Consider the following 281,450-nt stretch of genomic DNA (forward strand, 5'->3'; position numbering starts at 1 on the left):
GCTTTATTTCCAAAGTACCTCTTCATCCCCACAGCCACCACCCTGTCCAAGCCACCATTCCCTCCTGGTTTGATGTCCCTCAAAGTTTCTAAACTGGATTTCCTATCTGTGGTGCCCAACCTCATGTAAACCAGATGTCCTGCATGCAGTGGTGCCCTGCCCTCCAATGATCTACTCTCTATCTATACAGCCACTGGAGCAGTCTTTTAAAAATATCAAGTAGCTCACGTTCTCTCCTCTTCAGAACATTCCAGTGGTTGCCCAGTCTACGTTGAATCCATGGTCTACAGAGCTGTTCACGGTCTGGTTCCTGCATCTTCCACCTTCTTTTTGGACCACTCTGCCTTTGCTTACTGTGTTCTAGCCACATCAGTTTTTCGAATTCTTGCAGATACCGGGCTCACTCTTGCCTTAGGGAATTTAATCTTTCTGCATCTGGCATGGTCTTCCCTCAGTTTTGCATGTTTGGTTCCATCAAATCACTCAGGACTCAGCTCAAATATCACCTGTTCAGCAAGGAAGGCCCTCCCAGACCATCATCTAGAGTCACACTTCCATTCTCTCCATCCAGTCACGAACACCAGTGTTTTATTTTATTTAAAACACTTATCACAATTTTCAATTTTTTTGTTTACTCATGTCTTGTGTGTTTCTCTTACAGGAATATACATTCCTGGAGGGCAGACAGCTGTTTTTCTTGTTCACTGCTCCATTCCCAGAAGAAGAATAGCTGGTATGGAAGAGTAGCTGGTAGGTAGTAGGTGCTCAATAAATGTTTAATAATAAACAAATCCTCTGAAAAGAGAGTGGCAGCGGGACTGCAGACAATGAGGTGTTTTATCCAGGGTCTTCTAAGATGATGGTTTTATGGGTTTACATGAAGCTTATCCACAGATCACTTCTCCCAGCTGAAGCTTCTGTGACGGTGTGGATGCGTTAAAAACAGTATTTGGGGGGAAGGTGGTAGTGGGTGCAAGAAAAAAGGCCACAGCTGAGCACTATTTCATGACTTCTTAGCTTCCATAATCATATGAGACAATTTCTTGTAGTAAATTAATCTCTCTCTCCATATCTCTGTGTCTCTATACGTCTATCTATCTATCCATATATATATATATTTATATTTATTTACTTGATATATATTTACTTGTTCAGTTTATCTGGAGAGCCCTGACCAATACATCTTCCCTCCCTCCCTCCATCCCACAAATTTGTATTAAGCCTGAATTCAATTTAATAGAAAGTCGATATGACCTGGCCTTTGTGCTCTAGGAATTAATATTCTAATAAGAGAGTTAAGGACACAAAAACTCAGAATTCAAGGCAGGATTTAATAGGGGACACAAGTTAGGTGTAGACGTGATATTTTGAGGGTCCAGAGAAGGGAGGCAGACCTTAAAGTGGTTGGGAGGGTTAATTCAGGAGCCAGGCTGTCTGAGTTCAATTACCTGTTCCCCCTTTTATTACCTGTGTGATCTTTGGCAAGTTATTTAATGGTCTGTGCCTCACTTTCTTTACTTATAAAATATAGCAAAGATTACTATCTACCTCATAGGATTATCAGAAATACTAGGCAAAATAATGCATATTAAGACACTTAAGACAGCACCTTGATATTAAGTATTCAATATGTTGGACTGAGGAAGGAGACACTTTATCCTGATATTGGGTAGGATTTAAACTTAATGTGAAAATGGGCAAGGAAGTTCCCAGTGGAGTCATGTGAACAAAAGGGGCAGGAAGGGGTGAATGACGGTAGTTGAAATATTCAGTTTCGTTGGAAAACTGGAAGGGGAAGATGATGATATTGGGTAATCGTGTGGCACCATAACAGAGAGGGACATATTAGTAACCAGTGTCTTTTTGGTGAGTAATCATATATCACTGAAGATTTCTAAGCTGAGAAATTGTCTAGATGCCTTAATTTCTGCAACAATTTACTGGCTCAGAAATCTTTGGTGACCTATAATGTCTTAGCAAACACTTCTTTCCTTCTGTTTGATTTGAGTTTATTTTACTCTTTCTGTTCTAGTCTTAACATGAAACCTTAGTTTATTGATGTGGGATCTTTTCTTCTTTTAATACACTCATTCCATGCTATAAATTTCCCCTTAAGCACTAGGCTAGCTGTAATCCATAAATTTTTATATGCTGCATTTTCCTTTCCGCTGCATTAAAATTTTTTTCTAATTTCCCTGGAGTGTTCCTTGTTTACCTACGGATTAGTTGGGAGTCTGCTGTTTAATTTCCAAGTGATTGGAAATTTACCTGTTCCTGTTCTGTTATTGATTTCTAGTTCAATTTCATTATGTCCGGAGAGCATACTTTGTATGATTTCGCTTGTGTAAATTGTTAAGGTTTGTTTTATGGCCTAGGATTTGGTCCATCTTGGTGAATCTTCATGTGTAGCTGTGTGTTCTGCTGTTGTTGGGTGGAGTGTTCCATAAATGCCAATTAGATCCAGATGGTTGATCATGTCTTCTGAATCCCTTCTAACTTTCTGTCTCCTAGTTCTATCTGTTACTGAGAGAGGAGTATTGAAGTCTCCGAATCATTTTTTTTTTTTTTTTCCCGGTACGTGGGCCTCTCCCGTTGCGGAGCACAGGCTCCGGACGCGCAGGCCCGGTGGCCATGGCTCACGGACCCAGCCGCTCCGTGGCATGTGGGATCCTCCCGGACCGGGGCACGAACCCGTGTCCCCTGCATCGGCAGGCGGACTCTCAACCACTGTGCCACCAGGGAAACCCCAAAAGTCTCCAAATCTTATTGTGGGTTTGTCTCTTTCTCCTCTCAATTCTGTCATTTTTTTTTTCATGTGTTTTGCAGCTCTGTAGTTAGGTGCATACACGTTTAGTATTGGTATATTTTCTTGATGAGTTGACTTTTTTATATATGTTATTCCTCTTTATCTTCAGTATTTCTCTTTGTTCTGAAGTCTATATTGTCTGATATTAATATAACCAGTTCAGCTTTTTTGGGGAGGGGGTTAGTATTTGCATAGTATATCTTTTTCCATTCTCTTACTTTTAACTTAACTATATCACTATGTGTGAGTGAGTTTCTTGTGGCCAGCATATATACTTAGGTCATCATATAAAATCTAATCTGACAGTTTCTGTCTTAAAATTGGTGTGCTGTAATATAATTTACCATTTTATTATTTTTTTGGTTAATTTTTTATTTCTCTATTTCCTCTTTCCTGATTTCTTTTGGTTTATTGGATTGTATCTAAGCATTTCATTTTATTTATTATTTTCATTTTGACTATGTCTCTCTGCATAAGTTTTTAGTGGTTTCTCTAGAGATTACAAAAATGCATTCTCGACTTTTCACAGCCTATTTGGAATATTACTACTTCAGTCTGAACATAGGTATCCTGTCCCTCTAGAGTTTCCTTTACCCCCTTCTCTTTGTGCATGGTCATCTTACATATTACATTCACATACATTAATGACTCCATTGGTCAATGTTGTGGTTGTTATTATTATTATAATATGATTTTGCTTTCAGCTGTCAACATGTTTAAAAGAACTTTGTGGGGGGGAGTGTAGTATATTATACTTAACCATATATCCACTCTTCCTGTTATTCCTTCTCCATTCCTAGAGAATTGAGGCAACGGAAAGTAAGTAGAGACTGACAAAGAGAGAAAAACTAAATTTCTGATGACCTTGACTGTGTTCCGAATATGGCCGTATTATCCTCTGGACTTTTTGTAACTTCTTCCCCTTTTGTTTAAGCCTGTTTTGAGTTTGATTTTCTGTCCTTTCCAACGGAAAGCACCCTGGTTGACACAGTCTTAAAGGAGGCGATTTTGGGGAAGGGTACTATGATCATTTTTTTGTTATGGTTTAAGTTATAATAGGCTAATAAATGACAAAAGTGTGGCGAAATCCAACTGGATTTCAAGTCCAGATATCTTTTAAAAAATTTCTAGTTTAATTCCATCTGTAGGGTCGTTATGGAAGTCAGGATTAGAATATTTGTTGATGTGGAGGCACTCCTGGAATAAAGCCCTTGAAACGCAGCTCTGTCTTTGAAGGTTTTTAATGGAGCTTGACGTTGTTATTCACTGAGACAGACAGTAAAGTATTAGCTAATTACTAGCTTTGCTGCAGTGGTCCAGCATGATTTTCTAAGAGGGGCACGAGGAGTGTCTTTTCCTCTGCAGCTGATTTCACTTCTAAATGGCAAGCCCGATTGTTTGCTGGAGGGTATGTTAATTGCTCATATGATGATGGTGGTGATAATGACACACGATGATGATTTAGTCCCTCACTGGCGCTGCTCCCATTTCTTAATATCTTAATATCTAGAGTTGTTTATTTCTCCGTTGCAGGCAGATGAAAATGAACACGGACTTGTAGGTAGGTACCCATGACTGCTTAAGTGGCCGAGTTCAGGCACAAAGTGGACTGAGAAATCACCTAAGATGAGTAATCATGAGGACGTCCAAATCAGCGTGGCATCCTGTATCAGTTGGAGATTATTTTTGAGTACACTTAACTGAAACTAGACTCCAGTGGCTTAGCTAAATAGAGGGACAGGTATGGTAGTTCCATGATGTCATTAAAGACCCAAAGCTCCTTCTCACCGTTGGCTCTGCCATTATTAGCATACATGACTTTGGGGGCAGGTTTATATATATAATTCATATGTACAGAAAAATCACCCTTTTAGAGTCTAGTTCTATGCGTTTTGACAAACACATAGAGTCATGTAACCACCACCATAGCAAGATATAGAACAAACTCAACACCCCCCAAACTTTCCCTTGTGCCCCTCTATAACTAACATCTCCTTTCACCCCCACCCAGACAACCACTGCTCTCTTTCCTGTCTCCACTGTTTTGTCTTTATAAGAAGGAACTCATAGGAATGAACTCCCTCTTTCACTTGGGATAAAGAATGTGAGACTTATGCTGCTGTGTGTATCAATATTTCTCCTTTTTAGAAAAACTGAGAAGCACTCTTTTACGGATATCCCTTTTATGGGTACGGTTTGTCGATCCATTCCCTTGTTGAAGGACATGTGGGTTGCTTCTAGTCTTTGGAGATTATGAGTAAACCTGCTAGGAACATCTGCGTCTAGGCTTTTGTGTGAACAGGTTTCATTTCTCTTCAGTACGCACCTAGTAGTGGGCTTGTGGGGTCATCTGATGGGGGTACGTTCAGGTTTACACAGAACTGCAAACTTGTATTTCAAATGGCTGGACCATGGCTGGACCATTCTTAACAGTAATGTCTGAGAGTTCCAGCCGATTTGTCTCCTCACCAGCACTTGGTCTGATAGTTTCTTCTCAGTCTCATACGGGTGTAATCCTTGTGGTGTTAATGTGCATTGGCATCATGGCCAGAGCTGTTGGACATCTTTACATGTGCTAACTTTCCATCAATATATCTTCTTTGGTGAACTGCCTCCTCAAGATCCTTATCCATTGTGTACTGAGTTGTTTGTTTTGAGATTTGAGAGTCTTTTATCAAGATACACATTTTGCAGATATTTTCTTCCAGTCTTTTGTCTTCATTTTCTAACTACTCTTTCCAAGAGCTTAGGTTTAAAATTTCGTTGAACTGGATGAAGTCCAATTTCTCACTTTTTCTTTCATGGTTTGTACTTTTTGTGTCTTTTCTAATAAGTCTTTGCCCTACTCAAGGTCACAAGTATCCCCCCCCCACCATGTTTTCTTCTAGAAGTTTTATAGTTTTAGATTTTATGTTTAGAACTATGATTCAAGTTGAGTTAATTTTTGCCGTGTGGTGAGGTATGGGTTGAGAGTCCTTGTTTTTAGCTTGTGACTGTCCAATAGTTCCGGCCCCATATACTGAAAAAAACTTACCCTTTCTCCATTGTGTTCCCTTTGTTGAAAATCAATTAACAGTATAGGTTAAGTTTACTTCTCTTTTTTATTTCATCCACATAAATGTGTAACATTTTGCTAATACCACACTCTATTGATGACTGCAGCTTTATAGTAAGTCTTGAAACCAGGTATTAAAGTTCTCCAACTTCGTACATATTTTCCAAAATAGTTTTGGCTATTCCAGTTTCATTACACATTCATTTTAGAATCAGCATGTTGATTTCTACCAAAAAACCCTGGCGGGATTTTGATTGGGGTTGTAGAATTGAGATTTGAGTGGGATCATCTGGGGGAGAATCTGGACATTTTAACAGTATTCAATTATCTACTCCATTTATTTAGGTGCTCTTTGTACATATTTAGATGTATACCTATTTCATTTTGGGGCAGTATTATAAATGACGTCTAGATTTTGATTTCTAATTATTCATTGCTAGCATATCAAACTACAGTAAATTTTTTTATGTTGACTTTGTTTCATGTGACTGTGATAAACTCACTTGGTAGTTCTGGTCATTTATACACTGTAAAGTTCATCCATTTGAAGTGTACAGTATTTTTCGTGTATTGACAGAGTCATGTAAGCATCACCGTAATCTAATTTTAGAACATTTTAATCACCTCAAATACAGACACCTTTCTTTCATTTGGATTTCTAGTCTAATTCCATTGATTAGAGAACATACCTTACATGATTTCGATATTTTATATTTGTTGAGGTTTTTTTTATGATCAACCTTGGTTAATGTTTTATGTGTACTTGAATATGATCTATTTTGGTTACTGTTTTATGTGCACTTAAAAGGATATCATTTCTCAGTTGTCGAGTGGAGTGTTTTATAAATGTCATTATACATGTCAGCAACGTGCGTTGCCAGTGTTGGTCAGCTCTGTATCCTTAGTGATTTTCTGCCTACTTATTTTATTGATTCCTGAGGGAGGAGTCTCCAGATATAACTGTAGGTTTGCCTATTTCTCCTTTCACTTATACCAGTTTTTGTATCATGTACTTTGTGGTTCTTTTGTCCGTTGCACACATGTTTAGGACTGTTACGTGTTGTTGCTGAATTCATCCCTTTGTAATGTAATGACTCTCTTTATCCCTGATAATATCTCTGAATTCTGAAGTCTAATTTGTCTGATAACATAGCCGCTTCAGTGTTCTTTTGTTTAGTGTTTGCAAGATATACCTCTTCTGGTTTACTTTAAGGTTTAACCTTGCTGTGTATTTATATTTCAAAAGTGTTTCTTGTAGACAGTATATGGTTTGGTCTTTTCTACTTTATCCAGTCTGGGAATCTCTGTCTTTTATTTGATGTGTTCAGATCATCTAGATTCAATGCAATGACTGAGTAAAATCTATTCTCCTTGCTAGTTATTTTCTTTACTTTTTTTTTTTTGTCAGTTATTTTCTATTTCTTCCGTTGGTCCTTCCTTCTCCCCTTAGCCCTTGTTTTTGGTCTGCTTTTGGATGAATTCAGAATTTGCTATGATTCCATTTTATGTATTATTATTAGCTTACTATTTATACCTCTATAACATTTTTTTCCAGTGGCTGTCCTAAGGTGTACTATACTTTTCTCCAGTGATTATCTTAAGATATCTCTCTTTAATAGGTCACATGCTACCTTCCAATCATGTTATACCTCTAAGTGTAGTGCAGACCCCTCACAGCTGTGTGCTCCCACTTTTCCCCTCCCTTCTTCTGTGGTATTTTTCATACATTATACTTTCACATATGCTATCAACCTACAGCATATTCTACTCCTTTTCTGGACAATTTAATTTTTATAGCAATTAAAAATAAGGGGCTTCCCGGGTGGCGCAGTGGTTGAGAGTCCGCCTGCCAAGGCAGGGGACACGGGTTCGTGCCCCGGTCCGGGAGGATCCCACGTGCCGCGGAGCGGCTGGGCCCGTGAGCCATGGCCGCTGAGCCTGCGCGTCCGGAGCCTGTGCTCCGCAACGGGAGAGGCCACAACAGTGAGAGGCCCGCGTACCGCAAAAACAAAAAACAAAAAAACCCTCAATTGTAACCATTTCTGGAGAGATTCATTTCCTTGTGTAGATCCCGTTTCTGTCTAGTGGCATACTGTTCTGTTACATTTCTAGCAGTGCTTGTCTGCTGGCAATGAAATCTTCCAATTTGTGTTTGTCTGAAAAAGTGTGTCTTTCTCTTTCATTTTTAAAACTGAAGTATAGCTGGCTTACAATAGCATTAGTTTCCGATGTGCGCCATGGTGATCCGGGGTTTGTACAGATCATGCCCCATATGAGGACATTTTAAATACTGGCTCTATTCCCTGTGCTGTTCATTACACCCTTGTGTCTTATTTATTTTATACATAGTAGCTTATTCCTCTTGATCCCCTTCCTCCGCTGCCATCCCCACTTGCAATCACTAGTTTGTTTTCTGTATTTATGAGTCTGTTCCTGTTTTGTTATGTTTGCTCATTTGTTTTATTTTTTAGATTCCACATATAAGTAAAAAAATACAGTATTTGTCTTTCTCTGTCTGACATTTCACTGAGCACAACACCCTCTAGGTCCATCCAACTCACTTTTTTAAAGTGCAAAATTCAGTGGCTTTTAGTGTGTGCGCAAGGTTGCGCAACCCCCTGCGGTCTAATTTCAGGACATTTTCATCGTCGTCCCCCGCCCCAAAGAAACGCTATGCCCAGGACCAGTCTCTCTTCACTCCCCTATTCTCAGCCTTTTCTTTCATTTTGAAAAATGCCATTTACTAGATGTGGAGCTCTGGGTTGCAGGAGCCCTCTCCCCCCACCAGACGTTTCCCTACGTTGTCTTTCGACGTCCATAGTTTCTGATAGGAAGTGCGCCGCGATTCTTGTCTTTGCTCCTCTGTGTGTAACGTGGATTTTCCTCGTGCTGCCTTTGTGATTTCTCTTTTGATGTCATGTGCCTAGGGGTGCGCAGTGTGTTTATGTGGTGCGTGCGGTGTGTGTGTGGTGTGTTTGTGTGTATGTGCATGTGTGGTGTGTGTGCACGTGTGTGTATGTATGGTGTGATGTGTATGCACATGTTTGTGGTGTGTGTGTGTGTGTACACCTGTGTGGTGTGTTTGGGATTTATCTTTCTTAGGATTTTCTGAGCTTATTGGGTCTGTGGTTGAATGTGTTCCATTATTTTCGAATATTCTTGGCCGTTAGCTCTTCAAACATGTTTTTCTGCCTCATTTTCTCACTTCTACTTCTGGGATTTCCACTATACATGTGTTAGAATAGACACATATCAGAATATTGGGACACTGCTCCTTCATGCTCTGGTTTTTAAAAAAAGTTCCTTTTTTTCACTTTGTGCTTCAGCTTGGATAGTTTTAATCGACCTATCACAGGGTTCCCTGATTTCTTCCCTGCCTGTGTGGAGTCTACTGACGAGCTCGCGGCAGGAGTGCTTCGTGTGTCATATGTTTTACTGATGAGCTCGTGGCAGGAGCGCTTCGTGTGTCATATGTTTTACTGACGAGCTCGTGGCAGGAGTGCTTGGTGTGTCATATGTTTTACTGTTACTGACGAGCTCGTGGCAGGAGCGCTTGGTGTGTCATATGTTTTACTTTTAGCAGCAGCGTTTCCATTTGACTCCTTCATATAATTTCCATCTTTCTGCAGAACTTTCCCTTTGTCCATATATGCTGTCACACTTTCCCACTAAAGCATTTAACATATTAGTCAGGGTTATTATTTGTAACTTTCTGACATAGTTTTGATTGTTTTGTCTCTAGGCAGTGTGTTGCTTTTTCTTGCTATTTTTGTGTGTCACACTTTTAGAATAAATGCTGGGCATCAGGTGTAAAACAGTGGAGACTGAGGTCAACAGTATTCGTGCCAGGAAAGGGGTACAGCTCTTTTCTGCTAGGCCATTAGTGTGTGTGTGTGTGTGTGTGTGCACTAGTGTACATGTGTGCTTGTGCATGTGTGGAAAGGCATGTATGTGCAAGTATGCATGTATGTATAAACATGTATTTCAATGCACGAGTATGCACTGTATCTATGCATGTTATGCGTGTGTGCATATGCCTTGTGTGCATGTGAGCACGTTTGCTTGTGCATGTGTGTGCGCGTGTGAATGCACACCTGTGCATGCATATGTGCGCACATGCGCATTGCGCACGTGTGTGGATGCACACACGTGTGTATATGTGCGCACACGTGTGTGCATGTGTGTGCGCCTTGTGTGTGCATGGGTGAGCATATGCTTGCTCGTGCCTGTGCATGTGTGTGAATGCACGTGCACGCACGTGTATGTGCGCGTGTGTGCAATACACGTGTGTATATGTACATGTGTATGTATGTGTATATGCAAGTGTGTGTATGCCTGTGTGCATGTGTATGCATGTTCAGTCAGTCTGGTCGGGAGTAGAGCTGGCTTGGGTTCTGTCGCCATGGTTACCATCAGTGCTGCACAGGCCTCAGACTCCGCTGGCACAGCCCTGCACTTGCGGTGGGGTTGGCTCGGCAGAGGGAGCCCCTCAGTGTTCTGGCCCCACTTTCAGCTCCAGCCCTTTCTCGTCAGCCAGAACAGCTCCCCATGCTCTCGCCTCTCCCGTTACCAGGGTGCTGAGTGCTGCCAGCCTGGAAGTGGGACGGTGGGAATTCTGTTTCCCTGGTTGGCCTCAGGCTCAGGTGGCCTGAGTTCCTGCATCTCGGGTGGATGTCCCCAGTGGCTCTGCCCCTCTCCCAGTACAAAGGGATCTCTCTGCCCCTCTCTGGGGACAGAGGGTGGAGTCTCCCCTTCCTCTAGCTGCACAGGTTCTTCCCAGTGCCCTGGGGTGCAGTGTTGGCTGTCCTTCTACAGTAACTTCAGGACTTTGGTGCCTGGGGGAGAAGGTCCAGGCAGGCGTCATGCCTTCTCAGTGGTGGCCACTCACTTCCCTGGTGAGCCCTGTTGAGAGGTTGCCTCCAGGCTCCCACCTGCCACCCTCTTCCTCTGAGCACCTGCTGGGGTCATGGAGAAGGGCCTGGGATGGGGTGTGAGCTCCCCTGTGTCTGCAGTGGCCGAGGGCTGTGTGCTCTCACCTAGCCCACATTGGCCTTTCCAAATTCATTGCAATTCTTTTGCTGAACTCTCCTTACTGGCTTGGCCCCATTTCCCCCATGCCCTGCCCCGTGTGAGCCGACACTCACGCCCTCCTCTCCTTAGAGGGGTCTGTCTTTTCAAACCACATTTCAGGCTGGGTAGTTTCCCTGACCTCTGTTTGCTAGTGGACCCACGAAAAGTCATGATGCTGTAGACGGAGGCTGCTCCTGCTGTGAAGGGGGTAATGCTCTTTCCAGCCTTCCATGTCCTCAGAGAAGAAGCTTGGGTTTCCAGTCCCACGACTGCAGGAGAGCTGCTCCACTTGTTCTTATCACTTCTATGCTCCAGCCAGATAAAAGGTCAAGGTCAGCAGGCTTCAGGAAGAGCAGAGGTCAAAAGCGTTCTCTCGGAAGCCTGTGCCACCGACGTCTGCCTCGATCTCGCTGTGTGTAGCCCCCTGGCCACCCCAGCTGAAAAGGAAGCGGCCGTTTTTAACTGAGATTACGGGCGCCCAAATACGCTTGGGATACTGCCTGGGGAGAAGGGAGAGACTGCATTTGGGGCAGGGAGTGAGCCACGTCTGCCAGGCACAGTCTTCTTAAAACCTTCCTCCGCAGCTCAACGGTTTCTTAAGCTTTTACGCCTCACTCCTCTTTGGGGGCGGGATGAAAGCTACGGATACTCTCCGCGCAGAAGTTCACGTGTGTGTGTTCAAAAGAGTTGTGCATGCGACTTCAGGGCACTCCGTGACTCCATGGAGCTGTGCCTGAATGTCGGGACCCATGGAACCGTCACCCGCGATGGTCGGTCTTATCCTTGGTTCTCCAGAAGCAGAGCCTGGGGTTGACATGTGTGTGTAGTTTTCTTGGGAGCCGATTCTAGGGGCAGCAGTGTTTACAGGGGGGAGTACAACAGGCAGGTGGGCAAGTCAGTTCAAGGAGCTGTCACTCCGCTGCTGCTCCTGGAGTGGCGGAGGACGAGGGGTGTTTACCCACTGAGCTCCGAGCCTCACTGGTCAGGGCTGCTCCCTGTCAGCGAGGCCCCTGTTTCTGGGTGCTGGTGCACGCGGCTGCTGCATGGGGCCCCCAGGCATCCCACCTGCCGCCGAGTGCGAGAGGCCCCAGGCAGAGACACACCGTGGGGAGGGAAGCGCGGAGGCTGGCGTGGGGCCGAGCATCCCAGCGCGTCCGGGATGAGAAGTGAGGCTGCCCGACGCCGGGCAGTGGTGAGGGGAGGGTCTGGTACACACCGGCCAAGCGCCGCCTCTCTCTGCCTTTGCTGCCTCCTGTGCCTACACAGGCGCTGAATGACAAACGACTGCAGCTTCTCAAATTCATCCCATTCACCAGACCTCCGATGGCAAGGGACAGAAACGAAAATCAGACTTACTCTGGGGAAACAGGAGTTGATTGGTGCCTCTCTGCGAAAACTGCCGCTGTATCTCAGGTCCGGGAGCTCAGCAGACACCATCGAATCTCTTAGCTCAGTTGTCCGCTCTTTCTACTCTTTGTAGAGGCAAAGTGGCCATGAGCAGCCTTAAGTTAAGATCCTTGGGGGTCAGCAGCGCCATGGGGGGAGGGGAGCCTCCTCTCTTCCAGGGCGGGTATATTAGCCCCGGGAAGACGCTGATTGGAGCCGAGGAGGACGCATGACCCCTCTGGTCAATTGCAGGCCCGGGGCGCGCCGAGGTGCTGCAGGGGTCCGGCCCGCCCCGTGACCATCTGCCCACCGGATGGAAGCACGTGGCTGGTGTAGGAAACACCCTGCAGAGGAAACCCCCAAACGCTGCTTGTGTCCACAGCAGGGGCAAGCGGGGGTCTGCGCCGATGGTTTGTTGAGGGATGTGTGGCATCTGGGGAGGTGTAGCTCTGGGCGAGATGAGAATCGGGCGCCAGGAACTCAGCGTCCTCACAGCCTGGCCGGCGCTCCGAGCACCTGGGAGGCTCTACCGCGCTCTTCCTGAGGTCCAGGCTGTCCTGCTCGGCCGCAGGACACGTATCCAGTTGCGGGTGAATAATCCACTTATGCCCCCGTCTTCAGCTGGCTTCACACTTTGCTTCATCCCTGTAAAACTTTATTGAATAGAGCCTAATTGGAATTTAAGGTTCCTTTTATTTTTATTTTTTTCAGCTTTATCACGGTATAACTGACAAAATTGTAATATATTTAAGGTGTGCGACGTGATGATTTGATATACACATATATACACTGTGAAAGGATTCCCACAGCAGAGCTAATTAACACATCCGTCACCTCTCACCTCACATATTTATCTTTTTTTTTTTTTGGTGAGAACACAAATTCTACTCTGTTACTCTGTTGAAATTGCAAATTTCAATTACACAGTGCAGTATTACCCATTATAGTCACTATGTTATACATAGACCCTCGGACCTATTCATCTTTTCACTTCATTTTATTTATTTTTTGTTTTTTAAAGAAGATTTATTTTTATTTATTTATTTAGGCTACACTGGGTCTTAGTTGCAGCACGTGGGATCTTCGTCACGGCATGCATGTGGGATCTAGTTGCCCGACCAGGGATCGAACCCAGGCCCCCTGCCTTGGGAGCATGGAGTCTTACCAACTGGACCACCAAGGAAGTCCCTTCATCTTTTTTTTTTTTTAATTTATTTATTTGGTTGCCCTGGATCTTAGTTGCAGCAGGCGGGCTCCTTAGTTGTAGCATGCGAAGTCTTAGTTGCGGCATGCATGTGGGATTTAGTTCCCTGACCAGGGATCAGACCCAGGCCTCCTACATTGGGAGCATGGAGTCTTATCCACTGTACCACCAGGGAAGTCCCCCCTTCATCTTTTGAAAAAAAATTTTTTAAATTATAGTTGATTGGGCTTCCCTGGTGGCGCAGTGGTTGAGAGTCCGCCTGCCGATGCAGGGGACATGGGTTCGTGCCCCGGTCCGGGAAGATCCCACATGCCGCAGAGCGGTTGGGCCCGTGAGCCATGGCTGCTGAGCCTGCGCGTCCGGAGCCTGTGCTCCGCAACGGGAGAGGCCACAGCAGTGAGAGGCCCGCGTACAGCAAAAAAAAAAAAAAAAAAAAAAAAAAAATTATAGTTGATTTACAATGTTGTATTAGTTTCTGCTGTACAACAAAGTGAATCACTTATACATATACATATATCCACTCTTTTTAGATTCTTTTCCCATATAGGCCGTTTCAGAGTATTGAGTAGGGTTTCCTGTGCTATACAGTAAGTCCTTATTAGTTATCTATTTTATATATAGTAGTGTGTATATGTCAATCCCAATCTCCCAATTTATCCCTCCCCACTTCCCCCTTGGTAATCATGTTTGTTTCTTACATCTGTGATTCTGTTTCAGTTTTGTAAATAAGTTCATTTGTACCATTTTTTTTAGATTCCACATATAAGTGATATCATATGATATTTGTCCTTCTCAGACCTATTCATCTTATAACTGAAAGTCTGTACCCTTTTATCAGCCTCTCCCCATTTCCCCCTCCCCCTCCCCCTGGCAACCACCATTCTACTCTCTGAGTATGAGAGTATTTTTATTTTTTTTAGATTCCACATATAAGTGATATTAAGGTCCCATTTAAAATACTTAATTAACGTCTACCTCAGTACAAACCTGATACACTTTTACCAAACCATAACAATTTTTTGCATCCCTTGTTAAACACACATACACTCATTAAAATAATTGTTGGATAATTGAATACTGAGTATCTACTAAGTACTAAGCCCTGTTCCAGGAGGTGAGGATACAGAGAGAACAAGACAAAAATTTACGTGCTCTTATGGGGCTTACGTTTTGGTGGGGAGAGATCAATGAATGAAATAAACATTTAAGATGTAGGGGGTGTCAGATAGTGGTAAATGACATTGAGAAAAACATAACAGGAAAGGAAGGGCTTTAGGAAGGGGACATTTCAGTGTCAAGATGGTATTCGGAATGGCCTGAAGGAGGTGATGAGAGGAGGCCCACAGGGGGATCCACAGCAATGGGTTCCCAGACCCACACCCCGTCAGCACCATTTCCAAAACGTCCCCACGGTGGGAAAGGCTGCCTTACACGGAGGTGGGCTCATCTCAACACCTGAACGGGACGTGAGAAAGGTAAATGACGTGAGTCAGCACAGACCTGCCGTCTGACATGGAGAGCAAAAGTAAGTCCATGGTGAGTGAGGGCAGGTTCTGCTGAATTTGATTTCTATCCCTTTGTTTTTCTTAAAATATTTATTTATTTATTTTATATATTTGGTTGCACCGGGTCTTAGTTGCAGCACGTGGCCTCCTTAGTTGCAGCATGCGGGCTCCTTAGTAATGGCACGTGAACTCTTGGTTGTGGAATGCGTGTGGGATCTAGTTCCCTGACCAGGGATCGAACCCGGGCCCCCTGCACTGGGAGCGCTGAGTCTTACCCATTGCGCTACCAGGGAAGTCCCTCTGTCCAGTTTTTATTACTGTTATTGTATTGGGATGCCTCCCGTTATCTGATGGTGATTTTTTAAAAAAAATTTTTATTGGCTTATAGTTGATTTACAATGTTGTGTTAGCTTCTGCTGTCCAGCAAAGTGAATCTGTTATGCATATACATCTATCAGCTCTTTTTTAGATTCTTTTCCCATATAGGCCATTACAGAGTACTGAGTAGAGTTCCCTGTGCTCTACAGTAGGTCCCTATTAGTTATCTATGTTATATGTAGTAGTGTGTGTGTGTGTCAGTCCCAATCTCCCAATCTATCTCTCCCCCCCCTTACCCCCTGGTAACCATGACTGTTTCTGTTTTGTAAATAAGTTCATTTATACCCTCTTTTTAGATTCTGCATATAAGCGAGATCATATATTTGTGTCTCTCTGTCTTACTTCACTCAGTATGACAATCTCTAGGTTGATGGTGACTTTTATGGTTAAAAAAGGAACAAACCAGCGTGGTTCGGTCTCCGTGATGGGAGAGGTCCATTTAATTAGCAATCTGTCTAATTCTTGGTAAATTAAGACCTGGCCTAAGAAAAATCTGCGTCTGCTGTCCCTCCTCATGCATCTTTTTCCTCTGGAGGCAGGCAACAGGAGGGACAGAAAACTGGTGAAATGCGGGGATAGAAGTTGTAAATTACTTTTCCCCTTAGGCGATCAGCCCAGGCGGCAGGATAAAGGTGGCAATTACCACAGTGGAATTCACCATTTTTTCAAGTGCAAAGAGATAGAGAAACGTGCACATGAATTTCTGGAGCCCTGCTGAAGCTGTGCAGCCTGGTTCAGCCTATCAGATCATCTGGGAGGCTGTGGGCTGCAGGCACAAACTAAAAGTCATCACTTCACGGTTTTGACATCACATTTTTTTCTCCCCCATGGGGACTGGAGGGCATTTTCTTATCCTCTTTAGGAAGTACTTGGACTCAGGGCTCTGTTCCCACTTAGCGTCAGGACAAAGGAGCTAGTAATATAAGCTAACATTTAGTGGGTGTTATTTTCTACTTTATAGTAATAATAATCACAGCTAACATTTATTGAGTGACATCTTTTCTTTGCAAAAAAGAGCTAGCATTTATGGAGTGCTATGTATTTTCCAAGCACTGCTTTGAGAGCCCTGTATGTATCATCTCATTTCTTGTTACAACTCTATGGAGCGGAAACTATTACCTCCATTTCACAGATGAGGAATATGAAACAGAGAGGTTCAGTAACTTGCCTAAGAGCACACAGCCAGTAAGCACTGGAGATGGTACAGTGAGGTAAGTGTTATTTAAATCACATAGCACATTATAGCAGTGATTATAATCGTGCGTGCATGTGTGTGTGTGTGTGGACATGTATGCAGTATAAAGTTTTGGTCTCTAGTAAAGTGGGCTGAGGCTGGCTAAGGGCCTGACACTTTGCTATCACCTTGGGCAGCGGTCCCCAACCTTTTTGGCGCCAGGGACCGGTTTCGTGGAAGACAATTTTTCCACAGACCGGGGGAGGTGGGATGGGGGGCTAGGGGTGAGGTGGAGAGGGTGGGGGGAATGTTCAGGCGATAATGCGAGCCATGGGGGTCGGCAGATGAAGCCTCGCTCGCCCGCCGCTCCCCTCCTGCTGTGCGGCCTGGCTCCCAACAGGCCACGGACCAGGACCCATCCACGGCCCGGGAGCTGGGGAGCCGTGACCTTGAGAACACTACCCTGGATGCTGTGGTGGGCTGTGGGGATTGCTGTGATCGCTCAGGGCACCTTGTAAATAGTTTCATCCGTCTCTGAAAGGGTTAAAGAGAAAACGTGGCCGGCATCTCTCAGAGGGCACGAGGGTGCGGTGTATTTTCTTCTTCCATCCCTAAATCACCTTCCTTCTCTCTCTGGGCAAGCGAGGCTCCGCTCTAAACGGAGTTTACGGTGTGCTGTACGTCTTGTGCGTATGCGTGTTTACACTGCCTCTGAGGCGCTGGCGGAAGGTAGCTGACGTACGTATGTGCCCCATGCCTGTCTGCTCTGCTTCTGAACCTCAGGTCCTGAAGGCAATTCCCAGTGGTGCATAACAGGCTGGTGTTAGGACCCAGGAAGGGCGCAGCAGCCGCGGGACATAAAGAGAGAAGCAGAACAGAGCAAAGTTTGAGGAGAGAGCCTTACATCCCTCACTCTCTCCACCCCAAGCGCTGGGGGACAGACAGACGGACGAGGTGCAAGCCTGAGTCACACCAGAAGGAGTCGGGCAGCAACGCACCAGCCCAGGAGCCCGAGGGAGCTCCAGACACAATTCCTCCCACTTCCAGGAAAAAGAGAAACTTCCAACTCCGAACCTGGGTGGATACCACTGAAGGCTCTTGACAGAAACAGAAAACCGCGAGGGACCCACGATCGCCCCCGAGCCTCGGCACTGCAGCCGCAGCCCTGGGTTGCTTCTCGGGAGCTGCGATCGGAAGCTGCCTGTCTCCTCCCTGCGTCCCCGAGCCGGTCTGATCGTTCCCGTGTGTTTATTGATCACCCAAGACCCTTGAGTCCGGAGACGAAGACGAAACACCCATTAACTCTCACGACCCTCTGCCTTAACTCTCTGCAGTTCACAAACTCTAGGGGAACAGAAGGCTTTCTTCTTTCTGGAACCTGTGAAAATGTCCCTTTCCCAAGGGAGCGAAAGTTAAACGCGCCACTTTGTCCCAGACGCTCAGGAACTCTGCTTGGATCACGTTTTCGCCTCCGCAAAAAACATGAGGAAACTGCTGCCTCTCTGCTGCTGGCATTCCTGCCTGCTGTTATCTTACTGTGATTTTCAGGTAATGTCCCCAGGTGCTGCTCGCTGAGACGGGACTCGCCGGGAGGTTCCCTGCATGTCTTACAATGTGGTGTTTTGTGTGCAGGTGCACGGAGCCGACACCAGGTCACAAGCCCATCCAGGTAAGTGAGGCAGCTTCCCTCCTGGTCTGCTCACTACCTGCTCTCCCTGCCCAGCCCGGGGTCTGGAAGCAGTTCGCTTGTTTGTCTCTGAGGCTGTGGGCGAGAGGCCCTTCTTGGGCTCCTCTGGCCCCACCAGCTGTCCTGGCACCTTGTCCCGTGGGTCACTCGTCATCCTGCACCTCCCTCTCGGGGAAGCAGGTCTCTCCGCGCCCGGATGCTTCTGGTTCCGGGGCATTCAGGACACGGGGGTGTTCACCGGTGAAGCACCTTCTGTCTCTTACTTACACCATGTGTCTCCAGCACAGATTCACTTGAGCTGACTTAGAGCATCCCCCGCTTCCCCGCACCACCCCGTCCTGTCCCCATCCCTCCGATGGGAGCTTGATTCCTCCATTTCCTCTGAGGAAACCCCTCGCCCATCCGGCTGGGTCCGCTTTTCCTTTGCCCCCCTGAGTCCTCAGTCTGGAAGCACCACCCTGAGGCTTTCCTCGGGGAGGATAGAGGAGACATGAAAACTTCCCTTGCCCCTTCGCAGAGGGGGCGGCCTGCGTGACAGTGACGGGAATTCGCTTTGCCGGCCCTTGTTCCCGTTTGCTGCCCGGCTGGCATGCGCGTGGTAGAGGGGACCCTACACTAACGTCCCCAAGTCCTCGCTTGGGAGCCCGGAGGACAACTCCGGCCTGGGGGTGAGCATGCCTCTGGCCACGATTATCGTCACGGGCAGCCCTGCCAACTCCATGACCCACCGGAGATGGCGGGTGCAGCATCCCCGACCCCACCCAGGTGGGAAGCCAGTTCCCAGGGGAAGGCTCCGGTCTCGTGGGAGCACCAGAGCCGTGCGGGGTGAAGGTAGACGAGGGGTGGGACTCTGTCCCCTTTGGAGTGACGCGGCCGTCGCGGTGGGTGCTGGAGCACCCCGCCGTCACTGCCACCTCCGCCTGCCGTCTCAGTGGTACAGGGGCTGCCGTGTCTCTTTCATCCTCATGTTTGAGTTCAATCTTTTGTTGAAAAGGGTGTGAGGGCGGTGAATTTCCACAGGCTCCCCTTTCCTTAGCCAAAACGCCGAAAGAAGGATTTGGGGATAAATAGGTCATCTAGCATCGCACCAAACGGAGGCTGTTCGTGCCCTGTGGCTAACTCACAGCCCAGCTCACGCTGGTTTCCCAGGAGAGACGTGCGTGTGGCCAGGAAGGCGACAAGGCAGCCCTAGGACCCCGGCCGCAGTCAGGGTGGGAAGGGAAGCTGTAGGGTGTTTGCCGCGTGGTCCCTTGGCCACATTGCGGCCCCCCGGTTCCACCCACGTCCACTGGCATCCTTGACCCTTAGCTTCAAGGAGTGGCTTGAACTCAGTCTTGGTTCCATAGAGAAAGTGCTGCTCTTCCATCCGACTTTAGGGTAGAAAAAACATTTCTTGGTCAACTAACTACTCAGAGAAATAATAATAAAACTGACGATCATAGAAATGTTACTGCAAAGGAGCAACGTGCCCCGAGGCCTGGGCGGACAGCTGGAGTGCAGGGAGTTTGGGGTCTTAAGCTGCCTTGTCAGCAGCGCTCCGTAGCTGCGAGAGATTCCTCCGCATTGAATCCGCCCGTCTCCAGCAATCTCTCTTTCTTCTTGTTCTCCCCACCCCACTTTTTAATTTTATTTTACTTAAAAAAATTTTTATTACTTTTTATTGGAGTAGAGTTGCTTTACAACGTTGTGTTAGTTTCTGCGGTACAGCAAAGTGAATCAGCTCTACTATACACACAGCCCCTCCTTTCTGGATTTCCTTCCCATGTAGCTCCCCGCAGAGCACTGAGTAGCGTTCCCTGTGCTCTACAGTAGGTTCTCACTAGTTACCTATTTTATACATAGTATCAATAGTGTGTATATGTCAATCCCAATCTCCCAGTTCATCCCACCCCCTCCCCCCTTGGTCACCCCACATTTTTAAATCTTTATTTCCTTTTCTTCCTCCCGCCTTCCTTCCTTCTAAGAATAAAAAGGAAGGCTGATATTTATTGAACATCTAGGTGTTTTTCTGTATTTTTTTTATACCCTATGGACGAAACCCTATTGCTTCCTCTCCTTCCCCCCTTCCTTCCTTCCTTCCTGTTTCCCTCCTTCTCTCCCTCTCTCTCCTTTTCTTTCCTGTCATCCTTTCTCCCTTATTTTCTTCCTCTCGCTCCTCCTCCAGTCCTTTTATTTTGTCTTCTCTTCCTCCTCAACCCCCTTCCTGCTGAAAAGTCTGACCCCCGTCATCTGTGCACCATCAGCACCTGGAAGGCCTGATGCGTTTCTGCTTCTGACCCCTGAAGCCTGCGGCATCCTGAGGGGGGCCCCAGTGGAGGAAACCTGATTCCCAGGACTTCCACCCAAGGGCATCCGCCTAGGCACACAGTGAACATGCAGAGACTCTGTTCCTAATGGGAAGAAATTTGGAAACACCCTGCATACCCATCCGTGTGGGGAAGACTACGTAAATTGTAGCCTTGTATTCTAAGGAGCAGGAAGCGGTAAATAAAAACGCCAGCGTGATGGCGTAGTGGCTGCTTTTGCGTAGCTCCCATGCAGCCCCCCCCGTGCCCTGAGGCGGCTTTGCCAGCCTCCAGGTGAGGACGCGTTTCTGCCCAAGAGTGAGTGCTCTGCCCGAGGTCCCAACGCTCATAAGACACAGTGGTAACGAAGGTCACAAATCTGGAGGGAGCTGGGGGTGGTCAGACTCATACAGAGGTTGTTGAAGATGAGAACAGCGTGGTCAGCCCAGTGGGGGAGGTATGCCCGGGATGCTCGGTGAGCCGGGGTCCCCAGTAGAGGCTGGACCCCTAGTGTCCTGAAGGGCAACCACACCAAAGCTTCCTTTCTAAGGTTCTAGGAGGACCAGTAAGCGTTTCCTGTTTTCTCGGTGTGGTACCCAGCCCTGTGCCTTACAGATACTAGGTGCTCGGTGAATACCTGTTGGCTGGATGACGCACTGTCCGTTGAAGGTTTGCTGGTTGTCTGGTGAGCTGAGTCCCTGATGACAGACAGCCTGTGTGATTTTAACCCCCAGCTGGGGTTTTGGCTTCGTTTTCTGCCTTGCCTCTCTATACTAGCCCAGGGAACTCGATATTTTCCTGGTCTTTATCTCTACCGCATAGATAGGTATTTAGTTTCATCAGTAATTGAAAAAGAACTTCGAATCGTTTCGAGCATTTGTGTGTTTTGTGACTGTGACTGTCATTTTGTGCCAAACTATAGCATGCTGTTGGAAGGACCACCAGGGGCTATTCTAGCCCACCTCCCCATTCGAGAGTTGATGGAGGTGAGGCCCAGAGAGGGGAAACTGGGGACTCCATCCCACACCTGGATCCTTTTCTCTGGCCTCAGGCGGCCCGATTTCTTGCTCTGGCCCCGAGGACAGTGCTAGGAAGCTGTGATGGTGGATAAATCTAAATCCATAAATGGCAAAGGCCAAGAAATTGCACATCACTTGAAAAAAGTTTATAAACCTGCCTTTTACAGATAACTTTTGTAATGAGGGGACTTAATAAACCATGTCATTATCCAGAAGTTTCCTGGCCCTGGGGTACACAGAGCAGCTGGTTCTATTTCCAGGAGATGGGGGCAGCTCACCTCACTGGCCCCATTTAGATGGCAAGGAGGCTAACACAGGTGATTATAGTAATTATAATTCCCGTAGTTATGTAGTGGGTTTTTTCCCTGTGTGAATCAATTGTTTGTTCCCTTTTTTTATTTTTATTTTTTAATTGAGATATAACTGGCATGTAAAATTAATAATGAGTTTCAGGTGTACAACATCATGATTTGGTATTTGTATATATCGTGCAACGTTCAGCACAGTAAGTCCAGTTAACATCCGTCACCAACATCGTGTTGTATCGTCTATAAAGGACCCTCAGAGTCACTAGGTCATGGTAGGAACTTTATTCTTCATCGTCCTAGTGCAAACACAAAAGTGTTTATGATATAATTTTTAAAAATAATGTTTATACACTATTGAACAAATGGAAATTTGGCATTTAGAAATTGGGGGGCATCAGAATTACAGTCTTTCTAGGTTTATTCTTTTATTTATTCATTATTGCAATTTCATCATTCATTCCACCTATATAGTTTTTTTAAGAATTAATTGCTAACATTAAAATTTGGGGGAGAGTTCAAATGCAAAAACCTAGATTTCTGACACACACACACACATGTGCATGCACACACACATACACACACGCACATGCACACACACACATGCACACATACACACACACACCAGGCTGTGTTTTAGACACGGGGCTAAGGTGCAAATAGAACCAATTCTCCGCACTCAAGTCGCTAAGAGTCTGGTATAGGAGACAGACAGCAAACAAGTATATTAACAAGCAAAACCTTCCAAATTATAGTGTAGGCCCTACGGGAAGACAAAACAGCATCGGGAGACAGAGTGGGTGGTGGTGGCGATGAGGGGTGATCAGGGCAGGCCTCCTGGAGGGGGTGTCCTGAGGGCGGAGGCTTGAATGACAGAGTCGGTTATGCACAGCGAGAGAAGAGCAGGGGGGACAGCAGGCGAGTCCCACTGTGGAATGAGCTTGGTGTGTCATGGGCCAGGCAGGAGGGGTCCGAGATCTGCCCAAATTGGCAGGGACCCATTTTCCTCTGTGTGGTGTAGATTTCCATTGAATAAAATCGGTATTGCCCTACACAGATTCAAGGGGTGAGGGCTTCCCTTTACTGACACACAGAGTAAGTGACAGGGAAGGGATGGAATGGGGAAATCTGGAATAAAAGCTGAAAAGGAAAAATGAAAGGTTTCATTAGCTTTTCTTTTTGAATATTGATACCCCTCCCTCCCTCCCCCTCTCTCTCACCAAACTGGATCAACAAAACTTAAGTATGGATGAGAAATTCTTGCTGAAGAACTGATTTTGAAAAAAATTATTTTATTGAAGTAGAGTTGATTTACAGTGTGTGTTAGTTTCTGCTGTACAGCAAACTGATTCAGTTATACATATATAACCTTTTACGTATTCTTTTCTATTACGGTTTATCGCAGGATATTGAATAGAGTTCTCTGTGCCGTATAATAGGACCTTGTTGTTTATCCATTCTATGTATAATAGTTTGCATCTGCTAATCCCAAACTCCCAATCCATCCCTCCCCCACTCCCCCTCCCCCTTGGCAACTACAAGTCTGTTCTCTCTGTCTGTGATTCTGTTTGTGTTTCATAGATAAGTTCATTTGTGTCATTTTTTTAGATTCCACATGTAAGTAATATCGTACAATATTTGTCTTTCTCTTTCTGACTTACTTCACTTAGTAAGATAATCTCTAGGTCCACCCATGTTGCTGCAAATGACATTATTTCATTCTTTTTTAGGGCTGAGTAGTATTCCATTGTGTGTGTGTGTGTGTGTGTGTGTGTGTGTGTGTGTGTGTGTGTGTATCACATCTTCTTTATCCATTCACCTGTTGATGGACACCCAGGTTGCTTCCATGTCCTGGCCATTGTAAATAGTCCTGCAATGAATATTGGGGTGCATGTATCTTTTCAAATTACAGTTTTCTCCAGATATATGGCCAGGAGTGGGATCGCTGGATCATCTGGTAAATCTACTTTTAGATTTTTAAGGAACCTCCATACTGTTCTCCATAGTGGCTGTAGTTTACATTCCCACCAACAGTGTAGAAGGGTTCCCTTTTCTCCACACACTCTCCAGCATTTATTTTCCGTAGGCTTTTTGATGATGGCCATTCTGACCGGTACGAGGTGGTACCTCATTGATTGACATTTCTCTAATAATTAGCAAAGTTGAGCATCTTCAGTAGATATTTTTATGATTTGGGGTTTTTTTAAATCAAGAATAGGTTAAGTCCTTCATTTTTTCAAGGGTTCTTTTATATCCGTTAGCATGATTTTATTGTTTTCTTCATGAGAATGTTGTATAGTTCTTATTCTTTTGTTCTTAAATGTCTTGGCTGCATTTATAAATGAGAACCTTTCTTCTGTTTGTTAGAATTATTATTTGAATACAGGAGAGCTATTGACATTTGCATATTTAATTTGTATCAGCCTCCTTACTAAATTCTTTTATTGTTTGTAACAGGTTTTCACTTACCAAATTCTTTTCTTATTTGTAATAGTTTTTCGTTTTCACTATCAGGCATATATCATTTGAAAATAATGATTATATTATCTCCTCTTAAAAAACGTCTTTGGGCTTCCCTGGTGGCGCAGTGGTTGAGAGTCCGCCTGCCAATGCAGGGGACGCGGGTTCGTTTACCGGTCCGGGAAGATCCCACGTGCCGCGGAGCGGCTGGGCCCGTGAGCCGTGGCCGCTGAGCCTGCGCGTCCGGAGCCTGTGCTCCGCGACGGGAGAGGCCACAGCGGTGAGAGACTCGCGTACCGGAAAAAAAAACCCACGTCTTTTACAATGAGCAACACAAAGATTACTTTATTAATTTTACCTTTTTGGTAATCTGGCAGACATTCAAGGCAGTTGATTATTATTTAGTCATCTGGGCCATTATTTCCACTTCTGGGAACTGTTCACAGAGAAATAATCCAAAAGAAGATTCAAGTTAGCAGAACAATTCAGTGTGTGATGGTGCAGCCTCTCCAGGGACTATTACCCAAACTCGATTATGAGAGTTAGAGAGAAAAAAATAAATCAGATAATCTGTATGGTATTAAGTGAGAAGAGCAGAATAAAAAAGAACATATCTGCACAAAATGCTGTCTATGCAAAGCACAAGGAACATAAAGGTAATTTTGGAAGGATTCATTTTTAATATGGTGGAAGCAGAGAGATAATAGAAAGATCAGGACCAATGCAGGAGACGTGTATGGAGGACACCAGTCGGCTGGGTGACTCCTGAGGGGGCATTTTATTCCTTGTCATAACAGATAGGCTAAGAGTACAGTTATCTTATAGATTATCATTAGAATGAAATGAGGAAGTATTTGTAAAGAACCTTACACAACGTCTGCACAATATCAGTGTTGGTTTCCTCCTCTTTTTCAACCTCATTTTTTTTTTTTTTTTTTGCGGTACACGGGCCCCTCACCGCTGTGGCCTCTCCCGTTGCGGAGCACAGGCTCCGGACGCGCAGGCCCAGCGGCCATGGCTCACGGGCCCAGCCGCTCCACGACACGCGGGATCCTCCCGGACCGGGGCACGAACCCGTGTCCCCTGCATCGGCAGGCGGACTCTCAACCACTGCGCCACCAGGGAAGCCCTTCAACCTCATTTTTTTCTCTTGTCTGACTGTATCAGCTATGTCTTCTAAAACGCAGGAAGTAATACTGGGGTAATGGACATTCTTGTCTTTTTTTCTGACACGCATGGGTGTGCTTCTTGTGTTGCACCACTAGGCATCGTGGCTTTTATTTTCTTTGGTTAAAAGGTATCTCTCTATTCCTATTTATTATGTTTTATTCTGTAAAAACACTCATTTAATTACTGAGTGTTTTGAACACTGGGAGTGTGTACTGGATCTATTCAAATGCAGTTTGAATACATCCCACAGTCACTCTGACACTTTTACCCTTTCCCCAATTCCTGATGGAGGTGGTAAGTGGTTCCGTATGTCCAGCTCTTTCTTTCCTAATGGTGATGTAACATTTTTATTCTTTTCTCCCCCAAGGGTTTGACGTCTTGGCTTCTGCTTCCCATTACTGGCCGTTGGAAAGTGTGGATGGGATCCACGAACTTCAGGAGACAACTGGAGGTAGACTGGGTGGGGACAGTAACCAGGGCCCCAGGAATGCACTTTCCCTAGGGAATCAGGGGCCGTTGGGAGGGACAAGGGAACAAACAGCATCCTCGATGACGGAGATGAATAAACATTTGTGTAGCTTCTCCCTAATCATTGTTATGGCAAAGGATTTTACTAGAACTTTTATATGTTTTTATGGTTGAAGGACAGAATTTATGCTTCAAAACATTAAGATGTGCATTTCGTCCAACAACCTTTAAACAAATGCAGTTGTTTTCAGCTTTAAGCGGTACATGGTGGATCAGTCTCTGGACAAGTCCCGACGTACGTTTTCTAGGTAGGCACAAATGGGGTAATCTACATGCCTGCCAGAGCGGGGGCCCATTGGAACCTAGGGCCAAACGTCGTGCCGACGAAGACTGACCCCCTTGTTTGCGGGGTCACGACTTCACTTAGCAAAGGTACCCCCCCCTGACCTACCTGTCAGCTCCTCTACACGTCACTGGAAGCCCTCCTGTGAAAAGATCCAACATCACCTAAGATGCGTCCGAGGGTCCCCAATTCCATGGAAGATAAAGTTTCTATCTGAAGCAATTCAGACACTCTGAGAAGGAGAAACCCCAGACAGCCCTGAGCATTTTTGCATTCCAATAAGAAGCTTTTTTGAAGTCTGAGTTTTGAGTGATTTGGGATGCTTTGACATTTTGTTTCCTTATTCCACTTGATCATGTCCAACGACTGATGTGTATAACGGGAGAGCTATGTACGGCCATCCTGGCACGCGCTCAGATTGTCTATACGGGTTCTTTGTAATGGATTAAACGCCCCCCCCCCCCCGCCCCATTGCTGATTACTATGCTTTCCACACCAGCACACTGGTGTTTTCCTTATTCCTGGGACTTCATGTGCTGCCGTAAATTGCCAACTCAGATTCTAAGACCTTTTTTTGTTTTTTAATTTGCAAATTGAGAAGCATTACGGCTGAAGTCTGCTGGCATCCTTAGAGGAGCTCAGTCAAGGAGCAGCGTCCCTGAACGGTGCTGTCCTCCTGTGTAGGGCCACCGGAAGCCCTGCCTTATTCTGCGTTGCCTCTTGCTTGTCTGCGTATCAGGCAGCAGTGGCGGCCACAGGAAAACCTGGACGGGGCCACTGGGGCTCCATATTTTCTCGAAATAGTCTGTACCATAGGGGTGGAAGGTCCCTCTGATAGTTATTTTATGACTACCTCAGGTTAAAAGACATGGTTTCCCCTTGTTATAATCTAATTTTCTTTTCTCAGGGCCTTTACTTTAAAGCCTTTGAAATGAGATCATTCCAAGTGGAAATTGCATTGTCAAAAGAGCTCCTTGTTTAGGACCCAGATGCTATTTTAGGAATTACTTCAAACAGAGCTCCAATAAAGATCCGTATGTCTCTCCTCACCCCCTCATTTCATCGCCATAGATTATCAGATAGAATTGCACTGTGGTTGAAGTTTGTTCACCCAAAGTGCTATTTTCCCGTAAATCTCGAGCTCTATCGGTGTTTGTCCCAGGACACTTTTATGATGCAGGTTTCACTGCACTGCTCTGTTGGGTCCATTCTTCACGTAACCGTGCTTTACCGGCATGTTTCAATTTTACTCCCGGGGACAGTCGAATGGTGTTGGGAGTCATTGCATGGACACACTGCTTTGTCATTTGTCGCTGAATTCTCTGTTGTTTTGTCCATTCGTCATAATAACATGCAGGTGTTTTCATGCTGTGTTGCTGTTTCATCAGTTCTTGTGACATCACAACCGTCAATCCTTTTGTTAAGGCTATTTTGTGGCCGAGTTCAATTTCATATCTCTCAACTGAGTATCTGGATGGGAACGGGAGCCAGCAAACCGCAACCGAACACAGCGGCGATCACGCCCTAGGTTTGGGACTGAACGGGGCCGCTGGAGTTGCCCTAATGTCCCCTGAGAAGATAAGAGGGAGGTGGGGTCGGAAGAGAAAATCCAAGCCATTTGCGGGATGAAAGGCGCCCTTGTCGATGCGTGTTGAGTTGAGAGATATGTCGGTTCCATTTGTTTTTCGTGTCACTCATTCATTGTGCTTTTCTCTTTTGTTGTTTTACCCAGCATTACGAACCCACAACCTCACTGTGCTTCCTCCCCATAATTCTACCTTTGTATATACCAATGACTCTGCCTACTCAAATTTCTCTGCAACCGTAGGTGAGCACACGTTCCTTCTGTGTTCTGTCGAGTTTGGATCTGCAATGAATTGAAAGGCCATTCCAAGTTGGTTCTGTATGAGTTCACTATATCTTGACTAGCAAACAAGCGAATAACCAGAAAAAGGGCCAAAGATCCAGGGTATTGAACATAACAGCTTCGAATTAGGTCCAAAGGCGTTACCACAGATTGCTGTATATTAGGGGGTGTCTATGCGCTTTCAAGCGACCAGGGTCTTCCAGACCAGCTGCTGGTTTTCAGAACAATACAGACGTAAGATGAGTAGTTTCTACAAATAGAACTTGTTTGGATTTTTAAATGGATTCTTTGGAGGGGGAAAAACATGCCCTTTGAGTGGAAAATTAAAGCCGATTTTAAAATACCTCATCAAAAATTTGATCTCTTACAAACATTAAAATCGGCATTTCTTCTGTAGCTGGAATTTTTTTTTTTTAATCATTAGAAGCTGTTTTCTAAGACACACCCACAAGAGTCATGGCTAAATGACTATCTTATTTAATACCCTCCAGAGCCCGTGTGTTTCGGATTTTGCTTATGCAGCACAGAGCAGAATGGATAGTAGCAATTGGGCAGCTCTCTGGTCAGTGGGGAGGGTCAGCTCAGGTAATTTAGGTCTCACTCCTGATCTTTTTACAATATATCACCTGATTGCTCTTTCAACTATGGGGTGTTTCGCTTCCAAAATTAATTTTGCCAAGCAAACTGTCTTGTTAGGGGTTTATACAGCCTCATTCAATCATGAACTGTGAGTTGCCCATGTAACTTTGTAATATGTAGATCGTCTCCAGCAATAAACGAGATAGATTAAAAAAAAATAAGTTTAGGGCTTCCCTGGTGGCGCAGTGGTGGAGAGTCCGCCTGCCGATGCAGGGGACTCGGGTTCGTGCCCCGGTCCGGGAGGATCCCACATGCCGTGGAGCGGCTGGGCCCGTGAGCCATGGTCGCTGAGCCTGCGCGTCCGGAGCCTGTGCTCCGCAACGGGAGAGGCCACAACAGTGAGAGGCCCGCGTACCGCAAAAAAAAAAAAAAAAAAAAAAAATTTAAACACGATAAGGAAAAACTTGAAGCCCTTTGAGTTGGTATCCACATGCCAATGGTTGTCAGAAAATCTGAGCTGGGGTAGCAGTCGGTCAAAGAGCCTCCAGTGCTCTGTACGTCTCCATCTGGCTCAACGGCTCCAAAGGCAGAGGGTGTGCCACAGGGCAGAGGGTCATCTGGGCGACTTTGACCCCAGTCAACAATGCGTGACTCATCACCCTTGGCTTCAATTCTGTAAACCACTGACATCGCACTGACACCATCGAGAGGTTTGCCATGGGAATGGGACAAACAGAAAGGTGGCGGAGCTGGCGTCTCTGCCGGGACCGCTGGCCCTGCGGTCTTGTCGTTGGCAGGCTCTTCTGGGACGACTCGAAGTGTAGCTCTGCATGTCCTTCCTAGAGTTCGAAAATGAATTCTCTGCAAATCATGGGCTCCCATGTCTAGGATTGGGAGCTCTCAATGAGAACTCAAAAGGAGAGCGAGTTCACATGAAGTTTTACGTTCAAACTTGAACCTCAGTGTTTCACTTGGAAAGTCTAGCGTGAAGGTGGCAGTGAGAACTCATGAAGAGGTGGATGGAATGAAAGTTTAGGACAGTAGGAGAGTCTAATCACATGGCTTCTGGTAACTCAACTGTCGGCCGACGTAGCAATTATAATAGTGTTATATTACAGTACCTAGTATACGCTGGTATGATATTAATTAATGTGATACAATATTAATAGGATAGAATACTTAATATTGACACGAATGTATATTATTTGTGATTTAGTTCTTAATTATGAAACGTTAACTACTGTTGATATTATATAATAATATATAATGTTCGAAATATTTAATTATAAATATAAATTAACACAGTCTACTTAGATGTAAGTTGTTTGTGAGCCTGACGCATCTCTGGATGTTGCATCTCATGCGATCATTAACCTACAGTGTTGCCATTCTTCTCACTTAGATATTGTAGAAGGAAAGGTCAACAAAGGCATTTACCTCAAGGAGGAAAAAGGAGTCGCATTTCTCTATTACGGAAGGTACAAAACTTCTTGCATCAGTAATCCAGCACAGTGCGGCCCTGAGGGTGAGTGATGAGCTCCATTCTTTTTCTTTTTCTTCTTCTTTTTTTTTAAGTTCATTTCATTGCCAGGTACCGTCTGTTGCTCTGGGCCATGGCAGATGTGAAGGCGAAGTTCAGCGGCAGGATGCGTGCAAATGTCCCATACGGCTTTGAGGGGAGGGGAGGGGAGGGATAGGGAAGCAGACACCTAGCATTCTAATGAGAGACTGGTCCTGGAGATGGAATTAAAACACCGTCTCGTGTCTCGTGAAGGCGTGAGAGCAAAATATTTAATCTTGTAAAGCAAAATCAAACACACAACAACAACCAGAAAACCCAAGAAACAAACAAAAAAGAACCCTCCATAAAAAGCAGGCACCGTGACGTCACACTGGAGTTTGGATGGGGCCGTGGAGTTTGCGGGAAGTAAATTGATGGTGTGGCTCACAGAACGTTATTTCTGGCTCCAGGATGTTGGCGATGGATCTGGGCGGGGCGAGCCTTTTAAGGCTTGTCCCATGGGTTTGCTCCTTTTATATCCATCAAGATTGGAGGGGGCAGTGGAGAGAGATGTCCCAGCAAGAGGTTGCAGGTCTGTGGTTAAAATAATGCACATGGACGACACACATAGATGCAAAAGAGAAGTTAGGAACCTATTCCTTCTTTTTTTTTTTTTTTTTTCCTTCTTCTATGAAAAGTCAACTGCTCTCCAGTGTCTGAGCTTCAGACAATGGACGTCTGAGCCACATTTCAAAACTTTCTGGGAAATTGTTCTCTGCCATCCAAATCAGCTCCCAGTTTCCAAGTTCCATTATCCTAAGGAAATAAAACATTTTCTTTCTAGGAAAGAAGAAAGTTTAATGCAAGCCAACTTGAAAGCCCTAAGGCTTTTTGGACATCCATGGCCTTATCAAAACCGCCCTGTGATGAATTCATTGTTCTTGACTCTGGGCCATAATGGGTTACATTCCAGTAAAAGTAAACAAAAGCTTAACAAGGTGATAACATGTGGAAGGAAACGTTTTGGACTTCGCAGAACCCAGAGTTTTGAGAAAGGGTTTCGAGGTCCCAAACCACGCCAGGTTTACAAATCCACAGTTCGAGTTGCTCCTGAATTCAAAGAACCCCGTAAACACAGCAGCCTTGTCTATTCCTCTAAGTTTAAAACAGCCCCGCCTCAGCTACAAGGGCTCAGAGAAGCAAGGAGGCAGGCACGCCTGCCTCAGCCCTGCCCGGCCTCGGCCAGGGAGGCGGCGAGCGGGGGTCCTTGCCGGTCTCTCTCTGGGTCTGTAGGGAACGGCCTCTCCCGGAGGACAGGTGTGTCTCTACAGCCTCCGCTACCAACTGGAATTGACCCGTGTGGGATGGAAGGTCCCGGGAATTCCAGTGGCTGGGACGATCACAGGTGACCAGCCTTTGAAGGGTGACTATGATGGGGCCAGTGGGGCAGCCCAGCTATTGCAAATCAGAACTATTGGGAGGTTTCACCTGAACGCTGCGGTCCTAAATTAAGAGGCTTCCGAGCTGACGCTGGCCTGTGGCTGCATTTCGTTTTGCAAAATCACGGAGTTAAAAACTTTTAATTAGTTGCCAATGTTGAAAAATAGGAAGATTTCACATAAAAATATGAATTTCCAATTTCTCTTGAGAAATCCAGCCCTCCCAGCCGCCGGCCCATTCTGACTGGGTGGGGCTGAATGGAACGGCCCCCTGTGTGATGGACATTGCCCTTTGGTTCATCACAGACGTCTGACCCTTTGATCATTGGGCCGGTTGGGCACAGAGCACGGTAACGGCATGGGCTCTGAGGCCAGGTGGCCTGGGTTCCAGTTCCTGTTCTAATGCTTTCTGCGGTGACCTTGGGTAACCATCTAACCTCTGAGTCCAAGTTCCTTATCTGTAAAACGGGTCAATCAGAGTACCTTGCTCATGGGGTTGCTCTGAAGACTGGCACGTGGTTGGTCCAGCATTGAGAGGCCCTTGGGGTCAGGTTTGGGTGGCTCCAAACTTCCCTCCTGTCACCAGGATCTTGGAACTCACCCAATCTGCTCGCTTGTATGTGACCCTATGACAGGGGCTGACATGGCTGGACTGATCATAACAATGACCTACAATTGCTAATCATTTACGTCGTGCCAGTCAGTGTTCTAATCCCATTACATGTATTAATTCATTTCATCCTCAAAAAAAAACGAGACAGACGAGAGCTCAGGTGGTAGAGAGAGCTGTGAACTTTGGCTTCACCTCCCACCCTGTTGACAACTTTTCCTGTGTCATGTTAACTGGAGCTTTTTAAGGTGTTTTTCGGGTGGCCACTTTCTCTAGAGAATGGCAGATATCCAGGGAAGCCAGGGAGCCTCAGGTCAGCCTTGGCCCCCAGAGACCGTGCTGCTGGGGGGCTTAATGCGAATGCAGAGGGAGGTTGGGTATTCGTCCATCCACCTCCCTTGGTGTGGTCTTCAGACAGGGCCACCGAGCATGGGTACCATCCTAAGGACCACTGCATGCGTCTCCCCATTTTACTGAGCATATCCTTTGCTCTGGTGGGTTTCCCTGGGGCCTCAAATAGCTTGTATTTCTGGGTTTAAGGAGAACAGCGAAGGTCTGTCCAGCATTTTCCAAATCAAAGTCCACGTAGCATGTGAAGTAGGTGAGATGATTTCAGGGGCACTTGGAGCGATTAAACAATTAATGGCTATGTTTTTATTTTAAGATAGCTCGTCAGAAGCTTAAGATAGCTTTCATAGATATTCTTTAGGATGAGACTTCAATAAGTAGTAAGCTTTGAGTGGGTTGACTTAAAGAACAGTGTTTCATAATAATCATCTAGGTGCTGTTCAGATAAGATGAAAATGTGAGTGATTAAAACGTAGGCAACATTGGATCAGCCTTTTCAGATACATTGATCTAGCGTCCTCCACATGTTTTTTTGGAGGTGATGGTGGGCACAAATGTATGTCCCATTATTCTTATAACGAAACTTGTATATAGATAAGGTTGTTATAATAATAATGGGTTTTATATATATATATATATATATTGGCCTCACTGCACAGCTTGTGGGGTCTTAGTTCCCTGACCAGGGATCGAACCCGGGCCCCAGCAGCGAAAGTGCCGAGTCATAACCACTGGACCGCCAGAGAATTCCCCCAACATTCAAATAAAGAGAGAAACGCTCCCCATGCCCAGTCCAGCCGGTCAACTGTTTTCATATTTGTGATTTCCCAATTCTCTTGTGGCCTCTGTTCACAGTTTTGGCTGACTTTTTTTAAAGAATGTTTTAGGAGACAGGATTGAGGTTTAGAGCTTTTCAAAAAAGGATAAAACATCTGAGCAGTTTAGCTATCCCTCTCCAAGTTCTCAGGTAGAACGTGGAATCGTCTTCCTCTGCCAGGCTGCTCACTCCAAGCTCTTGAACCCACACCCTGCTCACCCTAGGGCTTCTCTCCACTCGCTCAGACAGCTTCCCTTGTTTCTCTGAGCTGAACGTGAGGCCTGCCTTTTGGCAAATGGTGTCTCCTGGGCAAGTTTTCTCATGGGTGCTGGGTGCAAATGCAGGAGGAACTTTTGAGAGAAAAAGGCTATTTGAACATTAACCGAAGGAAACACAGTCTATGTTCCTTAAATACCGAGGTGTCTCACTGCCAGCTCCCACGACCGGCAAACACACAAGCGGGGAAACTCAACCTGGGAAGGGACTCTTCCTGAAATGTTCCAGCATCTTGTTTCATTCCCCTGTAGACCCTGAGAGCTCGGCTCGAGTGTTACTTTTGCAGGGATGCGTCCCAGACCAGCTGCGCTCCTCTGTCTGTGTTCTCACATCTCCCTGAATGTTTTCCCTCCAGCCCGTGCACCGGGGGGGATGACCTGCTCCTTGTCTGTCCTCCTTCTTTGGCCTTTAGCTCTGTGAAGGCAGGGACTCTGTCTCGGTCACTGCTGTGTTTTCAGGGATGAGTATCAGCGTCGTAGATGTTTGATCCATGTCTCTTGAACAGATACGTCTAGTTTAACTGTCTTTTTGATGTTAAATTCCTTTGAGTGCTTCCCCAGCAAATGTCTGATGGGCTGTCATTTGAATATCACCCTCGATGGGTCCTTCTCCATTCCTGAAGGGGCCTGTCCCATTTTTGCACTCCTTGGACCTTTAGAAACTTATTTCTGTTATTGGATTAAATTCCATCTTGAGTAATTATCTCTAATTTGAGTTCAACTCTAAATCACCTTGGCTTCCCGCAGGAAAGACATTCTCTCTGCTTTACTCATTAGCTCTACCTTTCCTCCCTCTGGAAATGCGCCCTTTGCTTTTCCTCTTGTGCGTTAGAGCTTCCCCTGCTTATAAACACCAGGAAGCCTGCTACAGCTCCGCAGCAGCAGCTGGGAAATCTCACCATCCACATTCCCTTCTTCTCAACTTCGATAGGACTTTTTTTGCCCTTTGCATTAGGTTACTAAATTTAAAAAGCTGTCAACAAAATGCTAAAATATTTGCAGAATTGAGTTTCAGGACGGTAATTTCCAGAATGGTCTGCTGGATACAGGCTGGGCATGGATCCAACTTCTGTCTCCCTCAGATGACTGGGGCTTATGGGGCTGTTGGAAAGCCTGACGGAGCCTCAGAGAGAAGTATTCATTCAGTACGCCCATTTCACAGAGGGGGAAACCGAGGCCCAGAGGGGGCACAAGAGGGGGCACATGGCGATTTAGTGCAGAGTATCTCAAAGTGTTGTTTCCAGACCATCAGCAGAAGAGTCTATTGCAGAGATCGTTAAAAATGGAAGTTCTCAGGCTCCAGCCCAGAACCCACTGAATCAAAATGTCCATGGATGAGGCCTGGGAATCTGTAGTCTTAGCCAGGACCTCCAGGCGATTCTCATGGACCGAATCACAGAACTGGCCAAGGCTGACTCCGTCCCACAGATGTGTTTTGTTTGCTGGCGTTATGTCGATTCTCACATATTTTATATTTTAATCAGCTTTCTAAATTGTTCTCGACAGGACGGGTGGGTCCAAATAGCCTGGCTCACTGTTTGCAGAAACAGAGCCTCTCTCACGGTGCTTTAAATGTTTGTTTTTTTTTAAATTAATGTCTAATTCCTATATAAGAGAAAATTTCATTAAAAAATCTATACTTCTGACTTCTCTTAAAAAAATCAGAAAATCCGACAGTGTTCCCTGCCCACCTGGCAGTGGTTGGTTACTGACTGTTTCCTTTGGAATGGCCCAGTGGTCTCCAGATTTCCTGAGTCCCCAGCGTTCTCAGTTCCCTGCTTGCTGAGACTGAAGGGCAGCTGCCACTCACCTGTTGGTCTCATGATAATGAGAAGAGAAGTGGTCAGTGTGCAAGAGGGTCCTACAGCACCAGGCACTTCTAGAAGAAATTAAACAGAGCCTTCTTGGGGGGCGAGAAGGGCAGACAGGAGGAGTATTTGATATGCAGTGTTTGATCTGAGAAAGTGTGTCTGCATGTTGAAAGATACAGTCTGAGCTGCCTTCGAGAAACACGCTGGCTGTCTTACAGAGTCGATCCTCCTGGCAAATGGGCTTTTGAGTTTACGGCCTCTGTCGTGTACACTGAAGTCTGAGAAACACTGCCCCTTTGGGTCTCTATCACCTTATCTCTGCATTTCGTGTATTACATGTTCTCCTACCACTGCAAACTCAACTATGGCCGAAGATGGAACTCCCTTATCTTTCACCCGGTGTCTCTTCTGTTATCCAGATTCCCCGCCACTATGACCTTCAGCTCTTTCTCTCTCAAAAGTTTGCTCTTTGCTGTATCATTTCTCCCACCTTATTTGATTGTTACTTCCTTGTCTTGTAATCATGGAGTTGGGAAAAAAAATCTAAGGATACAGTGTGGAAGCTTCACCATCGTCACAGCTTCTCTTTGTCAAGTAAAAATCAGATATTATTAGGGAAGACAGCACTGGTCCATGGAGTTGATACCTTGTAATGTTTCTACTTTAAGAGTAAGGTCTCTTGTGTTCACTGGACCATATATAGCCTCACACTTGGCTCCTCAATTGTTCTGTGTGTCTAGGATGAATAAGAGAATCTTGTGAACCATTCTCTTTGTGTTTCTTGCCAGCTGGGTCTCCACAATATTGAGAATGGATGAGAGTAGATCCCTTGAAATTTGTACCGAGGAAACTTACACAGCCAGATGTAATTCTATTCTCATAGTCCTAAAGTGGACCAAAAAAAATGGCATGTCATCCCCTTAACTCAACTTTTGTAACGTCGACCATGCAGGCAGTGAGGCAGGATGTGTTTATGCCAAAGAAGGCGGCCAAGAGCGCGTTATTTACTTTAACAGGTTGAGGTTGAATGATGTAATTATCTAAATTTCCAGTCATGCTAGAATGTTTTTAAGACTAGTGATTCTTAAATTTCATTCACTTTTAAATTGTTTTCATGATTTTTTTTAACCATATACACATAGCACCTGAACTATAATACTTATACCTTTTCTTTAAATTTTACTTACTTTGATTCAATTGAAAAGGAAACTTTATATCACCCTCAAGAACTGAAAACCGATCTTGGTTCCCATAAGTAGAAGACACCTATACTGTTGAATTCTACGTGGGTACCATGGCCCACCAGAGGCTCTAAATTTGAGATGTGGCATTTCTGTGTTAAAATGGGGATTAGCAATTGTTACTTACATACGAATGGACTTTCTCCTTGTCACGATCAGAAGAACTGGAAGACCATCGAGAAGGGACTCACGTGATTCATGTTATGTTAAAGCATGCCTGTATGCTAAGAGTTTCTTGGAGAAAGTGTCCGACACCAGAGGGGGTGGAATTGTCAACTCTTAGAAAGATGTAGGTGAAAATCCTCATATCAACCTGTACTCTGCTGAAATGCAGAGGTAGGGATCACACCTTAGGGTCTTACAAAATCAGAGTTAGGCATCTATGGCAGGAACTGCTGGTGGACTGCTACCTAGGTGTCTGGGTCTTTTCTCAGCTTAGCCAGGAAGCCCAAATCTCCCCATCCCTCTCTCCCAGCCTGTGCTCTTTTGGAAGCACTCGGCAGGTGGTCACTCCGTAGAGATGCTCTGCCACCAGAACCCTGCACACTTGCTCCTTTCCTCCTCCTCCTTGGCCACCCCGCACAGAAAACGCACTTAGAATCCTACAGTTGGTAGATTCCCTTGGCGTCCTCTATTCTTTATAAAGAAACCACAGCCCCAATTCTGGAGCCTCTCTTGACCAAAACCTGGGAGAACATCCAACTTCCATGCCTGAGATACGCCGTAATAAAATTGGATGTTGAACCAGCCAGATCAGATTAAAGGCCTTCCCAACCGAGCAGAATCGCTTTTCTTTTCTTTTTTTTTTTTTATTTTTATGAAATCCTTTTTATTTTGAGATAATTGTCAATGAACACGCAGTCAGTTGTAAAAAATAATACAAAGCAGCCCAACGTACCCTTAACCCATTTAGCAGTGGGTGAAGCTGAGTGATTACGTCAAGCAACTTGAGGTGGGGAATGTCCTGATCTCCTTTGTGGGCCCAGGGTCATCACAGGCGTCCTTACAAAGGGAAGGGGCAGAGGGGCAGAGTTAAAGAGAGATGTGAGGATGGCTTTGAAGTTGGGGGAGGGGCCAGGAGCCCAGGAACGTGGGCGCCTCTAGAAGCTGGAAGAGGGTGGGAACAAATTCTCCTCCGCAGCTTCCCAAGGGGACGCAGCCCTGCTCACCCGATTTTAGCTCAAGCGGGACTTCTACCTCCAGAGTCCTGAGAGGGAATCATGTTGTTGTCAGGCATAGAACTCTGCGGAGATTTGTAGGAAACTAACACAGAGGTACCGTCTCAGATGTCCCTCCTAACGGCAGCTCTCAGACCCAAGTCTCTCCTGGCCACATCTGCCTCACCAGCCTCACCTGCTTCCCTCTTACCCTCCTGGCCACATCTTGTCGCAAGACTGATATGAGGTCTCTGCTCCTTAAACGTTCCACGGTCTTTCGTCCTGCGCCTTCCCTTGTCCGAGTCACACCCGTTCCCTTCAGACCTTCAGGAAGCCTCTCCCAGCCTCCAGGGTAGATGGCGCCCTGCCCCGATGCCTGTCGTTCTTGTCTCTCCTCCCTGAGCTCATCACACCCGTCACTGGGGGGACTCCCGTGTGACTATTCACATCGGTCTCTCCCTGCCCACATGGTAGTAAGTCCAGGAGCCCAGGGACCCCGGCGTCTGCTCATTTTTCTGCCTCCGGACCCTCCCTCATAATGTCTGATGTGTATCAGCCACTGATTAAATGTTCGTTGAATGAATGAGGGTGCTGTTATGAACGGAATGTGTGCTCCCCAAATGCATGTGTTGAAATCTTATCCCTATGATAGTATTTGGAGGTGGGCCTCTGGGAGGTGGTTAGGATTCAATGAGGTCACGAGGGTGAGGGGTTAAGGCCCTTATAAGCAGAGGAGGAAACACGGGCTCTCTCTGTGTGCACGTACCAAGGGAGGCCACGTGAGGATAAAACCAGCAGGAGGGCTTTGCTGGCAACATGATCACAGCCTTCTGGCTTCCAGAACTGTCAGAAATAGCTGTCGTTTAAGCCACCCAGTCTGTGAGGCTCCGTCACAGCATCCCGAGCTTACCGCGTCAGGTGTTATCTAAGGTGAAACCACAGCGCGAGAGGGAAATTGATGGCCTTGTTTTTTTTTTTTTTTTAAGTTTTATTGGCTTTAATATCAAAAAATTTTTATTAAAGTATAGTTGGTTTACAATGTTGTGTTAATTTCTGCTGTACAGCAAAGTGATTCAGGTATACATATGTGTACCTTCTTTTTGGTATTCTTCTCCATGATGGTTTATCACAGGATATTAATATAGTTCCCTGTGCTATACAGTAGGACCTTGTTGTTTATCCATTCTATATATATAACAGTTTGCATCTGCTAATCCCAAACTCCCACTACATCCCTCCGCCACCCACCCTTCCCTTTGGCGACCACACGTCTGTTCTCTAGGTCTGTGAGTCTGTTTCTGTTTCATAGATAGGTTCATTTGTGTCATAGTTTAGATTCCACATATAAGTGGTATATGGTCTTTCTCTTTCTGACTTACTTCACTTAGTATGATGATCTCTAGTTGCATCCATGTTGCTGCAGATGGCATTATTTCATTCTTTTCAATGGCTGAGTAGTATTCCATTGTATATATGAACCACATCTTCTTTATCCGTTCATCTGTTGATGGACATTTAGGTTGTTTCCATATCTTGGCTATTGTAAATAATGCTGCTATGAACATTGGGGTACATGTATCTTTTTAAAAATTTATTTTATTTAATTTATTTTTGGCTGCGTTAGGTCTTTGTTGCTGCCTGCGGGCTTTCTCTAGTTGTGGTGAGAGACTCTTCGTGTGGTGCGCGGGCTTCTCATTGCGGTGGCTTCTCTTGTTGCAGAGCACGGGCTCTAGGCACGTGGGCTTCAGTAGTTGTGGCTCGCGGGCTCTAGAACGCAGGCTCAGTAGTTGTGGCGCACGGGCTTAGTTGCTCCGCAGCATGTGGGATCTTCCCGGACCTGGGCTCGAACCCGTGTCCCCTGCATTGGCAGGCGGATTCTTAACCACTGCGCCACCAGGGAAGCCCACATGTACCTTTTTGAATTAGAGTCTTCTCTGGATATATGCTCAGGAGTGGGATGGCTGGGGCATATGACACTAGTTTTTAGTGTTTTGAGGGACCTCCATACGGTTCTCCATAATGACTGCACCAGTTTACATTCCCACCAACAGTGTGGGAGGGTTCCCTTCTCTCCACACTCTCTCCAGCATTTGTTATTTGTAGACTTTTTAATGGTGGCCATTCTGACCGGTGTGAGGTGATACCTCATGGTAGTTTTGATTTGCATTTCTCTGATGATTAGCGATGTTGAGCATCTTTTCATGTGCCTGTTGGGATGGCGTTGGTTTTGATGCTCTCAGCATCACTCCACCACTCCAGAACATTCTTGAGCCTGCTCTGCTGGCTCTGGGTGGTTCTCATGGAAACTTGCTTTCAGCTGGTTGTCACAGTCGACATGCGTGGATAAGCTCATGTCCTCTCATGCCATTGCACTGTAGGTGGACGTGTGTCTCTCACAGGCCTAGGGCCGCCTCTGTCTTGAACCAAGTCCTCTTGGAAACGGGAAAGGGTGGAGAGTCGCCTTGCTCCCCCTCTCACCCTGCAGCTGCTTCTCCAGCGTCCTCCCCCGAATCAGCCACCCACAGCAGTGGTCAGGAAGGAAGGAGGGAGCCATGTGCACATCCTTGCGGTGGCCTTTGGTGGGACTTTGGGGTCAGGAAGGGGACTCCTCTGTGGATCGTCAAACTTCAGCTGAAATGTTGCAAGCAACAGAAATGCAACTCAGCTAGGCTTTGGGGCTTTATTGAGTGGATCCAGGTAAAGCCTGTGTTCTGGTTATCGACTGCTGCGTAACAAGCACTCCCAAACTTAGCAAGTGCAACACAATTGAGCATCACCTCTCATGGTTCTGGGGGTTGCCAGGGCTCTCCCGCAGCTGCAGCCGTGGCGGCCAGGACTGGGTCCTCTGAAGGTGTCCCTGAGGTGGATATCCAAGACCACTTTCTTTTTTTTTTTCCAAGACCACTTTCTTTTTTTTTTTCCAAGACCACTTTCTTCCCTCACATCTCTGGCACCTCCAGCTCCTCTACGTGGTTTCTTTCTCCACCAGCAGAGTCTGGACTTGTTCCATGTTGGCTTTGAGCTCCAAGAGGCAGAAAGCTGAAGCTCCCAGGCAGTTAACAGCTGCACCTGGAACTTGGCCATGGCCACTTCTGTTGACTCCGCTTGGTCAAATCAGCCAGAGGGCAGGTGGAGAGCGGGAAGGTCACATGGCATGAAAGCAGATGGGATGGGAGACGGTGTGGCTTCTTTGGGAGACGGAGCGTGCCACAAGCTGGGTCCAGGTGCTTAGATAACATCACCAAAAGTTTGTGTTCCTCCATCGCTCTGGCTCTGTTCCGAGAAGGCTTTCCAGGTGTGATCGCAATGTCTGCCCAGAGTCTCCAGGACTCCCTTTTATTGGCTGAAGCCTGTCCATCTCTGAGCCAGTGCCTGTGATTCCGACTGGTCCAGCCTGTGGGAACCTGGGGCTGTGTGGTCGGCCCCACCTGATCTAGAGGAAGTAGGAGTGGGGAGGATGGTCCCCCCGCAAGAACGTGGAGGTGCTGTGCTGGGCGAGGGAGGATGGATGCCGGGCTGCTGCATCACCTGCGGGTCGCCTTGCCCTCCCTGCTGCCTGCTGCTTTGGTCCACTTTGAGTTACCAACATGCAGGGCACAGTGCTGAGTCCATGGGTCTGGGAAGAGCTGCTCCTCTACCTGGAGAGATTCCCTACCCACCCCTGCCTGCCGCCTCTGCCCTGCCCGCAGCAGACACCGAGAGGATAACGCACAAGAAGACTTCCTCGCCTAGCCCAGGTCTGTAGTGTGCATTTTTCTCCTCCATGGAATGCCTTCGAATCTTTTTTGTCTAATTCAGTGAGTGAGTTCTCTCCCAAACAACACTGTCTCTAAGGGAAGACAGAGAGATGACAGGTGCAGACTCCAGAGCCAGACTGCCTGGTTGAAATCCTGACTCTGTCGCTGGCTGTGTGGCCTTAGACAAGTAACTTTACCTCTCTTGGCTTCAATCCTCTCACTTGTAAAATGGGGACCGTACTAACACCTAGCTCATAACCCTAACTCTAACGCTAACCCTAACCCTAGTTAGGAGGAATAAAAGAATTAATACATGAAAATTCTTGAGATATCCTGTCTTGCTCAAAGGAAGTTCTCTTTAAGCAGTAGTGATCCTACTTTTCTTTATAAAGTGTTCTTTGTATAGTAAGGAAATTCATTTCTTGTTTGTTCAGTGTTTTACAAATAATTTTTTCCTGGGTTGTCATTTGTCTTTTGACTTTGTCATGGTAAATTTTTTGCCTTGCAAAATTTTATAGTATTTATGCACTCAAACGTATCCACCTTTTCTTGGGACAGCTGGAGTTTTTTTCTTTTCTTTTTTTTTTTTTGGTCTTATTGAGAAAGAACTTTCCTCACGTTATTTTTTTCGGACGGATGAGGATTCAATGCTCATAAGAAGAAGAAAAGTATTGAGTCAATTTGTCAATATTGCACTTCTGTTTTTTCAGATTTTTTCTCCTTTGTATTGACAATTCCAAGTGCAAGAAACAAAGTTCCTGAAAATGCTAATGTCCGAGGGCTCGTTGTGAATCTTTTAAGACTCTATGAAGACGTAAATTGATATTTAAACACAAGCTGTCCCTCAGATAGAAATGCTTATTCTGTAGGCTGAATGAACAAAAATGAAAAGTTTGGCTGATAGTAACCATTGTTTGCTTCAATCTTCCCTTACCTAATGCCAAATTGAATGTTTTATTTTTATTTTTCTTCCTGGACAGAAAGATATTTGGCCAAGACAGGAGTGAAAGGAATTTTTAAGTGCAGCTAAGTGTTTGGAAAAAATGGACTTTTGTGAATCCCGCTGGGACTTCATTTCATAACAAAAGTTTCACAATGTGCCGTGTTCGTGTCCATGTGAAATTGGTTGTTTCTGAGTGGAGAGGCATGGCAGGAAGGCTTGGGGCTTTGTTTCTGGACTCTGCGCCACTGCAGTGCAAGGCAGACAGAAGTACTGGGATGCCCTGGGCCTTGGGAGTCCCCTCCACCTGCTGAGTGGGGCAGTGTCTGGGGCAGCCCAGCCGCCCTCTGAGCAAACTGCCCAAGTCCCATCCTTTCGTTGGCGTGACCTGTGTCCCAGGGCACTTTTGGGGACTTTCCTTTTTTCCTCAATAGCCCTGAGAACATGCTGCTTATGACTCTGAGCTCTACCCTGGAGTCTATCTGAGCCTCATCTGTTGTTTTGAGGTTCCTCTCTACATTAAAAAAAAAATTAGAGAAATTCCAAACCAGGGAATTATATATTAATTATATATTATTATGAGTTACATATATAATTATAATATATAATTATATATTAATAATTAAATATTCCCATGATTATTATATAATCATGCCATGTTTTACATGTTTATATTCATCGTATTAAGGCTTTCGACCTACAAAGGTATGATGCAATGTAGTTGTCACAATTATATTGTCACAAGACATTTGAACAACTTGTGACAAATATGTTGATTCAAAAAGCATTACAGCCAGGATGGGTGGTGATGCGACAGAAGTTTATACTTGATGACAAACGTCTTCTTGTAATTCAGACTCTCTTGGACTGTGCCCATCATCTCACTTGAAGATAAGATACAAAGTCTAAAATTGGTACCATTTATATAAATAAGGCCCAGGGCCAATGGCCGCCCCCGCTCCCCTCCCAGCCCCATCCTGGGCCTGTTTTGATCAAGTCTGGGCACCTCCTCTCTCAGCATCAATGAAGCCTTCCCACCACAGAGCCTGGGCCAGCTTGGGAGGGCTGAGGCCGCCTGAGTTATTTCTGGCTTTCACCACCGAGTCCAGGCAGGCTGCATGCATTCTCACACACACGCACACACACACACACACACACACACACACACACACACGTTTACTTATGGGCAAAGAAAGGGTAAATGTTACTGGATTCAGAGAAGCAGAGTGGAGGTAATCAGGGATCCAAAGGGCAATTCCAGGAGCCTCCGGCCAGGAGTGGCCACTGTCGCCCCTCGCCCGGGAGCCTGCCCCTGGACTGCACAGTGATCGCGGGTCAGGGTCTTCACCATCAAGGGCTGGCCTTGTTCCTTACACTCCCCCTGCTTCACCCACCAATGGGCCAGCTTGTTCATACCATTTAGTCCACGTGGAGCCTGGGGACCGGGCTCAGGACTTAGGAGTCTGAGGACTGGCCGTCTCGGCTGCCAGGGCCTTCGTGTGCCCCACTTTGATGGGAATGAACAGTTGTAGGTTTCAAAACCTTTCAAAGTGGCTTCCTCTTTGACTAGAAATGCCCTACTGGGAATTTATCCTAAAGGCATCTAATCTGAGATGTGCAGAAAGGTTTAGCTTCCAGTTCTGTTTGGGAAATTAAAAGTCGAAGGAAACTTTAAGACCCAGCCATGGGGGAAGGGGTTTGCTGTTTTTTTTTTTTTTCTTTAAAAAAAATTACAGTTCCTGTTTATTTTATTTTTTTGGCCATGCCACGCGGCTTTCGGGATCTTAATTCCCCAACCAGGGATTGAACCCGTGCCCTCGGTGGTGAGCGCACAGAGTCCTAACCACTGGACCGCCAGGGAATTCCCTAGAGTTCCTGTTTAGAATGTCATGAAGTGCAGATACAAACAATGATGACATAGAGGTGTATTTATGGCCATTGGAGGGGGTCTATGATGTAGTAAGTTCTCAAAACATGTGGCTTATAAACCGGTATGTGTGAGTTGGTTCCTTTCTCTGTAAAATGTGTTTATGGAGACGCTTTGGAAGGGGCTACCTTAACTGCCGACGTCTGTAGGTCAGACTGAGTTTGGGTCTAATCTGAGTCAGTCTCTCGTTCAGGGACCTTGGGCAAACCGGACTCAAGTTTCTTCATCTGCCTGACGGGGTAAGCCGATGAATGATAATCAGGTTTTGTCGTATGTATGAGGAGAGGATTCATTTAAAACCCTTAGTAAAGTGTCTGGTACTTAGTGAGCTACCTGCTTTTATGGTTTGTATTTTCTGGATTGAGCATACACTGTCTCTGGAATGAGAAAAAAGAAAACTGCCTTTTAAATGAAAAACAAAGAGCAGCGAGAACGACCTGCTTCGGAGAGGTTAAGTCCCGTCCGTTTTTCATTAAAAATAACCCCATGCCTTTTCTGTCCTCAGGGGTCACGTTCTCTTTTTTCTGGAAGACGCAAGCAGAACATTCCAGAACAACCCCTTTCGCGTTCGGGGGACAGGTCATTTCCAACGGGTTCAAAGTCTGCTCCAGCGGTGGCAAGGGCTCCGTGGAGCTGTACACGCGTGAGAACTCCATGACGTGGGAGGCCACCTTCAGCCCCCCAGGTAAGGGCGCCGCTGGCCCGGAGGGATGCTCAGGGAGGCGTATGGAGGCCAGACGCTCCGCTGTCGGTCCCCTGGCCTGCGGGCGCTTGAGCCCCGCCCTCTCAGGGGCTGCTTGGGAGGACTTGCTGGAAAGGGTGAGATGACATCCTCTGCGGAGATGTCTGCACGGCGGATGAGGGGCGGGGTCCTTCGGGCGGACGCCTGTGCTCCCCCTGACCACGGGATGACTGGGTCACCGCACCATGTTACTTAGTGCCCCGAGCCTCGGTTTCCCTAGTGAAGGCATTAATGATACTTACCTCACAGCTTGGGGGAAATTAAATGGAATATTGCATGTGGCGTGCTTAGCACAGTGGTTATTGTTTCTCCTTCTTTTCCTGTCCTTCCCCTTCCTCCTTCTACTCCTCCTTCTTTTTAGTGCTGTAGACTTGCAGATGTTTAGACTTCGCCGGGAAAAGGTTTTGGAAAAGAGGGGCTGACGATTAGGGGAAAGAAAGCTGGCGGAGGGGAGGCGTGTGGGCACCAGGCCAGCGAGGGCCTGGGATTCAGGAGGGATGGTCTGGACCAGTGTGGGGACTGGGTGTGTGCAGATGTGGCTGAGTGCGTAGGTGGGTGTCAGGAGGCCACGTGGTCCAGTCCTCTCTGACGAGTCCTGTTTCCTCCGGGGCTCAGTGTGATCCGTCGCTGGCCGGGCATGAGGTCAGCGGTGTGGGCCAGGAAGCTGGGGGAGGCCGGAGGTCTGGAGTGGGAACTGAGATGGGGAGAGGTGATGGGGGACTCAGAATGTCTCGAGGTAGCGTGGACGGGCTGCCCAGTCCAGACTGGAGACTGAGAAGGGAATCGCGGAGGGGGAGGGCAAAGTGAGAGTCTAGAACAATCTCCTTCAGGAGGAAATGACATCTCTGACACAGGCAAGGAGAATTCATTTTCGGACCATTTAAAGGAGGCTGCGTGTCTCAGTTGTTAAAAAACCATGGACCCTGGAGCCACGCAGCCTGGGTCAATCCCGCCCTGCACCCCTCTGCCAGCTGTGCGCACCCGGGCGCCTTACCCGCCTGCTCTGTGCCTCAGTGCGCTCGTCTGTAACGTGAGCACAATAGCAGCATTGGGTCATAGGGTGACTGTGAGAGGAATGAGCTCACACACAAGGAGCCCACGGGAGAGGGGCCCCGTGGGCACCGGGTGCATCTGCTTGATTCTGCCGCTGCTGTGAGCCAGGACCAAGCTCGTACCTCCACCCCCGGAAAAGGGGCAAATTCGGTGCCCACGGAGTTTGAGAGAATCTTGTGTGTTTGCCCTCTCCGATCCCCGAGGCCAGAGCTTGTCTCTGCGTCCTCTACCTGTTCAGACCTGCCTGTCCTGCCCCTGTTCATGGCTCTTATCACCTTCCACCTGCTATCAGTCTCTTCCGTAAGAGTCTGATCTCCGTGCCCCCTGGGGCTGACACAGTATCAGGCACCCAGTCGTTTATCTTGAACATGTTTTAAGGTCAGATCTGCTGGATCCTGACTGTTTCCCCACCCAGAGGAATGGGTAGAAGTGTAAACATTTCTGCCTGGCAATGTGCTCTTTATTTGTTCATTGAAGGGATTTTCACACTCCAGGGCAGGGGTACTCTGGCCCTGTCTCAGATCCAAGAGCTCTCTGGAGACTCGTGGTTAGAAAGTCGCACAACCCCGAGCGAGAACCCCGGGGTAACTGCTGGGTGATTTAAGATGACGGCCTGGCTCGGGTCATAGGCTCCCTATCAGGGGCGTCTTCCAGCAGCAAGTCCCTGAGGGCGTCTGAGCACACACCTGCACACGAGGTGTGGCCCTTTGTGGGGCAAGCTACCATCAGAGTCCAGTGAACTTTCTTCCTGTTGGTGAACGTGGTTCTCATGACAGAGAGACGAGTCATCCCCAAGGCTCCTGATAGAGGATCCTGACGGAGCCGGGAGTGGTCTGTTCTCCCTCGGTGCTGCCATATTGGTTGCTATCACCTGCTTGAGGTCAGGCAGAGGCGGGTATCAGTGGCCTTTGGGCTGAATCAGGTCCTCAGATAGGTCTCATTGACCTGCCCTGTGCTGGCCTAGGCTGGATTAACAGAATATTTTTGAACAAGTTATGACCATTAGTTATTACTTCATTTAATTTAAAATGGCAAAGGGTCTCTCTGAACGGCGTCTGGGGTTTGTGGGGGGGAACTTCTTTGCTGTGCTCCTAAGGACTGAGGGAAGTGAGATGTGGATTATGACCTATATGAGGACTCAGCCAGCGGTAGCACTGACCCATCATCATAAGAAAGAGAAATGTGCTTGAAGCTAGAATGACCACTGCACGGAGAGCTCGACCCACACCGTGAGAAGGGTGTCTCTGCTCTTTCCCAGGCCCCTACTGGACTCATGTCCTATTTACATGGAAGTCCAAGGAGGGCCTCAAAGTCTACGTCAACGGGACGCTGACCACCTCAGACCCAAGTGGAAAAGTGTCTCATGCCTACGGGGAGCCCAATGTCAACCTCGTGATAGGGTCTGACGAGCGCCAGCCCAAGCGCTACGAGAACGGCGCTTTTGACGAGTTCATCATCTGGGAACGGGCCCTGACGCCGGACGAGATCGCCATGTACTTCACAGCTGCCATTGGTCAGTGAGAGGGGAGGGGCTGCGGGCCGGCTGTGACGTCAGCTCCTGGGGAGGGGGCGGGCTTCGTAGCCACCTCCCCTTCCCAGCGATTTTCTTCTCCTCCCTCTCCTGATGCGGCCGTCAGCGCTGCAGGCTGAGATGTGTCCTGATCGGCCTCACAAGTACGGTGGGCCTTCTAGAGCCCCTGCTCTCTGAGATGGAGGAATCCACAATTTACCAGAAACACGCTGAGATGAATGTCTCCTGCCGTCACCAGGGAGTTTTCCAGGTGTTTGTGACAGATGCTTATGGAAAGCTTTGGGAATCAAGTGTTCCAGGTCCATTAGTGCATTTGATCCACAAATGTTTACCACGTGCCTCCCGCGTGCCAGACTCACCCACCACGGGCCCTCGGAGCGCCCCCAGGACGCCCCCTTCCTGCTTAGCACAGAGCGGTGGTTGAGATCAGGAACCCAGGGGACAGTTGGACCTGGGTTCAGGTCCTCAGTCAACCACGATGAACTGTGGGACTTGGAAAGTCACTAATTTAAGAAATGGAGGTAAAATTCATAAAACGTGAATGTCACCATTTTACAGTGTACAGTTCAGTGGTGCTTACTATGTCCACATGTTGTGCAACCATCACCCCCAAAGGAACCCAGCACCAGTGCGCAGTCGGTCCCCCGTCCTCCTTCCCCAGCTCCCGGCAGCCACTGATCTACTTTCTGTCTCTATAGATTTACCTATTCTGGACATCCCATATAAATGGAACCATATGTGACCTTCCGTGTCTCATATGACGTCACTAGGAATCTCTGTTTTGGACTCTGCCTTCCTTTGCATAAAGATCTGTCTGCACAGGAAGCCGTGAGCTAGGGCTGCAGGTACCCAAAGGGGGCGTTTCCCTGGGTGACCTGTCTGGAGGGGCCCCTCCTCTAACCTGTTAGCTAGAGCAGTACCATTTCCTGGCGGGTTGGTCCAGCCGAGGTGGCCTCTTCTCTTCTAACTCACACAAAGGCAGAGTGTTGATCAGCTCTCCCCCTGCTCAGGTGTCCCCCCAGCCCTGCGACGGTTGGCCGTTCCTTCTGTAGAGAAGCCAAGGAAGCAGAAGGCTTTGTTCAGAGTCCCATGGTTTGAAAGTGTGTTCCTTTGACACTAGAAACACACCCTGCACAATCAAATGCTCTTATAACAAGAGCCAGTTGGGAACCGAGACTGACTTAGGACGCGGCCGACTCTCGTTTCTCATCCTAGTCTCACGTGGTCATCAGTTATGAGGATGGACAGGGCCGCTGGGATGAGTTTTATTGTTCTTCACTTCTCTTATGGACTCACGTGAGTTAAATGTGAATTTGATGGGACTCCGACTTGGAGAGCAGAGTGTTTGGGGCTCTGATCCCCAGAGCAGGGTCACACCTTACCCTCTCCCCAGCTACCCGCCTCCACCCACGGGGTCATTTACTCCTGGAACCAGGGATGGGTGATGAGGTTATTCCCTCAGGCCACCCAAAGCAACTTGAGGGATTTCCAGAAATGAGGTAGAGATTCTAGTGAAGTCTGTGTTTTCATTGGGGAATACTAAAATTAGAAGGAGTTGGATGTCTTCATTGTTATAATCATTCATAATGGACCAAAAGGGGTCTTGAATAGAATCCTCGGGATGGGAGGGGCTCAGGAAGATGGTCCCCCACCACTTGATGGGGTCCACGCCAGTGTCACCTCACTGGGAGGGGAGGTGGCGAGGCCTCTGTTTGTCCCAGCCCAGTGATTCACAACCCTCTGTGTTTTATCTCTAAGTAGTCCAGATGCAATGGAAATCCATTTCGTTTGCGTCTTTATGTATTTGAAATCAGTAAAAGCATGTATAAAGTCATCTTTTTACATGATGACCTGCCTAAAGACTATTCCCAAGCAATTTAGACTATAAATGGAAAAATAATTTGACCTGGGAAAATCCATACAATCTACCCATTTGGCTGATTTATTAGGCCTTTATCTTTCCAGCGACACTGCTACTCAAAACATTCTCAGACTCTTCTTAGTTTGTCTCTGAAGCTGGGAGAGTTTTGAATAAGGACAGGCCTTCCTGAGGGCGAACGAGGTGACCATGGCTTAGCCCTTAATGAAGCATGATTGCTTTTTTTCCAGGAAAGCACGTTTTGTTGTCCTCAACGCCACCCAGCTTCCTCACGACAGCCACAGCAAACACCATGGTGAGCAGATGCATTTAACGTTGTCCCCACCTCCCCATCTTGGTGATGTCTTTTTGCTTGGACTATATGCCAGGAGAGTGGGAATCCCATTTCACAGTCTGGTCCTGTCTTACTGGCAGTATAATGAATGTCTGGGAGGAAATAATAAATGTAGGGGAAGCCAACGCTGGCACTAAATCTCAACGCTCGGAGTGACTAAATGGAAGACCTGCTTCCCGTGTGGCCTGTAGCCTCCGGTGCCTACACGGAGTCACCAAGACTTCCTAGGGACCCCCACCCCCACCCCCGACCCGGGACTGTTTTCTGGTGCACTTGGCACCATGAGTTGAGAACAGAGAGGAGCCGGCCTTGACACCTGGCTTCTCTCTGCGCCATTTTCTTCTGATGTTTGAGGAAAGGATCGATACGTTTAGAAAGCGTTCCCCTCTGGAATTAATTTGTGATCAATCAACTTCCCTTCCGTGGGAACTTTAATGTAATAGCGAGTGAACAGACTCTAGAACCACGTGCTTGGGTTCAAATCCCCGTTCTCGTACTCATTTCTGCGTAAGCCTCCCCACGCTTAGTATCATCTATCAAATGGGTGCGTATTTCATGAGGCCGCTGAAAGGATGAAATGTTAATGCTATTCGTGAAGCAGTCGCAGGGGTGCCTGCCTGGTAGATAGTAGGTGCTATTACCATGATTACTATGGTGTGAGAAGCACGAGGCCCGGAGGACACGCTGAACTTCTGTACAAATCTTGGCTTTAGTTCTTAAAGGAACTCACGTTGCCGATTTCTTTTAGGTGCCCATTGACGCCTACCATCCCATCATAACCAACTTGACAGAGGAGAGGAGAAACTTCCAGAGTCCTGGAATTGTTCTGAATTACTTTCAGAATATGTCCCTCAGCTTACCCAATAAATCCCTCTCAGAGGAAACAGCATTAAATCTCACCAAGGTAAAGCTATTTGATTCTGTGGGCCAGACCACGGCCCACAGCTGTGCCTTGTTTGACCTACGCAGGGCTGAAAAAATCAGAAACTTTACTCTAAAAGTCTGGATTTCAACCAGACGGCGTGGCTACTCCAGCCAGCTCTGCACAGCTCAGTGGAGTCTCCTGAAGATGAGACTCGACTCTTCGTCTTGTTTTCCCAGTGCCCAGCCAGCCTGGCCCCTCACTCCATCCACCTGGCCCCTGTAGGCATTTGGGTTTGCAACTCCCGTTGTAGACTCTGCCACCTCCCTTGGCAACAGGTAGAAGGTGGAGTTGGGTCTTTGGCAGGTTTAACCGTGGGACCATAGTGTGACCCCAACACTGTGACTTGTATCTCAGTGGGAATTCCCAAAGTTACGTAAAGCACTTAGGGAATGCACCACGTATGGCATTGGAACCAAGGTGTTTTCTCTTTTCATTCTCAAAATCTTTCTAGGTCAAGGTAGGGGAGGATGCTGGGCTCTTGGGGGCTTGATAACTTCGATCTCAGCACAGGGCTCCTGGTTGCTGTGCAGACAGAAGGGATGCTTGAGACCGTTTCACTTCAAAAGTGCAGCATAAGTGTTAAGAGCAGGATGTATACGGTCTGACTGCTGGGTTGAATGTCTCTGCCGGTTACTTACAGTGCACTCTTGGTCGCGTTATGTAACATGTCTCTGCCTCACTTTGCTCGTCTGAGATATGGGGAGATAATAGGACTCACCTCACTGGGGACTAAAAGGGTTCCTATTGCATAGTATGTGTCTGGCACTTGGCGAGTGCTTTTTAAGAGTTCGTAATTCTTACTGGTTTCCTTGCTGAAGACAGATCCAGAGAAGTACCTGAAAGCATGTGTTCTGTAAACAAAGACATCTTGAAACGCAGGGTGGGTCCTGAACGCCATAGCCTTCCTGCCCAGGCGACAGAAGCAAGAGTTAGACGTCTCAGGTTTCGTTCATTCATTCATAGAACATGCTAGGTTCTGAGGATCTGGGACGACCAAGAACCACTTCCTGCTTCCGAGAGGCTCAGGGCTGAGAGGGTGAAGGTGCACCATGGAGTCTGAAAAGTGCTGTGAGGGGATGTCCCGAGCTGCAGGAGCTCAGGGACACTGGAGTCAGGCAAGCCTGGGCTTAACCCCAGCTCTATGTCCTTGGGCAACTTTTTAACTTCTTCAAGCCTCAGTTTCCCAGTCTGTGTTATGGGGATAATTTGATGACCCAAGTCTCTCTCCTAGAATGGTTCTGGCTGCAAATAAATAGTCATATTACTATTTTAAAAACAACAGGGGCATCTAATTGCTTCACTCCAGGTTTGACTACTTCAGTCTTCATTCACAGCAGGGATTTGGGTAGCAGCAGGACAATTCTCTTGGCGTTCTGCTCTATTTCCAAGGGGCTGGAACGGCTCCAAACGCCACACCTCACTAACAACCACCAGGAGGGAAAGCAAGGGCAGGGGGCTCCTCCTTCTTTATAGGGGACGAAATTCTTTCCCATGGTTCCCCCTGCAAAGATCCATCACATGACTGCACCTAGACCAATCACTAGCCGAGGGGAGCAGGCCTGGCTTGGATGCTCAGCCAATCATATGGCAGTATGGGTGGGGCCAAGGCAGCACTCTGAGCACTTCCGGGCTCCCCACAGGAAGCACTTCCGGGCTCTGCACGTGAGCTCTAGGGGTGGGTGTGAGAATGCCCAGTGGGAGCAGACTGCCCAGAGGGGTGGACGGGAGGGTCCGCCTCCTCCATAGTCTCGAAGATATGTCTACGTGGGAACAGAATTCAAGGCAGGTCTACATAGCAAACAGTTTCTTTTGAAGCTTGGTGGTTTCCTCTTTCCTTTCGACTCCCCTTTTCCCCTCAGATATACTGGACACTGTCAGAGGTCCCAAACTCAAATGCATGCAGGGGCCAGATAAATAAAGTAAATGGATGATTGGGTCAGATAGACAATAGGGAGGAGTAGAGACCATGGCAAACTGGAAGGTGCCCCCCCACAGGGAGTGGCATCGCGCTGCTCGAGTCCCCTGACTTTCACCTTGAGGGTAACCGCTTCTGATTTTGCAAGCAAAACTCCGTACCTGATTTTGAAGTGGAAAATCATCCAATTAAAAAAAAAAAGTGGACAGCTAACTGGAATTTAAAAGCAACTGTGTACAAACCAAATAAAAGACATTCATGAGGCAGATTCAGCCTGTGGGCCATCAGCTTGAGACCTCTGATGGGGGCCCGTGTTGAGATACCTGACTCTGGGTGTCCTGGAGAGGAATCCTGGAGATTTACCCCAAACTCCACCCATCTCTGATTGGATGAGAAATAAACATCTTTGGCATCCGTGTCCAATTTTCCATGATGCCCTGGCTTCTCACCACTAACAGTTGAACGGGAAAGCGACAAGACGTCAGTTCTGTGCTGGGTAATAAGGAGACCATTAGCCACACATGGCTCTTGAGCTGTTGAACTGTGATCAGTTCAAATCAAGATCTAAAACACACACTGGATCTCTAAAATTTAGTATAACAGAAGAATGTAAATTATCAAATTGATGATTTTTATATTGATGGCATGTTGAAGTGATATTTTAGATATATTGGGCTAAGTCAAATGTATTATTAAAAAGTAATTTCACCTGTTTTCTTTTCACTTTTTAAAATATGGCTATTAGAAATTTTAAAATAAAACTGTGGATTGCATTATATTTCTTTTCAGCTGAACTGCTCTAGATCAGGACTCAGCAAACTATAGCCCTGGGGCCAAATCTAGCCCACTGCCTGTTTTTGTAAATAAAGTTTTATTGTAACACACTCACTTAGTTATGGATTGTCTGTCACTAATTTTGCACTACAGTGGCAGAACTGAGTGTTTGTGACAGAGCTGTATGGCGTGTAAAGCCTAAGATTTTTACTAGGTGATCCTCTTAAAGAAAAGCGCTGACCCCTGCTCTAGATTATAAACTCTGCCCCCTAGGCCTCAAGCCCAACGAGGGCCGGGATCATGATTGTTTTTTTCATGTTTAGTTTTTAAATTTCATCTTTAAATTTTAAGGCATTGCACTTTAGGGTCTTATAAGTATTTATCAAATAAAGATAAATGAAAGAGTGAGGAATTTTGATGATGTGTTCTCTAAATATTTAGCATCTAAAAGTGTGAGGAAGGATGTGGCATTTTGGAGAAGGCAGTTTTGTGGAAATATAGGAGGTTTAGATCAGGCTCTAAGTGTGCTTCTGGTGTCTGTAGTAGGAGATGCACGGTTAAAAACCTACATGAGTAATGTAAATGAGTGAAACAGATTAGGTGGAAGGCAATAGGGAGTGGTGAGGACTGGGGTGAGCTGGAGAAAGCACAACTACCTAAGGGGTCAGCTGCTGTTCTGTTTTGGTCAATGGTGGCCATGTGGGACTAAGGGATAAGAATTGTCCAAGCTTCTGCTTTTTTCACAAGAAGGAGGAAATTCACATAGTTTCATTTAAATCTCCCGATTTGAAGATGTTACAAGCTACTTTCATTTTTTTAGAACAATAGTGAGCCAAACCAAACATGGTTTTAAGGTGATTTGTCCAAGGGACCCCGAGTAACTTCTGCTTATGGAGGGGTCATTTCCAATTAAACAAGTGGGTTTTTATGTCAGCTTGGCTTCTCATGCCAAGAAAAACACACGGAGCAGGCCATGATTTGTTCATTCATTCATTCGTTTGTTCAACAGGTTTTTACCGAGGGCCGGTTATATCTTCCAGGTACTGTACTTAGGGCTGCTGCCGTAACTAAGCTGTGAACACACATCTAACATCTAAATGTTTGTCACTGACTAAAGGACTGTCACCAGGAGCAAATAAGATAACATCTATAACATCTATAAAAGGGCTTTGTACAACGTAACCAGATCCACTAACGGGAGGTATTTTGGTTTACTACTGTGTACATGCAAAACCCAGCCCGTGGTTGACAGAGATGGGAAAATCAAAGGTCTTATAATTTTGAGGCTTAAGGATACATGCTAAGCAGTGTCATCTTGTCTTCCTTTAGACTTTCTTAAAGACCGTGGGAGAGGTTCTCTTTTTGCCCAGTTGGACTGCTGTGTCAGAGGTAAGAGAAAAGAACGTTGAGATCTTCAAAAGGGGCACCTTTTTGTCTTTCTGGAAGTGGCATAAGTATGGCCCAGTTCACATCTGTAAGAGAAATGACGCATCTCTGGGATATTAGAGCTAATTTTGACTGGATATACGGCTGATTTGCAGTGCTCTGCCTTCTCTATGGATCAGTTCTATGAGCATCAGTACCACGGTCCTGTTGTCAACACTGAACAGGAAAACAGTTGGATTTCTGCATGAGGAATGTATGCTTGTTTCTCATTTTAGAAACCTATTTTTTACCATCACACTGTTCTTGAATGATAATAAAACACATGTTTGATGGTTAAAGATCACTAGATTAAATGAAAAAAGTAGCACATGTGACAATATACTCTTCATGATTGTAAGAGTAAATATCACAGCAGCCTCTCCTTTCCTCTGTACCCTAAAGCACTAGGGGAATGGAAGACCTTTTCTTTTCTTTCTGAAAGTAACTTTCTTGATTTTACTTATTTAAGAAATAAAACAAGTGAATATGTTGTAGAGAGTTAGAAAATGCAGATCATAAAGATATATATAAAATAAAAATCACCTGAAATCCTCAGGCCGAGAGAGAATGATTATTAACACTCTTGTATATATCCCTTCAAATCTAGTTTTCAATTCTCTTATATGCATATATAGTCTGCACATATGCTATATATCTGAATTTACCTGTTTTTCTTTAATTATGGCAAGGACATTTCCCAATAATATTAAGTATCTTCTGTGATGCTCTGTCAGTCAGGCTAGGCTAGGCTATGCTGCAGTAACAAATAGGCCCTACATCTCAGTGGCTCAGCACAGTGGACATTTACTTCTCATTCATGTCAAGTCTGACGTGAGTCAGCTCTTCTCCACCCAGTGACCTAGGGATCCTGGCTCTGTCCATTTTCTGATGTTGCTGTCTGAAAAATGTGGCCTCCAGGTTGCCCGGCAGGGGTGGAGAAGGGGGAGGAAGACTCCTAACTGCCTTGCCTGGAAGGGCTGGGACCACACTGTTACTTAAAGCGCTCCCTCTCCTGAACTCCTGTAAAGTTTAAAACATGTTTGCCAGTTTGAAGCAGAACGACATCACCTTCTCTCGTTATCAATGAGGTGGCTCCAGGGTTTACATTTGATGAACTTTTTATCTGAACAGTTTCAGATGGAACGAGATCGGGCTTCCCATTGGCAAAGGGAGAGAAAGACGGTCATGAACTTAAGACCGACATAATCTTACCTGGAAACACATTCTGTTTTAAAAGGCACAGCACTCCAGAGTTCATGATTTCCGGGGGGACGATGTGTGCAGGGCTGCTGCCTGGGAAACACCCAGAGGATGGCCAGTGGAGGGCCTGAGCAGATGTATTTTCCGCATCATCTTAAATGAGCCTTTTCTTAATGCACTGCCACAAACTATGAATAATCATGAAACTATTCAGGCTCAGGCCGGCTCTACTGTGCATTAAAGGGAAGGTATGAATCAGCCACTACCCAAGAGCTGTACACGCCAGAAACACAGATTTTCATGTGCTTAACTGTGCTTGGCCGATTGAAATCAGGCCACAGGCCTGAAAGAAAATGTCTAAAATTGGCCTCAGTGTTCTATTTCCAGCTCGTTAGACGCTCATGGAGCGTGTGTTTTTGAGAGAACGCCTGGGACGCTTAGCAACAGACGGATGCTTTTTCAGAAAGGCGGGAAGGAGAGAAGGGGTGTGATGGCAGAGAGTCACACGCCGCGTTCCCAGGGAACTGAGACGCCCCTGCCCTGCTAGACGTGTGTCTGAGGATGAGAGATAGTCAGCCTGATCCGAGCTGGCTGCAGAGATACGGGGCCACCACCAGGGACCCCTGCCTTCCTGGGGATCCACTGGGGTCATCTCTGCCCTGGGGACTCAGAGTGGAGAGAGAGGCCCTTGGAGGGGAAGGGACACCCCAGGCACGTCGGAGAGGCCAGGGCCGGCTTGAGGTGCTGGCATCTCCGAAGCCTCCTCCCCTTCACAGAGACTAGGACACAAGTGCTGGTGTCTTCATCCTAGAGGGTACTTGGGAGCAGTGACCCCCCTCCTCGTGAAACAGAAGGGGATGGAGTTGGGGGTCAGAGACCTGTCAAGGGCCCCAGTGAGTTCAGAGTGGAGCGGGGACCAGGTCTGGTCAGTCTGTGTCTGAGCGTGGAAGCCTTGGAGCTGACGGTCTGGGTGACCAGGGTCAACCTCAGCCGGTGTCCACATTCTGCGAGCTCAGCTGGGCTGGGTGACCTCAGTGGTCCCCTCCGCGCCTGTGAAACGGAGTAGCGGCACGACTGTCTCTCCTCTCTGTCTGGTCATTGTGAGGGCAGAGCCTGGCCCGCCATGTTGCTCAGCAGATGCTGGGCGAGCTCCTTGGCAGGAATGTTGACGGTGAGCATGACCTTGATCTTGCGTGTTGGTGCATTTGCTGCCTCCGTCGGGTGCACGTGCTGAGCGAGCCCCGTATTGACGTCTCCTTCCTTCGTGTCGTGCTGTTTGCAGGACGGTGCCGTGGTGCTGGGCTTGATCGACACCGTGGACACCGTCATGGGCCACATATCCTTCAACCTGCAGGCCAGCGAGCCCCCGGTTGCCATCACGGGTTCCTCATCCGTGGCAGGTAGCTCGGCAGCGTGGGTGCGGGCGGGGACCGGCTGGGCGGCGGGAGGGGAGCGGGGTGCAGGGGATGCCACCCGCCTGTTGAATTCCACTCCACTCCTGCGTTTTCTTGCACGCGCCCAGGGACGCATAAACCTCACACACCATCACTGGAGATGCACCTCTCCGCTGTCCTAAACTAGGCTGCCTGATGCACAATGATATGTTGGGGGAAGACAGAGTTAGGTCGGGGCAGCCGTGCTCAGCTGGGATGTGCACACAGGACCACGGGAGCCTCGCATGCTGACTTGGGGGCCAGATTCATCTCGGGTGACAACTGTCTCAGTTCAGAACAGGAGGCGAGCAGCGGCAGCCCCTGGAGTGTCCGTGGGGTAGCAGGTTTCCCGGGGTCAGCTGGAGGCTCTTCCAAGACAACAGGCACGGGGTCCCCTACAGGCCGACGTCGCAGCCCTTCTGTTTTCAGGGTCTGTGTCTAGGGAGCGTGGTGCCCTAATACTTTACCGCCAGAGCCACTCTCTGGAAAGTAAGCTTCATTCACCCACTTGGGTTCGTTTTAATGGGAGTTTGTCGGCCAAGACAGGTCCCTCCATGGGATGTTGAGTTTGCCTCACGTAGATTAGTGTCTCATTTTCCTGCGTCTCGCGGGGTCCCTGGCGTGGAGGAGGGGCCCTCAGCACAGGCGTCTCCTGCAGGACGGGACGCAGTCAGTACCCGAGGCGTCGTGAGCTGAGGGGTGCGCTGAGGGCACAGGGGTCACCGCAGGCTGGGAGAAGCCCCACCAGCGGTGGTAGATGGGTGGGTCGGCCACGTGGCCGCAGTTACTGCCCTGGACACTCTTATTTTTTAGGTTCTCGTTTCCTAAAGGTAATTACACTCCCCAAGAGAGCTCGTTCTGTTAAAAAACAAAACAAAACAACAGAAGGTGGGTTTTACGCCCAGTTTCCTGCCCTGGAGTTGACTGACTGCAGCTTCCTCTCTCTGGCTTGTTCTAGACTTTTCCTTGGCCAAACTGCTCCCCAAGACCATGAATTCCTCCCACTACCGCTTCCCGGCCCAGGGGCAGAACTACATCGAGATCCCCCACGAGGCTTTCCACAGCCAAGGTGAGCACAGCTGGGGGGACCTGCACCCCAGCACCCTCAGGGAGGGACTCAGCCCTGTGGCTGTCAGCTGGCAGAGGGGCTGCCCCCAGGCCTCCTCTGTGTGCCTGTGGGAACACAGTGTGTCATCAGACGCTCTTGAGATGTTGTCACAGCGCTGACTCGACTCTGAGTCTGCTGCAGCCTGATGCACTGGGAGGGGGGAGGAGGAGCTGGGAATCTGCATTCCACACGGGCTCGCTAGGCGATTCTCAGCGGAATGTGAACTGATGTGGCCACCTCCCCTCCCTGCTGGGGGGCCTGGTGTCCTCCTCCTGGGTGGGTCCAGGTCAAGGCCCGTGAGGAACCAGCCCCGAGGGGACCCCGATTACTCTCTCTGGCCCTGGAGCACCGTCGGCGGCCCGGGTGGCTCTGTCCATTTTTGCTGCCATGACTGTCCCGTCTGCCCCTTGAAAAGGGGCTGTGCCTCTGTAGGCGTGTCCCTCCGTCCCAGGGGCCACGGGCGGTCTGGGAAGTCGTGGATTCTCAGTTCCTGACAATCTGGCCGGAGGCCATGCATTTCCTGGGTTCTGCCTTCAGGACTGGGGGCCGGGCTGCGGGGTGCAGGGCCATGGTGTCCCATCCCCAGCGCGGGGTCCTCACTCCCCAGCCCTTGGGAGCCAACCTCTGCTCCCTGTACCCTCTAGTTTGCCTGTGTGAAAGGTGCTCAGGGATGTTGGGGTGTCCTGCTCTCAGGGGACTGTCCCCCCGCACTCAGGGTGAACTACAGAAATTGGGGGGTCCAGGGACAATGCCAAGGCCAACCGACTGCACGTGGGATCTTTTCATCTCACACGGCTGCACGATCCGTTAGAAATCCTCAGTGTCTCGGAGTTGGCAGGACCGCAGCCTCACGGTCTGTACGTCCGGAAGCTTCTCACACTTGGCCGTAGAGCTTGTTCGTCACAAGCACCGACTCTGTGGATGGAACTCCTGGGCTTGAATCCTGGGCCAGCCACCTACTTACTGGACAAGTTATTGAACCTGCCCAGCCTCAGTTCCCTCATCTGTGATAGGAGACAGTCTTAGTACCTCCCGCAGTATATTGTGGTGAGAATTAACAGAGCAAAGCTTATACCAGTACCTGGCACACGGTAAGTGTTATGTGAATTATTAACTACGTCGCTGAAATCTTAACTCACTCAACCAACATCCCGAAGAGCTCGGAGGTCAGCTTGCAGCTGCTCCTCCCAGCCTCCTGTTAAGCTCGTGCACGGAGGTAACAGAATAGATGATTCTTGTTTCCAAGTTGGAATATCACAGAGGGGTGGGACCCAGCCGAAGGCCTGACAGACGTCTGGGTGACTGTAAATCCTGCCTCTCTCGAGCGCTGGCGTTGCTGTAAATACTCCAGACGCAGACAGCCGCTGAGATGTGCTCACGAGTGCAGCACTGTCGCCTGGCGCTGCCGCCCACAGCTCGATGGGGGCTCTGCCTTCAGAAGCTCATGGTGTCTGGCTCCCGGGGAGCTGCAGCGTCCGTGTGTCCAGAGCTGAGTCCCCCGGGCAGCGTAGGGAGCGATTGCTGTGGTTGGATTCACAGTTGAAGAGTGGAGGGGGGTCTCTCCTCAAATTCTGTCCTTGTGGCCAGTTCTGCCCCTGAGTGTCCCTCCCCTCGCCCCCCGAGGAGCTGCCGGGTTCCTGGGTGTGAGGTCTGCGCTGTGTGTTGCTGGGTGAGTGGGTTTGGCAGGGAGCTCTGTGTCTCTCCTGCTTGTCACCTGGGATGCTGACAGGTGTCTGGCCATCTGCTCTTTCCCCAGCCTGGACCACCGTCGTGGGCCTGCTCTACCGCTCGGTGCACTATTACTTGAGCAACATCCAGCCGGCCAGCACCAAGTGAGTCTCTGGGGGCCACACAGCACGGAGCGGGAGAGGGGGTGCTTGTTTGCTGGGTGGCTGGCGGCTGTGACACCCGCACCTCCTCACCATCACCAACACACGCAGTATTGTATCAGAGGACTTGTGGCGCTAATTCCTGGTGCTTCACTGTTAGGGCAAAGGAGGAAGACGCAGGGACTCCTACAGTGGGGGTTCAGCAAGCCCTGGGGTGTAGGCTGACAGTGCAGGGGTCAGGAGCATAGGCTGAGTGACCATATCGGTTCCACCTGGAACTGTGTGACCTTGGACAAGTCAAGTGACCTCTCAGCCTCAGTTTCCACTTCTGTAGAATGGGAAGCCCGTAGCACATGCCTATATCAGTCAAGACTGTGTTGGATATGTCAGCTTAGGCAGAAGGTCAGGGAACTGAGGACTCAAGGACTAAGAAGGGCGGGAGTCAGTCGGGTTCAGGCACGGCTGGATCCAGGGACCCAGGGGATGCTTCTTTGACCTTGTCTCTGTGTCTCCTGCCTCTGCTCTCCTCCGCGTCAGCTCATTTCCAGGCGGGCCCCTCCGTGTCAGCTCAGTTCCAGGCAGACTCCTCCGTAGAGGCATGGCTGGCTCCGGGTAGCTTCAGGCCCACGTGGGTTGGGGTCCTGAGGTCTCAAGAAGGAAAGCGAGTCTCTTTCAGCAATGAAAAGTCAGTTTCATTCAAAATCCAGAGAGGGCTGTGATTGGCCCACTTGGGTCACATGACCATCCGGGCCCCCAGCCCCTGCACTCTCGTTGGCCAGGTCTGCTCACTTGACCCACTGGGGCTTGGGAGGGTGGGTCAGCCCTACTCCGACCACGGGGAGGGGCTGGTTCCCTTAGGAGAGGTTAGGGCCGGGGTCCACTCCTCCCTTTCATGGGGTCTCTGGGAGCGGGCAGGGAGGCAGAGCCCAGGGCCGGTGCCGAGAAAGGGCCAGCGAGGTATGAGCCCAAGGGACCCCTCTGTGCGGTTAGTGTTTGGAAGGTGAAGCCAGTTTTGCTGGGCACAGATCCGCCCCAGACAGGGGCTCCGCGGAGGGCAGCAGGCAGGGGCTGGTCCATCTCTGTTCCCGCACGTCTGGCGCGGTGCCGGGCCCAGAGCGGGGGAGCGGGGGGCTCTGAAAAGGTGCTGGAGAGAGAGCCGCGCATCTCAGAGGGAGCCGCACAGGGCCTTCACCCCTGGCCCCGGGGCCCCGCTGCCCTCCCCCGCCGGGACAGAGACTGGGAAAGCTGATGGTACGAGGACAGGCATTCCTGCAAGTTCGCTGTCTCTGCTGATGGGAAGGCGTTGCGGGGGCGGGTTTCAGCCACTGGCTCTGCTGCCGGGTGTTTGGAGGCGTGTGTGATGGAAAAGTAGGCAGTTATTTTTACCGCGTACAGATAAACAAGAAATGATAAATACCTTCTAATGATGCAGATACCTGAGCCCTGATATCATGTGTCTCTCAGACAGGCTCCTCTCCCGCCTGATGTGAGGGACCAGCTCACTGTACAAAACCCTGGAGGAGGGCGGGGGAAGGGGGCAAACAGTCGTGGTTTAGCTGCAGACCTGGAGGAAAGCCCGGTTCTGGGCCTGGTTGCCTGGGGGAGCCTTCTAACTACAGAAAGGGGACCTGGCGCTCCGGGTGTGCTTTCCAGAGTTCTTCAGGAAAGTCACAAGGGAAGATGCCACACACTTTCCTCGGCAACAGGCCTTCTTGAATATTTGGGGGCAATTTCCCCAAACCTGAGATTAGGGGTGAATAGCGGATCCGTCCTTGGCCCCAATTTATCAGCACTTATTCACAGCTCTCACTGCTGGAGGTTCCGACTGAAACGGCCTTTCCAGTGAAATCCATGGACGTGTATTTCTGGGGATGGCCGAGCCCTGCCGCGGGCCGGGGTAGGGGCGTGGGGAGGACGGCGTCTGTGCCACGTTCTCGGTACCCCTCATCCTCAGGAAAGGGAAGGAAGGCAGGATCGAGGGTTGCAGACGGCAGCAGGCACTTTGATTTCATGTGACCGGAACCATCGCCCTATCTGGGTGTTGGCAAGCTTTTGCATAAAGGGCCAGGTGGTTAATATTTTCGGCTTTACCTGCCCTAGTGTCTCTGTTGCAGCAGAGCTGTGGGAAGGCAGCCCCAGACAATACATAAAGACATGGAGTGGTGTGTGCTGATAAAACTTTATTTATAAGACTAGGCAGTGCCTGTGGTTTGCACAGCCCCGGTGGACAGTTGCATCAGTGCTGGCAGCAGTGGACGGGGCTGGGGCTGACTTTGAGCTGCTGTGGAGAGTCGAAGTGTGAGCTTGAAGCTTGGCCGCTGGGTGTGGTTCCCTCCGTCCTAAGGGCTCCAGCCTTCCCTTCCTTCCACCGTCCTCACTGCCCAGGGGTACCCAGCAGGACTCCTGGGAACCTCAGGACCCGGGGCGCCGTGATCAACTCTTATACCCCCTACAAATCGTGGGCTTGGAGACCCGCACAGGCAGAGAATATCCCCTTCCTCGCAGCCCTCTCTACCCATTGGCCTTAACACCATTGACCTCTGAACTCTGTCAGCAGAGACTGTAAGTGCTCATTTTCCTCAAGTCAGAAACAGAATGATTTTGCAGTGATGACGGTGTATTTCTCAGGTGTTGAACCTTTAGCTCTAAAGCCAACACTTGATGCAAAGATGTCTTACTGTCAACATTAACCTCAAAAAAAAAAAAAAAAAATCACCCCAGAAGCTCTCCGAGTGTGGTCCCTGTTGTGCTTGCTCCCGTAGCACACGGCAGCACAGAGGTGACACTGAACAGTCGTGCTGTGGTTCACCCTTGGATTTGGGAGCCAGGCTCCCGGGTCTCTTCTTGCCGCCGGCTGCCCTCACCAGCTGGTGGTCTCTTTGCTCTCATGCTCCTTTCTAAGAGGGAGGCCGGCCATCCCGATTTCTGAGGGTCTCCGTGAGCACTGAGTTAATGGTTTAAGTAAAGCCCTGGAACGTGATATATAAGCACTTCCCTTATCACTTCGTGAGGTGGTTGGATGTTCTCCCATTCTCCGCCTCTGAGATGATTATCAAATTCCACACAGGATTGGAAGCAGATTTGTGCAGTCGCGCTGTTAGCGTTCCAGTGTCCCTACTCGCCCGCACAGCTGACTTCATTCCGTTGTCGCGCTGTTAGCGTTCCAGCGTCCCCACTCGCCCGCACAGCCGACTTCGTTCCCTTTTAGTTTTGTGCATCGTCATCTACACACATTTACGGTTTTCTGTGAGATCGAAAGGATGCAGTGGAATCCTAATGTCCTTTAACCCCCTGGGGAGTGGAGTCAGCGCGTGAGTTTAAAGCACAAGGAGGGGGTCGGGGCAGGATGGGCTCTCCATCCCCCCCGCCCTGGGTAGACCGCTCGGGCCCATGTGCTGGCTGCCCAAGGCAACGCCTGACCGTCCACAGGTCCTGGGTGGGGGCTTTGCTGGCCTCTGCAGGCGCCTGGACTCGGGGGCTCCTCCGTGGCCCACGGCCCCTGGCCCTGTAGTGATAAGGAGTGTTGGGTTCCTGCTGATTCTCAGCTGCCAGGCCGGCAGCTGGGACCGCCGTTTCCTTCCAAAGAGCCGTCGGAGCTGAGCAGGGAGCAGAGTCACCTGCTTCTCCTCCACAGACAGAGCCGGGACCCAGAGGGTACGGCGCTCCACGGCTGCAGCAGCAGGGTCAGGGCTGGGACTCGTGCCTCTGGGTTTCAGCATCTCAGTGGTGGACTCACACGTGCTTCAGAAGGACACGTTCTATGGGGCTTGACTTGGCGTAAATGTCTGTACTTCTCCTTTGTAGAGTAACGCTGAGCAATCCAGGCAGAAGGACTGGCAGGGTCACGATCGCCACGTGGCAGCCCTTGGTGTAGCCATCGATCGGGCAAACCTCCTCGGGGCAGACACCAGCGGGTGAAGGGTTGTGAGGGCCCAGGGTTATTCCCCGTCACTCCTCAGGGGACCCATTAATCACCTCGTGAGAAGGTCCCCAAGAGCGGAGACACTGTCAGCACCACTTCAGCCAACGGGTCACGCTCGGTGTCACCGACATCGGGACAGGCTGACATCCTGCGTCCCCTGATGTGAGGCAGTGGGAAGGGTCATCCTGCCCCCAGACGCTCGATCCGACGCTCCCCACGAGGAAAGTCAAGGGACATTTTGCAAAACTTTGGTCTGGACTGTGAAACATGCATGCAGTAAAAGCAGTAACAAGAGTGGGGACTGTTCGGATCAGAGGGGACTGAGGGGATATGGTGACTAAATGGATGCCGTCCTTTCCTTGACGGGAAAGAAGCCTCACTCTGAAGGACACCGTGGGGACGCTGGGGACGTTGGACAGTGGACCAGGCACCAGGTGATGATTGAAGCCATGTCAGATTCTGATCGTGATGATGGGATGGTGATTGTGTAGGAGGCGGTCTTTATTTTTAGAAGGTCCCTGTTAACGAATTCAGAGGTGGAGTGTCGTGATGTACTCTCCGATGGTTCAGCAGCAAGGCGTGTGTGTGTGTGTGTGTTTGTGTGTGTCTAGAGTGTGAGATGCCAGTTAAAGCAAACGTGGCAGAACGGTAGGAGGTGGGAATCTAGGTGCACTGTGTCTAGCAAATTTCCTGTGGGCGTGACCCTTGCAATGCAGAGTTTGGAGAGGAGGGTCCCGGTTTAGGGAAATTCCGGTTCTTGCCGTTCTCTCTTGAGAAACCCCGCTGAACTACTTCTGGACATGGAGAACTCGGCTACTCAGCTACCTGAGTACCATGGAGCTCACGTCCACCATCCTGGTGGACGCTCTCTTCTTCGGTTGTCCGTTGGCCAGAGGCCTCACGTCCACTCGAGGATTCTCCCAAGTCCCTCCGGCGCTCTCACCCCTGTCACCAGGGGCAGCATCTTTCATGAGGTTCAGGTTTCCTTTGCTTGGTGTTTTCAGTGTCTCATTGCTGCTCCCCTGATGGTCAGCGAGGACACAGCTCTGACGGGATGGATGAGGATAGACCCCAGAGCGAGCAGGGCACCATGTTTGAGTGGGAACTCATTAGAAAAGTAGTTCATTGACTAGGGAATATTTGCAGTTAAAGTTTTTTTTTTAAATTTCCCTATACAACTTGGTTTAACTGTGGGCCCCTTGTACTCGGAGTGGTTCTTCCTGAGGCCCCTTTTCTTATCCCGTGTGTGCTAACTTCTCTTGCTTGAGGACCAGAGATCATCTCTCCACACGCTTGGGTGTTTTGCTTGAAGATTTCAGAGTTCCCAGATCTGCCCCTGAGATCCTGGAATCTTCCATCCTCTCTGGGCTTAATTGAAGGCAGAGGTGACCCACAGAGGGGTCGTGGCTCAAAAGTGCCGAAATAGGTGAGGCTGCAGGGCTGGACTTTGGGCTGTGTCAGTTGGGTCCCCCATAGGGGCCAGATGGGTGACTTGGGGGAAGTTAAATGGAGGGGCCGTTTGCAAGGCCATGGTCGGGGTGGGCTCCCCACTAAAAAGGATAGAGTACAGTAACAGGAAAGTTCTCGGAACAAGGAGATGGGGTGTGCTGCTACGGCCCTGGGCTGAAGGCGGCAGGAGAACACGGTTCCCCGTGCAAAGATGGAGGGGTGCGTGCGGGGACCAGACGGGTACCGGGCCCTTCGGTGGGCTGGGGCCGAGTTGGGGTGGCCCCACGGGGACAGCCCTGTGTGGGCCTCACTCTCCTCTCTGACGCCTCTGACTTCCTACTGGTGGTCCCGTTGGTTGAACGCACCCAAAGCAGAGGGCATGGGGCCTGGATGAGGCAGCGTGGGGCAGGGCTCTGTGCAGAGGAGGGAACGGGCCGTAACGCTGCGGCCCCCGCCCCCTGGCTGTCTCCTTTGCCCTGTTCCCTCCTTGCATCTAGAATGAGCTGGTTTTCCAACCAGAAAAGACCCCCAAGCCCTGGTATGATCAGCTCCAAAGTGACAGATAACCCAGCCTCCAGGCGTTACTGCTCCCTGGAAAATAGGTTAAAAACAAAAAAATCAAACCTGGGTCAGGTTTATGAAACCAAAGCAAAACTCTTAGTAGAGTTGGAGGTACCAGAGAGATTAAATGAAGTGGTGAAAAAAAAAACAAAACCAAAACAACCCTCTTTTTATTATGAACAATTTTGAACATCTGTAAAAACAGAGAGACGGTCACCACCGGGTCAGGACCAGGACAGCCCACGGCCGCTTGGGCTTCCTCTGTCCACCCGGCCTCACCAGTTATGTGGAGGCAACCTCTGACATCATGTAGTTTCATCTGGAAACATTTAGTCTCTATTTTTAAACGATAAAGACTCTTTAAAAACTACAGAGTAAACTCCCGCCGTTATCGCATCTCCAAAGTAAACAGTGATTTCTTAGTTCTTCTGGTGTCTCGTCGTTGTCGACTTGGGTGGGTCGCGTTGAAGCGGTGGGCTCCTCCTGGCCCGGCGACCCCGGACCCCCAGCGGGGCCTGTCCACAGGGCGAACCCAGCCAGGAGGCAGGGCCTCCCTGGCTGCATGAGAAGCGAGTCACTGGAGAGCATCCTTGTAAACCCGTCCATATTGGGAAATCGCACTTTTCCGGATGAAAAATGCTCCTGAGGGTGCAGTGTAGACCGTCAGCCTTCCCGTGACTTGGTGAGTCTGGTATCAATTCCTGCCCTCGAAGGCGGTGTTTCCCAGACTACATCTGGCTGAGTCCACGTGTTCCCGGGGTGGAACCCAGGAATCCGCTCTGGATTTGCGTTCTGTCTGTCGAGAGAAGGTTCTCCATGTGTTTTATATTTGTTCCAATATGTTCCATATTGTCTGCCTGTGAGAAGATTCACTCATTCAACACATGTTAATTGAAAACGTACCGTGTGTCAGGCATGGTTCTGGGAGCTGGGAGAGCAATGAACAGAATGGGCAAGAATGCGGCCCTGAGGGACCTTACCTCCCAGTGGGAGGGGACAGCTGACTGGATGAACTATTAGAAAACGTACACGGAGGGGGAGGAGGCGTGTGTGACAAATGATGCTGTATTTTTAGAGTTTTATGCCCAGGGTTGTGATTTTATTGTTGGCTAATATTGGAGTCCTAATTTTTGCTAGAAGAATGACTTCTAGCTTGCTTGCTGGAATTACGTACGTGATGAGTGCAGGGAGTCCTGCGGAGGGAAGCGTGGGCTGTGAGGTCTTGGCAAGGGTGAGCGCAGAACATCTCAGCTCCCCGGAATCATGGGCGGAGAGGTCGTCCGCCTGGGCAGCCCCATCGTTCTGCGAGCGAGCTGGCCTCTGTGTCACCGGGGACCACATCCTTCCGTCTTTGGGTCTGGTTTGGTCCCTGGTGACATCAAGCCAGTCTTAGGTTTCCACGGCAGGGGCTGAACCCCACGCATTTTCAGTGGGGGTGATATCACCTCTGTGGGGTGAAGATTGGTTTTGGGGACAAGGAGTCTGACCTATGACAGTGGTTGTGACTCTGCAGAGTTGTATGGAGCGTCAGGGTGTTAGGAAAAAATGTCTAATAAGACTCTTGAGGGGGTGATGAGGAAAACAGTGGTTGAGAAACGCTGAAGTAGCGTGCTCCTTTCTTTTCAGTGTCTTTTTTTAATGTGTGTGACTTATTCTGTGTGTGTCTTCTCGTCCTGGGCTTTTACCAGTGACATTTTCCCAGAGAAGAGCAATCAGACAGAAAATCAGCCATGTTCTCAGAGCTTCCAGCAGCCGCTCAAGATTCCAACCTCGGTGATATTCAGACACGAGGAAACCATGCCTCTGCTTTGCTACAGACCCGGGTCCTTGGTGACCTTCTGTTGGAAAGACCCTCTTGCAGGGTCTTTCCATGAAGACAGGGCTGGGGTTTTAAATCTTTACAGCGATATTTTTTAAACATCTCATATTGACAATTCCAGGAACAGTTCTCTGTGCTCCTGGGGACCTGCTCCTTTTTAGGGACACGTATAAGGACCCTGTGTGCAGAGCCGGGTGCGGTGTGTGAAGGGGGGCGGTTGCAGGAGCTGCGTGGGTCCCGCGGGCTCCAGTCCAGGTCAACAGCTTTGAGGCTAGTTAGTAGGCACAAGTAGTTGAGGGAGGAGGAAGAGGATGGTGCCCCCGGCTCCCAGGGGTCGGCTCGATGTTACGAAGATAGTTCTGTGGACATAAACGCACCTGGGGGGCAGAGTCCCCAGTCGAGCTTTGGAGAGTGAATAGGAGACACGCAAAGTCCAGATTGGGCAAGAGACCCGCAGGCGGCTGGGCAGCCCGAGCGCGGCCCGGATGACTCCATGCCGAAAGCATCCTAGTGTAGCTGCGTCTGAAATTCAGATTCAGGCAACAGACATCTGCTGATCACCTACCACACGCCGGGCGGGGCGAGGGCTCGAGCAGACACCGAGAACACAACATTCAGGTCGGTGTGCGTTCTGGGAGTCATTCAGGCACTGCAAGGGGCAGGCCCTGAACGTGAACACCTTCTTAGATCTTGCACCCCAGCTTCCTTGCTTGCCTAGCCCTAGTCCTGGCCCTGAATATCATTTCAGCCTCATGACTCCATGAGACAAGTACTGTGTATACCAGTCAGGATTCTTTTGATTGGGTTGTAAGTGACAGAAACCCCAGCATAAGCTGTATTTTTTAATTTTCTATTTAATTTATTTATTTTATTATTTTATTTTATTTATTTATTGTTTCTGGCTGCGTTGGGTCTCTGTTGCTGCGCATGGGCTTTCTCTAGTTGCGGCCAGCGGGGGCTACTCTTCGTTGCGGTGCGCGGGCTTCTCATTGCCGTGGCTTCTCTTGTTGCGGCGCACGGGCTCTAGACGTGCAGGCTTCAGTAGTTGTGGCACGCGGGCTCAGTAGTTGTGGCTCGTGGGCTCTAGAGCGCAGGCTCAGTAGTTGTGGCGCACGGGCTTAGTTGCTCTGCGGCATGTGGGATCTTCCCGGACCAGGGCTCGAACCCGTGTCCCCTGCATTGGCAGGCGGATTCTTAACCACTGTGCCACCAGGGAAGCCCCGTAAACTGTTTTAAGCAAAAGAGGAGTTCGTTGGATCACATGAGCTGACAGGTGCACGGGCTGCTCGATCCAGCATCCAGTCGATGTCACTCAACTCCATCTCTCAGCTCTCAGGGGGTGGATCCCCTTCCCAGTCAGTCTCTCTGCTCGTGATTGTAAGCCACTTCTGGGACCTCATGCTTCAGGGCTGATGTCCAGCAGAGAGAAGTGAGAATCCAGCATTTCCTTCTGAATCTTGTTACTTCTCCTCGGATCTTCTTGGACCACGTGCTCACGTCTGAACAGTCAGCATGGTCTGAGGAATGCAGTGCACTGATGCATTCAGGTCAGGACAGCAGGCTTTACTCTTAGTCAAGGATGGAGTTCCCTCCAAAGCATGTGGGCTGCAAGTGGGGAAGGGGTATCACCTGGAGGGAAGCTCAGGTGCCTTTATCAGGAGAAGGGTGAAGGGCTACTGGGTGACAAGGCAACAGCTGTCTATCACACTACTACTCACCACACTGGTTTATAGTGAGGGCAGACAGAGTTCCAATAGGTAAGTCACTCGTCCAAGGTCAAGTAAATGGATGGCTGGGATTCAGGCTCATTGTTTTGACCTTTCTGTTCTTCCCCACATCCTGGGCCAACCCCCTTCTTCTACTAGATTATAGACTCTGTGAGGTCAAGGGCTCCCCCTCACCTTTCGGTACCAGCATCAAGCCCTAGAGAGAGCAGCTCTTTGATAGAAATCAAAGCTCCCTCCAAAAACGATTTCAAAAAATCTCACTTAACATTAAATTTTAAACCCAAGGGTTTCTTTCTTTTTCTGTGTGTTTTGTAATGATTTTTCATTTCTTTCCAAGGATTGCTGAGGCAGCAAATTACAAACACTGCTTGCTGTCTGTGAGCAGCTACCTGATTTCCCTGGAGGTCTTCCCGACGCCGAAGCTCTCCCAGAATTTATCGGGCTCCCCTCTCATCACCGTCCATCTCTGGCACCATTTGGTGAGTTCGAGTGAATTTGTCCTCACGTCTGTGCTTTGATTTCGTTTTGCAGCGAGGAATATTCGTGTGTGTGATTGTATAAAGAATCTTAGATGGATTGGTGCTGGCCAGGACTAGCATCTCCCTCTTCCTAGCATTCGTTTTCTTGGGATTGTTTGTGAACAGCGGTGGAAAATCCCCCGGATGGCACTGGGGTTGGACACACAGTATTGACTTCGGGTAAGAAGGCTTCTAAGAGCAGATGTCACCTTCGTAGATGTGTGCGCCACAATCGTGGGTATTTCTGATTTACAGTAAGTGTCGTTTTTGGAGGAGGGGGATATACGGACTGATTCTCCCTTATCCTGATAATCGCCATCAGTAAGTTGCAGAGCTTGGTTCTCTCTGGGAAACAGTTTAGTGTTTTGAAGAGACTTTTCTTACGCTTTCGGTTTTGAGTGATGAGCCGTTCGTTTTGCCCCATTGTCACCGTAATTCTCTCTGCCTTCAGTTTATCTTTGTCGGTGATAAGAGCGACAAATGTACTGGGGACGCAGATGTGCACCTGTCCTTTAAAAAGTACGATTTTCCCTGTGTCAGGATCGTGTGCTGTGATACAGTGTTGATTCGACACTTGACGGTGTGATTTCTCAAGGAGTTTATTAAAAATGCAATATATACATATATATAATTTAGTTTATTGAAGTGCAGTTGATTTACAATGTTTTGTTAATTTCTGCTGTGATTCAGCTATACATATAAAATGTATATAGATACAGATACACACATTCTTTTTCATATCCTTTTCCATGATGGTTTGTCATGGGCTACTGAATGTAGTTCCCTGTGCTCTACGGTAGGACCTTGTTTATCCATTCTATACGTACAGTAATAAGAACTAAATATATGTTTGATTGCTTGAAGTCACACAAAGACGTTTCCCGCCAGGATTTTTTATTTTGTCCCGTTGTATACTGTTCCATCCCATTCCACCAACATTACCTGAAGCCCTACTATGTGCCAGCCTCCGGGTCCGTCCACCTGTGTTTTCGTCTCCTCCTCAGTGAGGCGGCCATCGAGGGAAGCCAGTGAGTCAGGACATAGTCGCTCTCACTGCAGCTCCCGTCTCACCCTGCCCCCCGACCCTCATTCCCCACGAAGGTCAGGCCCCGTCTTGGTTCCCTCAGAACCCAGCTCCGCCCAGCCGTCCACACTTTCTGGCCAGTGTTCGTCTGTATTTGTGCTTTCCCAGGCTGATGGCATCACCCGAGAGCCGTTGCTCTGTTCTCTCTTTCATCCTGACGGTTTCGCCGGTTTCTCACATCCCTCTCGTCATCATTCCCTCCTTCCTCAGGGAAGGATGTTTTCCTTCTCTTCCTCGGGAACCTTCCCTCCCTCCCTCCGCCCCCGCTGTCTGCCTGCTCCATCCCTCTCTCTCACGCCCTTTCCATCCACAGGCAAACTGTCCTGACCTGAGAATGCCCCTCTCACCCTACCTACCTCTCTCCCTCTCTTTCTGAAGATCACAAAACATTTTAAACTGTGGTAAAATACACATAACATAAAATTGACCTTCTGAACCGTTTTCAATCCTGCAGTTCAGCGACGGGAGTAAAGTACGTTTCACGTTGTTGTGCAGCCGTCACCACCCTCCATCTCCAGGACTCTCTTGATCTCGAAAAACTGAAACTCTGTCCCCATTAAACATGAGCTCCCGCTCCCGTCTTCAGCCCCGCGCCCCCGGCGCCCCCCCTTCTCCCTTCTGTCTTTATGACTTTGGCTACACTGGGAGCCTCGTGTAAATAGAGTCATAGAGGGTTTGTCCTTTTGTGTCTGGTTTGTTCCACTGAGCATCTAGCCCTCAAGGTCCATCCGTGTTGTAGCAAATGTCAGAAAGTCCTCCTTTTTTGTGGGGGGGGGGCAGTGCCGTGCGGCATGTGGGATCTTAGTTCCCCGACTAGGGATTGAACCTGCGCACCCTGCAGAGGAAGCGCAGAGTCTCAACCACTGGACCGCCTGGGAAGTCCCAGAATGTCCTCCTTTTTAAGGCTGAATCACATTCTCTGGTGTGGATGGACGACATACATTTTGTTTATCCAGGCATCCGTCAATGGGCACTTGGGTTGCTCCCACCTTTAGGCTATTGTGAATAATGCTGCCATGAATGTGGGTGTGCAAGCGTCTCTCCAAGACCCTGCTTTTGGTCCTTTTAGGTGTGTGCGTGCAGAAGTGGCATCGCTGGTTCCCAAGTTCCAGAGATCTTATGTGACGTCCACCTCCCTTCTCTTCTTCAAACTATTTAAAGTCGATTTTTACTATCTCCACTTTCCATACACATTTTCGAACTGCAAAAATGGTCTCACACGTCTCCAGAGACCCCTGCTCACCTGGCTCCGTCAAGGCCCGTGCCCCGCCGCAGCCCCTGACGCCCCAGCCCCGGGCTGGCAGTCCACGCCCTGCAGGTGCCGCCCTTTCCCTGGTGTCAGCCCCACCTCTGCGGCACCACCTGCTGTAACTCCCTGACACAGGTGTTCCTTCAGCCCCTCTGCATGAACGTGTACTTCTCTGAATTCATGGGGATGCCGTGATTTCAGCCATCACCTCCGGGCAGGTGTTCCCGATGACACAAAACCCACCTCTTCCCTCGGCCTCGCTCCTGTTTCCGGGCAGGTTTCTCGGCTTCAGGTGTACAGGTGGGCACGTTACCCCCGAGCCCGCACGTCCTCTGTGTCTGTCCTCTGTCACCACATCGCCTTCTCTCCGCTCTGAGCCTGGCACCCTGGCGCCCTCCTGGGTCCTGGTCCCTGCGCAGGACCAGCTGTGACCCTATTTTCAGAGCATCCCTCGCACCTGCTCTGCCCCGCCATCCCTTCCCTGGTTCTGCCTGAGCTAGAAGCTTCCTGACTGTTCTCCCTGCTTCATTCTCCCCGAGTTCCAGGCTTATCTTCCAGAAACACATGCCAGATGGCCTTACTCACCTATTTAAAATCTTTCGGTGACTAAGGTTTCCCTGAAGACACATTTCAACTCCAGGCCTCACGGTCGGTCTCTAGCAGACCTTTCCAGTCTAACTTTCTGCTTGAATGTCTGTCTGGAGGAATGGAAACGCTCGCTCTCCCCTGAAGTCCAGGCCTGGTGGGCCTCCACCCTTGCATGTGCCCCTCCCTTTGTCTGGAAGGCCTTCTTTCCACGTCTCTGAGGTCAGTCCCACCTCCTCCACGAAGCCCTCTCTGATGTCCCCAGGGAAGGGCCACGTTTCCCTCCAGGCCGTCTTTGCACTGCGTCCGTACCACCTCCGAGGACCGTATGTTATTGTTTATGCAAATCGATCACCTCTTAAGCCAGCCTGTGCGTTTCTGGAGGGGCTGCCCTGGACCCTGTTTGGGATCACTGGTTCCTTCCTCACCATGCCCGGCACTGAGCGTTGGCTCACAGCAGCGGCTCAGTAGATGGCTGCTGAGGAAGTGCCGAGCTCAGAGTCACAGCACCGTGGAGCAGCCTCGTCAGGAGCTGTGCTGTTACTCGTGTATGTTTGTGTGGCTCCCCTTTCTGTGGAGAGACGCTCGTCCCCGGGCAGAGGCTCTTCCCTTGCTGCCATGGCGCGGACGCAGCTAACTCGGCAGGAGTGAGCTCGGCGGGCTCAGCCTGTGTTGGAAATTTGGTCCTGGCGGGAAGCAGCGGCATTTTAGTGCTTCCAGTGTTGGGGGTTTTATAACGTGGCATCGAGATGTGCAAGTCTGTAACCCCAGTGTGTAGAAGCAGAGAAGCCTTGCTCTGAACGACTCCGGAAGCGATGTGTGCTTGAGGCTGAAGTGGCCCTGGGGAAGGGGGCTGTGAGGCACGGTGGTCGCTGGGGGCCAGGCTGTGCTGCGGCTGTGGGCTGTGCTGGGGAGCGGGGGGCTTGGGACCAGGGCCTGCAGCTGAGGCGCGAGGCTGAGCGGGCAGCGGAGGGAGGGGCGCGTGGCCGGAACGCAGGGCTTCCCGGCGTCCAGACCCTCAGTGAGTTCACAGGGCAGGGACGTGTCCGTGCATGCACACACACACACCCAGGACATGCGCTGACACACAAATACACGCACATGCAGACCTAGCACACACACAGACACACACACACCCAGGACACACATAGACCCGACACACACACGCAGACACAGACACACTCAGGACATACGCTGACACACAAATACACGCACACATGCAGACCTAGCACACACACAGACACACAGACACACCCAGGACACACATAGACCCGCCACACACACACAGCCACACACACATGCAGACCTAGCGCGCGCGCACACACACACACACACACACCCAGGACACACATAGACCCGACACACACACACAGCCACACACACACACTCAGGACGTGCGCTGACACACAAATACACGCACGTGCAGACCTAGCACAGACACACACAGACACACACACACAGGACACACATAGACCCGACACACACACACACAGACACACAGACATACACACCCAGGACACACATAGACCCGACACACACACACAGACACACCCAGGACACGCATAGACCCGACACACACACACACAGCCACACACACGCCCACACCCACCCTCCTTGTCAGATCAGGCTGGTGTGAACCTGGAGCTTGAAGAGCAGGGCTGATTTTGTTTTGTTTATCGGGGTTCCCTCCCTCCCCCCAAGCCCCTTTCTGAGTAGGGCCGTCTCCAGGGGCCCCTACCCTCAGGACCTCACCACCAGCCAATGTCTTTTGGGATGTCCTGCCATAAAGATCCTTACATTAAAAAAAATGTTCTCAGTATTTTCTTAGGAAACCAACTCGAGCCAGTTACTGGTACAATGAAATAAACAAGCCAGAGCCCACTGCCCTGATCTCCAGGGGCTTTGCTCTGAGCCCCCGGCGCTCATTACGGCTCTGTGCTGTCTGTGGGTGGGACCCGGCTGACAGACGGTGGTGGCCCGTGTAGCCAGGGCTTCTGCTCCATGTCGTCTCCGGAATCTCTGTGTCGGGCATGCCTGGGGCCCAGCGTGTGTGTCCTCAGAGCCTGTGTTCAAACCCATCACAGTGTTTTGCTTCGTTTATGTCCCTTGCTTCCCAAACCATCAGACTGTCCAGATTCCGACCCTGTCGTTTGGCCGCGCCCAGTCGTGCTGATTTGCAGGTGGTCTCTGCTGCTCTGCTGAGCGTCCCGGCCGGCGCGGGGAGCCTGCTGGGCTGCAGCCTTTCCCAGCTCAGGGCCCCTGGCCGGGCAGCTGGCAGTGACGTAGAGGCTGTTGCAATAGACCGTCCAGCTGAGAGGGATGGAAACGGGGAGCAGATGCACAGCCCCCTCTAGAAGTTACTCAGGGCACAACGCTGCCGTGGTTAACTGGTCCCTGTAGCAAGTGACAAAGTCCCCTGCCTAAAAGATGGGTCAGAAATGGCCGTGTTCTGGCCAGTTAGAATGCTCACAGCCTCTAATCAGAACCTTGATTTGTAAATCAAGATTGAATGGTCACCTTTCCCTGGTCAACGAAGATGAGACCTTTGCTACCCCCAGAAGGAAGCAAAGCCTGAGAGAAGCAGATTCTTCGGAAACTCTGAGAATTAGAAAACCAAAAGCCAGTCTCTTGAAGAGCTAAGTTCAGTTTCAATGGCTATTGTCTAAAAATTACTCATCAATCAGGCCGTCCATCCATCACGATTGTCATAAAGATCGGAAGGGATTGAGTCCAATGACAGTGATGTCCTAGCATCAGTGATGTTTGGCCCGGGAAGTGGCCAAAATGGAAGGTCCGCCCCTCTGCGCGTCTGACACCCCCTCCCGGAGGACCAGCGATGCGGCTGTGGTCAGAGCACAGACCGTGCTGCCTGCCCAGCTCTGACCCGTGACGGCCGTGCACCTCTCGTGGTGAGTCCGTGGGAGGCTCGGCGGCCGCCACACAGGAGGACCAGCCACACAGGAGGACCATCACGGTGACCAGCTCAGAGGCTGGGGCAGTGTGGCTGCTGTTCACAGTGTGAGCCTCGTGGGGAGGGGCTGGAATCGCCCGTCTGAAGTCATTTCATAGTGAGAGAAGCGAGTAATCTAGAGGGTAGTAAGAAAATCTGCGTCATGAAACACTCACAAGTAAACACGAGGGTATCATTTGTTCTCCGAGATGTTTATTCATTGGCTCCTACGTTGACTCAACAAAAACCAGCTGTGATCTCGAGTGGGGTGTTGGCCTCCCTGCCTGCATTTCGTCATTCGTAAGCCGGGACGGGGGTTAGTTAGCGCTTGTTCAGTTCATAGTCGGCGGTGCAGGAACAGACTCCAGCCTCGGAGGAGCTTTAGCAAAGAGGGCGTTTTCCAGGACATCTTGCAGCTCACAGGGCTGGAGGGAGCTCCACCCAGGGGTGGTCAGGGCCAGACAGGGGCCCTGCGCTGGTGCTGGGTGAGGGCCGCCTCTGTGTCTGTGCGTGTGTCCCCTCCTCACAGTTCAAAGCCCCAGGAGGGAGCAGGAGGGAGGATGTCTGTTGCTGTGTGAGGCTTGTATGCCCGTCACGGGCCAGAGGGTGGCGGGGAAGTGGGTGTCGCTCTCCCAGTATCACCTGTGTGGGGTTCGTGCACCTTGACGACTGTAGCATCTAAATGCTGGGGTGGGCCGTGTGCACAGAAGTCCTGACCAGTTCCGGCCCCAGGACTTCCCTCTGAGTCTCGAGACGCACACGTGCTTGGGGACAAGCTCTGAGGGAAGCCCTGGGCTCTCCCCTGTGGGGGGCTGGGGCCCCTGTGCCCTCAGGGTTGTACCTTCTCAGGCCATCTGGATGCGGGGAGCGGCGTCAGGACATAGGGGGCTTTGGTCCTGCAGATGCAGTGGGCGACGTGGCTTGCTCAGAGGTAGCGCCACAGCTTCTGATTTTTGAAGGGAAGCCACACACCTGGATTTGAAATTGTATCTCTGGAGTTGTATTGTTGGCAGCGAATTCAAATTCGCTGTTAACATTTTCAACCAGAACTCATCTGTGGGTTGAATTGGGCTAGTCGGTCACCAGTTTATAACCTCTATGGTTTTTTTAAGATTTTTATTTGAAATGATTTTAAACTTAAGGAAAAACTGCAAAATAGGACAGAGTTCCCATACCCCCAGCTCACCCTAATGTTAATAGTTCAAAGTACAGTTCTTGAAACCAGGAAATTAAGAGTGATATTAACTAGTCAACAGGTGCTTTGGAGCTTGTCAGTTTTCCTGCTTAGGGCTTTTCCATACAGGACCTCACCTGTCCCCTCACCTCCCAGCCTGTCGTGGTTCTTCAGCTCCTTGGTCTTGCAGCACCTCGACGCTTGCATTGTCCAGGACGCTCACTTCGGAGAGCATCTCTCAGTGTGGGATTACCTGACGTTTTCTCACGACGAGGTTGAGCACCACAGAAGTGAAATTGTGCCTTTCTTGTCGGATCACACCGGACTGTGTGAGTTTCCTGTGGCTACTGGATAAAATAACACAGACGAGGGGGTTAGACAACAGACCTTCATGGTCTCGCATCCTGGAGGCTGGAAGGTGGAGATCAAGGTGTTGTCAGGGTTGGTTCCTCCTAACGCCTCTTACCTTGGTGTGTAGACCCTGCCTTCTCGCTGTGTCCTTATGTGACCTCTGTCCTCTTCTTATAAGGACACCAGTCATATGGGATTAGGGAACAACCCTATGGCCTTATTTACTTTAATTACCCCTTCAAGGCCCCGTTTCCACATACAGTCACATCCTGAGGTCCTGGGGACTAGGTCTCCAACAGATGGATTTGGGGACACAATTCAGACCAGACGCAGGCAGTAAAGGATGGCATTTATCATCATCAGTGATGCTCACTTTGCTTGCTTGGTTGAGGGGGTGTTTTCCAGCGTTATCCATCGTAAAGTTACCGTTTTTCCCTTTGCAAATTATAATCTCTTGTGAGGGAGATACCATGAAACCACACAGCTGTCATACCTCTCATGATACTTTCTCCAAAAATTTTAGTGTCCATCAATGGTTATTACCTGCAAAAATTATTACTGTAGTGTTTGCCTAATGTTGATTTTCTATTTCCATCATTCTTTCTACATTTGTTAGTTGGAACTTTAATATAAGGACAAATTACTCATTTATTCATGTCAATATGATTCTTGGACATTTTGTTCTGTAGGCTCTAATCCAATACTGTCATTATTTATTTTGTTGTTCAAGTTGTCCCAGCTTTGACCATTGGGAGCTTTTTCCCAGTGGGCTTCTGTGTCCTTCCGATAAGCTTTCCTCGTTTTTGAGTCTTTCCTTACTTTCTAGCATTAAAGATATTCTAGGCTCATGGACTCCACCATTTCTCCAAGGGGCCCTGTTCATTTTATTGGCTAGTGGTGTTTAGAAACCAGGATCTGGGTGCAAAGAGTGCTCGTTTCTACTGGGGTGTCATTGCTTCTAAAATGTATGTATGTACTTAAACAAGCAAACACATGCATTTATATATTTATCTATATTTATCCATCTGTATGTATATGTTAAAAAGTGTAAGTTCATCCTGATAACGCTTTGCAATCAAAGACCACAGGATTCATTCGAGGCTTTTTTTTTTTTTTTTTTTTTGAGGTACACGGGCCTCTCACTGTTGTGGCCTCTCCCGTTGCGGAGCACAGGCTCCGGATGCGCAGGCTCAGCGGCCATGGCTCACGGGCCCAGCCGCCCCGTGGCATGTGGGATCTTCCCGGACCGGGGCACGAACCCGTGTCCCCTGCATCGGCAGGCGGACTCTCAACCACTGCGCCACCAGGGAAGCCCCGAGGCTTTTTTTAATATCTTTCCTTCTCCAAAGCTGGCTCTCATGATTCTCAGTACTTTTACTTATTGGTAAAATAAAATATATTACACGTACAGAGTCGTTCAGGATTGCTAACCCATGCCCCCGTGGGAAACAAATGTACTAACTAGAGGACGATATTTGTTTACGTTCTCTTTGCCATTAGCTTACACTATACAGTGGAAATTCTGTTTCACAAAGTTACCTAGGTTGGTTCCTTTCTGCTCCCTTCCCTTCAGAGCGGGTTAATCATTTGTGATACAGTTAGATTCGTCTGTGGTTGTGTGTACTCAGTGATGGCTGTGCCCTGTTCCGGCCAATTTTAGTTATTGATGTATTTGGGGTGGGGGTATGTGAAATGTAACCACAGTCCTAAGGGTCAGATCTACACAAGCAGGTGCACTCAGAGGCGTGGCACCCCACCCTGTCCTGCTCCGTCCTCTGTTCTTTGCACTCCATCCCCAGCCATGCCCTCTAGGTAAGCAGTTCTCTTAGTTTCTGGTTTATCCTTTCTGTGTTTTGTTTGCATTGAATAGGTGCATGTACATTTTCTTATATCTCCTTTCTTCCATGGAGGGTAGAGTGCTATAAAAACCCTTTTGTGGGCTTCCCTGGTGGCGCAGGAGTCCTGAGAGTCCGCCTGCCGATGCAGGGGACGCGGGTTCGTGCCCCGGTCTGGGAGGATCCCACGTGCCGCGGAGCGGCTGGGCCCGTGAGCCATGGCCGCTGAGCCTGCGCGTCCGGAGCCTGTGCTCCGCAACGGGAGAGGCCACAGCAGTGAGAGGCCTGCGTACCGCAAAAAAACCCCAAAAAACTCCACCCTTTTGAACTTTGCAGTTGTCCACTCCACAGTCTACCCTGGAAATCACTCTAGAGCAGTTCATAGAGATCGTCCACCTCCTTTCTTTCTTTTACAGCTGCCTAGCACTCTGCTGTGCGGATTTATTCAACCGTCATGTGGTTGTCAACTCCCCTCCTGCATATGGGCACTTGAGTTGGTTCCAGTATTTTGCCAGCAGTTTGTTGGAGTGAATGACATTGTTTGCCTGTATTTTCCCGTTGTGAGAGGTGTAGCCTCTCTTCTATGCTCTTGGAAAAGTGTGTGTCTACTTGCAAATGGACCCCTCTCCCCAGGCTGCTCTCTCGCGCCTCTAGCGGTTCAGGGAGCAATGGAGTGACAAATAGCAGAGAGAACAGGAAGAGCTCCGTCTCTGCACGTGAGGTCACTGTGTGAATGGGTGCCGCCAGCCAGATTCCTTCCCCTCTGCTGCTCTTGTGAGCTGTGTGTGTGTGGTTAATTCATTTCTGAAGATGCAGCATTATGAGCTGTCAACCACAGACAATAATAATCGTCCAGATGACCCAGAAGAATAGCAGTACATGAGGAGAAGCATTCCCGGAACCCGCTGCCCCCAGTGACAGTGCGTTCTTGGGCCCCAGCACAGGGGCCCGGGAAGGCGTGGGCAGGAAGCAGGTGCAGACGTCTCCTCCTGAGCTGTGCTATGTGACCTGGGTCACGGCTGGAGGGAGGCGGGGGATGGCTTCGAGTGCTGTTGAAAGCCACTGGGCTTCAGGGGTGGCTGGAGAAGCAGCAGCAGATGAAACTGCGCGTTGCTATGCTTTTTGAAAACACAGTTCGTTTTTCTTTAAGCACACCACCCTTCCAGACTCCAACAGCGAAGGAGAGATGTTTGGATAAGCATCCCTTTGTTCTGGAAGGCTCTGGGCAGGGGCTCCCTGGGGCACTGTCTTTCGCTGGTCCTTGACACCTTCTTGTCACTGGAGTAGTTCAGAAGATGGTGTGGGCTAGGGGTGGGGGGTGGTGGGAGTGGGGCGGGGGCGGCAGGGGGGTCAGTCCTTCGCAAATCCTTCTCACTTTCCTGCTGTAGCTTGAATTCCGGCTTGGGCTGGCCTCGAGGCAGCTGCTGGACGTTTTGTAGAAGTTTACATTTTTTCCTTCTCTGAAGTCAGGAAGGTGCCAGTTTGGAAACCAGAGAAAAAGAAAGGGTGGATTAGAATGCAATCTCTGTTCTAATGGTGGGTTACTGTAGTTATTTTTAAAAAAGAAAGTCTTTGAGTGAAGGCTTGTCGTCCTGAGGAGAGGCGGGGAGGAAATTTTATCAAACCAACCGAGGACAGTAATTGCGGCTTGTCTCAGCCGGGCGTTCTCTAGGGTTTTGGGGGTTTTTCTTCTGAACGTTGCTTTTGCATTTCTGAGGATGTTTTTGGAGGCATGCTCTTTTGAGTTAAAATGATTTGTGCGATGGGAAACTATTTTTGCGGAAGCCCGCGCTGGTGGGCAGGGGCGGGGCGAGAGGGGCTCAGAGGACACGTGGGGATGGTCCTGGGTCCCGTCATCGTCGAGGGGTGCGTGGCTCGGAGCCGCTGCGCTTTAGCCCGGCAGCGGGGCCCAGGCTGACGTGGCGTCTTTTCCTGGCACAGAGTGGGGACTCCCTGGGGTTTCTGAGGGACAGTGGCCACACGCCGGTCCCCAGGCCTGTCCTGGGGGTCCTAGGGGGGACACTTAGTTAAACCCAAGCATGAGGGTGGCCCACCAGAGACGCTGGGCTTGCGTTTCTGGGACACCACGTGGTCATGTCATCAGTCCCTTTCCGAGGACATCGGGTCCCATCAGTTAGTCAGAACGGTCAGGCTGCAGAGGGCGAGTTGGATCTGGACTTTCGTGAGCCCAGCCTGTCCTCTGACCCTGGGCACCGTGAGACGACAGAGGGGGCCGTGCTGAGGGGCCCGGGGTGGATGGGGGGACCCGTCTGGGGCCCAGTCACACCCCGGGGCCTGCCCCCATCCCCCCTGCCCCCAAGCTCCCCTGAGCTTTGCCGGACAGATTTGTTCTCCCAGAAAGCCTGTGTGACGTCTCGGGGGCACCTTGGTCCCTGAGTCAGCGTGCGTTTCACCAGCCAAGGTGTTTGAATAGAGAACCGTCGGGGTGGACTCCAGGTGGCTCCTGAGTGACCCCGAGCCTCTGGCCTTAACGTCCCCACTGGACAGAACTGCGGCTCAGACACATGCGGGCACTTGACCTCCCGACTGAGATGCTCCCGGCTTCCTCTGCTCCGCGTTACCTCGAGGAGATTCATCTCGGGCAGGGCTTCTTACCTGCAGCACTATTTATATGCCTGTTGACCATCCTGCTATGCCTTTTCGCGTATACTATTCAGGTCTTTTGCCTACATTTGTATTGGGATGTCTGCTTTCTTTTTCTCACGGATTTTTTTAGGGGTTCTTTATATAGTTTGGGTATGAGTCACTTGTTGGATATATGCATTGCAAATATCCTTTCCGATGGGGTCTTGCCTGTTCACTCTTGGGCTGCCTCCTGGAGTTTTAAGTTTCAACGTGGTCGACGTCATCAAGCTGTCCTTTTACGCTTCGGGCTTTTGTGTCCTGGTCCAGCACCCAAGCTCATGAAGATAGTCCCCCGAGCTCCCTGAAAGCTTTATTGTTTTCTCCCTGACCTTTGGACCTAGTCCTTCTCTAATTCTTTCTGTGTGTGCTATGAAGGGGAGGTCAGGATTCATTTATTTTTCCCAGGTGAATAGCTAATTTACCTCGCTCTGTTTGTTGAAAAGATAACATCCCCTCCCCCTCCCTTTACACTGCAGTGTCACTTTTGCCATAAATCAGTTCACTGTTTACGTGCGATTCTGTTTCTGGACTCTGCTCCTATCTGTTTATTCTGGTGCCAATTCCTGGCTCTCCAAACTGCTGCGGATCTCTAATAGGTCCTGAGAGGGGCTCAGACCCCCGCAGCTTGGCTCTCCCAGGCTGCCTTGGCTACTTTGGGTGAGATACACACTTTAACGTTTGATACACATCGACACACACCTTTGATACGCATAGTGCCCTTCAGAAAGCTTGTACGAGTTTACATTGTCCCCAAGCGGCCCCGACTTCCCCACATCCTGGCAAACTCTGGTGGCAAGACGTCTCCTGGTAATGTTATTGTTGTGCTTTTATTTGCATTTCTTTGATTATGCGTGAGGCTAGACACTTTTTCCTATTGAATTGGCCATTTGCATTTTTATTGCTTATATCCTTTGACTTCTAAGGGCCATGTGCCTGTCACAGCATGAACTCATTGTCTGTTATGTTTCATTTTGACTGTTTTGGGCATGTGCAAGTTGAATGTTTTTATATTATCCAACGTAGCCACCTTTTCTCCAGAAGAAGGCTGTGTTAGCTTCCTGTCGCTGTTGTAACAAATCACCACAAACGGGATGGTTTAAAGCGACACGGCTTCATCATCTTCATGCTCTGGAGGCCACGTCTCCAGCCTCCGTCTCCCTGGGCAGGATTCGAGGTGCCAGCGGCTCTGCATTCCTTCTGGAGGCTCCCAGGAGCTCTGTGTCCTTGCATCTTCCAAAGACCCTGCCACTCCTTGGCTTATCTCTCCCGCTGCCTGCACGGCCTCTGCTTCTGAGGTCACCTCTCCTCTGCCTCTGCCCCTCCCGCCTCCCTCTCACAAGAACTCTGGTTGATCACACTGGGTCCTTGCGGAACAGCCAGGATAATCTCCCCATCTCGGGAGCTTTAACTTAACCCCACCTGCAAAGCCCCTTTCCCTCGTAAAGTAACACTCACAGGTTCCGGGGATTGGGATGGGATCTCTCTGGGCGAGGGGGTGTCGTTTTGTCTACCGCAGAGGGTAGCGTAGGAGTCTATAGGAAGCCCCTTCCAGGTCAGTAGGGCTACTGAGACCCTCGGGGAGGGTGGCCAGGTTTCTGAGTGAGACAGCCACCACTGCGGGGTGGCAGATTTCCCCTCTAAGGCGTGAGATTTCTGTGCCCAGACCTTTCACTCTGACTGATGTGATGGAACACGGAGGCAGATACACGGTCGCTGCGCCCCGTCGCCCCTCCACAGAGGAGCCTGCTCAGCTGTGTGTCAGGGCCGGCGTGGAGGACGTCAGCCTGAATCCTAGAAACAGTGGTCTTTCCGCTTCCGGGGAACAGCGAAAGTGCTCTCCACCGCTTTTATAGCCAAACATGGATGCCGGATAATTCAGTGCGTAGCAACTGCCGTGTTTCCCAAGTACACTGAAAAGAAACAGGAGACCAGTAATCTGATACTCGTGTAAAAGCCCATCACTTAACTGGCCAGTTTGCCACACACAGAGCACCTGTTGTGTGCAAGGGAAGCCTGTCCAGCCGACATGTGGTCCTGGGCGTGACTGTGGGTACCGGGTGCCTCTCATCACTCAGCAGGTCTTAACCACCCAGCATCCTCCCGTGGGGCGTTCCAGGTGCACCCGGGCAGAGGAGATACCGCTTCTCACTCTGTGTTTTTGAAATCGCCACGCGGACACCGTGGGAATGGGGGTCGGGCAAAGCCTTGGTCGCATTGTCTGTAGCTGCAGTTAAACGCGGATGGAGAGGGCCCCAGGCTGCCCAGACGGCCTGCTTGAACTCCCCACCTTAGCTTACAGCTGCTCCTTGGAGATCACTGCTGAGGTGCAGTGTCTCGGGCTGGTTTGTGTCTTTCCAGCCCTCTCTCCTGGGCCAGCCCACGTCCCTTCCTGAAGACGCACTGGGCTGAGGACCCTGAGAGCGGAACCAGCTCTGGTGGTGGAGGTGAGAGGGCAGCTGATGGCCCGGCTCAGCTGAGACTCTGGGCCGTCCTCCTGTTCCCTCCCTTCAGGCCTGGCTGACTTTCTTCCAGGATCTGAGTCTGTGGGTCCTGGTGGATTTTGTGGGATTGATGGAAACTCTGGGACTTAGCTGGACTGTACCTACCTTTTGACCCACTATTGGGATGACTAGGTCCACACCTCGAGACCCCATATGGTCACCTCACACACCTGTGCTTTTCACTTAATCACCCCACCCCGTCCCCGCCCGCGACGCCAGCTTCCATGCTGCCAGTGCACAGATTCATTCTCGTGCTTATCTTTTCCAAAAGGCTGGGTCTTAGCAAACACTAGCCCTCCACCCTTAATTCAGTCCCTGTCTTAAATGAGGTCATTGGTTTCAGGGGACCCATTTTCTTTCTCTACCATTGGCCTTTACTGGACCACCCAGGTCCGCCACACAGAGCTCCGAGACTCCGCAGCTCGTGATGGGGCACACGGGTGCCAGCCACCTGTCTCCCCAGAGACCTCGGGCTCCTTAGGCAAGATGACCTACCTTCCCTCCGGGGACCAGCTCTGCGTGCCAAACACTGGGTGGCTTTTGCTGCAGCTCAAAAACACCCCCAAGATGCCGTCAGCCCCACCTCCCAAATCTGGGGTGTCTACCTGCTGTTCAAGTGACTCCTCTGTGAATTGCCACCTGGGCAGCGTGCCTTTGAAATGACTCCAGGCTGGCCTCCTTCCTCATGCAGATTCCTACCCGCCCCTTTTTCTTTTGGCCGCGCTGTGGCACGCGGGCTCTTAGCTCCCCGACCAGGGATCGAACCCGCAACCCCTGCATTGGGAGCACGGAGTCTTAACCCACTGGACCGCCAGGGGAGTCCCATGATTCAGACCCCTTTGACCTTCAGAGAGAAGAGATGATGTTTCCATGCAGACGTGGCCCTTAGCCCTGCAGACACAAGCCATGAGAGCTTTCCCCGAGGAGTCAGCACAGGCTCACAGCCTCTCGCCCGAAGGGTGCACGTCAGCCCCCGCCTTGCCCCCTGCCACTGGGCTGCTTCTCCCATACTGGCTGGAGCAGCCCTTCTGCCTGGGGTCCCATACTGGCTCGAGCAGCCCTTCTGCCTGGGGTCCCATACTGGCTGGAGCAGCCCTTCTGCCTGGGGTTCCATACTGGCTGGAGCAGCCCTTCTGCCTGGGGTCCTGGTCGAGCTCACGAGCTGCCTCTCTGCAAAGACAATCTCGCACATCCACCCTTTATTGTTCAGCTTGTAGCTCCTCTTACTCTCCCCATGGACGAGTCACCTAATGGATTCTGACACTGAAAATTCAGCTCTGTGGTAGGTTTCACAACTCAGTTTGGTTTCCTGAAAATATATGCGTTGTGTCGGTTGAAGCCTCCAGTCATCATTCTGTGACCTTTGTGATGAAGAGTGGCGGCGGGCAGCTTATTAGGGGCACGTGGGAGGTCCGACCGCGCATCTGCCGGTGCCCCTGGAAGGTGGCAGCCAGCAGAGTGGTGACCCTGCAGCTTCAGTCACAGCTTGTCGGGTGTCCACTAGTGAGCTTCCTCCTTCGTCCCCCTGTCCCAAGAGGGTTCTGTTTATCGGAGAAACGCTGAGACTGTCCCAGCGGCCACTCCGTTAGTCTGGTTCCTCTTCTCCCCCGTGAAATAAAACTGTCATTAACACCCGTTCCCAAAGCTCTTGATGATTCTGTGGTTTGCGCAGAGCTGCCTGCATTTTCCACTCTGGGCCACGCAGCAGCCGAGCTGGCGATGCCAAGTTTTCTGTTTTGTGCGAGCGGGCTGTTGGGTGGGGCCCCTGTGAGCCCATCCAGATGGGGCTGGGCTGTGGTTTCGAGCAGCGCCGAGGCAGGGGTTGGGGGGGCAGGGTGGCGGGGAGGAGTCTGAGGAGGCAGAGGTCTCCCAAGCTGGCCATGGCCTGGACTGCTTTCATCCTGGTAGGGAATCCTGCAAACGGTGATGCAGACCTTCATTCATTCATCCGGCAGACATTGCTTCAGCCCCACGCCCGTGCTCTGCACCGTTGTGGACTCTGGGAACGCCGATGAGCAGGACAGACTTGTCCGCACGTGGCGTTCTCTCCCCCGCTGGGAAGGTGGGCGTGCAGTATTGGTTTATCGATCCCTTCTCCTCTGAGGTCAGCCCGGATGCGTGCACTTGTTATTTGCGGCTGGGCTAGGCTGGGAGAGTGTGTGCGTCGATGAGGGCGTCTAGACAGGCCCCTCTTTGATGGGAAAGTGAGCGTTCACCCCTGTTGTCTAGCTAGCGGGAGTTGAGGTGATGGAGGCTTGGGCTGCCTCTCTGCCTGCTGGAGGGAGGACAGCCCGTGGGGTGTGGGTGACCGCGGGAGGGGGAAGGGGCGTGGTCCTAGCCAGGAGCTGGCCCAGCCGCATGGTGCCCTGTGACTGCTTCCACGGCCGCTGCATCTGCTGGGGGCGGGAACGGCTGAGTCATGCTGGGGCCTCGGTGCGGTGGGTGAGGACTGGGGACACACACGGTGTCACATGATGCTGAAGAAGATTCTGGGCATGTTGATGACCTGGGGCATTAGCGGCGGAGCACTTGCGTCGTGCGCTTGGCAGGACAGAGCCTGCCCTCTGCTGCCCCCTGCTGGCCCCTATGGCACCCAGCAGGAGAAAAAACGAGACCAGCCTGCTGGCTGGGTTCCCAGCTCCCGTCCCCCAATCATTCCTGCCCGTCTCCACTCACCGTCCTTGCCCAAGACTGTCATCGCCCCTCTGAGCCACCGTGATGGTCTCTCACCTGCTCTGCCGCTGCCAGGCTTGCCCCGCTACACACAGCGTCCAGAGGAATACAGTCAGCCCTCTGCACCCACGGGTTCCACCCATCTCAAAAACATTAGAAAAACAAATTCCAGAAGGTTCCCAAAGGCAAAACCTGAGTTCGTTGCATGCTGGCAACAGTTTGCACAGCACTTACATTGAATTTACAATTACTTAGCATTTATATTGTATTAGGTATTATGAGTAACCTAGACACGATTTAAGGCACATGGGAGCGTGTGCGTAGCTTACATGCAAATACTACACCGTTTTGTGTAAGTGCCTTGAGCGTCTTCGGATTTTGGTGTCCGAGGGGGGTCCTAGAGCCAATCCCTCTCAGATACCGAGGGGCGACTATTCGAAATGTCCGTTGAATTGTGCAACTCTCGTGCTTAAAACCCTCGACAGCCTTCTGTGCATTTCGAGTACCATCTAAGTCTACAAAGCCTTGTCTTTTTTTCAGCCTTGTTCTGTGCCACCCTCCTGTTCCCTCTCTGCCTCAGCCACAGGACCTTTGCACGTGCCGCATCTGCCTGCAGCTTAGATCAGCTGTGTTGCCACTCTCTGAGGGGCCTTCCCTGACCCACCTGGACACTACTGTGTCCCATTCCCTGGTGGTACTTACACTCATCACGTGGTCATTGGATGAATGCTTGTCTTTTCCCCTAAACTGTGCCTTTCCTGCATTTTTGCCTATCGTGTTGTGTGTAGCATGTGGTGCGTAGTGGGGTTTTCTGATGATGAGGATGCTGACCTTGGAAAAGTGAAACGACCTCCTCCACATTTCCTGGTTGGGGAGCGCTGGCTGCAGGTACTGAGTCCAGGTCTGCGAGCCACCAAAGCTGTGCCTTAAAACGCAGCCTGTCCTCCCTGGGAAATAAATGCAGACTTCAGTCAGCGCCTTCGAACTTGTTCTATGCTTTATGCTGCGAACAAGAAACATACGCTGCTCAGGGTTTAGCTCTTGTGCATTTAGTTCTTGCTGTGATGTTGATAGCCGGTCCCCAAACATGATGTTGAGCTGATTGCTTTAAGATTTGAAAACAGAAACACTGCAATGGCCCATCACTTAACAGGTGTGATACTGTTATTACTTTTTTAAGGAACCAGATTATAACAGTGTTAATGGAAGTCAAAATAAAAGAAGAAAAATGCGCCCATCTTCCTAGATGTAGACCTATTAATGCCTTACGCTCATGCGTGCATTTTATACAGCGGGAATCACATGTAAATGAAGTTTTTATTCTCTCAGTTAATTGTTTTCAATATATCCATAAAAGACAAGATGATTGCTTGGAGATTCATCCACATCAAAACCCATAGAGAGAAAAATTATGCCACTAGTAAGTGCTCTTATTCTCCTCCTTGTTTATCTGCTTAAACCAACAAATAAGCAAAGCCCTAAAAACAAACCAGTGTCGGGGAAGCATGAACCTGCTCCGGTCTCCAGCCTGCTCACGCGGGTGCTTGTTTGCACGCGCTCGCCATCCGTACGTACTTGCCGCGGCAGCTGAGGGCTCAGTGACCCGGCACCTGGGCCGACCCTCCCTCCCCGCAGGCCACGCAGGTCCCGGGCTCAGCCCAGGCAGCATCTTTGCTGTTTTGTTTGGTATCTCAGAGTGGGGGCTGTGCTTGATGGAGAGAGAGGGCATCGAACACAGCCCCCCCTGCATTTTCTAAACTAGACTTGACAAAGCTTCCCGTTTCTTAAGAGAATCTAGAATTTTTAATATGAAAATTTCCAAAAATTTGGAGCACCGTTCAGGGCACATAAAATACGCCTGGAGACAGGGATGGGCCAGCTGCACGACTGCAGTCCCCTCGTGTTGCTTCCAGATGGTTTGCTCTGGAACCATGGAAACACAGCCAGGAGGGGGCTTTCGGGTGAACATGGGAGATGGGGCTCCGTGGGCTCGGACCTCGTCGGGGATGTAGACAAGGAGATCCTGAGCAGGTGAGGAACCGGGGTTGCGGGGGGGTGCTCTGCAGGGGTGGTGACTCCTTTCTGTCCTGAGGGGGATTGAAGGATGCTCAGATGACAGTGAGTCAGATGGAGGTGGAAGGGGAACAGGTCAGCTCAGGCCCCGCCAGGGGTGAGCCTGGTTTCCCAGGACGGTGGACGTCACCTCTGTGTAGCCCCCGTGTGCCCGCCCTCTCCACTGTGATGATGGTGCAAACGGCAGCTCCCAGCTCCTGAGCATTGCCCGGCCTGGCGCTGGCTGGAGCACCTCCCTGACGGCGTGAGCCCACCCAGGCTGTCCAGCTGAGAGCACATCCTCTCTCCTCCCCTACTGAGGCCAGACAACGAGGGGCTGGTACCAGAATCTGGGGGGAGGTGTGACAAACTAACGCCCCGGGGAGCCAGCCCGGAAGCAGCCCAGGGGTGAGACCCCTGTCCACTCATCGTCTCCCACCCGTGGGACCTGCTCCTGCCTGCTTAGGGTCAGAGGGGACGGAGGGGCCCACTTTCCTCTAAGTCTGTGACAAGAGCGTGGCCCCGGCAACAGTGCCTGGGACTGACCCTTGACCTCGGAGTCAGGAGAAACCTGGACGTGAGTGGGGACCCCTCACCCCACTGATGGGGCCGCGGGAGGGGATGCACATCCTGTCTCCCTGGCCTGCTGCATTTTCTCAGAGAAACGGCTTTTGCAAGAAATCTGACTTTTCACGACATACAACGCTCAGAAAGAAAGAACAGGTGCGGGCTGAGCGTGCGAGGCAGGTGGGCGCGCCTCTGGCCCTCGTGGGGAGGAAGGGCAGGGAGAACCCCAGTCCTCTGGCAGCAGGCGTTGCTGACTTCTCCTCAAAAGGGTGCACGAGTGAGGAAGAGATGACCTTCAGAGCTTGTGTCTGGGGCTGGACAGAACAGGTTTCCCCGGGGGGGAGCCCCAAGGAGGGGCTGCTGGCCGGGAATCCCTGCCTTCTCCTTTGCCGGGACAGAGGGCAGAGGTGGCGGCGGTCGGTGGAAGACTCAGCTCTTCCGGGGCCTTGTCTCAGCCCCCATCCCAGCAGGATCCTCACAGCAAACACAACTGCTCTGCTCCAGGGCCAGGGAAATGGGGGGAGGGGGGACCCAGCCCAGCCTGAGCTGGGGTTTCCATAAAGACAGGTGTCCCGGTGGGGACTGTGTGGGCCTCATCTGGAAGGACTGCGACATGCACTGCTCGGGGCCCATGGTGGCCGTTTGGAGACAATGGAAAAGAAAGGAAGCGGGGAGGAGACAAAGCAGTGTCGGCCCTGCAGAGATGCCCTGGAGGGACGGCTGGACACGTCGGCCTCGGCCTCGGGAGGCTGACTCTGTGTCTGTCAGGAGGGCGTCGCTTTTCTCCCCAAGCACGTCCCCACTTAGAACAAGGTGGCGACACACACCTTGTGAGGGGAAGAGCGTCACCTGGCGAAGGTCAGCTCTGCCCGGGGCCTGGGGAGGGCTTCCTGCTTTAAAACAGTGCATTGGCTGCAAACACCTCAAGACTGGGAGATTTCACAGGAAAATCTGCGTTTTTGTCCGTTTGCTCCCTTGGAAAATAAAGGATCAGAGATGGGGGCCCAAATGCACATCTGGGCCACCGTCCCCTGGACTCTGGGTCCCCGCAGAGGCCCATCCCCTGCCGGCGGGACAGGGCTGCTATGGCTTCCAGGGGTGTGTCACCCCCCGGGCGGGCCGTGCAGGAACCCTTGTGTGCGACCAGTGGAGTGGCTCTTCCTCCCCGGGGGGGTCTGTCGTAGCTCCGTTACTTTCCCAGGCTCTGGAAGAGATGAACGGGATTTGTTGTGAGGCGTTTGTCTCGAGACGTGTGCAGCCAGTGTGGAGAAGCGCGTCGTCACTTCCTGGGCCTCCCCTCCCCCTCCCCCTCCGTCTCATTCAGAAGAAACTGAACACACTCATTAAAAGGAACATGGTTGTGAATCATGGTCTTGATGTGTGGTTCTATATTTTTATACTCAGTAAAATAAATTTATATTATTTCTTAAGAGGAGGGTAAAGTCTTAAGCAATAACATACATAACCTTTTTAAAATAAATTTATTTATTTGTATTTATTTATTTATTTGGCTGCATCGGGTCTTCGTTGCAGCATGCGGGATCTTTCATTGCGGCGTGCGGGCTTCTCTCTAGTTGCGGTGCACTGGCTCTCTAGTTGTGGCACGCGGGCTCCAGAGCACACAGGCTTAGTTGACCTGTGGCGTGTGGGATCTTCGTTCCCCGACCAGGGATAGATCCTGCGTCCTCGCCATTCGAAGGCACATTCTTAACCACTGGACCACCAGCGAAGTCCCCATAACATCTTGTGTTTGGCGTACGTTTTTCAAATATACCTGCAAAGAGATGCATTACTATTAAGTAGAAAGTGCTTCTGTTTCTCTTCCTTGTGGACCTAAACTCGTCTTGCAGCACCCGTGGTAGACTGCTGGCCCCTCAGGAAACTCTGAGCTAACAGGGGGCTTGGGGTCACACAGCTCTGGACAAGCGCCGGATGTATCGCTGCATTTTGGGTAGACTCTGTGATCTGGGGTAAGTTGTCCACCTGCTGAGGCTTGTTGTCCGTAATGCAGGGATCACAGTAGTAACGTCTGCTGCAGCCTTGCGGGGCAGTGGGGAGGACCGATCACAGGTGAACGTCATCACAAAGCTGCAAAGTCCTGTTCGCCCTTGGCTCTGAGCTTGCACAGTGGCCCTTGTACCACCTTCAGCCCACGGATGACCTGGGCCGTGTTTCAAACAGCTTTGAAACCATTGCCGATGTTCGAAATCAGGGGATTTTTAACCTTAGCATCTTAACTTCCAGCTTCTCTCCAGAAACCCGAGCAGGTCCTGCTCTGTGGCGGGATGGTTGGAGCTGAGTGGTGGCTGTGCCCTGTGCCCCCCGGGAGGGCCCATCGTCCCGCTGGCCTTCCCTGCCGTCACCTGAGGTGTGACCTCCGTCAGTGGGGTGCCCGTTTCCTGGGTGCATCCTGGGGTGGGAGGGAGAGTGAGGACTTCACGGACCACAGGAGGTCGGGGGCGCTGGCCCCTGGGAAGTGAGTTTGAGAATGAGGCCTTGGGGTGAATTAAGGGCCCGTCTGTCCTCCTTCACGTGTGAGGGCCTCAGGGGGCCCAGCCTTCATATGGAGCTGACCTGGTGCCTTGGCGCTCCACCTCCAAGGCATCAGAGAGGCGTCAAGCATCGCCGCACGTCCTCGTTCTGGTCCTTGGATCCTACCCCAGTCCTGTCTTGCTCAGGTGAGACCAAACCAGGGCTGGGAAGGAGGCGGATTCTGTCCCATCAGTCCGGATTCTGGAAACATCTCTTTCCCTTGGGGCTGGCCGTAGTCCTGAACCTCAGGATATGAGCTGAGGGTTGAAGTCAAGGATGGGAAGAGAGGTGAAGACACACCAGCTCGGGCGGGAGGCTGAGGAAGCTGTAGGAGTGGGGATGGGAGTGCAGAGGGCCGCCCAGCAGACAGACGGCTTCCAGGTCCGTGTTGGGGACCAGGCCCCAAACGGGCGTGGGGTGACAAACGGCAGCCTCAGTGTCGGGGAGACCAGGCGACGTGGCCTGGAGGACGCGGCCCGTTAAACAGGCCTCTCGCCTCTTGGCTGGGGCGGGGCCAGAGCCGCCGGGACCTCTAAGCCTTGCAAGGGGGCTTCGAGCCAGCGGCTCCTGTTCAATCACCTTATTCCAAACACTGGCCACTAACCCTCATCCTCCCGCCCTTCTGATTCCCATGTTCCATTTTTCTCCATAACACATACCGGGGGCTAAATATCACGTATTCTGTGCGTTCGTCTTGCTCACTGTCTCCCTGCACTGGAAAAGCAGCCCCGTGGAGGTGGGAGATAGCCGTTTCGCTCACTGCTGTGTTCTGGGCTCACGGCAGACATCTAATAAACGTTTGTTGAATGAATGATGTGTAGGTTAAAGAAAAACATCCAACATAGTGTGTGACTTAATATGTTCTCCATTCAGAAAAAACAGTTAAGATTAATCGCTTTCCAAACTGAAGACGTTTTGTTTTGAAGCAAATACCCGCCACGTATCAGGGGACGTCCCCCCGCCTTGTGCTGTCTGCAGGGCCCCCGGTGGGACGGCTCGCTGTTTGTGGGGTGACCCAGGCGAGCGGGGGAAGGGATGTGGGTAAACAGCGTCCTGAGCACGTGCGATTCTGCGGCACAGACTCTGGAGTTTGCATTTCTTCCGAGGGAGCTTGGAGCAGGATTCAGGCCAGAGTCTGACACGGTGGCTTCCGGTCAGACGGATAATTTGATTTAGCTGGTGGCAATTAAAAGCTGATAAATTCCAGTCGTGGGGCCTTTTGGGGAACACTCAGAGTTCAGGGGCGCCTTCCTTGGTGATGACGATTGAGCTGAGTGGCCGCCGGCTCCTTACCTGGGCGGGGGTCTCCTCCCACTGGCCCACCTGTGCCTCTGTCCCCTTGTCCGGCCCCGCCCATCCCCGTGGGAAGGTGGGTTTGTTATTCCTGCTCTCAGCTGGGGGCCTCCAGACCTCCTGAGTCAACTCAAAGCCAAGCAAAGGGTGGAGTTGGGGGAGGGGTGAGGTGGGAGCGAGGGGCACAGACCCAACCAAGGCGGAAACGCACTGAGGCCTTAGCGTCCCCAGAAGCAGCCGGGCTCAGGGTGATATTAGTTCTTTGCTTTTATACAAACCACTCCCACCCGTTCTCATTCACTTCCTGCCACAGCTCGGGGATGCAGAAGAGGGAGTGGGTTTGCTGAGATGGGTGGGTCAGGGCCTGTGTCTGAGAACAGGCAGAACGGGAGGAAGACCAGGCTTGGACCCCATGGAGGAGGGATGGTGGAATGAGCCCACTGCTGGGCGTGTGCTGCTCCACGATCCATGTGGAAATGGCACAGCTGCGGGCGTGTAATTGCACAGTCACCTTGGGGCCGGCATGTTGCCTCTGCAGTCCGGTGTGTGAATAGCACTAGGGTTACAGGCGACACTCCTGGGTGAGACCCACGTGGGTGTCAGTCACGTGCGCTCGCTACCGGACGGGGCTGCACCTGGGAGCAAAGTAAACACCCGGGGGCCTTGGAGGGGACAGGCTTATGGTCCAAGAGGGTGGGTGGTCCTTGGCTCCGTGGGGGGTGAGGACGGGATTGGCTGGTTTGATGGCCCTGCAGCCCTGGGTGCTGCCAGCTTCTGTTCTCACGTGCTCCCTGGGGGGCGAAAGGTGGAGACCCATGGCCAGGAGGCGCTGGCGGTTCCCATGACTCCCCCACTGCCCAGGTCCCGCACCCTGGATGTCGGGTGATGGGGTGCTCCAGGGACCCTCTGCACCCCTGGCCTGGCCGCCGGGATGGAAGCTCCGGTCACCGGGCGGTCTGGCCTGTGGCCCTGAGCAGAGGAGTGGCAGAGGCGGAGGGCACGTGGTCTATGGGATGTGGAAGTGGCCAGCACCGCCTTCATGTCATCACCAGATGCTTCCTTCTGCCGAGTTGGGGGCAGGAATTCTTGTCTGAGCTGCAGCCTTTCCGGAGAGAAGTTGGTGTAGCAGGAGGGGCATTGCCTCCACATGCTGGTGAGGCCGTAAGTGCCCCACCTCGGCGCATCGTAGAAGGCGACGCGTCAGTGGCAGGAGGTTCGGCTTCCCGTAAAACGGCGTCATCATCAGTCCTCACCCCCCAGCCCCCATGACAGCAGCTTGAACGGCGGGCTGTTTCTCTGGGGGTGAATAGTCCCGAGCCTTGCAGTGCGGGGCCCTGGGGACCAGCCCGTCAGGATCTGGACCCTGTCCTCCAAGCCCAAGATGGTGCCCTGCTTGTCCCCCGCCATGTCACGCATCTTGGGGCTGGACCTCCACCACCTCCTCTGCGGGAGGCTCCTGGTACCTCCACGCAGTGCGTCCACCGATCAGAATTTAGTCACGTGGCAACTCCAGCTTCATGGGTGGGAAGCGTGGTCTCTGTAGGGTCAGTCAGAGGCTCTCTTCTCTGCACGATGGAGAACAGATGTCCGTCTGTCACGGCTCCCCACCTGGGTGCTCGGGGCTGTGCATCCTGTTTGCTGAGGGGGAGGCAGCAGACGCAGGGTCAGTCCAGGGCCAGCGGCCTTTCTGAAACTGAATGGGGCTGTGGACAGCCCTGGGTGGGGCGCCCCATCATCTCTGAGTCTCTACCTCCCTGGGGAGGGCGTTTCCCTTCAGCCGTCCTGCAGCTGGCCGGAAGGCGCGGCCACCCATCTTCTGGGCTCGGAGGTCCCGCTGCCGATCTGGTGCAGCCCAGATGCGCCCAGGGCTCGCCCGACCTTCCTGGGTTTGAACCCCCTACCCCTGGGAAGCAGTGAGATGGGATGGGAGAGTGCTTGGCGTGTAGCCCTGGAGGGAGTTTCTGGTGATCTGGGCTCCTTGGACTTGCAGGGTGGAGGGCATTCCAGGCGTGTCCCAGCTGATGCTCGGATCAGTGATTCATTCCACGATGATAGCAGGTTGCTGATCCAGGAACTTTTTATAGTTCACATCAGAGACTCTTGTCCTCATTTGCGGGCAGGACGTGATCACTCTCAGATGTCAGCGTGGCCCTCCTGCCTGGCACGGGACAGACCCACATTCAGGGGCCCGTCCTGCTGGCTCTGGGCAACAGGACCTGCCTCCTCTCCTCCTGGAGGCCGTGAGGGGACCTGGGCCTTCTCCTCCATAAGCCCCCCTCCTGTGCTTCATCCTGCTGACAGTCCCGGCGCTCAGAGTGCAGCAGGGAGGCCGGCTGCCTTGTCAGCCTCTGGGTCCTCCCTGGGGCTAAGCCAGGCCACTGCTTTCCCCACAGGCAGAGTGCAGGCTCTGGAGCTAACTCCCTGGGTTCAAGACCCAGCTGTGACCTTGGGCTAGTTCCTGGAGGTCTCTGTTCTCAGCTTCCTTCCGTGACCAGTGGGGCCTGTGATGCTGTCTGCAGACGGCCTCACCATCATCCCCATCACCATCATCACCATCATCACCTTCACCATCACCATCATCACCAGCATCACCATCATCACCAGCATCACCATCACCATCTTCACCATCACCACCATCACCATCATCACTATCACCATCATCACCATCATCACCATCACCATCATCACCTTCATCATCACCATCATCACCACCATCATCACCAGCACCATCGCCATCATCACCATCATCACCATCACCACCATCATCATCACCATCATCACCATCATCACCATCATCACCATCATCACCATCATCATCACCATCATCACCATCACCATCATCACCATCATCACCATCATCACCATCACCATCATCACCAGCATCACCATCATCACCTTCATCATCACCATCATCACCATCATCATCACCATCACCATCACCATCATCATCACCATCACCATCACCATCACCATCACCACCACCACCATCACCATCATCATCATCATCAATGCAGTTCTCAGGACACGCTGGCCACATCCATGGCAGGAAGTGCTGTGAGTCAGGTGGGCCAGCTGTTCTGGAGTTGCTCCAACTACAAGTTGACTTGTGTTTTTCTCTAGTCCAGATTTCCAGAGGCCGTGAACCTCTCCCGTGGTTGCCCCACTTCCGACGTTCACCGCCTGTGTTTATCTGGCGGGATGAGGATACGGTCCTCTTGGTCATGCCGTACCGTGTAAGGGTTAGGATTCTGCTGATACGCCTCAAGAAACAAGAATTCCTTGTCTCTTTCGATGGATGTCAACAAAGGCCACTGGCATATTCATTTCATTGTCTTTTCCATTTGATTTGAAACAGAACTTGGGTGTTTGTATTTAAATGGTAACTTTCCATCAAGATTCCTCTCTTTAAACGGATTGGGAAATCTTAGTAAGAACACATACTTGCCTGGAGCATAAGATCTCTGGGACAGCAGTGGACATCTGATTTCCTAAATCTTTCTTAACATTTCTCCACCAATAGGGAGCTACTTAAAGGGAGAGAGGGGGTTCTCTTTTCCAGGGTGTCTGGGACAATGAAATGACACTCACCCAAGGAGGGGTTCAGGCTTGTTTTAAAGAATGTTTCCAAGCTCATGTCTCACCCCACCTTTTTATATTAAATGGTTTATGTTGAGGTCTTCTCCTCCACATGCTACAGAAATCACAACTTTCTTAGCCCTTCCCAGTGAGCTCTGATCTGAGAACCTCCAGACGACTCCGGGGGTCTGTCGGCAGGTATCAGGAGAGGAGGGGTTCCCAAGAGCAGAGCCAAGGGAGGCCGCTGCCCACACCACACCCTGGAAGAGCTTCGCCCGTAAGTGCTGCACTGCAGTGGTGGCCCCCGCCCCAGGCGCTCACCCTCCATCTCTGGCAGCCGCTGGCTCAGGGGCTGGAGGAGGACGGGCTGGGGCTGCAGCCGCAGGAGGGCCTGAGACTGCACAGAGCTCAGCCCCCGCAGGGCCAGGGCCCTGAGCCGTCCTGGGGGCTCCTGCCCGGCCTCCAGCCGCTCCACCGACGGCCGTGGTCACCCCTCATTCACGTCTCTGAGCCGTCTCGTCTGCGCCTGGACTCAGCGCACCTTCCGTTGGGGCAGGAGCGCTGCTCTCCCTGCGGGCGGAGTGACCGCCCCTGTTCATGGCCATCGAGGAGACGCAGGAGCTTCCAGGGCTTTCCTGGGGGTGATGGAGAGTGTTCACCCCCTCCCTCCTCCAGGGCCCGACGGGCTTCTCTTTCAGTGAATGGTCAGGGAGCGAAAATGCACCGATTAGCTTAGACCCAGCTCATGCGGAGCTGCTGAGAGAGAGGGAGAGCAGACAGACCCCCCGGAGTGAAATCAGGTGAAACTGAGGTTCGCGGGAAGAGGCTCCGAGCGGCCAAAATGGTGCAGGCTGAGGGCACCGCCTTCCTTGGCGGCTTTACGCACTTAAGTCAAGGAAGATGGTTTCATGAGCTCTTCAGGGATCATAGGAGCTCTGAAGGGGCAAGGACCCAGGGGAAGGACGTCAGCAGCCAGACCGGCCAGCGGTCTGCTGATCCTGCCAGAATGCCGTCAGCGCAGTGCATCCGAGAGCCGGTGCCCAGGCCCCTCGGCCCCTGTCTACAGCATAGAACGCATCTGGGGGACTCCGCCGGCCACAGGGTCCCCTCACGTGCACAGAGCCTGGGGCTGTTCTCTCTCGGATCCGGGCACTGAGACCCCACCCTCCATCATGTGCTCGTTTTCCAAAGCGTCATTTCCAGTCTTCCTTGTATTTTCTTTCCTGACGACCTTCATGGGACCGGCACTGTCACGGCGGAACCAAGGATGTCACCGAGCGGTCACCGTGCTCGCGGCCGTGTGTCAGCTCCTTCTCTGTCCTTGTCCTGTGCTCTCACATTTGCATCCTCCTTTTGGCCATATTTACACTATGACGTATGATGAGTGTTTTGTTTTTTTTCTTGGAAGCACTTCTGTGTTCAATGCTGCTAAATTCTGCTGGTCTGCTCTGCCAGTTCAGGAAGATATGTATCTTTAAGTAGAAGCTTTTCCATAGAAGCAAACCTAGTGGTTTGGAAAAAAATCTCACATGGTTTTTGTACCCTGAGGATGACAGGTGTTCATTTCACAAGTAATTGGCCACGTTCATATCTCAGGACCTTTGGGACCTGGCTTACAAAATCATCTTCTATGAACTGTTCACACTGAGATCTGTAATTCTGTCCACTGAAATGCAGATGTTGTCTGGCAGAGATGGGGAGTCAGTGGAATGATTATTTCCCTGTGGATGTCAACCAGTTTTGCCAGTTTTGTATCTGTTAAGCAGGTTCACTTCAGCATTCCCGGTGGCCTCCTAGATCTCTGATTCTTTGCATTTTCCTTTGAAGAGATCCTAACATCTTAGCGGTTGCTTCAGCCATTAATGAGTTAGATAATATAGTTAATAGGTGTTCGTTTTATATCTGAGTAGTCTTTTAATATGTGAGAAGAGAATTTCAAGGGAAAAGCTTTATATATTCTCTATTGCCTTAAGAAAAGGATTTTTTTTTTTTTTTTTTTGCATGTGTGAGTTTAAGGCCTGGGGAAATTTGGGTTAAACTATCTTGTATATGAGCTAATAAAATAGAGTAACAAGCAGGAAAACGGGAAGCAAAGATGACTCACGGGAACACGTATCACAGAACACTCTGGGGAGGGTTCACTGAGCACATCTTTCATTAGACTGTTCTAGAATGCAAGTCGTGGGCTTCTAAATTCCTACTTTCTTTTCTAAGAAAAATTGCTCATCATTCACGGAAAATAACATCATTTTTAATGTGGTTTGTAAGAGGGTTCAAGACCACAAACAGGATTTATTATTATTAGCGCCACAGAATCAGGCTGTAAAACCGATCAGAATTTTATAACCTTTAAACCCATCTCCTTATTTGCATAGAAATAAAAGTATTCGACTCCCTGGGACCTTCTGATGTGACTCCCAGGGGTATACCTGTAATTGAAATTTCCTGATTATCTGCAAATCCTAAAAATTTATTTCGAGAGTTCTGCTTTATAGTTTGTGTTATGAAAATACTATTTTTTCCCTCCCACCTGAGGATACTGATATACATGGGGAAGGTTTTTTTTTTTAATTAAATTAATTAATTAATTAATTTTTAGCTGCGTTGGGTCTTCGTTGCTGTGCGCGGGCTTTCTCTAATTGCGGCGAGCAGGGGCTACTCTTCATTGCGGTGCATGGGCTTCTCATTGCGGTGGCTTCTCTTGTTGTGGAGCACGGGCTCTAGGCACACGGGCTTCAGTAGTTGTGGCTCACGGGCTCTAGAGCACAGGCTCAGTAGTTGTGGCGCACGGGCTTAGTTGCTCCGCGGCATGTGGGATCTTCCCGGACCTGGGCTCGAACCTGTGTCCCCTGCATTGGCAGGCGGATTCTTAAGCACTGAGCCACCAGGGAAGTCCAGCATTTACCTGTTTTGATCGCAGACTCTTTTCAGAGATACATTCAAAGTTATAGCTGAGTTTATACTCCCAGAATTTTCGGGCTGTAGGTGACATTGGAAGTAAGAGCCAGTGTGGACGATTGATTTAGGGATCACTGCCCTTCCTTTTCCCTTCGTGGAGAACATCTTCAGGGCGGGAAGGAAAGGCAGTGAGTTCATTTGGGGACGATCAAACCGATCAATATTGAAGCCATATTTTAAGTCTAGCTTCTTTTTTTTCCCCTTTCTTATATCACAGTTCAGATAACATTAAAGTCTGTGAAACGTCTTTGAGAAATTCAAACCAGGTGTCCAGGGTAAAAATTTATAACACAAATATTCCACGAGTAAGAGCCATCTGGGAAGAGAAATATTCCAGAAGGAGACCTGAAGGTAAAAGCTGACCGCTTTTTTTTTTTTTTTAGATTCTATATATGTGTGTTAGCATACGGCATTTGCTTTTCTCTTTCTGACTTACTTCGCTCTGTATGACAGACTCTAGGTCCATCCACCTCACTACAAATAACTCAATTTCGTTTCTTTTTATGGCTGAGTAATATTCCATTGTATATATGGGCCACATCTTCTTTATACATTCATCTGTTGATGGACACTTAGGTTGCCACCATGTCCTGGCTATTGTAAATAGAGCTGCAGTGAACATTGGGGTACATGACTCTTTTTGAATTATGGTTTTCTCAGGGTATATGCCCAGGAGTGGGATTGCTGGGTCGTATGATAGCTCTTTTTGTAGTATTTTAAGGAACCTCCATACTGTTCTCCATAGTGGCTGTATCAATTTACATTCCCACCAACAGTGCAAGCAGGTTCCCTTTTCTCCACACCCTCTCCAGCATTTATTGTTTTTAGCTTTTTTGATGATGGCCATTCTGACTGGTGTGAGGTGATACCTCATTGTAGTTTTGATTTGCATTTCTCTAATGATTAATGATGTTGAGCATTCTTTCATGTATTTGTTGGCGATCTGCATAGGTTCTGAAGAACCTAGTGGCAGGACAGCAATAAAGACGCAGAGAATGGACTTGAGGACATGGGGAGGGGGAAGGGTAAGCTGTGACAAAGTGAGAGAGTGGCATGGACATATATACACTACCAAACATAAAATAGATAGCTAGTGGGAAGCAGCCGCATAGCACAGGGAGATCAGCTCGGTGCTCTGTGACCACCTAGAGGGGTGGGATAGGGAGGGTGGGAGGGAGAGAGATGCAAGAGGGAAGAGATGTGGGGATATATGTATATGTATAACTGATTCACTTTGTTATAAAGCAGAAACTAACACGCCATTGTAAAGCAATTATACTCCAGTAAAGATGTTAAAAAAAAAAACTGACCGCTTTGCTGTGCGTGGGGACGGACTCTGATGGGGGCCGGAAGGCTGTGGATGGACCCTGTGTGGAGCGATCGTTTCCCTTGCTTCTGGCCCAGACCACACAAGAGATACTTGTGCTTTAAGTGGGAACAACACACACACCTCAGGATCCCAAAGGGATGTTAATACAGCAACCAGGGCCCCAGGCGGCAGAAGGAGGTCCTGGGAGGAAGTGAGGGGGCCTACACCCGGGTCTGCCGTGCACCTCGATGTGCTGGGTTTGCCTGGGACTCACGTGTGGTGACAAATAGTTGAGATCCGAGGCGCCAGGGAGGAGGAGAGGATAATTATGAGTTATGGTTGTATTGTCCCTGACGAGGAGACCTGTGGTCCCCTTAACTGGCTTACCACCTAATTCCACGTTCCTGTGCAGAATTCAGCTAATCAAAATGAAACTTAGATATTAAAATCCCTGGCTTAATGGTTGGGGACATTTTATCTCCTGCCCAAGTTGTGTTTCCTCCAGCTAGAAAGCTTGGTTTGATGATCGTTCATCTGATGCTGGTTTAACTCTCTAAAAAATTTTTATTTTGGAATAATGATAGATTCACAAGAACATCACTGAAATCAAGATACAGAACCACCTTACCACCCAAAACATCTTTGGTTGCACTTCCATCCGTAACTCCTGGCAACCCACGATGTTTCCCATCCTTATGATTGTCATGTTGAAAAGGGTATATAATAGGATCATACAGACCTTGCCTTTTGAAATTGGCTTTTTTCATTCAACCTAATGCCTGTGAGATCCGTACAAGCTGTCACGTGTGTCGCTAGTTCAAACCGTTTTTGCTGGGTAGTCATCCAGGGTCTGGATAAATTGCGGTGTGTTTAGCCAGTCACCCACTGAGGGGTGTTTTGGTTGTTTCCAATTTTTGACAATTACGAGTAAAGCTGTTATGAAGAATTGTGTACAGGTTTTTGTGTGGAAATAGTTTCTCTTTCTCTGGGGTAAATGCCCAGGAGTGCAATTGCAGGGTCATGGGATAAGTATTTTCAATATTTCTTAAAACTTCCAAACGCTTTTGCAGAGGGGCTGTACCATTTCATGTTCCCACCAGCGATGTACGAGCGATTTAGTTTCTCTGCATCTTTGCCCGTGTTTGGTTCAGTCGTCTTTTATTTTAGTTGTTCTCGTTGTGGTCTGAATTTGAATTTCCCTGAGGGTTAGTGATGTTGAAGATCTTGTCTTCTGCTTCTTTGCCGTCTGTGTATCCTCTTCAGGGAAATGTCTCTTCACGTCCTTTCCCCTTTTTCTAACGGGATTCTTTGTTTTATTTTTACAGTTGAGTTTTGAGAATCCTTTGTATGTTCTGGATATGACTCCTCTGTCAGATACGTGGTTTGTAAATGTTTTCTCCTAATCTGTGGCTCATCTTTTTATCCTCTTAATAGGGTCTTTCACAGAGTGTGAGGTTTTTAGTTTTTATGAAGCCCAATTTATTTATTTTTCAATTTTATGGAATGTATTTCCTACACTGGCGTCATAGCTGAGTACTCTTCAATGGACTGTAGGTCCTGAAGATTTTTTTTCTATGTTATCATCTAAAAGTTCTACAGTCTTATGTTTAACATTCACTGTAGGATCTATTTTCAGTGAAGTTTTTGTAAGGTGTGAGATTTAGGTTGGCTTATTGATTGATGGTCCTATGGATGTCCAGTGGCTCTGGCATTATTTGGTGAAAGAACCATCCTTCCTTCATTAAATTATTTTTGATTCTTTGTCAAACGTCAGTTGACTGGACTTGTGTGGGCTGTCTCTGGGTCTCTACTCTGTTCCACTGATCTATTTGCTGGCGGTCAGGATGTGTCTTTGTAACTCATTTTCTTTCTGAAAATTCACCCCGTATTAGGACAATGTTGTTATCTTAGACTTGCGGGCATGTACAGAACATATTTTATGAGTCACTATAACAAAAGTAATGACACTTATATATTTATCGAGCATGTTTTCTCATGGGAGGAGATGATTCCAGGAAAATGAGGATCTTATGTTTTCCCTAGAAAAGACATTTTTGCTAGTTTAATGAATTTGTCCTAATTCAGACAAATCCCAAGGTGTCCTCCACCCTCCCCTCTTGGATTAGGAAGGAGAGGGCATTGAGGGTCTCCTTTGGGAGTTAAACCCTCCAGGGTCAAGGTGCCCCTCTTAGGTACAGCCGGCCTGGCACTGGGGTCTGTGGGCCGCTGTTCCCTGGAGGACTTTCTGTGGTTATCTTGAGCGGGGAATCGGGGGGCAAGGGCTGAAGTGGGATTAAACGTTAGGAATCTGAGGCCAGGACGGGTGCCCTGGTCCTGTTTAAACAAAACTGGAAGCAAACCTGTGTGGCGACCCCAGACTCACGAGAGAGCTGTAAATAGATAAGATGTCTGGCATCAAACAGTCCCACCTGTGGGGCTCAACACGAGATTTTCCGGGTTTTTTTTTTTTTTGCGGTACGCAGGCCTCTCACTGTTGTGGCCTCTCCCGTTGCGGAGCACAGGCTCCGGACGCGCAGGCTCAGCGGCCATGGCTCACGGGCCCAGCCGCTCCGCGGCGTGTGGGATCTTCCCGGACCGGGGCACGAACCCGTGTCCCCTGCATCGGCAGGCGGACTCCCAACCACTGCGCCACCAGGGAAGCCCAAGATTTTCCTTTTTTAAAAAACAAGAATCTGTGCAGCCCATTCCTGTGAAATGGGGAAGGAGCTTATGGAAAGAGCCCCGACCTGCGGGCTGACAGGCGCTCACGGCCGCCCTCGTCCTCACGCATTCCTGCCTCTTTCTGCTTCTGTTTTCTGCTCCCCGCTCCGCCTTCCCTGGGACCCACCTCTCTGCTCTGAGACGCCGCCACGGGGACGATTTGAAAACACTTTCTGTTCAGTTCTGCGGCCGGCTGTTCTAATTCCAGATCCCCATGTAAGTTCACAGGTGTTTTTTCTTTGCTTTTTGCTGGAAGCATCGGAGCAATTTCCTCTCTGCGTGTTTCCCTCACCCGCCGGGCAGGTTTACACACCGAATATAAACCGTGAGCGTAAAAGTCAGGAGTCTGCAGGCCCCGTTCCTCTCAAACTGGAGCCGTGAGGTTTAACAGAGGAGAGAGGGCCTGGGGAACCACGGGCCATCACAGTTAGAATTGAATTCCCTTCTGGCACCGGACCCACCCCTGCGCCCAGCACCCCGCAGGGACAGGGAAGGCGGGGAAACCCGAGTTCCCCGCACGTGTGGACCCCGCGTTCCCCGGCTCTGGACGGGTCCTCGGTGGGCGTCTCTGACCCGGACCCGGTGGCCGTGCCGCTGTATCCCGTGCAGATGGTGCTGGGGTGGTGAGGGCATGGAGCCGCAAAGCCCCCGGGAGCCCCTGCTCTGTGAGGTCAAAGGTCTCAGCGTCTCACCCTGTCTGACCTTTCACCCTCAGCACTTGGGCCAGCTCAGCCCAGCAGGCTGCCCGGGTCTCCCTTTCCAGAGGTGAATCTCAGCTGTCTCCTCCATGGGGCCCTGCCCTGCCCCCGTCCTGCCAGAGGCTAAGATGCTGGAGTCTGTCTTAGCATCTTCAGGAGGGACTGCCTGTGATTCTGTGGGAGAAAGAAGCACCCCAAGATGCCAGAGGAGGCTGAGGCTGGATGAACGGTGTCCCCCGTCACCCCCACTGGGCATTACCTCTGCGGTTCTTACTTCCCCTAAAGGTGGGACATTTCAATCGTGCAGAGTCCTGGCCCCAGGCTTGTGAGGTGAGCCTGGCTGGAGAGGAGGGTGCCGACAGCCGTGCGCAGCTGCCCACAGCTATGGGGGGGCACTTGGACCCTTCCATTGCTTTACTAAGCATCAGAATTAAGGGCTGTGGACACATCTGTGTTTTGCTTGGGACAGAGATAGGCAAGTACCTTTCCGGCCAATGTATAAGTTAAACTATATACAGTCAGCCCTCCGTATCTGAGGGTTCCATATCCACAGATTCAACTAACCTCGGATGGAAAATATTCAGAAAAAAATTCCAGAAATTTCCAAAAAGCAAAATATCAACTTACCATGCACTGACAACTGTTTACGTAGCATTTACATTGTGTTAGGTGTTATACGTAATCTAGAGATGATTTAGAGTACACAGGAGGATGTGTGTAGGTTATATGCAAAAACGACACCACTTTTTATACAGCACTTGAGCACCTGTGGGCTTTGGTATCCTCGGGGCTCCTGGAACGAATCCCCCATGGCTACCGAGGGACGATTATACTGGCCTAAAAAGCAAGCACGTTTCTGAACAAGGAACATTCACAGGCTGTTGTCGGGTAGATTTTCCCCTCTCCTGATGTGCGTCTCTCAGAAGCAGACCCCTTGCTGTACTGGCAGCAGACAGTGAATCCTCGATTAGTCCCATTTGCTTCTCCCCAGATGGGAAGACCTTATGGCTGTTGGCAGAAGTCTCAGATCCCGTAGGAGAGATTCCGCAGGGCCCGTGTAGCCGTTCCCCATGGGATGTGCTTAGGTGGACACGTCTGGTGAAGAGTCAGGGCTTCCCTGTGGACCACAGGACTCCACAGGGTCCTCGGCCTCAGGACCCAGGAGGGGTTCAAGGGGGATGCTACTCGCTCACCCTACCCTGATGGGGCACCCCACCTCCTGGGCCCCGGGGTGACTGGCTGGGATGTCGCCCAGGCACTCGGGAGGCTGATGGGCGGACGGCGCCTCCCACACCTCTGGGAAAGTGGGCCGTGACCTGGAAGCCTCGCCTCCTTTCTCTGGCAGCACCGTGGCCGGTGTGTTCACACCGTCCAGTGGTGTTCCTGGGAACCGTCTAGGTCTCCCTCCCTGGAGACGTGCTGAGAGCCTTTGTTCCACTTCAGCTGCAAACTTCAAACACAGAAGGAGGGGATCTGCTTTTTCCATCACAGGCGCGGAGCCGGGAGGAACCCAGACAGAGGCAGGGGTTTCCCATCTTGGGTGTGATCCTGGGCCCAGACCCCGGTCTGCCCTCCACCCTGCCGACCACACAGGCACTTGGCTCGTGGGTCGTGCCTGATTTTTAAGCTCCCCTTGAAGAGTGATTTAGATCCAGAGTCAGAGGGTCAGGACTTCGGCCTCTGTGCCGCTCCCACGTGGAAGTGCTTCCCTGCGCTCAGAGCAGGGCTGGCGATGAGAGGAGGGGTGACCCTTCTTCCTGGGGGAGCTTCCGGGCCTCTGATGACGCGGGCGCCTGGCTGCTGCCCCCTTCTAGTGCCGCTGCCGTCACATTTCATTACTTTGCACAAGCGTCACACGTAGTTTAAACAAATGGGACCTAGTTAAACTGAAAAGCTTTTGCACAGCAAAGGAAGCCGTGACAAAACGAAAAGACAGCCTACTGAATGGGAAAAGATATCTGCAAATGATACAACCGATAAGGGGTTAATATCCAACATATATTACAGAAGCAGCTCATATAACTCAACGTCAAACAAACAACCCGATTTAAAAATGGGCAGAAAAACTGAATAGACATTTTTCCAAAGAGCAGATGCAGATGGCAGCAGGCACGTGAAAAGATGCTCAACATCACGAATCATCAGGAAAATGCAGATCAGAACCACAGTGAGATGTCACCTCACACCCGTCAGAATCCTATCGTCAAAAAGAACACAGATAACAAATGAGCGTGTGGAGAAAAGGGAACCCTCCTACACTGTTGGCGGGAATGGAAACTGATACAGCCACTGTGGAGAACAGTATGGAGATTCCTTAAGAAACTAAAAATAGAACTACCATACGACCCAGCAATTCCACTCCTGGGTCTATAGCTGAAAAAAAACCAAAAATAAAAACACTAATTTGAAAAGATACATACACCCCAATGTTCATAGCAGCACTATTTACGATCGTCAAGGTATGGAAGTAACCTAAGCGTCCATCAAAAGATGAATGGATAAGGAAGATGTGTTCCATATATACAATGGAATACTACTCAGCCATAAAAAAGAATGAAATTTTGCCATTTGCAATAACATGGATGGACTTGGAGGGCATTGTGCTAAGTGAAATAAGTCAGACAGAGAAAGACACATACTGTCTGATGTCACTTATATACGGAATCTAAAAAATACAACAAACTAGTGAATACAACAAAGAAGAAACAGAGTCACAGATACAGAGAACAAACTAGCGGTTACCAGTGGGGAGAGGGAAGTGGGCGGGGAGGGGCAATATAGGGGTAGAGGGAGAAAAAAAGGGGAAAAAACGGCACATAGCAGTCCTGGAGGGTCTGGTCCTGCCCGGGGCCCAGGAAGCCTCGCTGAGACTGGGCAGGGGTCACCAGCAGCTTCTTACGTGTATTTTCGATTTTGTGGGGTTTGCACATCGCACACTGCAGTTCCTCTGCTAATGACCTTCTGTGGCTCTGAATGGCTGCAGCCTCAGGGCTGTCTGGGACTGAGCAGGGTCACAGCAGGCTGAGACACGAGGAGGGGGCAGAATAGGCAGCCTCTGTCCGGCTTCTAGTGGTTCTCAGGTTCAGGTGCGTCACCTGAAGGACTTGTGAAAATCCAGAGGCCGTCCTCACCCCCAGAGTTTCTGATTCTGTGCTGGGGCCCAGGGGTGGCCTGGGGTGATGCTGAGGCTGCTGTGAGGACCACTCTTTGAAAACCGTCCTCAGCATTGAACGTGGGATGGGGTGCCAGCCGGGGTGGCCCAGGTGGCATGTGGATGAGGTCAGGCGTCTCGGCCGCAGCCTAAAAACAGGGTGAGGAAAAGGGAGGCTGAACCTTCTTAGGGTTTCTCCCGTGGACTTTCTTGAGCCTTTGGTTGTGTTGCTCCCTGAGCTTCCTTATAGGGTTTGAGGCTCAGGTAAGCTCAGCTCCCTGAGTACCAGGCCCCTGTCTCCTGAACCAGTGGGTGCTCAGCGAGAGGATGCCCCTATCGGTTTCTGACCCACACGTTCTCCTGCAGCCCAGCCCGGTGGTTGCGTGTCCGGGGACATCAGATAAGAGGTTCTTGAACTATTGATTGGGAGTCGATTAGATACCATTGAGCCCAGTCTCCTGTGGTGCCGCTGGCTTCCCAAGCTCCCTGGCAAGATTCCTGGACGAGTCTCTGCATCTCGTTGAGGGCAGAGCAGCTGCTGCCAGGTGCCCTGAGCTGGCATCCCGGAAAAGCCCAGGGACGAGCGAGAATCCTAGGAACAGGGTCATTGATGGAACTGTTCACTTATTCGTTCTTTTGTCCATTGGTTCAATAAATACTTAGTAAGCGCCTGCTGCGTGCCAGACACTAGGGTAGGCACCAGGGATACAGCAGTAAACGAGATAGCTCACTGTGTGCGTGCTCTAGAGAGGAAGACAGCCCACAAATAAATAAGTAAATACATAACGTGCTGCATGGAGATCTGTGCTATGAAAAAACGCGGTAAGAGGAATGGGCAGGTTGGTATTGTTTTGAGTGAGCCGGCAGGGTCTCCTGAGGAGAAGGCCGGGAGGGTGGGAGCCACGGCGTTGTCTTGGGGGAGAGCTTTCTAGAGGGAGGACACAGCAAGTGCAAAGGCCCTGAGGCGGCAGCCCTGGCAAAGGAGAGCCGGGAGAGAGATGGGGCCGGGTGACCCGCCCTTTCCGACCACAAGGGTTGCGACGGGAGGTCAAGGGCTTTGTGTGTTGCCAGCCCTGTGGGGTCCTGTGGGCTGTGAGGGTGCGGCTCTCACCTCAGTGTTGGCAGCTCGGCTTCTCCGGCTGGATCATGAGGCGTGTCCATCCTCTGTCATTTCAGACTCAAAGGCAGTACATCGAGGCTACCAATGAGAGCAACCGGATCTTCCTGTATTGCGCCTTCCTGGACTTCAGGTACTATCTGCGCGGGAGGGTCCCGGGGCGAGAAGGGAGCAGAGGAGGGGTGGGAGGGGGCCCAGGGTGTCCATGCTCGGTCACACGCCTGTCCAGGTTATGATCTACTTTTATTTTGTTGCTTCTTATACTCTCTTTTTCTTACTCCAGTTGGATTTTTGTGTGTATTTTTTTTTTAACATCTTTACTGGAGTATAATTGCTTTGCAATGGTGTGTTAGTTTCTGCTGTGTAACAAAGTGAACCAGCTATATGTATACATATATCCCCATATCTCCTCCCCATTGCGTCTCCCGCCCACCCTCCCTATCCCACCCCCCTAGTGTGTATTTGTGTGTATTTTTGGTACCATTTTATCTCTCCTATTGACCTCTGGTGTATACTCCCTTTTAATTTTTTGTAGTGGTTGCCCTGGGGCTTAGAGTATATATCTTTAATTCATCCGTGTCTACCTTCCAATAATATTTTATACCACCACACATGTATTCTGAGACATTACAACAATCTTTTCACAATTCTTCTTGCCCATCCTTTGCACTATTCTTGTTGTACATTTTACCTCTACAGATGCCAGAAACGCACAATACATTGCTAGGATTTGTGCTTTAGAAAGTTAGTTATCCTCTAAAGCAATTCAGATCAAGAAAATAATAACTGCATATTTCCCTTCGTTTTTTCCATCTCCAGCTATTTCGTTTCCGTCTGGTATATTCCTGTAACTTTTCTTGTAGTGTGAGTCTGCTGGCAGGAAGTTCAGCGGACTTTTATTTTTGAAAGATATTCTCACTGAGCTTAGAATTCTGGGTCGCTTTTTTTCCCTAGACTTACACTCTAACAAATGATAGAAGCAATATATCAAAACATTATTCTCTTAAAAAAGAAAGCATTATAAGAAGAGCATATGTCCCGTTGGACCTTTAGATCTTACCCTGATCTCTCCTCTTGCCTGTAGTAGCCACAGTGGGGAGGTTTTTGTGTGTATTTTTGATCATTTATGCATGTTTTATATTTATGTTCTTGGGAAATATATGCTGTTGTTTAGGCCCATGTTTCTTGCATCACCCCCGTCCTTATTTCGCGCTCCGCCCGCATCTCCTCTCACCGATGTGTAGTACTTTTTCATCTTTATACACACACGCTCCATTTATGCGCGTGAGAGCACAGTTTCCTGCTCAGACGCCGACTTCCGCGGCCACAGGGCGGGGCGCGCTTTCCTGTTCTTTGCTGTCTCTTGGCCGGCTGTCATGGCAGATTTACTTACTCACAAGTCGGGGAACCAGGCTTCTTGTTTCCACGGGTTCCCTGGGATGTGGATCTCTACACGCACACAGAGGTGATGCCCCGCGGGGCTCAGCTCCCCTGGTTAGTGAAGACATCGTCACGGCTTCGTGGCTCCATTTGGGAAAACGTGACTTGCACGGCTTTTACTTCGCAGTCACCCTTGGCGCCAGCAGAGGGGTCGCTCCATCCTAGGACCACGCTCCCTGAATGCGTGCCCGCTACTTCTCAGGTCACCCTCTAATTCAAGTGTGGCCTTCATACCTTCCATGGACAAAGGTCACATGCAGCCCAGCAGCCGGTGTCGCTGGTTCTCGAGGGCCGGGGACAGGTTAGCCCTAACAGGTGGCAGGGTGGGGCAGGACGTGCCCATCTTTAAGGCCCTTTGATCCTGATGTTACTGGGGGGTTGCTCCTGAAAACTGGTAGGTTCGAGTGGTGCTGGCTGTGCTCTCTGGTCTCTGCTAAATGCTCCCCACCTCACTCATCACAAACGCTGCCTCTGAAGCCGCTGTCCCCGAGCCTCGGCCCTCAGGTTCAGCGCCACCCCTCAGCCTTCTCCAGACGACCCTTCCCACCTCTCCCTCGGGTTCCACGCTGCCCAAGCTCACCGAGCGCTACAATCGCACAGCATCCTCACAGGGACACCCTCTGCCTCAGGGATGAAAATAAAGATGCCGCTAGCGTGTGCTTTGTTCACAGAACACTGCAGGAGCGCGGCAGGACTGTGTTTATCCATCATCCCTCTGGGACGGCCACCTTTCTCATCCACGGCTGACATTGCCGTGAAAACGGAATGTACAGCAAAGAGAAACTAGAGCCTTTAAATTTCTCCAGCTTTATGAAAGCTTTCCCCAGGGGCCCCTGCCTTTGGCCGAAGCAAAGATTTGTCTTTGCTGATCACTCAAAGTTGCAATTTCTGGGAAGAACCATTTAAGCGTCCTTTCTGTGAATTTGAAACTATAGAGAGATACAGGGAAGAAAATTGTAGTCGCTCATATTCTCACCACAAGAGTGAACCACGGTTAACGTTTGTGCATTTTTGCTTCATGTCATTTTTGTCTAGGTTTATACTTTAAGAAATAAAGCAAGTAATACGTCAAAACATTATCCTTTAAAAAATTATAAAAAAGTAAATATGTAAAAGACTTTTACATCTTATCCTGGTCTCTTGCCCTCTCTGTGGGGAGTTTTCTCAATAATTTATCTATAATTTATGGTTATGTTCATAGAAAACATACGATCTTCTTGCGTGTCACGCCCTTGCATCATTACTATTGCATTCAACGTTGTATATGAAGTTTCTGTGTTTTATCCGTATGGATACATGCTGCTTCTGACTGATGTATACACCCCACCAAATTTTATCCAGGTCCCCGAGGTGGACATTAGGGAACTTTAAAATGTTCTCTAGTGTCACGCATCATTCAGTAAATACCCCAGACGCATCCCTGTGCACAGAGCTCGGAATTCTCTAGAAGTGGGATTGCTGGGTTGCAGGACCCGCGCACTTCACGCTTTCTAGATTTTATTGAAGTACCGTTGATTTACAATGTTGTGTTAATTTCTTCTGTACAGCAAAGTGATTCAGTTATAGATATATATATTCTTTTCCATTATGTTTTGTCACAAGATACTGAATATAGTTCCCTGTGCTATACAGTAGGGCATTGTTGTTTATCCATTCTATATATAATAGCTTGCATCCACTAATCCCAAACTCCCAATCCCCCAACTCCCCTCCCCCTTGGCAACCACAAGTCTGTCCTCTAGGTCTGTGAGTCTGTTTCTGTTTCATAGATATGTTCATTTGTGTTGTATTTTAGATTCCACATATAAGTGATATATGGTATTGGTCTCTGTCTTTCTGACTTAACTTCGCTTAGTATGATAATCTCTAGTTGCATCCATGTTGCTGCAAATGGCATTATTTCATTCTTTTTTGTGGCTGAGTAATATTCCATTGTATATACGTGCCACATCTTCCTTATCCATTCCTCTGTCGCTGGACACTTAGGTTACTTCCATGTCTTGGCTACTGTGAACAGTGCTGCTGTGAACTTGGGATGCATGGATCTTTCTGAATTATAGTTTTGTCTGGGTATATGCCAGCAAAGGAAACCATCAACAAAATGAAAAGACAACCTACGGAATGGGAGAGAACATTTGCAAATGATGCAACTGATGAGGGCTTAATTTCCAAAACATACAAAGGGCCCATACAACTCGTAACAACAACAACAACAATCAAAAAATGGTCAGAAAAGCTACATAGACATTTCTCCAAAGAAGACATACAGATGGCCAGTAGACACTCCATGTTTATTGGCTGCTGGACCAGGTGTTTTGCAAAGCGATGGGGCCAGAGTGGTTATGCCGCTTTCCCCTCCCGGGAGGAAAGAGGGGCTGTTTCGTGGGCCCTGATCAACGCCAGAAACACGCTAGCCTCCTCAGCCTGGTGGTGAGGACGCTGTCAGCCCACGGGCCAAGGGTGGGCTTTGCTTCCCACTGACGGTTCCTCCTGTGTCCTCAGCTCCGGAGAAGGCATCTGGTCGAACCAGGGCTGCGCTCTCGCCGAGGGGAACCTCAGCTACTCTGTCTGCCGCTGCACACACCTCACCAACTTCGCCATCCTGATGCAGGTGGTCCCGCTGGAGGTAAGCGCCAGGCGGGGAGGGGCTCTTGGACTGCGAAGAGGTGCCCCCTCTCCGTCAGCCTGCAGTGGGGGCCAGGTGGCAGGTCTTCGTCGTCAGCGCCGGGGGCTTCAGCCGCAGCAGGGCAGACGGGAGCCTGCACAGGTAGGGAGGCCCGGTGGTTGGGGACCCCCACGAGGCTCTGCTTCTTTGCAGAAGCTCCTGTGCTCCAGGTTTCCTCAGCCAGCACCTGAGCAGACCCTGGGTCCCTCTCGAGGATGCACGTGCCGCCCAGGAGGTGGTCATGGCCGCGTTTCCTGTCTTTGGTCACTGGGCTGTGAGACCCTCCCTGTGCCATGGGCGTGTCCAGCAGAGTGAGGTCCTCGGCTATAAGCAGTGTGCCTGGATGTCCAGAGAAAGTGTCACCAGTGGTGGCATACAGCTGCACCTATGTCCAGGGTGGCCACACCGTGTCCTCGGAGCATTTCTACTGTGAGACAGGAGACCCTGGGCTGCAGATGGGGCCCTGGACCTGTTTCTGAGGGACCTGACTTCCAGCCCCAGCGGGAGTGAGCCCTGAGGTGGGGGAGGGGATTTCCGACCACCCGCTGCGTCCTTCTCTCCAAACGGGGCCAGGACGTCTATCCTCAGGTTAAGGATGGAAGAGGCCCCTCCTGGTTGGGTTTCTCTGCTTCAGAATATTTAATCTTTATTGCCTACTAGGCTTGGTCAGCACTAAGAACTAGAGATTAACTTCTGTGGTCCAAGGGAGGCCTAGCTTGTAAGAGAAGACAGAGTGATCTTTAAAAATGCAGATGTGGGGCTTCCCTGGTGGCGCAGTGGTTAAGAACCCACCTGCCAATGCAGGGGACACGGGTTCGAGCCCTGGTCCAGGAAGATCCCACGTGCCGCAGAGCTACTGAGCCTGCGAGCCACAACTACTGAGGCCTGCGCTCTAGAGCCCGCGAGCCACAACTACTGAGCCCTCGAGCCACAACTACTGAGCCCGCGTGCCGCAACTCCTGAAGCCTGAGCACCTAGAGCCCGTGCTCCGCAATAAGAGAAGCCATCGCAATGAGAAACCCACGCACCTCAACGAAGAGTAGCCCCCGCTCGCCGCAACTAGAGGAAGCCCGCGTGCAGCAACGAACACCCAATGCAGCCAAAAATAAATAAATAACTTACAAAAATGCAGACGCCCCGTGGTAGGATCCTCTGAACCGTGCTCAGTCCCTGACACCTGAGCGTGACGACTTCCTTGGCTTCTGAGGCCCACGGCGAAAACTGAATCTCCTGGCGGGGGTGGGAGAGCAGGGAGTCGACGGGGCTTCTCCTAGGATCTCCTAAGATGCAGGGCGGCTCGGGCACCTGGAGACACGTTTGGTTTCATTCCACACTGGTTTTGGAGACTGAGGTTTTTTACGACTGTGAATTTCTGCTGCTCTTGAAGATCTGTGGTGATGCTGGGCCAGAGCTCTCACCTGAGGCAGTGGCGCTGCAGCTGGGCAGGGGCTTTCCCCTCCTGTGTCAGTGGAGCTGAGTCCTCCAGCCGCTCGGCGCACCGGCCACTTGTCAGGAGGATGCTCTGACCTCCCCACTCCCGTGTGCCTGAGGGGAGGGAGGTGGCGGCTGACGGGCAATAAGATGCCCCGGGCCGGCTGAGTCTCCGTTGCTGTATGACCTGCTCTGGCAAACCCGCCACCCATCACGCGGCCCCGCCCTCTCAGGGTACATCCACTCGCAGGGTCTGTCTGTTTATGAACGGACTCTGTTCTCCTGAGTGTTGTAGCCCAGGCACTGCACACACTGGGCGTCAGGAAGTATTTGATGAGCGCCGTGATTGCATCGGTTTTGTTAGGGAAGGTGTGGTTCTTATAGCAACACCCAGACTGCAAGCAGTATTTACCTAAGGGTTGGTTCCTTATCCACCATCATTCGACAGATACCTGTCGGGTGTATCGCCAGGCCCAGAGGTTCATTTGTAAACAAGAAAAACCATGCGTTTCTGCTTTGGAGTAGGTTATATTCGAGTGGGAAAGACAGAGCATAAACAAATGAGGGGTAAATCAGTACGTTCAAAGAGCAGTAAGGGTAGGAAGAACCTTGGAGGGGGCGATGGAGGAGACGGCAGGTGGGGAGGGGGGACGCCTTCGGGGACTGTGATCTGGGGGGTTGTCTCCGAGGAAGTGACATTTGAATGGCCAGCAGAGTCTTGTCTCTAGAAGGCCTGGGAGAGGAATATTCCAGGCTGAGAACAGCGAGTGCAGAGGGCAGGAGGGCTGATGAGGTTGGCGTATTGCGGGTGGAAGGTGGTGAGCAGGGCGCTCTTTCCGTTGCAAAGCGTATCACGGATTTTACAAGCAGACTGTGGGTTACTTATGGGGACTCCGGAGAGGAGTTCCTGGCGATCCCTAGGAGGACATGGGGGCTGGTCCGCCCCCCATCCCGCGAACTCCCCGCACGGACACACGCAACACTGTCGATCTGAACAGATGACCCCCTCTGCTCTGCTCGTGAGGAAGCTTCAAGCGAGGGTGGGGTGAGCAGGCTTCGTAGCAACGCCATCAGACGGAGTCGCCAGGAGTTGCTAGGTTACTCCTGGGAAAACTGAGGACGCGTGAAATGAAGCCCAGCTTTTAGTTTCAGAGCAGGCAGTTCTGTCGTAGACTTGAGGGGTGCAAGCCCACCTGTCCGCCCAGCGCACCTGTTGTCCAGGCAGCTGTGACCCCCCACAAACAGTCCCGGTGGGAGCGTTTTCTTGAAGGTGTGACCTTTCGGGGGCAGTTGAGTGACTGCCACCTCCTCCCTTTTCGTTTCCCTCCCTCGCACGTGCTCGGTCAAAGCCCTTTCTCGGGGCTTCCCTGGCGGATCGGCTTCCAGTGCAGGGGATGCGGGCTCCCTCCCCGGTCAGGGAACTGAGATCCCACCTGCCACGGAGCCACAACTACTGATCTTGCGCACCTCAGCAAAAGAGACCGCGTGCTGCAAACTACAGAGCCACGCACTCTGGAGCCCGCGCGCCACAACCAGAGAGAGAAAACCCACACGGCACAACTAGAGAGAAGCCCGTGCGCCGCAACGAAAGATCCCGCATGCCGAAACTAAGACCCGACGCAGCCAAAAAAACAGAAAAAAACACCTTTCTCTCGTTGACCTGCAGCTCTCTGATCCTAAGTCGGGGCGCACGCTGGGTTGTGAGCCGTCGGTAGCCGGGGAGCTCAGTGCGGTGGGCCGTTGCTAGTGATTTAAAGAAGAATGAAGTAAGATGACAACATAGCAGAGTGCATTGAAGTCGGGAGAGTAAGCCCCTGTTCGTGAGGCCTGAGCATCAGCTCCCCTGACTGCACGAGACGTCCGCTCTGCTGGCCCGTCCACTCAGTTGCTTCCTCTGCCACCCTTGCTTATCCTAGTCCACGGGTCCTGACACCACTCATATCTCCTGGCACATCAGGCCCTGGCAGATGAGAAGCACGGCCTCTGTGAGGCTCATCCTCCGCCTCTGTCCTCCACCCAGGCCCCCTTCTCCTCCCTCCTGCCCGGGCCTCGGCCCTTGTGGCTCAGTCTGCAACCTTCTGGTGTCACAGGGGAGAGTCCAGCCGCTCACATTAGCCCCCGGCAAAGGCACCGCCCTGCCGCCACGCAGAGCCTTGGTCAGTAGCGCCCGGAGGTCTGAGGGGTCCTGTGACCAAGCCCCCTCCTTGACGAGTGGAGAAAATGAAGCCCAGAGGGCGGGGTGGCCCAGCCTGTGGTCTCTCGTCCATCCATCAGTGAATTGTTGAGTTCCAGGTGACCCCTAGGCTTTTCAGGCGTTATTCTGGGAAAATGCAGTGCTCAAGGTCTTGAGTGCGGGTGGAGACGCGGCCTGTGAGGGCAAACGTGGGAGGGGCAGGCCGGAAGACAGAGGTGGCCCCGCAGCGCCTTCTGGGCGGGGGGCGACGGGTAGAGACCCCGGGGGGTGCGGGGGAGCCATGCAGACGCAGATGGAAGGGCGTCCGGGCAGAGGGGCCGTGGGTGTGAGGCCTGAGCACGAACGGCAAGGAGGCTGGTGCAGCTCCCAGGACACAGGGAGCCAGGGAGCCAGGGAGCTTCAGACCCAAATGCCCGGGGTGCCGAGAGGCCGCCGGAGCGACGGGGGTGGAGGCCATCGCGGAGGGTGTGGGTGTGGTGCACTGAGAGCCCCTGCCCTGCTGACGGGGCAGACGCTGCGCATGCGGACTGGAGCTGCCCCCTCTGACTGAGAAAAGCTGGAGATGGGTTTTGTGCAAAATCTCTTGATTTTTAGAAGTGTCATCAGTTATCGCTTCTAGGCCACGTGTGAGAGGTGTATCCGTGGCCTGGGCCAGTCGGATGTCCACAGCCCAGCAGCCTGAACCCCATGTGCTCAGGGACCGTCGGGTCTTGTGAAAATGCTGATCTGGGTTCCTCAGGTCTGGGTGGTTCCCTGCTCACAGGGCCCAGGCGGTGCCCAGGCACTGCTGGCCCCAGACCTCTCTCTGAATAGACCCTAGAGTCAGGCACCTTGTCTGTCAAAGTCCCGTGAAAGTGGCTGGGCCGGTGGTTACAGATTTGAAGGGCGAGTTAGGGTTAGTCTGATTCCAGACGTGTGCTCTGTAGCAGGTGGTGGGACCTCGGCTGGGGGTCTGAAGGGGGGAGTGGGACAGATGGCCCTCCAGGAAGTAAGATGCAGAGGACAGTGGTGAGACTGCCTCTTGGGAGAGCAGTTCCAGGGACGCAGGAAGCGAGACTTGTTCTACAGTGAGCTGCAGGCAGACCGAGAGCCAGAAGAAGGGCAGGTGCTCTGTCTGCAGGCGTGGCAGCTCTGGGGTCACTGGAGGTGGGCTGTGGTCCTGGGGGTCACAGAGCAGAGTGCCTGCTGGTGACAGTGAACACAGGAAAGGCACCGTTTTGGGGTCTCTTCCCTCCTTCTGGCCTCGCCATGTGGGCCTCGCAGATGAGGGTTGGGGGACTTCCCCAAGGTCACCTGGGGGCAGAGTCCGGACTTGAGCTCTGCCCTCCTGTGCAAAGCTCAGGCTGGTGGTCACGCCCCGGGTTGGACCCTTTACCCACCGAGGACTAAACCCAGTTTCCTCTGTGACGTGGGTGGGCCTGTTGGGCAGTGGGAGTGGGCAGAGGGGCAAACGCTCAGCAGGAAGCTGTGCTTGTGCCTGTCGGTGGGAGAGGGGGCAGGAGAGGCGGCTCGGTCTAGGAGGCCGGACGACTGGGGTCACAGAGCATCTGTGATTACAGATCTGCCACCACTCAGTGGCAACACCAAATTTAGACACAGTCAGTGGGTGTGTTCATGGAAGCAAATCATATCTACTCATCGCCAGGAAAGGTCGATTTGAAAATGGGTTAAAATTAGCTGTGCTAAAAATGAATGTTTTCATGAACGTTAAAAAAAGCAACAAGGCAGTTATCACAGGTAGATGCCAGATCCGTGGGACTTTTGGAGAATTAATGCAAACGGCACGAACGCCTTTACCTCCCAGATGGCGTGTCGAGCCCGCGCCTTCCTGGGCTCCCGGGCAGGCTCTCTCCTCCGAGCCCGCGTTGCTTCTCCCTGCCCGTCTCTCCTGGCTCCCCTCCCACCCAGCTTCCGCCTCGGGGCCCTTGGACCCCCGCCTCCCCGAGTGAGTCAAACAAGGGTGGGGAGAGACTGGACTGAGCCCCCCGCCTGTGTGTTACGCCCCTGGTGATGCATTTGTGTGGAATGACCTCAGATGAGAGAAGAATACAGTTCGCAGCTTGGGGAGGCCGTTGCTGACGTCTGAGAGCACACTGCTCCTGGCTCCTTCCCGGTGCCCAGCGTCTGGCGTGCGGCAGCGGCCGGCTGAACAAGTGTGTGCATGAGGTAGTCGGCTCCACACGGGAGAGCAGCTTGGAGAAATGCAGGAGCGCTCCCCCTGCATGCCCGAAAGCCCAGTGCATGCGGGTTTAGTCGGTAACCCTGACTCCCAGGCACAGGGACCAAAGGTGCACAAGAGGAGGCCGGCGGGCGCTAGAACCTCGCTCATCTCTGAGGACCGACCAGCAGCGGCCGCCGGGGACCGAGGAACAGAGGCTCCCGCTGCCCAGATGCTCTGGTGGGCTCTGCTCCAGGCAGGATCCGGGGCAGGGGGCAGGCGGGTATCACCCCGGGTTTCTTGTTGAAGCAGCAGTAACCGCAGTGGCTGCCTTATGAGTGGAGTTTATAGGTAGGAAGGGAAGTCAGAGCAGGCAGGATCAGGGACTGCCCCCTGGCTCCCTCAAGGGCTCCTTGACAGCAGCTTGGGCCTGGACGTCTGTCCTGGGAGGCGGCAGGAGCAGTGTGCCAGGACAGGTGCACCTGGGAAGGCTGGACCACAGGGGCCCCTTCACCTTCCCATCAGTCAGGGAGCCTGGGGCCGGGGGCCTGGCAGCCACAGGGAAGGAACTGTTTCCTGAGACAGAGTCACAGCCTGTGGTCTGCAGGCTGACTTTGGCCGGTGGACGTGTTTCAGTTAGTCCTTTAGTCAATATTTAATTTTTTTTAATTTATTTTATTGGACAAAATAACATTTTACAACGTTGTGTTACTTTCTGCTATATAGCAAAGTGATTCACATTCTTTTTCATATTCTTTTCCATTACGGTTTATCACAGGATATTAAATATAGTTCCCTGTGCTCTACAGTAGGACCTTGTTGTTTATCCATTCGAGATATAATAGTTTGCATCCACTAATCCCAACCTCCCACTCCATCCCTCCCCCACCCCCTCCCCCTTGGCAACCACAAGTCTGTTCTCTAGGTCTCTGTTTCTGTTTCATAGACAAGTTCATTTGTATAATATTTTAGATTCCACATATGAGTGATATCACATGGTATTTGTCTTTCTCTGTCTGACTTGTCCTAGCCATTATAAACAGTGCTGCAGTGAACACTGGGGTGCACGTATCTTTTCAAATTATAATCTTCTCCAGATATATGCCCAGTAGTGGGATTGCTGGGTCGTATGGTAGTTCTATTTTTAGTTTTTTCAGGACCCTCCATACTGTTCTCCATAGTGGCTGTATCAATTTCCATTCCCACCAACAGTGTACGAGGGTTCCTTTTTCTCCACACCCTCTCCAGCATTTGTTGTTTGTAGACTTTTTAAAATGATGGCCATTTTGCCATTTGTCAACATTTCAAAACTCAGAGATATTATCTAAAATTTTGTATTTCTGGTTTTCTTAAAAAGAAGAAGATCTGGCCACACACAGCTTCCACTCCTGGCGGAGCAGCCCTGCTCCCTGCAGGTGGGGGTGTGCACTGCAGTTCTCCACAGTCCCCACCACTCCCTATCACCTCCCTCACCCTAACCCATTCATCAATATGTTCTCATTACTCTGCTTTTAGGAAGACAGTAAAATGCTTCTTGTTCTCTTCTCCGCTGGGAAAGTGACATACACACTAAGAGGAGCTGTTGGAAAAGGAAGGGCGATAAAGATGCCTCTTTCTGGAAGGATAGTTTCCCTTGTCCAGCATGTATGCACACTCCCGGCTGGCCTCCTGGATTTATATAAGCTGCCTCTCCGGAGGCACTGGCGTTTGTGGTCTCTGACTCAGAGGGGTCCGTGTCCTGAAGCAAACTCCAGGCTCTTCTGGGCATTTCTAAATCTAGCCGCTGGTGGGAAAGGAAGGGCACGGCTGGGGCACACCACGCCTTCCTGAGGCTGGAGCTGCAGTGCGGGGCTGGGAAGGGGGTGGTGTCCCGCCTTCATAGGAGCCCCTTCTCCATCTCTCAGGGCCCATGTCCAGTCTGGCTGATGGTTAGAGGACCCACCAGTGGCTGCCACACCCTCAGACTCTAGCTGCCAGGGAGGGGCGCAGGAGCCTAATTACAGGGCGGCCCTGGGGCTGGTGAAATGCCCCCGCTCTGAGCTGTATTTGTGGTCCTGGTGGGCGTATCGCAGACAGGCCAGGCCGGCATTTAGTCCGGTGCTGGCGAGGGCTTGATTCACCATCGGGAAGCAGGTTCTTTCCTCCAGGATCTCCAAGCGTACATGTCACTTAGGCAGCTTCTGATGAGTACCTCCTGTGTGTGGCTGTGTCCGCATCACTGGGGTGTGGCCAGCAGCGGCCCCACTCTGCTTCCCGGTCAGCTAGGCACTCAGTCCCTCCCCCAACACACCGCATGACCTTGAGCAAGGGCCCGCTCTAAGCGTTGGCTTCCCTGCCTGTGACGTGGGTGAGGACCCCCCTCCTCATGGAGCTGGGGGGTGGTCAGACACCTCCCAGCCCAAGTACTGAGCTCGGAGCACCCAGCCCGAGGCACCCGGCCTGACCGAGGCCACGGTGATGTGAGCACCAGCACCCGCCTGGGATGTCCTGGCAGCGAGGAGCCTCATCAGAGAGGAGTAGGGAGGGGACTGGCATGGAGCGGGGCTGAGCCTGGGGACCACAGACCTCCCGCAGGCAGCATCAGAGCTCCGGCGGTGTCTCTCCTGCTTCTTTCATTCTTCCGGAGGACGGCAGGGCCCTGAGCCTCTAGGTGCAGAGTCAGGACTACTGTCTCCTTGTTGACGGGGGTCCTGTGGGAGGAGGGAGCTGAAAAGTCCCCTGTTTTGCCTTTATTCCCCCCCACCCAGGATGTAATGCCTCACCCTGTGCATCTGCACACGGAGGGGCCGGTCCTGAATACCTTCCTCTTGCAGACCCAGAAAGGCCCCCGCATCACTCCTGTTCCCTGGTCCCTGCAGTTATGTAGGAAAGGGTAGCAGACAGGCTCCCGCTGGGTCCTGGACGGTCCTCTGGGCTCTGCCTTGCACCCCCGCTCTCTCCCTTCTGCTGATTCACCAGCCAAGCCCTTCTAGGCTGTGTTCGGACCAGGAACTTCCTCTTCCCACCCGCCATCCATGTCCACGGAGTGAATCTCACCAGCCTCTCCGGAGAGCCTGGGACGGTGCTGAGTGGGGCACTGGAGAGGTGCAGAGAGTGCCTCCCTTCCCCCCTCCTACCTCCCCTGCCCCTCCCATCTCTCTCCCTCCTGCCTCCCCCTCCCCTGCCCCTCCCATCTCTCTCTCTCTCCTCTCTCCCCCTCCCCTGCCCCTCCCATCTCTCTCCCTCCTGTCTCCCTCCAGGGCTTCCTAGGGCCCTTTCCCTGAGTCCTTGCCTTGCTGCCTCTCTGGGGTGGGCATGTTGGCTGAGCTCTGGGGCTGGGCCACTGCCTGCCATCCCCTGTCTCCCCCTTAGAGCCCCAGGCACGCAGGCATGCGACCACCTGGGACTGGTGGAAACAGGCTGAGGAGGTAGGAGCAGACATTAGGGTGCAGGAGACAGCAGCCTGGTGCGGTGGGGATATCAGCTTGGCCATGGGCTCGGCCCTGCTGTCCTGGGAACGGTGCCTCTCTGTGGGGTCAGGACTCCCCGCCGCCCCCCGCTGGCAAGTTTCATTATCCCCCAGGGTCCTCCCCCGAGACCCAGGCTGCTACTTCAGGGGAAAAGCAGCCACTGCTTCATTTCTCCTAGAATCTTCTGAGGAGCATCTGCTCTGGAGCTGTGATGGGGCTTGAGCTGCAGGGGAAGCTGACAGCGGGGTCCCCGAGGGGTCCTGTCTCAGGGCTGCCCTCAGGCTCGAGAGCTCCCTCCGTGGGGTTGGGGTGTGAGCATGGTGGCCAGGAGCGAGGATGCCGGGAATGAGCCAGGGTGGAGCTGGGGTGTCTCCATCCCGAGGATCCAAAGACTGATGTGCAGCCCCCCAGAGCAGGGGAGACAGGAGAGAGAGAGAGAGGCGAGGCAGGGGGGCCAAGGGCTCCCCAGTGCTTCGGGGTGGTCAGCTCCGGGCTGGAGGACTGAGTTGGGGATTGAAGTGTGTTATGACCCAGATCGGGTAGATTCCACATTGTTTGTCCTAAGCGTTATGGATCTCCGCATGGTGGTGGAAAAGGGCAAAGGGGAACCATCTTTGATAAGCTGCCGCCACCTGTGTCAGGGGGTGGGAAGCCCCACGGGAGCCCAAGGGCTCCTTGCCGGCCTGAGGTGAAGCCAGGGTCAGTTCCTTGGGGTGTGTTTGCTGTGAAGATGCCACAGCACGTGGGAAAAGTGCCACGACACAGAAGGCGGGGTTGAGCACGCCGGCCCCCCCCACCCCGGGTCTCCCAGGGCCCCGCCCGGAGCGGCGGCGGCTGTGTCACCGCAGGCAGTCTCCGTGTCACCCGCTCTTCCTTCGGCACAGGGCTGCGTGCGGTGAAGACTGTGGTGCGCTTTTGAAAGACCTATCGGTGTGTGCTGGTGACCGTCCCGTCTCTGACTCCGCGGACCTACCGCATTCATTTTACCGCTGCGCACCTCGCCCCGCCCACCCCGTGATTTCTCTGCGGATCGACGTCAGGTGGCGACAGTCTGGCTGCTGCAGACAATAAGTATCTGTGTGCAGACGCCCTTCCCTCCACTGTGACAGGGGACGTGCTGGGTCAAGCCGCGCGAGGCTTTAACTTTTCACAGACGCTCGAAGCCACCGTTTATGGGGAGGGGTCTGCTCCAGCCCCGCCTCCGTGCAGAGAGCGTTGGGGTGACTGGTGTCTCCCCCAACAGAGGCTGTACGCGCTTTGCAGTCTCAGTGTTGAGTTACCGCCGCCCACCCCCGTGTGTGAAGCTGGAGGTCACACAGCTTCCAGTTAGTGTCTTGGGGGCTGGGCTGCCCAGGGCTGGACGCAGGAGAGATCCGTTCCCCAGGACCCCAGTCCTGTCCAGGTCCCGGGCCTTTGCTCTCAGACGCACCCCTCCCCCGCTGGGCTCTGCCTCTCAGGGCTGACGGCTGCTGGCTGGCTTCCCAGGTCCCTGCCCCTTGGGGCTCTGGTAGGAGATGGAGGGGAAGGCGGTGAGGCCCCGTGCCCACCCTCTCTCGCGAGCCTCAGGCGGCTTTCCTGGCCTTGTCTCGGCAGCCCCCCGCTGGGCGCTCCTGCAGCCCGTGGCCCTGGCTTCCCCAGGTGACCATGGGCCAGAGCAGGTGGCTTCCTGCTGTGATTAATTAATGCCTGGGTCGCGCCATCATCCCTGTGGCATCTCTGTTCCCCTCTCCCCTTCGTGAACACTGCTCTGAATTAAATTTCCAAATCTTTGAGAGGCTAAAGCGGTTACTGTTTTCCTAGCCGGCCCCAGACCGGTACACAAGCTGTGTGGCTGAGGGGAGGTGGGGAGGCATCCCCAGGAGCCTGGTCTGGGTAACAAGGGGTGAAGGGGCTCCGTCCTCGCCCCCGCTGACTCCTTTGATGAGGTAACTAGCCTGAGGAAGGCAAGTCACTGACATCTTTCAAAAGACATAGGAGCCAAGTCCTCATGCATCCCACGGGGAGAGATCCCACCCGATGAAAGACATAGGAGCCAAGTCCTCATGCATCCCACGGGGAGAGATCCCACCCGATGAAAGACATGGGAGCCAAGTCCTCATGCATCCCGTGGGGAGAGATCCCACCCGATGCACCGCTGCAGGGCTGTGGGTACCAGACCAGGCGCCGACGGTCTGGTACAGATGAACTTTGGACAGAAGCTCATCTCTGCCTGTCCTTGGGGCTGTGGGCTTATTTCCACCACTGGAATGTGAGATTCACCTGCAGTCTGGACTCAGCGCAGCGGGTGTGGCCGGCAGAACCTGCAGCTTGTTAAGCCCAGGGACTGTCACCACACCCCCGGCTGCCCAGGGGCTGCACGCCCCTCCTGTCCAGGGCTGAAGGAAGGCGCTGTGGCTCAGCCGCCCCGGGGGGGAGGGCAGCTCCACCTGGATCCCAGCAGGAGCGGAGACCAGAGGCAGGACGGAGCCGGCCTGGTGAAGAGCTGGGGTTGGGTGGCAGAAGCAGAGGAAATGGAACACAGGGTCCCGGGGCAGCGGGGGCTGAGAGCATCCGCATCCGGCTGATCCAGCGAGTGGGCTGCGCGCTCAGATGTGTCCCCACTTGTCCTTCACTCTGCTCGGCTGCAGGTTCCCCTGACAACTGCTTTCCTGCCGAGCCCAGCCAATGAGAGCCAGGCACGAAGTGCTGCACCTCTGCTCTCGCTCACATGCTCCTGTCGCTGCCTGTGTCACCTCCGTGGACCCTGCTGCTGCCGTGCCCCCTCCGCCGCCGACCTCACCTCATGGGACAGGCCTGCTGTGTTTCCAGCTCTGCCAGTGGCCCCAGCTCCGCTCACATCACCCCTTCCCATTGTCCCTCCCACCCTACAAGGGCAGAGGCTCTTGCTGTGGCTGTTCTCTGGGGACCCTCACCATCATCTCCTTTTTCAGGGTTTCCCACATTTTTACACCTACTTTTTATGTTCAGTCCCCTCTGCTGAATCTTTCCAGAGGCGTGGACCCTCCTGACGGAGTGACTGAGGTGGTGGAGGCAGAGGTGCAGGCGGGGCTGATCCCTCGGGGGCCTTGGAGACCCTGGGAACGATGTGGATTTCATTCTAGGTGCAGGGGTGCCGAGGAGGCGGGTCAGCTGGGAGCCATGTGTGCTGAGTGGCGACTGGCTGAAGTGGGGAGCACTGGGGGGTCCGGGGGGTAGAGGAGGTTAAGGCAGAGGCTCTGGAAACTCGGGAGAAAGAGGGATGTGTGGCTACCTGTCAGCTGAGGGACCGACAGGGCTGGGTGAGCGTGGGCTCTGAGGGGAGAGGGGGGACCCAGGATGACTCTCAGGTCTGGGCCCCCCTCCCCGTCCCCCACCGATCACCTCCACCCCGGCCTCTGTGTCCATCACAGCCTGGTCAGTCTCAGAACTGGCATCCTTATTTCTTCCCTCTTGTGTTTATCCGTTTATGCCTTTGCACATGACCTGCTTTCCCCGCAGTGCAAGCCCCAGGCTTGGCACACAGTGGGCGCTTAATACATGCTTGATGCAGATGGGGGCCCAGGCCTGCTGGGGTCAGCACTGTCTTGCCGGCTGTGCGGTGTTGGGCAGTCACGTTTCCTCATCGTGATACCAGGATGCCCACAGGCTGCTCTGCGGGTTCAGCGCCTGCATGCAGCAGGTGCCCAATAAAGGCGGCTCCGTTCTTCCCTCTTAACCATCCTCTCCTCTGTGATGCTCCACTACCCCAGACAGGCATTCCGATCTTTGGTTCATCTCTAGAGCATCTGGAGTTTGCCAGTCCTCTGTTAGATGCCGGGGACCCCGACACGAGCAGGACCGTCAACTCTTGTCTCCGTGGACCTCACCACTTAGAGAGCGTGCTGCTTCCAGCCCAGGAGACCCTCTCCTGTCCTCTCTGTGCACTTCCTGCCGTGTGTCGGGGCCTGTGTGAAGCCCACACCCCCTCCCGTCCAACTTCACAAGGCACAGGCTGTTTGCAGGTTACAGTGGAGCCGCGTTTAACACAGGATGCGAGTTCACTTAATACACTGACAACCCAATGGGCTGAACGTGTGTTAAAGTTATAAAGCTCTTATGTAAAACGAGAGGGAAGCAAACCCTTCAGGCAGCCAGGGTCTCTCCGATTGTCCCCCAGCAACACACACACCATTCTGCTCTGCGGATTTGACAGCTGTTTGAAACCAGGAAGGTCTGAAGACCCCGACGTCTGCAGGCAAGTTTCTCCTGGTCCCTCCTTTGGTCTGCCTCAGTGCTATTCAGACCACCGCACAGAAGAAGGATATATGAGGTTCCTGCACGGACTGTGGGTGCCCCAGATTATGGGGGGTCTTAGGGTTCTCAAGGGTCCTTTTGATCCCCTGTCATTTTTACCTTATGGCCTCACTTTATAATTCAGGTGCCACGGAAAATGCGACCTTCCGGTCTCCTCGCCTTATGTTCTGTGTAACCATTGCAAGATGGGCTGGCCAGGACGTTAGCAAGCGGGGGCCATATCTCACTTTTTACGTGTTCCCTGTCGTGCCTGGCTTGAGGCTGGCTTTGGTTGGGTTTGGTGAAAGTTGTGATGAAGAGTTGGTTGATTGGTGGGGTTGGTTGATGGTGAGATGGGTTGATGGTTGAACTGGTTGATAATAGGGCTGGTTGATGGTTGAATTGGTTGATAATAGGGTTGGTTGATGGTTGAACTGGTTGATAATAGGGTTGGTTGATGGTTGAATTGGTTGATAATAGGGTTGGTTGATGGTTGAACTGGTTGATAATAGGGTTGGTTGATGGTTGAACTGGTTGATAATAGGGTTGGTTGATGGTTGAACTGGTTGATAACAGGGTTGGTTGGTGGTGGAGTTGACTGATGCTGGGGTTGGAAGGCATATGGTACAGGGGTGAGTAGGTGTGGGTCTGAGGCTAGGGCTGGACTCCCATTTATCAGAAGCTCTAGGCCGAGTGTGTGTGCAGAAAACAGGGAAAGATTTCAGCTAGTGTGGCTGGCCAGGTACAGCCCTCACGCCTGGAAGCTTCTACATTGTGCAGTGAACTCTCACGTGAGCCTACTGGAAGCTCCCTACAGCTCTGTGAGTGGAGGAGGTAAACTTTATTATCTCTCTAAGAGGTATGCGAACAGTGGTGTCGATTAAATTCATCTTTTATGGTGAATCAGTGGGGGAGTCAGGGGAGTAGACTTGAGGGCTGTTTCTACCCTAAAACCTTCAGCAAATACCTGTGGAAAACCATCATTCTCAGTAGTACCCTGCTGTTCTCAGAGCCGTGGTTGATGAGACGGTGGAAGTTTCAGGAACATGATCTCTGTCCTTAAAGAGCTCACCATCTCTCTGGGAGTAAGAAGACTCTGCCGTGAAGTGGGACAGTAGTATCAGAGTGGGACGCATACCACTGGGGGGCTGTGAGATGTTTGGGCAGCACAGCGATGAACAGGGACGGGTAGAGCTGAGACTTCGGGGTGCGAGGACTCATGCGGAGAACTTGGGCTCAGGGCCAGACTAGGACCGGGACGTCCCAGTGGCAATGGGGTGAAGGTGTCACGGGACCAGGCTAGCTCCTGGATAGTGACGTGTTGCTGTCCTTCATCTGCTCTCGTTTCCACTGATTATTTAAGTTAATTTCAATTAGGTGAGTGCTGCGGAGGTGGACCGTGGTTTCTAAGAACGGTTGATGGTCTGTGATGCCCGTAAACTCTGGTAACTGATACTTCCCTACACCTCTAGGCAGAGATCGTTGCGATGGTGGGACAGGACTTCTCAGCTGTCTCATGAGACAGCAGAGAAAGGTGGCATAGTTGGTGTAATGTTAGTGATTCCTCACCTGGCTTTAGTTCTGCGTTTCTGAAAAGTATCGCTTGAAGTAACGGCACTGCCGAAGAGGTACTGTCTTCCCCTCCCCCAAAGAGTTTGAGAAACGCCAAGGTTGACGTAGCTGTCTCTATCTATATATTTACCTGAAGGAGTCTCAGAAGCCTTACGTTGCTTGTATTCACCAGAAGTCTTTAAAGGCAGATAGAGAGTGCAGCTTTCCCGAAACTTATCTAAAACCAGAAACATCATTTCACAGAAGAGCAGTGACAGCATCGCTCAGGAATTAGTGTGAAGCAATACAGTGCAGGGAAGCGGGTCTAGGAGTATATTTCCATTTGCCTTCCTCAGACATGTGATGGCTCAGAACACCGCTCGGCCTTTCTATCTGCAGATGGAGAACTTTAGGGTCCAGATCTTGGGATGTTGCCGATAAGCCTGCTGCAGGAACGCACTGGTGGCCCCTCCTGTCTAGGAAGCTTGTTTTCCTGCACAGACAGGGGTTACCCATGAGGGCCCTCCCGCCCCCCTGTCCAGGGCTGCTGGGTCCAGGCTTCCACCTCCCCTGCCAGGGATTCAGCCAGGGACTGAAAGTGTTTCTTGACCCCTCATTACGTTATCAGTTCTCGGAAACCGACCGGTTGGCTCCCAGATTGTTCCCTGTGACCCACTTACGTTTCCTGGTGGGGCCTCCTGGGCCCCGCGTCCTGGACGACAGCCCTTTTCCGAACCTCAGAGTTGCCTCCTTTTGTTCCCAGTTAAGTCCCGGGGAACAGGGAAGAAGGCAGTTTACTGGAGGCCGAGGTCCCCGGCGTCCTGGCCAAGGCTGCAGGGACCCTGAGGTCTGGCGCCGGCGCCAGTGCAGAGCGAGCTCCAGGCTGGGTCTTCGATGCTGCGGGGGAGCAGGAACCGGCAGCGACCCCTGAGGGAAGCTGCGCTCCTAGGCGTGTGGCTTAGGGAGCCCGGGGTCTCTTGGATCCCAGGGTCAGATGTACGTGACCTCAGAGGCCACAGCTCCTGGAGTCCTGGGTTGTGCTGCTAGGTGAGCTGTGGTTTCTGTCACCGTCCTTTGTGGCTTTGCATCCACTGGACTTACCGCGTATGTTTATGCTCTACTGGGCATCAGGGATACCAGCAGAACCCTTACATTGCGCTGAGCACTTCACATATGAAAATTCACTCCTAGGTCGTCAGCTGGGACTTGCACCGGGGCCTGTGGGTCAGGCTCTTAAGAGAACCCTGCATGCGGGGCGCAGAGGCTCGGGGCGGGCGGGCGGCCTGCGCGGGGAGCAGTGGGGGAAGGGAGGTGATGCGGTAGCAGCGCAGGGGCTGGAAGGATATGAGTGATGGGTGGAGCCATTTGGAGCGTCTGAAACGCGCAGAACCAAGGGCCACCACCAAAGGACTGGCCCTCTGGGTGGCAACACCAGGGCGTCAGGGGGAGAGGCAGGCACTGGCGGTCACCACCAAGCCCGGACGGTCTAGTGGCTGCCTCGTGCTCAGCTTTGCATTAGCCCTGGGACCCCTTCCAGCCTGAAGCCCCGCGACCAGGCTCGGGCCACATTAACCACAGGGCCAGTCCCCCTCTAGGGCCCGGACCCCGCGGCGGCTGACTGCCTCCGCTCTGCTTCCCGCACAGCTCACGCGCGGACACCAGGTGGCGCTCTCGTCCGTCAGCTACATCGGCTGCTCGCTGTCCGTGCTCTGCCTGACCATCACGCTCGTCACCTTCGCCGTGCTATCGTGAGTCACCTTCTGCTGTCCCCCGGGTCTCCCAAGAGGTTGGGCAGCTTTGTGCAAATGTCAGTGCCACCCCTGCCCACTTCGATTTCCCTTCTGGCACTTGTACTCGGGAGGCGGCAAATGCCGGCCCCTATGTAGAGTCTGCACACGGTGTGTGACAGCTGGACGGCTGGTCCTCGATTACCTTTTGTTTTGAAATCTGGGGCGCAGGGAGGGGGCTCTGGGCGCTGGGAAAGAGAGAGGGGAGAGGAGGTGCCGTGGAATTGGAGGGCACCCGCCTTCAGCTAGCCTGGAAGGCTCTGGAAAGGTCCCCAGCCCACAAGGCTTTCTGTCCTCTGGCCAGGGGACAGCCAGAACTGAGGACCCCCCCAAATGATATCAAAACAGCCAGCTTCGTGGGGCTGGGCTGCAGGAGGCCCCGGGGTGGGAACAGGGCTCCCTGCCGGCTGAAGCCACGTCTGGTCAGAGATTGAGGGCACCCTGCAGCCCCCCCAGTGGAGGCCGGCAGCTCAGTCCATCCGTGGCCCTTTCTGAACTGGGACAGAAAACTAAGATGAGAGCCGTGAGTCTGGGCGGACAGCTGACTGAGCGCTGCTCGCACACTCCCCTCCGAGCTGCTGGGCCTCAGAGGAGGGCGTTCTCCCCACAGCTGGATGGGCCCGCTCTCCGGGGACGCGCGGGAGTTTATCTGCCCCTCTTCCTCCACTCCTGGGGTTCCTCCTCGGGGTTCCCAGGTTTGGTTGGCCAGGGGCTGAGGCTGTCAGCTTCCCCGGCTCCCCCATCCCTGCTGCTGCCCACCCGGGACCCGGGCGCCCTGGGGGGTGGGGGCAGGGGTACACCCTGGACACAGGAGCTTCTGGAGGGATCCGAGCCAGGTGAGAGGAGACCGGCGCGGGTTTGGAGGGACCCCAGCCTACGCTCAGGACGTTCCTCGTTCCCCAGCTATTTGCTCAGCAGGCCAGCCCCACCCACGCGTAGTCAGCTCTGAGGACGCAGCTGCGCCCGAGACAGATAAAAACACACCTGGCTGCGGGGGTGGGGGGCAGACAGCGAGTGAGGACGCACAGGCTGGAGACACGTCTTCACAGCCGTCCGAGCCCTGAGAGCAGTTCAGAGGGGAGCGGGGCTCCTTCAGGCTCGGGAAGTTCTCTCTAACGGGAGACCTGGGAAGGGACTTCACTGCAAAGGAACGGCTGGTGCAAAGGCCCCGAGGCGGGAGCGGGCTGGGGGTCTTGGAGAGCCTCCAGGAAAAGGGGGTCTGTGAGCAGGGGAAGGGACGAGCTGAGTCAGGCAAGGATCAGGCCCTGCAGGGCCTGTGGAAGGAGCTGCGTCGTTTCCAAGGGTAACAGGGAGCCATCGAGGGTTCACAGCCGGGAGTGGCAGCATCTGGGCTTATCAGGCCCTCCCTGGTGGCCTCACCCCTGCCTCTCTGCCCCCAGCTCGGTCAGCACCATCCGGAACCAGCGCTACCACATCCATGCCAACCTGTCCTGTGCCATCCTGGTGGCCCAGGTCGTGTTGCTCATCAGCTTCCACTTCGAGCCGGGCACGGTGAGTGGCCCCCTTGGTCCTGCTGGGTCCACAGCCGGCCTCCCTCCCATCCCCTCCTCCCCCGAACGTCGCCAGGGGTGGTACCTTCTCCTGCTGGCTTCAGTTCAGAATTCAGACCACCGGACAGCTAGGCTCTGTTTCCTCTGGGAGAGACAGGGAAGATGACAGGTACGAGTGGCTTCCCCGCTCAGCATCAGTCTCGGTAATGCCCACACTCACGGCCCTTACTGCGTGCCGGGCGCCGTGCTGAGGGCTTACATAGATCCACTCCGTCAATCCTCGTCACAAGCCCACGAGGTGATGCCGTGGTAACCCGCCTGCTAGAGATGCCAGGCTGAGGCACGAGGGAGTTACAGCCACTCACCCAGGGTGGCCTGGTGAGCACTGACCGGGTGCTGACCTCGTGCGGTCTTGCTGCCGACACCGCCCTCTATCGCTGCTCTGACCATACACACAGCCGCACCCCCTCTGCCTGCCAAGGGCCGGCGCTCTCTGCAAAGGGTCTGTGAAGACCCAGACCCACCTTTTCTCTGCCCTTTGTATCAGGCTGGGGGTTCTCCGGGGGCCTAGGAAGTCTTAGATCTCACAGAAAGTGAAATGCTGAGACCAGATTGACCCAGGCTTGGGTGACGTGGGTTGTAAACCTGGTTGAAGGGAAGAAGAAGCAGAGATGTGCTCGCGCTACACCAGGAAGGAAGGGGAACCAAGCAGTGTAAGTCAGTGGTCCTGGGGCGCGATCACGATTGGCTAATGGAAGATGAACTCTTTATCCCATGAAGTGAGGGTCAGCAGGGCGTCTTGTCCTCCCTGCCCAGCAGGGTCCTCAGCCCACCTGCCCGTCCTGGGGCTGCTGCCCTCCTCTGCTCACAGGTTTGGGGGTTCAGCGAAGCATCTAAGAAGTTCCTGGCTGTGCCGTGGACAGATGAGGCCTCTGCACCAGCCTCATTCTCTCCTACTGGATGCTTTTCAAGCTCCACTGTGGATCATCACACGGGGTTTCCTTAAAATACAGATTTGGGTTCAGCTGGAATTCCTGTTTCCATCAGGTTTTCAGGTTACGCTGAGGCTGCCTGTCCAAGCCACACCGTGAGGAGTGAGCCCCACCTGTGTGATGGCAGCAGGAGGGGAAGCGGTCCAGGCGCCTATCATGCAGATGGCGACCCCAGGGACCGGGGGAATCTCCTGTGTGTCTAAAATCCCAGGCAGGGCTCTCAGTGATCCATCCATTGGATCACCTCTGTGGCAGACAGGACAGGTGACTGTGGTGGCCAGTCTCTGTGTGGGGAGGGGCCGCTCCCCACATGAAAGGGGCAGCTGGTCCTAGAAGACGCAGGGCCACCGGTGCTGGGACTACAGAAATAACAGACGTGTCCCATATTTGTATCTAACTTTAACAGAGCCTAACGACCAGAAGCGCGGCATTTCAGTAACTTGTTCCTTTTTGGTTTTTCCTGAGAATCCACTGATCAGGGGGCCTGGGGAGGACAGGACGCGGAGCCCCTATAGAGATGGTTGTTCTCGGTTTTCATGTTTGTTTTCTCCCCCAGTCTCCTGGTTCCCTGGCCCTTGTATCTGCGCTTAGGGATGGGTGGCGGGGGACTCACAGAGAGTGTGGGTGGGGGGATCTCTGATTGAGGCTCCGGGGGAATCTGAGCCCACATGGCTGAGCTTGGAGTTGTGGCCAAGACACTAGGAGCAAAAAGGGGGACCAGCAGACCTCTGCCGCCCTGGACAGGGGAGAGGAGCGCGCAGTGCTGAGCAGGCCCTGCCCCTGCCTGCTCGTCACACACAAGGCAGGGGGGCCTTCTGGGTATCGTTCCCCGAGCAGCCAGAGGGAACAGACATTACAGGTAGTTTGTGCACCTCTGTCCATTACACCTGCTGAGAGTAAAGCCCAGTGAAGCGGCCGTGTCGCTCAGGCCTTTCGGCTCCAGGTAGGTAACCAACACCTTGAAACGGAGAACTGAAAATTCCTGAGTCGAGAGGTTTCAGCCACGTCACACGCTGCTCTCTCTCTGCCCCTCAACTCCCTTCCCCTCACGCCCTCCACTCTGCAGGCCTCGCCTCCGGGCCGGGGTGGCTTCCACAGCTCCGGGCTCCTGTCCTTGGGTCCTTGCGTCCAAAGGAAGGAGGGAAACCTGTTCACCGGCGCCTCCGCCCACCCCAGAACCCACGCCCGGCAACCTGGCCGGTCACGTGCCCACCCCTGAGCCAATCCTGCTGCAGGGATGGGAATGTTTACGCTGATTGGCCGGACCGAGTCCCTGCCCTCTCATGAACCAATCACTGTACCTGGGAGGGGGTGTGGTGCAGTGATTGGCTACTGCCCGAGTCACGTGCCCCACTCGACTCACTCAGCTGGGAAAGGCAAGACGCGACTCCCCAGGAAGGAAGTGAGGCCACGTGTTTAGAAGGCGCTCCCCAGAAAATGGGTGCAGGGGGGGTTGGGACAACAGCACCCACCCACTGCTCACACCCGAGAGAGCTTACCCTCCCTGCCGTTGCTTTGCTCCTAGGCCCCGTGCCAGGTGCTGGCCGTGCTCCTGCACTACCTCTTCCTGAGCGTCTTTGCGTGGATGCTGGTGGAAGGGCTGCATCTCTACAGCATGGTGATCAAGGTCTTTGGATCAGAGGACAGCAAACACCGCTACTACTACGGGATAGGATGGGGTAGGTGGGGATGGGATGGGGCAGCTGGGGCAGAGGTGGGTTGTGATTTCATCTTCATGTGAAACGCCTCTGGGAGGCCAGGTGCTCTTCGGGTTGGACTTCCCCTCACTGTTTTTCAGAAAAGGCAGTTTCCGTGGGGAGTGCTTAGGATTTCTCTGTTCTAATGGTCGGCTTCCCTCCTCCCTGGGAAGAATCCCAGAGGCACTGCTCTGGAGCCGGTGCGGGGACAGTGGCCTGCTTCTCTCGGATTGACGCCCCGGCTTTAATGCAGGGCATCAGGCACGGAGGTGGCCTCTAGTCTCAGTGTATGGGTGCCCTGGGGCGAGGGCAGTCAGGGCCCTGTATTCTCAGCCAGCCACGCCTGGGATGGACCCTGTACACTATGGCTTGTGGTTGGAGGGAGGAAAGGAATTCTGATCTCTCGGTCGCTCTTGCCTGGAATAGAGTTTCTGCCCCGCGGTGCTGGGGAGAATGAGAAGTGCAGGCAGCCTGCCCCAGGGAGATATTGTGGCTCTCGACTGGGTCCCGGGGGAGGGAGCCTGTCTTGTTGGCCACAGCTGCCTGGAGCGGAGCAGGTTGTAGCCCAGGTGTCCCAGCGTGTCAGGTTTACCCAGACTTAGTAGGTTTTCTTGAATAAATTTTTCTTAATTTGCTGCATGCCCTTAAGAAAATGTATAGAGACCCTAAGTGGTTGTGTTGTTTTAAAGCTAACTTGCACGAGTTATGGTGGTCCTTCAATCTGGGAGTCACCTCCCCAGTGGCTTGACTTTGTTTAACTTCCTTCTTGCCCATCGTGAGGAGCCCCAGGGCACAGGAGACCCTGCTTCCCGACCGAGTAATTGACGCCTGGCATTCTTGCATCTGCCATAAAGCATTAATGCAGCATAAGGGACCTGCTACTCCTTTCTAGTTTTCTTGCGATAGATTTAATTTTCATGGTCCTCATGGCGCAGGGAACATACAAACATTTTACTTTGTGCTTTGAGCTCCTAGCGTAGTTCATTGGGGGGACGTAGTGGAGGTAAGTTATGTGCCCCTCCTGGCTTTCCCGCGGGCCTGGAGAGGCTCACCGGGGCCCATGTGGAGAGAGGAGACACAGCAGCCGCCTCCCAACTGGTGTGGCCTCGCAGGGAACTCCCGGTGCTTGCCGGTGACGCCCTGCGGGACCAGTGATGCCCTGCGTCCCGCCTGTGGGCAGACTGGCCGTCCTGCCGCGCGTCTCCACACCTGGACGCCTGCGCTCTGGCTGGGCTCCTCGCAGCAGTAGGAATGTCCTCTCCTCTCCGGTTCCTTCCTGGTGAGCCCAACTCAGGCATGACCTTCTCCTTCCGTTCTGCCGTGACTCCTTGACAGAGGAGGGTCGCTCCTGCCTCCGGCTTCTGACTTCATTGAGTAAAAGGTTTACAGGACAAGTGACCAGCCACCTGTAACGGCTGGTTTCTTTACAGGAACGGTCAAATAGCTTAGAGATATGTGCGCGCACACACGCACACACCCCGTAGCCACAGCAGGGACAGTTGAAATGAATGAAAAGTGTGGAGTTGGTCTCTGCTGTGACAGGAGTCGGGTATGTTGGTTCAAGATGGAGGTGTGGGTCATAATCCAATCCAGCCCTGAAGGATCTCTTCTTTGGTCTGCACAGCATTGGAGGAAAAAAATGAATGATTTGCCAACACTTAAAAATGGAGAGATTTTGCATAAAATTATAGAGTTCTTTTGAAGGGTGAGGTGATCTGGGAACCCTGAGCTTCCGTTCCTACTTGACAGCATTGGCTGCGACTGTATGGTTTCTGATACCAGCGCCTCCCCTGTGGGTGTCTGAGTGTGCAGCCTCTGTCAGACGCTCCCTGCACATGGAGCGCCGGGCTGGGTTCCAGCAGGGCTCTGTCTCCACGTGAGCGTCCCCTTAACTGATTTCCTCACGGCTCTGAACTGCGTCCTTCCTTCTCATTGGGTTCGACTTGGCTGTGGGCCTAAGTACAGACAGTCTGCAGGCGGCTGGCCTCTCTCTACCTGCAGTTATGAATTAAGAGGGAGCTGGAGGCTGACCCAGGGCCCGGGGGGGGGGTCACCCTGCAGGGAGGGTCCCCCAGAGAGAGGCCACTTCCCTGGAGATTTTCACCGTGCTCTTACCCTGACCTTCAAACGGTATCATGTTTTGAAACTCAAGGACTGTGTTTTTGGCTGAGTTGGGATTGGAGGTGTCAGATTTAACAACATACCTGCAGTTTAGCTGTACGTCAGGTCCTATGCTTGAACTTGAAAGGTGAGGGTAGTGTAATCTCTGTCCTCAAGGGGTCCATGTGGGAACGGGGAGAGCAGGTGAGTGAGAAAACAGTTGAGCCTTTACACGTCGGTGCAGTAGACATGAATCTCTGACCACAAACAGCAGACGCGACTCTCTGACCACAAACTCAGAAGGGAAAGAAATACTCATAAACTCAGAAGCGAAGGAATACAGCTTGCTTTATCTTCCTCTGTTACGGCTTCATTTCTTTTGTGAGCGCCCACTCATCTGAGGGTGAAAACGTCATCAGAGCTCATTCTGGACTCCGCCTTTCTCTGAAGTTGCGCTGGTGTCCCAGGGAGGTGACACAGTGCCGAGACCCTGGGACGTGCATCAGTCAGGGCAGGCTAGGTTATGCTGCTATGACAAGCAGCCTCCAGCTCACATGGGGTGGAAACAGTAGCACTTATCTCCTGATCACACTGCGTGTCCTCAGCGGGCCGGTGGCAGTGGGAGGGGCTGTGCTCGGGACGGTCCCTCAGGAGCCCAGGGTGATGGAGAAGTTGCTGCCTGGAGCCACTGCTGGATGCTGTGAGAGAGGAGACGACCTGGGTAGATGTCACCCGGGAAATCAATACTTAGCCGAGAGAGGCATGGGTCAATTCTGTCCACAGCTCACTGCCCAGAAGGAGCCGACAGCTCAACAGCCCCAGGGTGCAGGAGTACCAGCCGCCGCGTGCCCAGAACGAGGCATCCGGATGTGGCACGGCGACCCCTACTGGAGGCCGGGCCACTTGTCTCCCAGTGCTGTCATCTCTCCGCCCCTTCTCTGTCGAGGCATCCGCGCCCCTGGGTTAATATTTCACAGCAATGCTCCTTATGGCTGCCCCTCACATCGCCCCTCCCTCCTTCCCTGGATCTTAGGGGCGGCAGCCAGGGAGGCGCCAGTGTGGTCCCTCTGAAAGGTCACCACGTTCCAAAGAGAGCGCTTCTTGAGCGCCACAGAGTCACCGTCCGTAGGACGGACCAGAGGACCCCCAACTGCGGAAGCACGTCAAGCGTCTGCATGGGTTATGGGGTGTGAATTTCAGATGATAGCAACAGTGGAAGAGGCATCAGAGCTAGTTAATAAGAGTGGAGATCATTAAACAGAGACGGGCTTCATACATCAGCGCATCCTTCATCACATCCGTGGCCGCAGCGCGTGTGATCCTCACCACAGCCTGATGGGACGTGCTGTCATCTCCGTTTCCAGAGTGAGAACGTGGCGGCCCAGAGAGGCTCAGCTGGTTCCCTGAGGCTGCACAGCTCTTCTGGGGGATCCTGGGAATAGAACGCGGTGCTGCGGCTCCTGCAGCGCGTTTCAGAGAAAGCAGAGGGTAGGGCCCACCTTCTTCTCAGATCCCTCCATCACTGCCCTGTGGCCTGTCCTCTGAGTGTCAGTGTTGCTTTGGGGATCGTAGGAGAAACGTGTCAGTTGTGCAGGCAGAAAAAGAATCTTCACCTCCTCCGTTTAACTTTGGGCAGCAAAGGGATGCCAGCCCCTGACTTGGGCCCCCGCCGTGGCCACGATCCGGGGAGGGGGATGTGGTGTTGACTCAAAGTGAAGCCTCAACCACTGAGTTTGAAAATCCGTCCTTCCAGGCACCTCGGGTTCTTACTGCACCTTCCACGACACCCACGGACGGGGCCCTGGGGACTCTGCAGGGTCCCGTGTGCACCTGCTGGGCTGTCCTGTGGACCCAGAGCTCACACAGTGCCCACTCCTCCCACACCCCAAGGCTTGAGCTTCCTTGGAAAGATGGGACGGGGGGGAGTCGGTGAGCCATGTCCCCAGGGCCCCTCACCATCTCAGGGCCCATGTGATCCTCCCAAGAGAGCCAGGCAGCGGGGTTCCCTGCAACGTCTGAGGAAACCGAGGCCCCAAGCGAGTGGGCGGCAGGTGCGGGCCGGATCCTCGGCGTCCCCCTTGTCTCCTGTGACTCTGAGTCCCTCAGGGCAGGAGGCCGCAGCCAGAGGCTCCGACACCGAGAAACGCTCTGGCTTCCATGAGGTCATGCACGTGGGTAGAAAACCCGAGTGTGACGGCGGGTCAGCAGCGAGAGGTGCGTCCCCTCCTGGCCCCTGGCCTGTCCACCTCTCCCCAGAGGCTGCTCGCTGGTCTCCTTTGAGGGCCCGGCGACTGTCCAGATGTCCTGTGATGTGGTCAGACTATTTTGACATCAAGACAAAGTGTTTCTCCAGAGACTCCTTTTCAAGGAGATCATTTAACGCTGATCCTCAGAGGGCCGGTGTGGAGCTGACCAAGCCACCAGAGGTCGCAGGAGGGCTGAGGCCTTGAGGCGCCCAGGCCTGGAGCTGGGAGCAGGCTTCCCTCTGGGTCCTGGAGCAGATCTCCCATGGGCTGGGCAGGCTCGGCCAGAGGGGCACAGGAGCCGCCTGTTCTAATGTATCTTCCCCTGCCCCCTTTTATCCTAGCAATCTGCAAAATGCAGTGTCCTGGTCAGGAGCCCTTTCTCCTGACCACCCTCTGGAGGGGAGGGTCAGTGGGTGGAAAGGGACCCTTTGCTGTCTCTTCTCCCCCCCACTTCCCTGCAGGGGAGCAGAGGGAGAGGCTGTGCTCAGGGAGCTGATTGGACAGGGGCCTGGGCATGCCGCTTCCCCAGCAGCCGGGAGGGCGTTGTTTTCAGATACAGAATCAGATTCATAACAGATCTGCCCTAAAATGCGTGTGTGTGTGTGTGTGTGTGTGTGCGCGCGCGTGTTAGTTATCGCTTTGTTTAGACTCTCAATGCCTGGAGCCTAGGGGCTGTTCTGTGTCCTCAACACTTAGCGCACGTTTCTTTGTACACGTCAGGTATAAATGAATAAATGAGTGAACGTGTCAGAGGAGACTGGAGCAAAGCTAATAAAATTTCCTGCTCTCACTTCCTGCAGGTTTTCCTCTTCTGATCTGTATCATTTCAATAGTCTTTGCCATGGACAGTTACGGAACAAGTAAGAAGTAAGTGAAGGGGTGATCCCTGTGTGGGCAGGACTCCCGTGGGGAGGGGCACGGTGCGGGTCCCCATGGCTCCTTGTCTTGCTGTGTTCTTCTCGGGAGGGGTCTGTCCAAGGCTGGTATCCTCCAGCCCTGGCAGTAAAAAAGGCCTGATAGAGTGAGAAACACCCCCGGCGGTGCTCTGGGCTTCGTCCCACCGTGGAACTAGCGTCAAGGGGGTCAGAGTGCCTCCTGCACTGGGTGGCCCCGATAAGTCTCTGTTGGGAGCTTGTCATCCGCGTGGCTGTCCTGGACGCACAGCCTGGTCGCCTGTGGAGCCCTGTTTTGTGCTGACCCTTTCTTGGGGTGGTCAGCAAGTGCCTCGTACATTAGAAGTCCCACTAAATTACAGCCGAGTGAATACGGGACTGTGTGAATAAGTGTCGTCTGATGTGCACCCGCACGGGGGCATTCTCATCGCTGGGGCAGCAGCACACGGGACTGTGTACGCGCCAGACCTCGTGCCGCTATTTTGAAACTGCAGCTGGTGGGTCCCTAGTTGAATCAGGAAGAGGCTGGGTTGGGACTGTGCAACCAGGTTAGGTGTTCACCTTCCAGAAATTTGAATTCCTTTCCTCCCAAAGAGAAAAAGGCTTTAGCTCACCTGTCTTCAGGGAGCTACCCCTCTCGTCAGCCAAGTTGAAGAACCACTGAGTGACAAGGCCACGGAGAGCTTTTAAGAGGAGAGAGAGGGAGTTCAACACTGTCCCGGCTTCAGCCTGAGATAGTTTCTCAGCTGAGTTGCTAAACTGGGAGGAATCTGGCTTTCTCTGCTTTAGGGCAACAATTTCCTGAAGATGAAGCACTTAAGGAAAGCGCTCTCTGAGTCCATACTGAAGTAAGAACGATTAAACATCCATTGTTCTGGCCCGTTCCTTGCAAGCCTGCGTGTATCCGAAGCCAAGGCACTAATTAAAAGAAGAAACATCTCCTCAGACACATCTCAGTGGCACTTGTTCCGTGTCTTTCCATCTGGGAGCGCAGATGCTGGGCCGCCCACCGTGCGTCTCAGCTCCACGGTCTGTTTCTGATGTCAGCCTCTCACCCACTCATGTGCCCGAGAGCGAGGCAGCCCCAGCAAGGGTCCCGAAGCTCATTGAGTGTCTGTGGAGGGCCGGGGATCTGAAGGTCCTCACCCACTTAACGTTCTGCACGAAAATGGTGGAAAGCACAGGCTTCCTCGTGCAGAATCCCCACCCTCCCAGGGAGCCTGGGTTGGAGCTGCCCCTTCGCAGAGGGACCACCAGACTCGCCGTGTGTTTCCATGTTAAGTGCCGCGTCCTCAGACGGGAGGCTCTTTTCTCCAGGCTCTGGGTTCCAGACGGGAACGAGCCTCTTACAGGCGCTGTCACCTGTCTGGGGCATTTCGTGTCTCCTGGTCCAGGAGGTCTTGGGGGAGGACGCGGGCAGCAAGGCAGGGTGCAGGCGTGGACTGGGGTCCCCGAACGTCCCTGGGCCTCAGCTTCCTCCTCTGCAGGGTGGGGTCATCACAGCGCCTGCCTCAGGGGCGCCGTGGGGTTACGGGGGGCGGTGCTGTGCTGTCAGGGGGCTGTGCTGGGTGAGCAGGCGTAAGTGAGTGACCAGGCGGCCCTGCAGGGACGTCCATGTCCTGCGTCCGTGAGGATGCGCCGTATGCCTCACCAGATCCTGGCGGGTGTGCCAGGCCCCCGGGGCTGCCCCCAGATCCAGGGAGGTGACGTGTCTCAGGGACCCCGGGCTCTTGGCGGTTCTGATGCTCTGGAGAGGAAGATGGTAGTCCTGCCTGAGTTCCTGGAATCATGTCTCGTAAGCCAGGAGAAATTTCATATCCTCATACTGGACCCTACTTCCCAGATGAGGCTTCTCTGGAAATCACAGCCGTGGCTGGGATCCACTGGGACCTTTCGTCTCAGTTGTGGAACGGGGTCGGGGGATGGCACTGCCGGGCGATGGAACTGACCGACAGCTGATGAGAAGATGAAGATGGTCCGTGCTGCGTCACGTGATGCCTCCTCACTCCTTGAATCCCTGCAGAAGACACTAGTGAAGTCAGTGTTTGAAATGCTCTGGAAGGAAGCCGGCCCCTGGCAAAAGCCCATTTATTTATTTCTCGTAATAAAATTCAAACCTCCTTTGGATTTTGGCTAGACTCTTCAGAGATTGCAAATTTTTCCACTAACGAGGTGACCTGGAAAAGCCTTCTTTTCCCCGAGCCAGTCTGCAGACCTAGAACATTCTTCCCAAGAGCGGGGGGCGTGAGGTCATGGACAGGATACAGACACGTTTGTAGGGATTAACAATGTCATTATGACTGCGCCCCACGGTGTCCCTGTACTGTCCTGGACGCAGGGCCCCTGGGACGTGGGATGATGCCCTGGAGTAACCCTCTGCCCCTTCCACAGCTGCTGGCTGTCGCTCGGAAATGGTGCCGTCTGGGCCTTCGTAGCTCCTGCGCTGTTCATCATCGTGGTACGTCCTCTGCCGTGCGGGCGCGGAGCTGGGCTGGGGAGGGGCCGGAGTGGAGGAAGCCCTGGGCTTTGTGGAGGTGCAGCTGGGCCCCCTGAGAGCACGTCCTAAGCTGGGGCAGCATGGGTCCTGTTACAGCCCCTCATGGGGGTGTGACCCAGAGCCTCCTTTCCCCGAATGATACTCAGGAAGGTTGGGCAGGTTTTCAGGTTTAATGCAGATCTGCTTAAGGCCCTCGGTGCTTTTCATGCTGAAGCAGCAGGTGTGGGTGTGTGTCCAGGAGGGGCAGTGCAGACCCAACTGGTTCTTTTCTTTCCCGATGCTCTTCCATGATTTCCTCACGTGCACATCTCCGTGGTCAAGGAGATGCAGGATCCAGGGCTCTGTTAGGGAGTTTTCGTCAGAGTCTCCCGAGAACCACACAAAACAGAATTCCTGTGATAATGAGGGACCTACTCAGAGAGGGTGACAGAAATGGGGATCTCTAAGCTCACAGTCAGGAACGTTTGCCGTGGCTGTGCGTCTGGGGTTCAGACGAGGCCGTCTCCACGTGGTTCTGGCGCCCCACCTCTCAGCTCTGTTCTCCTATCAGTTGGCTCCTTTCTTAGGTAGGTTGCCCCAGATGCTGCTAAGAAACTCTAGGACCACACAGAATTATAATAACTGCCATGGGAAAAAAACCCTCCTTTGTTGTTTTTGTTATGGTTCAACCGACACGTCCCACCAAATCCTGGGATCGGTTTTCATCATTTCTGATGGACCTGGCTTGGAACTCTGCCCACCATGGGCCCCTCGCTGAGGCCAGAGGAGCAGAATGCTCTGATTGGCCAGAGGAACGGAATGTTCTGATTGGCCAGCCTTCACTGAAGCCAGTGGGAGCAGAATGTTCTGATTGGCCAGCCCTCACTGCGGCCAGAAGAATGAAATGCTCTGATTGGCCAAAGGACTGGAATGCCTTGATTGGCCAGGCCTGGACCACAGCTGTAACTCTGGGTCCTTATACTTGGTTTCCCATGAAGTTATTTAATGTTAATAATAAAGCTCAGGGCTTCTCTGGTGGCGCAGTGGTTGAGAGTCCACCTGCCGATGCAGGGGACACGGGTTCGTGCCCCGGTCCGGGAAGATCCCACATGCCGCGGAGTGGCTGGGCCCGTGAGCCATGGCCGCTGAGCCTTCGCGTCCGGAGCCTGTGCTCCACAACGGGAGAGGCCACAACAGTGAGAGGCCTGCATACCGCAAAACAAACAAAACAAAAACAATAATAAAGCTCAAATTTATAGAGCATCTTTTTTTTTTTTTTAAGATCTGAATGTGTTTTTACATTAAATTTCTCTCTTACTTGTCTCTAAATTAGCTGCTTGGAGAGATGGTAATTTCTTTTATTACAGAGGGGCAAATTAAGGTGCAGGGAATAAGTAGAATGATAAAATCCTGGCCCGTGATGGTAGCTGTACTAGTTTAGGTGTCCCCTTCCTCTCCTCCCCCACATCCTTCCACTGGCCTCTTCCTTTTGTTCTCTCTCCTCCCCCTTCTCCCCAGGTGCTAGTAAACCAGCTTGAGTGCCCTTGAGTAGAAAAGGCTCAGTCCTGGGAAACAGGGGAATCAGGCGTGGCTGCCTCCAGGCACTCAGTGATGTCCACAGGTATCTCCTGCTCACCCCATGGTCCCATCGCCTCCTTGCTGGCTCCATCTCAGGCAGGCTTTCCTGGGGGGGACATGATGGAGCTGGTACCCTGACACATCCTCCAGCTCTGCAGTTCAGGGTAAGGAGGGAGGCACTGTTCCCAGCAGTCCCAGCAGAAGTCCCAGGGCAGATTCTGATTGGCTCCCATGGGTCAGGTGTCTGTTCCAGAGCCAATCACTGAGGCTTGGGTGGAGGCAGATGATTGGTCAGGCCCAAGGGGCAGGGTTTATTATTTTATCCCCTTGAACTCTTGGTGCTAGAGGTGGGGATCCCCAAGAAGCCCTAGGAAAAGGGCCTGGGAGAGGGGGCTGCCGATACCTGGGTGCTGAGCCTGGCTAGGGTCTGGTCAGAGGTGAGGCATCGCCATGCTGTCCCAGTCTGGGCATCTCTCCCCACAGGTGTTGGGGGCTGACATCAGGGCACCCCCCATCCCTCCTGCCCACCTTGTGCAAATCCGCAAAACACTCTCTCCACACCCTTGGCTGGGACCCCAGAACATGCTCTCCACGCACCCCCAGGGTGGGAGCCAGGCCATGCTCACTGCCTCTGAGGGTGCTGCCTTTGAAGGGTGTTGAGCCCCCAGGTGAGCCCGGTACAGAAGGTGAGGGAAGGGACTCCAGCCAGAGACACGTGAGCCTTTGGTGTCCTCATCCGTCGCCTCCCCCATCGGTGTCCCGGCTGTGGTGGCCCATGAACTGTCCTGATCCTAAGGACAGATCCGATGTTCTGTGTCACCAAGGAGGGCTGCCGGAGGATGGGCTATTGGAGAGGGTCTGTGGGTGGCACTGAGGCCACCACCCCTGCATCCCCTCCTAAGTACTGTGCAGCCAACCCTCCTTTCACGCACCCCCCGCTCCCTTCCCCAGCGGCTGATTTGAAAGCTGCTTTTGACTTTGTTCCAAATTCGGTGGCACTGACTGAGGCCGTGGGCCCTGGTGGTTAATTAAAAACGTATCCAAGGGAAGACGCCTAAAGATGTGGCTTCTTCCTCCTTAATTAAAATTCCACTCAGACATCCTCAGGCCACACAGAGGGGCAGCAGCATCTTCTTGGTAGAGGGTTTCCAGAAGGGCAGGGTGGGGGGCATCACCGTGGTGTCGTCGTCTGTTCGGGACATGGGGGGGGCGGGGGTGCCAGCCCCACACACGCCCCCCCGTTCAGGCTGCGTTGACTCCGCTGCCCTCCACGCCGGTCCCCTGCCAGGTGACGTGTGCTTAGGGGCGTCCACGGCCACGGGGACAAGCGGGAGACGGGGGCATTCCCTCCCTGACGTGCTGGCTCTGCGAGCCTCCTGGGTCCCCGTGGCCCCAGCCCCCGGGCCTCTGTGCCAGAGGAGAGGCGGGGCTGTGCTCCCAGCTCTGCAGGGCTCGTGGACCCACCGGGCTCTCTGTAGGGTCCGCACAGGGCCCTGGTGGGAGGAGTGGGCGACAGGGAGACGGGGGTCTTGCGTGCGTCAGCTGGGTGCCCCTCCCATGCCACTCCCCTCCTGTTCTCAGTGTCCCCGGGGGGCCGGTCCGGATGGACACGGACCAGGCTCAGAGGGAGGGAGGAGACGGGGGCCAGGAGTGCACCCCCCGATCCCTCGCGCAGGGCAGTGGGTGCACGGTGCTCCGTCCCCCACAGGCCACACTCCTGTCGGCAGTGCTGGCCGCAGGGTCCCTGAGGCTGTCTCTCCGCCCTCAGCCCTTCTGTGTCACAGGAGCTGATGTCCCCAGCACCCCGTGAGCCCTGGCCGTCTCTCCGGCGGCTGGCTCCCTTGTGGTGCTTGGGATGTTTCCTTCTCTGTCCGTCACAGGCGGTTAGAATCACACTGCTGTGTCACCTCTGCGCGGGAAGGGGGACTGCAGTCCGTGCCAGCCCAGGGCGATGGCACAGCGGCTCTGTAAAGGAGACCTCCTCCAGGAAGGGCTGCCGGGTCGGGAAAGGGACGGCACTGTGGTCTCAGGGCGTCCGTCCTTGGCGTTAACCCTGAGCTCTGAGTACAGGCCCGGGTCCTTCCATCAGTTGCTTTCAGCTGCGGGAGGTGGTGCGTTGTCGCGGTGACACGTCCCTGAGCTCTCCCTCCAGGCTGTGCCCTGTCCCAGGGCTGCGTGAGGGCCATCTGCAGTCACTTTCCCACCCGGCCTTTCACAGGGTGACAGAGGCTCCCGTGGGCGACCCCGGGGCGCCCTCCCTTCCTGCCCCTGGGGTCCAGGAGGACCACTCGCCTCGTCACCCAGACGGAGGCTCGGGCTCAGACCCGACTCCAGTCCCCCCGCCAGTTCAACCCTCCTGGTCAGAGCGCGGGCAGTGGCAGGGGTGGAAGGGGAGTGAGTGAGTGTGGAAGGCCTCGCCCTGCTGTCTCTCTGTGCTGACTTAACCCCCCAGGTCTGCAGGGCCCGGCAGCATCGCCCGCTCCCAGACGCCCCGGCTGAGCTGTTTCCTCTGACTTTGGTCAGTGACGGCGGGGGATCCGAGGCGGCCCTGCCTGGATCCTTCCCTACCACCCACCACAGCGAGGGGTCCAGCAGCAGGGTCCCCGCATCCCATGTCCTGCAGGCTCGCTGGAGCCCTGCTGTCCTTCCAGAGGGGGCGTTACCCCCGCCCCGCCCCAGCCCCTCTCCTTGACGTCAGCCGTGCACCTACGAGGACTGTGGTTCTCACTCTTGTTAGTAATGGAATCCCTGGGGAGCTTGGGAACGGTTCCTGCCTGACCCCACCCGGGAGGTTCTGGGTTTACTGGACCTTTCAGAGCTCCCGGTGATTCCGGTGTGGGGCTGGCTTGCAGTCCGAGGTGGGCTGTGGGAAGTTGGAGAGCCCTGGGCTGGGGGGAGGGGCTGTCCGCTGAGAACGGTCAAGTGCAGGGTCAGCCGGCTGCGGCTCAGGTGGTAAATCCCGCGCAGGTGCCGGGCACTTATTTACAAACTGCGGCGGCTGTCACGCTGCAGCCGTTGAGTTTAGCTGTTACAGTAGAGACTGGGAGGCCTGAAAAGCCAAAGACGTTTGCTCCCTGGACCTTGAGAGGAAAAGCATGCAGACCCCAGGCCAGGGATGCGGCAGAGGGGTCCTGAGACCCAGCCTCTCCGACTGTCAGGGCTCAGGCTGGCCGGGGGTGGAAGTGTCCCGTGTTTCTCATTTCCTCTGAGGACCCTGGGTTGTGCCATGTTGAGTCGTGCCCCATTGTTCCCAGAGGCGCTCCGAAGAAGCAGGTTTCAGCGTCACATGCGGGGCCCGGCCCCATTGTGTAGCTTGTGCAAAGCTCTGTTCGGGCGCGTGTTCACGTGAGCACGTCCGTGGGAGAGAAACGTCTGGTGGATGCACAGGGGATGGCGTTCTCCAGAGAGGGGTCTGCGTCCGGGGGTACTTGCTTGCACATCCCTCCATTTAAAAACACCCACACATCACGAGCATCATTTTAAACTAAAACACTTTGGAAAGGTGCGTGTTCGTGTTGGGGTGTGCGGTTTCGCTGTGTCCCGGTGAGGTTGGTCCCGGAGGGACAGGAACCTGTGGGACAGGATTGTCACCGTGGCGCCTGGTGGGCCCAGTGCTGGGAGGGAAAGGGCAGAACCGAGCCCCTTCCGGTTCACAGCTTACCTGTCACCCCGCTGCCAAATACGCACCCCCCACCTGTCCCTTCACGGACTGTTCTCCCCGATTATGAAGGGACGTGGATGCCATTTCCTGGGCGACTCCAGTGAGGCTGGGTGCAAAAGTGCCCACGGGGCAGGCAGGTCTTACAGAAGCAGGGACGCCATGGGCCACAGGGGCCACCTTAGCCTGAGCCCCCCAGGGGGCTTGTTCCATGCCGGCGACACCCGGGAAAAAGACCTCCAAGTCTGGGAAGAGAAAGTCTAGAGTTTTAAAATCCTCCTCTCACCTGGGGAGAAGCCAAGCTAGTTGTGTGACTACAAATACAGGTACATAAATAAAGATACATAGATACAGACCCAGTTACCAATTCCTGAGAACAGATGTGGACACGGGAACAATTACAGTGATAGTTACAGACGTAAAGATACAGAACCGTAAATACCTGTATGGACACAGAAACAGGTATAGAGACACATGACGCGTTTACTCTGCCTTTATGTGTGTCTGCATGTATAACCTTTCACTGTGAGATCGTGGTGCACATCCCCATGATTTTTCACAAATACCTAAGTGGCCCTGAGTCTGGTCAAGAGACAGAGCGTGGTCCCAACCCCAGAGCCCTGCCCAGCCGTTCCCTCCCCCCAGCAAGAATCCCCGTGGTCCTGAGTGTGTCCTTCCTCCACCCTCCCCTCCTTTTTTTTTTTTTTTTTTTTGCTGAAATGCGGCCTGTGAATTACTGGTTTGACATCTGTCACAAGTAGCTTGTTGGCTCTTCTAACACGGAGATACTTAGTTGATGAAATACCCCACATTCACGTTATAAACGCCTCACCCCAGGGCCTTTCCCAGTCTGCACCAGGTGCAAGCCAGGGCGAGTGAAATGGAGTGAGGGGGCCAGGCCCGCTTCTGGTTTGTATTTTCATGAAACGCCAGATTTGTCTCACCCTCAGCTGCTGTCTCCCACTTAATTGCACATTAATGTAGGCTCGGAGGTTAGCCTGCACCTTCTCTCATGCTGCCGTGGCCAACGTGATTGTCTTACCAACGCGGGGGGAAGCGTGCACGCCAAATGAGATCAGACAGGCCCCCGGCTGAAAGAGGGAGAGGGGAAATAAATAAATCCCAGCAAAAGCTTCGGAGACATGGGCGTGATGATGAATTGTAACAGCCAATCACGTGGGCAGCTTAAACATTATTGAAATGCTTCCTTCCGGGTCTTAAATACAGAGGCCAAGAAATAACAGAAGACCTGAAATCGAATTAATCACTTGTAGCATGTCTATGTCTGTGGAACAGTTTGCCGTAATCTGATCATCCATTCAGCGGCCACGTCACAGCGTCTGGGAACAGCAGTGTGAATCGCCTGGCGTCACACCTGGGAGGTCTAGGGCAGAATCCCGGGTCAGCCTCCGGCCGGCAAAGGGAGAGGTGGTTGTGATGAGACCTCTGGGGTCACGTGGGGTGTTCAGGCTCCTCCCCAGAGGCTGCCTGGCATCCATCTCCCGGGTCCCAGGCTCTGTGGCTTCTCCATCCCCTTCCCTGAATTATTGGGACACTTCACAGTTAAGCCTGTTTTCCTCCTGAGCCCAAGGTCATAACTGGGACGTGCACAGGAAAAAGGATTGATGTTACTTCCTTTTTATAGTGTAATTAAGCAATTTGATTTTTGAACATTAACACACATGGTTAAAAATTTGAAAGCAAAGCTTAGTAATGTATATTTTGAGCAGTCTCTGCCCACGTCTCTCTCTTAAGTCCCTGGTTTCCACCCGCCCCCCCCAAACAGACAACCCCTGATGCTAACTTCTTGTGTATCCTAGGGGTGCTCTGAAGATGTAGGCAGATATAAATATATATTCACCTCATTCTGTGCCTTTTCCGCACACACAGTGTGTGCTGGACCTCCGGCTTTATTCGCACAGGAGGAGCCGCCTTGGTCCGTGATGCACCCACAGAGTAGGCTGCCCACAGTAGCCCCCGAACCTGGTCCCTGTTGGGAACAATTCAAGTGTTTCCAGTCTTTTCTGGTTATAAACAAGGCTTCAGCTTCGGCCAGCGGGTGAGGAGCCCAGGATATAAATTCCCAAAGCGGAAGAGGCAGGACTTACAGGATGGTACGCGGAGGACCTCAGTAAATGTTCTCCCCCTAGAATACAAAGAAGCTACTGGAAGAATTATACGTGGAAAAAACCCAGACATTTCAGAACTCTAGAAATCAACCACAGGCTGAAAAGCCTTTAATCACGAAAAATCGCTGAATCTTGGTGAGAGCAGCAGGGACTGTGGCTTCTGATTGGCCACTCGGGCCCTGCGTCCCAGCTCCGTGACGCAGCTATTGTCACTGGAGGTGAGGACGGGCTTACGGGTGCGCGGGTGCAGCGCCTGTGTGACCTCAGAGCAAGCTATTCGCAGACTTCACTGGACCTCGGCGTCTGGAATAGACATCCCCATGCTTAAAGCGCCAACCAGTTAGTCCCCTGGCTTCGGTCTCTGAGCCGCTTGAGTGGCAAAGTCCCTGCGTTGTCACACCAATAGCCTGGCGTCCATGCTGGCCCGCCCCTTTCTTGTCTGCGGAGTGAGGCCTTCCTATGGCGCTAACCCGGTCAACCAGTGCGGGCCGGGGAGGCCTGGAGGGCACTGGTGTTCCCATCTACCGGCTTCTCCTGTGTGCCCTGACCTCGGAAGACCTCCAGCGTCATCCTCACTTTACAGGCGAGAAAAAGGGGGCGAGTGAGGCAGCCTGTCAGAAGCCAAGCTGCCGGGTGCGGAGATGGTCAACGAAGACAGGGGCCCCACTGACAGCATCTGTTCTGTGTTTGCTCTAAAGACTAATGAGGAAAGCCTTACTCACTTATAGTGATGGTATAAGCAAGGGGCTAAACGGGCAGGGGTGCCAGCTTCCCAGTACCCCCTCCCGCAGAGCCGCGCGGGCAGGGGTGCCTCGCTGCTGACGCGTTCTGAGGGAGAGGCTGCTGCTGAGCCTTGGACCTGGGAGCTGGATACGGAGGCAGCTCGCGGAGAAGTGTCTGCAAGGCCCCTGAGATAAGGGGTATCAGCAGAGATGCTTTGGAAAGGCCTCAGGCTGGGCCCCCAGAAGGAGGCCTCTAACGAGGGCGTTCAGGCCAGGAACGCAGATATGTGTGCGGCGTGGCCGGCCGGGGCAGGAGGGGCCTGCGTCCCCTTCAGAGCTGAGGATGCTCTGCTGTGGCCCAGGTGTTGTGTGGGGAGGGCCACTTTCCCTGTGTGGCCTGCCAGGAACGCCTTTGTCCTTGCCTGTGCTCAGGCCTGAAGGTTCACACGTGGCCGCGAGCGGGACTCCTCACCGACTCTGTAAATGACCTCAGAAGTTTTCAGATACAAGGGAGAGGTCCCGTCGCAGCACAGCCCCGAATCCAGCTGTGGACCCTGTAGCGGAAGGACATGGCGGGGCCTCACTTCCCCTGCTGTCACCTGCCTGGTCAGGCTCCTGTTCAGGACCCTGGAGAGCTGCCCACGGGAGGGGACACTTTGTGCCAGAGCCTCTGCCAGAGACCCTCACAGCCCCCGCCCGGCCCCCAGTCCCCAAGGGGAGCCTTCCAGCCCCCAGACCCCAAGGGGAGTCTCCCAGCCCCCAGACCCCCAAGGGGAGCCTCCCAGCCCCCAGACCCCCAAGGGGAGTCTCCCAGCCCCCAGACCCCCAAGGGGAGCCTCCCAGCCCCCAGACCCCAAGGGGAGCCTCCCAGCCCCCAGACCCCCAAGGGGAGCTTTCCTAGCAAGGAGGAAGCATTGGGCAGAAGATGAAGAATCCTCTGCTGTGGTCTCCGGGGATCCCATGCTGTGGGCTCTGTGGACGCACAGCCGTGGGCCTGGGGTGTGGGCAGGAGGTGAGAGCCAGGCTGTGCTCCGGCGCTCAGGTTGCACCGTGGGCGTTCCTACTCTGTCTCATTAAGTGGAAAAACTGAGGTTCGGAGGACTTCAGTACGTTACCCAGGGCCACACCCAGGGAGCACATGGTGAAAGGAGGCTGGAAGCAGCTCTGTCTGGTTCTGAGGTTCACAGCCTCCTTGCCCTGGTGGCGAGCAGAGGAATGCTTTCTTCGGTGTGCTCCTGGGGACTCGGCCTGGGGTGTTTGGCCATCTTTTCTCGGGAGCACAGATGTGGGCTCCCAGAAGGCGGTCTTGCAGGTGACCTGTGCAGGTAAAAGTTCAGGGACACGGCTTCGATTTCTCCCAGAGACGCCGCCTGTTTGCCTGGGAATCCTGGCTGGGGAGTGGGCCCGGTGGACTCGGATGCCCTGCAGGTGTGGCTCCGGCCCTCACCTTGTCTCCCGTTCTCCTCACGCAGGTCAACATGGGCATCCTCATCGCGGTGACCAGGGTCATTTCACAGATCAGCGCCGACAACTACAAGATACATGGAGATCCCAGCGCCTTCAAGTAAGCGGCTCCCTGGGCTGTCAGCCATGCCCCCTGCCCACAGAGGCTGCTCGCGGGTGGCAGGAGGGCGGGTCACACCCTTGGGCTTGCCCGGTGTCCTCACGACGTGCGTCCTCATCGGTCTCTGTGACCAGCATCAGCTCGCTGCCCCCATTTGTGAAAGAAGGGGGTCTATTAGATGTTCTCCCAGAGACTGCTTCACCCCTAGGGTGAGAGGAGCTGGCGCTGGGGTCCAGAGGAGGGTTCTGGAGCCCGACTGCCCTGCCTGGGTCAGTCCTGCCTCAGCCCTACCATCTGCTGGGACCTTGTGAGCTATTCAACCCCTCAACGCCCTGATTTCCTCGTCTGCGCGGCGAGGGTGATGGCGGCCGTCTTACAGGTTGTCCTGAGGAGGGTGGAACTTCCTGACCTGCTCTGGGGCTGGTTCATCCTCTGAAGGAGCAGATGTCTCTGAATGGGGGCCATTCCACCCACACACTCACTGCCTTCTGGGGTTTCTCCACCCCATTGTCGGGGCTCTGCCAATTGCAAGTGACAGAAAACCCAACACAAGCTGGCTAAAGCACAAGACGTACCTACCGACACAGGCAACCATAAGTCCAGGAATGAGTCTAGAACGGCTTGGTCCAGCACATCAAATAATACCACCAGGGCCCAGCTACTCCTGCACTTCTCAGCTCCACGCCCGCCGTCTGTCGGCTTCACGCTGAGACGGACTCTGCCTCCTGGTGACCAAATGGCTGCAACAGGAGGTTCAAGTCCATGGGAAAGTGTGTCTCTTTCCCCAGTAATCAGAGGTCCTGAGCCTGGAGACCGAGACTCAGACCAGACCGCATGCCCATCCACAAATCAATCCCAGTGGATGGAAATCACCAGTTAACCCTGGCCTGAGCCACACGGTCCATCCTGGCTCTGGGGTGCAGTGAGCACCCCCGAACCACCCGGCCAGGAAGTGGGGGCAGGGAGTTTAGGGACTGCTGTAGAAACGGGGTGCAGTTCCTAGGCCGCTGACACTCTGTAAGTTACTTTATCTACTTGATCTACACTATATCTCTTCCGATATGAAAGGGAAAACAGTAAACATGTCAGCAGCAAATCGATAAGACAACTATTCTGTAATGAATTCCAGACACCGTAAATTAACCTGACAAGTGGCTCCGGCCCCCTCAGGCTTTTTCAGCCCCTGGGAACCTTCGAGATGCTCCTAGGTCAGGGTCAGTTCCCTTCCTCGTCCATCAGCGAGAACAGGCAGTGCTGCCCTGTGAGGCCGCCAGTCCCCCGGCCCCGGGGGCCTGGCTGGGGAGGAGCCTGACCCTCCCTCACCCCAACTTCAGCCCCCAGGCCCTCCCCTCGGTGCGCAGGGCCCCGTCTGACCCGGCACCCGCAGGACCGCTGGCCTCGCGGCACCCAGAGCAGCCCGGATCTCACTCCACACCCGCGCCCCCGTCTCTGCCCCCGGCCCCTCTTCACGCACCGCGGCCCTGAAAGGCAGCTGAGCCCATGACCCATCTGCCCTCCGTGGGGACCTGGTCCCCAAGTGGAGGCTGACACGGGGGAGGTAGGGGCCGTGCATCGCAAGGGCGTTTCCGAGTCTCTGCAGAAGCAGGGCCGGGGCGCTGCCACTGTGCCCTCCTGTGTCCTGCACGTAACCCGGCACCCAGGACCGACCTCCTGGAGAGTCCGGCCCGTGCCTCCGGACAGACCCCCGACTCTCCCCACCCAGCACGCTCCCTGCCCCGCCTCTTCCTCACGTGGCCGAGCGGGACCCTGGGTCACGCCTCACTCCCTTCCTAGCGTCCCCTCCCTGGGCTGGTGAAGCAGGAGCCCGGGAGCCGGGCGGGAAGACGCAGCACAGCCTCCTCGGAACACTTGTGGCTCCCCCTCTCCTGGTTTCAATCTAGGCCTTTCCTTCCTGCCTAGCAGCTCAGCGCTGTGACTTAACGCGATGGGATGCTTCCGCAGGAGCCTTAACAGGGCTGCCTTCCGCCTGCTTTCTCACCTCTGTTTATCGGTCATAATTCCAGACTCCCCAGAAAGCAGCAGAGAACATTCAGTTTTCCCAAGTGAGATCTGGGTCCTGGGGGCGGGAGGGAGGTGGATGCCGGCCCCCGGGGAGCAGGGGGACGGGCATCGGGGAGTCTTATGCGTCCGGACTGCGTCCCCCGCCTGCCCAGGCCTCCTCTCCTGCAGGGACCCCGCTCCTTCTGCCTTTGACAAGGGGACCTGGCTGCTCTGGCTGTGTTAACAAGTCCTCAGAGAGCCTCAACTAGAGGAGTTTCCTCCCAGATTTTATCATTTATTGCTTCATTTTTGAAGTAAAAATGAACATCCCTTTAAAAGTAACACATTGATGTCGACTTCTCAGCAGCTGCTCCTTTCAATGATGGATTTTCCAGGATCTAAAGATGGAATCTAAATCATTCATGATATTTTGTTCCCCAGATTCAGGTGTCTGATTTTAACTGTACTGACTTTATGAAAACACGCAGCTGCAGCTTCCCTGACAGATGCCGTGTGGGAGCACATCTTTGGCTTTCTAGGGCTTTGCTGCTAGGAGCTGTCCATGCCGGGCCCTTGGGCTTCTGACCAGGGAGCTCCTTAGGGCCATTACGCCTCCTCCTGGGGGGCTGGATCCCTGAGCGGTGCTGTTGACTCGTCCTTCATCCATTCCGTGGCCTCTTCCTCATCTTGCCCGCTGGTCCTGGTGCTGTGCTGGCTTTGGGGCTGCAGAGATGCAGAGCCCAGCCTTCAGAGGACTCACCGTCTAGTGAGGGAGACCGTGCGGGTTGCAGCGCCAAGGGACGAGGGCCTTGGAGGTTGCTTAGCTGGGCAGCGTGGCACCCGTCCGTCTCTGGACTTCCCTCTCATGCTTACGTGCAGAAACCGCCCTGTGGAGAACTGAGCTGTCTGAGTCAGGGTAGGCCGGGCCCCAGTTAGCGTACGATGATTTGCAGCACGTATCAGAGGCAGCCAGGACTCAGACAGCCCCTGGGGCATTGCCTCCACACCAGCTCTGTTCTGGGCTCTGCGGACACTGGGGGACCCAGATCCTTCTTCTCTCGGAACTCACATTCCACGGGAGAGCCTCAAGGCTGACGCTGCAGGTGCCCCGGCGCTGGGTGTGTCTCCTACCCCTGGACTCCTCGGCTGTGCTCTGCTCCATGGGCACCTGGCATCAGCGTTTCCCTCAGCATCACCACCAGCTGGACTGGGGTGGTCAGCCTGAGTTTGCCCAGAGGATGCGCCGGCTCCCGGAAGCCCGGTGCCAGCTGCAGTCCAGCGGAAGCAGAGCTGTCTGCTTGGCCCAGAGCTGGCCTTGCAGGGACCCTGTCTTGTGCGTCCGGCTAGTCAGCTCCTGACCCAAGGCCTCCTGCAGGGAGGAACCGGGTCTCACTCGCAGCAGGGCCTTTTCTGCTCCCGCTGGAAGCGTGGCGTCTGGACCCGCCCTGCCTGCCCACCCTCCCTGTTCCTCCTGCAGGTTGACAGCGAAAGCTGTGGCCGTGCTGCTGCCCATCCTGGGCACCTCGTGGGTCTTTGGCGTGCTCGCCGTCAACAACCAGGCTGTGGTCTTTCAGTACATGTTCGCCGTACTCAACTCCTTACAGGTGAGGGCCCGATGGGACTACCGGCTTTGTGAGTGGACGTGCGGAGCAGGGTGCCTCTGAGGCAGGAGGGAGACCCTGTGCTCTGTCCCCTCTACACGCACGCACCTCGTGGACCCCTAGCGTAGAGGGTCCCCAAGGCCTGAGGACACAGGCGTGGATGGGGCGTGCACCAGGGTCTCTGAGCAGATGGGCTATGCAGGACCCCATTCACAGCAGGGCTGCCTCGTCCTCCTGGACAGTGTCTGTGGAGGGGCACCCAGGCCTGAAAGGAAGACTGTCAGCACGTGGGCAGCTCCTGCAAGGGAGCCAGGTGTGGAGAGGTGGTGATGGGGATACCTTGGGTTCTGAGTTCTCATCTGCTCTCTGCATGGAAGGACAGCAAGGGTCACAGCCTGGAAACCAGAGACTTGGGAGCCCAGAGTCTGAGTCCCCAGAGCCACAAGCCCCCAGAGGAAGGGTGGAGGTGGGCGCCCGTGGCCACACACGGCCTACGCCACCGAGCCGAAGACTCAGTCCACCCCGGCCCTCACCATGGTGTCCTTGCTGCTTCTGGGGCTTCACAGCCGGTGACGGTGTCAGGCTTCTAATCTGTAAGAAGCCCCCATGCCTAGCTTCCTTCTGGCTGTTTATAACGAGAGGGGGTCGGCTGTCCTGGCCGCAGCCCCACACACCCCAGGTCCTGGGATCCTCACTTATCCTCTGTGTCCCATAAAGTTTCCCCTTCCGGAACGTGGGAACAACGACAGGACCACTTTGCGAGGGCTGCCTGTTAGCACTAAGTGAGATGACTCACGTGAAGTGTTCGTCTGGTGCGGACACAGGGGCAGAGTCTCTAGACGTCTGCAGATATCCTCAGCCTGTGTCTGTTCTCACTGTGACCGTCATCCTCAGTGTGCAGGTGAGGACACCAGGGCTCGCGCTAGGTGACGCGCTCGTGCCCTCCCATTCATCCGCCCCAGCGTGTTTGCTCCTCTCTGAGGTTAAGCCTGTCTGGGCGTCCACCTGTCTTTGTATCTTGGCCATGGCGGCTGCCTGCGTTTAGGTTAGATCACAGGATGCCCTTCCACGCTTACGGACTCCAGACCGTAGGGTCCAGCATCACAGCGCACTCCCACATGCTCCCCAACACCAAGCCGTGCCAATGCCACTCGCAGAGCCCATAGGTGGCATTGGAAAGAACCCTCAGAAAGTGTTTGTGACAAAATGCAAGTGGCTCTAATTCTGTGTTTTCCTCCCCTTCCTCCCCAGGGATTTTTCATCTTCCTTTTTCATTGTCTCCTGAATTCAGAGGTATGTCTGCTCCACTTCGTGACAGTATGAAGCTGGTTTTTCATTTCTGAAAGGGCACAGAGAGCAGGAACAGTGTTGCCGCATCAGGCTGGCATCCGGGAATGTAACCCTGAATAAGCCTTGGTGTTGGTGACAGGTTGTGTGCAGGGAGGCTGCTTTCCGTCCCTCATCCCGGTTGCTAAGCAACATGCCCACATCCTCCTTCACTGATGCCACACGGGCACTGCTGGCTGTGTGGAGGACCAGGGGAGGTGGTGACAGGGTGGAACAGCTGAGCTGCAGACTCAGGACCTTGCTTGGCATCTGGCGTATTAGGGAGAGTGAGATGCAGATGTGCTCCCAGCAGATCCTCCCAGAGGCATTCAGGGAGCTGGCCTGGGGTGTAAGGAGGACTCCTGACTGCAGGGCTTAGAGAGGGGGCTTTCATGATGTGGCCTCCAAGGGCACTGGGGTACCTGGCGTGGGCCCGTTCCTCTTGGTGCAGTCTGGGGCATTGCACCTGCTGTGCACTTGGCCGTGGGGATGGTGGAAGGTGCCCTAGATCCTGTCGCTCGGGACCCATAGTCCGTGGGAGAAGCTTTACCTGTAAATTGTGGGGGTGGCATCGTGTTCCTGGGCATTTGAGTCCCTTCCAGGCTGTGGTCCTGGGGAAATGCCTCTGGAACGGTGACTGAGAACAGGGCAGAAGCACCACCCGCCTCTGTGCTTTGCCGGGAGAGCCCATCCATTTGCACGAGGATAGGTCAGGCGGGGAGGGAGGAGATGGGGGAGGGGCAGGCAGGGTGAGTCGCCCAGGACGTTGGCGGCCAGCGGAGGAGAGGTCACGTGTTTGCAAAGACCAGGTAGCAGCCCAAGCAGGGCCTGAGACTGATCCACGTGGCAGAGGGGGCAGGAGGGGGCGGCAGCCTCAGCAGCACACGCGGCCCCGCCCCACGCGTGCGCTTCGTCATTTACTGCCTTGTGTGGTTTCCGTGCCGGTCACACGCTCGGCCCCCAGGCTGTTCACCGTCGAGTGTGTCCCGTCTCCCCACCCAGCACTGTGAGGTCGGCAAAGGGCAGGCCAGGTCCAGCTTTCTCCCCGTGCAGGGCTGGGAACGGCGCGGGGACACAGCCCGTATCTGTCACACGAACCAGTGGCACGTCCGTAGCGCAACTCCGGAACCACTGACTGTTCGGATCTGATGCCTCCGAGTCCTGTCCTCACCCTGCAGCACAAATTCCTCGGGACCTTTTAGAATGACCTCTTGTTGCTTTTGCAACTTCTGAAATTTCTTCTAATGAGCCTTCCGTTCTGCCTTTGAAGGTGAGAGCTGCTTTCAAGCATAAAACCAAGGTCTGGTCCCTCACGAGCAGCTCCACCCGCCAGGCCAACGTGAAGCCCTTCAACTCGGACATCGTGAGTGCGTGTGGTGTCTCGTGTACGCCCCTCCTGCGCTGGCCGACCCTGCTCGGGGTGCCTTCCGTCCTCAGCCCACCCTGACCCAGGCCTCTTGTTCTCGGTCCTCGTCCGCCGGGACTTGCCTTCCAGCTTCACTGAGCTGCGCGCAGCCTCTGCCTTACAGAGGACCACGTGGCCCTGAGGCTGCGTCTCTTGCAGCCCGAGCCCCGGGCCCTCCGCTCACTCCTTCCCCGAGCTCCGTCGTCTGCACCATCAGTGTCGGCGGACGGCTGCCCAGGTCGTGACGGAGGCTCGGCTCGGGGGCTGGGCTTTTCACACCTGACATAGGCCTGCAGGCGGCGCGAGCTGATGTCACACCCACAGCAGGGTCCCCCTCCTCACGAAATCACCTGGCCCTCTCTCCTGCCCCGTTTCCCAGGGCCAGTACTTCTTATGTTGACTTAGTGGGATGGAAGGATCAATTGACGGGGGGGCAGACACTGGACATGCTGAGGGTGTCCTATAAGAGGCACAAAAGTCGCTGGACACAGCCCGGCCTCTACATCAGGTCTCCTCCCCCTACAGGTGCCTGAGAAATTGGGTCTGGATGGTCAGGGGTCTGAACAAGCCGCTCACCTCCCGGCGCTGGGCTTGGTTCACCTTCCTCCTGTGGGAAGTGGTCCCTCATCCCCCCGCCCCGCAGACCCCCAGGCAGGGCCCCCGGGCAGCCTGGAGCAGGCGATATCCTGGGTTCTCACTGCACTGCAGCCTCCCACCTGTCAGCTAGGCCCTCGCTCAGGGGTCCCATCCTCAGGAAGTCCCTCCTGGACGGCACTGAACAAAGGGGCTCCCACCGCACCCCAGCGTCCTGTGCCTGCGACCCCTGGCGGTTGTTTGGTTTATTCATTTGTTTCATGGCCGTTGTCTGCCTCCCCCATTGGAGCGCGAGCTCCCCGGGGGCGAGGGTCTGGTCGCCTTTGTTCACTGGTGTGACCCCATAGCCTAGAACAGGCCCCGGTGCCCAGCCTGCTTGATAAATCAGTGTCGAAGGAATAAGTGAATAAACGGATGAATAGAAGCGTGGATGAGTGAATGAGTGAACGACAGATTGATGAATGAATGACTGCCTGGGTGAGTGCACCCCAGAACCTGGGAGCCGTGAGGCCGGGGAACCTGTGCAGAGGAGGTGGAGAGAACTGCGCCCTCTGGGTCCTCATTTTTCTGGGGAGCGGTGGGGCCGCCCCCAGGAGGATCCCCAGGCAACTTTCTGGCACAGGGCTTTGCTCTCAGCACTCCTGTGGGGCTTGGGTTTCTCGTCTCAGAGCAATCTGCATTTCTCCATCCTGTGTGGTCCGCAGATGAACGGGACCCGGCCTGGTACAGGCTCCACCAAGCTCACCCCTTGGGACAAGAGCAGCCACTCCGGGCACCGCGTGGACCTGTCCGCCGTGTGAGCAGAGAGGCCGTGGACCCGGCAGCCTGCCGCTCAGAACCCCCGGACCCGCTGCAGACCACACGCAAGCATCGCTCTGCCTTTGCAACTGGGACCCTTTCCTCGTCGCTCTCTGGACCTGGGGGTCACGGCCCTCCCCTCCGCCTCCCGTGACAGCATCCTCTCCTGCGACCCGCCCCTGTGACAGAGCCCACCGCTGAGCCCGCAGCCTGATACACGGCGACGGACGGGCCCCCCGGAGCACACAGCGGTCCCTCCCCTTTGTCACTGCAAGTGCGCAGAGCCCCAGACCCTCCACACTGTGCGCTCAGGAGGCCCATGGCGCCAGGAGGGAAGTTTAGCCTCGGCGGGCGCCACGATGGGGACTTGGGACCAGAGAGGTGGGGTCCCGCAGGGGAGGTTGGGCGGAGGCCCCTGGGGGCGCGTGGGGAAGTGCCCAAGGATGTTTTCCACCTGCTGACTCCACCCAAAGCAGGGCCCCGATGCCAGGCACCTGCTGACGCCCAGGTGCCCCGCCCGTCTGTGCGCCGGGGCCGTGCGTAGGCGGAGAGCCTGGGTGGGGGGGGTTCTGCTCCGACAGCTTCTCCCCCCTCCCTCGTGAGTGCTGGCTCTTCCGACTCCAAGTCAGCCTTCAGATCGCCCCCTTTCCTGGCACCTGAGCCTCCTGTGTGTTCACCACGGTGGCCCATCAGAGCCACCGTCTCCCAAGGCATAACGTCCCGCAGAGAGTTTCTTCCTCATCACTTATAAATGCTTTTCCGTGTTTCTAGCGAGCGGATCACAGCGGAGGGGAGCGCAGTACGTGATTTCATGTCGCCACAGGGGCAGACCTTGATGCACAGAGCCACTCGGCGGGCTGCTCCGGGGGAGGACCCTGGCCCTGACCGACCCGGGGTGGGAAGGGTGGCAATAGCTGTAGCTTCTGAGTTGATGTTAATTTATGGACCCGGACTCAGCCCCCTAGGAAATGGGATGATCCTTAGGGCTCCGTGTGTGGGCGGGACCCCGTGGAACGCTAGGGTTCGATCATAGACGTGAACCGAAACGCCATCGAGAAAAGCTGGGAAACAGGCTGTGAAAGGTCACCCTGTGATGACGGCGCCGAGAGTGCTTGTGAGATGTGTGGGTACGGAATTCCAACCTGTTTTCGGTACTGGAAAATCTTCCCTGGAAACTGTGACGGCGACAGCATTAAAGGCCTCCCCACCGCGTCGCCCCGCCTCTCCCAACACGTCTGCTTTGTTTCCGAGTGAGATTTTCATCGCCTTGCAGACCTTTTCCATCTTCCTCCGGCACCTTCGTGAAGTAACTCACGCCCTGATGATGATGAGTGTGACACCATCTTCAGGCATCTCCCCCGGTGGCGGGCGGGGGGACCGGGAGGGGGGTGGGACACCGAGCGGCGTGTTGACGCAGGGTTAACCTCTGTCCTTCCGTCCGGGTGGGTCCCAGATGTCACGTTGTGACAATGCCATGGGCAGTCTCCATGGGTGTGCCATAGGGGTGAACCTGGCAGATGGAGGCAGAGACCCCGTGTCTGGCGAAAAGTGCGCCCAGGTCTGCTCCAGGCTCTCTTCATGATTCCAGAAACCAGATCGCTTGTAACTTGGCGTTAGATCCTTGTCAGGCCCAAGAGCACCGAGAAGTGAGAACACTGTATTCCTAAGATTGACACTTGGATTCTTTTTTCTTATTTAGTTTCTGGTGAAGCAAATCAAGTAAGGAACTGTTTTTATTTTAGATGGAATTCTTGGTTTTGTTGTTTTTTAACTCTCTGCATATTCACCCTACATATAATCTATCAGAAGTAATGCGCGAACTCCCTGTTTCTCAAGAACGAAAGCAGTGCACTTATGTATAGGCGACATACTTGGCTTCTGCAGTGTTTTATTATCTACACATAATGTGGCCACAGAGAAGCAGTTGGAGGCAAGAGTGTGTTTAGTTTATTGCACAGGAAAGACGATGAATGCCACTCCATAGTGAAAATATGTTGTGATTTTTATGAAATAAAATCTTAGTGTCCTTAAAGTGTGGTCTTTAGCGTCTTTTGCTAGTGGGAGGTGAGCAGGACAGCGGATCTCACGACAAACATCTGAAGAGAAACTCACGTGGGTAAAATCCAGCCCTGGGATTCACTCAGCAGACATTTATTCAGTGCTTTCTCTGTGCCCAGCACATTCCAGCTCTCGGGACACTGTGATGGGCAATGCCCTGGCCTCTCAGGAGCCTCCCTGGGTGGGGCAGGTAGTGGCATTTGTGCAGCCCTGTGTCTCCCCAGGTTAATGTACTGGACAGAATACTGGTGCTTCTTTTTTTAAAAAAATTTAACTATATTTTATTTAAGCTAATGTGTCAAAAATATTTCAACACGTAACATTAAAACTTAATGAGCTATTTTACATTCTTTTTTCTATACTAAGTCTTTAAATCTGGTTTATTATTTTTTAAAGTCTTTAAAAAATGTTGACCTCTGTGACTCTATTCCTGTTTTGTAAAGAAGTTCATTTGTACGATTACCTTAGATTCCATGAAAATAGAGTCACAGATGTAGAAAACACGCTTAACGGTTACCACAGGGGAAAAGGTGGGGAGGGGGGAGGATAAACTGGGAGATTGGGGTTGACATATACACACTATTATATATAAAATAGATAAGGACCTACTGCACAGCACAGGGAACTCTGCCCGACACTCTGTAATGGCCTATATGGGAAAAGAATCTTAAAAAGAGTGGATCTATGTATATGTATAAGTGATTCACTTTGCTGTACAGCAGAAACTAACACAACATCGTAAATCAACTCTACTCCAATAAAAAGAGAAAGAAAAGAAATGCTTACGAAACTAAAAAATAATTTTTTTAAAGTTTATACTCCATATATAGTTAGTGCAAAATATTGGCTCTATTCCCCATGGTGTGCAGCACACCCTTGAGTCTGTCTCACACCCAATAGTTTGTACCTCCCCCTCTGCTGCATTGCTTCCCCCTCCACTGGTAACCACTAGGGTGTTCTCTGTTGAAACAGGGAGTGGGTTAGTGGTGACAGAGGTGGGGGGTTGGGTGGTGGGCAAGATGGATGAAGGGGATCAAAAGGTACAAACTTCTAGTTATAAAATAAGTCCTGGGGCTATAATGTACAACGTGGCAACTACAGTTGATAACACTGTCTTGCCTATTTGAAAGTTGCGAAGAGAGAAGATCTTAGAAGTTCTCAGCACGAGAAGAAAACACTTCTGTAGCTGTGCCGTCCATCCCATCATGTATGGCGATGGATGTCAACTAGACTTACTGTGATGATTGTATCAAGTCATTATGGCGTAACCTAAATATACTACGATGCTTGGTTTTTGTTTTGTTTTCTTTGCCTTTTGGTATCCCTTACAATTTTTTTCGTTATTGAAAGCTAAACATATCTGCATTGGGTGTTAGAAACTGAGGTAACTAGGACTTTAGTGTGAGGATTTACGTTCGTCTGACCAGGAGCTGGGCTCTGTAGACTGTTCGCTGCAGCTGTAGGTGCCGGAGGCTCCAACTTCCTGTTCTTCCTTCTCTACCCTTGACTTTGGGCTTTCCCTGTGGACTGTACTCCTCACAGAGTCCGCAGCTTGCAGCCCCTTCAGCCTAATCTGTTAATACTCCTTTTCTGCTGTGGTGTTAACATGTGTGGTAGGAGAAGTGTTCTGTAACATTATGGTAAATCTGCATCTTTTAGTGGGCCTGTGTCTAGGGTGGTGACCCTCAGAAGTGTTTCTCTAGTGATAAAGCATTTTCCCCCTCTTTGGGGAGACAGGGAGCCCAGAGGGGGCTGGGAAGTCAGGAATGCCCTTCCCCCAGATGGAACACGGCTTTGATAAAGCACATCCCGGGCAAAGCAGGGCAGCTGTTGATAATAGGATGGGAGCGAGCTATGGCTGCCAGCTCTCTCCTGTCGCTTCACGGAGGTGCGCTGTGGCTACAATGAAAGTACTTTCTCCCCTCCAGTCCCTTGACCTCTTTAGACTCAGAAGACGGAGGAGGGAGAAGCCAGTGGGCAGGTTCTCAGGTGCAGTTCCCAGGGCTCTGATCCTCCCTCCTGGATACTTTGGTGCTACATATATCCCCGGACATGGACTCATCTCTGGAGAAAAGGTGGAAAGGGGGTGCGGAATCCCCAAATCATCCAAGGTTAAGTTGCCGCCCTGGCAGGATGGAATCTGAAACAGAAGGGGTCGATTTCTTCATGTCAGTGTGAATTTTGAGTCCCTTCCACTTCTGTCGGAGGTTTTATTCCGTAAAACAAGGAAAACCTGAAGTTGCAGTAGCTCTAATTCCGTTCTCCGAACAGCAGAGGGGAGCAGGGGCAGTAGACACGGGGTCTCCGTCCAAGACCCCACCTTGTTCCTTGTTGAGAGAACACTGAATCTCCTGGATGACTCAGGGAAGGGTGACCCAACACCAGTGCAGGGGCAAACCCTGACTGGTCTAAAATGGCCTTCATGGTCCCATTCTCCTTCCCGGGGAGGCACCTCAGCCATGATGTGGGAGGGAACACCGGTATCTGCTCAGGAAGTGTGGCACCACGGCGTGACATGGGGGAGCCAGGCCACAGCTACCCCCCAAGGATAGCTGTGGGGAGGATGGAGACAGCTGGGACCCCTGGTTGTGGACAGAGCAGCTTTGTGGACGGCCCTGGAGGTGCAGCTGGGAGAGAAGCCAGCAGAGCTCCCTGTTGCTCACAGCTGGGCCCCCGGATGTCCGCGAGCAGCAGGAAGGGCCTTGTGTGCTTCTTGCCTGGGGCTGAGGGAGGTTGCGATCCGGGGGGGACACCCAGATGCTGCCTTGGCATCTCCCCAAGCCCATGTGGGACTATCGCTTCACCTCCGACAGGCATCCCTGGAGGAGATTTAATCAAGAAGAGTAATGGACCTGATGGCGCGTCTGTCCAGATGAATGCTCTAATGGCCTGACTGCTGCGTCCTGTGTAGCTTGTTCACAGAAATGGCTACTCGGGAACCTCCTCTGCTTCAAGCTGTGTTTGTCAGTTAAACAGCAAACAGTCCTGGCCCCAGTTTCTGTCTCTGGTTTTACAGATTTCCCGAGTTTTGAGAGATTTTTCTTCACTAAGTGTACTGACTTTCTCCCTTCTCTCCCTGCTGGGTCCTGTAGGTGGACGCTGCACAGACTCTTTCCACGTGGGGTGGGGAGCATTGGGGCACACAGAATGCTCACACCTGGCCCTGGTGGGAGGATCTCTCTGACTTGCCCAGCACTCCTCCCAGGACACAGGCTGTGGCTGCCGTGGCTCTGTGTGAAGCTTGTCCCCAAGCTTGGAGGTAACTAGAGAAGTTCGAGAGAGTAGAGTCAGATAAGGACGGTGACCTGCCTGTCTCAGGCAGCTGGAATGTAGATGTGGGGGCTGGAGCTCAAGCAGCCATTTTGGAACATGAGGAAGAGTCCAATATCGAGGAGTTCCTAGAAGCAAGAGAGAGGAGCGATCTTCCCTTATGACTGTGAATGATGATGCCAGCCCTGGACCACACTTCTCCACACTTGGGTTTTGTGCGAGAGAGTAGCTTGTCTCACGTGAGCTCCTGTGGACTGAGGTCTGCAGCCGCTCACAGCAGACTTGCCCCACCCGATGCAGCCACAATGGATGCATTTCTGCCCCCTGTGCTGTGCTGACTGGACAGAGCAGCTGCCCTCCGGCTCCTCAGAGAACAACGTGCTCATGAGTCCCCTGGGACTGCTTGCACTGCAGATATGCTGATTCCTGGGCCAGGGCGGGGGCCTGGGATTCTGCATTCCCCACATCTCAGGGGATGCCAGGCTGCAGCTCCCTGACCACCCCTGGGGCCTAGAACTCATCTGCCTCATGGGTCTCGGCCTGGGTGCTCTCACCTGCCCCATGCAGGGCAGCTCCTGTCCAGCTCTGCCCACAACAGCAGCTGCTGCAGAAGAGCGGTCAGCAGAGAGGATTTGCATGTGATGGGCCCGGGGGGAGCAGGGCCTCTGCAGTGATGTGGGTCGTAGAGGAAACACGTCCCCTCCCCTCCCCTGCAACCTTCCTTCCACAGCAGGAAGCTGGGGCATCGTTGTGATATCAGAGGCCCAGGAAGGGTCCAGAGGACGAGTTAACAGTTTCATGCTTTTCTTAATCCTCGAAGCAGGTTTTCTGAGCCATTTGCTGGGTCTTCAGAGTGGCTCCCCTTCTGTCTTCCGAAGGTTGGTTAGAAATCAGGGGCTGCAGCCCAGGAGCCCCGATTACGTCACTCACACCTGACGACGCTCAACACCCTTCCCGACCGTGGGTCTGCCTGGACTCACAGGGTCTCTCTCCCTCCAGCCCCGCCCGTCCTCCCTGGGGTTCCTGCACAGACTCACTGAAAACAATGCTGGGGAAGGTGCGGGGCCTGGATGGGAGGGCGGGGCCGCAGGCGCTGTGACCGCGACCTTGCGCTGGGGGCCCACAGTCCTCAGCGCCATCTCTCGCTATCCCACTGCCCCTCACGGACGCAGCCTGGGCTTCCCTGGCTCCCGTGATGAATCCCCAGACCTCCCACGCGCACTTGTGCAGTCTTCCGCGCCGGCTGAACGATTTCTGCTCCTTTGTGTGTGAAGCGTCTCCACACCATTTTTTTTGGAACAACGAATCAAGTTTTAGGGAGCTCATCTATTTATTTAAATGTGCATTTATGAATTTTTAAAGAGCAGTTTCTGGAGCAAGAATTTTCAAGATTAGGGATGATGGGGAAAAATTAGCCAGTGAATAGTAGACTCCAGGTACACAAATGTATTTAAATTAATTTCCAGTTCACATCAATTTCCATCGCTGTAAGCAGTGCTAAAATTGTTCGTTCGTTCCGTGGTATCATCATCTTGTATATCCATCCGCCAGCATCCAAGTGCTAACAACTCTGTTTGGATGGTAAGAAGCATTTAAAAAATGTTAACCTTTTTTACTGCAAAAATGCATAATTATTGTAGAAAATGTGTTAATTGTTGATGAGCAAAAGGCAGGAAAAGAATCAACAGTGAGAGAACAGTGATAAATATTCTGTGGCTTTTCAGGTGTGTGTATGTGAGTTTGAGTGTGTACACGCACGCCTGAGTGTGTATCTATCTTCGTGAAAATGGGTTCTGATCGCACACACTTTATTGTAACTGTTTCTTTCTTAACAATTAAATGCATGAATAGAGTGTAATCATTTTTAGTGGCATCAGTCATTCTTCTCCAGCAGGAATTGTCTTCTGGCTAATGGAGTCCCCTGAAGAGACTTTAAAAGTACCTCGACCCCCAGGCTCTCCCAGGGGGCTCTGGTGGTGGTGATGCCTCTGCTGGTGGTGGTGATGGTGATGCCTCTGGTGGCGGTGATGCCTCTGCTGTCTTACCTTATGGATGCCCGTGTTCTTGTATTTAATCAACTCCAGGTTGTTGGATTCTTGGGATATTTTTGCCATTATAAGTCTGTAAGGGGTATCATTGCCATTATGAAATATCTGTAGGTAGACCTTTGCAGACATCAGCTATCGTGGATAAATCCTGGAAGTTGGATTACTGGGTCAAAAGTGTCCGCCCTCTATCGTGTACTGATTTGTCAGTCACACTTTGAAGAGAAGAGACCAGGGAACACTGCACAGCAGGAAGGGTTATGTCCTCTGCCCACGGCTTAGCCATCGCTGGGAAAGATGAGAGACTCTGGCGGGAACGGCTCCCAGAAGTAAGGTCTAAGGTGGGGCTACAACAGCCCGTGTGTCCAGATGAGGTGCGCACACTCCCGTGGTGGCGGCCTGTCCTTAGGTGGAGACAGCGCCCAGACGGGCTGCTCTGCGGTCTGCTCTCAGTGCTGCTGGGGAGAATTCACATCCGCAGTTAAAGAACAGGAACCGCCAGAGGCAAAGGTTGAGACCCACACGGCGCTCAGACCCCCACCCGCCTCCAGAAACGTCTGAGGCTCAGCCTTTCACGCCCTCCTCTTCATGGGCGAGGCCGCCTCTCCTGAGCCCCTGGGAAGCCCTCCCAGACCCCAGTCTGCCCGTGATGCTCCTTCCTTTGAGCCTCCACGGCACAGGGTGGAGCCCCATTAGAGAGCTCGTCTCACCCACCTGGAGTAATGGGATTGCTGGATGGAGGTCATGCTCACTTCTATCCCAGGGCATCTGACGTCCTTGTGGAGCTCCTCCCCACTCTGACATGGTGACTGACTGCAGCAGCCTGGGTCCTGGGGCAACTGTGGTGAGCAGAGCAGCCCTGTCAGTCCATGATCGTCACCAGGCATGGGTGACAAACGGATTGTTCTTTTTGGTCCCTGAGCTGTGGGGTTTGTCTGTGACGGCTGCAAACCTTTGTGTGCAACAGGAAAAGCAGCTTTGCTTTTAGGCCACACCAGGCACATTCAGGATCTTAGTTCCCCAGCCAGGGATCGAACCCGGGCCCCCTGCATTCGGAGCGCGGAGTCTTAAGCACTGGACCACCAGGGAAGTCCCAAAGTAGTTTTGATAATAGACTAAAGCGTGTTGGGCACCAGACAGAGCTTCCCTCGCAACCACACTTAGCTAATCTATCGCACAGCCTTACCTATTGTCTCGTTATCTTGCGCTCCAGGGCTCGGAGCCGAAACCCACATTTCCTAGAACATCCTCTCCTGTAAGGATTAGGGTTTATTTATTATTTGCCTCTGGTACCTCTATTTTATTAGTTCTAATGTGCTTAATCTTATTTAAAGATTTATATTTTATTTTTGCTTCAATGCTTCCTGCTCATGTCATAGAATTAGAATCTCACTGCAGCTTTAATCTCGCCTCTGGGCTCACAAATGGTTTTCCCAAGCTAAAAAACATGGTTCAGAGAGTTTTTACTGTGTTCTCACTTCTGAATGGAGCGTTCACTGTTTATAAACAAGGGACCTGAGCCTCAGAGAGTGTGTTCTGAATCACCATGACACTTGCAACTAGGTCAGTAAGACTGGAGGGAGGGATACACAAATATCTGATTAAGTTAAACGCTCCGAAAGTAAGTATTAAAACATTTGCTGGCACTGTGTAAACCTAAGAGAGGACTCGCATGTTTAAAGACATACACGGTAGTGATAAATTTAGGAGAGATGAAATAAAACAAACGTTCAGAATCACATTGGGATTTACACAGAACCACTCCACGCCTACCACTGGCTGGCCAGTGACCAGGTTTGTAAATTAACACAAGTGGCTTCCATTGGTCGCGGGGACGGTGCGCAGTCCGTGCCTGGAGCAGTCACATGAAGGCCACCCTGCAGACCCTGGGAGCAGTCTGGAGGTGGATGTGTGGGAATACCCACCACTGGTGAGAGCCGGCTGGGTGGCAGGAGTACCAGGTCCTCACCCTTGCAGACGAGACAAGTATGACTCCATCCCCCACCTACGTGAGGAAGCTGAGTCCAAGCTGACTCGATTTCATGGCAGAGATAGGACAGGTCTGTGCCGACACATCACAAGGGCACTGTCGTCAGTGTGGAACGGGCAGAATTGGAGGCGAGGGGACAGCGTGGTGTTCAGCGGGTGTGACGCAGCCCTGCCTACGGATGTGGGCTGTGCTACAGCCTCAGGACCTTGTTGAAGACGAAGGCTTATTCACCATCCAACCCATGTTCATTGAGTACCTGCCACATGGCAGGGAAAGTTCTAGAAATTGTGGAGGAGACACTGAACAGGTCAGACAAGGCTCCTGTCCTCCCGGAGATGACGTCCTAGCGGATGAGGCCAATGGTGATCAAGTAACTGAGCCACGGACATGGTGACACCAGCTGGTGGTGTGCGTTCTGAGGGCGATGAGACGATGATGCAGGGCGACGTGATAGACTGTGTGTGCGTGTGCGCGCGCGCGCGCGTGTGTGCGTGCGTGTGCATGTGTGCGTGCGTGTGTGCGCGCGCGTGTGTGTGCGTGTGCGTGCGTGCGCGTGTGCGCATGTGCATGCGTGTGTGCCGTGTAGGAGTGTGTATGTGCAAACATGTAGAGTTTTGTGGATGTGTAAGTGGGTAGGTGTATGTGTGGTTGTGAGTGGGTATGTTTGTGGGTGCGTATGTATCTGTATGTGTGAAGGTGTGCATATATGCATAAGTGTGCAGGCATAGTACATAGCAGGGGTGTGTGTTTATATGTGTGAGTGTGCGTATGCACGCTAATTGTAATTTAGAACAGCGGTCAGGGAAAGCCTCTCTGAGGGTTGACGGTGAAGCTGAAGCCTTGGGAAAAATAATGGAAGAAGGAGCGGCAAGATGAAAGGAGCTGGGCAGGAGTGGGTGCAGCGCAGGGAGAGCGGAGCAGTCTCATGGGACGAGACGTGGGTGACGAGGGGGATGGGGCCAGGTCATGTACGGAGCTGGGGGCTCATCAGCTAAGACATATGCTTGAGGTCGACCCTCTAGGACTTATGAGATGCTAGATGTGGGATGTGAGGCAAAGGGGGAAATCATGGACGGTGCCCAAACCTTTGCCCTGAGCACGAAGGCAGCTTTGCTCTAGAGATGTGGATCACACGAAAGAGAAACGTTCCAGGACTGGGGACGTCGGTAGAATGTTGCTGGTCACACTGGATGCTTCCTCAGCAGCTCCAGGAAAAAGGGCTGTGAATAGTTCTAGAATTTCAGCAGCCCCAAACTCCAGGTCCCCAGTGGGTCTTTTCAAGTCTGCCTTAGACCTTTAGAGCAGGGGTCCCCAAACCCCGGTACCGGTCCGTGGCCCGTTAGGAACCGGGCCGCACAGCAGGAGGTGAGTGGCGAGCGAGCACAGCTTCATCCGCCGCTGCCCGTGGCTCCCCGTCGCTCGCATGACCGCCTGAACCATCCACCCCCGCCCCTCCGGTCCGTGCAAAAATTGTCTTCCGTGAAACCGGTCCCTGGTGCCAAAAAGGTTGGGGGCCGCTGCCGTAGAGCATTCCTCGTCTTGTCGTCTACCAGCAGTGGATTATTCAAGCAGCTTCCAAGGAGCACTGTTAATTTCTGTGTAAAGTGTCCAGACACTCCCAGCAATCGTTTCACCAGTGGCCTCACTTTCAGCCACACGTGACGTTATCAAGGTTCCTCTTAAGAATCAAGTTCCCGGGGCTTCCCTGGTGGCGCAGTGGTTGAGAGTCCGCCTGCCGATGCAGGGGACGCGGGTTCGTGCCCCGGTCCGGGAGGATCCCACATGCCGCGGAGCGGCTGGGCCCGTGAGCCATGGCCGCTGAGCCTGCGCGTCTGGAGCCTGTGCTCCGCAGCGGGAGAGGCTGCAACAGTGAGAGGCCCGCGTACTGAAAAAAAAAAAAAAAAAAAAAAAGAATTAAGTTCCCATGCTTGGTCTCCGCGGGATGGTGACTTCATCGCAGCGTTTAGTTGACTTTGTTGCAATGCTTTTTGAGGTAGCAGATTGTGTGCCTCTAACCAGCAGACAGGTTTTCACACCTGGGAATTGTCGAAGGCATTTCCCTGGGAACGTGAACCTTTTCTCTCCAAGTGCACACCGCAGGAAACAGGGACCGGGGAGGGGACATTCCACTGCTGGGAAATACTGGGGCTGAGGCTGTGAACACAGTAGGGGCTGAGGACTGTTCTGGGGCGGTGGGACGTCGGAGGAGGGGCTGGGGCAGCAGGTGAGGCTAAGAGGGGGTGGAGAGAGCCTCTGAGGGGTGTTGACGTGAGTGGGAGACACCAGATCTGATCTTAGAGATGTCCCTCTAAAGGCCCGGGAGGGAGGCGCTGGGCGGGTTTGTCACATAAGAGCTTCCCCAGGGAGGAGACTGTAAACTGCAGGAACACAGGCTGGGCGACCCCCAGGTGCTCAACCTGGTCAGTGCTGGAACAATGTCAATTAGCGGCCAGTGCTTAAAGATTGAGATGTTTTGCCTAAAATTCTGATTTCCTGACATTCTCAAGCAGTCAGGGCTCAGGCAGCTCTGAGACCCGTGCCACGTGGCAGCCGTGGCTGGTGCCGGGCGGAGGACACACCCTCGTGGGGCACAGTCTCACCAGCGCCCCAGGCCCTCCTGGTCCGTAGTTTCCTGTCACCTCCTGCCCGTGGGTGTCCTGAGGATTCACCTTTGCATCAGTTCATATTCACTGAACGGACCTTTGGAAATCTGAGACCCTTCTTGACCTTGAGGAGGTTTGACCCTCAAGTCAGAGGATGGGGACAGACAAGCAGTTCATCAAATCACAGCACAGCATCCCATCAGGGAAACGGAGGGGGAGAACCTTGATTCAAGTCCGTGATGGCGTGGCTGGGAGAATAGTGGCCCCAAAGGCGTCCACACCCTGATCCCCAGGACCTGTGACTGTGTTACCTTACCTGGGAGAGGGGGGCTTGAGGGTGCAATTAGGTGAGGGGACAGCATCCTGGATTACCCAGGTGGGCCCAATCTAATTACATGAGTCCTTAAAATAGGGTAATCCTTCCCATCCTGTCAGAGTGAGAAATAAAATACTGCTAGCCACATCAGTAAACAAAGATGTCTCAGCCCCCTGACCCCCGACAGTGAGCCCTGAGGGAACTCAGGAAGGAGAGAAGAATGCCTGCCATCTAGCAGCCACCAGACGGCAGCCACCCCCAAGGGCGCACCTTCAGGGAACTCAGGATGTGAAAACACAGGATACTGCCCCCAACCCCATAGCTGACGTGCATATGGAAGGAATGATTTCAGCGAGCCCAGACTCTTGCATCTTCCCATACATAGAAAAGCACTACATTCCTTAACTTGAAGTATCTGGTTTTCTTTAATAACAATAATCTTTTGAAGTTCAGACTACCTGCCCTTTGCTGCAAAAACCTCTATATATCCTGGCTCCCCGCTCACCTCCTAGGAGTGAGGCAGGAGATAGTTGGACTCCAGGCTAGACAGTTACAACTGTTCACACTTCCTGGGGGGAGAAGAAGATGGGCTCCAGGCTGGACATTCCTTACCAGCCCCCTGTTTACATTTCCTGAGGCAAGAGACAAACGGGCTCCAGGAATACATATTTATGACCGGACTCCTGTCTATATATATTTTTTTCGGTACGCGGGCCTCTCACTGCTGTGGCCTCTCCCGCTGCGGAGCACAGGATCCAGACGCGCAGGCTCAGCGGCCATGGCTCACGGGCCCAGCCGCTCCGCGGCACGTGGGATCTTCGCGGACCGGGGCACGAACCTGTGTCCCCTGCATCGGCAGGCGGACTCTCAAGCACTGCGCCACCAGGGAAGCCCCTGTCTATATTTTGAGATCTGCACTTTGATATAAGAAACAGCAATAGAAATAGGGTAAATAACTAGACATTGGACATTTTTGTGGCAGGGACGGAGTGGGACTAAACCCTGTTCAAAGATCAACAGGTCATACATTTCCCATCCTTGGGGCAAGGGAGACATTGCACCTGTACAAAAGCCTTCGAGGGGTCAGTAAGCCAGGGGATGCCAGGCCATAGTAAGTCTTGCTATCTTCCTCCCAGACGCCTTTGTGATGAAATCCATCTCGACTGAGGGGTGTGTACACACCCAGGGGAGGGGCCAGAGACAAATTAGGGGTCTAAACAGTACGACTGACCAAGAAGAAGACAAAGACCCGGAAGGCTGCCCCCTGTAAAGTGATTTAAATTTCCCAAAGGCGCAACAACTCCTCATGACTCTCTCCCTCCGAGTTCGCCCGTGCGTCTTTCCACGTGTACTCTGCTTTCCTGATAAACTCTTCCCTTTTCTCTTTACCTTCTGCCTCCTTGCCTGAACTCATTCTTGACAAGACATCGAGAACTAGGGACCCAGGCCCTAGCTGCCGGCCCCTGTGGTCCAGGGGTTAGGGCTCCCGGCCCAGGAGCTAGGATCCTGCTTCCAGCTACTGCTCACTGCTGCTTCCTGCAAGCTGCCGCTTACTGCTGCCTGCGCCCCAGATCAGGAGCAGTTCTCTCAGGGTCGCTTGAGGTGCTGCCTCCTGGACTTGAAGTCCTAAGAATGTCCACCAAATAAAACATAACCCTCAACTTTTCAGTTGTGCATTTTTTTTAGTCAACGAGAGAGACAAGATAGAAGAAAAAGGATAGATTCAAAGCATGAGAGGGACTCAACTGCTACTGCTGGCTCTGAAGATGGAGCGAGGGGCTGTGAACCAAGGCATGTACATGGCCCCCAGCAGGTGGAAAGACCCTCATGCGACAGTCAGAAGGAAACAGGGATCTCAGTCCTACAACCACAAGGAACTGACTTCTACCAACAACCCAGATGAGCAAGAAAGCAGGTCCTCCCCTAGAGCCTCCAGGAAGAAACAGCCTGCAGACATCCTGATTTTAGCCCAGTGAGACCCACGTCAGTCTTCTGATCTGCAGAACTGTGAGATGACAAATTTGTGTTGTCTAACCCATTAAGTTTGTGGTAATTTGTTAGGTCAGCAAGAGGAAACTATACAGATGGTTGTGTTTCTGGAAGAAACAGCTGATCTTCAGCCTGCACAGACTGGAAGGCCGCTCCACCTGAGGACAGGTGCGTGTGCAAGGTGTTGGAGTGGAGCTTGGTTGGTGAATAGAAATAACGTGGTGGGAAGGGTGGGTCCAGCTGTCCAGGAGGGAGCGTTGAAGGCATCTCAAGTGTCCTGAAGGGTGGGAAAGGGTGAGTAAGCCCTAAACCACCACCATGAACTAGAATCCCCCAAGTTAATGACCCCCTTACCTGAGCGTGGATGCTGCCTTTGCTTAGCAAAGGAACACAGACCGATACCCTAGAAGTGATCTTGGAAAAGAAAACTATAAAGTTATAAAACTAAAAAACTCAATCTTGCCTCAGATCCCTTGGGAAGGGTGCGGCCCAGCTTGTGAGGCACTTACCCCCACCCCATGGGTTGTTTTCCTTGAAAAAAGGGGGTCAAGCTCGTTCCTAAATTGTTTTATTTTTGTCTTTGGCTAAAAGGGATGTTGCAATTATTACCCAGTCTCAGACAATTTCCAGAGGATTTTGCAAAGTTGTGTCACACATGTGTCACTGTTTTCATGCCTGTGTGCTGAGCAGCTGGTGACACCAGCATCTTACGATGGGAACATCTAGGTGGCGGGACAGTAAACAACACAGTAATTTTCCTCACGTTGTCACATTAGCTGGAGCGTTAACAGCCTTGTCGCAGTCACAGCTCTCGTTAGGGAGTTCGGTGTCCTTCCTGCAAGCAGGCTTCAGAGTCAGAGCAGAACAGGATCCCTGGTGGAGGCGCGTGTGCTCCCTCTGTTATAAATCACCAGGCCCGACAGCGCGCCCTCGCTGGGACTGCCAAACACAGACGAGCTGGTGGGAGACCTCGAGCTTCAGTCGAGCTCCTGTAGACTCGGAGGACACAGAGAAGGTCACCCCAGAAACCTGGCACACAAATCCACGTGGGCAAATGATGGAGGAGGTGGGGGCAGGAGGGAGCGCCCTTCCTGGGGCTGTTGAGGGAAAGGGCAGCACAGAGCGGGAAGCCAGCTACCCAGGCTGACGGCGGGGCACACGGTTGGTCCCAGACCCAGGGGCGTCGAGGCCCTGAATCCTGAGCGAGAATCCCTCCAGGACGCCCATCCAACCCGAGTTGCTGGGAAGCCTCTTCCACCCGAGCCCGGCTCTCCCACCAGGACTGAGCCCGTGCTTAGCAGCCTGGTCGGCAGGTGTCACCTGCTCCCGTGACTGTCCCAGACAGGCGCCCACTCACTGGGTGAAGAGGCCAAAGACAATCACATTGGGTCACTGAGCCATTGGACCCGTGTTCTCCTTCCCAGACCCAGATTTTGGAGACAGACTCAAGGCAGGCCTCCTGGGTCAGTCCAGGACCCTTTCCTGCAGCTGTGAACCCATTTCAGACAAAACCTCTCACATCAGTGGAAGACAGCAGCACACGCCACCCCGAGTGTGCCCTTTGGTACACACGCCACCCCGAGTGTGCCCCTTGGTACACACGCCACCCCGAGTGTGCCCCTTGGTACACACGCCACCCCGAGTGTGCCCCTTGGTACACACGCCACCCCGAGTGTGCCCCTTGGTACACACGCCACCCTGAGTGTGCCCTTTGGTACACACGCCACCCTGAGTGTGCCCCTTGGTACACACGCCACCCCGAGTATGCCCCTTGGTACACTGATTATTGGAGCTGTCGGCACTGGAGGAACAGCAAAGGCAGGAGAGACTTTCTCTGAACTCTCTTGTCTGCCTAAAGTCAGATCCTCCCAGGACCTCAGCTGTCACAGATCCCCTCCTGGAAGGCTCACCAACAGGGAAGCTTGGCTCTTGTCACAGGAGAGGAGACACCACATTCTGACAAAGCCTGTCACAAACTATCCTCCCATTTATTCTTCCAAGGGCCCTGTCATCTTTCCTAAGACTCCTTCACTCTCCCCTAAGAGGTCTGCATCCCCCTCCCCTTTCCCTATTCAGATGGCTTTTAGTCTGGATTCGAAGTCAGCTCGGGGGAGTCACTCATTTTCCTGGGTGTCTACCATGTGTACTTGAGGTACGTATGTTAATAAACTTCTGTTTGATTTTCCCTTGTTAATCTGTCTTTCATTATAGAGTCCCAGCCAAGGAGAACACAGGAGGGTAGAGGGAAAATATTTGTCCTCCCTACATCAGCGCGCTTAACAAGCGAGCCCTGCCTCACAGGAGCTCTCCTGTCTGACGCTGACTCTTCTGTTCTCAGCTAGGTTTACTGATTAAGGGCAAGGCTGCCTTCTCTGATGGTTGTCAAACAGTAATCAGTGTCGAGGCAGCAAGAACAAGGGCTTTATTTGGGGTCTTAAGAGCAATTCAGGAGATACAGATTCAGGTGAAACCAGAGTGTTAACAGGAAAGAGAAAGGGTCAAGAGCTCATGAAAGCAGGGGGCTTCCCTGGCGGCGCAGTGGTTGAGAGTCCGCCTGCCGATGCAGGGGACATGGGTTCATGCCCCGGTCCGGAAGATCCCACATGCCACGGAGCGGCTGGGTCCGTGAGCCATGGCCGCTGAGCCTGCGCGTCCGGAGCCTGTGCTCCGCAACGGGAGAGGCCACAGCAGTGAGAGGCCCGTGTACCACAAAAAAAAAAAAAAAAAAAGAGCTCCTAAAAGCAAATGCCACAAGGTTGTTCAAGACGTATGATGCACTGTGATTCAAGAAAGGGAATGTGTGTTCCCTAAGGGATGGGCTGTCATGAGTTATTTTAGGGTGAAGCGTCTGATAAATATCTTGAGTTTCTGGAACATCAGGCAGGTATTGTGGATGCTGCATTAAGACAGTAACTGGTCAAAAAGTCAGGTTCCATCCAGGCTAAGACATGCATGAGTCATCCTTCCTCAGTGGTCCCCCAGCTCCATGTCAGAGAGCTCTCTTAGCAATACCGACTCCATTTTGATTTTCCTTTCACGTTTCCCCCTTTGGATAGAGATCGTCTCTGGAAAAAGCATCGATGAGCAACCATTTGGTTATCTGGCATCAGCGTTGACTTCCTCAGCACTGGGAAGTCTCATTCCCAGAAAGTCTTCTCCCACAGAGGAAGGAAAGCGGTGGCTACGTGAGAGGTACCGTTTTAGAGCGTTTACGGCCACATTTGGGCAACAAGGATGCATCTCGGAAGTGAGTTGTAACTGGCGTTCAAAATCGATCTTCATTAGGAGAAATCTTATGGGGGTGGTTAATCATCTCCAAACATCAAGCGATCATTATCCCTGTGGAGGGTGTCATAGCACAACAGTGAGAGATACAAAATATCAACAACTTCTAGAACACACACACTTATTAATATTGCAGCAATCAGTAGCGATGTCATGAGCAAGGATCTTAGCCTACTTTCACCTGAGCCTAACCAGCCTTTTCGTGTTTCTACAAAACTGGGCATTGGGTCATTCATGGCATTTATTTGTATTTTCACATGACTCATTAAGTTGGTGACATTAGAAGACTCACCTGGTGTTAAAACACAACATTCTGCTTGTATTATAGCACAGGTACCAACGTAAGAGGCTGTTATAATGTCAAGATCCAGCCAGTTTTGTAAGACTGCCTTTCTTATTAAAGATATTTCAGAATTGTAAAGGTTTACAGCTTGCTGGGGAAATCTGGTTAAAGCTTCTATATGAGCAATGACGTCTTCAAGTCCCAGTGAGGGAACAAAGCTGGATGCCAGATGACTAAGCTAGCCCACCTTGCTTTCTATAAGGGATAATTTTCAGGCACTGTGTTGAGAGTTGTGTGAATATGCCCTTGAGTCCAGGGAAATCCTAAGGTACAACATCCTATCCATCTGGGAGGGACCCAAGGCCAGAAGCTAGTTTCACAAAGCCATTGGGTTCCATTTCGGATTACCCAGTAAGTACTGTGCCATGTATTCCAATCGGTTCCAAACCAACCAATAGCTTTTTTTTTTTTTTTTTTTTTTTTTTTTTGTGGTACGCGGGCCTCTCACTGTTGTGTCCGCTCCCGTTGCAGAGCACAGGCTCCGGACGCGCAGGCTCAGCGGCATGTGGGATCTTCCCGGACTGGGGCACGAACCCGCGTCCCCTGCATCGGCAGGCGGACTCTCAACCACTGCGCCACCAGGGAAGCCCGCAACCACTAGCTTTTTAAAAAGTATTTATTTATTTGGTTGTCTCGGGTCTTAGCTGGGGCACATGGGATCTTCATTTTAGCACGTGGGTTTCTCTCTAGTTGTGGTGCATGGGCTTCTCTCTAGTTGTGGCATGTGGCTTCTCTCTAGTTGTGCCATGTGGGCTCCAGAGCATGTGGGCTCAGTAGCTGCGGCATGTGGGCTCTGTAGTTGCGGTGTGCAGGCTCTCTAGTTGTGGCGTGCAGGCTCCAGAGCACATGCGCTCAGTAGTTTCAGAGTGTAGGTTCAGTAGTTGTGGTGCACGGGTTCTCTAGTTGTGGTGTGTGGGCTCTAGAGCACATGAGCTCAGTAGTTGCAGAGTGTAGGTTCAGTAGTTGCAGTGCACGGGCTCTCTAGTTGTGGCGTGTGGGCTCTAGAGCATGCAGGCTCAGTAGCTGCGGCATGTGGGCTTAGTTGGCTTGTACATGTGGGATCTTAGTTCCCTGACCAGGGCTTGAACCCGCATCCCCTGCATTGGAAGGCGGATTCTTAACCACAGGACCACCAGGGAAGTCCTCAACCACTAGCTCTTTCTTTCTTTTTTTTTTAACATCTTTATTGTAGTATAATTGCTTTACAATGTTGTGTTAGTTTCAGCTAACCAACCAGTAGCTTTTAAAGTGGCAGCTGCGGCACAAGAATCATGTACCCAACCAAGATGTCAGGTATTATTAGGTAAGTTCACCTTTGTAAGGTTAACTGTTTCCAGCACAATGGTACTGAGATGTCCTTAACACAGTGTTAACCATATAAATCTGTCCGGTAACTGGGGAACACCCTAAAAGACAAGAGGTACCATTCTTCAGTTCTGACATCCTAATTCTTTCCTGAGATTGGGTCGTGGTAGCACTAAGAGAAAACAAATACCGATGCACAGAGTTATTCAAGGTTTGGTTGATGGGCCATTCATGTGGGTTCCAATGAATGATATCCATGATTTCTAAAGTAATACAAGCATTTCTTTCTTCTAAAATGAACTTTCTTAAAGCCAACCAGTCAAACCCTTATAATGGAGATATTCACCAAGGTGACTCAGAAGTGCTGGACAAGGGTGGTTGTCCACAAATCCAACAATGGGATCCGTAGGAGACAAATGTTCGAATCAAAAGCATTGCTATATGGGAGAAGGCAAATAAAAAGGAAGATTATACAGACCTGGTCCCAAATCATGGGAAAGCTCTCCACAGCAGATGTGTTTGCTTCGTCATCCTGGCTTTTGTCTGGTTAATTTGAGTTTCAGGTCTCTAGATGGTTGTGAAGTCCAGGCAGGAGGTGTTGCCTTCTTTGAATGAGAAACATGAATCCATGAGTCAATGCCTTTAAGTTTAGTGGCACAAGTTAACAGTACCTGGTAAAGTCCCTTCCAACGAGGTTGAAGGGTGACTTTGTGAACATGCTGGTCCCAGCAGACATACTTGCCAGGTCATGATGTGTAGGTCTTTGTCTCCCAGGAGCATGCTGTGAAAAGTTTGCTCTACAGCCTTTGCATTAATTTTAAGGGCTTTAGTTAATTCTTGGAAGAAGGTGAGGAGATCTCCTTTCGTCATAGCAGACTCATATATCCTTTCACCTAGCTGCATGTGACTCCCAGTAACAATTTAAAATGGTGACAGTGTATTTTTCCTGAGGGAGTGATTCTGAGATTAAGCAAAACCAAAGGCAGTGCTTCAGGCCGAGGCAGCGTAAAAGGTTCAACTAATTTTAAAACTAATAGTTTAAATTATTCCGTTAGTGCATATACTACCAGTTCAGAGGACTGAGGACGGTAGGTGCAGTGAAAAGGTTGCATAAGTGGCCAAATATTACAGACAGACTCTAAAATTTATCCTACAAAGTGGAAGCCTCTGTCACTATGTAGTTCAGAGAGATTTCAAGTTGGGATAATTTTTTCTAATAGCGCTTTGCTAATTACTGTGACTCTGGGACAAGGAAATGCTTCTACTCAGTGAGAAAAGCATGCAGATCATTCCCAGAACATAATTATACCCTCGAGAGGGAGGCAATTGGATGAAGTCTATTCGCTGTATCTCCTGAGAGGAGAGGAGAATGTCCCATAGATGTATAAACAGGTTTTTCTGGGTCATATTTAGGACAGACTTGATGTCTCTGATAAACTCGGGAGGCCGTCTTTGGGGATAACTTCCAATTGCATTGTTTTCCCCATTTTATCAGTATTCCAGTGAGTTAATTCATATATGTCGTTCAAGATTTGTTTTTATGTTAAAGAACTGATACATTAGAATGGAATTGACAATGAAAATTGATTATCTCTGTGACACACGTAATTTTAAGATAATAAGTAGAATTATGACTGATAACATTATACTAGGACAGATCCAAATTTCAGGAATTTCATATCATCTCTAACACATTTATGTTAGTAACATGTACCCATACAATACAACCCAGGAAGATTTATCAGCCTTTATTTGACAATGCTTCCGTGTAATTTAGCCTACCAAATAAGGTAATTAGTTTAATGTCTCTCTTTTATAGAGAGAGAAAATAAATCTTTTGACGTATTCCAGGGGACCTTCTGGAAAACCTCAAAGTTATTTCCCGGTCAATAAGACTTCATTTAGAATGTGATTTGTGGGAAGCTTATTAAAAAATATCAAAAGCTTTAAAAACACTTGGTGAAATAGGGTCATAGGTCACTGTGAAACATTATCTATTCATTTAATCAAAGTGACAAAGACTTCACGGGCAAATACAGAAAGTTGAATAGTTGTGAAAAGTCTTACCTACAAATTATAGCATCCTTGTTTTTCTATACAGATTATATTAAAGGTAAATACAATCTTTGCTTACAATTTCTCACTAAGACTAGACCAATAATCTAAAAAACCGTTCTTTTAACAGAGAGAAAAACACATTTTAACTTGGACTAGCTTACTTTTGATATAAAAACTCGTTTACTTAATTAAATTCATTCCAATCTTATCCATTCCTGACCACATATAAAATCCTTTTCCAAAGATTTCTTTTTCATAAATCTTCTTGACCTCTCTCTCTCGCTTTAATCACATACATTAAAAATTTCAAGCCCTTAGAAACCTTCCTGGGGAAAACTAAAAAGGAAGCAGTTATGAACTTCCTTTTACATTAGCATTCCATAGATTGGCAAACTTATACTTTTTATAATTTCTAGAAACATGCCTCCTCATAGAACATTTCTGTGTGGCACCAAACCTGTTTACTAATCGTCCCAAATATCTTTAGTTTCTCTGCAAAAGGAAGCCTATGTTCAGTAATTAATGTTTCAGTATCTTATTTGGGAATGAGCTACATACTTAATGAATTTAACTTAACTCATTTAACTTAATTTAGCAACATTCTAAGGGTATAAGTTACCAAAGAATTTTGGGAAGCTATTTTTTAAGTTGACATATCAGAAAACATAATTATTCTTAAAGAGTTCACCTAAAGCTATGATTCCATTTACATTTATTTAGTTTACCTATGAAAACACCATACCAAGTTATTTTTCTCGCTGACAAATTTTGTAACAGAGATAATATGAACTTATTTGACTTTTAGTTAACCTAAGTGCAATAAAAGTAGTTTTCTTAATGTTGTTAACTCTGAAGACATGTCTATATTAATTAAACCAACAGGCTTAGACTAGCTATAATACTGAATATTTTCCCAGATCACGTAAATCTGAAACTAATTTGGGTTGGTTTCTACTATATTTCTGAGAAGTTTATGCAAGCGCTTGTTTGTTAAACTCAATTAAATAGAGCTCTTTTACAAACTAATTTTGGCAATACCATTTGGAGGTAAGAAAATACCATTTCTATAACATACATACATAGATATACACACATACAGATACACAGAGAGGTCCCATAGTTTTCATTTTAAAACATTATTCATGAACAGGTACAATACAAAACCCACTAGTTTATAAATAACAGTTGGAATAAATAAGTCTATCCACTTAGATGGCTAAAGTCGTTCGTTATTTGTGGAGAAGACTTTTAAGATATTTATTTGCTCTTGACAAGCAATTTTAAGGAGGCTGTTTGGGCAAGAGAGTCCTTTTAGCAGTTTGTGTATGAAGAGGCCTCGTTCCCTCTCTCTTTCCTCAGTCTTGGGAGTTGGAGGTGGTCTAGATAAGAGTTCCCAAAGAGGTTAGAAGCATTTTGAGATAAATAGGGGAGGTTTGGAGATCGATGGAAAAAAAAAAATGAATGGGTTTTAACTGCCTCTAGAGATGCATGTCCAGTTTTACAAAGATTTGTAAGATGTTAACATATGTGACTTTTCGATGTTGAATAATGAAATATGCCAGCATTTGGAGAACTTGCATCATTCAGTGAACCAGTATTTTCTGAGTGATCAAAAAATCATGTGTGGGTACAGTATCCATTCCAAGTACCAATTGGACGAGTGATTTTATCCATCCTAACAGAGCACGAAAACTTCACTGGATAAGGTTTCATATTCCACACTCGGCAGACCTCTAAGAAACTACCATTTGGTGAGTTCCAGTATGAAGTCAAAGAAAAATACCCATAATTATCTAATAAGGCAATTAATACACTCCTTCCTCTTTCCAGCTACACATCTGTGTGATGCTAGATTTTCAACCAAAACAACAGATCAGGGGCTTCCCTGGTGGCTCAGTGGTTAAGAATCCGCCTGCCAATGCAGGGGACACGGGTTTGAGCCCTGGTCCGGGAAGATCTCATATGCTGCGGAGCAACTAAGCCCGTGCGCCACAACTACCAAGCCCGCGTGCTGCAACTACTGAAGCCCGCGTGCCTAGAGCCCATGCTCCACAACAAGAGAAGTCACCGCAATGAGAAGCCTGCGCACCGCGATGAAGAGTAACCCCAGCTCACAGCAACTAGAGAAAGCCCGCACACAGCAACGCAGCCAAAAATAAAATAAGTAAAATAAATAAATAAAAATTAATTAATTTTAAAAAATAAATTAAAAAATAAAATAAGTAAAATAAATAAATAAAAGTTAATTAATTTTAAAAAATAAATAAATTAAAAAATAAAATAAGTAAAATAAATAAATTTTAAAAAAACAAAAACAAATCACAGTAGCCCGACTGAAGGAGCAGATATGAGAACTCAGCAGGCTTCTATGAAGTCAGACATTAAAAAGTTTTTGCAAAATTGTGAAACAGCGCTGCTCTTCTCCCTCAAATCTTTTTGTTTAGGAAAATACAGTTATTTTTCATTAACTTAAATGACATCATAGGTTGATCCACCCATTCAACTACATTATACCTGATTTTCAACGGGGCTGTCATTACAGGGCGGTGGGCAGTAAGGCCAGCCTTCTGCAAAATGAAGGTCAGAGAGAGATGAATAGCAAGGAGGAGAGCCTTGTGGGGACATCCAGACGGACAGGAAGAAGCAGAGGGAGCCAGAGAGAACGCTCTCAGAAACCTCAGAGGATGTTTCCAACTGGGAAATCCTTTGCGATAATTCTGAGTTAGTTTCTTTGAGGGAAGAAATAGTGGATTCATTTGGGGGCGTCAGATATCAGTTGCAATATGCTTCCCATACTTGTCTTATCCTATAGTTTTTTTCCCAATTGAGCATGAAAATAGACTCGTTTAGAAATCTCAAATGAGCCCCAAGTGGACCAAGAGAGTTTCAAGTCATGGCAGGTAATTTTAGTCCAACATCTGAGAAATTTACAAGAGGAAGTTTTGAAATGAGTTGGAATTCTGGATGGCAGCCGCCCATCAGCAGTGCCCTTAGAAATTGAACTCCCCATAACAGAGTACTCACAAGATGAAGGATTCCCTTCCCAGATAAAGCCAACACCAGAGGAAACCCAAACAACTCAGAATCTTGACCAAAATGGGAGGACTTACACCCATGACCTAGGGCTGCCAAGGAGAAGACTGAGTACAAGGGACTCTTATAGGTAGCTTACTCATGTCCATGGCACTGTTGGAAGTAGAGGTGAGTCACTTTGGATCCCACTTTTGACACCATGTAATGTTGAACAATAAACGGTATCAAGGCTGCAAAGAATAGTAAGATCTGTAATTCAGGAGACACAAATTTGGATAAACCAAGAGTGTTCCAGAGAAAAGAAAGAGTCAGGGGCATATAAAGGCAAAAGCCACAATGTTGTTCAAGAATTCTAATCTTTAAAAATTTTACCAGTGTTTTAATCTCACATTTCATCCTCATTTACATGAAAAATTGGCATTGCTGAGACAGAATATTTTAAAATACACAGATGCTGCCAATAAAACATTGCATGGCTGTTCAACGGAAACATAAAGCCACTGAAATATATTAATTTGTCAGTACACGTAAATGTTGCGAAGCAAAAATTTGGGAGAAGAACAAATAAAGAATTATGATTGATTCTAATGCAATAAAGGAAAAATTTGTCCTTAAAGAATGTGCCGTGCAAGTTACTTTAGGAAAAGTGTCTGATAAGTAGGTAAACATCAAGAGTTATTTTAGGGTAAGGGCCTGATAAGTATCTTGAGTTTCTGGAACACTGGGCAGAGGTTCTGGACGCCTGCATTAAGACCACAGAGGTCAAAACATCAGATTCCACCCAGGCTGAGATGTCCGTAAATCACACTTCCTCAATGGCCTCTCGGCTATATTTTAGAGTTCTCTCAGCAACACCAGCTCCATTTTCACTTCCTTTCACATGATGGAGTCTGTGGGAGAAGACACAGCTCCTTTTCCTAGAACCTGGAGAATGGATCCCTTTTCTCCATGAAGGAACTTCAGTGCCCGTGGCCAGATGAACTCCAGACACTAAACCCAAATTGCAGAGGAGTAACTTGGGGTCAGTGGTCACAGTGAGGGGCCTGACCAAGTTCAGACACACCCCGCCCTGGTCCTGAGGGGAGGACCCCCCAGGGGAGAACCCAGAAGAGCTTCCCAGGGGTCTGAGCCCCAGTACTTGAGGGCTGCCACAGCCCTGGGCCATGGGGCCAGCGGACGGGTTGAGGGGGCCCCGCACCCACCCTCAGACCTTTGCTCTGCCTGAGGGACGGAGCTGACGTGTCTCCAGAGAATGGAGTTTGGACCTGCTCCGGCACAGCAGTCAGAGGACCCCCGGGTCCCCGCAGCGCCCTGTCCTCCGTTCCCTCTGGTGCACTCAGGGCCGGCTGTGGGGCAGGAAGCAGGTTTCATCCATGTTCACACCTGCACGCGTCACCAGGTGAGAGGCTTTGCAGGAAAGGCAGCCCCGAGGGTGGGTCTGAGCCTCCCAGGGGCCCTTCAAACCCTGCTCTGTGTGTCACCCGAGCTGAGCCCAGAGATGCAGGGTGGTGTGTTTCCTGCTCTGTGGCTGTACCTGCAGGTCTGAGCTACAGAAGGAGGGGCTGAGCCCCAGGTGGGAACAGTGGAGCTCCTCTGTGGAGGGAGGCTCAGGGGCCTCCGGAGCACAGAGCGGGCCTCCTGTCTCCAGCCCCACCAGGCTGCAGGCGCTAGGTGATCGGCTCCCTGAACCCAGTGCCTGTGGGCTGCACATCGAGGGACAGCAGAGCCCAGCCTGCAGGTGAGGACTCGACCCCTCCCTGTAGCACAGGTCTGCACAGCAGCTGGGGGCTCGGAGCACGCGGAGCACACGCAGACCCCAGCCTCTGCCAGAGGCGTCGTCCCCTCTAACGGTCCCACCCGAGCTGTCAAAGCGGCCCCGACGCCTGATCTGAGGGGTGATGGGGGGGTTGGCTCTGCCCCCCTAGGCTGTAGGAGGGAAGTGGGGGGAGATCTGCGGGGAGAGGCGGCAGCTGGAGCCGGAGCCCTGGGACACATACCTGCTCTGGGGCCAGGGTGTGCAGGGGCTCTGCCGGGGAACAAGCCTCAGGACAGGCAGGAGCCCTGCGGGAGGAGGGTGGGGCAGCGCCATCTGCAGAGCTGGGCTGGGTGAGGGCTGAGGACGGCTGTCCTGGGCCCGCAGGGAAGGAGTTTCTCACAATCCCATGTAAGGGCTGCTTCACAGGTGGTGAGCTCCCCATCACTGGGAGGGTTCAAGAGAGATGGGGTGACTGATCTGCAGCTCAGTCCTTGGGGAGAAGTTGGACCTTCCTCTCCATCAGGTTCCCTGATGATAAATGTTGGAAATGGCATCTGGGAAGCTTTAGCATGTCAGGTTTTTGGCTTCTCCCTGCAGAATCTGATTCAGGGTCTGGGGTGGGGCCCAAGGATGCCCTTGCCTCTGCAGCTGCTCCCGGATCTGAGGGTCCTGATTCCTGGGGTGTGAGAGCCCAGGCCTGGGATTGACCTCGGACCCTGCTCCATGCAGACAGGGCTCCAGGAGGGCAGGGGTCTCCATCCCAGTGCCCGGAACAGCTCCAGCTCCAGGCAGATGCTCAAACAGGGAGATCAGTGCCCCCTTCCCCTCTCCCGGCCCCTGGGCTATGAGACAAGGGCCCTAGCCCTGGGGGTCTTGAGCGTCCAGCCTCTGGAGATGAGTCCTGGACAGTGACACCCCAGCAGGAAGCCCCAGGAGGAGGCGGCGCTCGGAGAAGTCTGTCCCCAGCCCATGGCATCGTCCTGCAGGACGGGGTCTTCCCGCTGTGACAACTAGGCACGCACTGAGCGAGTCACCCCTCCTCGAGCAGTCGGCAGATGGTCCTGCTTTGAAAGCAAACTCCAGTGGGGAGCAGGGTCCACATCGGGTGCTGTGATGTGTGTGGACTGACCGTCAGGACCCAAGTCAACCCCGAGTCCCCAGTCCCTCTGTGCACACATGGGGGGCAGAGGATGAGGAGCAGGGAGCTGAGTCCACGCGGCAGCCCCTCAGCATCGCTCTCCTTCAGGACGGGACCTGGGGGCGGCGTCTGGATGAGCAGGCGGCAGGTGGCAGCAGGCTCTGTGCTCCCAGTGGGCAGAGATGCCCAGGTGGCCGGACATGCCCAGTCCTAGGAGGGGCCCCCAGCACGGCTCTGCAACCCCTGTCAGGAGCAGATCCTCCACCCGGGGGAAACTGCTGGATCCCCAGATTCCCACAGGACGTGACTCCGGAACCCACTCTCTGCTGGTCGCAGTGATGTCAGCACAGGGCCCAGGAGGTGGGAGGAGCTATGGGCTCAGGTGACCAGGCCAGGTTTTCTCCTGCCTGTGCTTAGTCCCATCAGGGGTGGAGAGCGGGCCTCGGGGAGCCTGGGGGAGGGGCTCTGTCCAGGTGAGGTGCCCAGAACACCCAGGGGCACCTGATGGAGCCCCAGGCAGCGGTGACCTGGACCCTCAAGGGGCTCTGGGCCTTGATGCCCCCGAACTCGCTCTCCAGGGCCTGCAAAGCATTTCCCACCTGCATTCTGCCCAGAGCTGCCCGTGACAGTCTCTGGCTCGGGGAGCGGGCTGACTTGCAGGTTGCAGACAAGACCCAAGTGCCCGAGTCATCTTACTTTAAATAATTCAGTAGGAAGCATGGAAATCAAGCTGGAGCTATTTCGGCTTAAGGACAACACGTTTAAAGACGTATGGATTATTTATTCCTTTAATTCGCCCTCCAATGCAACCATAAATTCAGACTATTAGATTTTTAATGAATATTAGTTTCTAAAAGTAAACTTGTGGTGGCCCCGGTTTTCCAGTGAAAGGGGAGGGAGGGAAGGAGACTGTTTTTCTCAGGCTCTGAGGGCCCCAACTTCTGGGGCAGGTCCTGGGTGCTCAGGTGCCCGGGGCAGGAGGACCAGGGTCGGCGTCTGTGGGGGCATCAGACAAAGGGCAGCCGTGCCCTGACCCGGCGAGGAACAGGAGGCAGGCGGACGTGAGGGCGGCAAGACACCCCGGTGTCAAGCCTGGTTTCCGGCAGCCGGTTGGCAGAGAGTCTGGCCCTGAGACATCTGGGGTCTAGGAGGGTCAGGCAGGGGTGCAGCAGGCCGGGTGCAGGAGGAGGGAGGGCGGAGCTACCCCATGCCCGCTGCCCTGGACTCTGCATTCTCCCCTCCACTCACCTCCCCACACCCCCTGCCCTGCGCTGGCTGAGGGGCTGACCTCCGACCTCCATGGACAGCATTCCCGGGCTCCCTGCCCGCTGGCCTCTGCGGGGTTTGGACATCAGGGCTGCCAGCAGGAGGACGGAGGGAACGAGGAGGGGAGGTGGGCGTTTATCCCGGCCCCTCCCTGCTCAGGGCTCTGCATTAGGTAGGTCACCCCCCCGCCACACACACACACAGACGCGTACCTGCCGCCCCCCTGGGCCAGGCTCTGCTGACGCAAAGTCCAGGAGCTGGCGGAACTAGGAAGCCAGACGTGCTCCATAGAAAATGCAGGGTGAGGAGGGGTGACCGGGAGGTGGCCGAGGGTCAGGGAGTCTCTCTTAGGAGGGGACATTGGTGTTGGGAAAGACAAGTCCATGCTGACGTCCAGAAAGTGCGGGACTGAGCACGGCCAGCCTGAGGGCCAGTGCGAGGCCCGAGCAGGTGCGCAGCAGGGAGACGGGGGCTCAGGATACAACAAGAGGAGCAGCCCAACTGCATCTTCCACCAGCTGGGCGCGGAAACACAGTCTCCCTCCTAAGTCACAGCGGTAATTCCCCGGCTCCGGAGCACAGAAGCTCCTGGACACATCTTCTCCTGTCGCCTGGTCATTTAATCTGGAGAGCAGGGGTGTCATTCCTGAAACCAAGTCCCCCTAAAACTGAGCTCCCCTGCCGAGTTTATGATTTACTTCTCTACCCAATACTTAGTTCCCTTTCTTATCCCACCCCCTGTTCCCCTCAGGATTGAGGAGTATCAGAGAAAAGGGGGGACTGAAACAAAGCAGGACACTGTGGAGCCCTCCTGAGTACAGAAGCCTCACTGTGTCCCCTGTTTCTTGTTTGTAGAAAAGGCTCCAGCCTCCTAGGCCTCCCTTGAGTTCCAAAGAACAGACTCAAGCAGTTAATAATTAGGGAAGTGAGGGAACAAGAAACAAAGGGGGAGCAGTCAGGCAAGAAAAGTAATGATGCCTTAAACAATAGTTCAGTGATACAGCAGAGTCCTAGTTCCTCCTGAAGGAATATAACAATCTGACGGATATCTCTGAGTTGTTCTGCAGAAACTAAGACCCCCCCTACCCAGGGAGAGGATGGTGACTACATGCCGACACAAGCATGGGGACCCCAGACTGGTTGGAACCAGAAGGTGGAAGATTAAGATTCCCCAAACATCACCCCGTCACCTCACCACCAACCAATCAGAGGAGAGCCATACATCCTGCAGCTCTCACCTCAAATGTTGCCTTTAAAAAGGCTTCCCTGAAAGCCATCAGGGAGTTCGGGTCTCTTGAGCATAAGTTGCCATTCTCCTTGCTCAGTGCCCTGCAAGTGAACCCTGCACTTCCCTCACCGCAACCTGGTGTCGCTAGATTGGCTCTGCTGCGGGGCCGGTGAGTGGACCCAAGTCTGGCTCGGTGACATTCCCTTAATTATTAGTGTCTGAGAGACGAGGACCAGGCAGTAAACGTGTGTCTGCCCCCCATGGCAGGAGTCTCCTTGCCCGGACCCACCGCCGCTAGCTCCCCCTCTTCTCAGCGTCTGCAGAGTACTGCCTCATTCCCGATACCAGTTTCTGCTTTTTGAGGCAACAGAGTGCTAGTCGTTTCAGAGGCGTTAGATATACTCGCTCTGCTCACAGAGGGTGTTTATCGTCCTGGAGGGAGGGCAGTCCTGAACAACCCCAGCTCAGTGTGGGCAGCGCAGTTCACCCAAGGGGAAGGAGCTGCTGGTGCAAATGCCTGTGATCATGAGAGAGTCAGACAATGGGTCCACGACGGGTTAACTTTGGGTGAATCGGTAGCCAAGTGTAACTGTGTCGTGCTGACCCAAACTGGCGTGCAGCGTGAAAGACTCAGTTCTGACTTGAGGTTGTCTGACTGGAGGGGAGAATTCTGTGACCCCATCAGTAGCCTGAGGTCTGAATTTTTGATGGCCCGTTGCATAAGTTAACGGCATGCCCTGTGGAATTGCAACAGTGAATGGACTTCTCCATAAAGGGCACACCCCTGGCAAAATTTGGAGGGTGGCCATTGGAAAGGGTGTGTCTGGGTACCTGGAGATACAGACACTAAGGGGTGGACCTGCTGCCACATGCGCACAATCTGACCTCACCCTCCAGGGCACAGCTGAACCGCCTTTAGGAGCACATGGCATGAGGCAGTCTAACCAGAGCCCTTTCTTCTCCTGAGCATCTGGGTGTCTTCTTTGCAAAGATGTTTGTTCAGTTCCCCTGGCTGGTTTTAAATTGGGGTGGTTTTTTTTTTTGCTATTGTGTTGTATGATTTCTTTATACATCTTGTATATTAACCCCTTATCAGATGTATGATTTGTAAATATTTTCTCACATGCTACAGTTTGCCCTTTCATTTTGTTGATTTTTTATTTTGCTCTTCTGAAGCGTTTTAGTTTGATTTAGTTCCAGTTATTAATTTTGCTTTTGTTGCTTGTGAGTTTGGTGTAATATCCTGAACATTGTTGCCAAGACCAATGTCAAGGAACTTCTTCCCTATGTTTTCTTCTAGGAGTTTTATAACTTCAGGTACTATGTTTAAGTCTTTAATCAATTTCGATCTATGTTTGTGAGTGGTGTAAGATAGGGGTCTAATTTCATTCTTCTGCATGTAGTTACTCAGTTTCCCCAACACTGTTTATTGAAGAGACTATCCTCACCCCATTGAGTAATCTTGGCTCCCTTGTCAAAGATCAGTTTTATGCAAGGGTTTATTTCTGAGCTCTCAACTTTGTCTCATTGATGTGTTTGATTTTATGCCAGTACCATGATGTCTTGATAATTATAGCTTTGTATTATAGGTTTGAAATAGGAAGTGTGATGCCTGTAGCATTGTTCTCTTCTTTGGATGGCTTTAGCTATTCAGGAATTTTCATAGTTCCATACAAATTTTAGGATTTTTCTATTTCTGTGAATTTTGATAGGGATTGAATTAAATCTGCAGATGATGTATGATTGGAATTTTGATAGGGATTGAATTAAATTTAACTGGAATTTTCATAGGGATTGAATTAAATCTGCAGATGACGTATGATCCTTTTAACGGTATGATGGACATTTTAACAATATTAATTCTTCCAATCCATGGACACAGGATATTTTTCCATCTGTATGTCTCGTTCAATTTCCTTCATCAAAGTCTTGTCGTTTTTATTGTGCAATACTTTCACTTCCTTGCTGGATTCCTTCCTCAGTATTTTATTATTTCTGATGGTATTGTGAATGAGATAATTTGCTTTTTAAGATATTTCATTTTTAGTGTAGAGAAACACAATTGACTTCTGTGTATTGATTGGGTATCCTGCAACTTTGCTGAATTCATTGATTAGTTCTAAACGTTTTTTGGTGGAGTCTTTCAGATTTTCTATACATAACATCATATCATCTGCAAACAGAAAATTGTACTTCTTCTTCTATGATTTCGATGCCTTTATTTCTTTTTATTACCTGATTGCTCTGGTTAGGATTTTCAGTAATATGTTGAATAAGAGTGGTGAGAGTGTTCACCCTTACCTTATTCTTGATCTTAGAGGAAAAGCTTTTAACCTTTCACCATTGAGTATGATATTAGCTGTGGGCTTGTCATATATCACCTTTGTTGTGTTGAGGTACAGTCTATATCCAGTTCATTGAGTTTATTTCTTTTATCAAGAAGAGATATTGTATTTTGTCAAATGTGTTTCCTACATATATTGAGATGATCATATGAATTTCATCTTTCATCCTGTTAATGTGATGTATCACATTTACTGATTTTTTTGTATGTTGAACCATTCTTGCATTCTAGGGATGAATCACTGTTGATCATGATGTACAATCCTTTTAATCGTGCCATTGAATTCAATTTGCTACTATTTTGATGACAATTTTACATCTAAATCCATCAGGGATCCTGGTCTAGAGTTTTCTTGTAGTGTCCTTATCTGGCTTTAATATCACAGTAATGCTGGCCTTGTAAAAAGAGTTTGGGAATGTTTCTCCCTCTTCTATTTTTTGGATGAGTTTGAGAAAGATTGTCACTAATTATTCTTCACATGTTCGGTAGAATTCACCAGTGAAGCTATCTGTTTCTAGGCTTTTTTTTGTATTGGGAGGTTTTTGATTACTGACTGAATCTTCTTACCTCTTATTGGCCTGTTCAGATCTTCTTATTCTTCCTGATGCAATCTTAGTAGGTTGTGTATTTCTAGGAATTTATTCATTTTTTCTAGGTTATCCAATTTGTTGGCCTTTGATTATTCATATGATCCTTTGTATTTCTTTGGTGTCTGTTGTAATCGCTCCTCTTTCACTTCTGATTCTATTTATTTGAGACGTCCCTTTTTTCCCTTAGTGTAACTAGTTTTGTCAATTTTGTTTATCTTTGTTAATTTTTATTGTTGAAGGGAGACAAAATAGAGGGACACCTTAGGCCATGGTGTTGTGGGCATCACCCTCCAGCTCATTTCTGTTTAACACTGAATAATATTCCATTTTCTGTATTTATCACAGTTATTTATCCATTCACCTAATGAAGAACATATTCATTGCTTCCAAGGTTTGGCAATTATTAAGAAAGCTGCTATAAACATCTTTGTTCAGACTTTTGTGTGGACACAGCTTTTCAACCCCTTTGGATAAATACTAAGGAGCTTAAGTGGTTGAGCATATGGTAAGAATATGTTTAGTTTTGTAAGAAACCACCAAATTGTCTTCCGAGGTGACTGTATGGTTTCGCATTCCCACCAGCCATGTATGAGAGTTCCTGTTGCTCCACATCCTTTCTGGTATTTTCACTGTTCTGGACTTTGACCATTCTAATAGGCATGTAGTGATACCTCATTGTTTTAACTTGCATTTATCTGATGACATACGATGTGGAGCATTTTTATATGCTTATTTTCCACCTGTATGTCTTGTCTTTGGTGGGATATATGTTTAGGTCTCTGGCCCATTTTGAATAGTTTATTTTCTTATTTTTGCGTTTTAGTAGTTCTTTGTATATTTTGGGTCTTGTATATTTTGGGTCTTTGTATATTTGGGTCTTTGTATATTTTGGGTAACAGTCTTGTATCAGATGTGGCTTGTCTTTAACATCATTTGATAATATCTTTCACAGAACAGAAGTTTTAAATTATAATCAAATCCAGTTTATCAATTATTTCCTCCATGAACCATGCCTTTGATATCATATCTAAAAAGTCATCACCACACCTAAGGTTATCTAGGCTTTTTCCTAAGCTATCTTCTAGGAGTTTTATAGCTTTGCATTTTATATTTTGGCTTAAGATCCATTCTGAGTACATTTTTGTGAAACGTATAAGATCTGTATCTAGATTCAGTTTGTTTTTCATCTGGATGTCCAGCTGTTCCAGCACAATTTGTTGAGAAGACTGTCTTTGCTCCATTGTATTGCCTTTGCTCCTTGTCAGAGATCGGTGGACTCTATTTCCGTGGAGCTGTTTCTGGGCTCTCCATTTTGTTCCACTGATCCATTTGTCTATTCCTTTACCAGCATCACACTGTCCTAATACTGTAGTTTATATTAAGCCTTGAAGTTGGGTAGCGTCAGCCCTCCAACTCTGTCCTCCTTCAATATGGTGCAGGTTCTTCGGGGTCTTTTGCTCCTCCGTATAAACCTTAGAATCAGTTTGTCGATAGTGATGAAATAACTTGCTTGAATTTTCAATGAGATTGAATTGAATCTAAAGATCAATTTGGGAAAAAACTAACATCGTGACAATGTTGAATCTCCTTATTTATGAGCGTGGAGTATTTTTCCATTTATTTAGTTTTTTGATATCATTCATCAGAGATTTTTAATTTTCCTCATATAGATCTTCTTATATTTTGTTAGATTTATACCTAAGTATTCCATTTTGGGAGGTGCTAGTGTGAATGGTACCCTGTATCAAATTCCACGTGTTAAAAGTGGGTCATTTTATAGAAAGTAAAAAAGTGTTAGCAAAGGCGGTCATACAGGTATGGTATGCAAAGTGCGAGGGTTGGTCTGACTTTGAGGATGATGCAGATATGTGATCTTCTTATCCCAAATCCCAGCCCCTTGTCAAGTGCACTGGACGCATCCATGTTGTCACACACCCCTAATCAGCTCATCACCTCACGAACCTGCCCCTCCACTTGACTGTGTCACTCTCAGGCTCTTCCCCCCAGCAGGAGCCCCAATCCCCACTGTGCGGGCTGTGGATCCCTCCCTGCGTCCTCCCTCCTTCTCCCTGGTACCTTCTTCCTCCTCTCTTCCCCTCTTCCTTCTCCTCCTTCCCTTTCCTTCCTCCTATTCCCTGCTACCCCAGGCTCTCTTTACCATGCCACATGGCTTTTGTCTCTCCCCCTGGAGGCTTTTTCCCTATGCCTTTCCCATGGGATGTCATCCAGTGGCACAGGTAAAAGGCACCACCAACCAAAGGACAGGCAGGTGAGGGAGGGGGACAGAGAGGAGGGAGGGAGACAGGGATGGGGGTGAGGGAGAGAAATGCAGGGGGAGAGAGGGATTCTTAAAGCTTCTGGTCGAAGTGACACACACTGTCCCTCCCACATTGATTTGGCCAAGGCACTAGAGCACTCCTGAGTTGAGCAGGTGGGGATACGTGGTCCTCTCCCGGGGATGAGAAGCTAATAAAGACAATGGAACCTATCACAACCTCTTTCTTAAAATAGATGTCCTCGATTATCTCAGGGAATGGCTTATTTTTCTCTTTAGTGAAATATAATTACAAATCACAAGTGCACAGCCCAGTAGATTTCCACTGAGTGAGCACACCTGGGTGACCTGCCCTCAGCTCAGGAAGCAACCCTGAGCAGAAGACCCCTCCTGCCCCTCCCACTCAAGGCAAGCTTTGCTCTGAAATCCAGCAGATGGCAACTGTAATCAGAGAGACCACTACTCAATATGTCAGGAAAATATAATTAAAAGCAATAGGTTAGAAATGTTGAAGGGCCAGCATTGATAGAACTGAAGTTCTGGAGTAGAGGGGTCTCCGGGATCTGTGCCTGAGATGGGTTGGTTCTAATTACAAATCCCACTGGACTCTGTTTGCATTTGCCCTTTCATCGTCTATGATTTTGGCTCTGTTTACATTGCTTCGTGTCCACCCTTTATTCACCAGAAGGAGTCAATCCACCAGAAAAACCAATTTAAAACCCAAAGAGATTAAAGGCATTTACCGTTACCATGTGAATATTTCAATAGCATTGGGAATAAACAGCTTAAAAACTACTCATATTAAAATGAGACAAATACTTTACATTCAGCATTCATTTCCTTGGTCAGATTTTGTGTCGTTTCTATGGAGACATGCAGCCCTTATGCGAAATGCAGCACCCTTCATGGCTTATGTACTTTATGCCCAGCTCTGGATACTCCCACTAACAGCCGAGTACTTCTTCAGTAAGGTTTGTCTCTGATGTGTGGCGTGCGTTGTCTAATGCAGCACCATTTTCAGGCACGTTTCATGGTAGGTAAACAGAACTTGTGTCTCAGGGACATCTGCCCAGAATTTTGGGGGGAACAGAACAGTGTGTCCCAGATCCCTTCTGGTGCATGGTTTTGTGTCTTTGCAGTAAATAGGAACAGACTTTTCAATGGCCCGCCTCCAGGGGAATTCAGCATCTGTCCCAGTTCTCATTCAACCAGCAAGAACGGCCCTGAATTCCAATGGACAGTGGTGAGCTCAGACAGCTTGTGATCAGAGAATTGGAGAGAAAAATCCAAACCATGAACTCCATTTTTGAACCAAGTGAGTACGTTCAAATAATACCTCTGAATATACTTTGCACTCTGTTGCCTCAAAAAGTAGAAATTGGTATCGGGAATGGGACAGTACTCAGTAGACTTTATGAGAACGGGGGGACCAGCTGTGGGGTCCTGGTGGGAAGGCAGCCCTGAGCCTCCCCAGGTCACCCCAGGGAAGGAGCTGGTGATAGTGACACCTGTGATCATGAGAGGTTCAGACAGTGGGTCCGCCACAGGGAAGCTTTGGGGACTTAGTAGCAAAGTATGTGAGGTGCAGATGTGAACCTGCTCATCCTGGGTCAGCGTCAGGTCCTGTGAGTCACTCAGCGTGGATACTTTGCCACGCGTGCTCGTAGCACATGCAGACCCATGCCTTTCATACAACGTGGCTCTTAAACGCAAGCTGTCTCCCTTATCTGACGCCCAGCTACAGAAACAGGGATCTGGTCCATCACTGCCGGAAAACTGTGAGAGGCACTGAGAGATGCTGTGTCCTCACACTGCAGTTCAGGGACTATCTAAGGTATAACATCAAGGGCAACTTTGATTATTCACGATTTCATCCTGTGTACTGACTTTAGAACTTTCTTCTGAAAAAGACGTAACTCACCTATTCCATTAAAAAAGGGTACAGTTTTTCTAAAGGGATCTACTGCCTGAGGGATCCCTCTATAGTTCTGGGGTCAGGCCAAGTCATTAGGAACAGGAAGAACTTGTTGGCAGAAACGATCGACACATTCGTAAAGGAGACTCCTACTGACTCCGTGTTTGAGGGACGGAAATGTATAGTTATAACTAACCCAGGGCACATTCTATGTGTCAGCACTGTTCAAATTACCTGCACACAGAAGCCTGTTCTGCAGATGAAGAAATGGGGACACAGAGAGATTAAGCAACTTTCCTGCTGCCCCACAGCTTGTAGACAACAGAGCGGGTGCAGAACCCAGAGTCTGGCTCCAGGATCCGTGGCCTTGACCACTACACATCTGCCTATAGGAGCAGAGCCCCAGGTTATTAATTTACAGTGTGAAGCACAGCTGCTGATCAAACCAGCTGGTCACCTTGGCCTGACAAAATAGACTCCTCTCCCTAAGGATTCAGAGTGGAGGGTTATGGGATTCTAGGAGTCTCCGTGGAGGTCGCTTTCTAGGAAGCAGCCTCCTTAGCCAGGCTCCCTCTCCCTCCATCTCCCCCTGGGACCCTGGGTCGGCTGAGGCCCCCTCGGCTGCCACTGGAGGTACAGAGACCCCCTCTCACAGCCCTGTCCCTGTTGGGTGAGTGGCACCCTCCCAGAGGCACTCTGGACACTGTGCCCGCATCTGCCTCAGCTTCAGATCCCCAGCTCGCTCGTTGCTCACAGCCAAGGAGGCATCTGGGCCCAGGATGGGCCCCTGTGCTTCTCGTTCCTGTCTCGGCCTGGGGATCCCTGCCCACCCTCTCATCTGCCACGTTCCTGCCTCTCACTCAGAATAGAAGGATGGCGCCTAAGTTACCCCCATGAGTTCAGCTTTCATGGTCAGTCACAATCCAGCCCCCTTGTGGTGGACGCTGGAGGTTCTGCTGCCTTGGTGGTCTGTTGCCCGGCATGCACTGGACAAATGGATGGTCATAGGGAAGTAGGACTGGGAAAATGAGCATTTGCACTCATCTAAACTGATTCATTAGCCCTGAAGACATCGGGAGTTGATCACATTAAAACAAAGAGTTTAGCAAGTGACAGGAAACCAGGAATACCTGTATGGACATTCCTACGGGCTGATATCCAGGCATCTATGCAAAATTTTCTTAAAACTTCCTCTTATATTAACGTTTGGACCTGTGATTGAATTTGCTCCCACATTTGGTCAAGGTGGGCCATAGGATAGATCATCCAGTCCACCTCCAACATGAGTTTTCAGCTTTGGGTTCTGGTAAGGGAAGTTGTGCTGGAATCAGCGCCAGAGAAATGGCCTGGGCACATTATAAGCACAGAAATGACTCGGGTGTTGCCCACGCTCATTTAATCTGTGCATGAAACGACTTCCGTGAGACCCCTTTGTCATTTTCATTATATCTGACCTTTACGCTAGTGGCAACTGGAAAGGTGACCACAGCTCGCCCAGCAGGGGTACCAGCACCCGACCCAGGGCCTGGATTCCAAGAGTCTCAGAGAAGGGAATGGAGACGTGGAGATAGAGCTCCACATGTGTGATAGCTCCTATAAAGGAACAGAGATGGGAGTCTGGGCCTGGATGGTGTGGATTCCAATCCCAGCCCCACTGCAATAAAAAATAACTTTCTTTGGAAATTGCAGAACTTGAACATGCTGTTGGAAATTTTATCCTCAGAGTGGCATGTAATAGAACGTTCACCAGGACCCTTCCCACCATCCAGAGAGAGCCGATGGTACATTCGAGGGGGTTAACTAAGAGGTGCTCGTCAGCCCCGGGGAGGAACCCCTCAGGGCTTTCTCAGAGGCTTCTGGGCCTTTACTGAGAGATTGTATGATGAAGCGGCAAATGTTTCTAGAAATTAAGATAAGAAAAGACTGCATGTGTAGAGTAGGATGTGTTATTGGTCAGGATGAAAAGTGATTTATATTCCAATGTATTTAAAAGTAGTGGCTTAGCTGAGTTCACAGGCTCCGTATTCGTTCATTCATTCTCTCTCCCCTTCCCTGTCAGTCCTGGAAAAGCAGCTTGTCTCCCTGTAGCCACAATACCACCCTGCGGTGGAGCCCAAGGGGCACGCTTCCTCCTGCCTGGACCAGCTCACAGCCCAGAGGAGAGCACCGTGGGGAACGCAGTCCCGGTATCTGTGGCTTCGCGACCATTGCCAGGTTACCGCATCTTCACGAGGAGACAGCTAGCACTCAGCAGCTCTTGGAATCAGTCCTGAGCCAAGCTCAGCTTTGGGTTCCGTGAGGAGCTCAAACCACCTTATTTAATGCGCAAAAGTGGGGCGTGCCAGCTGGGTTCTCACTGACATCTGCTGGAGCTCAGTCACGTTTGCTCCTCTGCAGAAGCCCCCTCCCTGACACAGAGCGTGGGTTAGAGGCTACTGCTGACCTTGTACGGGGGTGTGTGAGACTGGGTCACAGGCTGTCCAAGCTGGGAGAACTTTCCACAGCAAACACAATCACTGTTAGGGGAATTGCCTGGGAGGGTGGGACCGGGATCTTTCAGACACGTTGACGAGCTGAGACTCAACTGGAGAACGATCAATGCTGCCTTGGTGACAGAACTGTAATCTCCCCGGAGCACCAGGGTCACCTGTTCACAGACTTGGCATTTCTCCCAGATTTCACCCTGAAGCTGCACGGATCAGTCTGTCCGTTTCCAGCTCCCCAGCGGTGCTTCCCCAGCAGCACAGACACCAAGCCTGGCAGCATTAGGAACAGCTGACCTGTCTTCAGGGGGGTAGGTTTGTCCACCATCCAAGTAGGGGTCTGATGTCTGGGACCTGAGGTCGGCTCACACTTAGAGATCCAGTCTGGTTAGTGATGAGGTGGGACCATGGAATGAAGTGTCACTGAGTCAGGATGCTCCCGGGGAGAGCTGGGAGCTACGTGGGTGACCCGCTGCCCTTCTGAGGTCACAGCGGGGTGGTCATTCTGTAGGAGGGGCACATCGCTTCCCAAGGACATGGGGAAGTCACTCGTTCCCTTTTATCCTTTCATTTAAACTATTAGTTGAATGACGCTGAGAGACCGGTACCCTGCTTGGCAGTAGTCTCCATAAGAGAGAGGCTCTGTGACGGCTTCCCCAGCCTCTTCCTAACTCTATTGCAGCAAAACTTGGAAGAGATCAAAATGTGCTGTTTTTCACCTAAGGACTCGTGATGCGACCAGGCGAAAGGTTATCAGTCTTCTGGTAGCATCTGTAAGGATGCTGTAGCCCTGCCTTAGACTTTAGTGTCCATCCAACCAGCCATTCATTAAATGTTGAGCACCTACTGTATACCAGGACCTGAGCTAGGCATGGTCCTTGAGAAGATTATAGTCCAACAGGGAGACAGTCATGGAAACAGACTGAATTGTCAGAACTCCTAGTTTCAGGCAACAGAAACACAGTTCTAAACGCCAGTGGGGCATGTGTTGGTCAAGGACAGCGAGAAGGGGTTCTGAGCTAATTGCTCTCTGTGTCCCCAGGCAGTTCCCGGTGCTTAGTGGGTGCTCAAGAAATGTTTAATGAATGAATAAATGAGTGAATGAATGAATGAATTATGGAGAGAAGAACTTGGTGACGGAAAAGGGGCTTCTATTCCAGGTGCGCAGAGGCTTCATATAATGGATGACACGTGAATTGAGTCTTATAAGTAAAGGTTATCCATACAGAATAATGGAGTGAGAGAAGGGGAGGGAACAGGATGAATGTGGTTAAATTTTGCTGCAGAATGAAGGGATTTGGTAGCCAAGCTAGAAAGTAAAGTTCTCAAGGACGTAGAAGCCACACGTAAGATGTACTGATGAGGGAGGACTTCCCCCTGCAGGGAGAGAAGGGGAAGGCAGTGAAGGATCACGGTGGCCTCTGTTAATGCTCTTGGGTGATGTATCCAAGAGCAGGAATTGAGCACTGCGGGGAGAGTGATGGGACTCAGGGACAAGCCCCCCGACAAGGTCAGGCCAGCATCCTCACAGCCCTGAGGCGAAGGGCAGGGACCCCAGAGCCTGCCTACCTGGGTCACTCCAGGCTCTGACACTTATTAGAGTTAAGACCCTGGGTGAGTCGCTTGGCACAGAGAAGAAGACGCTGGGGATGGATGCAGTGGTGCTGAGCGCCCCCCAGTCCAGCCTCCCTGGAGTCCACAGACGATGCTTCGGGGGTCAACTGGCTGCTGCTTCGCCAGGTCCCCAAGGGACATTGAGAGGTGCACCCCAGTCCAGCTGGACCTTCTCCCTGGGAAGGGGAGGTTCCTGGAATGGGGTATGGGCGCTCCTGTCCTGGACCCCTGAGGGCCTGAGAGGCAGTGGACCCTGAATCTCCCCTCCCTGACTGAGTGACCTGAGGGGAGTCTGCACCACAGAGACCTGACTGCCCGGGCAGAGCCCTGAGTTCTTTAAACAGGGCACAGGGCAGTTGAGCCATGCTGGCCTGGAGGGCGGGGCCAGGGGCCCAGGAGGAGCTGATAGCAGAGCAGGCTCCTCACGTGGCGTCAGGTGGGGACCTCCCTGAATGTGCTCCTGGGTCACCTGCTTGCCCTGCGTAAGGTCCAGGGGCCCAGGAACGCACGCCCTCATAGAGGCGGTACCACAAGCTCCAGTCTTCCTTACAGAGAGACAAAGTGTCCTTTGATGACACCATCCATGTCAAACATTTGGTTCAGAGCCTCAACTTGAAGGAGAGTCTGACGGGAAAGCACGTGCTGTATTAGGAAGCCCAGGAGAAACGAGTTCTATGATAAGTCGATGGCGTAGCACCTGCCCACAGGAACACGCCCCTACATCTGCCCTGTAAGACACTCCGTGCTTCTGTCAGGACTGGCTGCAGAACCACAGGTCACCCCATGACTCACTGGGGCCTGGAGCTCCGACTTCTGTGGAAACAACAGCTGGCATATGACGGGTCCAGAGCCAGGGGACGAGAACTGGTCTGAAGCCTTCTAGCGCCCTCCTTGCCGCAGAGATGCGCAAACCACCACCTGAGCTGATCTGCCCCAGCCTGGGGGTCCTTGGACCCTCTCGGGGCCTCTCTGGAGGCCTGCGCCCCAGAAAGCTCAGGGGGTCCAGTCGGAAGTACCTCCATCCTAGACCCAGCAGCCGGGGCTCCTGGATCCCCGAGCGTTGTCAGCGTTGACGTGAGGGTCACCTTGACGCCGCTGCTCCTCTGTCTTCTCACCTTTCCGAAGAAAGGACCAGAGGTTACTGACTCTCGGGCTGCAATTTCCCTCCTTATTTTAAGTGAAAGAGTGATATACTACTTTCTCGGCGTTCCTGAAATGCACAATTAGAAGCGTAGCTGGGTGTCTACTCTCTAGACCATCATCCCAGATTTGGACACAAGGGTCTGTGTACCTGCGCTTCCTGGGGCGTTTTCAGGAGCTGCCTCTCAAGGACAGACTTAGATGCCGACAGCAAAAATGTTGACGCTCGTTCAGAAAGATGACGTAGATGCCTGAGTGTGACAGCACACTCTTGCGCTCCTGGACTATACAGTTGAGACGATTTTATCTGGCACCCAGGTGGACCATTGTTCCTAGAAGTGAAAGGTTAGAGGCCACTGTGCCTGTAAATCACCGTAAATAGAGAGCTGACCTTCCACAGTAGTCAGCACCGACTTGAGTGTGCAGATACGGGGAACGCTCATTTTTAAATGTCTCAGCAGGACAAGCGTCGGACTAGCTCTGCATCCCAGTGCTCCTTTCCGATGACAACTTCCCTGCGTGAAGTCTGGGTCTGGTGCACAGTGAGAAGAGGCGTCCCATGTCTGGGTGATTAGATCTGCATGAGTATCTGGACACAGCATCCTGTCGCCCCACGATAAGCTTCACCAGGTGGTGTCAGAGATCGTGGAAGCATGGAAGGGAAGGGCCGTTTGAGGGAACGGTGTGTTTGGACTTAACATTGAGAGGGAGGAGAGTTGAGGACAGCTTGTCTTTGTGACAAATAATAAAAGCAATGACTGTTAAGGAGAGTCCAGCAGCACAAGAGCTACTTAAAATATCATCAAACACTCCTTGTGGGCTCTCCTGGCTGCTGTGGCATAAATGTTTTAAAAAGCAATTTGCATCTCCCTTCTATGTGGAACTGCCTGTCTTCTTTTTGTTTTTAAATTTTAAATTTGTATCATCCAATTACTTATGGGTCTCACGGGCCTAAAATTCTCTTTGTTCGAAATCATCTGTCTGAGCTCTCTTCCTAACCTTATCGGTAACCACCTGTACCCAGCTGAACTCACTCTCTCAGATTCTGCCTCATTCATCTATCTCTTCAGCCATGCCATTTATTGTATTTTATTAATTAATTTATTATTTATTTTATTAAAATTTATTTATTGAAGTATAATTGATTTACAATATTATATGTTTCAGGTATACAGTATAGTGATTCATAACTTTTAAAGATTATACTCCATTTACAGTTATAAAATATTCCCTGTGCCGTTCAATATATCCTTCTAGCTTATTTATTTCATACATAGTCGTTTGTACCTCTTAACCCCCTATCCCTATCTGGCCCGCACCCTTCCCTCCTGGTAACCATTAATTTGTTCTCTAAATTTGCTTCAATTTTTTGGAGTCCACATATAAGTGATAACATACAATATTTGTCATTCTCTGTCTGACATTTCACTAACCTTAATACTCTCCAAGTCCATCCATGTTGTTGCAAAATTTCATTCTTTTTTATGGCTGAGTATTGTTCCATTGTATGTATGTATGTATATATATATACATATATGTATGTATAGTGTGTGTGTGTGTGTGTATTCCACATCTTCTTTATCCATTCACGTGGTGCTGGACACTTAGGTTGCTTCCATATCTTGGCTACTGTAAACAGTGCCACTAATGAACCTGGGGATTCCTGTATCTTTTGGAATTAATGTTTTCATTTTCTTTGGATATATACCCAGGAGCGGAATTGCGGGATGATATGGTAGTTCTATCTTTAGTTTTCTAACGGCCCTCCATAATGTTTGCCACAGTGGCTATACCAATTTACATTCCCACCAACAGTGTACAAGTGTTCCCTTTTCTCCACATCCTAGTCAACATTTGTTATTTGTGTTATTTTTTTTTCTTTTTTCTTTTTTTTTTTTTTTTTGCGGTACACGGACCTCTCACTGTTGTGGCCTCTCCCGTTGCGGAGCACAGGCTCCAGATGCGCAGGCCCAGCGGCCATGGCTCACGGGCCCAGCCGCTCCGCGGCATGTGGGATCCTCCCGGACCGGGGCACGAACCCGTGTCCCCTGCATCGGCAGGCGGACTCTCAACCACTGCGCCACCAGGGAAGCCCGATTTGTGTTATTTTTTGATGACAGCCATTCTGACAGATGTGAGGTGATATTTCATTGTGGCTTTGCTTTGCATTTCTCTGAGGAGAAATTGAGTTTTGATATTGAGTTGTATGAACTGTTTCTATCTTTTTGCTATTAACCCCTTATTGGTCGTATCATTTGCAAATATTTTCTCCCATTTAGTAGGTAGTCTTTTCATTTCATTGATGGTTTCCTTTGCTTTTAAGTTTAATTAGGTCTCATTTGTTTATTTTTGCTTTTGTTTCCTTTGCCATAGGAGACAGATCTGAAAAAATATTGCTATACTTTATGTCCAAGAGTGTTCTGCCCATGTTTTCTTCTAGGAGCTTAATGATTTCCAGTCTTACATTTAGGTCTTTAATCCTTTTTTTTTTTTTTTTGCGGTACGTGGGCCTCTCACTATTGTGACCTCTCCCGTTGCGGAGCACAGGCTCCGGATGTGCAGGCTCAGCGGCCATGGCTCACAGGCCCAGCCGCTCCACGGCATGTGGGATCTTCCCGGACCGGGGCACAAACCCATGTCCTCTGCATCGGCAGGCGGACTCTCAACCACTGCACTACCAGGGAAGCCCTTTAATCCATTTTGAGTTTATTTTTGTATATGATATTACAGAACGTTCTAATTTCATTCTTTTACATGTAGCTGTCCAGTTTTCCCAGCACTACTTGTTGAAGAGACTATTTCTCCACTGTGTATTCTTGCCTGATTTGTCATAGATTAATTGACTGTGTGTGGGTTTTTTCTGGGTTCTCTGTTCTGTTCCATTCATCTATGCATCTGTTTTTTGTACCAGTACCATACTTTTTTGATTACTGTAACTTTGTAGTATAGTCTGAAGTCAGGGGGCATGATTCCTCCAGCTCTGTTCTTCGTCCCCAAGATTGTTTTGGCTCTTAGGGGTCTTCTTGTGTTTCCATACAAATTTAAAAATTATTTTTTCTAGTTCTATGAAAAATGCCCTTGGTATTTTGATAGGGATTGCATTGAATCTATAGATTTTCTTGGGTAGTGTGATCATTTTAACACTATTAATTGTTCCAATCCAAGAGCATGGGCTATCTTTCCATCTGTTTATGTTGTCTTCAGTTTCTTTCCTCAGTGTTTTATAGTTGTTCAAGTACAGGTCTTTCACCTCTTTAGGTAGATTTATTCCTAGGCATTTTATTCTTTTTGATGAGATGGTGAATGAGATTGTTTTCTTAATTTCTCTTTCCAATAGTTCATTGTTAGTGTATAGAAGGGCAACATATTTCGGTAAATTAATTTTGTGTCCTGCAACTTTACCAACCTCATTGCTGATCTCTAGTAGCTTTTTGGTGGTGTCTTTAGGATTTTCTAAGTATAGTATCCCGTCATCTTCAAACAGTGACAGTTTTACTTCATCCTTTCCAACTTGGATTCCTTTTATTTCTTTTTCTTGTTTTATTGTTCTGGCTAGGACTGTCAAGACTATGTTGAATAAAAGTGGTGAGAGCGGGCCTTCTTGTCTTGTTCCTGATGTTAGAGAGAATGCTTTCAGCTTTTTACCATTAAGTGATATTAGATGTGGGCTTATCATGTTTCACCTTTATTATGTTGAGGTAGGTTCCCTCTATACCCACTTCCTGGAGAGTTTTTATCATAACTGGATGTTGAATTTTGTCAAAAGCTTTTGCTGCATCCATTGAGATGATCATATGGTTTTTATTCTTCAATTCTCATCGGTGGTTGTTCTGTAAATAGTTGCAATTCTGGTGTACCCATGAGAGGTGAGCTCAGAGTTCTTCTACTATACCAGCTTGGCCAATCTCCTTGAATGATTTAATTACAAATGGAAAGGGCCCATATGGCTTGGAAACATCCTCTGTGCCCACCCCTGGGGCAGTGACTCTGCCCCCCAAAGTCCATTTCTCTTCTTTGTGCTGTAGCTAAGGACACCCAAGGTTTAGCCGGGCACATGGTCTCCCAGAATAAAGAGTACAATTCCCAGTGAGACATGGTCACATGATCAAGTTCTGGCCAGTGGGGTGAGAAAGGAAATAAGTTCTACTTCCAGCTTCTCTCTAAATTCTCTCCTCCCTTCCTCTCTTGTTTCCCAGATGGGAGTGGATGAGTATATGCCATCCTGGATCATGAGGATGGAGGAACAGCAGGTCTCTGACAGCTGGTCTGAGAGGCTAAGACACTGTGATGGCCCTACACCCCTTGCGCAGTGTGTGGGGACACTGGCTACAGGGCCCTGACCATCTCAGGCTCACCCCCTCCAGCTGCCCAGGGCAGAGAGAGGGGACCAGGACAAGGTTTCGCATCCACCTGGGACCCACCTCCTTCTGCTACTTTCTCTTCATCCTCCACACCCCACTCTGCTGCCCTGGGAAAAAAGGAAGAGCCCCCTAACCCCACCTCCAGGCTTCCCAGCCAAGGAGTTAAAGAGAACCTAGGACAGACCTCATGGATGGCTTAGAAATCCAGAAATGAGTCCCTGCCACACTGATGGGAAATTCTGCCAACTGCGAAATCTCAGGGGCTGAGGGGATAAGCCTGAACCAACAAGAGATGCCCTTGTGTCCATGGCGTCTATAGGCATTTCCTCCAGAGTAAGGGGGCAGGGGCCCCTGTAGGGTCTGCTAAGTGAGGGAGGACGTACCGCTGCTGTCCCAACAAACCTGCCCTCGGCCTCCACAGGGACCAGAGCAACCCTCTCTGGGGTTCTTCCTCTTCACTCAAGTTCATGGTCTCCCACTGGGCAGTGACCCTGCAGCCTTTCAAGAGCTGGAACCCGCAGCTGCTCCAGATTCGCGAAAGGGCAGTTATGTTCCTGCAGCTTCCGCATGGGCTCTGTGTCCAGGAGGCTGGGATGGGCTCTTGTCCAGGGAGCTGGGGTTCTGAGCTAGACGCGCTCTGTCACAATGCCTGGCTCAGGATAAAAGCACATTAAGTGGGGATCTCTACGGACCTCTGAGATCAGCCACGAAACCAATACCCAACAGCTTTGCAAAACGCGTACAGAATAGATGCAAATGTATTCAGAATGCAGAGTGCGTACCGAAGTGAACAGCGTGTCATAAACAGTACATGTGTACATTTCATTTTACAGCTCCATTTGATTTCTCTCTTTTTTTTTCTGGCAAAATGCATATATTTGAATTCTTAGGAATTAAACGTGGATTTGGTGAGAATGTAGTGGTTCAATCTCAGAAGGGCCAGCAGAGAACAGGCTCCACTTCACACGGCGCAGACTCAACCCCGGCAGGTGCACATCTCACATCAGGCATGGGAACCGGTGATGCTGTCACCTGGCCCGGCAGCTCCATGGAGGAAGCCTGTTTGCTGGGTTCAGAGATCAGAGCAGAGTCTGCCAAGTGCCTCCCACCTTCTCCCAGCCGAGGTGAATGATTTGACAAAAATGAGTGTTAAACCCCTGTCCGCCAGCCCCTGTTAGCTCCATCTCTTATCTTAAAGGCACTAAACCCTGCATAAACAAATGCATTCATTCTGCTTCATCTCAAGTGTTTCTCAAAAAAAAAGAAATCACAGAATACCGTTTTCATGCAACAGGTGTTAATATCTGCAGAATGAGTGCTTGCCAAAGACACTATGAAGAAGGGAGGTCTGTGAAATGAAGCCCAACCTCTCAGCCTGGCCTCAAGGCCTCTAAAGGTTGACTCCCATTACGAGAGCCAACGCTGACATAGCGACTGCATTTGCAGCACAGTGTACTTCAAACATGGCCTGTGTTACTTTATCTGAGGTGGGGATTAGTGTTAGTATCACCATCCCCATCACCATCATCTGTTGCCTTTTATCTCAGAACAGGGCCGAAAGCAACCTCATCCCACGAGATGAATCCAGCAGTAGAGGACTGCCGCTCGCTCAGGCAAAACAGCGCCGTCTGTCCTGCTGTGGTAGCTTTTCTTTACGCATTATCTATGTTTACATCTTAAGACTTGTTTTCTTAACATTCCAGAAATGCCGCAGCAGGAACATATACGTCTATTGATTATACAGGCAACAATGGGCTTCCTTGAAGACATGCCGTGATTCGTCCTTGGGCTCAGAAGCAGCACGAGGACATCTCCTCGTGTTCCCATCATTCTGATTATACCAAAGCGGCACAAGGACGTTTCCTTGTGTTCTGATTAGACTGAGGTCATTTCATGGATCGGTGCCCAAAGTATCCAGGACCGCCTGCAGTCCCGGCTTATTCGCCCGCCCTCGGTTTGCCCAGGGGTACCAGCCCCTTGCCTTGCAGAGGGGTTCTGGCCCATGGGTCACGTCTCCTTTCCATGTCCTCAGTTATCCCATTACAATCATCCTCATCATTATTCTCACTTTACAGATGAGGACAGTAAGACAGACAGAGTTTATAAGACACACTGAGCTAGGGGTCCCAGGTCTGTGATCCCTGTAGTAGTTAGCTTCTGCGGTTGTAACAAGCATCTCCAAAGTTTCAGCAGCATCACGTAACCTGAGTTAGTTTCTCGCTCACATGGACACAGCAGGGGGAGGCTCAGCTCCAAGCCACCCAGGGTCCCAGATGGACAGAGTCTCCAACCGTCATAACCGCAGTCTCAGGAGTCCGTGACCCCCTTGGTCATGGCAGCAGGAAAGATGCAGGGGGAGGGATACAGCCCGGCTCTTCTCTACCTCATCCCAGGTATCATTGCAGCGCCCCTGCCCTCAGCCTATTGGCCAGAACTAGTCACATGGCCCTGCCCATCAGCAAAGAGGTGGGACATGTGGGGGCAGATGGAGGTGGGGGGCACCCTGACCTCTGCCTCCATTCTGCTCGGACTTGGAGGGAGGGGACTTAGCGGAAAGGGCAGGGGACTTAGTGGTCCTCCCTTTTATGTTCTTGCTTCTCTGAACTAGCCTCCAAAGCCCAGAGAAAAGAGTGCACCTTGTTACTGTTCTCCTCATTTGACTTAATTTGTAGAGCACCCAAGCAGTGGGCAAAGCGTGCACTACACACCGGGCAAAGTCCCACTGAGAACGCAGCCCTCAAAATCCCCGAGTGAAGGGCTTCTCTGGTGGCGCTGTGGTTGGGGGTCCGCCTGCCGATGCAGGGGACGCGGGTTCGTGCCGCGGTCCGGGAAGATCCCACGTGCCGCGGAGCGGCTGGGCCCGTGAGCCGTGGCCGCTGAGCCTGCGCGTCCGGAGCCTGCGCTCCGCAACGAGAGAGGCCACAGCAGTGAGAGGCCCGCGTACCGCAAAAAATAAAAAAATAAAAAGATAACCGAACCCTTGTCCATGACCAAATGGGCTCAGATCACGTCACAACCATCCCAACTCCCTGAGGCTTTCTGCAGGCTACTGGCAGTCCGTCCCCACCTCAGGGCGGCAGGAAGCCGCAGGAGGGGCTGGAGATGTGCTGCTCCCTGAGGCAGTGGCTGTTTAGATTCCTGAAGACGGTTCTGGACGGGGAAGGTGGTGGAGGATTTGGTCTGAAACGAGATTGCGCTTAACCATCGACAGCTTATGAGACGCGATTCCAGGAACTCAGGCAGGACTACCATCTTCCTCTCCAGAGCATCAGAACCGCCAAGATCCCGGGGTCCCTGAGACACGTCACCTCCCTGGATCTGGGGGCAGCCCCGGGGGCCTGGCACACCCGCCAGGATCTGGTGAGGTGCACGGCGCATCCTCACAGACGCAGGACGTGGACGTCCCTGCAGGGCCGCCTGGTCACTCACTCACACCTGCTCACCCAGCGCAGCCCCCTGACAGCACAGCACCGCCCCCCATAACCCCACGGCGCCCCTGAGGCAGGCGCTGTGATGACCCCATCCTGCAGAGGAGGAAGCTGAGGCCCAGGGACGTTCGGGGACCCCAGTCCACGCCTGCACCCTGCCTTGCTGCCCGTGTCCTCCCCCGAGACCTCCTGGACCAGGAGACACGAAATGCCCCAGACAGGTGACAGCGCCTGTAAGAGGCTCGTTCCCGTCTGGAACCCAGAGCCTGGAGAAAAGAGCCTCCCGTCTGAGGACGCGGCACTTAACATGGAAACACACGGCGAGTCTGGTGGTCCCTCTGCGAAGGGGCAGCTCCAACCCAGGCTCCCTGGGAGGGTGGGGATTCTGCACGAGGAAGCCTGTGCTTTCCACCATTTTCGTGCAGAACGTTAAGTGGGTGAGGACCTTCAGATCCCCGGCCCTCCACAGACACTCAGTGAGCCTCGGGACCTTTGCTGGGTCAGACACAGACACAGACCCCGGAGTCCAGACAGCACGCGCTTGTGCACGGCCCGGAGGCCACAAGCTCCCTACGGGATAAAATGGAACAAATGCCATTGAGATGTTTCTGAGGAGAACATTCTTCTTTTAATTAGCACCTCAACTTCGGAAACATTCCAGGACTGCAAGGAATGGGCGAGAACAATGGTTGTTTAATCCTTCTTGTTTCAGTTCGCACTCGGCGCTTTCTGTAAGTGCTTCATCTCCAGAGCATTGTCTTCCTCAAGTAGAAAAGGCCAGATTCCTCCCATTTTAGCAATTCAGCCGAAAAATTCTCTCATCTTGAAGCTGTAACAACTGTTCAATTCCCTTTCTCTTCATAAACTCTCTTGATGTTTTCTTTTAACATTTCCGCTCAGTGCCTCCTCAGCCTGGCTGATGTGAGGGAGTAGCTTCCTAAAGGCATTTGAAGTAAAACGGTTTTCAGTTCTTGTAAGGAAGGGAAATAATCTCTTTGGAACTTAGGAACCTAGCTTGGGCTCTTAACCCAAACCCATCCCTGTTCTGATTCAACTGTGGCTTCACACAAGCTGTAATATCCAAGTGGCAGCAAGGGATCTCGGACCACAAAAATCTCTACCTTCTTGTAAAAAACAACGGGAATGGTAAGCCTCCCCTACCTTATTGTACACCAGCTCTGTGGCGGCCACCCCAAATCAGCGACAGGGTCACACAATTGTGTGTGACCAGATGTGTGTGTCTGAGCTAGACTTGCCTCCCAGTCCTCCTGGCCCTTCCTGCCCAGGGCTTGCAAAGAAACACAAGCCAAAACAAAGGAAAAAGCAGCCTTAAATACCCCGCAGCCATCCCCACATGGAACGATGCTCTGGACCAAGACAGTGGACATCCAGACCTGAGGTGACCTCGCCCACGGAGGTCACGATAGTCCGCAGGGTCAGGCAGCACACGGGTCTTCCTGCCTGACTTCACGCCCTCTCTGCAGCTGTCCCAGGCCGACGATGGGGACGTGATACAGACCAAGACACGAGAACCTGCAAAACGTCAGAGCAGGAAAGCACGTTGGCTGACTCAGCCTCCCTTCCAGTCCTCCTTCCGTCCATTCCTGAAGCACGACCTTGACACTCGACAGATGCAGACACGATGTGCTAAGAGCTGGGGTCACAGAGCAGACGTGAGATGAGACACAGCCCTTCTGAGAGCCCAGAGTCTAACCACACAGACACCACGCGCACACCCCAGGAGCCGTGTCAGCGTGGATGGCCTGGGACAGCGGGACCTGCAGGGGGGAGGGGGGGCAGGAAGCAGGCCAGCCGGTAGGAGGCCTGGGGAGGAAGGAAGGGGCAACGACGGGCTGGACTTGAAGGGCGACGGCCACCTTCTGGTGCTGCTGGGTCTACACCAAGTCCTCCTCCGTCTAGAAGCCGAACCTGCGTTCTCCTCGGTGAACCATCACCCCCATCATTCCGTGAGGTCGGGGGGCTGGATCCCCTCCCGATCTAAGACAGTGACGTGACCCGAGCCCGGATAACTGCCTCATCAGATCCCCCTGCCAGAGATCTCCCCAGGGATAGGCATGTAGCAGTGGGTGGACCAAGGAGACACAGTTCTGGAGTTTTCATTGAAACTGTTGAGAAAGAAAAATGCTGAGCTTCTGAGAAGACGCAGGTGCTAGTGAGACTCAGACCCAGGCAGCTATCTTGGTACCATATGCAAAGCAGCAAAGCACAAATGGAGAAATCTATGTGAGACAGCAAAAGGAAGACAAAATCTCGAGAACGTCACTTGAGCCCCTAGATACGCTGCGCAGCTCAGAGGCTTTTATGAGCTAATGTGGATCTCAGACAGGGAGGCTGAGAGGCAGCGGTTCCCGCCCCAGCTGTCGGGGGACTTTGTTCTGGAGAGCACACATCGGAAACTCACCTCCATCCCCACCCCTTCCACACGCACACGTGGGTTCTGAGGACCTTGACTGAGAATCTGGCTTATTTCTGAAAACAGCACTTGCAGCTGCTCAGGAAGCAGTGGCGCCTGCCCAGGGCCTCTGATCAGCGCCCTGAGCACAGCCTCTCCCTCTGCTCCCCTGCAGGGAAGTGGGGGGGAGAGGAGACAGCAAAGGGTCCCTTTCCACCCACTGACCCTCCCCTCCAGAGGGTGGTCAGGAGAAAGGGCTCCTGACCGGGACACTGCATCTCTCAGATCCCTGGAAAAAGGAGGGAGACAAAAGACACCCCCTGAGTCAGTACTTGGGAGTATTTGTGCCTCAGCGGCCAAGGCTCCCATCTACCAGAGGATGTGCCTGGGGAATCTCAGCTGGTCCCTCCAGGCTAAGGGAGGAGGAGGAGGAGGAGGGGGAGGGGAGGGGGGAGGGGGAGGGGGGGAGGGGGAGGGGAGGGGGAGGGGAGGGGGAGGGGGAGGGGGAGGAGGGGGGAGGGGGAGGGGGAGGGGGAGGAGGGGGAGGGGAGGGGTAGGGGAAGGGGAGGGGGAGGGACAGGAGGAGGGGAAGGGGAGGGGAGGGGAGGGGAGGGGAGGGGAGGAAGGAAGGAAGCTCCTGGCTCCAGGGGCCCTGGTGGCACAGTCAGCTCCACAGGCCCTCCTGACTGCCAGCTTTAATGAACCACCTTCCTGGAGAGCTGGCCTGACTCTGCAAGGCTCCTGCTATACATGTAGGACAGGGCAGCTCATTACAGGAAGTCTGGGGAAGTCAGGAGAAAGGTGTCCAAAGTACCAGCAGCGCAGCACAATAAAATGTCATTTTGTCTGCTGCCTCCCAGTACTATTTTTTCCGTGTACATGTATTTTATGGTTCAATTCTACCTTCTACACTTTGGCTGCGGTTATATCTACTTAACATAAAAGCATTTTTGATGTTATATTGTTTGAATAACAGTGTGATTAACAATTGCCTATTGGTCAATGAACTGATGTCCCCCTTGTCTCAGGAAATTGTTAATAAATAACTTAATAAATAGCTTCCCGAACTTGATCGTCAGTGAGGAATTCAGGACCCCCAGCCACCCTGAGCACAGCAGCCTCCTCCTCTGCTCCCTCTGCCAGTGAAGGGCTCAGGAGCCCAGCCCAGGGTCTGGAGCTGATGTGCACCTGCATTCACAGTCTAGCGTGAAGAGATTGGATCCAGGGGCAGGGCTGGTGCCTGACCAGGTGCAAAGAGCTGAGACCACAGTTTCCTCTGCATGAGGAAGCTGATGTCCCTGAGGCCCTGTTCCTGGGGAACATAACCTAAGGACTCCATCACGTGGATGCTGCTGGATTCCATGGGTGCAGCACAGACCCAGCTACAGGTTCTGGAAATACTGTGACTAAGCCCTGAGTGTGCTGAGACCTCCACCTCTGGAGCAAAGCACAGGAGCCAGGAGGAGCCAGCGCCTGTTCTTGCTGAGCATTGACGCTGGCCATTCACTGATCCACCTAGTTTGGCTCCTGCGGGGTAGAAACCCTGCGTAGATGAAGCCCAGGGCGCTCCAGAGCATCAGGGCATCGGGACCTGCAGGGGAGGGTCAGGACCCCACTCGCACCAACTGTGAAGCCCAGGGTGTTCCAGAGCATCAGGGCATCGGGACCTGCAGGGGAGGGTCAGGACCCCACTCGCACCAACAGCAGCTGCTCTTCGGGCTTCCGCTGGAGCTGCTGGAAGCTGAGAATGATTATAGGGTCAGCCTGAGCATCTCACATGTAGCTTTCTTTTACCTCCATCTGGAATTCAGTCCCTCCTGTTCTCTCTGTCTAGAACACCACCCATCCTTTGTAGTGAGGACAATTTTAGACTCTCACAAGTCTACCTTGATTAAAAATTTTAAATGGTAATGAAAGGGAAACGGAAAACAGAGCTTCCTGGCAAGGTGCCGAATGCCTGGAGCTGATGCCTCACAGACTCTTCTGAGTAACAGCCAGCTTTGTGCCAAGTCAGAGAGTGTCTGCAGCCCAGACACATTTTCCCTAGTTCTGACCACATACAAATGCAAGATTCTTCCATAGTAGGATTTGATGACCATGAATTTGTCCCACTATCCTCCTACTTCCTGTGTCTCCAGATACGTGGAAGATAATCTGTGTAAGGATGAGAGGCCAGGTCAGCATGTCGGTGGCCTGTGTGTCTGGGAGGCCGTGGGATGGTCCTATCTGATCCCAAATGTGGGACCAGACTCCCTGGTTGAAACCCAGGTTCTGCTGATCCAGAGCTGGTGACGTTGGGCAGTCAGTTTACCTCTCTGAGGCTCAGCTGCCTCGTTTGTAAAATGGGGGTGACAACAGTCCTTACCACGAAATGCAGGGGGCCTGGCATCTGAAGGTGCCACTCCCGCCAGCTTCAGGTGGTTTGAGGGTCGGGGTAAGAGCAGGGAGGGAATCCGCGGAGAAGCGGCCTCTCCGAGGGGCCCTCCCTGCAGGGTGACCTCCTGGGGCCCTGGGTCAGCCTCCACCTCCTTCCTAATTAATAACTGCAGGTAGAGAGAGGCCAGCCGCCTGCAGATGGTCTGTTCTTAGGCCCAGAGCCAAGTCTAGCCCAATCAGAGCGAAGAACGCAGCTCCTGAGCCGCTGATGAAATTCATTAAGGGGAAGCTGGCAGGAAGATGGATGGAGGCTGCTAGAAACCAGCCTAGCGCTCTGTCTGCAGGGAGCTCACATCCAGGCCCGCAGGCTTGGGGTCCTCCAGGGGCTGGGGAGGAGAGGGCTGGGGGAGGGAGACGGGGAGGGGAGGAGAAGGTAGAAGAGGGGAAAGAGGAGGGGGAGGGGGCGGTAGTGGTGGGAACCAGATTCAGCCGGCCGATGAGGGGCCCCCAGAATGTGGCAGGGACTCCTCCCGACTATGGCCCCGTCTCTCATGCTGCTTCATCCACTTGGAGCTGAGCTCTCTTCTTCGTGGTTTGCTTGTTTACTGCCCGTCTCTCCCACCACATTGTACGGACCCTCGGAGCAGGGGTGTCACCTGAATTTAATAAATATCACTTGAACAAATGAAGGAGTGAATGCATGAGTCCTCATGTCGCAGGGCCATGTGCTGGGTACTGAGGCTGCAAAGGGGACCCAGATGACCTGCCCCTGGGGAGCTCACAGTCTGATGGCAGGGCAGGGACAGTGATGGGGGAAGGACGCCAGGGGAGGGTGGGAGGGACATAAGCCAGGGAAGCATCTGCCCAGGGGAAGGGGCTCCGGGGAGTCAGTGGCTCTCGAGTTGATGTCCAGCACCTGGAACCCACAGGACAAAGGGACTGACCTGAGAGCCAGGGTCTCAGGACCATCAGGAATCCATCCAGGCCAGTGGCTGGAGAACATTGTGCTCACACCCGGGCCACCACCTCAGAGCTCAGGTGCAAGAGGATAAGGTGATGCTGGAGGATGAGGCCCAGACCCCAAGCCTGTGTGTCAGCTCCACACTCAGCACCTTGGACAGCCCTGGGGAGGACCGACCCCAAATGCGGGAACACCAGGCGTCAGTTACTCCGGCAGGAAAGGGCCCTTGTCTGCTGGCCGGGAACCCTGAGGATGGACAGGAAGAAAATGAAACAAACAAACCAAGAGGTCTTTGCCATCAGTTGTCCAGTGGGGTCCCCTTCCCCCCTGCCCTCCCGGGGGCGCCAAGGAGAAGGACATGGAATGAAGGCACAGCCCCCTTCCCACCTGCCCCATCCCATCACCACAAGAGGAAGGGCGGTGAGAGGCAGAAACAATTACCAATGGCCTGGCCGGAGCCCTGGTCTATCCCGGTGGTCCGAGGGCTGCTCCCCTTTTTAGTTTAGAGCAGAGAGAAGCCGGCTGAGGTGAGGGTCACACTCCACACAGCCACACCACGATGAAGAGGAGACAGACGGCTCCCTGTCTGAGACCGGCTGGGACCTGGGACCTGGGACCCTTTGCAGCAGTGCCTGCACCTGGACACACGTCTCCTCGAGCTGCAAAATACAAAGAAACTATAAGGGACTAAAAATAAGTGCGTGCATGCCTAGCTGGGGCAAATTGTGGACAACAAGATACAAAAAGACCAAAAAAACCCAACTGCTACTTCTGAAGAGCCAGGAGCAAAAGCAGGAGGTGGGGAGCAAAAGACGGGCACTGCGCAGGCCCCCGGCAATCAACACCACCAAAGCGGGGGGGTGGGGCAGACCACCTAAGCCACGCCTCCAGCCCCACCCCCCAGCACACCCCTACCCTCACGTCATATAAGGAACCAGCTGGCACCCCCCCCAGGCAGCAGGCAAACAAGGGAACCTGATGCTTGTTTTTGCTCCCCGTGCAGCAGCAGGGACCCCAGTAAAGCCTTGCCTGGATTTCTTGTCTGGCCTCTGATCAATTTCTATTGATTGGGGAAAGCGAAGAACCCTGGTCGGTATCAAGTTCAGCCAGCTCTGAGTACCTGGTGTCCCGGGATGGGGGGATGCAGTGGCCCCTGCCCCTCGCCCTGGAGCAGATGGACCGTCCTGGGCACCTGGGAGGCTTGCAGGTGGGGGAAATGCCCCGTCAGCAGTGCCTGTGTCCAGAAGAGATGGTGAGAGCACAACACAGCCTGGGAGGAAACCTGGAGAGAAAGGAAGACGGAAAGATGGAGGGGAGGGAATTTTAAAAAGAAGAAAAACTAAAACTAAAGAAAAATGAGAGACAGAAACCCAGGAACAGTGTGATTTTTGTTGGATACTCCAAGTTCTATTACAATATTCACAGATCTGCTGATTCTTCGGATGAAAATGTGTACCTGGTGTCTCAGTCCCCTCAAGCCCTGTTTGGGGTGGAGGAGAGAGGTGGGTGGCTGTTTGCAGGCCGACTTTACCCAAGGACATTGAATTCAGAATCTTGAAATTATCTCAGAATGAGATAATGAGGTTGTGGGACCGTCACCAGGGAGACACAGGCTGAATGCAAGGGAGGCTCCCTCTGCCAGCATCCAGCCTCCCGATACTAATGAGACCACACTTTCCACAGAGGCGCCTGAATGAAAGTATTCACGAGTCTGTTGAATGTCATGTACGTAGCACAATTATAATGCATCCTGCCTTGTGTCTCCAAAGTTCTAAGCTGCTTGTATTAACGGAAAACCTGCCACTGTTTTTACAACCCTGGTTTGAAATTTGTCATCCCCAATTCTCCCCTCCCCTTCCCTTTCCTCTCCCCTCCCTCCACCCTCTCTCTCCCCTCCCCTCCCTCCACCCCTCCCTCCCTCCATCCTCCGCTCCCTTCTCCTCTCCCCCGTCCTTTTCATTTCCTCCCCTCTGTCCTCTCTGCTTTGCTTTCCTCTTTTACGGCAGGAAGAGGGAGAGCCCAGCAGGGAGGGTGCAGAGCCTGGGGCTGCCTCGGTTTCCCCAGCATCAACATCACTCAGCAGCCTGCCTCAGCGCCCCTTGAGAACCATCCTCCACACTCATTTCCTGTGGTTGAGGTGGGCTGCCCACCCCCGACCTGTACAATCAGAACCCAGGGACTCTGTCCAGGACGGCCGCGCTCAGTGGACGGAAGGGAAGCCTCGAGCATTTACAGCCACCTCTTGGCCACGTGCCCAGGAAAGCTTACAAAACGTTGAGCTATTGCGGAAGAAAGACAAGCAGAGGGAAGAGAGACATACATTTCTGGTATCGTAATTTGAGCCCCAGGATTCAGGCAAATCTGAGGCCTTCGTCTAGTGGGTAAGAGCCCCGTTTTGCCTCAGCTGATCAGGGTAGTCGCTGCCTTCTAAGCCTTTGCTCCCTTCCCGACCTCCACAGCCTCTCCAGGAGGCAAACCGGTGTCTCTTTCCTTTCGCTCCCTCATCACATAATTTCTGGAAGAAAAAAACCTCAGAAAAAGGAAAGCCACGTTTCATCATAAACAACAACCCAAGCACCAAACAAATAAATCTTTTTTTCCGCTTTTCCCCAACATCAGGATGTTTTGGTTTCCAAAGCAACCACAGAAAAATCACAACTTCATCTTTTTTTTTTTCTGAGCCTTTTATCAATATGTCTGTGCCTTTTATCCTAAGGCTTCCCCCAACACCCCCCGCCACCCGCCCCACTTCTTTTCTTTTCAGACTGGAAGCTTCTGGACTCTTTCTCAGGAGATGTCCTGCTGGAAGAAGCACGTTTGGAAATATCCTCGTATTTCTCTCCCATCTGCCCAGGGTGTTGCTGAAACAGCGTCCCGGGTGGATGGGCTTGGGCGGTCCCTCCGCTCACGCGCACGGGCAGCGCTCACCATCCTTCGACTCACGCCAGTTTTCGCTTCTCCCCACCACGTCCCCACATCTGGAGGGTCATCCTCGGGCTATTTAATCCCAGTGGAACCTTTGTGATGAATTACAGATCAATCCCGCCCTGAGCCTGAGGGGCTCCGTGGGAGATATGAGGAAGGAAAGTGGTTACATCTGGATGACGCACTGATGATTAATCGCGATGCCTCGCGCTCTCCACTGTCACAGACTTTAACTGCATCTCTCATCCACAGACAGGTCAGTAAGTCAGTGGAAGGAGGATTAGTATCCCCTGAGAGTCCCGGCAAGTCTATGGTTCTGTGATTTTATCCGGCATCACACATGCCTGCGGGCAAATACGAAGGAGCAGCAGGCATTTATGATTATGAAGGTACAAGAAAACTCAAGAGATGCAGCCGTCAAGACAGCATCTTGTTTGACCTTGAAGTGACAAGGTGGCCTTTGACCCCTGCCCCTAGCATCGTGCATCATAGCAGTAAGTGCTCAGGAGAAGTGGGTTGGGTCCACATCTTGGAGTTGAGAATCTGGTCAAAGTGCCTGTCCATGGGGTGGAGACAGGGGCAGGGACAGGAGACTGACTTTTCCCGCATGTTATGTACTTCATTGTGTTACTCTGCACACTGATCATTTGCTTCAAAAATGAAAATAAATATCCTGTTAAGAACAGCCAACCACGTGAGGTATCTGGTAACACTTTTCAGAGTGAGTATGGTAATTATAAGACAACTCAGCCCACAAGGTCTTTGTGCCCTTGGGGATGGTCTCAAGACACATTAGACTCATCTTCTCCTTCACAAACCTCTCCTCATCCCTGTGATTCCTCAGGATGTTTCCCTCTTATTGAAGATCGGCTGATGTTCCCAGCATTGGCAAATAATGAATTATCATCACACCATGGGTCCTTCCAGCAATGATTACTATATTGAACAAAGACTCCTCCAACTTTATGCCTTTATATGCCTTTGCTTGGGGAAGAAGAGAGAGAAGCTGGCTGTAAGTTCTGTTGCCATGGACCACAAGTGTCTTAGTCTGCTTGGGCTACTATGAAGGAAAAAACAACAACAACAACAGAGCCTGGGTGGCTCATAAACAACAGAGATTTACTTACCTGAGCTCTGGAGGCTGGAAATCCAAGATCAAGGAGCTGGCGGGCTCGGTGTCTGGTGAGGACCTGATTCCTGGTTCATAGATGCCATCTGCTCACTGTGACCTCACATGGCAGAAGGGGTGAAGGAACTCGGGGGTCTCTCTCTTTTTTTTTTTTTTGTGGTACGCGGGCCTCTCACTGTTGTGGCCTCTCCCGTTGCAGAGCACAGGCTCCGGACACGCAGGCTCAGCAGCCATGGCTCACGGGCCCAGCCGCTCCGCGGCACGTGGGATCCTCCCGGACTGGGGCACGAACCCGTGTCCCCTGCATCGGCAGGTGGACTCTCAACCACTGCACCACCAGGGAAGCCCATGGGGGGGGGTCTCTTTTTTATAAGGGCACTAATCCCATTCATGAGGGCTCCACCCTCATGACCTAATCACCTCCCAAAGGCCCCACCTCCTAATACCTTCACCTTGGGGGTTTGGATTTCAACATATGCATTTGGGGGAAACACAAACTTTCAGACTGTAACAACCAGTTTTTCTTTTTTTGCTTGCCTGCAATAGTTTTTTTCACCTTGCAAAAGTCTCTGTGCTATAATTTGTGACGGCCTTCCCATACCCTGATACACTCGCTTTCTTCTTCCCAAATTCGGTGGGCTGGTCACAGTAACAGAAGGAAATCATTAGATTTGCTCGACAAGGATCATTGAAGAATTTTTAAATCTTGAAGGCCGGTAACTGAAAGCATTACAGTTCCAATGTAGACTTTTCCCCTTGAATTCATATCTGAGAAGGGCATGTTTTAATTTACAAGAGTATGTGTTTCATTTGGCTTCTAGGAGCTTAGGATAGAGGTTTTTTTTTAAAATTATGTTGCTTTATTTTCTTTCCACAAGGAATCAGTCCAGTGAAAAAACCAATTAGAAATAAAAACAGTGTAGAAGCATGTGCTGGTGTCATTCAAATCTTTCCAGAAACACTGGGAATCAACAGCTGAACATCCATCCCCACCGTCACTCTGAAATGAGGCAGAGGCTGTGCATCCAGGATTGATTTCTTGGGTCACATCTCCTACCACTTCTGTGGTCACCTACAGGGCTTAGGCTGGAGGCAAATACCATGGGTGTTGTTTGAGCCCAGTTTGGATGTTTCCATTCTGTCCAAAATACACGTTTAGTAACATTTGTCTCTGGTGTGTGGTTCATGTTGCTGAAAGCAGCATCCTTTATAGCACATCTCATGGTAGGTCACCAGGAAGTTTTGCCTCGAGAACTTCTGCATTAAATATTTTGGGAAATGGAATAGTGTGTCCCCAGCCTCGATCTGCCTGGTGCATGGTTTTGTGTCTTTCAGTAAACAGAAGCATGTTTCAGGGGCTGGCCTCAGGGGAAGTCCAGGCTCTGGCCCAATTCTCATTCAGTCAGAAAGAAGAGCCCTTGGTACCAACGGACAGTGAGGAGATTGGGTAGTTTGTGATCAGAGAGCACCGGCCGGAGAACCAAAACCATAAACGTCCGTTCTGAGCAGATTTTGTCAGCTTGATTAATGAGTCTAAAGAAACAGAGGCTGAAGTCGGGAAGGGGGCAGCCACAGTGGCCCACGTGAGGGCAGCGGGCGCACCATGGGGTCCCGACGGGAGGGCAGCCCTGAGCCTCCCCCAGCCCGGCGTGGGCAGCGCAGGTCACCCGGGGAAGGAGCTGGCGATGCTCTGCTCAGGCAGGTGCCTGTGCTCATGAAGGGCTCAGACGGTGGGTCCTCCAGGGGGAAATTTGGGGGCTCAGTAGTGAAATGTAATTGTCATGTTGGCCTGAAGGAAATGCTTTGTGAAAGAATCCATTCTGAGGTTTCCTTCCTGGAATGGGCTCATGAGGAGAAAAGACAATTTAGTCACATTTTTGCGGGAGGCCTTTTCTGTCTGCATTTCTGAGGGCAAACTTGAAGCATCCGTGTGCCTCATGGGGTTGCAGAGTGACGGCATCTCCCCCCTGTGTACAGTTTCTATGGTGAGAGGTCACCCGTGGGACCCTGGCTGTTGGGATGGGTGAATCAGAGGACCTGGGTGATCACAATGTGACTCTGTCCTCCAGCCCCAGCTGACCAGCCCGTGTGGACACCCAGCCCGAGCTGGGCAATGGAGTCCTCTTCCTGGGAAGGTGACCTTGGAGCCAGGAGATTCCACCTGAAAGTGGGCTGGTCTCTAAACTGGAAGAGGTACAAGAGCTTCGGGACCATTTCTGCCCAGCAGGTGGAGCTCCTGAGAAATCTAACCTGCCGGGAACCAATAATGAAGCAGGCACGTTGGGAGCATCAGAGATGAGGTGGCCCCTCTATTCTCGACCTGTGGCAAACCAACCTTCCCTGGGTTTTCTCCATCTCTCCAGATGGTCCTTTATATCCCCGTGCCAGCTTCTTCTCTTTCTTTGCGGGAGGAGGGAAGGTCCCCACCTGGAGCTGAGGAATCGTGTCATCCCACGGACATCAGTGAACCCTGGATCAGCTGCACCTAAGCCCTTCTCAGAACTTCCCAGATATGCCGGTCAGCACCGTCTCTCTTTTGCTTTTGCCATTTTGTACCACGTCCTGTCGCTTCCAACTAAGAGAGCCCTAACTGATAGGAACGTTGCTGTCTTCTGTGCGCTCTCTTCTGCAGGTAACTTGAAGAGAGAATCATACTGGCTAGTACTTCCTGTGCACTTTGGACCTGCAAGCACGACCTTAAGTGCATTTTGCAATGGGCTCACTGAACCTCCATGCCCTGAGAGAGGTTTTGTTGTTGTCCGGTATTAAAGATGAGGACACAGAGGCTGGAAGGAATTGAAATTCTTGCCTAACATCCTGCAGCCCCTAGAGAGTAAGGCAGCACCTGGATCCCTGCAGCTCACAGCGCCCAGCCTGGAGCGACGGGTAAAGTAAGTCTAGTGTGGGAACCAGCCCGCAGGGGATCCTGCTGTTTTTAAGTAGGGAGGTTAGGAACCTGCATACTTAGTTGCATTTTGTTTGTGGGCTTTGTTGTCTTTAACATGGTTAATTCATCTGTCTCTTTGTGAATTACAAATTTAACCACGTGTGTGTTACTTTCTACACTTTCCGATTCATTTAAAACTGAGCCTCAGCTTTCCAAGGAAAACAGAAAGAAAAGTCTAAAAACAAAGAGGAATGAAATAATAGTAGAAAAGGTCACTTCCAAATAAGATACCACCAGTTCTGCATTTTCTCCACCGAAGGGCAGGACTCATCATTAGGATAGAACTTCACCTTAAAGGCGTCCCCTTAAACTGCAAGTGTTTCTAACCCCACATCACAATTAAATATGCTGGAGAAGCTGCACGGTCAGATGTCCATCTGGCCACCAACCATGCCACGCCCACCCTTTGCTGATCTTCTAGAATCTTACTGTGTAGGTTACTTTTTCCTACTTTAAACACAAGGAAGTGCACAGGCAGAGGCTGCTAAAATAAATGCTGGCTGCCCATGCTAACGCGGACCTAGTGGGACCTCTGAGCCCAGCACGCGAGAGAGTAGGATGCGCTCCAGTCCCCGCAGGCCTGCGCAAGGCCCTCCACCCTCCACTCTGCCCAGCGACAGAGGGGAAGGGTTTCTTTCATCCCCACATGATGTGTTGATTCCTACCCTTTTAGTGTGAGGCAGGAAAAGATGAAAACGAACTTGGAACGGAAATGCATACAGATTCTTTTCCCATTGTGTTCCTTTCAAGGTGTTTCTCCAAATGTCAGTTGAGAGCCCAGGTGTAAAGGAGAGAAGAGAGACCTAAAGGACAAAGCGAGCACAGAGGGTGGAGGAGCTGGGAAGTGAGTGTGAGGTTGGACGCATCAGAGGCTCTGGGCCACCTCCCTATCCCCCGCTTCCTCCCTCATCATCCTTTTCATCACCTTCTCCTTTGTCCGCGTCCCTTTCTTCACTGATCGCTTCCAAGCCTTCTTCTTCACCATCACCTTCTGCCCCCCCTTCCCTCCTTCGCCATCCATCCCGGGATGGATGTGTTGTGATGGCGGCTCCTGGTACACCTGTGGCTGCATGAAGATGCTCAGTGTACCGGCCAAGGTGCGCTGGGTTTTAGACTCCGCCTCTCCCTTGGCGGCTTCCTGCTGCGTCTGTCATGAAGAATCCCAGGTCCTTGGGAGTCTCCCATGAAATAGAAGTCATACCAGAATGCCAGGATCCATCCTTAATTTCCCCCTTTGTTTACCGTTTTCGGATTAAGAGGTTGGCATCTTAGCAACCTCAGGGGTACGCAGTGAGTCCTGCATCTCCTCACCACCCCTCACAAGTTCTTTTTTTTGCTCATAGGTTTTATTATTGAAGTGGTCCCACACCCCATGGTGACCACTGATCAATCTGCCTTCTGACTCTATGAATTTAGTGATTCTGCACATTCAATATAAATGAAATCATATAACATATGACTATTTTTCGGGCTTCTTTTACTTAGAATAATGTTTTTGAGGTTCAACCATGTTGTATTATCTATCAGTATAGATAGAGAATACATTTCCTATTTTCCGTTACTGTTGTTGTTGTTCTTATTATTAATTGCCACGCTATTTAGAATGAAGTGGTGTCTCCTTGTGGTTTGATTTGCCTTTGCCCTAATGATTCGAGATATTGAACATCTTTTCATGTGCTCGTTGACTGCTCGTATATCTTCTTTGGAGAAATAGCTATTCAAGTACTTTGCCTAATTTTTTAAAAAAATGGGTTATTTGTCTTTTTGATGTTGAGTTGTAAGAGTTCTTTGTATATTCTGTATTTTAGACCCTTAGCATATATGTGATTTGCAAATATTTTCTCTCATCCTGTAGGTTGTTTTTTCATTTCCTTTGATGCACAAAATATTTCATTTTGATGAAGTCCAATTTATCCATTTTTTCCTTTTGTTGTTTGTGCTTTTGGTGCCATAAGAATCCATTGTCAAATCTAAAGTCATGAAGATTTACTCCTAGGTTTTCTTCTAATAGTTTTGTACTTTTAGCTTTTCCATTTAGCTCTTTGATCTATTCTGAGTTGATTTTTTCATATAGAATGAGATAGGAGTTCAATTTCATTCTCTTGCATCTGGAAATCCAGTTTTCCCGTCATTTTTTTTTTTTTTTGAAAAGACTATTCTTTCTCTATTGAACTGTCTTGACATGCTTGTCAAAAACCAACTGACCATGGAAGTAGGAGTTTAATCCTGGACTCTCACTTCTATTCCACCAGTTTATAAGTATATCCTTCTGCCAGTACCACCGTGTTTTTGATTAATGTAGCGATGTATCGGTTTTGAAATAGAGAACTGTGAGTCCTCCAACTTAGTTCCTATTTTTCAGTATTGTTCTGACTATTTAGGATAACTTGCAATTCCGTATGAATTTTAACATCTGGCTTTTACCAGATCTAAAAAAATAAAAGCCATAGACGTTTTGACAGGGATTCCGTTGCATTTGTGTATACTTTGGGGAGTTTGACATCTTCACAATATTAAATCTTTCAATCTGTGAACACAGGATATATTTTCCCTTTATTACATCTTCTCTAATCAAGCTGATCAATGTTTAGTAGTTTCCAGCGTACACGTCTTACACCTCTTTGATTAAATTTATTCTTAAGTATATTATTCTTTCTGATACTATTTCATATGAAATTGCTTTCTTAATTTCACTTTTGGATCATTCATTGCTAGGGTATAAAAATACAACTAGTTTTTAATGTGTTGAATTTGTATCCTGTAACTTTGCTAAATTCTTTTATTAGCTCTAATAGTTTTTTTGTGTGAATTATTTAGGATTTTCTATATATAAAATCAGGTCACCTTTGAATAGAGACAGTTTTACTTCTTCATTTCCAATTTTTATGCCTTTTATTTCTTTTCTTGCCTAATTGTTCCGTTTAGAACAATGCAGTGTTGAATAGAAGTGGCGTCCTGTTTTGCTCCTGAACTTAACTGGAAAGCTGTATATTTTTCATCATGAAAGGCTGTTGGGTTTTGTCCAAACCTTTTTCTGTATTGATTGAGATGATCATATTTTTTCCCTTGCTTTTGTGTTATATAATATTGAATGGTTTTGGTATGTTTAGCCGTCCTCACATCCCTGAGATAAATCCCATTTGGTCATGGAATTTAATAATGCTTTTAATATGCCGCTAGATTAGGCTCTCTAGTATTTTGTTGATAATCTATGCATCAATAGTCATAAGGGATATTGGTGTATAGTTTTCTCTTCTTTTGTTGTCTTTATCTGGCTTTGGTATAAGGATAAGGCTGGCCTCATAAAATGAGTTAGAAACTGTTTCCTCATATTCCATTTTTTATGAGCTTGGTGTTAGTTCTTTTAAATGTTTGGTAGTTTTCACCAGTACAGTCATCTTGTCTTGAAATTTCTTCCCGGGAAGATTTTTGATTACTGATTCAATCTCTTTGCTTGTTATAGGTCTGTTCAAATTTTCTATTTCTTCTTGAGTCAGTTTTTATTATTTACTTGTTTCTCAGAATTTGTTTTTTGCTTCTAGGGTGTCTAATTTGTTGGTGTACAGCTGTTTCTACTCTTGTTTGTAATCCTTTCATTTCTGTGGGTAGATAATTGTGCTCATTTTCATTTCTGATTTTAATCATAGTTCTTTACATGCTTAATGTCTTTTAATCTATTACAGCCTTTCTTTTTTTGTTGTTGAAGTATAGTTGACTTACAAAGTTGTGTTAATTGCTACTGTTGTGTTAATTGCTACTGTTGTGTTAATTGCTACTGTTGTGTTAATTGCTACTGTTAATTGCTACAGCAAAGTGATTCAGTTACACGTATATATATATACATTCTTTTTAATATTCTCTTTCAGTATAGTTTATCACAGGATATCGAATATAGCTCCCTGTGTTATACAGTAGGACATTGTTATTTATCCGTTATACCTATAATAGTTTGCATCTGCTAATCCCACATTCCCAGTCCATCCCTCCCCCCTTGGCAACCACATGTGTGGTCTCCATGTTACAGTCATTCTTTTTGAGGTTTGATTTAACCCACCCCTGTCCAGTGAGAGGTCCACCCAGCTGGCTCTTGTGTCCTGTTGACAAGTGAAAATTCAAGATGACCCAAGTTCATCAAGTACATCGCCTGCCTCAGACCTTGAATCAATTCTCCAGATAGTTGGGATCTTAACAGAACCGGAGCCTCAGCATTTGCAATTCCCTCCGCCTGGAATGCCCTCCCTGCACCACCTTTTGGTTTAGTTCATACTTATTCTTGAGCTTTTGGGTTAGTGTCACTTCTTCAGGGACACGTTCCCCATACTGCCCCCCCACCCCGACTTTATCAAATTCCTTTCTTCAGTACTTTGCTTCTGTGGTATTCATCAGAAAGTGGCCATCTGGTGATTGTTTGTTTAGACTCTGGGATCGCTGATACTAAGGCTCAGAGCTGGGGCTTTCAAGAGAGGCCACATGGAGACTGACACTGTCTGCAATGCAGCAGAAGGCAGAGACCCTCCATGAAGAGATTCTCGTCCTGATGAGAATGCTGAGCCCTGACTGCAGGAACGGCAGAAGTCATTGGCCTTTTAAGGTGTGCAAACAAACATTCCCCCAAACAAAGAAACACTTTTCCCCTTGATCCAGCAAGAACCCGCTCTCGGTCACTTACAACCAAGAGTATCTTTTCCAAACTTCGTAAAATGTTGTTCCTACCGCTTGTTACCATGACGATCTACATTGAATGAGTCCAGTTCATGAATAATTGAGGTGGAGGGGCAGCTTACGGTGCTGGTCTTACACAAGTTTTATCTTCATTAGTGTTTCAAGATTAGATTCTCAAGCACTTATAGACTTCCAGATGCTTCAAAGATCTGAAATGACCAGATGTTATTCTCAGACAACAAACATACCCAGGGGTAATTTAAACTCTATATGCACATGGAACAGTGCGGGAAGAAGCAGAGAGAGTATAAAGTTATCATCTTGGAAATTCAACTCTGATCCAGGAAGATCCTGGTTTGAGAGCAGAGCTTAAGTGGACAGATGAATTATAAGTCCTCTCCCCTTCAAACTACTTACACAGGACTGTTCAACACAATTCTCATTGTGTAATTATTTTATCTAATATTTTTGTTTCCAGTTTAAGAAAAAAAATGGTGCCCATGTACCAGGCCTGAGAGTTGAGCTAACTAACACCAGGAGTGGGAAGGGGTCTGCTTTGTGATTTTTGTGTAGCAAAGAATGTCAGGAAAATAGCTTCTTTATATAATTTAATGTGGGATCTCCAAGTTAATCAGTGGATTTCACCAAGACTTCAAGTAAACTAAATGAAATGTCCACCAGCTCTTATACTCAAAGTCATTTGCAGAGAGAAGATCATTAGAAATTAAATCCAAAAACAACAGAAGAAAGATGATTTCCGACTTTCTCAGCCCATATCTTCCTTCCTGGAAAATGAGTGAAGCCTCTGATATGAAAGTTCTAATAATAAGTTATTTCTCTCCTCCGGCCCCCAGCGCCTGGAGAGAACGGCACGCTGACTGCACCTGCTCTCGCTCTAAGGCTCCTCATTAAGAGAAGCTGTTTATCACCGAGGAGTTGGCCCGGCCCCTGGCGGGTCTTCTCATGAGCATCAGTGGTGCGCGAGGACGGTGAGGGGGGAGGTGCGGCTCCCCAGAATGGACTGTGCCCTCGGGTCCCTCTTTCCACCCGGAATAATGAAATGTTGACTCAAACCTGCATCGTGTGCGGGGTCTGTCCTCCTGATCTACCAGTTTCCTAATAGCTGGGAACCAGAATGTACTATATCCTTGCATTATCCAGGGGGTCCACGACTGGAATCCTGAGCTGTTCATTTCCGGAGGACACACAGCCCCACCCAAGGCCCCGTGGGTGCTGGACCTGTCTCAGGACCAATAACCGAGACTCCCATTGACCAACCTGCGCAAAGCAAACTCGAGTTCCGTCCCATCTCCTCTTAACCTTCCCCATCAGGGAAGTGCGTCCGACATCCACTCTGCTGCTCCGGGCGTCCCCGGGACTCCAGTCCAGTTGGGCATCCTGCCTTCCCCACGCCCGGAACGTGGCCTCCTTCAGCACACGGTCCTGGCCTCTCGTTCACTGCGGCTCCTCCACGCCTAGTGCGGGACCTGCACAGAGCAGGTGCTCAGTGAGTGTTTCCGGATGAATGAATGAACCCTCTGGTTACCAACCACCCGGCTCCTCTCTGGAATCCCGTAGGGAGGGCCTGTGGGTCAGTGTTGCTGGAGTCTCACAAGCAGGCTTCGGGTGCCCAGCTTGTCCTGTGCACCCCTCACAGCAGTGTCCTTTTCCCCCAATGCCTCCGACTTGCTGGGAGGCAGATGTCTGGCTGCTATGAATATTCGATGGGCCCGGCTGTGCAGGAGAAACTCTAAAAGCCGTCCATAATTAACCACGAGCACGGCAGCCGCTGGCGCTCAGAGCAGCCGCCTGCGCAGTCAGCAGCCTCTCGAGGGTGGAGAGGCCTCGGGGGCTCATGCTGCGTCACGCATGCAGGGCCCAGTGGCCCGAAAAGCCTTTCAGCTGTGCTGTCGGTGAGGCCTCGGCAGCCTCTGGCGGCCCCGGGTTCTCAGACGCTGTCACTCTCAGACCACCTGCTCTGCCCTGCTGGCATCACCGCCTGGTCCAACCCTCAGACTCCCTCACACTCCCTCAGGTGGCCCTTGGATCCCCCGTTTCCCGTGGGGCCCACACTGACACCCCGTCTTCCCACTGGAGCATGGATACCGCGAGCACCAGCCTGGTTGCCCCAGTCACTATGTCCCCGGCACTGATGAATTAGATGGAGGAAGGAAGGAAGGGAGGGAGGAAGGAAGGGAGGAAGGGAAGAAGCACGTCTCCTGCACGGACCCCACAGCTCTTCCTACAGCACTGGTCCTCACACGTTAGAGACACGTGAACAACTGGGGAGCTTGTTAAAATGCGAGTGCCTGGGTCTCTCCCCCCATATTCTGATCCGGGAGCCTGGGCTGGGGCCCAGGAAGGTGCACTATTCTCAAGGCCTTTAGGAAGCTTCTATTCTCAGGTGCGGTCCCCACAAACGCAGCCTCTCGAGGAAGACGGTCTTCCCAGAGACCAGCGTGGGCAAAGCAGAAGAGCGGCGTCCCTCCGGCTCCTCCAGGGCTGGGCTCCTGGGCACCCCCGGGAGCTGCGCTCCACTCTCCCCACCCTCTGCTCAGGATGATGCTGGAGAGCAGATAAGTGCAAACTTCTCCCAGACAGAGGCCCTCGTGATTTCCCGCCGGGAAGGAGATGCCCGTTGGCGACGCTGTTTCCTCAGCAGCAGGGCGGTCGGCAGGGCTGGACCTGACTCTGAGCCGCGGACGCCAGCAGGTGGCGCCTTGGACTCTTACCTCCCTTTGCTCTGGGTTCATTTAGTGCCGGCGTCCGTGCTCTACTGCCTGGTGCCCAGGGCGGAGGTGGGAGGAGCTGGCGTGAGAGCCCAAGCTCAGTGCCAGGCGAGCTCGTGGGCGGGGCCAGAGTGGGTGGAAGAGAGAACAGGGTGCTCGCCGACCGCAGGGGTGGCCGGGGCCGACTCTGCACCTCAGACACAGACCAGCACGCGTGCACACACACACATGCACATACACACATGCACACGCAGGGGCATACACACGCACACATATATACATGTATACACGCAGGTGCACAAACAAACCTGTACACAAAACCACGCACACACATATACCACATGCATACACACCACATGCACACACACACGCCCATACACAGGCACAGTATATACACGTGCACACGCAGGTACACAAGCACACCTGTACACACACTGACATGCACACACGCACACACAGTGCGGGAAGCACCACCACCACCTCTCCATCTGCTTCATGCACTTGAAAAGGACTTTCCGACCCCGAGTTGGTCCCCATCTGCCTCGTTCTCCAAACCTTGCAGATCCAGGCCCCGCTGGGCCGGGACCGGCTCTGCTCCTCCAGAAGCAGCTGCCGCCGAACCTCCGGAGCCTCGGAGGTCACCGTCCCGAGAGTCTCCGGAGTCCTGCGCGGGGGGAGAGCTCCCGGGACCCTGGAGCCCAGGACTTCACACCTTTAAGACATTCCGGAGCCAGCTTCCCCCAAGATGGGAAGGTCTGCAGCCACAGGACATGTCCCCCATCGTGTCAGGAGACTGAGGGCTCAGGGGCATGTTCCAGAACCTTCTGGAGGAGCACGTGGGAGCTGCTGATGCTGGTGATGGAGCTGGACAGGCCTGAGAGGGACACGATGACCTAGAGGAGCTCTGGGGACACGGCGGCAGGTGGACAGCGCGCCCCGATTTGCTGTCCTTGAAGGCCTGGCCTGCTCAGAGCAATCATCGCTAGACCGCCCGTCCGCCCGCCGATCCATGAGTCCATCGATAGGCGATCGTGCGCACGAGCACCACCAGCCTGCGCGGCCGGGAAGCGGCGAGGGCGGCCCTCCTGCGACCCTGCGCACCGCGCCTGCCTCCAAGGCCCGGTCTGCGGGGGTCCTGGGAGGAGGGCAGGAAAGGGGCCCCTCCCGGGGTGCTGACACCACCGCGGGCTGTTATGGGCACCTGCAGGGTCGGCCTGAAACGGAAACCTCCGGAGCTGGACGCCCTGGCGCAAGGGCAGCGGCACGCGCAGGACACTGCTCGAGGGCCGCCGTCCTGCCCTGTTTCTCGCCTTCCCTTTTCTCCTCCCTGTAGGTTAGCAGCTGACAGACCCTGCGCCCCCGACAGGCCCTCACCTGGGAGGGGCCCGGGGGTAGGAGGGGCTGCTGGATAGCTGTGGGACCCCTGGGCGCTGGGCTCATCCTTGGGCCCGCTCACCCCGCCCCGTCTGTTCTGCCTCCTGGCCTGGCGCCCGGGAAGGGACCCCAGGTCCTTGGAGGCGGGGCTGCGGCTGCGGGAGGCGCGATGTTGAAAGGCCCTCCGGGAGCCACACAAGGCGGCCGTGTTTGGGACCAGCCTCCCAGGCGCCGATCTCCTCCCTCCTGAGCAGGCAGGCGGCCTGGCCACGGTGGCCGGACGGCCAGCACCGTGTGGGGTCGCTGTCGGGCTATTTCTAGCTCGGGTCTCTAGCCTCGCAGACACAGGGGCATTGAGTGGAGCTATTTGTAGCTTGGAACATCCGGCCCCAGGGCCCTCCCCGCAGCTGTGACCTCACCAAGGGCAGAGGTGACAGATCTCAGGGCGAGAGGGGTCAGAGGGCCCAGCTGCGTGGAAGGATGTGGATAAAGCCTCCACAGTGGCCAGAGGCCCCCCGAGGATTCTGGGGGCTGCCTGACCTTCCTCTACGCCCTTCCCTGGCTCCCCGTTCCTCTGGGGCGAGTCCAGGCCCCTCCTTACCCAGGCACGCCTGTCATGACCACCCTCAGGGGTTCACCCGCCCCCCTCCCCCGTCTCTGGGTGGAGACAGGAGCCTCCCCAGGGCAGGGTCAGGAGAGCTGCCCTTTAACCTCAGTGCCCAGAAGGAGACTCAGCAAAGACCACAGTCGGCAGACGGGCCCAGGCGGTGCACAGGCTGAGATGACGGTGACCCCTGCCCGGGCACGTGGTGAGCACTGGACCAGGGGATGCGGGGGGCAGTGGCCGGCCCTGAATGGTCAGCTCAGGGTGGAGCCACTAGGTGACTCGGCCTCCGTGACCTGAGTCAAACCCCCTCCAGGTACCAGCTGGAGAGCCAGCGGGGCCACTCAGCCTCTCTGAGCCTCGGTCTCCTCATCTGTAAAATGGGAGTGAAAGTCACAGCAGGGGAGCCTCGCGGGGCTGTCTTGAGGGTAAATGAGTGAACAGGTGGGAATCCTTCAGCCCCCACCTGGCAGGATGAGCACCATGGTGTTCAGAACCCTCACTCCAGGTCAGTGATAAGCATACAGACAGTCCCCTCCCTCTTCCCAGTGAGCAAATGGTCTCTGGGACGTAAAGGGAAAGAGAGAGGGCAAGCCTGCTCCTGCGAAAACGTCCCCCGAAAATCTACAGCCCAATTTGTGGATGAAAAAATAACGGGCCTCCAGGGTGTCTCTTCCCATCTTTTGTAACGAGGAGGAAGCCCCGTGGCTCAGCCTGGGAACCAGGAGCATCTCTGAGGCTCCAGTCCCTGGACTGTCCCTGCTGGGAAAGCCTCTGGCATCAGTGCCCCAGGAGGAGGCCGAGGGGCACAGAGCGCCCCCTGCGCTCACTCGGGGCCCCAGGAAGGAGCAGCAGCTGTTGGAGGCATCACAGCTCTGCCCTCATGTGCCTCCCTGCTGCTCCTGGGGCGACTTCCTGCGGCTACACGGGAATCCACCCGGGCTGAAAGGAAGGAGGGGCCGGTGGGTGCCTGGGGTCTCTGCACCCCTGCAGACCCTGGCGGAGATGCCCCCCATCCCTGAGACCCGTGTAGCGACCGTGATCCCAGCTTCTGCTGCCTCCGTCAGGTCAGGGTGGGGACGAAGCTCCCAGTGACGTTAGGTCAGAGGGGGGTTAATGCGGGGAGCTGGGTACTCACAAGGCTGGTAGGTGGGCTGAAGGAGCCAGTGCAGGGGAGCCCGCATGGTGACTTGGAGTCCCTGCAGACCCGCCCCCCAGGGAGCCACCTCCCCTGATGGCTGGATGTAGACGCAGACCCTCTAGACCAGTGGGGTGCGCTCCAGCCTTCTCTGTGCCATCTCCACCTGCCACCTGTTCTGAGTGGCTGTGTCCTGATTCTCCTCCTGGGAGGAGGCCCCTGAGACAGACCCTGACGGGGACACCTGTGGGTCCAGCAGAGATGCCAGGGGTGGCAGGGCTGCTCCTCACAGGGCGTCTCCTCCCCTCCCAGCCCCCCACAGCAGACCCTGAGCTGCAGGACACCCTGAGGACAAACTGGTGGGGCGTGTCCTTGGGGGAGGTGACCAGTGGTGAGGGGGCCCTTGGCTCAAAGCAGCAGGGGGAGGGGCAGGGACATCCCTGGGGCTCAAACCCCAGCACAATGTTGGGGACTGAGTGACAAGCTGCAGGGGGCAAGGCAGAGCCAGCTCAGAGCATCAGGACTGAATGAGTGAGTCATGAGAAATACTGCAGAGGCTCCCAGAGATGGTTTTGGGGACCAGCCCCTGACGGGTAGCAGGTCCTGATGTCTCACAGGTGGGCTTATGAGCCAGGAATGAGAAAACACCCAAACAGGCCCAAGCATAAGACAAGTGTACTGAAAAGCTCAGGATGCAGGATGCCTGAAGGAGCCTGAAGGAGCAGCTTCAGGCACAGTCTGATCCAGCAGCTCAAACACTGACTTCAGGGCCTGACCCCTCTTTACCTTGTGGCTCAGGTTTCCTGTGTCCATGTCCCTTCCAGGCCAGCATCTCCCCAGGATTATGTTCACTGAAACAAATTCTCTTCTCCAAGCAGGCCCATCCTACTGCCCACCCTGCATCAACCGTCCAGGCCATGGGGATGGGATGTTCTAGTCTGCATAGGCCTGAGTCACGTGACCTCCCTTGGGCCTGGGGGGTGGAGTCCGCCTCACACAGACCACATGGGCAGAGTGTGGGGTGGGACCCTGGGGAGCCAGAAGAAGGAAGGAGCCCAGGTCTCCCCGCGTCTCTCCAGGGTTCCCGTGGCGCTGTCACCCTGGGCTTTAGAAACTCCTCCTGCGGAAGTGGTGGCCACCATCTCCCAGCACCCAAGATGCCCATCAGGCTTTCTCTCCTCATGAGTCTGCGGGTCCCAAGGAAGCAACGCCTGAAACAGGCAAACATGGATGGACCCCTCAGAGGCCACACGGGGAGGAGAGCTGGCCGCCTTAGCCTCACGTCACCCACGCTGCCCCACCGCACCCTGGGCTGTCTCCCCGTCTTCATCACACGTCACCCTGGGCTGTTTTCTCAGGGGCTGCTCCTCTCGCCACCAGCCAGGAGGAGAGACACAGCCCCGAGGACACTTGCTAATTAATGAGACAGTGCAATGGGCTGTTTAAAGGCAAACCCATAAGGCTGCTGATGGGATTTCTAATTTGGCAGGAGGAAGAGGGTTAAATTGCGTTGAGAGCAATCAAAGTTTTGGAATCCAAGATGACTTCTGGTTCTGTGTTTCATCCTGGTAATTAATTGGATGGAAGTTGTTAAACTTTACGAGGAAACCAGAGATAATGCAGGTTCACCAACTCTCTGGAAGATTAAGTTCATTCATCTCCTCCAAAACGGCCAGGAGCTCCAGTGTCAGCGCTGTTTCCAGAGAGAGGAGCAGAGCGGGTCCCACAGTATCTGCTCATTTTCCTCTAACTCCATCAGTGCGGGAGGGCATCTGCTCTGAGCGGGGCTCTGGGCTCATCCTGGTGGGGCCGGGGCTCGGACACTGGCGTGTGGCCTGGGCAGGTCTGAGCCTCGGCTTCCCAGTCAGGAGAATGGGGCTGAGCACAGGCCAGCTCTGTAGGGTCCCTGTGGGGATTGCCAGGTACCTTCATTTTGTCAGACCTTGTCCCTAGAAGCCTGCATCTGGCCCGCGGGACCGGCTCCTCCCCTCCACGTCTCCCCCCTCCCCCAAGCACCAGTGTCTCAGCCCCAGGACCCCCTCCTTCCTCCACGGATCTGGCCTCCCCTCCAGGCTCCCACCAGCCCCTCCCTTTGCCTGGAACAATCCCCTCCTCTCCCCTAAAGCCCTCCTGCTGGCGATTCAGGTCCTGGGGGGCACCTGCCCCTTTGCCGGGGGCTTCCCCTGGCAAAGTCCAGGCCAGTGCCCTTCACACTGTTTTTTAAAACTATCTGCGTCATCACATACTTTTGTCCTTGCACATTAATTTCCATTATTTTTATTTAAAGTGTAAATATACTGTTGCAGAAAGGTAATTCTTCATGTTACAAATATTGACATTTATAATAAAATGGGTACATCACTCTTCTCAGTGTATCTAGTGAGATACTGGAGACCATAGCGTTGTGTCATCCATTGGAAATTACCTCATCTATTTACCTCTATTTTAGAAGGGAAATTTACGTTGTTCTTTTTTCTCCTGCAACTCATATGTCACTGCATTCCATTTGTCCCATGCAGTGCTCTGACGCTTGAAAGTATGTTGTTGATTGCTAGATTATACTTCTCTATAAAAATTACTATATGTATTTTTAAAGTTTAAATAAAATAAATTTTGTGTCGAAAAGCTTCAAGTGTTAAAACATTCTTCCGGAGTGAGTTATAATTGCATTTTTAGTAGCAGCCAATTCTTTAAAAAAGCATGGGTTAAATATTTATATAATGTGTATACTTACAACATGTGTAAATATATATATTTATATCTGTATATATAACAGATATATTTTTATACAATGTATAAGATAAATACTAACACACATAATACATATATGTAATATATGTATTATGTGTATTTAATATATCAAAATTTTAATAATTATTATTTTTTTATTTTTTACTTTTTTTTTTTTGTCTGCACTGCATGTGGGATCTTAGTTTCCCACCAGGGATCGAACCCGCTCCCCTGCATTGGAAGCGCGGAGTCTTAACCGCTGGACTGCTAGGGAAGTCCCAATTATTACTTTTTTAAAAAAAGGATAATGCCCCTTTATGGAAGTGGATTGGATAAATTTTTAATCTTTAATGGAGGAATTTTCTGTCACCTAGGGGGCGCCCTAGGACAATGCACCCGGGCAGTGCACCTGAGGGGATTCAGGATGGGCAGGTTTTTCCCTACTGAATTTCACTGTAACTGGACCTTCACTGACGGTTGTCCCCACCCCTCTTCCAGGCACCTCCACCTCTTATCTCTGTGGGGCAGCAGACCAGGTCTGGGAGCTCATCCCTGCACTGAGTCTGGTGCCTGCACGCCGGGGGCCAGGAAACCCTCAAACCCACCGTCTCAGGACCCTATTCTCCCAGAATAACAGACACAAATAAGATGAGATAAAATATTTACTGAAATTCCTCTCGAAACACCGACAGAGAGAACATGCATTACAGAGGGCGTTACTCCATCCTTGCTTCTCTCACACCCACCCAGCTCCCGCGCCCTCCCTCCCCTCCCTCCCCTCTCCCCCTCACTTACCCTCCCTCCCTCCAGACATCTGGGGCAGCTCCCCCCCTCCCCAGCTCTGTATTATGCAGATCAGCCCTGGAGCCTGAGACCCCCATGTGGTCAGAGAAACGGGCGCTGGGAAGGGACAGACCCACCTGCTCCTGGCCTCCTCTTCACCTCTGTCCCCAGGGAGGGTCACCTGCGGGGACACCAGCTTCTGGGCTCTCTCGGTTCCCAAAGAGGCTGGGACTGGGGCTCCTTAGACCTTAATCAGTCCCTGAGCCCCGCCCCGGGCTGGAGCCCTTCTGGGAGATTCTCACCTGATCCCATCAGAGAGGATGTTGTCCCTGTCCTCTTACAAATGGGGGTTATGCCCCTTGATCCTCTGGTGGCGCAGCATCTGACGCAGGGCTCCTCCCAAGGCCTGGTGTGTCCAGGACCCCAGGAGCCTGGAGGCGCCTCCGGGGTGGGCGGAGCCAGAGAAAGGCTTCAGGGCCAAGCAGCCCTGCGTTCAGGATTCGTCTTCCTTCTCTAACCAAGGACACCATCCATTTAATATAGAGAGTTTGTTAAACAAAATAAAGAATAAATATGCTGAGACATTAAATGTCAGATGCAGTCTGGCGTCCAGAAGGGTCCACCGGGCAATCTGCGGGGTTATTTCACTAAGAACTGCCCCGGCCCCCCGCCCGCCCGCCCGAACACTGCCGGTGCTGCCCCGTGTGGCGTGAGGAGGTACTGCACCCACAGAGCACACCCTCAGCCTAGGGGGGCTCAGGGAAGGGATGCTGCGGGCGGGGGCGGGGAGGCTCCCTGACCCCCGACCCCCACCAGGATGGCAGCATTGTTCCTCTTTCCTGGGTTTTCTCCTCACCTTACAGTTTCTCCCCAGTAGGTTATCAGGTAAAATAAAAGATGCCCAGTTAAACTTGAATTTCAGATAAACACATACTTTTAGTGTTATGTCCCCAGTACTGCATGGGTTATACGTCTACTAAAACAGTCACCTGGTGTTTATATGAAAGTCACATTTCATGGGTGTGTTGCATGCTGATCTGCTGAATCCTAGACCCAGCTGCCCAGGCAGACCTGAGGCCACAGCACCATCTGCTGACAACCTCAACCTTTGCCGCTGGCCTTGGCCTTACCCGCTCCTCCAGATGGACCCACCTTTTTGACACGGACCCTCCTTGGACGTCTCGGAGGAACTCAGCTTCACATGTTCCCACTGAACTCGGAACCTTACCCCCAGTCCTTTCCTTTTCCAACATCCCCACTTCCATCCTCCCGATTCCTACACCAGGAACCTTGGGGACACGGCCACTTCTCTCCCATCCATACCAAACAGTCACCAATCCCGAGGACCCTGCACCCCAATACAGCTCAAGCACCCCTGTTCCTGTCCTCACTCATCATCTGCTTCATGCACCATCGTCTCTTCCCAGCAGAAGCTTCCAGACTGACTCTTTTCCCTCTGCCCCTTCTCCAGCTCACAGAGGAGGGGTCGGGCAGACCCCACGCTGGGTGAGTCAGCTCTTGTGTGAGACAAAGACCTCTCCCTGCCCTTGGGAAACCCCATGACCCTCATCATGTGCCAGGGGCCCCCCCTTATCCTCCCCCAAGCTCATAGAGGACCTCCTCCCTGCCCTGGTCCACACCAAGCCCTCCAGGCCTGGAGCCCAGGCACCTGCGCTCCCTCTGTCTGGGCCTCTCCTCCCCCCGCTCCCCCCCACCCCCTTTGGATGCTCTGACCAGCTTCACTCCCCAGAGGAGCCTCCCAACCCCAGAGCAGGCAGATGCCCTACTGGCTCCTGGAGTTTATGCCAACAGCGATCACTAATTCTTTCTGTTTCGGAGAGAGAAACACAAACAGGTAAGGAAGTCCGTATAGTGTGTTGATATGCGCAGTGGCCGAGAAGTGGGTGTAATAACGCAGATGACAAGCTATGGGAGGGCCGTCCAGGACACACTGGTCCATCAACACTGTGGGATTGTATGCAGCTGCTGCAAAGAGTCGGGGAAATTCACTGACCTGGAGGGATGTTCCCAGCTTATGGTTAAGTGCCAGGACTGTAAAAGCAGGTGACAGAAGACCCTCTATACACCAGGCTGATAATGGGGACCACTGGGTACTGGGCCTGGGCAGGGAGTGTAGATGTAAGAACAGAGAGTTTGTGTTGCAGGAATAAGAGAAAAGAGACTTTAGCAAAATGTTATAATGAAAAGAGAAAAGCATAGAGTACAGATATATATATTTATGGTAATGCTGTAAACGTGTACAAATTAAACATTTCTGTGTATAAATACCAGCAAGGAATAGGGACAAGTGAAAATATGGATCTGAGTCCATAGGAAATTTTAAAATGTTAGATGTCTGTTGCTATTTCAATATAGTTTCTTCACGAAGAATTTGATTTCAATTGGCCGGAATGAGAGCACGTGGTGGCCATGTGCCCCCCTACATCGCACCAACTCCAGGAGGACAGGGCCTCCTCTCTCCTCCTAAGGGCTTTCTTCCCAGCTCTTGCAGAGTAAACATTTGTTGGATGGAGCAATGAGTGAATGAATGAAGGTTGCTGAGAGGTCAGGGGATCACTGACCTACCTTTGGGACCTTGGTTCTGGGGCCAAGCCGCCATGATGGAATCTCCCTGGGCGGCCCATCCTCCCGGCTCCTGGGCTCCACCATCCGCGGGGCAGTGTGCTCACTGAGCACAGAGTTCCCTCCACTGGGCCTTCCTGCAGCTGCACTGCGCTCACTCCCCTGAACGCTGGTGGCAGCTGGCCAGTGTTTTCTTACCGACCTGTCGTGGCTCCTCTTTTATTTGGAACACGCATTGCTAGCCATCCATGATCAAGTGCAGGCTTGGTAACAGGTGGTGCTGTGTCTGCAGGTGCCATGCGGGCGTCACAGTGGCCAGATCTCCTTAGATGAACTTGAACTTGTCCTCACTGTGGGCCTGGGGCAGTTCTTTGGACGTCTGGGCTGAGGTTTCTTCCTGTGTGGCTGTCAGAGGACGGCAGCTCTCCTTAGCTGCAGCGCTGTCAGCAGAGGACGGCAGCTCTCCTTAGCTGCAGCGCTGTCAGCAGAGGACGGCAGCTCTCCTTAGCTGCAGCGCTGTCAGCAGAGGACGGCAGCTCTCCTTAGCTGCAGCGCTGTCAGCAGAACTGGCAGTAAGTCCATTTCTTTTTGAAGAGAGAGTGCAGGTCAAAGGTCTCCCCTGCAGTTCCCTCTCCAGACACAACCAGTGTTATCAGCTTCTCATCATGCTTCCAGAAACTTCTGCGTACTTACAAGGAAGTACATAGATCTGTCTCTCATTTCCATACAAATGGTAGCGTGCCAGGTACACTTCTCTGCATCTCGCTTTTTCACACACCCACACACATGGGAAGGTGTTTCCTCTCAGAACACAGAGATCAGCCCCATTTTTTACCAGCTGAATATTCTACCCTATGGCCTAGGTGTCCAGAACTTATCCAACCCATCCCTACTGGTAGGTATTTCCCAGGCTTCCAATCCTCTGCGGTGATAAATGTCCAGGCGCCTGTGTCTTTCTGCACATGTGGGCACCTCTCCGGGAGGTGTTCCTAGCAAACTTCCTTGTTGAAGAGTAAATGCATTTTAGATACACATTTTTAATTTTATTCTTTTAATTAGTTAATTAAGTTATTTTTGGCTGCGTTGGGTCTTTGTTGCTGTGCTCAGGCTTTCTCTAGTTGAGACGAGTGGGGGCTACTCTTCATGGGGGTGTGCGGGCTTCTTATTGCGGTGGCTTCTCTTTGTTTCGGAGCATGGGCTCTAGGCACACGGACTCAGTAGTTGTGGCTCGCGGGCTCAGTAGTTGTGGCACACAGGCTCAGTAGTTGTGGCTCGCAGGCTCAGTAGTTGTGGCACACAGGCTCAGTAGTTGTGGCTCGCGGGCTGTAGAGCGCAGGCTCAGTAGTTGTGCTGCACGGGCTTAGTTGCTCCGCGGCATGTGGGATCTTCCAGGACCAGGGCTCAAACCCGTGTCCCCTGCATTGGCAGGCGGATTCTTAACCATGGTGCCACCAGGCAAGCCCGTAAATGCATTTTCAAATTTATCTTTTAATTGACATGCTCTCTTCGCCATACAGTTCTCTGAGGTTGAGCAAATGTGTGGAGTTGGGTGAGCCCCCTGGCACCGGCAGTCCCATCCGCTGCACCCAGTCCCTTCATGACCCTCCTGGGGCTCACACCCTCTTCCCAGCCCTAATACGGGCTCTGAAATCCCAGAATTCCATCTACATGGAGGCATACAGGATAGAGCCTTGGGAGTCCGGCTCCTTCTCTGAGCAGAATCATCTGAGATTCTTCCCACACGGTTGGGTAGACCAGTAGCTGGATCTTCTCCCTGTGAGCAGTGTTCCCTGCGTGGGTGCCACACAGCTGGCTACCCATTCGCTGATTGAGGGTCACTTGGGTTGTTCCCAGTTTTCGCAATGACAAATAAAGCGGTGGTGGACATTTGCATATAATTTGCATGGGTGTGTAAACATTGGGTTTCACTCTACTGGATCAGATGCCTGGGAATAAGAGTACTGGGTCTCCTGGTAAGGGTGGGTTTCACTGTGTAAGAAGCCACCAAACCTGCTGCCAAAGAGAGCTCCTGCTGCTGCCCTTCTTCAACAGCACGTGGCCTCGTTTGGTTGTTTTCTTTATTTTTAAAATTTTAGCCATTCTGGTAGGTGTGTACTCTCTTTGTGGCTTTAATTTGCATTTTCCTAATAGCCTATCATGCTGACCATCTTTTCATGTGCTTGTTTGTTATGTGTTTACTTTCTCTGACAAAATGTGTAAACCTTTTGCTAGTTTTAAAAAATGAGTTCTTCACTTTGCTATCACGGAGTTTGAGGAGTTATTTAGGTATTCTAGATACAAGTTCACTGTCGAGTATCTGAGTTGCAAATATTTTCTGCCAGTCTGTGGCTGACCTTACCGTTCTCACCATAATGTCTTTTGCAGAGAAAAATTTTTACTTTGATAAAGTCAAATTTATCAATATTTCTTTTATGAATTGTTCCTTTTGTGTTGTCTAATCCAAGGTCACAAAATTTTCTGTGATGTTTTCTTCCAAAAAACTTATAATTTTATATTTTACATTTAGATCTGTGGTACATTTTGAAGTAAATTTTGAATGAGGTGTGAGGTATAAGTTGAGGTCATTTTCTTGCCTAGGGATGTGCACTTGCTAAAGTGCTGTGTTGAAAGGACTATGCTTTTTCCGTTGAGTTGCCTTCGCAAATGCATTTTAAGTTTTAATAGATAATACGAAACTTATCTCCAATTAATGCGTATTTGTTGGATGAGCGAGTTAAAAAGTGCATGAAGCCTAATGGTTAGACGAGACTCCATCCTTTTTAAGGCTAGTCGCTGCTGAGGGATCGTTTGTCTGCGTTTGGGAACTAGCGTCTGTTTCTGGAACACAGTGAGGAGAGGCGGAAGGCCCCAGCAGGGTGGTCGTCAACTCTGGTCGCACTTTGCTGACTCAGCTGCTGCTTAAACTGCCAGCCACCCACCGGCGGAGGTCAGGGTCCCCGCCCTCTGAGTTTGGGGAGCAGCCCCTCGTCGCCGAGGAGGAGCCCTCGTCCCCAGCTGTCCCAACTGAGGCCTGGCCCAGCTGAGTGGCTATGTCCCAGCTCACCTTTGCTTTGAAGCCTGAGCTCCCATTGGTGGCGTGGTGGGTCTGAGTCACTGGATTGCTCCCTGGAGAGCTGTAATTAGCCTTCACGTGCAAGGAATTGGTGAAAATGACATTTCACAACATGAATGAACTCTTACTGTCTTTCCAGAGGGACTTAGTTCATTTAAAATGCAAATTGAAATCCATAGAAAGTGCCTTCTCTGTGTCAAGCCCTGGGATGTGCTAGTTTTTGTGGAGGAAAGATGGGCCTCCTGTTCCCTTGGGGGAGAGGACTCAGACCTTCTGTGCTGAGGCTCCCTACCGCCCTCTGCAGGTGACAGACACTCTGGCCGACACCTGCGTGGGGAGCACGGGGCGGGAAGATGGGGTGACCAGGGAAACTCTTCCAGCCAGTCCACGTGGCCTGAGCGCTCCAGGTTCTTGGGAGGAGTCCTTTGTACCCCAGTTATCCGCAGAAGGGCTCATTTCCTCTTGTCTCTAGGCCAGTGTAGGCTCGCAGTCTCCCCGACGTGTGCACTGCCTGGGGCATCCATACCGGTCAAGGTTGGCTGACCGCCTGGCTGACGCATCCATTACCCGAATGTTGGAACTGATCAGCGCAAATGGCTGAACTGGGAAGTGTGTAGTTGCTGGGAAATCAAGTGAGGTTGAATTTATAAACCTGCGTGTTTCATGTGAATTTTATTGCCCTAAGATTAAAAGCCCCCAAATTAGCTCTCTGAAGTGGGCATTTATGTGCCTGATGTGATTCTGTAAGCGCAGCAGTGCCAGGAGAGAGCCAAGATGTTGGATTTCTGGCAAACAGACACCATTTCTGCTGTCTGAGGAAAGAAACAACAGACAACAAGGACAGACACGTCTCTGGAGCGTGCGCCCCGTGAGTCCATTTGATCAGACACGACAGTGAGCTCTGTCTCCACAGCAAGCCTTTAGGGTTGGGAACACTGTCAGTTCCATTTTACAGATGAAGGAAAAGAGGCACAGAGAGGTGCATGACTTTTCCTGAAGCCACACAGCACATAGCAAGTCTCACTTCACACCTGGGAGGTCCACAGCCTCTGCTCACATCCACCACACTGCCTCTGTAACCAGGTGATTTAGGGACCAGAGCACCTTGCCAATCAGGTGTGTCAGCCTCAGCGAGGGCAGGCAGATGGACAGACAGCAATCCTTGGGGAAATAGGGCAAGAAGCGTCCCTGGAGGGGAGTGGGGTCCCTCCCATTACCAGGTGTTGAATTGAGAGGAGTGAAAAGGCAGATGATGTCCCCTCTCCAGTTCAGGGCTCTGAAAGCACATGGGTCTTGAAACAGGTAAATGGGAAAGCTTTAAATCAGATGTAAATAAGAGGCTTTAAAACTGTCTGGGTTGACTTTTTTTTTTTTTTTTTTTTTTTGCGGTACGCGGGCCTCTCACCGCTGTGGCCTCTCCCGTTGTGGAGCACAGGCTCCGGACACACAGGCTCAGAGGCCATGGCTCACGGGCCCAGCCGCTCCGCGGCACGTGGGATCTTCCCGGACCGGGGCACGAACCCGCGTCCCCTGCGTCGGCAGGCGGACTCCCAACCACTGCGCCACCAGGGAAGCCCTTGCCTCGTGTTTAATTGGACTCTCGCAGCCTTTTCTGTGAATGTCTTCTCCTAATGTCTGACTTTTCTGTCAGGATTTCTCCGCTTGTTATTGATTTGCAGAAGCCCCTTTGATGCTTCGTGCACCAAATCTTTTTCTATTAAACACAGCAAACGTCGCTGCCCTGTCTGCCCTTTGTCTTTTCCCTTGAGTGTGGTGGTCGGCGTTCTCACTCAGAGCTCTGCAGTTAATCACAAGTCTCTCTGAAATGAGTTTTCTCACCTAAATCTCCACTCTGCTCTCTGCAGCAATCAGAGGACTTTTCTCAACTAGACTGAATTCAGCGCAAAAGGCTTTGTAGCGCCAGAGCGCCACCAGAAGAAAGTCTAGATGAAGCTCTTTTCCGGGCAGTTTCCGGGCACATTTCCCCAGGACACGGATCCCCCCTGGGGGCAGTTGTAACCAGGCTGACCTCTGCCGAGGGGCCGGGAGGCAACCATCCCTGCTGGGGGTCACAGGGCGCTTTCCCAGCGTGGATGAAAGGCCGGCAGGTGGAGGCTGGGGACACAGGGCACACAGGCTCTGAGAAGGTCGGAGCTGTGGCATTTAGGGGGAGCCCCTCAGACCCGAGCTGTTTTCTGGGCCACGAGCCCCCTGCTCGGGGCTGCCCTCCACTGAGCCCCCTGCCGTCGGGGTCCGGGTCTGGGGTAGCAGCCGCTGGAAGCATGTGGACCTTTCCCCCCTGCCTCGGCCCCTGTGTCTGTGGGATGAACAATGCATTTCCTGGAAGCCGGTGATGAAGGGTGAGGGCAGAGCCTCTGTCCTGGGCTGTGAGGGGCTTTGCTCCCCGCCCGGCTCAGGAGGGAACCTGACTGAGAGCTGTGAGCAGGGCTCCCTCTGGGCGCTGCAGAGGGCGGGGTGAGGACCTGGGCCCCGGGAGCCGGGGGCCATCCGAGCCAGCGTGCGTGTCCCCGTCGCCCCGCGGGCGTCCCTGTGCCCCTGCACCTCCTGGTTCCATGCCTGGGGGGCCCCCCTTCCACCTTTCCTGGGCCAGCCCCCTGACGGCAGCCTCCAGGAGAGCCTCAGATGTGACCTGCGCTAGTCCAGTGATTTCCCGTTTGAGTTAAGTGTTCATATTTGCATTTTGCATTTAAACTATTGTTGTAAATATAAAAGCGAGCGGTAAAATTTACGCTAGCGACCTAAAACTTTAATTTTAACATTAAATAGCGCATGAAAAAGCCCATGGCAAGTGTAGACAGACCACAGAAGAAAGGGTTGGTATTTTAGTGCCGTTCAACAGAGCTTTTCCTGATCTTGGAACAAGGGGCTCTGAATTTGATCTTGTGTTGGGCCCCCAAATCATGACCTCGGCTCCCACCTGAGAGCCCCTGGGGAGGGTTTGTGTCCTGTCCCCAGGCTCTCTGAGGGGGACAGCCAGTCCACGCCTGAATTTTGTCCCTGGAGACCCCACTTCTCCAAGGCCCGCTCTGCTGGCTCTGTGGATGGGGCGGAATCGTCCAGGTTGCTGGGGAAAAGCTCTACTGTTCGGGGCAGGTGTGACCCCCAGGAAGGCCCAGGGGCTGAGGACAGGGTGACTGGGGGGGTCTCAGAACACGGGGCTGGGGGACATCTTGGGGGCCCCTCCAGTCCCCCCTCCTCGTGCTGAGGCCTTTGTGCGTCCCCAGGACAACAAGGACTTCCTGCAGGAGGTTCGGGGAGGCCCTTGGCAGCCCCTGACCCGCTGCCCCATCCCCTGCCGAGGACACCCCTCTCCCTGAGGGCCCCTTGAGCCAAGGGCAGCGCTGAGCCCAGGGCTGTGGACACAGGTGAGCAGAGAGGCTGGGAGCATCGTCCTGGGCTTGTCCCTGTCCCCAGGATGGACGCTCAAGGGCAAATTGTACTCGTTATGCAAAGCTATTCTCAGGAGGGGCCCCTCCCGAGATCCTGCCAATCACACACTAAAAACAAATTCCTGAATTAAAACACGTTGACAAGCTCAGGAATCATGCACGTGGGGCCCAACGGATTGAAAAAAGAACTTGAAAAATGCAGGCCTTACCTGATGCTGCGCCACAAGAACAAGCGTGTCGCTCAGGCTCATAAGTGTTTGGAAAGGAAATTTGTCTGAGAATTGCCAGCTTCGGAAGCGTTCTCTGCTCTCACAGCTGTGACACAAAATCACAGCCTCCTCCAAGCAGGAGAGACTCCCTCCCGGGCCCTGCAGACGCCCAAGGCCTTCACCCGTGGGACCGCGTGGGGCTCTCAGCGGCCAGTGCCATGATGGCCCTGGTGCTGGGACAGCTTGAATTTAAGAGGGTCCCTGGAGTTCCGGAATTCATAGACAAGCTTGTCGATCATGGAGAAGCCAGAGGAGAATCGGCAGGTAAAAATGGCAGCGTTGACAAGGGACAGGGAGATGCCACGTTCCAGAGAATCAGGGAGGGGGGGCCGCCCGTCTCTCCTGTGTGAGTCCTCCCCGCTCCATCCGTGCCAGGCGTCACCACACCTTCACAGGGTCCCCACGTCAGTTCCGGGAGCGTCCTGAGAGCCAGCCCAAAGGCACGGGCTCAGAGCTTGTGTTTGTCAGGGTCCAGGGCAGCAGAACCAAGGGGACGTGTATCTATAGAAAGACTTTTCATGAGGAATTGGCTCAGGGAAACCAGGATGGCTGTGCATCCCATATCTGCAGGGTGGGCCGGCTGGCTGCAGACCGAGGAGAGCAGACGGTGCGGTCCCAGACTGAAGGCTGTCTGCTGCAGAATTCCCCCTTGACCTCGGAAAGGTCAGCCTTATGTTCTATTCGGGCTGTCGCCTGATTGGACGAGGCCCACCCACTCCAGGGAGGGCAATCTGCTTTACTCAAAGTCCATGGATTCAAACGCCACTCTCATCTAGAAACACCCTCGCAGAACATCCATCAGCCACCTGGGCCCCATAGCCCAGCCTGGTTGACACATAAAACTGTCCCTGACAGCCCCCTCGCTCACATACGCCTGGACCATCAGTGTCTGATGTCTCTGCTGGGGAATCCACCCTGATGAGAACAACGGGACCAGGAGCGAGGAGGGGTGTGTGGGCGGGGGAGGGGAGTGGGCGGGGCTGTCCCTGGGTGTGGGCAAAGCAACACTATGGCCGAGCAGCGTCCTGCTGGGGGTCCGGCAGAGGGGCAGAGGTGAGCCAGGCCGGTGAAGGGGGCCGGGCGCAGACCTGGGATGCAGCTCGTGGGTGGGGCGTCCTGGCGGACATCTGCTCCTTCGGGCCCAGCAGAGGGCGCCCTCAGCTGCGGTTCTTGGCCCCCTCCTCGGTTCACAGCGGACATTGGTTCCTCGTGTCCACTCAACCCCTGAGCTGTGAGGACTCATCCTCCTGCCACAAAGATGGCTTCTGGAGCGGGCAGGTGACCCACCAGAGCCCATCAGATTCGGGCTACGTTCACACTGGAACCCGCGGACCCAGGCGAGCTCTCGGCCCTCCACCCGTGACCCTGCGAGGCTGTGGCTGGAGCTGCTGCCTCTGCCTCATCGCCTCGGGGGGGTTTTCAAACTCATTAACAAGCTTTGGAAAAGGAAACTGCGTTTTCTTGTATAATGTCGATAAGCATGAAGCCCACTATCAGAGGGAATAGAGACAATGTCCCGTGGAGGGGAAGGAAAGGTGGCTGCTAGACTTCCTGTAATATCCAAGCGTATAAGCCAATGTCGTCACGACCTGAGCATCGCGTGGTGTCAGGAGCATGGCTTACTTCCCGCTACAGGGAGAGCTGCCCCCGCCTGGTAACTGGCTCAGAGGAGACCCCTGCGGTCTCTGCCTGGGAACTTACAAGGTCACTGTCACAAGCTTCTCCTCCACCTCGTGGTGTGGACGGGGTGAGCGTTAAAGTGCTTACGCTGCTCTCAGAGCGACCTGCCGCGTGTCCGTTAGATACCACCAGCTCATTCTGCGTCGCTTGCCCTGGCGGAATTTTAATGACGTGTTAAGCAGGGAAAACAAGTGGAGCAAAGAGATACTTCCTGCCCCGCATCTATTGCCCCGACCCGACAGCAGCGCGGAAGTCTTAACAAATGAATCCGTAGCTCCCGACGCACTGAGAATAAAATCCAAAGTCCTCCCAGTGACTCTGAGTCGGGACACGCTACCTCCCCGCCCCCAAGTCTTCCTCCTCTCACCCCTCCCAGCCACACTGGCCTCCTGTCCCCGAGACCCTGGGTCCCCTGCCTCAGGCCCTTTGCACGTGCTCTTCCATCTGCCTGGAGCGCCCTTCCTGCCTGTGGCCAGCACTGTGCAGGTCTCCCTCAGAGGAACCTCCAGACAGGCCAGGATAGAGACCCTCTCCCTGCCCCTCGCATACCCCTGGAACATTATCGTCTCTTCATTTCTTCATAGCCCTTAACACGGTGGATTTAATCTCATTTGTTTTATGTGTTTACCTGTCTGTTGTCCCTCTACCTGTCCTGTGGTGGGAGCCCCAGCACAGAACAGTGCCTGGCACATAGCAGGTACTGCAACAAGTGTTTGTTGAGTGAATGAACGTGGGCCTCGTTCAAGGTGACGGTGGGCTGTGGAGAGGATGGCTGGGTACAAGATCCAACTCGGTCACGAGGACAAGCAGAGAGGAGAGTCTAAGGTGATAGATTCATGCGGTGGATCCAGAAAGACTGTTTCAGTTGACATTTACAGCGTATTGCAAACAGAGCAGGGATATCAATTTCCAAAGCGTACCAAACTCAATTTACCGTTAGGAAAAGCCTCAAATCAGGCTTTGCAGCCACTTGTCCTTCTGTAAATTGCATCTTCCAGACAGCTCCTGAGAGAGCAAGTGGAAGTTCAGTTCTCCCATCACGGTGCCCGTCGCTCTGTCCTCCATCCCCAGTTCTGAGCACGTGCTTCAGTCCAGCCAGTATCTGAGCATCACACACGGAGCTGCAGGTGGGAACAGGATTTCTGAGCCACAGAGGCTCATCCACCCACCTGGACTCATGAGAATCATTCCTACCGCACTGTGGTCACCATCCCAGGGCTCTGGCGTGAACACTCCCCTGTGCCTGGAACCAGCCCTCAGCCCTCACTTTTCTCAGCAGGACATGTTGAACCCAAGACCCCCTCCCTCGAGAGCAGCTGTCCAGGCTCAGCGGCTCCTGCACCTCTGAGCCATCCCCCCTCTGGCAGGGGTGCACTTGGGGTTCAGGGCTGGAGTAGCTCCTGGGCAGGTGACCACGGCTGGTGCAGGTTTGTCCATGAAACGAGAGGCCCTGTCCTCAGGAGAGGACAACCCTCTCCTGTTCTCCGCAGTCCCCACCCCTCCCTATGACTCACCTCCAGGCACCTGCACTCCTCACATTCCAGTCTGCAGCCCGAGGACATTGGAGTCACGGCCTTGTCCTCCATCAGTGTGTGGGCCTAGAGGTGTCATGCTGTGGTTAGGAGCTGGATGTGAGGGGCTGAGCTGCTTGGAAGTGAGGGTCCCACACTCTGTGTCTCACTGGCATGGCTGTGAGCCCAGGAGATGGCTTTGGGTAAATTAGAAATGGACCCTTCCTCAGACACGTTACTGCCATCTGCTGGGAAACCATCCCAGCGTCTGTATAACCCCAGGCTGACTTTGATGTGAGCTGTGCTGCTAGACTCGGGCAGTGTACAACCTGGACAACCGCACCTGGCAGCCTTTCTCTTCCTCCTGTGCACCCCCTGCTCCTTCACTCCCCCACCCCCAGAGCTCCAGTCACCAATGACATTGTATAATTTATCTAATAAATGTCCTTTGAATATGTTCTCCAAGAGGGCTGGGAATTTGGTCTGTTTTATTCAAGATTGTGTTTCCAGTGCATAAATCTGTCTAACACAAAGTAGGGACTCAACAAATATGTGTTGAACGAAGGAATGAATGAATGAATGATTGCAGGAATGAGTTCTCCTTCCTTCCTTCCCCTCTTCACCTCCGGTGTCACCAGCAGAGCCCGTGGGCAGAGGTCACCGAGTTTTGTGCTGCCCCAACCAGCCTCAAGGGTCTCGGGCTTGGTCCAGGGGAGACGCTCAGAGCAGGTTTGGGGTTGATTCCTCTGTTTGTAGAAGCTGCGTCTGGGCACAGCTGCCAGGGGCGCAATTACGCTGTTAAGTGAAGCCCGAGAAAAGGAGCCGAGTTAGGTTATACGCAAATGTTTGGACAACCGCACAGGTGCCGAGGAGCCACTAGGGAAAATTCAAGCTTTGGCAGAAGTTCTGACTTCTGTAGAATTAAATGTTTGCATTGATTATTAAATTTCCGAGCAGAGAAGGCGAGCTGGGAGCGGTGATGTCTGAGGCGGGAGATCATTTCTTAACTGGATGGAGGGAGGCTGATTCCATCTCGCGGGACCGGATTCTGATAACTTAACCTCCACCCCGTGACCCCTGACTCTGTAAACCTCAGGAGAAGCAGCAGTTTATCCTCCTTGTTATAAAGATGATAAAGTTGATAAACCCTCCCACTTCTGCTCCTCCCAGCAAAGGGACAGTGAGCTCAGTGGTTGGTCACGTCCTCCCAGCTTTCCCGGCAGGGTTCTGCACACACGGGGGATGGATGTTAGCCCTGCAGTCCTCAGCGCTCAGACAGTCGTGAGCGACAGAAAATCGCACCCAGACGGACTGTAGCCCCAGGAGCACTGGTCACAAGACACAACTGCAGGGCCAGGTGGGGTCCAGCATCCAGTCGGCAGGACCCGGGGGGTCGAGGGATGCTGTTAACTGGTATCTTTCTGAGGCAGACACTCTCCCTCTGTCTCCTGTGTGTCCTCCTCCAGGGAGCCTGCTCGTCCTGGAGCACAACGTCCACTCCCAGCTCAGGACTCACGTGGTCTCTGCTGACCCCCTTCCGATCGTCCCAGACTGTGGGATCCCACGTCACATGCCCGACCTGGATGGCGTCCCCCACCTCCCACCGAGGCCCTCTCTGTGACCTGGGCCCAGGGGCCGCCCTGGAGCCTGGCAGCAGGCATGGGGGTGCGGTGCCCACCGCCCTGGTCCACACGCCTGAGAGGCGGGGGATGGTGGGCGTGGCCAGTGCTCACTAACCAGCAGACACCAGCGACCCCCCAACCCCAGGTGAGCAAACAGGGCTCCCGACAGGTGACTGAGCAGCTGGGCCACGCGGCTGGTAGGACGCAGAGTCGGGGTTCCCACGGTACTTCTGTCTGTCTGTCTGTCCGTCTGCGGCCCTGTCCTCACCCCCAGCCCTCGTGGGCTCCCGCCTGAGCATCTGTCCTGCTCCCTGAGTTGGAGGAAAGACGTCGCATGGACATCCTGTGTGTGTGAAGGGAAACGACAGCGGAGACCCGGGAGGAGCTGGCGGTCTGCTCCTGAGACGTGGCGGAAGGACAGGCGGCCTCGGAGCGAAACGCACACACGGCCCCTGGTCAGTGCAGGGAGCTGCCGGCCCCAGGCCCTCTGTCCCAGCCGGGCCCGCCCCGCCCGTCTCCTGGCTCCGAGGGGGACGCTCTTCTGGTAGAGAAATGGCAGCTCCTGACTCGCTGCGGTGCATCAGCGAGGGAGGTGGAAGCCACGGCAGGAGCTTGGGAACGAGTTCAGGGAGGACGCTGCTCGTGCAGGCGGGAAGCAGCTGAGCGCGGGGCAGGGGCGCCGAGTCTGGCCACCGAGGCCGCTGCTGCCACGGCAGGGCTGGGCGGCCGGGCGGCGAGCAGACCGGGCTCTGGGTCTCCCGTGCGGTCCGGAGCGTCCGGCACGGGCGTCCAGAGTCCTCTCCCGTGGAGCCACACGGGACGATGCTCTTACGTCCCCAGCAGGTCGTGACAGCCCCGGTGACACGGTGTCGCCAGCGAAGCTCGTCAGACTCGGTGCCCAGAGCTGCCCTGGGGGCTGCCCGGGTAGCCACCCTGCCTGCATGTCCCCCCATCCCAGGCCAGGGAGGGAAGCAGGCGCCCGGCCTCAGCCACGTGGTCTGCGCAAGTGGTTTAGGAGGGCGGCGGGCGGAGGCCTCTTAGCACCGAGGGAAAGTTCCCGTCAGCGTGGGGGCAGCCTGCAGCCCCGTTCCCAGACCCTTGCCCGGGGACGACCTTGCCAGTGGCCTTCCTGAGAAGCGTGGTTCACACACCACGCTAGCCCTTTGCACACTTTCTCACGGGGCTGCTCAGGGAGCAGGATGGAGGCCCAGAGTGTCCTCAGGCCGTCCCACGAGGGGAGCCTGGCTGCAAGTTAGAGCAGCCAGACAAGGGGGCGGGGGGACGGAGGAGGAAGACCCTGACCTGGCTCCCCACAGCGATGTCAGCTTGACAACGGCACCCGGTCCACAGCCTTTACCGGACGATTGCAACTGTGCGAATGGACACAAAACATACAGAGACGTCCTTGTGGATTGATGATACAAAGTAGGAGGGGGTCTTTAGAAGTGGGAATTGTGTAGGTGACTGAAAGTGAGTTATGATCAGTTTAAAATAGATGCTTATGTCTAATAAGGGGTTTTTTAATCCCCTCGGTAACCACACAGAAAATACCTATGGAGGATGCCCCCAAGAAAATTATAAAGAAATCAAACATGTCACTACATCAAAAAGCAACACACAAAGGAAGGCAGCAAGAGAGCAAAGTAATGAGAGACTACAGAAAACAACGTGTAAAGGCAACACAAAGCCCTTCCCCATCAGTAATTACCGTAGATGTAAACGGATTAACCTCCGCCGTCAAAACACATCAATTGGCTAATGGATAAAGAAACAGGATCCCGCTATATGCTGCCCACGAGACCCTCCCTTAAGACACAAGGATGGACACGGGCTGAAAGTAAAGGATGGAAACAGGTCCTCCAGCAGCTAGTGACCAGAAGGGGGCATGGGGAGCTCTGCTTATATCTGATCCAACCAAATATACTTTAAGTAAAACAGTGTCACAAGAGACAAAGAAGAGCGTTATATAATGAAAAGAGGGTCAATTCAGGAAGACAGAGCAATTGCAAATATACGTGCACACAACAGCATAGCTCCTAATCACAGGAAGCAAACACCGGTAGAATTGAGGGAGGCGTAGGCAGTAGCACAGGGACAGCAGGAGACGCGGTGCCCACTTCCAGTAAGGGATGTATCAGCCAGACCGAAGTTCAGTGGGGAGACACGGGCTCACCCCACACGGCAGGCACGTGCAGAACCCTGCGCCCAACTAAAGCAGACGCACACATTCCTCCAGCTCACACGACGCGCCCCCCAGCAGAGACCACCTGCCAGGCCACAACACAAGTCTTATCAAATTTAAGAAGATTGAGATCATAGCAAATATCTTCCCCGACCAAAAGGGAAAAAAACTAGAAATTGGTAGGGAAGAGAAGCCAGGAACTCCCAGATACTTGGAAATTGAACCACAGTCTCGAACAATCCGTGGGTAAAGGAGAAATCACAAGGGAAATTAGAAAACATGTTGGGACAAACGAAAATGGGGCACCTCGTACCAAAACTTACAAGATCCAACAAGAGCCGTGCTAAGAGGGAAGGCGAAAGCAGTAAATGCTTACATGTAAGAAGAAAGACCTCAAAGGAACAACCTAACGTTACAGCTCAAGGAACTTGAAAAAGGAGAGCAAACTAAACCCAAAGTTAGCAGAAGTAAGGAAATATCAAAGATTAGTCCAGAAATAAATAAAATAGAGAATAGAAAGAAATCCATGCAACTAAAGTTGTTTTAAGGAGCAAGAAAACTGACAAACCCTTAGCTAGAAGAAAAAAGACTCAAAAATCAGAAATGAAACAGGAGACATTGGAACTGATGCCACGGACACACACACGGTCTTAAGAGACCTCCTTGGACAATTGCACCCGAAAATTTGACAGCTGAGAAGAAATGGATAAATTCCTAGAAACGTACAACATACCAAGACCAAATCATGAAGGAATAGAAAATCAGCGCAGACCCCCAACAAATAAGGACTGTTAGTCATTACCCCAACCTCTCAACAAAGAAAAGCCCAGCGCCAGCTGGCTTCACTGGTGAATTCTACCAAACATCTAAGAATTTCATACCAATCCTTCTCAAACTCTCAAAATCAGAGATAGTATAAGGCAACTACAGACCAGCACCCCGATACCCCTGGTGAATACTGATGCAAAAGTCCCAGCAGCCCCTCCAGACCTCCAGGGCCCCTCCTGTTAGCCTCTGAGGCTGATAGGGCAGCCGTGCTGCTGCAAAGACTCATGGGGCTGCTGAGGGGCCGGGAGGGGAGGGCGTGCAGGGAGGGGAGGGCGTGCAGGGCGGGCACCTCCCTCCTCATTAGGGGCTTAACGAGCCTGCACCCCGTGGAATTCCGTTTCAGTGAGTTATCAGCTACCAATCAAAGGGACCAATTGCCAAGACCACCCGACTGCAGCATGAGAGGGAGGGAGTGGTGGCTCCCCGCCAGCCCAGCTAGTGGGGACACCTCAGGGGGGATTAAATACACTCCGAGACAGACAGAGAAGACTGTCCTCCTCCCATCCCATCCCCGGAGCCGGGGCGGGGGCAGCAGAAATGGCTAAAACAGCCCATGATTTATGTTAAGATAAAGCACTTCTTTCCTGAGGGCTCCAATAAAACAGGGGACACCATGGTCCAGCTTCACTGCGGACCATGGAGGGTTCCCTGTGGCCCGAGAAAAGGAAAATCCCCAGTCACCAGGCTTGGCTAACATGCCCCCTGCTAAGCTCAGAGGTGGGTGTGCCCCCCTCGAGTGAATGGACTAAGAATGGGGATGTGGTTCCCGAGGAGATGCTGGGCCAGCGCACGTACACACACGGCCCAGGTGAGGCCGATGGCCCAGGACACGTCGGGTGGAAGGTGAAGGCCAAGGAGACAGGGAGCTGGGACGGGAACAAGCCACAGGGCTTCTAGACTCAGCATCCCCCTGCCCTTCCCTGTCCTCCCACCTGCTGAAAAGCCACCCCAGCTTCCCGTCCAGGGAGGACTCGGCGACCGGAGGGAGGCGACGGGGCCGCAGGTGGACAGGGGCAGGTGCTGTGGACACCGAGTGGACCAGGCTGGCCTCAGGTCAGCGAGGCTCAGCAGGGCTGGCGGGGAGGCCACGTGAGGTTTCCTCTGCTCTCTGCTGCCCCCGTGGAAGTCCTCTGTGGGGCATGGAGGGGGCACAGGCAGGGTCCCGGGAGAATAGACGAGAGGGACCCTGCAGTGCACACCTGGCCCTGTGGCCCCAGGCGCAAGTAGAGAGGAGGTTAGGGGCCCGGGATGTCCCCAGGAGGGGGGATCAGGGGACAGAGGTGAGGCAGAGGCTCACATCCCGCGGGCATCCTGCAGCGCTGACACTGATGCTGTTTACTGCCCTCCACAGACACACAATAGATGTAAGTCTTTGGATGCCCGGGTAGCATGGTGACGGTGCCGTAGCACCCCCCACCTGTGGTCTCCACACTAGTGCAGGTGGCATGATGAGTTTAGGTTAATTTAGTAACGTAATCGCCCTGGGGAGTCAGGCCTAAAGCCACTTTGAACGCTGGGCCCTGACCATCCAGGACCCGCCATGAGAGGACAGAGAGGAGACGAGGTCACAGGTGGGACCAGGAAGGAACCGCACCTGAGCTCCACGCCTCCCGTCTGCCATCACTGCCGCCTCCGTGGCCATGGGCAGGGGAAGAGGAAGGGGTGATCTGAGCTGAGGGTGTGGGTGATGTTTACACGGCCCCTGCGGCCGGCGGCTCGCACCCAGGACCACTCACATCTGGAGAATCATCAGGACCACAATAGCCCCGAATCCCTCCCAGCCTCCCTCCCCGTTCCCTCCGAGGTACCATCGTCCTCAGTCCTGCCTCCCTCCCCCTTGCTTCTGTTTACGCTGTAACCCCTCTTCACGCATCCTTCACACACAGAGGCGATTGTTGTCACTGCACATCTGTAGGGTGCAGCTGTCCGGCCCGCGATCCCCTGTGATTTGCTTCTTGTGTTCAATTACCTTTGGAGCGCCATCTGTGTTAAAGAGTCCGTGAGTAGTTCCTTCATTCACTTTCCTTTCTGGGCAGAATCCACATGTACCGCACTTTATTTATCCGTTCTACGCAGTGGTTTGCTTGCTTAATCTTCTGTGAACGATGTTTCTGTAAATATGAAGTTTGTTGAGACGATTAAGTGAATCTATCATCTATCTGTTCATTTCTAATGACCCTAATGAGGGGGTCCGGCAGATGGTAAACGTTACCGGAGTGTGTGTTGTTATTATTACTGTTACTGGTAGGACCAACAAAAATGCTCAGATTGGGATATTCCGGCAACAGTAGCAGGTGCGTGTGCGTACACACACACATACTGACACAAGGACACACTCTTCGTAGGTGGATTTTATCAAAAGACACCACAGAATGACTTGGGGAGTGAGGCTGCACCTCCCACCTGTCTCGTCTTTGACCTGTGATGGGCGCTCAGGGAAACAGACCTCAGGAAAGTCTAGCCAGGCCCTCTGGGCAGACAGAGGTGCAGGGCTCTGGGGTCTGCCTTGGGGTCCTAGGGAGGGGAGGCTGGATAAAGGCTGCCAGGAGAGAGAGAGCTGAGCTTATCCAGGGCAGGAACGCTTGGACCCACAGCAGGAGTGGAAGTGTCACAGACCCACCAGCCGTGCCTGCCAGGGGAAGCCGAGGGCTCCTGGAACCACACGAATCCCTCCCCTCCCCCCATAGGGACCCAGGCTGAGCTGTGACCCTCAGCTCGGGACCAAGGACACCGTCTGAGAGCCGTCTTGTTCCACGCCCTGGCCTCCAGCCCGACCCCGTGGTCCTGGGTGACCTGGGGACGTGGTTCAGAGGACAGGGTAGGCGGGAAGAGTTCACAGATGGGCGTCAAGATAATACGAAAACAAACATATCATCCACAATATTAATAACAGTAATTATATTAATTGTCGATGATGGAGGCTGTGCTGTGTCTGTGCCGCTATAGCGGGGTTGTCCGTCCACTCCTCATGACTCAGTGACGTCAACGTGATGACTGTCCCCATCTCATAGACGGGCAAGCTGAGAGTCGGAGCGGTGACGTCATTGCCCACGGCACGCGGCTGCGAGCTGCATTCTAGCTCAGCTCTGCCCAACCTCTCAGCCTGTGCTCTTCACGTCCTCCTGCCCCAGACCTGGGTGTCCTGCCAGCAGGTCCCGGAACCCCCGGCACATGGAGGCCACGGGGCCTCCTCTCCCGAATCCCAGGCTCTTCCCCACCGGCTCCAACTGAGAGTCCGGCTTTTCTTTCCTCTGCCCCCAGAGCACGGGCACAGGCCCAGGCAGCATTAATGACGGGGGCAAAGCCGCCTTGGGTGGCGCCTGGTCAGGACCTTTCTCACTCGGCCTCTGCACGGTCTGAACCACGAGCAGGAAAACAGCTTCGGCGTGAATCCTGGGGCAACGAACTGCAGCAATCACGCTGCCAGGAGGTCAGGGCGCGTCTACAGCTCTGGGGGTGCGGCCCCCGAGCGGCGGGTCAGACGCGGCTTTACCGGGAGCCCAGCATCCTGAGTCATCGCTCCACCCCCGAGTCCTCATGGACTGAGGATTCAGTCACTCAGGTGGGACGTAGGCAGGGCTTTCAGCCTTTTCTCCGCGGGGTGGGGCGCATGAGGGATGCTCTTCGAATGCACAACAGACACTCTCCCGGGGCTCATCTGGAGCCTGACAGACCCAGAGAGGCTGTGCAGGGGGTGAGCGGAAGCAGCAGCTCCTGAGCCCCAGGTGAAGGATGACTCTTCAGTGCTGAGAGGGACAGAGAGAGCATCTCTGCCCATCTGCACCGAAATCGGCCCCCAGGGGTACTCAGAGGTTCCTGATGAGGATCCTGTTGTCTGTGTGGACTCCTGGATGGGAGTGAGCTGGAGGTAAGAGGTGAGCAGGGGTGGGGGGCGGGGCTGTTCTGGCTGGTCCCCGACCTCGCCACTTCCCTGGGCTCCGTGTTCCTCTCTACTGTGATGATGAACAAGCCGCCTTGGTCTTTGCATCTCTGCTTCCAGAACCCAGTCTCAGCCTGTAGACTGAGAGAAATCAGTGACAAAGCCACGGGAGGGGTGAAGAGAAATGCCCGGGGTGTGTCCATGGCCTGTGGTTCAAGGACAGGCTGTTGCAGCGCCTGGAATGAGCAGCAAAACATCACCTCGGGGCTTCCCTGGGGGCGCAGTGGCTGAGAGTCCGCCTGCCGATGCAGGGGACGCGGGTTCGTGCCCCGGTCCGGGAGGATCCCACATGCCGCGGGGCGGCTGGGCCCGTGAGCCATGGCCGCTGAGCCTGCGCGTCCGGAGCCTGTGCTCCGCAACGGGAGAGGCCACAACAGTGAGAGCCCCGCATACCGCAAAAGAAAAACCAAAAAAAAAAAAACCCCAAAAAATCACCTCTCAGAAATCACCGTTCCTGCCAATATGTATGTGATGTAACCATCACACTGAAAATTCGTAGAGATAACCTGTTCCATAATTGACTTTCCATAACATCTGCCTTTGGAGATGCTCACATAAATATGAATAGGGTGCAGGTGTGGAAAGGGATGCCAGAGTCCAAGAGCATCATTGCAGACTGAGAGGTGTGCTGATCCCAGTGCAGTTCGGGGAAATGTGAAGTTCAGAAAACGGAACACTGTGATGATCTTCCTGCAATCTCACTTAACAGTAATAAAAACGATCCTTAGAGAAATCAAGTAGGAAAAACGAGTCACCTTCCTTGCTTTGCATGAATATTAGTCATTTCCAGACGTGAAACTAAGACTGAGATTTCAGCTGCTGAATAATTCATCTTCATTTTTTTTTTTTTTTTTTATTTTGCTGTACGCAGGCCTCTCACTGCTGTGGCCTCTCCCGTTGCGGAGCACAGGCTCCGGACGCGCAGACTCAGCGGCCATGGCTCACGGGCCCAGCCGCTCTGTGGCATGTGGGATCCTCCCAGACTGGGGGACGAACCCGCGTCCCCTGCATCAGCAGGCGGACTCTCAACCACTGCGCCACCAGGGAAGCCCATCTTCATTTTTTTGAAGAGAGGACTCAAAAAACTCCGCTGAAGTTGTAACATAAAGAGTTTCAACCGTACTTCTCCTCTGACACGCAAAGAGGCAGCAGCAATAATTTCTGCAACCCTGTCCCCAGGACACATGGGGAAAGTCACTGGTAACAGAACCAGGCTGTGTCATGGGGGTGTCAGCACCTCAGGTTTCCGACCTGGCTGTGCAGGAGCTGGGAGAACCGGGCCGTGGGAATATTGCAAGAGGAGGAAAAAAGGACCAAGAGCAAAGGCAGCAAACAGAGGGGGCCAGTGAGGGCCAAGGAGGGGATGCCAGAGTGTGTGTGTGTGTGTGTGTGTGTGTGTGTGTGTGTACAGAGAGGGTAGCTGTGGATCCAGGAACCGTCCTCCACCCACCCCCTCCCTCCTCCATCCCCCTCCCTCCTCCATCCCCCCTCCCAGCTCCATCTCCTCCTCCCTCCTCCATCCCCCTCCCTCCTCCATCCCCCTCCCTCCTCCATTCCCCCTCCCAGCTCCATCTCCTCCTCCCTCCTCCATCCCCCTCCCTCCTCCATCCCCCTCCCTCCTCCATCCCCCCTCCCAGCTCCATCTCCTCCTCCCTCCTCCATCCCCCTCCCTCCTCCATCCCCCCTCCCAGCTCCATCTCCTCCTCCCTCCTCCATCCCCCTCCCTCCTCCATCCCCTCTCCGTCTCCATCCCCCCTCCTTCTGCTCCCCCTCCCCTGGTCTCTTCCTCCTCCCACTTCTTCTTCTCTTCCTACTGGTGCAGGAAAGATAATTGAATCTTAGTCTCTTTAATGGATTCCAGTTGACAGCTGGAGAATTGAGCCTTTTGAACAGGTATATGCTGGGTGTGAGTCACCTCTGCTCTCTGTAGAGGAGTTGTCCCCACCTGGGTTGTCAGGGCCTGAAGTTCCTGCAAAGGGAGGGTGTCAGGCACCTGTTTTGTTTCCATCCCCTTGAGCAAACGTAACACAACCACCCAGGACCTCGGGTCAGTGCCCCCCTCTCCCCACTGACCCTCCACCTCGCTCAAGAGCGGTGGGTGCTGTGTGTTTCCCAGCAGCCTCTAACCGTGCCCAAGCTTTGGCCCTTCCAGAATTCTCCAGGTCTGCTTAGACGTGCTCCTGAAGGAAGTCCACGGCGCTGTCCAAGACCCTGGGCTTCTCTCAGGAGCCATGAACTGTCACATCCCATGGGCAGCATGATTGACAGTTCCCGAGCCGTAAATACTAAGCAGGGGAGGGCGGGGGAGGGGGCCGTGAGAAAGGAGAGGAGAGGGAAGAGAAGCAGGCGGGAAACGGAGGTGAGGCAGCTGCTGACCACGTTTCCACTCCGGTGAGGCATGCAGGGGAATCAGTCCCAGAGCCGTTTCTCAAAACCGCCCCCCGCGAGCCTCAGGACCCCACTCCGAGCCACTCATGGCTGCGGAGGGTCGTCTTATTTGATGTCAGACACGTGATCTGTGAGATTCATGTGTCCCCTTGTAACTGCCGTGTCCCCGCCCTGAGCTGGCCTTTCAGACACCGTCCTCTGCCACCGTCCGCAGGTGGCGTCTCTCCTGCCCCGGGACAGCTGACGGCCTCTCTCCCTCCCTGTGGCACTGGCCTGTGACTGCGGGTCATCTCTGCTGAGACAGGGATTAAAGCCATGAGCCTCTGATTAGCCCCTACAATTAGCCAGCGGCTCTCAGGGCGCCGCTGGAACTTGACCTCTGACCTCCTCTTCAGGACCATCACTGGGCCCCAAATGGTGATTCGATGTGGGCTTGGGGGGCTGACACACTGGGGTGCTTCCGCTGGTCTGGGAAGGCAGGGGCTGGAGATCAGGATGCATCCACGTCATTCCCACGACGTTCCCAAGGGGGAGGGTGACCAGGCCTCCTATGTTGCACAGTGAGGGCCCGAGGGCCCGGGGGACTCCTGCCGCCCCTCAGAAGGAAGGAGAGGAGGCGTGACTTGTTCCATCTTAGAAGGGATACAGGGGCTCCAGGAGCAGCAGGACCACGAGGCAGGGATGGTTTCGGTGCCGGTTTTGTTCCTGCAGCTGGAGGCCCCCAACAGTGCCCGGATCGCACATCCCTCAGTCCTGCAGCCGCCCTGCCAGGGGGTCTTACCTCCACCCCACAGAGCAGCAGACTAAGCCCATGGCTCCCAGGAGATGGAGCGGGGCTTGGCCTCAGTCTCTCTGACCCTCGTGTCACTGATGTGTCACTTCCGTCGCCGGGCGGGGAAGGAATAACTGGACATTGTGGGTCCATCAGTCTATGAGGACAAGGGAGCAGGAAACACACAGGCGATGGGGGAGCCCCTGGTGGTGCCAGAGATTAAGGAAGTGTGAACACACATGCACACACATGCATACGGTGATGGGACAGGACACATGGCCCACCTGAAAGAGCTCCCGTGGCCAAAGTGGAAGAGCCCATCTCCCCTGTGGTCTTTGGTGTTGGTAAAAGAAATGTTCACATATTGAGGTACAGGGAAGTCATTGTGGCTTATACATCAGTTCACTTGGATTTGATGTTAACTAAAATAGCCTGTTTGTGGCCTGTCAAACATACAGTGTACGTCTGCTTTAATTCGTAAAGAAAGGGGCACATTGACCAGGAGTCAGAACATCTATAAAGATTAAATGGCCCTCTTCCTGGGACACCAGCGCTGGTCCCCCTTTGATGATAAGACTCCCTCCCAGGTGCCAAGGCCACGCTGACTCGCTGCATACTTGCTGGTCTGGTCTTTTTTTTTTTTTTTTAAACTTTGAAGACCTGTAACCCTGACTTGTTTAATGTTCTTTTTTTTCTGACAAGACATAAAACTGTGCTGAGAACCCTGCTTCTCCAGAACTGTTTCTCAGAGTCATCTGGGAAGCAGGCTTCTACGCTAGTCCTCAGTTTGGCTCAAATAAAACTTTTTTTCTATTCTTATTATTGATTATTGATTATTTTCGTTGACAGTGTCCCTAGACACTCCTTGAAACATTGGGTAAAAACTAACGAAGAACGGATAAAGTGTGGACTTTAGTTACCAATAATATCAATATTAATTCACGAACTCTAACAAGTGCGCCACAGTCTGTGGGATGTTAGTGATGGGAAAGCCATCGGTGAGGTACAGGAGAACACTGCACCATCTTCACAGCTTTTCAGTAAAACGAACACTATTCTGGAATAAAAGGTTTCTTTAAAAATGTACATAACTACTGGGTGAGAGTTTGGGCTGCCAATCAGAGACGAGGGGCTGTGACCCCCTGAAACTGTTCCCCCCAGGGAGATGATTGAACACAGTGCGGGCAGCTGAGCTGGGCTGATCATATCCATGACTGCCCAGACGCCGTTACCCCAGGGAAGGGGACTGTGGACATTTCTTTTGCCTTTATCTCCCCAAATAAGACATGCCTATGGTTAAAACTGTAGAGTATAAAACAGGATACAGTGGAGAGAAAAGGAGCTTCTTCTTTGTGACTTTGACCACAGAGTCTCCCTGTCGGCCTCACCAAACGCAGCCATCGTCATCGTGTTTTCAAGGTCTTTCCAGAGATGCTCCAACCAAGAACAAGCATGTAGAAGAATAAGCACGAATGGGATAAACATATACATGTATATGTATTTCTGTATATTCCACAAATGGTAGCACACGTATACGTCTTTATATTATACAACCTTCCTCTTCACAATGAACAGAAATCTCAAAAGATTCTTCCACATTGCTGGAACTACCTTGCTGTCGTTACGGTCAAAGGCTGCAGAGCGGCCATTGTACAGACGCCCACAGTTCACTGAAGTGGTTCCCTATCTGTAGACGTTTACCTCAGTCTTTTGTTACACCAGACAAGCCTGCAGTGAACATCCTCGCACAGATGGTCTTATGCGCATCACAGCACTATTTTTACTGCTGCTTGGAGAGCTGTGAGAATACTGCACAATAATTTATTTAATGGGTCCCTGTTTTAAAATATTTAGATAGTTTCCAATTTCTCCATCATTATAAACAATACTGCTACGATCATAAATCCTGACACACACTCCTGAATGCTTCCCTGGGATGAATTTCTAAAAGGAAGTGCTGGGCAAACACATTTTAACCCTAAAGCTTTCAAGCCCATTTCCCTAGGCCTGAGAAAGGGCTGCCCCGCCTGGTGGTGCAGGTTGCACACTGCTCAGAGGTCCCAGAAGGGGCAGGAAGGGGCTGAGGAGGAGCCTGTGGTCCACTCCGCAGGTATCCAGGTGCCCCCTGGAGCAGGTAACTTTTTCGAGTCTGCACAGAGGCACAGAAAGTGCTAGCAGAGCCCTGACTGAGTTGTCAGACAAAGAGTCTGAGGTCAGGGGGACCCTCTGAAGCTTCAGACACATGTGATGTGACCTGCCTGCCCTTCCCTCTGCAATGCCAGTGGTCCATGAGCACCGAATCTTCTCTTTCCTGAGCCCCGCCTGACACTGTGCAGCCTTCTCCAAACAGGCGACTCCTGAAGGGCCTAGACTTCCTTCCCTCTGATCCACAGTGCTATCCAGGCCATGATATATGAGGAGACCAGGAGGTAGAGGCCCGGGGTGCTGTGAGCTCCCGCCCACAGAGAGGAGGCCCCTGCCCAGAGGGACACCTGCCCCGAGGGGCCTGACCTTCTGAGTTTAAAGAGAAGCTAAGAGGCTGGAAACTGGCATTTTAACTTTAAATGCCCTGAGTTTTCAAAGTTGGCTCATGCAGACCAATTAAAGTACCCCAGGCCACCAGGCTGCAACGCCTGCCTTAAATGTTTGAAATGTGACTGAACCAGCAGAATCATGTTTAAGTAACGAGCCCCGGCAGAGGGGCCCTGGGGGGCTCAGCGCTTCTCAGACCCCAGAAAAGCCCGAGAGCACCTGCCGTCAGGCGGCCTGGCTGGGAGAAGGGCGCCGTTTTAGGAATGCGCTTCCCCAGGGAAGGGGATCCCCCAAGGCAGGGCTGCTGGAGGGCGAAGCTTCTCCCCTCCCGCCTGCCAGGAGGGCACATCTGTTCTTTCTCCCGCCTGCGGAGCCGAGCATGTAGGCCATTAGGAGAAGCTGTGGGGAGGTGTTCTGCCCCTTTATCTGCTGGAAATGACCCAGCACGAGGAGACACCCAGCCTGGAGGCCCCTTGGAAGTCGGACTCTGAGCCTCATTTCTGACTGTCCACAACCTGGGGGTCCCTGGGGCAGAACCATTCAGGGGGGACCGCCGTCCTGCAGGGTTGGCAGGTGTCATCTGTGAAGGGGAGACGCGCCTGTCAGTCGGACCCGGATGTGGGAGGGGGCGCTGGGTCGGGAACATCGGATGTGGGCAACGCTCGGAGGAAATGCAGCTCCATTCCCAGGAGGACCTGGAATCGGGGCCACAGGGCTGCCGGCTGCTGTCCCGGTCTGCTGAGGGGAGTTAATTAGTGCATGCAGACAGCCTGCAAAGGTGTGTCCTGAGCCCCGGAAGTGCGGCCGAGAGGTAGGCGTGTGTCCCCCAGCCTTGTCTCTGGGTCACTCAGGCCGGCCCATGCCATCGGATTCTAGCCCCCCAATGGCCAAGAGGCTGGGTGCCGTGTGAGCATCTCTGTGGGACTCCCCCCGCCCCCGCCCAAGCCGTCCAGAGAATGACCAAGTGGCCCTGAGATTTTGCACCTCTGGGCCCAGCACCGGCCTCCAGTCTCATCCCCAGGGTCCCTGAGGGCAAAGAGGCATGTTTCAAGGGGCCCAGAAGCCCTGGAAAGGTTTGCAAACTGGACGCCATGGACTTGAGGGTAAGAACTTCCACACAGAGACCTTCCCCATTCACCTCTGACAACACCGACCCGGGACGTGTCACATTTGGACTCTTGGTGGAAAGAGATTTATTATAAGTATTCCGCTCCCTTGGTCACAGGCCCAGCAGCCCCAGGACCTGCAGTCGGCCAGCTGGAGACCCTAGCTCCATGAATTCGTCCTGCTCGGCCCTTCTGTTCCATTCAGGCCTCCGGGGCCGGGACGAGGCCCGCCCACCATGGGAGGCCACCTGCTTTACTACATCCTTGGCTCCAGATGCGAATTCACCCACAACACCCTCTCAGACACACCAGGACACGCTGCCCAGCCGTCCGGGTGCCTGGTCAAGTGGACACAGAAGTAACCAGCACAGGCGGATGGGCAGCGCCTGTTCACAGGCTTAGACACATTCACGTATTTCAACCCTAACAGTTGTTAGGGCCCCATGAGCTCAAAGCCACAGGGTGGGGAGGGAGGGGAGGTGGCGGCGGCTAACAGTCCCGAGTGCCCCCTGCTGCTCTGGCCTCTCCCTGAGCAGGTCTGAAACCATCACGTGGACCCACGGACGTGCCCGTTGGGATCAGTGCTTCCTGTCACCGGAGCAGACACGTGGTGTTTCTCCTCCTCTCTCTCCCCCATCCTCTGGCTCTGGTTCCACGTCTCTTGGCAGAGGAAGGAAAGAGGAAAACCCCAAGTCACCGCCCTGCCCAGACCCTACGTCACAGGACTGGGGAGTAGGGTCCCGGCAGGGCCGCCCTGCACCCCCCAGAAGACACTCCTAATGCCATTTCCTCTCTGTCTCTGTCTCTCTATCTGTCTCTGTCTCTCTATCTCTCTATCTGTCTCTGTCTCTCTGTCTATCTCTGTCTTTGTCTCTCTCTGTCTCTCTCTCCATCTCTTTGTCTCCCTGTCTCTGTCTCTCTATCTGTCTCTGTCTCTGTCTATCTATCTCTGTCTGTCTGTCTCTGTCTCTCTTTGTCTCCCTGTCTCTGTCTCTCTATCTCTCTGTCTCTCTCTGTCTCTCTCTCCATCTCTCTGTCTCCCTGTCTCTCTGTCTCTGTCTCTCTATCTGTCTCTGTCTGTCTGTCTCTGTCTCTCTATCTCTCTGTCTCTCTCTATTTTTGTCTTTGTCTCTCTCTGTCTCTCTCTCCATCTCTCTGCCTCCCTGTCTCTGTCTCTCCTGTAGATTCAGTCACTGAGCTGACAGGGTCAAAGGTGATCATTAAAAGCCCATCATCTCAAAAGCGCCACTTCTGCACCCAAACGGGGGCTTGACGTTGCACAAGGTCAGTGCATTAAGTCCGCAATCAAAGTGGCTGGAGCTCCCAGACCCCCGCGGCTGCCTCTGCGGTGAAGATGGTCCTGACTCTCCCATCGCAGGTCCCCTCGAGGGGCCGTTTCCGTTCAGACGGGCAAAGCTCTGCCTGGAAGGTTGTCGTAGGGGTTACTCTAAGTGTGTTTTCACCCACTGAGATCCGCGCTATCGCTCCGAGGTGACCGCTGCCACTAGTGTGGACGGAGGCGGGCGCTCTGCCGGGATTTCCCCATAAAGTGTAATTGTGAAAACCTTGAGAGATTTCGGCTGGGACACCCACCCCCGCGGCGGAGGCGCTGGGTGGCCCAGGAGGAGAGACCCTCTTTGCGCAGCCCCAGGCCGGCCCCTGGGGACAGAGCTGGCTCCCGAGCCTGGGGACTGGGGTCTTCACAGGGACGGCGTCCGTCTGCAGGGCCCCCGCGGGGCTGTGAGCTCCCTCGGCTGGGACGGCTCCCTCAGGCCGCGTCTCCCCTCGCACAGCTCTCTGTCCAGACTCCAGCACCCCTCCCTGTGCTGGGCATGGCGGGGGGCCCAGGCACTGGGCTCAGAGGGAGAGCCCAGCTCAGTCCATCCGACCCCCCTCGTCGGGGGCAGGAACTTCCTCACGGTCCCCACCAGCATCCCGGCTGCTGCCCAGGCCCCATCCTCCGTTCTGGGATCGCAGGCTCGCAGGCCCACGGGGCATGTCTGGTCCACATGGGGTGACTTGTGGGGTTAGGCAAACCCTCAGGACGCAGACGGGCATCACTCAGCTGGCGACCAGTGGGGGAATCCGTGCCTGCTGTGGACGGACAGGCCCAGGGGCTGTGGGCAAAAGGGAGAGGGCTCTGCACCTCACCCTGGGCAATGCTCAGGGTCACCTGGATGAGACTGGACAGTCGCTGGCCCCGACCCCACCCCCTGGGGCCCCGGGTAGGTGGTCTCACTCAGGCAGAGGCAGGGACCCCCTGCTGCTGTCTGGGGTCCCGTATGTTTATGTACTCCCCTCTCTGTCCTGGAGGTAGAAACTGGAATCGTTCACTTTTCTAGTCTGTTTTATAACGGACCACAGCCAAGGATTGAATACGGTTATCCTTGGTTTCTATGGAAACGCCCTCCCCTAAGGCCCCGGGGGTTCGCGTTGGGGACAGGTGGGTCATGGTGCGGATCTGGGAGCTGACTGCTGGGGCCCACAGCTGCCTCTGCACAGCTGGCTCAGCTTCCTCCCCTGTAAATGGGGCACAGACCCTACGTCACAGGTGTGTGAGAGCTCAGTGAGTTAATCCCCATGAAGCACCTGGAACAGAGCGTACACCCGAATCAATGAGCCCATGCGTGTTGACTGCTGGCGTCCTGGGCTGGACCAAGGGAGCTGGTGGACAGGAAGGAGGGGTGAAGCCACCACGTTGGAGGAAGCTGTTAGCTGACGTAATTATTGATGGGCGTGACCAGCAAGAAAGAGGCTGGGATGGGACCAGCACGGGGGCTCAGCCCCAGCTTGTCACAGGATGCCTGAGGTCTGGGTCCACCGTCTGACCCCACAGGCCACGTGCCTGGGAAATGAATGTCTCGGGAGATGGTACAGGAGCTGACTGCCCTGGAGGGGCCGGGGAGTAGCCCAGCATCCCCTCCTCTGTCCGATCCGCTCGCCACCTGTGATCTCTAGTGATTCTGTCTCAGTTGGTCCGACAGCACCAGGCATCCTGAGACCTCAAGGGGCTGCGGCGCTGGTGGAGAGGGTGTGTCATCCATCCGTCCGTGGAGGCGAGCGTGCAGGGCTTACAGCCCAGCCAGCACCGGAACATCCTACAGACTCTCCTGGGCTTGGCAGGCGGGAAGAGAGGCCAGCCACCGCCCCTGCCCTCCGGCACAGGGCGCTAGGGTGGGGCCCCCCAGCCGGTCCCCAGGCCCTCCCCTGGAGCTGGCTAGAACCGCACATCCCAGGCCCATCTGGACCTGCTGAGTCAGACACTCTGGGCGGCCCACAGTCTGTTTCTACCTGCCTCCAGGACATTCCACACGCAGGAACATGGAGAATCCACTGCGGCAGGGCTGCCCAGGGCCTCTGAGAGCCTGTCCCAGGCCGAGAGCCTCTGTCATCACTCCTTCAGATCCGTCCTTCCAGAGGTTCCACCAGGAAGGTACACGCTGGCCCTGCACCAGGGACGAACCTTCACCCCCTAAGCGGCCCCTCCATGCAGAGCCCATCACACCCATTAGCCCAAGTGATGTGATGAGTCTTCCCACCCAGTGGACAGTAAGGAGAGAGCCTGTTCCCCACAGCTTCAGTGCCCGGGGCTGGAGACACACACGTGGACCAAGCTCTCTTCCTCAGGGCCTTGGGTTCCGCGGCGTTGCCTGCACTTTGTGGGGAGATGGCCAGCAGTGAGTTTGGGAGCAGCTGCTCCTGCAGGATCCTCTCTGCCCGGCTTCTCAGCAGAGGCTGCTGGCGGTACCCCACCTGACTTCTCTGCCTGTGACCAGAAGCCTCAGGGGTTGTATCTGGTGCGTCAGTGAGTCCCTAATTCACTATGGGGAGATGGGACCCATCAGGTAGGTGTGTCCCTCATTGGGCTGTGACGTCCCAGCTCCAGATGGTCCTTCTCTGCTCAGTCAGGTGACCCTGGGGCTGAGCCTGCACATCCCAGTTCTGCAGGGTAAGCTGCTCCCTGTGAGGTACTGCCATTAGGGGCCACTGATGAGGGAGGGGACATGCAGCTTCCTGATTGCTTCCTGCTGCTCTGAGCGTGGCCCTGGCAGTGGACGTGCTTCCAGCCTCCTGATTCCCCGAGCCCCAGCCCTCCCACAATCAGCCTCACTGCACCCACTCCAGAGCACCAGTACCTGCCATGCAGGCCCCTCCCCAAGGGTCTGGGTCTCCTCTCCCTGGGGTCCTTCCTCCAGCTCCAGCTGGGACCTAGGGGTGGAGGCCACAGAGCAGGAAAAAACGGCCCAGGAAGACGAGGAGAGGGCTGTGTCGGCTCCCTGGGGCGAGCCCTGGAGGGCAGTAGGAGGGAGGGGAAGCCCCACGTGGCTGGTGGGGTCTCAAAGCCATGAGGACTCCACAGTGGAACCACCGAAGGAGGTGGGTGTTCAGAATCCTTCGGCAGAAGGATCAGGCATCCTTGGGACATCCCTGTGTCCCAAGAGAGGCACAGAAACTCTGAGTGGGCCTCCAGGTCCGAGTCCCAGGGAGAGGGACGAGGGGTGACCCAGGAGAAACCTCCCCAGGCTGATGACCAAGGCCTGCAGCGGGACTGGCCCGTGCCTGTGTCCCAGTGTAAACCGTGCTGCTGTGGCCGACTTCCCAGTGCGCTAGGATGTCCCCCAGCCAGCAGCTGTGAGGGGATCCCAGAGGCCACCACAATCATTCCCACAGTCAGTGGACACGAGTGCATATCACCGTGAACACAATCATTGCCACAGTCAGTGGACATGAGTGCATATCACCGTGAACAGCAGTAAAAAACTAGGGTGATGCGTTGTCAGTAACCATTCCCTTTGCCTTCTTTTACTTACTTGTAAGTCTATACAGCTTAATTTTTATTAATGGCCCTGTTTCACAACTGAATCACAAACTCCCTGAAAACATACCAAATGGCTCCCACAGGTGTGTGCTCACTGAGTCCAGAGCACGTTTGCGGGGGTCCCTCAGAGAACAGATGTCCCCTCCCTGTCTTGTGCAGACAAATAGGCTTGGCCTCAAGGAGTCGCCTCCCCCCAGCTCCCTGGCTCTCTGTAAACCCAGGAATTCTCCCTAGGGACACAGATAGCCCCAAAGAGGCTGAGATTCAGTACGCGCCCCGTTGGGAGAATGGGGCGCAGATAGAAATTCAATTCATTTGTTAAACTGCAAAGGAACTACCGTTCCGTTCCTCACACACCTGAGAATGAGCACAGAGAGGCTTACCTGCTAAAAAAAAGACTAATAAAGACCTTGATCTTGAAGTCCAAGGTAAAAGACATCTTTGAGGCCATACTTTAGTGACTTTCAAACAGTTCACCTCCACTCAGCTCAGCCTGGAATCAGGATGCATCACCTGTGTCTCCCAGGTGTGTCCAGAGGCCCCTTCTCTTCTCAGTCAGGACACCCGGTGGGAGGCCTGGTCCACGGAATCAGTGTTTTCTGGGGGCGTGTGATTCGCTGCTAAATTCACACACAGTCCCTGGATTATTTTCTCATCCACATGCTTGGACCAGCAAGGGCAGTGTGCAGTGGGCTCTTTATAAGAAAACACTTTCAAGGATGCTCTGAAAACAGTTCTCCCTTCACCACAGATGAAGCCAGGGTGAGGGGTGGTTCTAGCATCACCCTGATGTGGGAGAGAAATGACCCAAAACGGGCCCACAGGGCTGCAAGAGGACAGCCAGGAGGGTCCTGGGCCCCAGCCCCCTCCTGACTCCCCTGCGTAAAATCAGGAGATGCAGGCAGGGAGCGCCCCCCTTTCCACGATCAGCACACACCACGAGTGTCTGAGGCTTCACAGGGGACCCCTCTGACCTCAGATTCTTCCTCTGACAACTCAGCCAGGGCCCTGCCAGCGCGACGGTGCAGACAGGAAAAGGCACCTGCTCTAGAGGACAGCCGCCTCCTGGAGCCTCTTGCCCACCTGCCACCTCCTACCTCCTGCCCCCTCCTGCCCCCTGCCCGTTCTGGGCATCGTGAACAGTGCGCAACCTGCACCACAGGTTCTCCTAAAGGTACAACTGCACAGTTCTGCCAACGAGCAAAGGGAGCAGTGGTGGGAGGGGAGAACCTTCTCCCTCCCTCTAACACCTTGCCTTGGGGGATTCCTATAAAGGACGCCCTTCTCCCAGCCAGGCCGCCTGGCGGCAGGTGCCCTCCTGCTTTTCTGGGGTCTGAGAAGCGCTGAGCCCCCCAGGGCCCCTCTGCCGGGGCTCATTACTTAAACATGATTCTGCTGGTTCAGTCACATTTCAAACATTTAAGGCAGGCGTTGCAGCCTGGTGGCCTGGGGTACTTTAATTGGTCTGCATGAGCCAACTTTGAAAACTCAGGGCATTTAAAGTTAAAATGCCAGTTTCCAGCCTCTTAGCTTCTCTTTAAACTCAGAAGGTCAGGCCCCTCGGGGCAGGTGTCCCTCTGGGCAGGGGCCTCCTCTCTGTGGGCGGGAGCTCACAGCCCCCCGGGCCTCTACCTCCTGGTCTCCTCATATATCATGGCCTGGATAGCACTGTGGATCAGAGGGAAGGAAGTCTAGGCCCTTCAGGAGTCGCCTGTTTGGAGAAGGCTGCACAGTGTCAGGCGGGGCTCAGGAAAGAGAAGATTCGGTGCTCATGGACCACTGGCATTGCAGAGGGAAGGGCAGGCAGGTCACATCACATGTGTCTGAAGCTTCAGAGGGTCCCCCTGACCTCAGACTCTTTGTCTGACAACTCAGTCAGGGCTCTGCTAGCACTTTCTGTGCCTCTGTGCAGACTCGAAAAAGTTACCTGCTCCAGGGGGCACCTGGATACCTGCGGAGTGGACCACAGGCTCCTCCTCAGCCCCTTCCTGCCCCTTCTGGGACCACTGAGCAGTGTGCAAACCTGCACCACCAGGCGGGGCAGCCCTGTCTCAGGCCTAGGGAAATGGGCTTGAAAGCTTTAGGGTTAAAATGTGTTTGCCCAGCACTTCCTTCTAGAAATTCATCCCATGATTGTATGCCAAGATTAATGAGCATAACAGTGCTGTTTATAATGGTGGAAGTACTGGAGAGAATCTAAATGTTTAAAATCGGGGATGCATTATATAAATTATTGTACATTATCCTAACAGCATTCCACGCAGATGAAAATAATGCTGTCATGTGCATCAGAATATCTGAACAAAGGCGTTCATTATGTTGCTATTTGTGGTAAAGACAGAGATAAATGTCTGTTGATAGAGAATTGCTTAAATAAATTACGGGGCATCTATACTAAAGGACATTCTGAAACCATGAAAAATAATGAGTGCTGTGAATGTACTTATTTGAGGAATTGTATAATATAAAAAAATGTATATGCACAGGCTGGGGTGTGTGTATATGCATGTGTGTGTATATGTGTACGTGTGTATAAGTGTATGTGTGTGTGCGTGTGTATATGTTTATGTATGTGTATACGCGTGTAATGTGTGTGCTTATGCATGTGTGTACATGTGTGTGTACATGTGTGTGTGATGTGTTTGTGGATGTATCCCTGTGTATCCGTGTGTGTTTATGTATGTCTGTGCATGTGTGTGTGTGCATGTGTACCTGTGTGTATGTGTGTGTGCGCATGTGTACCTGTGTGTATATGTGTACATATACATGTGTGCCCTTGTTCACGCTCGTACTGTCTCTGGAAAGATTCTCAGAAACAGGGTGGCAGCCGCTGCTTTCGGCGAGGCCAACAGGAGACTTATGGTCAAAGTAACAAAGGAGAAACGTCTTTTCTCCCCACTGGGTCCCATTTCATACTCTACACCTTCTCACCCACGGGCGCATTTTATTTGAGAGAAAGAGAAAGACGACAATTGAATACGCAACCATCTTAGGATGGGGCAACGGCTTCTGAGCTGAGGCAGGAAACGCTGAGCTCGGCCGGGGGCCCCTCCGTGTCCAGCTCACCTCCATGCGGGGAGGAGTTTCAGGGGACCACAGCTCCTCGCCTCCAGCTACACACCCCGACACCAACCACATTCCATACTTTAAAGACGCTTTCAATTTTAGAGCAGCTCCAGATCGACTGAAAACTTGGGGCAATTACACAGAGCCTCTCACGGCCCCCCAGTTTCCCCCCCTGCTCACCTCTCATGGGACCGCAGTGCATTTGTCCCCATTAAGGAACCGGTACTGATACATTATTACTAACCAAGCCCTTACTTTGCTCACCTTCCCTCGTTTTTCCCTAATGTCCTCTTCTGGCCCCAGAGCCCCTCCAGGGACGGAATTACACAGGGTCGATGTGTCCGCTTGGCTGTATTTCGGCTGGGCCCCGGCACAGCGCTCCTACGGCCGTCTGTGCCCCCGACACGTGGGGCGGGGAGGGCCTGGGAGGGGCGGCTTTCGGGGGGTCCCAGGAAGCAGGGCCCCTCAGGGCCTGGGGCTCCTGTCACTGAGGGAACGGCAGGAGCTCCTGGGGTCAGAGCGAGTCGGGGTGCTCAGTGCACAGACCCAGGGTCAGAGGAACCCGGGACTGGGCCTACGTCGCCCATGTGCCGGGTGGCGGCAGCCGCGTCGCACTGGAGGGGGTGATGACTGGACCAGTGACAGGCAGAGCAGGCCCAGTGCCGGCGCCCAGCAAGCAGGAATAACTGGGGGGTGGGGGTGGGGAGGAGGGCTTCTGAGAGGCGCAGGACGAGCCCCAGGTCCCACGGCATGGGGTGCAGTTAAAGGCTGTTATGGGATGAATTGCGTCCCCCAAAATTCACATGCTGAACCCCTGGCCCCCGGGACCTCAGGATGTGACTGTGTGTGGAGACGGGGCCTTTAAATGGGTGACTGAGGTAGAACAAGGTCAATAGGGTAGGGCCGAATCCCACGGGACTGGTGTCCTTAGAAGAGCAGGCGACTGGGACACAGACACGCACACGGGGAAGACCATGCGAGGACGGCGGGGGAGACGGCCGTCTACACACCAAGGGGAGAGGCCTCAGAGGGAACCAGCCCCGTGACACCTTGCTCTTGGACTTCCAGCCTCCGGGACCTGGGACTGTAAATGTCTACTGTTAGAGCTGCCCGCTCTGATGCTGCGGGGGGCACGCCCAACCCAGCCCCGCCCCCGTGCCCACACCCAGACCCCTCCTGGGAACGGAGGGTGGAGCGTGGCCCTCACCCAAGAGACCTGGTCACTGCACCAGCAGAGGGTGGCCGTCACAGGGCAGTGGGCGCGGCTGGACGGGACCGAGGGCCCCAGGGCCCCAGCACCCAGGGGGCAGGGGACAGTCAGGCCGGATGGTGGTGGACAGAGTCAAATATAAAATTGTGACAGGTTTCAAGATGACATCCACAGAGCATTAAACCCCACGCAGGGCCCTTCTGAGGGTGGACTAGGCCACCGGCCCGGCAGACGCATCTGCACTGGGCGTCCCGAGAGCGAGAAACACTTTTATTCTGAAGATGCTGAAATCGCAGGAAGTGCTCCCACAGCATTACCCTGACTGGTGGAGAACTATGGTCGGTGTTCCCATTTCACAGAGGAGGAAACTGAGGCTTGGGGCAAGCCTGGGGACTCAGGAGGTAACAGCAAACCTGGGTCCCCAGCCAGGCTGTTGAGCCCTGCTGGGTGCTGACGGCTCGGTGATTACAGGTGTTGCTACACCATCCTTGATGTCAGCCTGACCTGGTGGCCCATGTCCCAAGCCCTGCCCACCCAGAGTGCTGGAATCTTGGGGGAGGGGCACCCTGCTTTCGCGGGCCGCGCTTCCCAGGCAGGAATGTCTGCCCTGTTTCAGCTCTCTTTGGAGAAAGACTTAACACATTCTGACACAGATGGACTTTCTCTTTGACTTTGTCACTGATTTCTCTCAGTCTACAGGCTGAGACTGGGTTCTGGAAGCAGAGATGCAAAGACCAAGGCAGCTTGTTCATCATCACAGTAGAGAGGAACACGGAGCCCAGGGAAGTGGCGAGGTCGGGGACCAGCCAGAACAGCCCCGCCCCCCGCCCCTGCTCACCTCTTACCTCCAGCTCACTCCCATCCAGGAGTCCACACAGACAACAGGATCCTCATCAGGAACCTCCGAGTACCCCTGGGGGCCGATTTCGGTGCAGATGGGCAGAGATGCTCTCTCTGTCCCTCTCAGCACTGAAGAGTCATCCTTCACCTGGGGCTCAGGAGCTGCTGCTTCCGCTCACCCCCTGCACAGCCTCTCTGGGTCTGTCAGGCTCCAGATGAGCCCCGGGAGAGTGTCTGTTGTGCATTCGAAGAGCATCCCTCATGCGCCCCACCCCGTGGAGAAAAGGCTGAAAGCCCTGCCTACGTCCCACCTGAGTGACTGAATCCTCAGTCCATGAGGACTCGGGGGTGGAGCGATGACTCAGGATGCTGCGCTCCCGGTAAAGCCGCGTCTGACCCTCCGCTCGGGGGCCGCACCCCCAGAGCTGTAGACGCGCCCTTACCTCCTGGCAGTGTGATTGCTGCAGTTCGTTGCCCCAGGATTCACGCCGAAGCTGTTTTCCTGCTCGTGGTTCAGACCGTGCAGAGGCCGAGTGAGAAAGGTCCTGACCAGGCACCACCCAAGGCGGCTTTGCCCCCGTCATTAATGCTGCCTGGGCCTGTGCCCGTGCTCTGGGGGCAGAGGAAAGAAAAGCCGGACTCTCAGTTGGAGCCGGTGGGGAAGAGCCTGGGATTCGGGAGAGGAGGCCCCGTGGCCTCCATGTGCCGGGGGTTCCGGGACCTGCTGGCAGGACACCCAGGTCTGGGGCAGGAGGACGCGCAGCTCGCAGACGCGTGCCGTGGGCAATGACGTCACCGCTCCGACTCTCAGCTTGCCCGTCTGTGAAATGGGGACAGTCATCACGTTGACGTCACTGAGTCGTGAGGAGTAGACGGACAACCCCGCTAAAGCGGCACAGACAGCACAGCCTCCATCAGGGGGCGCTCGTTCCCCGTCTCACCTCGAGCCCCGCGCCGCCTGGGCGCCCCTCCTTTGGGCTCGTCTCAGCACCACCTTCTCCTGTCTGCATCCTCAGCTCTTCTAGAACAGAGCTGAAGACTTTCCTCCACGACCTCTGTCTGGCCAACCCAGAGTCAGGCAGGCCCTGGCGCCCCACCCCAGCCGGGCCCCACCTCCCAGGGGAGAGACCCGTTAGTCCAGCCATGTCGTGCATGTTTACTGAGCACAGACCGCGCCCACGCTGCTCTGAGCAGTGGGATTACACGCGTGAGGGAAACGGGAGAAGCCCACCTTGTAGAGAACATCCTGCAGTGAGCTCACATACAGACGAGTCACCCATCCTCAGCCTCCCCTCCAACCCACCGGCCCTCTTGGGAACGGGGGGAGGGGCCCTGGCTCCCGGGGAGGAGACTGAAGCAGAACGGAGCTCAGGAGATGCTGTCCCGGGCCGGCTTCATTCTGGAGCAGCGTGTTTTGATCTGCAGGTTCTCAGAGGTCATTGGACTGCCCAGCTGTGGCCCCCAGCCCGGTGGGAATGAGTCCGTGGCCCTACTCTGAGGTCAGCGAGCTGGCTCACTCCTGATTCCTTGCGGGATGAGGGGTGCTTGTGTGTCTCCATGGAGCTCTCGAATTCCCTGGGGAGGGCACAGTTGGTGGACCCGTGACACTGTCACGCCTGTGGATCCCAGCACTCTGGTTTGGATAAAGCTCACCTCCCTCTGGCCCTGGAAGACTTTACCCAGCCCCTCCTTCCTACCCCCAGCCCAGCCAGAGCCCTGCATCTCTGTCTGCCCAGAGGGCCTGGCTGGAGTCGCCTGGGGTCTGTTTCCCTGAGCCTCTGTCACGGGTCAGACAGGTGGGGCTCTCATTCCCCATGTAATTCTGTAATATATTTTGATAAGATACAGCCAAAGATTACGTGTGCATGAGCCAGTGTGAGTGTGTATTAATGTGTGTGCCACTGTTGATACAATAACTGGATTCAAGCATTTGCATTGATCCTACAATGAATAATAATGATGTCACACAATTTACATGCTCCTACTGTCTGCCAGGTGATGTACTAAGCATAGATAGATAAACAGATGATAGATAGAGAGAGAACTAGATGAGAGATAGATAAATAGATGATAGGGAAAATATTTTCATTTATTCACCTCAACACCTTACAGATACATAAAGTGTGGTACGTGTGAATTCTACACAGCAGTGAATGAACAAATGAGCCACCACTACAGTCTTTACCTCACTGAGAAGAGCATATGTTGAATAAAATATGCAAATCGCAGACAAGCATGGGCTGGGTGACTTTGTCATATAAGTGAACAGTGAGTGACAACGATAAACTATTTATGTTAAGGGTCCATGAAAAGATGGAAAAGTAAAAATAAGATCAAGGAACTGATAGATGCAAAGTGAAGGATGAGGGAAGAGGGGGTTGAGTTTGGGAGGCGCTCAGGAGGGGTCTGAACACCACCCACTGCGGGGTGCGCCAGCCGCATGGGGCTATGTCCATTTAAACTTAACCTAAACTTGAATAAAATTACAGGTTCATTTCCTCAATCACAGGACTCACGTTTTCAGCGCTCTGTGGGCCCCCGTGTGGAGTGCTGTGCCGGGAGAGCAGATACAGGTCATCTCATCGCTACAGGAAGTTCGGACAACACCGTCCTAGGACTTGACCTGGGAGGGAATACACAGGTATGTTTAATTCTCTAATGTACACAAGCCATTTTATACAAGGTGTGACGACACTTCTCAATTCAAACTGTATTTCTGGAATACAGGAGGTGACGGTGTGATGGAGAGACACAGGTTCTATCTCTAGGACGACGGGGACGGGTCCTCTGAAGAGCTGACTTTTCAGCTGAGAGCCTCATGTTGAGGAGAAGCCCGCACGTGCAGGGCTGGGTGGAAGGGTGTCCTGGCAGAGGGAACAGCATGTGCAAAGGCCCCACTGTGATCCAGGACCAGAAAGAGGTCCCAGGGGCTGAGTCCTTAGGAGTGAAGGGCGGAGACGTCCAAGGTGAGCTCACAAGACTCTCAGGGGTCTCTGCACCCTCAGCTCAGGTCACCCCTTCCTCCTGTCCTGCCCATGACCACGGAGGCGGCAGTGATGGCAGACGGGAGGCGTGGAGCTCAGGTGCGGTTCCTTCCTGGTCCCACCTGTGACCTCGTCTCCCCTCTGTCCTCTCATGGCGGGTCCTGGATGGTCAGGGCCCAGCGTTCAAAGTGGCTTTAGACCTGACTCCCCAGGGCGATTACGTTACTAAATTAACCTAAACTCATCATCCCATCTGCACTAGTGTGGAGACCACAGGTGGGGGTTGCTACGGCACCATCACCATGCTACCCGGGCAGCCAATGACTTACATCTATTGTGTGTCTGTGGAGGGCAGCAAACAGCATCAGTGTCAGCGCTGCAGGATGCCCGCGGGATGTGAGCCTCTGCCTCACCTCTGTCCCCTGATCCCCCCTCCTGGGGACATCCCGGGCCCCTAACCTCCTCTCTACTTGCGCCTGGGGCCACAGGAGCAGGTGTGCACTGCAGGGTCCCTCTCGTCTATTCTCCCGGGACTCTGCCTGTGCCCCCTCCATGCCCCACAGAGGGCTTCCACCTGCATCTTCCATCCAATTAATTAATTGGATGTGCCCGGCCTCCTGCCAGCTGCTCTGAGGGCATCTCTACGGCAATCCCCACAGGGACCCTACAGCGCAGGCCTGTCCTCAGCCCCATTCTCCTGACCAGGAAGCCGAGGCTCAGACCTGCCCAGGCCACACGCCAGTGTCTGAGCCCCGGCCCCGCCAGGCTGAGCCCAGAGCCCTGCTCAGAGCAGATGCCCTCCCGCACTGATGGAGTTAGAGGAAAATGAGCAGATACTGTGGGACCCGCTCTGCTCCTCTCTCTGGAAACAGCGCTGACACGAGCTCCTGGCCGTTTTGGAGGAGATGAATGAACTTAATCTTCCAGAGAGTTGGTGAACCTGCATTATCTCTGGTTTCCTCGTAAAGTTTAACAACTTCCATCCAATTAATTACCAGGATGAAACACAGAACCAGAAATCATCTTGGATTCCAAAACTTTCATTGCTCTCAACGCAATTTAACCCTCTTCCTCCTGCCAAATTAGAAATCCCATCAGCAGCCTTATGGGTTTGCCTTTAAACAGCCCATTGCACTGTCTCATTAATTAGCAAGTGTCCTCGGGGCTGTGTCTCTCCTCCTGGCTGGTGGCGAGAGGAGCAGCCCCTGAGAAAACGGCCCAGGGTGACGTGTGATGAAGACGGGGAGACAGCCCAGGGTGCGGTGGGGCAGCGTGGGTGACGTGAGGCTAAGGCGGCCAGCTCTCCTCCCGTGTGGCCTCTGAGGGGTCCATCCATGTTTGCCTGTTTCAGGCCTTGCCTCCTTGGGACCCGCAGACTCATGAGGAGAGAAAGCCTGATGGGCATCTTGGGTGCTGGGAGATGGCGGCCACCACTTCCGCAGGAGGAGTTTCTAAAGCCCAGGGTGACAGCGCCACGGGAATCCTGGAGAGACGCGGGGAGACCTGGGCTCCTTCCTTCTTCTGGCTCCCCAGGGTCCCACCCCGCACTCTGCCCATGTGGTCTGTGTGAGGCGGACTCCACCCCCCAGGCCCAAGGGAGGTCACGTGACTCAGGCCTATGCAGAATAGAACATCCCATCCCCGTGGCCTGGACGGTTGATGCAGGGTGGGCAGTAGGATGGGCCTGCTTGGAGAAGAGAATTTGTTTCAGTGAACATAATCCTGGGGAGATGCTGGCCTGGAAGGGACATGGACACAGGAAACCTGAGCCACAGGATAAAGAGGGGTCAGGCCCTGAAGTCAGTGTTTGAGCTGCTGGATCAGACTGTGCCTGAAGCTGCTCCTTCAGGCTCCTTCAGGCATCCTGCATCCTGAGCTTTTCAGTACACTTGTCTTATGCTTGGGCCTGTTTGGGTGTTTTCTCATTCCTGGCTCATAAGCCCACCTGTGAGACATCAGGACCTGCTACCCGTCAGGGGCTGGTCCCCAAAACCATCTCTGGGAGCCTCTGCAGTATTTCTCATGACTCACTCATTCAGTCCTGATGCTCTGAGCTGGCTCTGCCTTGCCCCCTGCAGCTTGTCACTCAGTCCCCAACATTGTGCTGGGGTTTGAGCCCCAGGGATGTCCCTGCCCCTCCCCCTGCTGCTTTGAGCCAAGGGCACCCTCACCACTGGTCACCTCCCCCAAGGACACGCCCCACCAGTTTGTCCTCAGGGTGTCCTGCAGCTCAGGGTCTGCTGTGGGGGGCTGGGAGGGGAGGAGACGCCCTGTGAGGAGCAGCCCTGCCACCCCTGGCATCTCTGCTGGACCCACAGGTGTCCCCGTCAGGGTCTGTCTCAGGGGCCTCCTCCCAGGAGGAGAATCAGGACACAGCCACTCAGAACAGGTGGCAGGTGGAGATGGCACAGAGAAGGCTGGAGCGCTCCCCACTGGTCTAGAGGGTCTGCGTCTACATCCAGCCATCAGGGGAGGTGGCTCCCTGGGGGGCGGGTCTGCAGGGACCCCAAGTCACCATGGGGGCTCCCCTGCACTGGCTCCTTCAGCCCACCTACCAGCCTTGTGAGTACCCAGCTCCCCGCATTAACCCCCCTCTGACCTAACGTCACTGGGAGCTTCGTCCCCACCCTGACCTGACGGAGGCAGCAGAAGCTGGGATCACGGTCGCTACACGGGTCTCAGGGATGGGGGGCATCTCCGCCAGGGTCTGCAGGGGTGCAGAGACCCCAGGCACCCACCGGCCCCTCCTTCCTTTCAGCCCGGGTGGATTCCCGTGTAGCCGCAGGAAGTCGCCCCAGGAGCAGCAGGGAGGCACATGAGGGCAGAGCTGTGATGCCTCCAACAGCTGCTGCTCCTTCCTGGGGCCCCGAGTGAGCGCAGGGGGCGCTCTGTGCCCCTCGGCCTCCTCCTGAGGCACTGACGCCAGAGGGCTTTCCCAGCAAGGACAGTCCAGGGACTGGAGCCTCAGAGAGGCTCCTGAGTTCCCAGGCTGAGTCGCGGGGCTTCCTCCTCGTTACAAAAGATGAGGAGAGACACCCTGGAGGCCCGTTATTTTTTCACCCCTAAATTGGGCTGTAGATTTTCAGGGGACGTTTCTGCAGGAGCAGGCCTGCCCTCTCTCTTTCCCTTTATGTCCCAGAGACCGTTTGCTCACTGGGAGGAGGGAGGGGACTGTCTGTATGCTTATCTCTGACCTGGAGTGAGGGTTCTGAACACCATGGTGCTCATCCTGCCAGGTGGGGGCTGAAGGATTCCCACCTGTTCACTCATTTACCCTCAGGACAGCCCCGCGAGGCTCCCCTGCTGTGACTTTCACTCCCATTTTACAGATGAGGAGACCGAGGCTCAGAGAGGCTGAGTGGCCCCGCTGGCTCTCCAGCTGGTACCTGGAGGGGGTTTGACTCAGGTCACGGAGGCCGAGTCACCTAGTGGCTCCACCCTGAGCTGACCATTCAGGGCCGGCCACTGCCCCCCGCATCCCCTGGTCCAGTGCTCACCACGTGCCCGGGCAGGGGTCACCGTCATCTCAGCCTGTGCACCGCCTGGGCCCGTCTGCCGACTGTGGTCTTTGCTGAGTCTCCTTCTGGGCACTGAGGTTAAAGGGCAGCTCTCCTGACCCTGCCCTGGGGAGGCTCCTGGTCTCCACCCAGAGACGGGAGGGGGGCGGGTGAACCCCTGAGGGTGGTCATGACAGGCGTGCCTGGGTAAGGAGGGGCCTGGACTCGCCCCAGAGGAAAGGGGAGCCAGGGAAGGGCGTAGAGGAAGGTCAGGCTGCCCCCAGAATCCCCGGGGGGCCTCTGGCCACTGTGGAGGCTTTATCCACATCCTTCCACGCAGCTGGGCCCTCTGACCCCCTCCCGCCCTGAGATCTGTCACCTCTGCCCTTGGTGAGGTCACAGCTGCTGGGAGGGCCCTGGGGCCGGATGTTCCAAGCTACAAATAGCTCCACTCAATGCCCCTGTGTCTGCGAGGCTAGAGACCCGAGCTAGAAATAGCCCGACAGCGACCCCACACGGTGCTGGCCGTCCGGCCACCGTGGCCAGGCCGCCTGCCTGCTCAGGAGGGAGGAGATCGGCGCCTGGGAG

The 281,450-nt window shown here is 52.4% G+C and overlaps 1 protein-coding gene across 2 annotated transcripts; it reads left to right on the forward strand.

The window, feature by feature from the left end:
• The first annotated feature begins 673 nt into the window (after positions 1–673).
• ADGRD1 (adhesion G protein-coupled receptor D1) lies at positions 674–161,979 on the forward strand. 2 transcript variants are annotated; one of them, XM_030859944.2, is made up of 26 exons: positions 674–750; positions 17,362–18,126; positions 18,211–18,247; positions 25,872–25,955; positions 30,164–30,286; positions 45,070–45,249; positions 47,618–47,872; positions 50,000–50,064; positions 50,852–51,007; positions 55,047–55,106; positions 57,625–57,742; positions 58,734–58,844; positions 60,640–60,715; positions 70,528–70,669; positions 109,790–109,863; positions 113,673–113,796; positions 130,514–130,617; positions 132,057–132,168; positions 134,685–134,838; positions 140,003–140,069; positions 142,487–142,553; positions 152,131–152,222; positions 155,701–155,827; positions 157,076–157,117; positions 158,421–158,513; positions 159,854–161,979. In XM_030859944.2, the coding sequence occupies exons 2-26, from the start codon at positions 18,061–18,063 to the stop codon at positions 159,947–159,949; spliced, it is 2,625 nt and encodes an 874-aa protein (XP_030715804.2). In that variant the 5' UTR covers positions 674–750; positions 17,362–18,060; the 3' UTR covers positions 159,950–161,979. The 2 variants fall into 2 exon arrangements, 1 of the variants encoding a protein (XP_030715804.2); XR_009566367.1 differs by lacking the exons at positions 142,487–142,553; positions 157,076–157,117; positions 158,421–158,513; positions 159,854–161,979.
• Positions 161,980–281,450: the final 119,471 nt, after the last annotated feature.

The sequence above is a fragment of the Globicephala melas genome, chromosome 13 (genome assembly GCF_963455315.2).
Source record: "Globicephala melas chromosome 13, mGloMel1.2, whole genome shotgun sequence".
Taxonomy (NCBI): Eukaryota; Metazoa; Chordata; class Mammalia; order Artiodactyla; family Delphinidae; genus Globicephala; species Globicephala melas.

What these genes read in the sequence shown, in the direction of transcription:
- ADGRD1 (XM_030859944.2), top strand. Translation starts at nt 18,061, where the DNA reads ATGAGGAAACTGCTGCCTCTCTGCTGCTGGCATTCCTGCCTGCTGTTA. An exon ending in GTACTTCACAGCTGCCATTG is followed by an intron (nt 47,873 to 49,999) that starts GTCAGTGAGAGG and finishes CTTTTTTTCCAG; the next exon opens with GAAAGCACGTTTTGTTGTCC. An exon ending in TGCAGGTGGTCCCGCTGGAG is followed by an intron (nt 113,797 to 130,513) that starts GTAAGCGCCAGG and finishes CTTCCCGCACAG; the next exon opens with CTCACGCGCGGACACCAGGT.